Consider the following 222,413-nt stretch of genomic DNA (forward strand, 5'->3'; position numbering starts at 1 on the left):
TTCCTTTCTTTTTGTGGTGTTGGGATCAAACCCAAGGACTCGTGCGTGCTGGGCAAGTGCTCTGCCACTGAGCTCCATCCCAGCCCACACCTGGCACTTTATAAAAAATACAATACTCAGGCCCCATTCAGAGATCCTGATTCAACTGTCTGTGAGGACACCTGACATTTTGCTCTTATTTTTGTATTTCTAATGTGGGAACCACTGCCTTAAGCCATCCTCTTGAGCTATCATCAAGAATAGAACAGGAAAACAAGGGAGATTCAAATCACTGTCTCCTGAGGGTGGGGGGAGATGAACTTTGACAGCATCTTTGCATATCTTCCTCTTTGGTGATGCCCAAACTATCTGGAGTTGCTCGGCCACACTAGTGTACTCCAACTGGGGGAAGCTCACCTGTCCTGAGAAGTAGTGGAATCTGGGCTTGGACTACAACGTGTATCTACTTTGGGGCAGTGAAACATTAACTTGTCTCTTTTTTATCATAGACTGTGGCAGGTTTTGTGTGAGGATGAAGTCCAGTTATTCCTTGGACAGAGTGGGCGTGAGACTTGATTGGTTTCCTGAGGGTGGGGTAGGAGAGGCTGGGCATGACCCAGTTTGGGTGTGTCTCAGGGAGTAGAGCTCAGGGTTCACCTTTGGTAAATGTTTACCAGAGGTGCCTGTTCTGGTCTCTTTTCAATGTCCTTCTTTGGGAAAGTGAGTTTAAATGGTGCTTTTGAAAAGTTCCAGGTGGACGGTTGTTGTGCCCCACCGCCTTTTTGGTGGAGGGGTAAGGGCCAGCCCAGGCAGGAGGTAGCTGCACTCATTTTCAATCACTCCCAACTCCCAGAGGGCTGCTATCTGGAGCATAAACACCGACTCTTTATTTTTTACACTTTGCTATTTCACTCTAAAAACATGGAACCAGTTCCTTTGCCTGGCACATGTCCATTTAATTTGGAGAGTGCGGAAGAGGAAAGATGAAACCAGAGCAGGAAGCCTTGGGGAAGAGCTGGTTAGGGCATTCAATGCATGAGCTGGGGCAGCTTGTCTCACAACTAAAAGCAATCATGCTTCGATTCAGCAAATAAGGCTAACACGACATGTGTCTTTTTACAAGTGACAATCCATTTTTTATAAACATGGGAAGGATTAATGAGAATACTGTAGATTGATGAATTTAGGAAACAACAACAACAACAACAAAAAAAAAACAAAGACCATCTGTAAGGCTACTGTTAAGAGAGATTTTAAAGTCTTGGTAGCTCACTTCCAATAAACCTCAAATCTTGACTTTGAACTAATATCCAGGGCTGGTCTTGGGCTTTCAACACCTCTCAAAAACAGTATTTCAGTGAAGTTGTTATGAGAGGAGAAAGTACTTTCTAAATTGTTTATTGAGCAAGATAATTCTATACATTAAGAACGGGTTCACTTAAATTATGTGACAGATGACTGTAAAAGCAATAGGTTCTTGTCAACAACACAACTTCAGTTTTATATTATTACAGTTACTGATATTTTTTTAAATTATGTAAACAAAAATATGGATAAGTTATGCCAAAACAAAAGGCAACATAATCCAGAAAAAAACACATATGTACGTTAACACATTAGCTATGACAAATAGCTTAACAGAGAGCGATACAATAGCCCAAAGCCAAAATTTTAGTCAATTCTGTACTGCATGAGCAGAAATGAGGAAAACCCATGGATCTGATGCAGGAGCCTGAGAACAAGTTGTGCGAAACTCTTCTGTAGCACCACATCACACTCTGCATTTGCAACCTAGGCATTGCCTCTCCTTTTCCCATTTGCTAGGAATAGGTTTTTTTTCCTTACTTCTTCGATGGTGGCTAACAGTTATTTACAGTCGAAGTCTGATAGGTGACCAAAGCCAGAACATAGGCCTCTAGTAGCACAAGCCTAATCTGATAGCTCAGTGGACTGCCCATGCCACACTGAGACGTTACCATCAAAATTTACCCACGAGGCTTCCATTTCCCATGTGGAAAATAGGTGGCAAAATAAAAAGAAAATCTTCATACAGTAAAGGAAAAGAAACTCCTTGTGTTTGTGTAATTTTTGAACCCGAAAAAGATTAAGTTCATTGACTTTACTGATTCAATTCTGGATAGCTGGTTTTACTTCTCTCTCCATTGGCCTTGGTGACAAGATGACATCCCCTGAGTTTGGTTAATGAAAGCAAGCAAGCAAGCAATCAAAAAGAGTGACTAAGAAACAGTACGAAACAAAGTTAAAACCTTGATTGGTTGTGTCTCTTAGTAAAAGCGCCAATGGCACTAAGAAGCCAATGCTTGTACCACTGTAACCATGTTTGCCATGTGAATCCCTTTATGCATGAGGTTAAGGCACCAGGTTAAGCAAAGGTGGAAGGTCTTTCGTGCATCTCGGGGTATGTGGGCTGCAGGTGCACTTGTGTGAGGAGCGGCCAGCCAGGAAGAGGTGAAGGGATCCATGTTTAGTTGAAGGGTCCTGCAGGCTTCAAGTGGGTCAGGTAGATAGACTAGAAGCACTAGACAGTACTATAAGGCACTCCTACAGGGAAGAGAAACAAGTGGAAAGGCCAACATGGAGAAGGGGCCATAGGCCCAGTGGTCCACTGGGTGGGTTATTAGCTGTGAGTCCTGAATCTGGGCTGGGATTCAAGACTAGGGACAAGGAAGAGCAAGTGAAGGAGAGAGGGGCTGGTTTGTGGTTCATGGCCAGTCAGAAGCAATCCTTACTGTGTGAGAGTTGCTGGAGGTGCCTGAATTTTCTACCCTGGGCAACAACTGGCTTCATTCAAGTGCTTTCCAACAAGATGAGCAGCCCATGGGAGAAACCAAAGCGAAGCAGCAGTTATCTCATTTAACGGCCTTTCAGCATAGCAGAGGACCCATGTGAGCACAGGGCCATGTAACGTGGCCACTTGGAACCCATTGTAAGTAAAACCCCTGACAACTGTGGCTATGCTTAGGAGGATATTCCACACTTATATTTGTTTTGCTTTTACCTAGAGTTTAACAAATGGCTTGGATTTGACTTCAGCCATGGACCTACAAAAACGTACTAGAGAAAAAACCCTCAGAGTTTTTGAACCCAATGAAATGAAAAGTCTGTTGATAAAAAGGCTGCTGGGTGTCAAGCCTTAACTGTCAAAACACTGTCCCACACGATAGAAATCAACATCTGTCTGTCTGGATTAACTGAGCAGGACTTATTCACCCATCCCAGGACTCAACCTAGAGCAGCTGGTTGCACTAACTTGGGTCAGAAGAGTGGCACAAGGAGCAGGACATCTGAAGTCCCTGATGCCCATCACTGACAAGTACGGCACCCAAAAAGGGAAAGCAGAGGGATTTGCCAATGACTCCCTTCATGCCAAAGAGAGCAGTGTTGTTTCTTTCAGTCGTGTCCCAAATTTTCTACTTTTTCACATTATTTCAAAGTATGAAACAAAGTAGGTAGCTCAAGAAATAAAAAGTGCAATAAAAATTGTACTCAATCTACTGTGAGAAGTAATAAAATAAAATAACATCTGTATTGAAGCCAGGCAGTATTGGAATAGAGAATTGAAGATTTATTTCATAGTCTAGTTATTTCAAAAACAAAGTGCAGCAGATAATGGAGAAGAATAATTCTGCACACACATATGAGCAGCAGCAGTGGCTTTACCCTGACTCCAGAGCGGAATGGACCTCAGATAATGCCTGTCTCTGTAATAAGTGTTCAGTGTGAGTGGCATCATGCCAGCCTCGCCCTGACAATTAATTTATATGTGGCCTTTTTTGGCCAATGGATACAGAACAAAGCCCCAGGTTTGGAAGCCAAGCCTCTTGGAGGAGGTACGGAATGAAACTATCTGGTGTTAACAGCTGGGGTGAGCACTCAACATGCAGAGATGAGCATTGGAGTCCAGACCTGGCCAGCACAGGCTGTGTTCAGTAACCAGAGTGACAGAGACACCTTGGTTCCCACTGCAGCTGAGGGGGAATCATGGCACAGTTCCTTTTCAGGAGCCTGAAGGGTACCACTGGGTCGGGCACCACAAATCCCAAGCACCAGCCATATTCTCTTTTGGGGGTAGGCCTAGTTGAAAAGAACTAAGAAGTGATTACCCTCAGCTCCTAACAAGATGACCCTTACCACTATGACAGGAAAGTGACTGTGAGTCCTCTGAAAAGACAGTGAAGCAGAAGGGGATGTGGATTTCCATGGTTTTCATGTAGAGACATTTCAACTTTGGGAAGGGGTGGCCCCGGACAGCACACCCACCCTAGTCTACCACTTTCTAAGTGCTCTGAGGTTGTCCTGCAGTGGTGCAAACTGAAGTCTATTTTAGGAATTGGCTTCTTTACTGGGGGGTTGGATGCCAACATTTCACCAGGGTTGGACGGTCTCACACATGAGTTTCTGGCACTGGTAGGAGGGATTTCCTCAAGTTATACACCAGGGAATGGGCCTTTCAGTGAAAAGCAGTTCCCTGAACTTGGCCGCCAGCTCCAGAAGATTAATTGGCCATTTTCTCCTATGCTTTACGTGCAGTATATTTACCATGGGATGAAAAATGGAACACGAGGAAAATCAGGTATCAGTTTGGTCTTAAGAAGTTGGAAATCCACAGACTTGCCTTTTTTTTTTTTTGACAGTTTCTAAGCAGTGGAACAATTACCTAACATTGCAACAAGGAATTTGCTAGGGCTGAAAACAGTAAGGGCGTTCATACACTCTACGGCATTTGGGACTGAAAACAGCAATTTTGAATTTTCATGGCAGACCTGCTCCTAAGCTGGCTCCACTCTGTCCTATTAGATTTTGGTGGTGGTGGCAGAGTGTTGTTGTAGGCCTGTGGCTGGCACGAACAAGGCTGTCAGGGTTGTACAAAAAGGAGAGAAAACAGAAGCCGTGGGGACACAGTTCCAGTTCTGGGTAGCTGATGGTGATAGCACATTTATTTTTTTTCCCTTTTGAAAATAAGCAGAATATGACGGGGGTGGAAAATTCTTAGTTGTTCCCAGGGACTGCTAATATTTAGCAGAGCCCTTTAAACGGGTACTGGTAAAAAAACAAAGGTGTTTAGAGCAGGGATTCAGAATGTCACCCTTAACTCTTGTCAGGGTTGACCCTGGGTGTCTGGGACAGGAAATTCTGTACATAGAGTGAAGATGTTGGGGAGGGGGCATCATACTTCCCGTCTCCAATCTCAGTGGGCTGGGAAGGCCTCGCTGACAGTTGGAATCACAGATACATTAATTACAGCGAAGGCAAAAGTAAGCTACAGCGACAGGGAGCTGGGGGCGGAGGGAGAAGGCACTTTGCCATGGGAGCACATCTGTTTTATAATAAGCAGGTCTATAATTCTCTTGTGAAAGATCATGTTCTGCTATCTTCTCTGAGGCTGGAAAATATAAATACTGTATTTCACAAAGGGGAGGAGGAAAGGAGATGATCAAATTTGCTTGCCTGGTTGCCAAGTGTCTGAGACTTTCCACCCTTTTTCTTTTGTGTGCAACATTCTCTATAACTACAGTGTGTATGTGTTGGGGGGAGTCAACTTACTTTTCTAAGAGTAAAAGGCACCATGAGGTGTCTCGTGAATAGGGCCCTGGCCTTTTAACAAGTTTCGTGCCTTGGTTACAGCTACTGTATAAGCAGAACATAAATGCATGCCTGGTGCCGAACTATTAAGTTGAAATGTGTGGTCTGGGGCTGAAAGAACAGGCATAGGTTGGGAGGCGAAATACTTACAGCTAACTGCATAAAAGTCAGTCTGAAATGCCTCTAAATGGACGGAAGTATCATGAGCTGGTCTCTGGATGGAGCAAGGTATGGGGCTGGATGTACCATGGACCTTGGGAACCACTGACTCCCCAGATTGCAACGGTGAAATGACCAAACCAGAAAGGCATGGGTGACATCTGCCAGGATGAAAGATACAGGATCTTCTCATAAGGAAGACTGAGAACTGTTCCATTAGAAGCATATTTTCTTGTTCAAGAAAGGGTCAAGATAGAAGGAATGGGAGCCGTTCAGTTTCCAGTGCTGTCCTACCTGCCGTGGGTCACAGAGACTGCTATGCTGGCTCTTACCAGGGCTCTGCAGTGCGAGGCCACTATCCTGCCAAACAGCTAAGTGATTTGTTATGTTTCTTATTTCTATATGTTATTTATACTAGCACTTTTTGCTTTACTTTAAGGTGGCAATTATATATGTGTCTATCTACTTATTTAAACAATATTAGATTTAATTCATTAATTCTATTTATAAGTTTGAAATTTTCTTAATAGCTTAAAGTAGATGATTTTCAAAATGATACTCGGATTTCTTAAATAATTAAAAAAATGTAGAAATCAAGAGTGGTTAAATCGACAAAGATCAAAATGAAAGTGCAGTGAACATTGAGAAATAAAGCATTTCAAAGGCCTGGGTAGAAACTGCCCACACAGGCAGGACTCTGTGAAAGGAAATCGAAGCTTGTCTCCTCCCAGACACGGACCGTGTACTCCACCTACGAGTCTAGGCTCCGATGTCTTTAATGATGATCCTAGGACATTTTCTACAGCCAGCACCATGAAAAAATCATAACAATCACCCACAATACCCTTGGAAAACTGTTTTAAGAGAGTCACATTTACAACCTGGCAAAAATGGTGGAGAGTCACATCATTAGGCAGGCATTGGGACTTGTAGTGGCAAACAGACCAACATACAGTTATTGGTCACAGAGTTCTCCTCTTTTCTCAGGAAAAAATTTTCTGAGATTAACTTCAAAACCAGAACCAGCTTTCCTCCTGAGTTAGAGCTTCACTCTGTCAGAGGAAGCACACTCTCCCAGCTTCCCACCGCGCGGCTCTGCTGGGATGATCCCCACCTCTGTCCAGGACACTGGTCCTGGAAGAATCCAGGAGCATTCCTGTGTTTTGGAGATTTCCTAATGAAACAGAGCACGATGATGCCTGCCTCAATTCCCTTGGCTTCAGAGAAGGCTAAAAATAAATAACTCAGAAAAATACCCGAAGTTCTGTTGCTCTGCAGGAAATGCTTCTTCCCATGTCTTGTGTAACAAAATGGTCCTCAGAGCCAAAAAAGAAAAAGAAGAAAGAAATAAGAAGAACTTAAAAAAAAAAAAAAAAGGTCAGAACTATACAGCCTTGTGTGTAAACCAGGTTTTGTTGGGAGCAAGCAGCTGAGATTCATGGCCAAGTGTAACTCAGCCATAGGCAGGTTTTCAGCCACAGCAGCTCTGTGGACCTGTTAGACAATGATTTACACAGGACCTACGCACAGGACATACAGTGTGTATATAAATAAATAAACATATATATCTACATCTAGCTGAAGAGGGTGCTCTTCCTCACAGGGGTGTAGGTGTCCCCTCGGAAGCCTCTGGCCAGGTCATTACAGGGTGAGTGGCCTGGACGGCAGGTCAGGTGTTCTGGTAGGACAGCTCGAACATGGTGCACGCCTCCTCCAGGCTCTCATCCACGTTCAGCCTCTGCCAGAAGGACTTCTGCTTCTTTTGTAGCTCTCTTCGGACGCACCTCGGGCAGGGGACAGACTTTTCTTTGCATTCAGAATGGAAGACGGCTCCACAGCTTTCACACCTGTGAAAGCCAACCAGCGATACGATGTGTGAGAGTGAAGAAGGTGACACGCTGAGGTGTGCGGACTCAGGGAGCAGATGGGGACACATCTACTATCCTGGACATCCCTGCCCACAGGAGGAGAAATGGCGGGGAATCAGGAGGTGTCCAGTGACTATGTTATCACAGCGACAAGGGGCAGCACTGGAAGATCCATGCACCTGTTTTCTCTCCACTGAGGAGGAAGGGTGGGTAGTGACTCTAGGAAAAATGACAGAAAATGAGAATTGCTTGGATAACCAGAAACACTCGCACCTCACAGCAGGCTGAGCACCACCTCTGTGAGGATATAGCTTTCTACTTCTGTTATAATGAGCTAAGTGGTCCTCTGTTAACTTGCTGCCTTGATTTGACAGTTTGAGGAGGTAAAATGACACATTTCCATTCTCTGAATGATGTCCTGGGGTCTATTACTCTTTGTCAATTTTTTTTTTTTAAATTAGGAAAAGCTTCCCACTTTCTAAAGCCTACCTTGACAACATAAGAATGAACAAGGAAGCCCCAGAGAGTAGGAAAGAAAATGTGTTCTTTTCCCCAATGACAGGACAGATATTGTAATTTATGGAGGGGAGACATTCCAGGTGGATGACTAGTTTGTTGTTCAGTCTAGTGGAAGCCTGCACAGGAGTCTGAATAGCTTGTTTTTACTGCAAAGTTTTTTAATAATGACTGACAAGCTCAACTATAGCTGCTCCAGTGAGTGGCTTGCTGATGTGGATCAGGTTCTCAGCTTTCCACACATGAATGACAAGCAACTTTCACCTCATCCTAGGAGCCCATGGAATCGCCTGTATTATTCTGTTCAGTTAGCAGCAGCCAGTGGGGGGGGGGTCTAGCACTGGACTGGGTTTAAAGAGAGATTGAGGAACCCTTCCTCCAGGCCCTATCCACCTCAGCCTTCTTTGATTTTTCCCACAGGACCTCTAGTTTCAGTCCTGAGCATCTGCTCAGGATCTTGGGGGTGTTATTTCCTAGTCTGCCACAACTTGTCCCTTGCACCATTCAGGATTCCTATCTAACCTCATGTCCTGGAAAGGAGGCAGTCACTTGGCAGGAAACATTAGGAAGGAGGTCTAACTGAGAGACAGCAGATAGGGGCTTCATAGCATCCTAAGGTCCTCATGCCCAGGCTTGGCTCTCCAAGCAAAGGGAAATGCAGTGGTGGGTAGGAGAGCAGGCAAGGATCTACAAATCACCTCCCACTGTTGGCCACTGATATGGATTGAAGTGTGTCCCACTCTAGTCCATATGTGGAAGCTCAATCCCCCAGTGTAACTGCATTTGGAGACATTGTGTTTAGGCAGTATTAGTGCAAGGTTGGGGTCCTGATCCAATAGGCACAGAACCTTAGAAGAGACATCAGAAGGTTTGCTCTCAGTCTGTCTCTCTCCCTGTGCCTAAGAGGAAAGGCCACAGGAAGACAGGGCACCTACAAGCCAGGAAGAGTAGTCTCACTAGAAGCCAATCCTGCCAGCACCAGATCTGAAATTTCCAGCCTCCAGATCTGTGAGAAACACACTTCTGTTGTTTAAGCTGCCCAGTCTGTGGTGTTTGGTATGGTACTCTGAGCAGACTAAACAATGCCCTTGAGCAAGTTACTTCACCTTTCAGGCGCCGGTTTCTTCATTTGCTAAATGGAGGTAATATCAGCATCTGCCTTGTTGGGGTGCTGAGTACCTAAAATGAGATCATGGGGAAGGTTCTTGGTATAATCCCTGGTGCAGGGCACACTGGAACTGCCCCTTCCACTGCCCCTCAGGCTGCCTGCTGTCTTTCTGTGGGGCTTCACTGCAGACTTCACCTGTGTCATTGCAGGGACTATTTTCACCTATGTGACCAAGGACATCTCAATCAACCCCCTCATTTCACAGATTACAAAACAGATTCCAAAAGGGTTAGTCATTGTCTCCTGGGGACACAGTTGAAGACAGTTGTGGCCAGAACCCAAGGCTCCTGGCAGCCCAGCCATGTCTCCCACTGAGCGCCAGGCTGCTTACTGGCCATCTGAGTAAGTGCATGTGCCCTTGTGCAAGGAAACATAGGGCTCCAAGTCAGAAGACCTGTGTTGAACCACAGATCTTTCTTTGTAGCTGAGTGGTAAGTTATTACTTTCTTGGTCTTTATAACATGCTGCTCATGGTGATTTCCTTCCTACTCACTGGGTTGCTGTGAGGCTAAAATGAGCAAATATGTGGAAGGCCACACAAATGGTGTGTGACGTCATCCTTCACAGGTGACTCCAGTATCCACCTCCTTGACACTGGTGGAATACTGGATATAGCAGGGTCACCTCTAGTCTCTCCCTCTTCCCTGCCTCTTCCCTCCTGTCTGTGGGGATGAAGGTCAGACCCAAAAGGCTTTTCTTGACAAGCCCTTCCTCAAAGGCAGTGGCTTCCCCTGCCCATCACACCTCTGTAATCACCTATCACTAAAGTGACACTAATGGTAGCTTTATCAAATAAATTTCCTCCTTTATGCCCCTTTTGTCCTGCTGGGTAATTTGGGGATTTATACATCCATGGATGTGGCCCTAGGGCAGTGATTGATGAAGAAAAAGGATCCCTTCAATGCCACTCCCTTATCTCTGCTGATACCAGGCCCAAGTGAGTGAAGAGATTGAATGTTATCGGATATTTCTGGTGCAAAAACACCCATAGGGTTATGGAGGGATCGAATGCACCTGCTCTTTCTAGCCAAAGGTCAGTAACTGAAAAAAAGTATGAGATAAAAAATTAATGATTTCAAAATAGAACCAAGTCCAATTTTCTAACAATTTGTAACCCAGCAGGCATCTTTTCAACTCTAGTATAGATAGATTAATTAATGACCTTCCCCAATTCAGACAATCTAGAGTTAATCCTCCCCACCCTGATTTTCTTTTCAAAGGAAAAGAAAAAGGACAGGAAAAGGAAGGAGAAAGAAATTGCTTTATGATATAAAATTTTTGGAGCTCCACATACACAAAAAAAGTAACATGCTGGAAAAATAAAGCATTTACATTAAAAATGCAATTGATAGGTGTGCTCCTCTTTGAGAACAGGACTTTATTTAAAGGAATTTTTTCACTTGAAAAAGATTCACTGGCATCAGGGGGCTGCACACACACCTGTAATCCCAGTGAGTTGAGTGGCTGAGACAGACGTGTTGCTGAAAAAGCCGCCAATACTCTGTAGGCGCCGGCAAGCCAAACCCGGTCCTCCCACGCGGGCGTCTATTGGAACCTCCCGTCCCCCGGAACCGGGGGTCCCCCGGACCTCCCCCGGAATTTCCTCCTACTATCCTTCCCCAACCAATGGGAACTCTCCATGAGTCCCGTAACATGAGTCCGGTAGCAGGCCAGGGTGAACAGCGGGAGTCCAATTTCCATATGAATGTAAATCTTAACATAATCATATCTCAGTGGCTAGCTGGCGTCACTTTACAACCAAAGGTGCCATACATCGTATTTTTGCTTGTGGCTCCTAGCAATGAGGCCCTCAGCAACTTGGTGAGACCCTGTCTCAAAATAAAAATATAAAGGCCTGGGGATGTGGTAAAGTGCCTTGGGTTCAATCCCAAGAACTGGGGCGGGGGGTAAGATTTGCTGGCTTCTGAGTGTTTACTGTTTCCTGACTGTATTTATTTATGATTTAACACGCACAACTTTTCAGGAACATGTTTTTCATATAAGGCCAATCTATCAATGTAATCATCTCTGCTGAAAATTGCAACAGGTAATGAAAGAGAAATGGCTTTTGGTGTTTCTGAAGATACAATCAATGAAAGCCACATCTTCACGTCAAAGTCATCATCCCAGCAATAGGCAGCTTCCTTGCTCTGTGGCTGCTGCTGTACACCACAGAGAACAAAGCCCTTACGTCCTCTCCTCCCAGGGTCATAGAGGGTGCAATTGTAGGGAGACATGTTTGCTATTGACCAAAGTCAGCCATGGGGTTTTCCACTTTTTCTTGAGCATATCCATTGCTTCCACTTAATCAAGGACACCAACCTCAGCATTATTAACCTTTTTAATCAGAGAGTTCTTGGATGTGAGGGGCTGGCCCGGGTATCATTAAATGTTAAACAGCATCCTTGGCCTTGACCCTGCAGATGCAAGGAGCAGCATCTCCCATTTCAAGTTGTGACAAAAAGCAAAGTCTCCAGACACCACCAAATGCCCCATGGGGAACAAAATCATCCCTATTGAGAGCCACTGGCCTAATCTATCTGAAAAAGGCATCACCAGGGGGTGCCCAAGGGGTGCTTAAACAGAATCCTCCCTCCCTCTGAATTTTACAAATATTACCTACTGACTTATACTTTTATCAAGCAAAAAGATCCAGTGTTTAATTAAAATACCTGAAATTCACTAGCATTAACTATTTTGTGGCTTCTAACATTTAGAACATCTTTTAAGAAGCCAATAATACCTACAACATGAGGCTGTGCATTGCTCAGTAACTCCTTAACTTTCTACCAACTTACTTGGACCTTTCAATTCTACCTAAAGGCCTCTCTATGGTTGGCCCTCAGTGATATTTAGTTGCTCTTTGGCCAAGACTCTCTGGGCTATTTCTCTGCAGTGTTTTCTGTATCTTCATGCCCTTCTTAGACCATCTGGCAAATCTAAGTGAAAAACTTTTGCATTTGCTTCATAAAATAGATTGCTCCTGTGCAACTGTGAGACAGTTGGTTTCAGTAACTCCTGTAATGAAAAAGAGCCTGGTAGAACATTCACCAGGCTGCTCACTGCACAGGGCAGAGCTCCGATGGAGTGAGGAGTCCAAGGCCGTGGCCCAGGTTGGCTCTGGTGTCACAGGGATCTCAGGTGAATTACTTCATCTTTAAGCCTCAGTCTCTACAGGAGTAAACAAGACTGGGTTATATAATATATAAGGTTCCTTCTAACTTGCAGGTTTGGGGTATGAAAAAAAAAAACAACTCTCAGTGACACCTTTTTCTCTCCAAATTTTCTTGCTCTAAGGTCTGTGGATGAATTAATGTGAATGTGGCTTTCCTGCCTCCTCCTTAGAAAGTCTCAAATTGAGAAGCTGGGACAAAATGAGATGGGGCTTTAAGGTATTATGCATTATTTTTATTTATTTGCTTTAATCAAACTATAAAATAGCATATATAAATTAGTATATACAGCTGTGACTATAAGAAGTGTGGCCAAAAGGAGCTGACTCTGTCCCTTTCTCAAAAAATTCCAGACAAACATTGAAAATTCCTTTAAGGCTTCTCCCAGCCCAACCATAGTGTATACTCACTTTACCCAAGAAAAAAAAATAGGATTGTTAAACATGAGCTTGTGTGAGTTTGTGTATGTATGAGAGAGAGAGAAGAGAAGAAGAGAAGAGAAGAGAAGAGAAGAGAAGAGAAGAGAAGAGAAGAGAAGAGAAGAGAAGAGAAGAGAGAGAAACAGTAAATGCTGGCTGGAGGAAACACCAGCTTAGCACCCTATACGAAGTGTTTGTTAAATTACTGGAGTGGCTGCAGTGGAGGGAACTGGGTGCATGTTAGGCTTGGACACACCACAACAAATGGGACTAGGACAGAGAGACTGGAGTTCTGCTTCCATGGAAGCTGCAGGGGACCACACTACTAATTATCTGTGTGTGCCCTGGCAAACTGGTCTCCTTTCTTGGGATAAGTTCAGGGGAGCATCTCCATCATTTCAGGGAAACACAAGTCTCACTTTGCATCTTAGCAAGTACATCATGGAAGGAGACTGTACATTTTATGAACAGTCTTTGACCTAAAAATTAACTTACTGACCCATGGTAAGTAAGGCAGAGGTTCACAATCTGGAAACCAAGAGATTGAACAGACACGATGTTCTTATTATGGTATCAAATTCAGGAAAACAGTCCTGCTACAAACTATAGAACTAAATACGTTCAGGGGGGAAAGGTTTGCATCTCAAATATGGCAAAGAAGCAAGAATTCCTGGCTGCAGACAGTTTCCTGTTCTGGAATGCTGATGATGTGAGGCCAATTAGAGACAGGCTCGATGGCTTTGTCTGCACCCTTCCAGATTCTGGATGCACTCAGGGAGGTCACAGGAAACTGCTAAAGGCCTCTGCCCTGAGCTGAGGTCACTGAAATGCTTCTGCTCTGTTCATGTTGGGTTCTCTTCCTGCTGTGTTTTTATTTTTGGCCCAGGCAATGGCTTGAGATTTTTCACTTGGATTGAAATTTAGGCTTCAGTTTGGTTAGATCTCTGATGAGCAAAAGGCCTGCAGAGCAGGGCTGAGCTTTGGCTGATTTCCACTTTGCAGAGCCCACACGAATAGGGTGGGGTGCAGAAATAAGTGCATGCGAGTGCGGCATGCAAGTGCGGTTTGTGTAGAGCTACTATGGAAGGTGCCCATATGGCCACTAGCTATTATTGGCTTTTCCAAGAAACCAAGATGATTACTTAAATGTCTTAGTTAAGGAAAGTAGTTATTGGGGCCTGGCTATTTTAATGTATTGGGTTGGTGCTTTTTTGCTGTTATTGTGTAAGTAAATGAACATAAGCAAATAGTTCGTAATTTCCCTAGATAGGAAATCAGCTAGTGTCATGTATAGCTTAAGCCTGTGTGTTACACATGTGCTATGTACATACTTACATACACTTCGGAAAAATACACAGAACGTTTTACTAAACATTCTCAGGAAAAAAATTAAAATGATTTAAACAAATGTTAAGATTTAATACAATTTAATAGAGCTATTCTCCTTGGAGGAATATGAAGATTAAAATAATGAAACATTAACATAAATGTCAGAAATAACTGATTGTGGCTGGGTGCTGAGGACCTAGGAGGAGAGTGCAAGGCCTCAGAGCGGCTTCCTGGGGTGCCATCTCCAAAAAAGGTCTGCCCTAAGCTGACCAGGAATTTGGACTCTCCAAATAACCCCTCTGTTTTGCTTGGCAATGCAAGAGACTTAGGGAAAATAGGAACAAGAGGTCTAGAAATCTTAGATTACAAACAATGGAGCCACGCAGAGGGGAAAACAGACTACATTTATCACATTTGGGATTGTTCATGGTATATGCCTCCCGACTTTGGCTTAGGGCAGGAGGTGGGAGGTGGTAGGATTAAAAATGTATCTATATGGTTTGACTGGAATTGTATGAGACTGGAAAAGATCCAATTCCTTTGGCTAAGTCTGGCAAATTTAGGTGCCTATGTGCTAGTTTGAAAAGCTATTCCATGGGCTGGGGCTATAACTCAGTGGCAGAGTGCTTGCCTTGCACATATGAGGAAGTGAGTTCGGTCCTTAACACTACATAAAAATAAACAAATAAAATAAAGACATGCTGTCTATGTACAACTACAAAAAAAAATTAAAAAAGAAAAGAAAAGAAAAGCTATTCCATTAGTTCCGAATGGCAAATGCAAATACAGTAAGAACAAAATTAAAAATTTAAACTAGGAAACATCTGCCTGGCCATTTGTCTATGTTTTTACGTAAATGATTATCTTTTTAATCCCCACAACAGCTTTCTGAGTAAGGTATTATTTGTTTTCCCATTTTTAACAGGTCTGTCTGCAAATAATTAGATACAATATCAAACAATAACCAGAGTGAATACCTGAGTGAAAACTTTGGACTTGAGTCCAGTCTTTGATTTGAAATCTGGCCTTCCTTCTCCTGGTACTAGCTACATGGTCCTTTAAGTTATTCAACACATACCTAAATACCTGCTAAGCCTCAAATCTGGGAAGGACAATTGGTATGTCCTGCAATGATCTTTTTATCTGCCCTTTAAGCCTGAGGCAATTAAGGAGGGGTTTTTCCTGATTGCAGCCCACAAAGCATTTGGCTTTCACAGGTCTTGGACTTTGAGTTTGTAAACCAAGCTCAGCTAATACCTTTGACAAAAGCTTTACTTAAAATCTGGCTTCAAAATAGAAGGCAAACAAGGGTTAATTAATTCATTTGTTAATTTGCTATCCCACTGGGGTCATTAACTGTCATCTTTTGTGTAAATGCTTAAAAAATGCTTCCTGCTAACCTATGGGTGGTGACAGGACTTCTCAGTCAGACATATATGTCACACATTATATGTGTACAAAATCATAATAGATTTGAACTCAATGTCCTAGGTTTTTGTGGGATTTGGAAACCACTGATGTTTCTGTAACTGCTAAGTTTTTATTTTAAGGTTCACCTGGAAGTTCCTATCATTTTCAAATAACAAGTGCCCACCTTTTCTTGTGATGACTTCAGGAAAATCTATTTACTATTAGAGATTATTACTGTTACTGGAGTGGCTGCAGTGGAGGGAACTGGGTGCATGTTAGGCATGGAAACACCATGACAAAAGTAAAGGAACTACAGGAAGATTTAAATATTTTCTACCATTGCTGGAAAAGCTAGAATTTATTATAATTGTAGCCACAGAAAACTATAAATAAGAGCAATGGTTTGCTGTAAAAATTCCTAAAGTTGTTCAAAATTCCTTAGAGCCCATGGGATGTTTAGAAAATGTCTTGCTACATCTAAAATAAAGGCAACTGTATATGAGACTATTGTTAGGCAAATGGAGATTAAAACAAATAATCTTAGTTTATACATGTACTTCTGTTGCATCACCTTTTAAAATGCAAAACTGAGAAATTTAACTGTCATATTTTGAAGTATGCCTTTTAAAAGAAACAATAATTTATAATACTTATAATCACAAACTGAATGGGAGTCACTGTTATTTACATATTACATTTGAGTTTCCAAGTACAAGGCATTTAGTAGAGCCAAAATAAAAGCAATTTTCAAGCATGGTACATTAGAAAATGCAAAAGTCCAGAAAATAAGACCAATTTTATGAGCAGCATGATTAATTGCTTAGGAATAAGTTATTGGTCATTAATGCAAATTTTAGGAGAAAGGCAGTCAAATAAAAGGCCTGAAGTATTTTGTCATTATTTTAGGTTATTCCCTTATTTGTCTCCTGTCACCAACATGACTCCCTCCCTTCTCCAGTAGTGATGGGAATGGAACCCAGGGCCTCACCTATGCCAGGCAAGTGCTCTACCCTGGAGCTGCTTCTTCAGCCCAAGACAGTTTCTTAACAAGATGGCATTACAGAGTTTTCTAACACTCAATGTGTTCTAGGCTAGTGGTGCTAAGAAAAAGAATCTCAAAAAGAACAACACAGTCCCTCACTGGGGGAAGCCTTTAACTTAGGCTGCAGGGACAAGCTGTGCTAACCAATACCTTGGCTCTTTATCTTTCATTGTCTCTGGGTGGTGGGTGGCCTGAGCAAAAGCTGCAAATCCCTCTGTGAGAAAAAGTGAGGTGAGACACCTTCAGGTGGGCTTAGCCTACGACAGAGGCACAGAAGCGTTAAAATCACCCTTAGGTGCCTTCCAAGGCTAGATCCTGACTAAATTTCTTGCGTTTAAACAGACCATCTTAAACATGCTCTCAAGAAAGATGAGGAAGGGAAAAGTCCCCTTTCTGGCTGAAGCTGGACATGCATGCATCAGATCTTTCCAAATTCCCCCACCCCCACCACTGTGCTGGTGAACACCATGCTTGCTCACCAGAGGCTGCTCAGCCTTGCTCCCGACCCCACCCTCTCCTCACTTCAGACACTGTGTCTTCCCTGCTGCCAAGGAAAATTCACTTGTCTCTTCATTCTAGATTTGGAGGATTTTCTTTCCAATCACAGATATAAGCTGCCTTCCTGCCAAGTCTTTTAATTTAATAAATGTCCTTTTCCTCTACCATCAAAGATTTCCTTTCTAGAGAACAAGGGCATATAAATTCGTTTTTTGAAGAAAGGCTTTATCATACTTCACCTTTCCAACTCTCAAGGCCAAACTAGATCTTTAGTTTAAGTAAAATCTGTACAAGTTAATGGTTTCCAATGTTTCTAAGACAGGCTTTAGGCAAATCTCAGGGTCATTATTAGTAAGTTTTTCTATTATGTTATTGGTTCTAAAATAAGAAAATTCCCACATTTCTGTGTTTTACATGAATTACTTTTTAAATATTATCTTTTTTAAATTTCTTTTTTAAAATATTCTTTCATTGTCGATGGACCTTTATTTTATGAGGTTCTGAGAATCCAACCCGGTGCCTCATACATGCTAGGCAAGTGCTCTACCACTGAGCTACAACCCCAACTCCTTTCTTTTCCAATTTCTAATCAAAAGGCTGAACATTCTTCCTGTTAATTGTTTTGGTGAGTTCTAACAACCATGCCAAAAATAAATGGGGCTCCACAAAAGGTAGAGCCTTTTGTCCTTATGGGTGGTTTGTGAGACTCTCAAATTTCAGAGCTAGTGCTGTGGCAACAGGCTAAGACAGAAAAGGCACTGCATGGAGATTCAGGAGGGAATCTTAGTGGCTACAGTTGTGATGTCAGAGGGGCTTCTAGCCTCAATGGAGGTGGGAGTCATGGGAAGATGATTGCTAAGCTCCCTCTAGCTCTTCAGAGGTTCTATGCTCCAGTGTGATTCAATCCAAATAGCAACTTTTATACAGAGTGTGAACATTTATGAATTGTACCTTTATCTCTATAATAAGTATTCTGAAAGCATCAGGAACTGAATGAGTGGTAATAATGATAATTATTATTTTTTGTAGTACTGGGGATTAGACCAAGGGGTGCTCTACCACTAAGCTACATCCCTAGTGCCCCCTCCTCTTTTTTTGAGACAGCGTTTTGCTAAGTTGCCCAGGCTAGCCTAGCACATCTTGCCTCAGTTTCCCAAATAGCTAGAATTACAAGTTATGCACCACTGTGCCTGGCCTGAGTGACAGTTATTAATGATAGTTGTAGATCTCACGTGCAGATGCTTCCTGCTGTAACACTGCTGGGTGGTTTAATATTAAGAATACTGAAGGTGCCTAATAAAGAGATGATAATAGAATTAGATGCTGACATTAAAACAAAATACATATACATATTTTTAGTACATATATATTTTTAGTTGTAGATGTACACAATACCTTTACTTTATTTGTTTATTTGTATGTGGTGCCAGAGATTGAACCCAGTGCCTCATGAATGCTAGGCAAGCTCTCTACCACTGAGCTACAACCCCAGCCTAAAAACAAAACAAAAAAATTTTAAGTAATTTTAATGACATAATACTATTAGGCTCCTAAAATTAATTGTATAGAAAAAGTCTCAAAATATCGTAAACATATACTGACAAAACAAAGATACTACTTTACCTTTTCTAATCCTAAAGCATAAAACAGTTCATTTCAAAACATGCTGCTCAATCTGAAAAGTCAACATTTTTGTATGGAAAGGTAAATACTTCTTCTTTTCCCTATTGTGTATTCAGGTTACTTATTTACAGTCTCACGGCAAAAAAGTATACACTAAAAAGTGACCCAAAAAATGTTCTGTAAATTAAATTATCTAAGTAGCTTAGCAAAGCTCAATTTTTTCTTTTTAAATATTTTTAATTGTAGATGAACCTTCATTTTAGTTATTTAAATGTGGTTCTGAGAATTGAACCCAGTGCCTTACACATGCTAGGCAAGTGCTCTGCCACTGAGCTACAATCCCAGCCCAAAGCTTAAATTTTTGACATGGTCTCTCTCCTGACAAAGTTTCTACTGGCCCAGTAAAACACATCTGCTCTTGACATATGATAGATTGTTAGCCATCACTCAATAAATTACTCATATCTTGGTAATGTCTACTTACGTAAAAATTTTCCTGAAATCAGTTTGAAAGTTATCTGAACAAATTATGTTAACAACTACAGATTTGCAAAATTAAAATAAAGCAATTAAAAGAATTTTTGTTTTGTTACCAGGGATTGAGCCCAAGAGTACTTAACCACTGAACCACATCCCAGCTCTTTTTATTTTTTGTTTTGGAAAAGGGTTTCACTAAGTTGCTTAGGGCCTCTCGAAATTGCTGAGACTGGCTTTGAATTTGTCATCCTCTTGCCTCAGCCTCCAGAGCCACTGGGATTATGGGCATGTGCTACCACATCTGGCAAAAACATATATTTCTTCATGGAGCTTACAATCTTTCAAAATGGTGGCCTGAATGACAATCAGAATTTGTATTTTAATTTCTTTGGGTTAACAGTATTAAAATCAGTCAATTTCACTGAAAGCAAATGACAAACTATCAGACAAATAAAAAATGCTAAGCTATGGAGTTGAAGCAAAGCTCTTATATCTTTTGTCAATGAAAATTTAAAAAAATGCAATAGGTTTGGTATGTAGGCACACAGGGGTGATGGCTTGTCAAAGATCACATGGCAAGTTAGTGGTAGAGTTAGGAATGACATTTAGACCTCTTTATCTCTTTTCTAATGATCTTTCCATGTACTAGTTTGTCTCCATATATTATAAATCTTAATGATTTTAGAGCCAATTACAATTTTTTCCTAAAAAGTGCCCATCAATAAAAACTTGTAGATTAAATATGATTATTTTCCTGGGTCAAATATAATGTGATAAAAAGCTAGATATAAAATTATATATTAACTATCATTTCAGTTTCATATATGTATGTATATAGGTAGAAAAAGAATAAGTCATGGAGAATTTCTTCATATTTTTGTGTACTTTTCAAATTTTTATAGTGTCCATCAATTAATTCTATAGTTAGACAGTTAAAATATGAGTCAAGTAACGAAGAACACTTCTCTCTTTACGCAATAAAAATTAGGTTTTTGGAATGCTTAAAGATAAGATGATTAACATAATATTAACCAAACATCTAACTGGAAGCTTGGTAAGAAACACATCTAGGTGGAGATGACAGCTGCTTACTAAAATGACCAAGTGGCCTCTGAACACAGAGGTGGCCTCACCAGCTAGTACTGTGTTTATAAATGCACCATATTTATCAAGTGTCTTAATGGCATAAAGGGTCAGGTCAGCCCTAAGAGTTTCCCAAATGTCTGGTCTGTGTTAGCAGACATTCTGAAACATTTTGACATGTGAATATAGGAGCCACCAGGCCAAGGTGAAATGTTATTTACCAAGTTACTCTTTGACCAAAGTTAAGAACCAGCATTGTGCTGAAGAGTTGTCAAAGAAAACCTTCACTGATATAACAAATACATTAAAGAATGGGCAGTCATATGGCCTAAGAGGAGTGGAATCCCATCTTGGTTCGTCATGGCCCTGTTTCTGCCATATGAGTTTTCTGGGCTTTGGTTTTGCCCTTCCCAAAATGTCTAGATGTTTCCACAGTCCTTCCACCTTGAATGTGGATAATTCTAAATCACAGGCAGGAGGCTATCCTCCACCGATGGTGCTAGAAGACCATCGAGAAAGTTCCTCAAAACCCTCTTCTTTGAGAGAGAGAGAGAGAGAGAGAGAGAGAGAGAGAGAGCAATAAGCAGATGGAAGTTAGTGCTTCCCAGAAAAAGTACCTATGAAGAGGAGTCCAAATGTCCTTTAGCTGTTTCTAAAATCCCACACCTCATTACAATACGTACTGAGTGGCTGCTTCCCAAGAAAAGCCACAGAAAGGAAATATCATTAAACGAGTATATACATTGGGGGAAGCTCTTCCCTCCAGTAAGCCTGACCGCTCAAAGCTGTAGTCCTCAATTGTTGAACAGGATGTAACAAGACTGCCAAGCACAGCCCACAAACCTGCTAATTAGGTGCACTGACAGTGTTTGTTTTGGAACCATTTACCAACAAAGGAATGTGTCAGGCTGATTAGTGAGAAAGGGTATGTAATGCATGTGTAGCTCAGTCCAGATGGGGGGCATAATCCAGGTATTCAGTCTGTTTGTCCAAGGTCTCACAAAATCGAAGGCTGAACAAATAGGAACCCCAGGGGGAAAACTATCTTCTGGGTAGTGCTTCCCTCTCCTTCTCTGCTTAAGTTTTGTTCCACCTGCACCCCTTCCTCCCCAAAAGTTTATGCCTGAACACTTACCATAAAACACTCGGCTCAAGCGGTAGCACGCTTGCCTGGCATGCGCTGGCCCTGGGTTCTATCCTCAGCACCACATACAAATACAAATAAAATAAAGATGTTGTGTCCACCAAAAATTAAAAAATAAATATTAAAAAAAAACCACTCTTCAAGAAAACGGCATATTACAATTGGCTCCCCAGAAAAATGGATGAGTCTTTGTAAGGTTGCTGGCAAATCTGGGGTTTAATGTTGTTTTAGGAACACCAATAAGTGACAACTTTAGGCAAAGCCATCTCCATATTCAGCCCCCATGGAGCCGTCTCCATGCACTGTGCTAACATGGCAAACTATGTTTCTGTGGCAAACAGAGCCACAGAAACATAGTTCTTAATGAACTATTCTAGTTATGCTGAGAAAAATCATGTATCTCAGTGTCTTCTATGGGAAGAAGTGATTCAATACTTTATATAATAAAGCAGGCTCATTCTTTTTATTTTATTTTTTAATTTTTAAATTTATTTTGTAGGTTTTCAGGTGGACACAACATCTTTATTTTATTTGTATGTGGTTCTGAGGATTGAACCCAGTGCCTCACGTGTGCTAGGTGAGCACTCCACCACTTGAGCCACAACCCCAGCCCATGGGCTCTTTCTTTTTAAACAAACCTTTATAAGGTTTCACCACAATCAGGTATTTGAGGATTCATGTGTACATGAAGCTTAAAGAAGGGCAGAAAGTGCCAATGCAAAGAACAATGTTCATGCCCCAACAAGCCTAGGTCCTCAGAGGTGGGTGGTATGGATCTGATGAAATGAAAAATGACAAAGACCAATTCAAAAGGTCAAGGTTGGTGGGAGGAGTCTCTATGTTCTTCAGTGCAAATTGAACAGTTCTGGAGTTTGGCCAGATGGATGAAAGCAATTGGGGCCTGGATGAAGTTCCTTAGGAGCCCTTCTTTTTCTGTACGCTACCTTGATAAAATAGATTTTAAACATGAAAAAAAAAAGATAAACTCTGTTAGAAACTCACCTGCTATGGTCTTTTCTATGAGGCCAACTGATATGGGAAATGTTCTTTAAATGTGTGCAGCCTGGAAGTGGTTGCACAGTATGTTAACTCAACTGGTAAAAGTCTGGCGTTAATAAGTGCAAGGTTCTGCATGCTGTCCTTATTTCTCAAAGGAGGAGAGGGAATGACCAACTGTTGTACAGAAAGGAAAACTGACAAGCAATGCTCATTCTGCATCTTTGAACTCTGATGTTTTAAAAAACAACAAACCTTTTTACAAGAGTAACCTCTGAACTGCAGATGCCCCTCTAACACACAGGAAGAACCCCACCTCTAATGCCATTCCAAGGGTAAGCGAATATTGCTAGTCTGACTAGGGGAGGCCGATGCTCCAGCCAGAGAAATATCTTAAGTGGTAAGTCAGTTGCTCCAACCTTATTTGTTAAGCTGCAATGTTACTTCAGGCTTTTGCTATGCTTCTCTGTCTTTAGGAATATTTGAAATTCCCTTAGTTAATTAGTTTATTTAAAATGATGAATTTAGATATACTTGAATGAGCTGAACCACATTATAAATGGTTATGGAATGCTTACTATACAAAAGATACCAAGCTCAATGTTAAGCAAAATTTTATAGGAAACCTCCATTTGAATACAATCCCAAAGGTTATAAGGTCATACGCCTTAAAGTGCAATGTTTTCTGAACTGTGGACAACTTGTATGTCATATGAAGAAATCAACAAAGCCAAATGGGTCAGGACAGAAAGGATGGAACTGATTTATGATGGCTGCTGATCTTGCAAGTCCCATGTTAAGATACATGCTGAGTGGTTTAAGATGAAGGGTTTATGTACTTGAAGCATTTCAAGATTCAGGGATGGCACCTTCATAGAAATACTGAAAGCAGGATGGACTCCTTAGCAACATCAGGAAGGTGTTCTTAATAACAAGAGAAGATTACTGATATACAGAGATGTTGCAAAGAAAGCTGTGGAGGAGGCAATTTAAGGACTTAAAAAAATAATAAAAAGCCTAAATCCTGGGTCACTTTGTGGATTTATGTGACTTCTTTGCTTGCATTTCATTGTTTTCTTTTATAACTTAGGGCAGTATCAGTCTGTTCTTATGATTTTAATTCATAAAAGTTAGATCCCTTATTTCTTATTCTCAAGGAGGGCATGTGCTGCTTTTCCTATTTCTTTAGGATGTGGGATTTAGTTGTTGTAAGGAAATGTTTATCTCTCCTATCCCTGTGTTTTCCTTGTCCTTCTTTAGAGGGTAAAAGCTGGATTAGGATTAAGTGAAACAGTCTTGCAACTCAGGATCTTCCTATTGTATTTAAAATCTTGCAATTTGGATTTGAGATTTTTCTTATTAAGGCTAAACAGAGGTAATTTTTTGTGTTTGAGAAGAAAGATATCACAAGGTAAAACTCCTAGCATTATCTTCTAGGGGAGGCTGGTGTGGAGCAACAAATAGGGTTACAGTCAGGGATCCTCAGCTTCCATAGCCAACTGGGCTTCCTAGGGATGTGCAGGAGGTGAGAGCTCGGCCATCCTCTCTGTCACAAAAGTCCTTCCTCCATTTAACAAAAGAAAGGCATTTCTTTTTCCATCCCAATCTAACCATGGCTGGTTAGAGTCTGCTCCAAATACAAAAAGTCCCAAGGGAGCAAACGAAGGGACAGTTCAAATGAACACTTTTATTGGAGGCTACTTTCAAGACAGAGGCACATAATTTTTTCAAATTAATTTTAGCGGGTGTGCTGCAAAAAGGTTTGGAGGCCACAAGTAGAGTGGAAGCAATGACATATAATGGAAAAAACAGATTTTAGAGTCAGATGTATTTGGGATCATGTTTTGGCCTTATATCTTGGGGCAGTACTTATATCAGTGTTTTAGACCTCAACTAAAGCTCCTTAAATTTGTTTGAAATTCTGGAACCTGTTCTTTCTTACCTATGATGCACTTCACTCATGGACAATGAGCCCTTCTTAGAGCTGCAGGCCCACTTCCCTCTGTGCTCCAGCCATACTTTCACAGAACTGCTGATGGCTCATCTATCTGTCCCTCCCTAGACTGCAAACTATTTGTGAGCAAGGAGTGTGCATGCCCACTGTGTCTCCAGCACCTGGACCAATGCTCACACATAATACGTTTGATAAATCATTTATTAAAAGAACACATAGTACTAATACTTGTGAAATGCTTTTTACCCAGATGTAATTATGCTATTCAAATGATATTTAGATCTAAAAGGATATTAAGAATATTTCTGAGGCCATGGAGGTATTGAATTTAGCATATGGTCAAGGACATATGGTAACAAATTCATTACCTCATTCCTAAGATTTTTACATACAGATTTAAAAACATGCTTTAATAGGGAAAAATTCAAATATGTTAAAAAATAGAATAGCATGGTAAATTCCTGTGTACATATCATCTAGTTTTAATAATTATAGATTTATGGCAACCTCTTTCAGCTACATCCATTCCCCCTTACCCATCATCAGATTATTCTGAGTCAAATCTCAGAATAATCATTACTTCATTCATAAAATTTTCAGTTATACACAAATTTTAAAATTTAACCCACTATTCAATTTTATTTATCACAATAATTTAGTTGCTATATCTTTATGGACTTATTTTTTAATCAGCAACTTGGTATTTTTATAAAGGTTTCCTTTAGTAAATCTTTTATTAATATTTCCTTTTGCTTTTTCCCATAGACCTATATAAACTTCTCCTAGCATTTAACTGGAAACTGAATACCAAGAGGAAGCTTAATTTGAAAAGTATTACCAAACTGGAATTCCAGGGAAGCTGGTCAGAGCTACTTCTGACTCAGATATTTTTTGCAAGCTTAAGGAACTGTGATGGCCAAGGGAGAAGCAAGATTTTAAATTCATATATATTCTCTCCCACTGGGTAAAGATCCCTATGAGCCCAGAGGCATGATAATCTGGTTATTTTGGTGAGAATCCAGTACCTCTAACTACAGCCACAGCTAACTTTGAAAAGTGATTCTTTCTTCTGGTGGTGACTTATAATCACATAAAGTCTTTGAAGATACATATTCTGGAATTTAAACAAACAAAGACTTATAGGAGATAGAGAGTAGCACCTCTGCCCCAGTCAAGGGACAAGTTTTGGGACTGAGGAGTTTAAAAATATGTGTGAAATCCCATGCTCAGATCTTCTTTCTACAGTCATTCTCCAATAAAAGGAACCAGGTCTCCTTGGATAGTTGGCTGCATTTTGGACCAGGGCAAGAAACACAAGAGATGAGCATGAACCTAGAACAGGGTAGTGCCAGAAAATAAGAAAATTCTACATAAAAACAACAAAAGAAACCTCAAATAAACAAAAATGCATTCTAAACAAAAACCCCATGATGAATCTGTCAAAGAGACACAGGAGCCAACTTAGAGTGTGAATGGCCAAAGCTGGTGGAATAGTCTGAGCAATAAAGAATTACTGAATAATCTAAATTAAAGAAAAAAACTGTGCCTGAGTCCATACTGATAAGAATAAACAATTTAAAAATAAATGAGAAAGAAGAGACAAATTTCCCATGCATAAGAATTCCAAATAATTTTGTATCTGCTCTGATCCCAAGAGCATGGAACATAATTCCCCACTAAAGTGCGGGCTGTACACAGTGACTTCTTTCCAAAGAGTACAGTATGGAGAAAAGGGGAAGGGAAAGAACTTCACAGTGGAGAAACCTGGAGCAAATACTGCAGGGATCAGTCATGTTGATAGTATGAACCACTGACATGATGTCATGAAAATGGCACTTTACCTCTGTGGTTTTCCTTTCCAAACCCATAAAACCCAATCTAACTTTAAGAAAAATATCAGACATACGCCAACAGAGGGATTCTATAAAATACTTAACTAGTATGCCTCAAAACTATCAATGACATCAAAAATAAGTAAAACCTGAGAAATTATCATAGCCAAGAGGAAAGTAAGTAGATGTGACAACTAAATGTAGTATCCTGAAACAGAAAAAGGATATTAGGTAAAAACTAAGGAAGTCTTAAAAAAAAAAACTATGACTTTAGCTATTAATATAAAAATATTGGTTCATTAATTGTAACATGTGTCCACAATAGTGTAAGATATTATTAATAGGGGAAACTGTGTATGTGGTATAGGAAAACTCTCTGTGCTCTTTTTGCAAATCTAACATTGTTCCAGTGAAGTTTTATTTAAAACTGTCTGCTCAGCTTTGATCTTACAGTAAAAAATTCATATGGACATATTTTTAAAAATTTTGATAGAAAAGTTTAGATTCACATATTTTACAGATACAGTTTTGCCACATTATATACCCCCACCTTCCTTCCCCTCATTTTAACATCTTCCATTTCTATAGTAGTGTGGTAAAATTGTTACAATTAATGCACCAATATGATATATCATTATTAACTAAATTCCACAGTCTAAATAAAGGTTCACTCTGTGTTGTACAGTTCTTTGGGTTCTGACAAAATATAAGGTCATGTATGTACCACTATAGTATCATACAAAGTAGTTTCACTGCCCTAAAAATATGTTTCACCTAGTTATCCCTCCTCAGCCCCATGAAGGGCTGTGCGGTGTACATTTTAAAAAGGCATCTAAACTCTAGACTATGAACTACAGTATTGGAGGCTGAACTCTGTATTAAGTATTGGAGGCTGAACTCTGTGTATCTGTGTAAGTGTGTGAGTATGTGTGTGTGTGTATACATGTATGTTCCTATATGTTTATGTGTCCATTTTCCCATGTGTGGGGTAACCCAAGTTCCTGAATGTTTACAAATAGTCTTTGGGTTTAAAAAGGAAGCCAAAAGGGCTGAATCAACTCTTACCATCTTAGCTCTACTCTACATGCTTCAGCTTTCCCTGGCTGTCTGCCTCTCCTTCTGTTCTGAACCACAATGTAAGTGAGCCTTGCAGGGTGGGAAATGAGCCATGACATTCATGGCCAAAGAAGCCAGTGCACACACACACAAACAGTGTGTATTTCTATTATGCTTTGGGAATGAAAGGAAAAGTGATATGTATCATTTTGTGATTCAGGAAAAGCAGTAATAAAAACCCTGACCTCCAGTTAGTGGAGGAAAAAAAAAATCATCCATCAATCAATGGATGTGCTGATGCCCCAGTATTACTTTGGTTAGAAAAATAATCCCACAAAACTCCCACTTTTCTCTCCTTTGGGTCCTAAAACTTTCATCACCACACTGCAGCGCATCTGTGGAGAAAAGCATGTGGTGAGCAGGCATGTTCACCAGGGTCCTCAGTGGTTGTATTTGTAGCAGTTGATCCAGTTTTGGTCTTCCTCTGTGAGGGCAACTTCTACCCTGAAAAGGTGGAGAGGATTCTCCATCCCCAGTCTTCATTCTATATCTGAATCTGAATACTCTTCATTATATAATAAAGACAGACTTAGGTGATGTTTCTTTGCAACTCTGTGATCTTATTCTGGATTAAGGTAGCCAAGACAGGGTTGGAAATAAATACAGAAAACCAAATGGTGAAAAACTGTCTCTAAGAACAAGGGAAACCTGATCCCGGATAAGAGGAGAGATGTAGTACTTGACTAAAAGTTAGCTGAATCTGACCAAATAAAACAGCAAAACATAGTAAGGGGTGTTTTATAAGATAATATATTTCATACCTGCTTGTAGAAATATCCTCGAAAGGATAGAGGATCTCTCCATTGTTACAGATTTCGCAGATGAACCCTTTCTGGCTACAAAGACTGCAGCTGTACACGTGTGAGGTGGCAAATTTAATGACCTTGCCCAAGAACGGAGCCAGCTTTCCCTCTATCACCTGCAGAAAGAGAAATGGAACAGGGAAGTAAATTGTTGAGAACAGAAGACTTACAGACACAGGAAAGGGATTCCTTTCCTTTACACAACAGGAAAACCTCTAATTATAATTTCTCAGCAACTTTGAGGAAGAAAAGACATAGTATTTTTGCTCCAAAAGAACTCGGGTTTAAACCACTGGAGGCTGGAAAATGAAGATGCTGAAGCTTCTTTTGTATATTCTCTTTTTTTATAGTGCGGTTGTAGGGGATTGAGGACCAACAGATGGGAACTCTACTTGAATAGACCAACTTCACAGTTATGGTATTGGTATAAGAACAGTGTGGTAGGTTTCCTAAAATAGATGGGAAACATATAGGAAAAAGGTGAATGTAGAAGTTTATATGGTATATTTAGTAATACTTTTTCTCTGATAAATCAATGAGGTAGTTTTATCATCATCTCCCCCTCAAACACGAAGCAAATGTGGAAAGACAGGTTTCCTTAGCTGCTGGTGAGTACAATAATAGAAAGAGGCTGCAATGTGGCAGTTTGAGGGCCATTTTCAGCCTGTAAAAACAAAACAAAACAAAAACTGTAGTGTTTAAAAATAATGAGCCAATTTGGAGCTGGATGAGGTGGCATATGCCAGTAATCCCACTGACTTGGGAGGCTGAGGCAGGAGGACCACAAATTTAAGGCTTCCTGAGCAAATTAGCAAAAACAAAAAGAAAAAGGGCTAAGGATGTAGCCCAGTGGTAGTTGCCTAGCAGGTGGGAAGCCCTGGGTTCAGTCCGCAGCACTAAAGGAAAAAAAAAGTCAATTTAAAAATTGGGAGATTGCTCATAAAAACACAGATTTTTAACCATCTTTTGAAAAACTACTCTAAATTCTGACCTGATTCTGATCAGGGGTTGCCTGCTCCCCTAGCCCCCCAACAGGCCCTGGTGTCTTGCATATGCTGCTCTTCCACTGTCACCTCACCTGCAAACACCTGTGAGTTTGGAACCCATGGTCAATCAGATCCCTCATCACTGAATTAACTTGATGGGCTTCAAAGACTTCAGCACGTCACACATCAACAAGATAAAATCTGCCTTTACTCTTCTCTCATTAATGCATAACATGTGGATTTTGATATAAGAAAAAAATGAAGATTAGATTTAATTTAGAAATAGCCAGATGCCTTCCTTCAACTGAATACATAGTTAAAATTATAATTTTACATAGAACATCTGAGGGAAATGTCCACCAAGAAATCATAACGTCAAGGTGACTAAGTAGTAGTGACAGGGAATAAAAAATAAAAAACAGAGAAGGTAATCATGCCTTCTACAAAACAATGAAGCTCTACTGCAGCTAGAAACTGAGATAGTTTTTAAACATCAGGATGATGCCATAGTGTTCTCAAATAACCAAAACAATGATAAACTCTGGGCAGCAGAACAAATCAGAGAAGCAATCAGTTTGTATAAAGTTGTGTCTTTGCATTTTTTTTAAAGAGAGAGAGAGAGAGAGAATTTTTTAATATTTATTTTTTAGATTTTGGTGGACACAACATCTTTATTTTATTTTTATGTGGTGCTGAGGATCAAACCCAGCGCCCCGCGCACGCCAGGTAAGCGCGCTACGGCTTGAGCCACATCCCCACCCCATGTCTTTGCATTTTTAAAAACAATTAATTAACAACATTATTTTTGTACTAAAATGCAGAAAATGAACAGAAAAAAATAAAGTTTACAGCTTTTTAAGAGTGGAATTATTTTCCTTAACAAGTAGGGTAGAAAATATCTTAGCTAATTTTTGAGTCAGGCAAGTGTTTTCCACCATTACTCAACTTATTCTCGCCTCCATAACCTTTAGGAAGCTGAGGATAGACCTCCTTTCATTTCTCTTCTTTGTGGATCAATGACTCTGATAAACTCCAGTTTTAGGCATGCTCCTATGACACATGACACATGCTTTCTAAGAAATAACCACAACAAATCTTATGCTTAACCACCATTAAACACTTCCCAATGTGTCATGGAGTAATTTCTAAATTGTGGTAATGATACTTCAGTTGAATTTAGTTTTCTTATTTTACTCCACTCTAAACAACCAAGGTTAATGACTCATTTAAAGAGAGACACCAAAATTTTGAACAGTATGGAAATCAAGTGAGTAAAGAGGAGGAGAGAAGCTGGGCGCAATGGGGCATTCCTGTAATCCTAGTGGCTCGGAAGGCTGAGGCAGGAGGATCGCAAATTCAAGGTCAGCCTCAGTGAAAGTGAGGTGCTAAGCAACTCAGTGAAACCCTGTTTCTAAATAAAATACAAAATAGCACTAGGGATGTGGCTCAGTGGTTGAGTGCCCCTGAGTTCAGTTCTTGGTACTCTACCCAACCCCCCAACCCCCCAAATAAAAAGAGGATAAGAGAAGACCTTGAGGAAGACATGAGAGTTTTCATGTGGATATAAAGGAAAAGACTGAGCATCTTGTCCTGAAGCTTTTTCTCTACCCAGAAAGAAGGCTTCACTGGGGCAAAGTGTATGAATATTTTGAAGGCTCTTGAAATATTTCACCAACTGTACACTGCCATTTCCTATCTAGGGACTTTAATGAGCTTTTTGAAAATTAACTTGAGGATTTCTATCTTCATAAGTCTATCAGAGAACCTGCTACATGTCTGTATTTTATTAAAACTTCATTTATTATTACTTAATAAAAACCAGTTTTGTTCCTTGCATACCATTCCCATGTATTATTAGGTTCTTTCAAGGTTAACCTTTTGAATAATATTTTTATTAGCTTTTGCTGGGATACTAGAACATCTTGACATTTGTGTTCATCTTATACATGACCATATTACTGCATTTTCATCAACGGTAATCACTTTTAGGTGATTTTCCTTGGGTATTACGAAAACAAAAATTGGATTCCTCCCTTTTTAATACTACGCCTCTTGCTTAAGCTTTATGTCATATTGCATGATTTATGGCTTCTAAAACAATATTAAGTAACAATAATAGTGATAGTGGTTGCTCTTGTTATTTCATTGAGAGTCAAATTTAAAGTATGAAGTCTACTGTGAATGACTCATTTTCTCTACTAAATATCATGTCATTTACCACGTTATTGATTCCTTCTCCCTCTTTTAAGTAACAGCTTTATAGACAGATAATTCACATATCATACAATTCAACTATTTAAAATCTACAATTCCAGGGCTGGGGATGTAGCTCAAGGTAGAACACTTGTCTAACATGTTTGAGGCCTTGGGGTTGATCCCCAGCACTATAAAACAAACAAACAAAACACTCCCCTAAACAGAAAACAAAAAATCTCTCTAAACCCTACAACTTGATTGCTTTAGTTTATTCATAGCTGTATCACTAGAATCAGTTTAGACATTTCACCAACTTTCTTCTAAACCCCCACACCCATTAGTAATTACTCTCCATCTTTCCCTGCCCTTTCTTTTTTCTATAAATTTGCCTAATTAATATAAATAGAATCATACAACATGTGGTATTTTTGTGGTTGAGTTTCTTTTCAGTGTTTCCACTGTAAGTCTCTTTTTTTCCATCTTACCCAATCCTTTTATTACCCATTTCTAGATTAATGAGTTAATCTAGTTTTATACATCACTTTCATCTATCATCTTTTCTCTCAAGGCTTTGGTGAATTATTGTTTTATCACTAATAAAAACTCTTCCACATTCATTTCATAAAATTTTACTGAGTTACAATGTCTCAAACACCTGATACAAAGATAAATGGCACAAAACTGGGATTTATGTTTTGATGGCGTGCAAGAGTCTCCGTAAGTTGACTCTACACTATTGATCCCAACTTATTTTCCATTTCTCAAAAACTCATCTTGTGTTGTAAGCAAAATTTCCTGCACAAAGTATGTTTTCTCTTGCTCCCGAGCCCTTATTCATGTCATCTCCTCTATTAACAGTTTTACTTCTTAAAACTCATTTAAATTTTACATAGGCTTCATGGCTTAGGTCTATTCTGGTTTGATCTGAAAAGCTATCGTTGGCTACTTCAGCTCCATGGACCTTTTATGCTTATCCTTATTTACTTTCACATCAAAATATTTAATTTTGCTGTTTTGTGCTCTGTTCTATTATTTAATATGTGAGTGATTTGCTTATCCAATCATATTGACCATACAAAAATAATGATTTTTGACCATTTACATGGGGCAACTAAAGGAAAGTAAATTGCTTGAAGGGAAAGAGTCCCTCCCTGTCAGTTCTCGTTGACTAACCCAGAATGCATTTCTGTCCCTTCCCTTAGCTGTTGGCAGTCATATTTTGGGGTTATCTTTGTGTCATAGCATTTTCAGTCACTGTGTTATATGGTTTAGGGAGAAGCATAAACAGTGCCTGGACCAGGTGGCAGATCACTTATGAAGAAGCAAAAAGGATTCCTAAATAAGTGATCTGCTTTAGGATTGCTTTTTCTTATTTGTCAGCTTAAGTTGGTGGCCGGGTTCCACATGGCTAAAGTTGCTGGAATATTTTCTTTCTCCAGAAAACTGAGGTAATATTCTTAAATTTATTTTAGAAATTACAAACATTCCTTTAATATTATAGAAAGGAAAATGTCATAATTTTCCAGGGATAAGATATTTAAAAGGCTTAAATCTTGTCTCTGAATATGACTATTGGTGGCATTAGGAATAGAATCCAGTTATTTTGGTTTCTGGTCTAGAAGTTTCATCATTATGAAAAGTGGGCTCAGGTATGTTATTTCCTTGGTTTTGTTTTTAAATAAGGTATATCTTTATTTTGGTTGAATCCTCAAAAATAAATCAATTGTCATTTCTTCCACAGCTTCCCCTCCACTGCTAATAACCTTGTACTATTCATGCCAACTTCCTAACCTTAAGGTTAAGTGCTGATGAAGAGCTACCCCTAGCAAGAGGGCAGCTTCAAATAAGACCAAAGTTCAAGGAGACTAATACCATCAGGTTCCAACTGAGAATGAAGAATAGAAAAGAGCTTCCAGTATGCCATTGGATCTGGAAATTGACAATGGGTGGGGCAAAGTCCAACAGGATCTTCTGGCCAAGAACACAGCTATGAGAAAGGTCAGAAGGTGGACACAGCTCTGTCCACCCTAAGCTTACCAGAGTGACAGCAGTCCACTATAGCCAGAATGGTGGTGGGGGGATCCTTCTGATTAGGTATCCATGCTAGGTTTGACCCCGGGGATTCTAATATCACTGAGAACAAGCCAGGACTGAGCAGGGCAAAATAAACTACCTCCTTAATAAAACTGGCCAAAACCTGTTTTTTCTTTCTTTCTTTTTTTTTTAAAGGCATAGACATAATCATAGGTCAGTTTAGGCTTCTCAACAACTTAGGTGTATTTTCCAGTGCATGATAGTTTGACTCATTAAATAAGTCTCCTAAAGAGGCTGACATTAAAGATCTTTCACCACCCCATCAGAACTTGGTTGTCTCTGGGAAGCAATGGAGGCAAGTGGAATAAGCAAGCTGATTTCAGTACAAATTCTAGTTCATCAATTTTCCAGCTGTGAGACTTAGGGAAGTTATTTAACCTCTTTGGGCTTCAGTTTTGTCAACTGAAAAACTAGGATAACATCCACCTTGCAGGAGCAAGGGAAGGATCAGATTCAATGTACTGAAAACACCAAACACAGTGTCTGACTTAGAGCAAGTGGTCAATAAATAATGGCTTATTACTAATAATCCAAATAGAAAATTTCTATGACTTGTTCATTTCTCCTTGCAGACACTTGAGATTTATAGTGAATAAGAAAAGAAAGTATGAACTTCGTCTGTCATTATTTTAAAGGCATCAAGTTGTTATACAGTTTGGATGACATCTGTAGAAATTAAGGTAAAGCCATCTAATTCATTTCCCTGGTATTGATGTAAATAAGAGAACAGAGTTTGGACAAGCATGCTTTGGCCAAGGCCAAAATGCTGGAGGGATACACTTAGCACATCTCAAACCTGACTTGAATCACTAGTGTAAGATAACATTTTAGCAACACCTGGAAATTGTCCTTCTTATTCCTTTCCTGTTTGTAATCAAATTAGTCACAGGTTAATATAACTTTATAACAACCCATCAAATGATGGAAGAATACTTCATCTTTAGCATTAGAAGGCTGGTAGTTTTAGTTAACCAGCCTGGTTAACTGGATTGGTCATGAGCGATGGAGAAATAGACCTCTGAGATGATGTTATTTCTCCATTTATTTTTCCCAAAGTACATGACTATACAAACAAAATCATAACAAAGTAATTAGCAGAAAACACATGTAGTCCCCACCCCATCTCCTCTGTCCCCTGCTCTCAACCTCCTCCACTCTTCCCACATACCAAACTGTCTATCTCCTTGAGCAAAGGTAAATGTCCAAACTGGAGTAAAAGGGTTTGTTTCTGTTTTCCATTAACTTAACTTCTTATCCTAAAGAAGGTACCAGTTTTATTCATTTACTTGGGGAATGTGCATATAGGACTATTTCAGAGATGTCATACTGACTGGGTGTTTAAAGAATATACGTTCCATTTGTAATTTAAAATTATATCATCACAATTGTGGGACAAAGACAAAATGAGCATCCAGCTGATATCTTCTTCCATCATTTCAGGTACTTCCAGAACTCGAGGGACTGTCAAATATCACCTTCCACAATCCAGTCATCTGATATACCAAATATGCTTATTCTTCCTGTGCAAAGGCAGCCCACGAAAGCTGCCTGGATGAACTTCCAGCCTGGGGATACACATTTTTCCCCCTTTTCTATTCTGGTTAAGATGGTCAGCATTGGAATTTGAGGCCTATGGCTTTCTTGCAGACTAAGACAACAGGCTTTATTTGATTTACTTTCTTGCACACCAATCAAAAATTACAATTAAGTTAAAAAATAACCTAGTGCTGCCTTCTCCAAACCACAGTTTCAGAAACAGCTGCTTATTACTCATGTGTGGCACCAGGAAATTGCAGTGTCATGTTCGAGGTCTGCAGCCAATAGAGCTTTGTGGGCTCGGGAAAAGGGCACAAATGATTCTTTTATGTTGGTTTACCTTCACTCCCTTGGCACCACCACAAAATTCAAAATCTACAGGGGAAAGGAAACAGAGCCCTAGTAACTTGGACCAGAAAAAAAGAACAGAAAAGGCTCTTTCTCATCACATTTCTTTATGCATTGGCTAATTCCCTTCCTCTGATTTGTCAAGTTACCTTCCATTTCAAAATGAGTCATTGTGTAACATCAAGATTTTGGACAACTGGGGAGAATACTCAGATGAAGAAGCTGCTGCACTTGACAAATGGCTCCTTCTCTAAAAGTCTAACCAAAAGACTCAATTTATGTTGAACAAAGCCACCTGGCACTCACTAGGAACATGTCAGCTTGATGAAATGGCAGAACCAATATTGCCACACACTGTGAAATAATTTCCAGTATAATCACATTTGCTTACCTAGACAACCATGAAAGCTTGCAGTTTGTCTCTGTGTGCCATTTCTCAGCATAATTAGGTAGACAGAGTAATGTCTAGTGACTAAGGCCAGGTGAGTTCATGGGAAGTTGGGAAAAATGAGCCCATGGATTCTGCTCAAGTGTGAAAACCCTCACGCATACTATATCCTCCGTGTGTACCCTCATTCAATTCTAAAGTAGAATCCTTCCATTCACAAATCGTTAAAAATAGAAAATAAAAAGCATACCACCAAAAGTTGAGACACTTCTACTTTTTAAAAAAATATTTTGTTAGTTGTCAATGGATTTTATTTTATTTATTTATATGCAGTACTGAGAATCGAACCCAGTGCCTCACACATGCTAGGTAAGTGCTCTACCACTGAGCCACAACCCCAGCCTTTCTATTTCAATAAGTTGATTCAAACTCCATTTTCTCATAATTTTCCTTTGAGCTTCTTATCACAGCTCAATGTTGGGAATGTTTGTACATAAATATAAGCTATGTCTTCTCTAATCAGCTTCTCTCCATTTCACCCTATCCATTTTGGGTCAGCTGAATAGGACTTAGATTTTGGTTACTCAAGCTCTGTGCTGAGGATTGTGATGTCAGCAATGAGCTCTTACCTGATCTTGTAGAGGTGACAACTTCTACTAAGGCTTTGGAAGCTGAGTGATACGCTAATGTGGTTTAATATAACAGGGCAGACTTGTGAGTGGCCATGACCATTCCTGTCATATTATGTTTTGTTTCCTACTGGAAACTATCTAAAGGGATAAAAGTTTAAGGAATTTCAATTTCAATTTTTTCAGTGGTTAGAATGGCAAAAATGGAGCCAGTGTGTGAAGTTCTTATTCAGAAAAAATACATGGAATGGGACTTATTTCAGTTTTTCTGCACTTAAGTGCCTCAAGGGGTGTGGCTCAGGTAAGCTATAACTCCACAGAACTTTAATGAAGCATCTACAAAGACTAAGGACAATAATGTGGTTCACATATTCATATGGTCGGATACAGGTGCATATGTATTATATATGGGGAAACAGATTTAAATGATTCAAATTGAGACAGTTCCACAAAATTCCCAAGGATGATCAGAATTTTGCTTCTCTGTTGAGTTAATTAGTATATATTTGAAAGAAATTGAATTTGTCTTTATTATTCATTTTAGCTCTAGTTATGGCATTACTGATTCATTGATTAGTAAATGAGAAAAAGCCCCAAAAGTGTGTGTGTGTGTGTGTGTGTGTGTGTGCGCGCGCGTGCGCGGGTGTGTGTGAGTGTGTTTCTTAACTCAATTTCCTTTTTGATGTGTGAAAACACTGAGGCTCAGAGAGGTGATGGAGCTGCCTCAGATTGCCCAGCAGGTCGGTGATAGACCCTCACTTTCCCTTTTAAGAGCCCCTCACTACTAGGAAGGACCTACTCGAAGAGCATCTGGGGTCAGTGTGCAGCCCAGTTTGAGATCAATTCAGAAATTCTGAGGTCACTGTGTGCCTACTGACTTACCATGTAAAGATGGAGAATTTCTAAGACTGTCTCTGTTACAGGATGGGCAACCCAGGCAGGCCCATGTGTACCCCCACAGGTTTGATCTGAACTGGATGCGCCATTGGCTTATAGAAAGATAGTATAAGAATTCTCTGAAATGGTCACATCTTGTGCATTTTTTTGACTATAGTGATGATCTTAGGTAGTATCTTAGTGGTTGAATTACTTGGGAGGTGCATAAAGCAACCCCAAATTTGTGACAAAAAATAGACTTGCTATCAACTTAAATCCTATTGTATTTATCAAAACTGGAGAAGGAACTTTATTAAAAAGAGATGCAACTAGTTGGAAAAAACAAGGCAAAAGAAAGCAACTCTGCATATACATGAATATGGGAGAAACTGAAGAAAGATAGCTTCTCAGACAGGACTTCAGTGGTGGCCAAGGTGAGACATCTTTACAGAACCTGCTTTTAAATAGACAGAGAATAGAAGAAAAACAAAAGCAACACTGATCCTATAAGGGAATGAACCATAAGAGTTAGGAAACATGAAGATCAAAAGCAAAGAAGGGAAGGAGCTGTAGGGAAAGAAGTTATGAAGACCAGAGAAAGAATATACAGATGCTCCTGAAGAGAGATAAAAAAGGATGCAGCCAACTGAGATTTGAAATGGGAGTTAGAAATCTTGGTTTCTGATGGGTGCAGTGGCACATGCCTGCAATTTCATTGATTCCAGAGGCTGAGGCAGGGGGACTGCAAATTTGAGGCTAGCCTCATCAATTTGTAAGACCCTGTTTCAAAATAAAAAATGAAAAGGGGCTATAGCTCAGTGATAAAGCATCCGTGAGTCAAATCCCTAGTACAAAAAAAAAAAAAAAAAAAAAAAAAAAAAAGAGACAGAGAGAAAGAAATCTTGGTTTCTATTCTCAGTCATGTCCTGAGTAAAGCTGTATGACCCTTTCTTTTTTCTTTTCTTTTTTTTTAATATGACCTTTCTTGTAGGTCACATAACTTCTTCATGCCTTGGTTTCCTCATTTACAAAATAAAGTGATTGTGCTAAGTCATTCAAAACTAACTGATCAATAAGGATCCCTTTCAGTTTGAACATTCTATGATTTTATGATTAATGAACAGAGAAAACATCAAAAGAAGTTGTTGAATAGCCCTAGGAATGTAGAAAGGGAATATCTGGGGAGACAGATAAAAGGTGAGTTTAACCAGACTAATTAGAAGATACCCCAGGAAATTTTTAACAGAAGTGAAATAATGTCACCAGCTTTTTATTCCCTTGCTTGCTGAGTGCCATTCAAAGAGGGAAGTAAGGCCTTTTAGGTATCATCCCCTCACAGGTGTGCAACCAGGTATCAGTTTTCCTCTGAAAATCTCTTCCTCTCATCAATGCATTTAATTAGTCAATGTTTAGATAGCACTTTGGGGATGAAAAGTACAATATAAGCACTCAACATTATTAGTACTTAACAGCTTTTATGGGGACAGCTTTGACTGAGATTAAGTGAGAAGCTAAAGTGAATTCCAGGCTAGAAGGCTATGGTCTGAGAAACTGCCAGGTCACTGATGAAGAAAAGCAAACCCTGCACATAAACTGAAATAGGTGCTCTTATTAGCTTGCATTCCATTGCCTAAGACTGTTGGTCATCTTTATTCTTTGCCTGAAGGTGTTAACAAGTCGTAAACACCACTCACAACACAGCGCTGGTTATGATTCCACAATCTTGTTTTTCTAAACTAGTATCTGGAGTGCTATGGGTGTTCCTATATCTGGGCATGTGTATAACCCAGGATATAGATTCAAATATGTAGGAATTTTGTGTACAATAAAGTGAGTACAGACACATTATTTAATAAATGTTATTGGGGCAACTGGTTACCCATCAGGGAAAAACTAAAGCTGAATTCCTTATTTGTGTCATAAAAATTGTAATTCCTAATTAACTGAAGATTTCTTTACAAATAGAAAGTCATATAGGTATTTTTAAATTAAAAAGTAGATAAAATATTAGAAAAACATTTATGAGAAATAGACATTTTATAATAATAGAAGCTACATGAGTGATAAATGTGAATATGAAGTAAAAATTAGTAAAGACAACTTACAGCATACAATGATAAAAAATGGCTATTTTTCCTATTTATATGAAGTGCTAATTTCATTAATATACAAAGCGCTCTTTCAAATTAATAAGAAAAAGACCAACAATAATATTTTAAAACAGGCTACATAGGTAATTCACAACAATTACAAATCTGATAGCAATATAAAAAAGATTCGATAGTGGTATGTGCAATGTAAATTATATATTTCTACAATCATGCTTTGTAGAGCTGTCATTGTATATTATACAATTTGAACACTTATAAAAGTGACAATTGATATTTGTTATTTAAAAATTAAATACAGAAGTGTGTGTGTGTGTGTGTGTGTGTGTGGTGTGTGCATATGTTTGTGGTACTTCACATATACTAGGCGAGCACTCTACCACTGAGCTACAACCCCAACCTCAGAATTACATATTTTTCCAAGAATTATATTTTTAAAGTCTGTTCTGTCTCCTGCATCTCATTCTACAGAAGTATTTTTTTAACCCACTTACTATGGAAAAATTGAAATTAAAACAACCATATTAAGTTATTTTTATTAAATAGGCTAAAATTCAAAATATTAATATACAAAAGTAATATAAGTACAGGAAAAGATACTGTCAAGATACTCAGGGGAAGTACAAAACTAGTTCCACCTTTTCAGAAAGAAACTGGCAGTGTCTATCAAACTGCAAAGCAAGCATACCCTTTGACCTTGCAGTCTTAGTTTAATGAATTAACACTAGACACAGTCACATAGCACACAGGGAGATGTGGAGGTATTCACAGCAGTATAGCTCCTAACAAAGGCACTGGGTAAACCTGCAAGAGGTTAAAATGAACCCAGAGGTTTAAGTTACCAAACTTAACTTATCCAACTAAACCTAAGTCACCTTACATATAAATTAACTCTATACTATATAGCTGATAAAAAGAATGAGGTGAATTTTTCTGTGTACTGAATGTGTATATATGCCAAATGTCCACAGTATATTGTTAAGTAGAAAGGTCAAGTCAGAGAAGGTAGTAAAGTTTAATTCCACCAAAAATCAGTATTTGTAAATGTTAAGAACTGTCTGGAGAGACATAAAATGGCTACAAAAAAAAAAAAAAACTACCTCTGTAGAATGAGATGTAGGAGAGAGAACAGACTATAAAAATATAATTCTGGAAAAATATGTAATTCTGGGGTTAGGGCTGTAGCTCAGTGGTTGAGTGTTTGCCTAGCATGTGTGAAGTACCAAAAACCACACATGCACACACGCACGCACGCGCGCACACACACACTCTTCTGTATTTAATTTTTAAATAACAAATATCAATTGTCACTTTTATAATAAGAAGTGTTCAAATTGTAAAATACACAATGACAGCTCTACAAAGCATGACTGTAGAAATATATAATTTGCATTGCACATATGTAAACATTATAAAAATGTTAAAAAAAACCTTCATTTTTGTTCTCTTATAACCTATGTTTTCACTTTTTCCTAATAACATTTATTTTCACAAAATTTTCTTTCAGCAAATCCGTCATGATTACATCAGTCCTGATGCTTGTATCTAAGGAGACCTGCCTTCCTTATTAGTTTTTTTACTTATGAGTTTTTCAAGTTTGGAAGTTAACATTGCCTATTCAATTAGAATGACATATAAGAAATGCAAAGCATCAACAGTCATATCTAATACCAGGCAATTTAAAGTTGGATTTGTTTACATAATTATCACTGAATTCTAGACATTTAATCTTATCTTTCTAAATACTAGACTGGGAGTTAGTAAGTAAGCAATCGGCTGGGATGAATATTGTGTTTTCTAATAATTCACTTAAATATTTAAAAAATGTCTTCTACCAGCTAAGACCCAGCTCTGTTGGGCCAGTGTTTTTTCCTTCTTGCCCTAGTCAGAGAGGACCTATTCTCAGTGGCTCCATGGCCTCAAGCATATTACTTGATCTAGATCACCTGGTTGGTCTGATAAGTTGTACCAGTTTCAGACTATGTTTTTCAATGAATAGTAAAAGGAGGAGAAACCGTATTGGTATTAGATTTTGAAATTCATTTCCCCTCCATTGAGAGGTTACAATATTTCTGTGCAGGGGAAGTACGTTACCTGATTCCAAACTAAGTTTTACCACTTAGTCTGATGTTAATCCAAGAATAAGTCAATGTACAGACTGGCTTGCACTAGACTTTGCCTGAAGAAAGAAATGAAAACTTTGGTTTTACAACAGGGGGACATACAAAGATAAGATAAGGTTCAAAGTGAAAAGCATTTTGAATATCATTCCCACCTGGGACATGTTCAGAGGTTTGGTAAAATCTAAATAGAAAAGGGTCCTATTTAGGAAGGAAGCCAGTGGGTAGCCAATTAGGGGTGGACAGTCTGTGACTCAGTCTAGCACCTAATGTCCTTAGACAGTTCCAAGTGTCTGTCTGTTACCCCTTGAGCACCTCTGCACAGGGCCAGGAGAGATGGTTGTCATTCAGGTTCATTAGCTACTGTTGGTAGCTCTAGCAAAGGGTAATCTCTCAATCAGGACAGCATTTTGTATGAGTTGTAGAGGTTTCAGTGTTCCTTGTGTTCCCTGTACCCTTTCAGTGTGGGTAACTGAAGAAAGATTTTACTAAGCTCTTCTTTAGTGAAGAGCTTAGCTAACTGAAACCCCAAGCAGTTAGTTGTGGACTAGCTTATGTAAACGAGGAGAAAACATTCATTGGTTACTTCTTATTTAAGTTAAAGTGCACATTTTCCTCCTTCACCCCCACCACCTTTCAGTGATTGGGTTTAAACACAGGCCTCACATATGCTAGGCAAGTGCTCTACCACTGAGCTATACCCGCAGCCCAAGTGCACGAATCTTAAGGATACATCTCAATGAATTAATTATAAGATGTGCATGTAAAACTTTTCTATCTGTTTCCTTGGTCTCTAGTTTCAATCACTCCAACCCATTCTCTATGCTGTTACCAGAAAAATCTTAATAAAATATAGATTTGATCACACAGTAAGAGGAAGAGGAGGAATAATAATAATAATAATAATAATAATAATAATAATAATAATAATAATAATATCAGCAACGCCACCATCCCCATAGCAGTAATAGACTATTGAATAGGTGCCAATCACTATCCTAAACTTTTAATTCATTATCCACTTTAAGATAATATGTACAAAATGCTTAGAACATTAGCAGCATTAAGTGAGCATTAAATAAATAATAAAAATTATTACTATCATTCATAAAATTCCTAAAATGTCAGTGTCTATCATTACCAATGTGTAGATAAAAGTGAAGCTTAGCAGGGTTACATTATATATCCAAGGTCACTGAGCTTGGAAGTGTGCAGTAGGGAAATGTATCCCACAGAGGCCAAGCCCTAATTACTATGCTTTAGTGTCTTGAGCTGGCATTTTTTTAATGAAAAATCCCTTAAGTCTTCTACCCCTATAGGATGAGGTGCCAACTTCTTCACATGCCTTATGTCCTCGGTACAGCTATTTTTCAATCTTTATCTACCATGCCTCCATTTTCTGTTCTCATGATGCCTGATTATTGCCTAGAAAAGATATGATTGTAACAACTATCATTTATTGCTATTATCATATATGAGCTCTCAGTGCTTTCTGTAGTTTTTTCCCCCAAACTCTTACTGTGACTTTCCACAATAAGTACAATTATACTAGTATTATGGATAAGTAAACTGAGACATAGAACAATTAGGGTCATATGTTTTTCTCTCATATGTGGAAGCTAGAGAGAAAAAAGGCAAAAAAGGAATTTCATGAAAATTGGAGACTAGTGGAGTAGAGAATGAGCATCAGGGGAAGGGAGGAGAGGAGAGAAAAGGGAAGTGCAGGGGAATTAAATAGATCAATTTATGTTATGTGCATGTATGAATATATCACAACAAATCCCACTGTCATGTAAAATTATAATGTACAAATTAAAAAAAAGGAAAGATTAGGGATTTTATGGTCAGAGGGTCAATATGCATCCTAACTGGAGTTGGACAGGCCCATCTGATCTCAGTGCTTGATTCTTCCCATTCAACCACAATTCCTCTCACACCTGGCTGAAATGTCACTTCATTCCCAAGGCAAATTTGACATGGGTCCTCAGTTTGCCTACTCTTGCTCAGCCACCATCCACAAGTCTAAACAGATTACTTGTTAAGGAGAAATGGCTTTTGTCACATTTCTATTTTAGGTCTAAGTACATTCAACCTTTGTCTTAAAATAGCTAAAACTGGATGGGTGCAGTGGCACATGCCTGTAATCCCAGCTACTTGGGTGGCTGAGGCAGGCAGATCACAAGTTCAAAGCCAGCCTGGACAACTTAGCAAGACTCTGTCTCAAAATAAAAAAAGAAAAAGAAAGTGCTGGGAAGTAGCTCAGTGGTAGAGAGCTTGCCTGGCATGGGCAAGGACCTGGGTTCAATCCCCAGAACCACAAAAAACAAAACAAATCCAACAATATTCCTGAAACATTCCTACTGCAAGCCCTGGATCCAAACATTTAAATTGCAACGTTGTCCAAACAAAATAGACAGTCTTTGACCAGATGGGGTTACGGTCTAAGGGTAAGAACACAGAGGGCAAATGGAGAAGTGGCTGCCAGTCAAGCACCACAAGTAAGTGCTTTAGGAGGACGTGCAGGGCATGTGTGATTCATGAGCTCCTGGGACATGTGTAATTCCTGGGCAACGAGTAGTCAGCTCTCTAAACATGAGGATAAAAGGGTAAATTCTGTGGGTAGCCAGAAAGGCCATAATGGATAATTTTTGAATTGATCTGGAAAAGCATTTTCTCACTGGAATAGCTAACATTCTTGTTAATAATGAGCATAAAAATACATGAATATTGAACATTTGATACATGTTCAGCTCCTTCTGTGCATCAAAAGTGGATATTAATGTACAATCTATAAATCTCACAACTTGGCAGAAAGTGGTTGGGTCTGCAACTGCTTCTTAACAAGTTTTGGCAACATTTGGTTTTGATCATTCAATCTTATTTAGGATTATAAAATAAGTTAATTCTTTAGCTTACTTCCCTTACAAAAATATAACTACATGTGTGTTTCTTTTAAGTCCCAAACTAAAAATTCCCATCATTTATGAAGCAGTACAAAACTTCAACTCAGAGTAAGCATGATAGTTAAAATGATTCCCACATTGATCTGGAATAAGAAGTTAGACAATTTTTAAAAACAAGAATGTGAGGATGTATTTGTGGTACCAGTTCAACAAAATATACAATTCAAATAATAATAATACTAACACTGAAATTGCTATTGAGGGAATATTAGGGATTGCTCAGAAACAGATCCCAAAACATACATCTAATTAGATGATGATAAATATGACACGATTCATCAAAAGTCAACATGAAAGGGGTGGGTTATTTAAAAATGAAACTGAAATGACTTACACATTGGGGAAAAAAAACCAAGACATAGCCCCAGCCACTGGGATTACAGGCATGTGCCACCGCACCAGCTTTTATGGGCATCTTATTGACACATTTTTATAGATGAGGACCTAGGACTCAAACTCAGGTCTACCAAGGACTGGAGTCTGAACCTCTTTGCCATGCTGTCTGCAGGACTGTTTTCTTTGTAGCAACTGTCCAGTCTTCCCGAATTCTCTGATTGGCATACTTTTATAATCAGGAAAAAAGCCACAACTCTTTATAAAGTGAATTTGGGTAAAAATAAAGCCCTTTGAAGTTCTGTATTCTGTCCGGCAACAGCCTGAGGTACAGGAGAAGTACCATCACCACGGAGTCCTCTTATTCTTTCCTTTAGCTCTGGTTCCCTTTTTTCAATTTCCCTTCCCTTTCTCCCATTATTGCCAGTGTAAACCATGGAGCCTGCTCAGTCTAAGGAGGGAGAGAGGAAAGGGCCTTGGTGCGTGGCAGCACCATCCTGGGGCCAGTCTAGCTTACTCATTTTCTTTCCTTGGCCTCCTCCTTTGCTTCCTCCCTCTTACCCACTCTTAGACACATCCTGGAAATAAGTCTGGTTCCAATCCTGGTTTAACAAAACAACACAGGGCATCCTGGGGTTAACTCTGGGCTTGGCCTTTCACAGCTCTTTGATTAAATTGCATTTCAGTGGTTGTGCCTTTAAACTCAAGCCCCTTTAAAAAGAAATTTAAGGAGAGCAAAACATAGGAAACATTGCCAAATGCCAATAACATATTTTAGTCATTTGGGGAATGGGCAGCTTTAGAAACCACAAATTCCCACTTATGCAAGGGCTACTTGAGCTTTTTTCTTTATTGCTTGGTGACAGAAGCCTGGCTCTCAGACCATGGTCAGAGTTGCTCTCTCTCGTTTTCTTTGTCTCCCGGCAACAGTTTAAAAGACCTTGGCTAATCCTATGGTTCTAAATCAAATAACAAAAATCATTTTTCCACTGACAATATAGTTCGTTCAGACTAAAAGGCAGTTTCAACTCTGAATCTTGGTATGTGTTAGGCTGGTGTGGCAAACTCAGTCACAGTGAACCATACATTCTGAACTTGTGAGGCTCCACACCTGTGCCTTTACACCAGTGGACAAGCCAGGGTACTATGTGCTAGGCTAGGTGCTCTGCCTCCTTTCTCCTAAAGAAAGCAACTGAAAGGAAGAAGATAAGGGGTCACTCTTATTTTGTTTCCAAAACCATGACTGGCAAAATGTGAAATGGAAAGAATTCCAGAAATCTCTTTTCTGTGGTCTTAGATCTGTTTTGACTATAAGGGACTAAGCATCAAAGCATCTGTAGTTCAATGGTGAGGTTCTTCTAAGGCTCCTACTATTAGAGCTAGATTAAAGTGTGGTCCAGAAACTCTAGAACACAAACTCTGCTAATTTATCACCAAATAAAGCAGAAATAAGGTGTTAGAGAGCTCAGGCTTCCACAGTCATTCCTTAAGTTACTGGCAATATGAACCAGTCCCACATGAGGATAGAAAACAGTAAAATTTTCAAAAATATCTTTATTTAGTGAGCATTTTGATACAAGTTCAGAAAGTATGGTTCACAATGACTGAGTTTGCCACACCAGTCTAACACATGTGTAAAATATATCGAGCAACTGAAGTAGCTGACAGTCATCTGAGTTAGCAGTCAACTAACAGGGTTCAATCAATCGATTTAAATACTCAAAAGTTAAAATAGAGTGATTTGGTAAAAATCACTAATAACAACAAAAGCAACAAAAAGTTATAGAAAATAACTACAGAAAAGTTTGAAATACATCCTCAACACAAAATATGAACAAACTGAATCCAGCAACATATCAAAAAAATTATACATTAAGCCAGCACCACACACACACACACACAAAGAATCATACACTAAGATCTATGGGAATTATCCCAAGAATGCAAGGTTAGTTTAACATCTAAAAATCAAACTATAGAATAGACTATATGAATAGACTAAAGAATATAAACCATATGATCATTTCAATAGATGCAGAAAAATATTTCACAAAACCCAATGCTTTTCTATGATAAAAACATTCAATAAATAGGAATAGAAGGAACCTTCCTCAAACCTGATACAGGCATCTGTGAAAAACTCAGTTAATATCACACTTAATGGTTGAAAGGCCAAATGTTTTTATCCTAAGATAAAGAACCAGACAAGGATGTCTGCTGTCATCACATCTGTACTGGAAGTTCTAGCCAGGGCAATCAGGCAAGAAAAAGAAATAACAAACTCCAGATTGGAAGGGAAAAAGTAAAACTATCTCTAGTCTCAAATGACAGGATCTGGTGTATAGAAAATTTAGAAAGCTTTTGCTGACATGAAAGTCAGAAAAAATAACTCAAATCTATTTTGAACAAGACTTTGTAACTATATCCATGTTTGCTGCTTGTACTCCTGGAGAGACTAAATGACTACACTATCCAGTTCAGAGTTATGGAAAAATGTATTGGGAATCCCTCTCCAAATAAGTTAAAAGGGTAGTGTTATTGTCAGAGCATGAAATACACCCCTCCTTTCTTTTCCCCTTACTTCCCAATACATTGATTATTATTTAAATACATATTGAAAATATGTTTAAAGAGTATCGATGCATAAGATAATAAATTAGTAGCCTGCCTAGGTGCTCACATAGTTCAGTCTGGCCCCACCCCCTGCATGTACTCTGGGGCATGTTTACTCCCAAAAGAACAGATGACAGTAATCTGATAGGCCTGTTCCAGGTCCTCTTGGCCTGGATCATGAAAAATCCCAGATAAGGGGACTAGAGTCAGAACAAAAATGAGCCATCACCATGTGTGCTGAAACTGAGGTCCTTGTGTAGATGATGATGGGAACCTCCACATTTCTCTTTGAAGATCCTTTAAGGCACAAGGAGAGGCATGGAAGTAAGGACAAGGGCCGCCCAGATGCCTTGGAGTTATTGAAATAAAAGCTCCACACCATCCAATAATATCCCAAGTCTACTATGTGATCCAGGGGCTTGGAAATGTCTTGGTCTAAGAGATCTCCAGTGAGTTCCTACTCTTTTCCTTACAGTGAGGATCCTGTTGCTTTGGGTTAGCTGATGCATGATGGTCTTATGCTTGCCAAATCTTCCCTGGTTGAATCAGACTGCTACAGATCCTTACAAGTTGGCTTCAGTCTTGCTGGGGTTTTTAAACTTAACTTCCTGTTTGGGATTCAGCCAAAGGCATTGACAGGGGCACTTCTCTCCCTTTTGCAAATCTATCAGCATCTCCAGCCTCCTTCTAGACTAGCTCTGAAATCCCATGCAAAATTACATGTTTATCAAAGTAAAAAATGAGGAAGCAGAGATGAAGAAATAATACAGATTTTTAAAAATCTGTACAAGATTTTTAGCTTCCCTGTTCTCCTAAGTCCCAGAAGCAACAGCAGTAGCATTAAAAAAAAAAAAACCCAAAATGATCATTTAGTTATTTCTTAATTGTGCTCTGAACTTTCTGTTTTGAAACTAAATATGAAATAAACATATCTTAGCTAGTGTAGCCAGTCATACTTGTAGGCTCCACATCTGTAGATTCAACCAATTGTATATAGAAAATATTTGAAAAAGAAATTGTGTCTGTGTTGAACACTTATAGAGTTTTCTTCTCATCATTCCCTAAATAATACAGTACAAATATCTACATAGCATTTACAGTGTATTAGGTATTCTAAGTAATCTTGACATGATTTAAAGTAGATTTAAATAAAGATTTTGATTTATTATATGGAAGCACCATACCATTTTATATCAGAGAATTGAGTATCTATGGATTTTGGTATCTGTGGTGGGTGCTGGACCAATTCCCTGTGGATACTGAAGAACAATTGTATAATTATTCCAATGGATTGATTACTTACAATAATTAGCTATTACCTCATCTTTAAAAGATTATATTATTAAAATTGCTTTATTAGTAATTATTTATTTGTTATCCTGACAGAAAAACTATAAACCTAGGGACTGGGTATAAGAGAGTTTCACTAGCAGGAGCACTTCAATAATTTCCCTGAAGAAAGTTCTTGAATGCATTTTAGAAAGAAAGCTTGGCATGAGTCCATACCGCCTTTCCTGTAGTACTCAAGACTGCTAGGCAACCAGGAAGAACTATACCACAGGTGGAGAGCAGACGAGTGGCACTCAGATTTTGTGTTTTCAGAATCAGTATGATTTTTGGTCAGGTTTCCAATTTTTAATTTTGCGAGTAAAGATTCTAAAAACAAAACAAAAGCTATCACCTACTATCACCATCACTTCACAAAATGAAAGGGGATTTTAAGACGGAGAACATTGGAACCGTAGGAGTTCAGAAAAAAAGAAATATTCTGAAATGGATATATGTATGTGAAATTATTAAAATTTGGTAAAAATTGCATCCCAGATGAGTCTCAAACCCACAGAGGGAATTTGGGATTTTTGTGATAAAAGGATAGGGGATCCCAACAAGAGAGAAATAATTTATAGATTAAAAGTCATTAAAAGTCAAAGCCATTGCTTTAGAGCGAAGCATAGTATGGAAGAATTGCAGCAGTGTTTCTCATACTTCAAACATGTGAAAAGATCTTTGCAATATTGTCCTAGCTGCATTCCACCTATGTCATTTATTTGATGCTTTATTTGCATTGAATCATTGGTGTACTTAATAGTTTATTTAAAATGAAAGGCTTATATGAATACCATAAGTGGAAAACCAGTATCCTCTGCCATAAACTATCATAAACACCGGAAGGCCCTGGTCCCCTGACTACTTACTGGCAGCACTACTGATTGCAACACTGTTGAAAAGGGAGATTAGTAGGTGTTAAGGGTTCAAGTCATACCAGCACCAGAATGAAAGTTTCTGTTTGATTTAACCTGAAGAATAGAGGGAACTAAAGGGAATAATTTTCTCATTATGTAATTCCATGTCTTTTTAAGCCATGCCCAAGTACTGCCTAAAATCATTCTCTGTTATCAGCTCACATCATCTTGGTAGACGCTTCAGGAATCAGAGGCATCCTTGCATAGTAATTAAGAGCCTTCCTCAGCTAGCTGGTGACCTTGAATAAGCTATCTACCTTCTCTGCCTAAGGTTTCACCTATGATATGGGGATGCCAATAATGCCTACTTTGTAGGATGAGGATTGAATAAATGGATATATGAAGCACTCTTAGAACAGTAGTTAAAATATAATAAAAGCTAAAAATGTCAGTTATTATTCTTATTATCCCACATCTTGGGAAACACCATATTAGGATATTGGTCTGGGCCTATATTAGATGATACCAGGAATACAGCAATATCATAACACATTTCTGAAAAGAATATATAGCTAGAAAATAAGAATGGCAATTATTTTGCTAAGTTCAGTTAAAATGAACCTATCTGGGTGCAATGCTGCACATCTATAGTTTCAGCAACTCTGGAAGTTGAGGTGGAAGGATTGTCAAGTTTGAGGCCAGCGTCAACAACTTCGAGAGACCCTCTGCTAAATAAAATACAAAATAGGGCTGGGGATGTGGCTCAGTGTCAAGTGCCCCTGAGTTCAATCTCCAGTACCCACCTCTCACCGCCCCCACACACACACACAAAAAAAAAACTGGTGATGCAATTCAGTGGTAAAGCACCCAGGTTCAATCTTCAGTACCAGAAAAAAAAAATAATAAAAATACATATGTATCTAAGGCAATTTGTTCTTCATTTTGCTTAAGCTTCCTTCTATGCCTCATTTACCTGGTCAACAACAAATCTGAATGATATATTTTTGCTTTTAAGGCATAGTAGTCAGTCCATTTGACACGAAAATGTCACATCACAGAGAAAAGCTTTCAGGATCTTAACTGTAAGTCACTACTTAAACAAAGCTGTCCAAGTATATTAGCTTTTTAATTATGAAATCAGTGTCTCATTTGTTTAGGGTAAACAACAGAATCAACGTAGGATTTAATCCTCAGAGTGACTACACATATTATACTTTAATTCATATTATGAAATACAGTAAGGGAGAACTTACTCATCAATAAATCATCAAATAAAATGCTAACATCAAAAAGCAATAATTCTAGGGGGCTTCTACGATGGATTAGTTGGTCTGAACAAGAAAGACATATATTAACATATCCAAAGCTGCTGCCTTTCATGTGTCTCATCCCTTTTGTCCCTGGAACTATATTTAGTACAGACAGAACAACAGCACTGCCAGGGCAGTCAAGTAGAAAGAGAGGGTATTAATTTAGTAGGCCTTGGTCAAGGTTAGGGCAGGAGATAATGGGTAAGCACATATTTGGCTTATTAAACTACAAGATAAGTTCACATTGGAAATTTATGGCAATCTCTAGACCCTATATTGGGCCTACCTTGACTGTGGTCCCATTCAAAAAGATCTGAATTATAAAAATATTTGTCTTCCTCAGTCACAGTTTCTCTTCCATCTCTACCACATGCTTTTTGGTAACATCTTTCTCACCTCCCCTCTTCTCTGCATGACTTCAGCTTACTCAATCTTTCTGTTATTTTTCTTTTCTTTTGGTTTTTGGTATTGGGGATTGACCCCAGGGTACTTAACCACTGAACCATATCCCCAGCCATTTTTATTTTTTATTTTGAGACAGGGTCTCACTAAGGTGCTTAGGGCTTCACTAAGTTGCTGAGTCTGGCTTTGAACTTTCGATCCTCCTGCCTCAGACTGCTGAATGGCCAGAGTTATAGGCATGTGCCTTCCTCACACAGCTAACTGGTTAATTCTTCCTCCAGCTTCTCAACCTGAGCACTGACTTCAGCTTCTCCTTTTTACTGTTATGAGCCACCATCTGAAGCTTGGCTCTTTTTTATTCACTGACCTCTTCATTGCTAGGCTTCTCTGAGTAAGTGAAATTATCATCCTTGCTTGCTCTGCTCTTTCAGGCAGGTTCCTCAACTTTTTTATTGAATTGTATATCAAACATTAACTCTTCTTTCCTTCTTCCCTCCCTCCATCCCTCCCTCCCTCCCTCCCTTCCTTCTTTCTTTCATACTGGGGATTGGACCCAGGGGAGCTAAACCACTGAGCCACACCCTGGGTACCTTTTTATATTTTGTTTAGAGACAGGGTCTCTCAGAGTTGCTTAGGGCCTTGCTAAGTTGCTGTGGCTGGCTTTGAACTAGCAATCTTCCTACCTCAGCCTCCAGAGCTGCTGGCATTAGAGGCATGCACCACTGTGCTTGACCATTCTTTATAAATGTTATCTGTTTTTTCCTATCCCTCTTCTTCCTTTGGTACTATCAGAGGTATATTTTTTTCTTATAATTTCTTCACTCTACTCCTACTTGTCTATAAGCAATAAAATGTTCCAGATCCTGAAGTAAATTACATTCTATTCCCTTTACCTTAGAGGCCACATCTCTTCATTTTCCTTTGCACAGTTTTCCTAGGACTTGGTTCTTTGAGATGGCTTGATGTAAGTACTTCAGGATACCAAAAAAAAGAGCAGAATAAGCTCAGATACAGTGAAGTACACTCCTTCCCCCCATCCATTACTATGCTTGCACCTGGTCTAGGTTCCTAAGCAAAAAGATTGCCCTGGATTGGAACTCCCTACACTTACCTATTAGCAGTGGCTCTACCTTTGGTGAGTTCTACACTCTATAACCCCTATGTTCTTGGATGAATTAATTTTTTGAGATCTATCTAATTCCTTTATAATGATCTGACTGGGTCATTTATGAAAGCAAAAGTATCCTAGAAATGTCACTTTGCTATTAAAATTAGACAAATCTCCACATACATTCATGAGAAGCTTTCAGTATGCCAAGGACTATTCCAAGTACTGGGGATTTGGTGAACAACCCACAAGGCCCTGTTGTCACAGAGTCATGACTTCTTATTTAAATGCCTGCAGTCAACACCGGTCAAGGAAACCAGGTTAAAACCACCCTTCTAAAGGTAGGGGTGACCAATTTGTGGGTGTTAACAAAAGCTCCACCTCCCTGAACTAGGATATGCACTTAAGAGTGGGCAGGAGGTTCTTTTTACATACATACACACACACACACACACACACACACACACACACACACACACACTCCTAACCCAACCCCAAACATAATGGGAATCATCTGTTCTGTTCTCATGTGCAAACCTATAATTTATGGAAAGATGGGAAAAAGAAAGTCCCTTAGGAGGCCTAGCCAAGTTCTGTGGTAAAAATTCAACGGTACTCAGAGCTCAGACTGGAAGAGTTGGGGGTGGAACGAAGCAAGAAGCCACAGGAAAAATAACATGTCTTGAGGCAGTTGGTTCTCTCTTCTCCCTATTCTGAAGCCCTACCCCAGCAGAACTGCCTTCTTCTGGCCACCCCCAGCCTTGTCCCATTCACAGGTTATTATTTTTTCTTCTTTATTTCTCGCTCATTTTAAAAAATAATTTTTCATTTGTTTTAATTAGTTATTCATGACAGTAGAATGCATTTATGCACTTTGACATACATAGTCGGGATATAATTTCTCATTTTTCTGAGTGTACATGTTGCAGAATCATATTGGTCACATATATACATATAGTAATAATGTCTTTTCATTGTACTATCTTCTCATTTTTTAAGAATTGCAAATTTGGTATAGTCCTTATAATTTTATGACAAGGTGATAGAATTAATACAAGCAATATTAATTACACAGAATCCCCATGCCTCACAAGGTTGCAGTTACAATCAGCTGAGGATGTGTGTTAAAAAATAAACTGGAGTTACCAAGAATTTTCAAATTTCGGAAAGAAGACAATTTCCTTAAATACATGACAATGCATGTATATTTACATATATATATTCACATGTGCATAGAATGTCATTTATTACTAAAGAGCATACTGTAAGCCCTGGCAATAGAAAAGGCCAACATTTAAGAATGCAATGTTGCGGGGCTGGGGATGTGGCTCAAGCGGTAGCGCGCTCGCCTGGCATGCGTGCAGCCCGGGTTCGATCCTCAGCACCACATACAAACAGATGTTGTGTCCGCCGAAAACTAAAAAATAAATATTAAAAATTCTCTCTCTAAAAAAAAAAAAAAAAAAAAAGAATGCAATGTTGCTAGGGCTTTTACCTCACCCACCTCTATTCTCATTTTCAGCTTTGTAACATGATGGTTTCATACTGTCTTTTTTTTTTTTTTCTATTGGGCCATAATCACTTAGCTTGCTAATATTGCTGTAAAGGGTATGAGGACCAAAGCAAATCTACCATTAGTTTCATGATACTTTTAAAAATGTCAGCCAGCACTGGTGATTTCTGCTGGGCCATTTGAAAAAGCATTTTTATTACACTTAATTACTTACTAACAACCTTCAATAAAATCTCAATATTTATTTTATTAGCTTCCTTATCAGTCATGTGAGGTAAATTATTATCCATGTCAGAGATATAGAAATTGAGGAAACCTAAATTAGAAAAGATTGGTAGTAGCAGTAAAACTAAGATATGAAATTGTCCACACAGGGGATCCCCTTTATAATATTTCAGACAGTTTCTAATGTCAGTTAAGGTGTTCTTGTTATTCATGGATAGCTTTAGCTACTGATCAGAATAAAAACCACAGGGAAAGAAAGAGTCTTGGTCATGGGGGCATGCTAAAACCTTGTGACAGTTTTATTAGTTGGATGAATCTTGTTACTACTACAGAGAGGGGCTTTCTCTAACAGCACACAAGAGCATGCATCTGTGCTAAGAATTCTTCTAAGCACTTTACAAATTTATACTTCATCTAAACTTACAACCTTGTAAGGTAAGATTGTCAGTTATCCTTACTCTATAGAGAAGGAAACTGAGGCATAATATATTCAAGTCTCTTGCTCAGCCAGAAGTAAGGGGACACAACTGAGATTCAACTCAAGTCAGATTCTATGCCTTCAACTATTATGCCAAACTGCCATTCAGACAGCAAGCAGAAGCTACCCCATATGCCAGAATTATTAAAAGATTTACTTGAAAGCCAACTGTTTACTTGAACTCAGGACCAAGCCATCCTAAAGAAAAAGCAAATGATAAATGTTAGTGAGGTCTTTGGTTCACAAATATTCACTTATACCATAATGTGGCTGAAAGGAATGAACCCCTGATGAGTTCATTCTCCCCATCTTCCTCTTTCTATAACTGACAAGTTCATCCATTCCTTATTTTCTGGGCACTTCCTCTCACCCAGGTATTGTTCTTAGTAACAGGCATTGTTCTTTTCCAGGATGGAAAAGATAAAGACTTGCATCCAAGATAGAATCTTCTCAATTATAGACTATTTTGAAAGGCTCTTGCAAGCCTTTTAAGAACCAAGTAACTCAGAAGACATTTTATTTTGGGAGGGTAAAACAGAGACTTGGCAAGAATCAAAGTCTCACCTCCATGTGTTCTCAGCTGGGACCTGAGGACACCCTGCTGGGTGAGTCCCTCTGGATTCTGGCTATGAAGGGCTGATGGTTTCCTCCTAAATGTGTTTCTCTCTTCTCACTCCAGAGGATTTTTTCAGCACACAACCACTTAGCACGTGTGCCTTGTCTTACACATATTTTGAACTCACTGCATCATTGTGCATAGTTAATGAACACTTCACCAATTCTCAGGTTGTAAAAAAGGTTGTAAAAAGAGTCCATGGGGTCAAGGATTACTGGGACTTTCCTGAGGTGCTCATAACCATTTATTTTAAAGGGGATGGTATTTCTGTTTATATAGAGGAAAATATACCCAACATAATTCACCATTTTAACCCTTTTTAGGTATATATATATATCATAGTCATTTTTCGTTTGTTATGCTGCACTGATTACTTTTCTAAATACTATAGCTTCTCCTCCACTGCTAACCATTTCATGGATAATAGAATTTCAGTTTTCACCGTAAGCTGGTTCTTCTAACTATTGAGTCCTCACAAGGACTTAGCTTCTCTCCTAGATCGAGATGACTTCAGCCCCATGATCCCCCTTCTCTCCATGGATTCAGAAGACAGCTCCAAGGACTGAGGCACTTTTGCCTCCCTCATCCTAAGCAGCTGAATCAACTTCTCTCTCCACCCCTTCATTATCCCATTCCATCCAACCATTGCCATCAGTCGGGTGGAGGCTCAGCACTTAAAGTGTGCTGAAGAAAAACCCAGAAGCAAGAAACGAGAATAACTTGCTCCTGCTAACAAAACAAACCAGAAAACACAGTAGGGGCCAAGACCTCACAGTCGCTGAGTTCCAAATCCTTCCTTATCCCAAGGAGACAGACTGCCTGCCTCTCTATTCTAAGCTCAGGCAATGTGGCTTAAGCAAACTCATAGAAGGAATTCAAACCTCAAGATCCATTTTCAGTTTCCCTCAGCTATCCCTGTGCCTTTTCATTCTTATTCCATTTTGCCCAGGCAAATGTGGAAGCCTATGTAAAGACCATTCCATGTATCACTTGGAACTTGAATACCCCCATGGATTAACTCCTAGCTGAAATCTTTGACCCGTTGGAGACAGAGACAGCAGCAGCAGCGAGTTGGAAAACAAAAAACAAAACAAAACAAAAAAAGAGTTGTTATCTCTATATGAAATTAAACTTGGATTTACTTAATATCCTGGCCAACTTATGCCACAACTATTTTGGCCCTTTTTGCCACCCCAAAGCCTTTTTGTGGCCAAAATGTACCATTGTGCTGCTGTTTGACTCTATGTATTAGGGGCCTCTGGGCCAAAGCCAAGTAACACCCTTCCTTCTTTGGGTTTTGGGGTAGCAGGGGAGGGTTGCTAATTCCTTTTGTGACCACTGAATAAGAGCTGAGTGGTCAACAATTTGCTAAATTATATACACACCTAAAACATCAGCTGCATCAGAAATTTTACTCACTCTCCTTCCAGAATGGAACCTTGAGGCTGACAGCAATTCTAGAAGAGTTGGGTGTTCTAACCACATTCTGCGGGAGGGATGCTAGTAAAACTCCAGACATATGGAATCCTAAGCAGCAAAGAATCATCTTTGATAAGTATATATGCTGACTCTAACCAATGGAAGGGGAAAGGATTAAAATTAATCACAGTTATGAATGTACATGGGCGGTGGGGGTGGAGGACATTGATACAAGTCAGTCATAGTTATAAATACAGAATGCACCAACCTCTCAATTTTTTTTTTTTTTTTTTTTTTTTTTTTGTGATGCTGGGGATTGAACTCAGGTCCTTTTGCATGCAAGGCAAACACTCTCAACTGAGCTATATCCCCCAATTTTTTAAAAACATTTTTTTAGATGGGTTGATGAACCTTTATTTTATTCATTTATTTATATGTGGTGCTGAGAATTGAACCCAGTGTCTCACACATGCTATGCAAGTGCTCTACCACTGAGCCACAACCCCAGCTCTCAACCCGCAATTTTTGAAAAATAAAACCAAAAAGCAAATTAGTAGAATTATAAATCTACATGTAATTAGCTTGCTTTCCCTTTTGAACTAAAGTATATTCTATGAACTATCCCTTTTCTTTATTCTAGAATCTTGCTGTTTTTGATGAATACAGGTCATTAATATGGACATAATGAAAATATTTTGACCAAAATGGCACTGGTTAAAATGATAGGTAAGTAATTTTAGTGGTTATGGCTATTAAGAGGGAACCTGGCAGGAAACTGGGACTGATTGTTAAGATCATAGTGTCTACACTGGGTCTCTCTGGGCACTGAGTTATCTGCCATACATAGTGCTGGCATTCTGTGGCTAGTGATGGGTGCATTTGCCTGTGTCTCTTCCCTTTTTTTGCCCTATTATTCTCTCCTTTCACCCAGGGAAAACCTTGGTGGAGCTTTGGCTTGGTGAGGGCTTTGCTTTGCTGCTAGCAGTTGTTGGTAGCAGTTTGCCTCTACAAAGAGAGAACATCAGTGCTGAAAGGAAGCAGTCCCATGAGCAACTGCTCATTTCTCCAGTGAGGGGACTTCAACTGCCAAGGCAATCATGCAGCTAGTAGTATTTGTTCTTCTTCATATTTTGATAAGCCTGAAACACTTCACACAAAATTGACAACAAACAAATCAACACAACCAAAAAAAAAAAAAAAAAAAAACCCAAACAAGGTGTGTACTAGAACAGGACAGAGTGGGTTTAACTCCCAGCTCCTCCATTTTGGGCAGTGTGATTTTGGGCAAGTTAATCTCATTGGTAAAATGTAGATAATAATAGTCCCTATCTTGAAGGGCTATTGTGAGGGTTAAGTGAGATAATCCATGTAGATTTAGAACAGGTCTGGCCTAGAGTCAGCACTCAATAATAAAAGTATGTAACATTTCTTGGGCACATAATAATGGGGAGCAATTATTAATCCAATTACTTAGAACAACCTTCTCACTTTATAGACAAAGATTTTAAGCACCAGAGATATTATGTGACTTGGTAAAGAACACACTGTTTTCTCCCTGGGTCCTGGGTTTTCCAACTGTTCCTCCTTCTCCCCTCTTGGCTAACTGCTGTAAAAGGAGAGTGGAATGAGTAGGTCCCTTGTCTTCAGTGTGCCTGTGCCTTTACGACTCAGGGATAGAATAGATAGGCTAGGATCACGGTTTTTCTAGCTCCTCCTGCCTGTCTTCCACATGATCAGTCCCTGTCCCCAGCAGGCAGTAAGCAAAGAAGAGAGAAAAAGGTGAAACTCAAATCAGTAGTTTTATTACCCATGACTGCCTCACCTACTTTCTCTCTGCACCCTTGACCTCTACTCCAGCCAGGAATCCTTCCTCCATCTCCTTCCCCTGAAACACAAATTTTACTCTAAACCTTCTCTTACAAAGCCTCATTGCCTCAATGTGCCTGAAACCACAAGTTCCTAAACAGTTCCACCTTTTGCATGCTGTTAGTAGAACACTAACCTGACTGGGTCTACTTGTTTCGGAAGGAAATAGCATGTTATCTGCCATTTTAAAATTTTTATTAGCTAACTTTTGTGGGCTAGATATTAGTTTAACTGCTACTGAACTGTGAAGTACTAAGAAGACAATTTGTCTTTAAGGAATAGGTAAAATCAGTATAGTCAGGTACCACATGGATATTTCAGTCATCAACAGGCCACATATATGACAGTGGTCTCATAAGATTATACCTCCTAGTGCTAAGCTATCCAGCCTGGTGTGCATGATGACAAAATGGTATACTAGCACATTTCACAAAACAATGTTGTTAAATTATGCAAGACTATATATATAGCATGTATAATATATTATGTACAGTTTACAATATTTGATAATGATAGTAAGCAACTATATTACTGGTTTGTGTATTATTATACTGTCTATATTTTTTATCATTAGCGTTTACTTGTTTAACTTTTATAAAAGGTTTACAGTAAAACAGCCTGCCATGTTAAATTGGCAGCAGTCTTACACATTTTGGGTTTACCCCATCTCTTGATTGTAGCTAGAGGCCATGTCAAGTGATTGACCCATATCATCTAGGTTTGTGTAAGTACATAGTATGTTCATAAAATGACATAATTGCTTAACAATGCATTTCTTAGAATCTGTTCTCATAATCAAGCAATGCTTGTATATTTAACTTGTTTTTGTAAGCTCTTCTTCAGATCATATTTGTGAAAATGCTTAAAACTTCTACTTAATGACAAGAAGTTAGAACAGCTGACCTTTGTCAAACAGAAATCTTTCTGTTTGTTGCTTAGAACTGAAGGTACTGAGCCCATATTCAGAGATCCAGCTGATTCCAGGTTTCTGGCTGCACCTGGCTGCACTAAGCATACTGTCTGGGAAGCCCCAGGAAGTAGAGACACAAGGAGCCGGAGCCGCTTCTGCATTTTAATTGCTTCTCATGGATCATAGAATCATGGAACCCGGGCCCTAAAGCTGGAAGGGGCTGTAAAGATTGCTTAATCCAATATTTTGACTTCATACAAGAGGAAACTCAGGATCTTAGAGATAAAGTAAGACAGTTTCCATCTAGATTATGCCTGTGGAACAGACATCCTACAAAGCCAAAGTCAGAGGAAAAACGTGGTTCAAATGGGATGTACTATATGACATTGTCATGTGAAGATGCCATATATCTTTAACAGGGGTTACCATGGTTCAAAATAATCCCTTTTAAGATTAAGTTAAAAATCCATCAGAGATTGAGAGATGAGAGAGGGAGAGAGAGAAGGAGGGAGGAAGTGAGGGAGAGAGAGAGAGAAAGGGAGAAGAAAAAGAAACTTAGTTTCAACAAAGTGATGAGAATTGATACAGATGGGGATATATTCTGAGATAAGCCACTTCTAAGATTTAATGGAACACATCCATTCAGGGAGATGCATGGATTTTAAACACAATTCAACATGGGTTAATTCTAAGAGTAAAGGCCCTTCAGTCCAGCTCCCTCCACCTCAATGTTAAAGGAAGCTAGAAAGCCAATTACATTCACAGCAGGGCCTCTCCCCTACTGCAAGAGAAGAATGTACTGCAAATTCTGTGTGTGCTTTACAAGCTAGTAAAACTATGATTGCAGGTGGGAAGAAACAGGGCTTCTTTTTGTTTCTGCCAACATTTCAGTCTAGTAAGCCATTCCTATAGCTGCAGAAACAGTATGGGCACAGTGGTTTCCTTAAGCACAAAAATGTGTACTCTTATGATTCTACAAAATTTACAGGAAGACTGCTTTTTGTTAACACTGAAGAGAACTATGCATAACCCACCCAAAGGGCATGAATTCTTCCGAGAAAAAGATGTGGGAGGTGCTCACCTTTCTTGGTAAGCTGAAATTCATCTTCAGGTACATGGTCTGAAGACGGGGCCATAGCAAAGAAAGGTGAGAAGCCCAGGGGACTGCTGACTTACTCTGTTGGGAGAGGGCATCACCTTGAGGGTGAGGGCCCTCCAGGTGCAATCCCCTTGTAGGATGACATTGCCTGTAGGAGGGAACCCACCCAGCATTTTTCTGCTGCTCCATAAGGTGACTGTGAAACTGCAGCTACAGAAGGTTCCTGTTGCCTAGATTCCCCTGCAGAATCTGATGGGCAAAGCTGGGATTCAGCAAGAATGATATCTGTGGTGATGGCTACAATCTAATGTCTATAGATGTAATGGCTCTGTGACTCTGAAGAAGGCTCCAGGGAGCTACTGAAGAAAAACCCACATTTCCCAGCAACACTAATACCAATACTGTACCACTAGTAAAGTCTCATCTTCTAGGCAGAGTTCTAAGTGCTTCACCTGTACTAAGCCTCACAATACCCTCTGGGAGCAGGTACTGCTATCCCCAGTTTAGAGATGAAGTACTTCATGCTTGAAGAATGAAGGGAAGGGACTTGCTCAAAGTTGCCTGTCAGGCACCGAACGTGGACAGGCAGGCTCCACAGCTCCATGCATCACTACTGCAGTAGTTATGCCCTCTGCGATGCCCAGTGTCAGATATCATCACCCCTTTGAAGACCTTTGCTCCAGGGAGAAACTTCATCCCATGTTGGCCTCACACTGGCGTGTTGGTCTCCTAAAGCTCCTGACAGCCATCTTAATTTTGATTTCTATTTAATTTTCCAGCTCACAAAGCAATGCCAGGGAGAGGGAGGCCGCTGATACCTTTCGAATATGATTTATTAACCAACAGCTCAAGGCACTGTAGGGCTCCCTTGCTGCCACCTGACCTTCGTCTTCAGCCTTTCTAATGTTTGCATTGCTGCCCTGACCTTGCAAAGTGACCTGGAATAGCTTGCCTGTTTCCTTGTGTGTGTCCACTTTGAGAGCCCAGATGTCAGCCTGTGCAAGTCTGTCAATTAGTATCTTAAGGGTGTGGGATGGGGTCTGCAGCCTATTGAGGAGCACAATCTAACACTAACCTCCAAATTCCTTCTCGCAATTGAGCATTCATTAGTTTGACGGAACAAAAGCAGGCATTCTCTATTATAAAGCAGAGGTCAAAACTGGTGGCTGTGTTTTGTTTGGCCTGCAGAGTGTTTAAATATTGAGAAATTTCACATAAAAATAAGGATTTCCGGCTTCTCTTGGAAAATGGGTAGAGCTGACGACTCGGGGGCTACTAAGGAATAGCTGCCCCTCCAGAAGGAGGTGCCCTCTGGTTCATCATCACAACCTGAAGTCTTACCCCAAGCCTGCTGTGGGCACTGATGCCACTCGCCTGGTCTCTGCAGGAATCCCAATCAACAGAGCTCTGCTCTGCATTTCTCTCCTTTAAAATGGGGAATGGATTAGCTATGCTGCCGCTATCATTTGCTGCTCCCTTAGAAGAAAGTCAGGAGAGAATGTGCTCCAAGAGGGCAGTTTTCTATCCTGCCCCTGGCACCTGTTACAGTAAGTGCCCGATATGTAATAGGTGTTTGTTACTTTCTTCTTACATGGATAAATATGTAAAAGACTAACTCCCGAAGAGAGTATAAAAAAATCTATCTGCTCACTGGCTAGAAAGCCTGGGCTTGTGATGCTTTGGCAGCTTTTTGAGTTACCAGTACTGCTCCCTATATCTTTTCTTTATTTGAAATTCCAGGGGCAAATGTGTTGATGGTTTTCTAGGATTTTAATGGAAATTAAGATAAAAACCAAACAGCAATAAGGAGAAGCTGCCCCTGTTGTCTTTCAAGTTTTCCTTCAGAAAGGCGGGCTGATATTATTGAAAAGGTGCAAGGTCCATGGGTAGAAGAAATAGGTAAAGTGGCTCTTCTCACAGGCAGACAATGGTGTCAGCTAGGACACCTGTGATGATGCTTTCTTATGGGGCTGCCATACTTTCTGGTTCCATCTTGGGGGCATTGTCAAGTGAGTGTATCTATGCTAGAAGTGCTCAGCCCTCAACACCTGACTAGATAGGGCCTTCTTGATATTCCTCTGGTCCTTTGAAGACCAAGTGCAAATGTGGTAGGATGGTTGGCAATAAGGACCAGGGAATAAAATCCCACTGAACATCACCAGGCTGAACAGAGTCATGAGAAGCCTCTACTGGAAGTTGTTGGCATATAGTAGAGTGCAAGAGTTTGGTCATAATCATTAGATATCCTCAGTCCTTTTCTGAGAAATGAGATCTCTCAATATCAAGGCTAGAATAGCTGCTGGTATATAGTACATGCTTGATAAATATTTGCTAAATGAACACCCAGCAGGGGTTTGGTGACACAGATTGGGCTCACATTTGAGGTGCACAAGTGGGATGGAAAGATTTTAAAACTCTATTCTCTTTAGCTCTAGGTACATTGTGCAATCTTTCATTTCTGAGGAAAATGAAGCAACACCATTATACTTATCCCATGAATGTTTTGTTAAGACATTTATCAAAAAAATGCTGAAGCTTGCAGATAGAATGTTCTTTAGAAATGTTAAAGTCAGTGTGACGGTTTGAATGTGAGGTATCCCCCAAAAGCTCACATGTGAGACAATGCAAGAAGGTTCAGAGAATAAATGATTGGGTTACTAGAGCCTTAACCCAATCAGTGAATTTTGAGTGGTAACTGAAGGGGTGTGGCAGGAGGAGGTAGGGCATTGGGGTCGTGGCTTTGGGATATATATTTCTATCTGGCAAGTGGAGACCTCTCTCTCCTCTCTGATCATCATGTGAGCTGCTTCCCTCCACCACACTCATCCACCATGATGTTCAGCCTAATCTTGAGCCCTGAGGAATGGAACCGGCTGTTTATGGACTGAGACCTCTGAAACCGTGAGCCCCCAAATAAACTCTTTCTCCTCTATAATTGTTCTGGTCGGGTCCTTTAGTCACAGCAGTGAAAAAGCTGACTAAAATAGTCAGTAATTAAAATTTTCTCCTGCTGGCCTCCGTGACAGAAATACTGAGGATTAGGTCATTGAGGGGTTTGAGGCCACCAAACCCTAAAATTCCTTTTCCCATTCCCATTGCCTGGCTCATGTCTATAGGCTCCACATCTAACTTATAATCACAGCTTCTAGATAGCCCACTCTGACAGCCAAATTACTGGGTGTTCCAATTACTATTGCTACAAAACAAATTACCCCAGATCTAGTGGTAGAAAACAATAATTTTCTTATACTCACAGATACTATAGGTCAGGAGTTCAGACAGTGGAGGTGGCTTGTCTCTGCTCCAAAATATCCGTAGACTCATTTGTAGCCTTGATTAAGACTTGAAGGTGAGGATCTTGTGTAATTCAGAGTCCCATGTCTCACATATCTGCTGGTGGGTGATGGCTGCTTTGGCTCAGCTGGGCTGTCAGCTACCATGACCATAAATGGCCTGTCCCTGGGCTACTTTGGATTTCCTTGTGAGATAGAGCCTAGGTTCCAAGAGTGGGCATCCTCCAAACACTAGGTTGAAGTTGTATTGCCTTTCATGACTTGGCTTTCTATCATATAGCAACACTTCCATAGTCATAGGCCCAGCCAAATTCAGGGAAAGGGAACAAAGACCCCACTTTCAATGGCAGGTGTTAAAGTCATAGTGTATGCATGAGTGTGGGATGGGAGATACTGTTATGGCCAACACTGCAAATGTAATCTGCTACGATGAGTTAGATGGGTTTCCCAATTACCTTGTATTCAACACCACTGACTTAAAAAAAGAAAAAGGAAGCTTGTCTTCCTCTCTCATTTGACAGTAACTTCAGTGAGGGAAGGAACTGAATTATTCACCTTTGTCTCTTCTGTTTCTAGCACAGTGCTAGCACACGGTGGGCATTCAACATATATTTGCTGAACCGAATTGAATAGCAAGGAAGAATCAGGGATTCCTGGGGCCTCCTCTCATGCTGGCTATGGTAGCATAAGGGAATTCTGACCAGGATAACAAAAAGTGAGGGGAAAGTGCCAAAACACTTTGCTAGGGCCCAAGGCCATTCCCTGTGAATGTATCCTGTATGACAGGTGACCCAATGCTTTCTGATGCCTCCCAGGCTATGTACAGGAAGTAACTACAGGAATCATGACAGACTTCATATTTTCCTTTTCTTGGTGCTTTTTGCAAACATTATTTTATCCATTCCCCTTATATCTTTGTGCCATAAACATGGCAAGTACAAGATTACATAAGTGGAGATCTGTTTTTTTATGTACATACACCCATCTGGTAGAGCAGAGAGGACCCTAGACAAAGAGTAAGAAAGCATGGCTGTCAGTCAGAGCTCATTCACTGAGTAGAAGCTGTAAAGTTTTGGCAAGCCAGCTCATTTTCCCAAGCCTTGGTATTTTTGCCTATCATGTGGGTATTTTAAAAAGGCAGGCCTGTCTATCTCACAAAGTTGTTTTTGGAATAACACTATTTAAAGTGTAAACCAATATGCAGATATGAGATGCTATTATTATAGTAGTTTTTAAATATATTCATATGCTGTTTAAAATGCCTCCATTTGAGGGCTGGGGTTGTAGTTCAGTGGTGGAGCGCTTGCCTCGTATGTGTGAGGCACTGGGTTTGATCCTCAGCACCACATAAAAATAAATAAAATAAAATTATTGTGTTCATCTACAACTAAAAGTATTTTTTAAAAAATGCCTCCATTTGAAATGCAGAACTTAATTCTCGGGTCCTTAAACGTGGATCAGTCTTAGTGATCCGTTTCTGCTGTCTATGCACCGTGTACTAATCAACTGCACCCCTGGAGCAGCTTCAGGGATTCATTTCTAGTGAACTGACTGGGGCAGAAATGATGAGATCTTGGCTTCCAAGGCAGGGTCACAGAAAGGATAGCTTCATTCTCTCACAACATTCAAAAGTCAGCTATCATGTCATGAGGACATTTAAGCAGCCCGTGGAGAGGACCATGTGGATGGAAGCAGAAGGCCTCCCACCAGCCACCAGCACCAGCTCGCCAGGCTTGGGAATCACCTACCTTGGGAAGGAGCCTCTTGGCCTCAGTTGGTAACTACAGGCCCAACCAACATCTCAACTGCAACCTCAGTACAGACCCCAGACTACTTCCCAATTAAATTGTTCCTGAACTCCCAGCCCTTAGAAACTGTGAAAGACAAATACTGTTCATTCTTGTTTTAAGTTACTAAGTTTCATGGTAATCAGTTACATAGCAACAGATAACTAATACATAGAAATATGCTTTACCAACCAAATGATAGTTTCTCTGATCATGTAATGGAGTGGTTTTGACCCAAGCCCTTTTTACCTGTTCCTGGTGACTAATAACATTTCTGTGGGAGGTAATAACATTTCTGTTAGCTTGAGCAGATAGACAGGAGATAGTTTAATTCTGCCATTTCCTTTGAAAACAAGCCCTTACTTAGCCAGGACTAATTTGATAATGGGAAATAACAACAATAAACAAAACCCAATAGTAACAATACCCAAATGGCTAGAAGCCAAAGCAAAAGTGGGAGTCAGGAGTCTGGGATCCCAAGAAATTGATTTTAGTGCTGACTGAACACCCTCCAATTCTGGGCTTTATTCTTGTCTACTATGGTAGTGTTACCCCTGAGGGGCTCTGCGTTGGTCTCTGGAGCCTCAACCCAGTTCTTTCTTTCCTGAACAGTGGGGCCCTCCATCCAACACTCTCACATAGGGTCATCTTTTCAAAAAGGGAAGTAACTTTGCATTTAGCCATCACATTTTCTGCCACAGGCTCTGCCCTCCTCCCCCAACCCTTTAATACATCTGCGAACCAGGCTGTAGTTGGGTGTGGTGCCTAGGAAAGTGTTCTCAAGGCAATGGCTAACCAGCTTGTCTAAAGAACAGTCTGCACTGTCACCTTCTTAACCACATGCATTAACTCCCTTGGCTACCTGGTCCCATCACCAAAACACCAGAAAGCCAGTAGTTATGATCAGCAAGTGGTCCAGATGCTAAAGGCTGAGGATCTCTGGTCTGGCACTAATCCTGGTCCTTGGCAGGGCTTGTCACTCTGCCCTTTCTCCTCTCCACATAATCTGAAACAGCCTGGGAGTCTGAGCATGAGGCATGAACTGTTCAGCACCTACTTAGAGACACCTGCTCGCCTGAGAAGCAGCAACTTTCCATCTGCTGCCAACTGTTAGTGGAGCCTTCAAAGAATAACATTTGATCCCTTCCCTCTGCCCAGGAAAGATTTTTTGAGGAAAACACACACATTCATTTTATAAAAATTCGCTTATTTAAAAGGCATGACTTGTCCCCCAAATAACTTATGGTCTTCTTTCCTAGTTCATTAATTGGTTGGACTAACCCTGGAAAAAGTAGCTAACAGATTGGCTGATGTTTTAATGGAGCCTCATTCCAGTCCTGCCCCAGATTGCATTCAGGGGTTTGTGAAGGCAGTGCGGCCACTGCAGACACAGGCGCTGGCCGCAGAGCAACACAGGCGAGCTGTCACACTTTGTTTTTCTGCTTGTTAAATCCGAATGCTCCTAATTAGTTATCCTGCCTGCTAACGCCTGGGTGGACAATGGCACAGGGCTCAGAGCTGCTGAGAGGCTATGAATACAAGTTCCTTGGGCTCCTGAAGCTTGGGGACTGGTGACTGGGTTGTGGGCACTGAGACGCTGTTCCTGTGGGCTCTGGATTCAAAGATGTTGGCCCCAGTATGAATAAAGGTCATCACCTGTTACTTCTTTGGTGAAAGGGCAGCTGTGCTGAGTGCCCACTTAGGCCCGGCCTTTGTCCACTGACTCTGAAGAGTGCCTACAGAGAACAACATTCTCTGATGATGTGTTTATTTGTTGGGACAGGGCCATGCAAAATAATTGATATAACATCCTTAAAGAATTCAGCAAAGTATGTTTTCAAAAAGTGGCCTTGACATGCCTTAGGCATCGACTTTTGGTGACCCTACTCACTAACTAGAACACACTGTGAAGCTGCTGAGGTGGGACTGCTGTTTGTAGTATTTCTGTTTTGACAAATAATTAGGTCACACAGGTGACAATTTACACCTCTCTGGGTATGGGACTAGCAAAAAACTTAATGAAGAGTTAGTTCAAGAATGTTTTAGTGGGTGTTCATAAAGTTTGCAACTTTAAAAACTCACTATTATTCTGACATATAAACAGCAGAGATTCATAGAAATAGAAAAAGCAATCATGAAATTCATCTGTAAAAATAAGAGACCCAGAATTGTTAAAGCAATCCTTAGCAGGAAGAGTGAAGCAGGTGGCATCACTATAGCAGACCCTAAACTATACTACAGAGCAACAGTAACAAAAACAGCATGGTATTGGCACAAAAACAGAGTGGTAGACCAATGGTACAGAATAGAGGACACAGAGACTAACCCATAAAATTACAGTTATCTCATATTAGACAAATGTGCCAAAAACATACATGAGAGAAAAGATAGCCTCTTCAACAAATGGTGCTGGGAAAACTGGAAATCCATATGCAACAAAATGAAATTAAACCTTTATCTCTCACCATGCACAAAACTCAACTCAAAGTGGATCAAGGACCTAGGAATTAAACCAGAGACTCTGCGTCTAATAGAAGAAAAAGTAGGCCCTAATCTTCATCATGTGGGATTAGGCCCCAACTTCCTTAATAAGACTCCTATAGCACAAGAATTAAAAGCAAGAATCAATACATGGGATGAAGTCAAACTAAAAAGTTTCTTCTCAGCAAAATAAACAATCTGTGGGGCTGGGGATGTGGCTTAAGCAGTAGCGCGCTCACCTGGCATGCGTGCGGCCTGGGTTCGATCCTCAGCACCACATACAAAGATGTTGTGTCTGCCGAAAACTAAAATATAAATATTAAAAAAATTCTCTCTCTCTCTCTCTCTCTCTCTCTCTCTCTCTCTCTTTATCTCTATCTCTTAAAAAAAAAAAGAGAGAAACAATCTGTGAGGTAAATAGAGAGCCTACATCTTGGGAGCAAATTTTTACCCCTCACACATCAGACAGAGCACTAATCTCTAGGGTATATAAAGAACTCAAAAAGCTAAACACCAAAAAAACAAATAACCCAATCAATAAATGGGCCAAGGACCTGAACAGACACTTCTCAGGGGATGATATACAATCAAACAACAAATATATGAAAAAATGTTCATCATCTCTAGCAATCAGAGAAATGCAAATCAAAACTACTCTAAGATATCATCTCACTCCTGTCAGAATGGCAGCCATTATGAAGACAAACAACAATAAGTGTTGGCGAGGATGTGGGGAAAAAAGTACACTCATATATTGCTGGTGGGACTGCCAGTTGGTGCAGCCAATATGGAAAGCAGTATGGAGATTCCTTGGAAATCTTGGAATGGAACCACCATTTGACCCAGCTATCCCTCTTCTTGGTCTATACTCAAAGGACTTAAAAACAGCATACTACAGGGACACAGCCACATCAATGTTTATAGCAGAACAATTCACAATAGCTAAACTATGGAATCAACCTAGATGTCCTTCAATAGATGAATGGATTTAAAAATGTGGCATATATATGCAACGGAATATTACTCAGCAATAAAAGAGAATAGAATCATGGCATTTGCAGGTAAATGGATGGAGTTGGAGAAGATAATGTTAAGTGAAGTTAGCCAATTCCAAAAAACAAATGCTGAATGTTTTCTCTGATATAAGGTGACTCATAGTGGAGTAAGAAGGGGGAGCATGGGAGGAATAAACGAACTCTAGATAGGGCAGAGGGGTGGGCGGGGAAGGGAGGGGGCAGGGGGTTAGCAATGATGATAGACTGTGATGGACATCATTATCCAAAGTACAGGTATGAAGACACGAATTGGTGTGAACATACTTCATATACCACCAGAGGTATGAAAAATGTGCCCTATATGTGTAATGTGAATTGTAATGCATTCTGTTGTCATTTATTTTAAAAAATCAATAAAAAATAAAAAAGCAGAGATTCATTACCAAATTGTGCTATGTCCATATGTGAAAAATGATAAAATGAACCCCATTTATATATAAAATCACAATGCACTAATTAAAATAGTAATAATAGAAGGGAGATCAGTAGAGTAGAGCAAATGGACCAGGGAGAGAGAGCAGAGGAGAAAGGGAAGGTTCTAGGTAGTGAGATTGATTAAGCTTATTATGTGCATGCATAAATATGGCTATATATATATATATATATATATATATATATATATATATATATATCACTATTATGTATCTTTCAATGCCCCAATAAAAAACTTTTAAAAGCAATTTTTCATTTGATATTACTCAGATGAACACTTGTAATTTTGTTTTATTTAGGTGCTAATGTTAAATTAAGTTCCACTTAGAGGAATAGCTAGTGATCTCAGGATAGTGTATGCAAATATATATATGTATGCATACATTCATCTACCGATCTACCCACCCAGCCTCCCAGTGATTCACTGAACATTTACATCTTCCATGAATTATGTCAGTTGTTTTGTGTAAGTGTTCATTGCTTTAGAATAAAACAAACAGCTGGGACCTAGGCAACTCTAAAAAGGTAGTGTGCATTTGGTTACTTCTCTTGTCTTGGCTCTCAGGTGCTGTAGGTCTTTCCCTTTGGCATCCTTCCCACTTTGCAACCCTTTATTCCAAATTCTAGACTTTTCCTTCCTTCCTGTCATTAAGACTTATCTATTGAAATATTTTCTCCTGAAATATCATGTTATGTTTTCAATTTATTAACAAGACAAATGAATCTGTGCCAAAGTAACAAGTTATTTTCTTGAGCAATATATATTATGTTAAGTAGAATATAAACTTCTTAACTTTAAGGAAGGGCCTACTTTGGAAATTCAGGACTCTGAGAAGGTGAATAATGGGAAAATCAGCCCGCTAGATTGTCTCACAGAGGTGTGTGTGTGTGTGTGTGTGTGTGTGTGTGTGTGTGTGTATGTGTATGTGTAGCTGAGGTGGTGGGCAGTGGAGAGAGTAGGTGGAGAGGGGCTACTCTAACCAACTAACTGCCTCCCCCAAGGGACCATCCAGTATCCTTTCTCTTGAATCATGTATAAATAGAATCATTCAATACTTAACTTACAAATGCCCCAAAGGTGAGTAACACCAGAAGAGTTAGTCATTAATATGCATTTTAGGTTTTGTTGCAAGAGCACAGGTAGACAGAATTTAGAAGTCAATTTGACCTTTTCTTTTAGCAAGTAGAAGGAACTCTAGAAGAATTCTCCTATCATTTACATAGTCCAAGGAATGACATATTAAACCAAGGTTCTGATTTGCACCATAAGAACAACTAGAACTCTTGAATAGTAACTTACATATACTGGTAAAATTTGGAACCTCTTTATCAGTGGTAAGAGAGCCAAAGGGACATGAGTAAGGGATGGTTTGTTACACACTCACTGTGGAAAGGGGAAAGCTAAGGCACTAAGGGTATGTTCCCACTGCCTCACTTGAGCATATCTTTTTATAGAATTCCTGACCTAAACTTTCCCACTGATTTGTGATAATAGTGGAAAGACTGAAAATAACCAAACATAAATTCTATTCTATTTCCCCTTCTCAAAGCATCAAACCAAGGAAAAGCTCTCAAAAGAAGTTTCCCCATTAAAAATATGCACCAATACATGACCATTTGTTCACATATGGTTAGTGATTTCCTTTATAAGTAACTGCTTTGTCATTTCAAAAACCCACTATGCATTCACACTTCCTGAATGTTTCTGTTCATAAGATTTTATTTTACCAAAAAAAGGGGATTTTATTTTACAATTTAACCTACCTTAGGCAGAAAATGTAAATGTTAATTTTATATTCAAAGTGTACAGATTGAATATATTCTTCTAATATTATATACTTTGTAGAACAGAAATTTATCTGGAATTCCAAACTTAAGAAATGAGTGAATCAAACTGGTATTCTCAGGAACTTCTCAGATTTGGAGACCTTCCACCTCTCTAGGCTGCTTTCTTGGCCCTGCCACTAGGCCAGAGGGGTTCTTATCTCTATTTCACACGTGATGGCTAAATGCTGCCAATTGATCACAGTAGATAATGACAATGTACTGTTGAGCTACTACCATTTCCATGTGTATGCTAGTAATACACAGAGAGCAATTTAGTTACTTAACATCCAAATAAATTTTGCCAATAACTGATGCTCAGTGAGCAGTAGCCAGGTGACTGTGGCTCCCAGAACAAATGGAAAGAATCTCCTTTACTAGGCAATCATCAACCCTTGCTATTTATTTCCTCCTATCCAAGTGTGTAACAGTAAGAAAGAATACATGCAAAGAGGGCAATAAATTCAAATAGTGAAAAGTGGGTGGAAATTGTCTTGACTTTAAAAATAGATGCATAAAAGTAGCTTGAAATCTTCAGCCAAATTGAGGACTAAATCTATTTACTAAAACTTTAGAGACTATTATTTATAAATATGAATCTGGAGAAAGACAAGAAGGTGGCAAATTTTTTGGCATCAAAATCCTTTCAGCACCTTTATGTATTATTAGTGCTTTGCATACTATAATACTTTTAAGTTCTCTACCATATTCATTAAAGGTTTACCTTTTTTTCTTTTTAAAGAAAAACGTTTGTTTTTGAAATAAAAAGTAATGGAAAAATGTACTCAAATGTACTCAAGAGAAACTTCTAGAAAGGAATCTGTGCATTTAGGAAGAATATTTGTATTGTCATTTTCTATGATTCTTCAAGCACTTGGTTTAATTTATCTTCTTTTTCCCTTCAAAATCTGCACATGAAAATTCCTTTTTCTACAGTTATTTTACAAGATAGAAAAATCTGCTCTTATAGAAACCTTTGGGAGTGAGGAATGAAATCAAACAGGGGAAAATAATTTATTCTTAAATTCCTGAAGCTGAAACAGGATGACAAAGCAGCTAGGGAGATGTGAAAACGGCCCAGGGCCTCGAGGAGCTGGTGGTTGGGTCAGGAAGGTAGGGTTTCCTGCTACCATCCACTAGCTCTTTCACAAAGCAGAAGTATTTTTTTTTCTCTCCCTCTCCTTATGTTCTTATTCTTATGTGTTTTCAAGATCAGTTCAAACCTAGAAAACATGCTTGTCATTTACCCAGAAACTGAAAGAAGATGGGGTAGGGAGTGCCCTTCAGTGCAGATAGTCAAAATGCAGACAGATCAAAAGCTAAATCCAATTTAACCCACCTCAGGCAGAAAATGTAATTGAATTAAACTTCCTCTAAATATGATAAGTTTGGGGCTCTTAAGCCAGGCACAAAGACCTGGGTTAGAGTGAGCTGCTCAGTAAATGGATGCATTGAGCTCTAGCTGCCCCACCCAGGGGGAGTTTGATAAGCTGTTGATTGCCTCTATCACTTTACTACCAGGCTAAAAACTGATTAAGCTGCTTATGGGGCTCCGGGGGCTAATGGCCTGGCCACCAAGAACACCACCAGCACTGATTTAAGCAAGCTGCTTGGCACGTATGGTTTGATTATTATAAGGGGAAAAAAGAAAAGAAGAAGAAAAAGACAGCAGGGTACAGGAAAGCCTTAAAAAGCAGGTTTTATTATTCCAAACGGGCACACACTACTTTGATACCCTAAAATGAATATGGAATTACTCTGATTCTTTCTCTTCATCTAATATCAAAACTCGTTTCTGAAAGGCTTCCTCAAAGAGTATTCACTTTGGAGCCACCCATTCTATTTTAAACCACCTTTACAAGAATGTTTGGTGCCTTTAAACCCACTTCTCAAGTGATAGAGTCTGGGTCCTCATACTATGATCAGACGGACTGCTAGAAAGTAACAGGAAATGCACATTGAGTGTTTCAGCTGATTATTATTCTTGGAACACCACAGCATAATTGTAATTAAAAATATACCCCTATCCAGTGCAGCCAGTGCAGTAAAGCTTGCTTGTGCAGTAAAGAACACGCAGGACTGAAGGAGTTGGAGCAAACTGATATGTTCCAGTAGGTTTGAATCTGACACATGAGTGGAAATTAAAGCCCCAGGCTTCTCTCCGACCTCTTCAACTAAATGTTCTAAAATTATTTCTGTTATTTAAAATAACTTTCTTGGGCTGGGGCAATAGATCAGTGACAGAGCACTTGCCTTGCACGTGTGAGGCACTGGGTTCAATCCTCAGCACCACACAAAAATAAACAAATAAAATAAAGATATGCTGTCCATTTGCAACTACAAAATTTTTTTAAGAAAATAATAAAACAAAATAACTTTCTTACCTGCAGAGGGACAAAGAACACAAAAGTCTTCAGTTTTTTTTAATGAAAACACACGCATGCACACACACACACACACACACACACACACACACACACAAAACACCTTAAAAAAGAATTTCAAGTTTGAAGAACACCCAAAGGATATGAACACAGTTTTAAGTGGATCTCATTCCTTCTGGGTGAAACAACCAGAGAGGAAAACAACAGAAGATCAGAATCACAGTAGTTTGAGATATTCTGAAAGTTGTCACAATTGCTTTTTAACTGACTCTTGAAAGAATCAGTACATATATAGAAGGAAAGTAATGTTTTCATTTAGTGTCTGACAGCTTCTTAGGGAGTAAGATGTTGATTTAAATGATTAACCAAAACTTAACATACTCAGAACTTAGGGCTGGACACACAAAACCTTAGTTTCTTCCTGGCTGCAAACCTGGTCAACCATTAAAAGGACATGTACTAACAAAAGTATAAAAAATGATTTGACTCTTAAATGTTCTGTGGTGTTTTATTAAACTTTAAAAGTCATTCATCTGTTTGGCTTGAGCGCAATTATTGGCTTAACACATGCAATCATTAAGTTTTTCATCTTTTTTCTTCACATTAAAAAAAAACTGAAATAAAGTCACATGCCAGAAAATTCATTCTTCTAACATAAACAACTCACTGATTTTTAGTATCCATGATTGTGCAACCACCATCACTTATTCCAGAACCCTTTTATCACCCTCCAAAGAAATCCCACATCCACTAGCAGTCTCTGTTTATCCCTCTAGCTCCCCAGATCGTAGCCAACACTAATATCTGTCACTGTGAATTTGCCTATTCTGAATATTTCATTTAAACAGAATCATAAAATACAAATGATTTCTTATCTGGCTTCTCTCACTTCACATGATGTTTTCAAGGTTTGTCCATGTCATAGCATGTATCAGCACTTCACTCCTTTGTATGGATGGATAATATTTTATTGAATGGATAGACACATTTTGTTCATCCATTCATTAGCTGATGAACTTTTGGTCTCTTCCAGTTTTTTTTGCTGTTATGAATAATGCTGCACAAAATAGTTTTGTGCGATTTTTTATGTGAATTTATGTTTTTAAGTCATGTCGGTATATACTATGGGGAGGAATCACTGGGTCATATGGTAAATCTATGTTTAACTTTTTGAAGAACTGCCAACTGTTTTCCAGAGTAGCTATACTACTCACATTCCTACTAACAATGCACGAGAGCTCCAGTTTCTCCACTTTCTTGCCAATAATTGTTATTGTCCTATAGTATCTTTTTATACTGTTTTTTTCCCTCCCATTTTGAACAGAAATTAAGTATAAGGGATTGTGATGAACATGACCCCAGTGATGGCAGGACTCGGTGCCAAGACCATAATCAACAGACAATTCCCTAGAAGAAAATGAAAAATGCAATGGCCCCTCAGCACTTACCTGCTGCAGGTCAGCCAGGGAATACAGGTGGATCTGTTGAAGGAGGTATTCTCTGGGGAAAATTCTGAAAAAAGGGCAGATACATAAGTGAATTGTGTTGCCGCAAGACACCTTTTCTCATAAGTTTCAAAGTCTTATTCAAGAATTCTTATTCTCTGACTTCTTGCCTTTCTACCCCTACTCTCCAAATCTTTTTTTCCCCAAATCTATTAAGAAACTCACAATAATTTTTTTTTCCTCAAATATTTTTCTAACATAGATCCCAGAATGAAAAGAAATGGCAGTATGAGTTTCATTGTCATTGTTGTCTCCCTCTCCCTCTCCCTCTTCTCCTCCTTCTCCTTCTTTTTTCTTGTGGTCCTGGGAATAGAACTCAGGACCTCACACATGCTAGGCAAGCACTGTACCACTAAGCTCCATCTCTAGACCTGGTCTTTCATTTTTACTGTAAATACTACAAGTACTGTGAAATGGTCTAGACCTGAGGACCAGGGCATTAGTTTTCCCATACCAGCTATGTCCCTAAAAAGCTGTATGAACTAGGGCAAGTTCCCAAGCCCCAGAAACTTCAGCTTCTGCACTATATAATAAGGGTGACTGAAACTGAAATCTCTCCAAATATATTTCTAGCTGTAATACTGCATACCTAAATTAATTTCAGAGTTTAGGAACATTGGATTAACAACCCACATGTATGTCAGAACCTTCTATGGTTTTCATTAATTGGGAACTGTGGTACTGATATCACATTAATGAACTATCCTTTAAATGTATAGTGATGGTAATATTTAAAACCTAAGTGCAGATGAGAATAATAAGTGTTACTGTTTGGATTTGGAATGTCCCCCACAGGCTCATGTGTTGAAGGTTTGGTTCCCAAAGCATCAGCGTTCAGAGGTAAGGCTGGGAAGTGATGAGAGCTGTATCATCAATGGATTAGTCCATTGAAAGGTTCAGAATTGAAAGGACTGTTGAGTGATGGTGGAAACTACAGAAGGTGGGGCCTATTTGGGGGAAGTAGATCACTAGGGGCACACACTGGAAGAGTATATCTTGTCCCTGGTCCTTTTCTTGTTTTCTCTCTTTGCTTCACAGTCAGCATGAAGGGGGCAGCTCTGCTGCACCATGCTCTTGGTCATGATGCTCTGCCTCACACAGGCCCAGAAACATGGAGCTGAATGACTATGAATCAAACCTCCAAAACCATGAACCAAAATAAGTCTTTTCTCCATCAATTTGTTTTTTTCAAGATTTTGTCATAGTGACTAAAAGCTGATTAACACAATTAAAAAAATATATTAAAAAGGGGCTCTCGAACAAAGTTCATATCTTTGCTATTGTCAATTCACTGCATCTGGAGAGATGACAGTGTGTGAACAGGAAAAAAAAATTGATCTGGGGATAATGGTACACATCTATAATTCCAGTTTCTTGGAAGGTTGAGGCAGGAGGATTACAAATTCAAGGCCAGTTTTGGCAACTTAGTGAGTCCCTGTCTCAAAACAAAAAATAAATACTTGGGTTCAATCCCAAGTACCTAGCATGTATTAGGCTCTGGGCCCTGGGTTCAATCCTAAGTACTGCAATAAATAAATAAATAAATAAACAAACAAATAAATAAATAAATAAATTTTAAAGAAATGGATAATGAGCAAGCAAAAAGGTACCAATGTATAGATAGTTGTAAAATACCACACATACTTGAAACTCATGGTGCTGGCATTTTCTTTGTCTAACATGTTACTATGCAATTATCTTATTATTAAATGAAAAAAAGCCAACTCATTCAGTTAACGTTTATGACTGTCCATTACATGTCAAACACTATGCCAGTCATTAGGGGGACATCTGTGAATAAGATCTGAGTTCAAGAATCAGGAAGCCGAGTGAGGGCAAGGCATAACATGGATATAGAAGATGGTAAGAGTTGTGCATGGAGTACATACTTCTGGACTGATATAACGTATGGATTATAACCCTGGCTGTCTATTAGAATCACTCAGGGAGCTTTTGAAAATGACAGGGCTTATATATGTGTAGAGCCCAGAAATCAGTACTAAATAATAGAACAAAACAACCTCCATTTGCAATAACACATGACAAAGATGATCAAGAGACCTATTCCTATGGTACCTTATAGTGTTAAGCACTAAGAACAGTAAGAGAAGCCCACTTTGGGCTTGGCACTCAACACACATCATTTCATTCAGTCCTGACAATAGTCCTGAACATTAAGTACAAGTTCTGTCTCACATATGAGGAAATGGGCTCACAGGCATAGACTGATTTGCCCAGGGTCACAAGCTGGGATTCAAGGCCAGGATTTCTGAGTCCATAGGTCTCCTTCCAGTTTCCTGGGGTTGGGGGTGGAAGAAGGAGGGAGGGAGGTATGAGTTAACCATCCTATTTAGCTATAGCATGCATATCTCTTCCAGATATATGTTTGTTACTGTTTAGGCCAGTAGCAGTATAGTCAAATGACTTTTTTGAAGCAGTCAAAATGCACTTTATTGTGCCCTCTGAATTCAGTAGGGGGATGGAGAGATTGTAGGCAGTTATACCCGACAAGGTCTTACATGTTTTTAATGACAAGTATCGAAAGAAGTGGGGGATTGGTAGACACAAGAGGCTTTTGGAAGAAGAATTAACAATGTTTAGAATGGGTGAGGAGAAAGGAGTTGAAGGTGACTGAAGTAGGCTGGTGTGGGTGATAGAATGGTGGTGCCATTGGCCAATGGAGGGCAGATTGTCAAGGAAGAGGACAACCAAGTAGAGTTTTATACATGATGAATATTGAGTGCTTGTGTAGGGGACAACAAGTATGGATGAGTGTGTGAGGGATGCAGAAGAGACAGGGCACTACTGGCATCAGCATACAGGGACAGCAAAAGTAGTGGGGATGGATGAAACAGACCAAGAGAGAGTTAACAGGAAGGGGACTGAGCACGGACAAGGGTCATCTGTTTTTAATTTGTTTACTTTACAATATCCAGAACTATCTAAAAGTATACTTTAGTGGTCTTCAACTCTTCTCATGCTTGAGAAATACATTTTGCAAAGAATCAGGACTGGATATGTATTTGAGTGTCTAAATTTCCTCTTTATGTGTAACATGTTCACATCTTTATACCCTTTATCCAGCTTCACTCAAATGTTCACATCTTATATAACCATGGAATACTCGTCAAAACTCAGATATTAATTATTATGTTTATTATATTTACACTTCATTCAGATTTCATCAATTGTTTCACTAATGCCCTATCTCTGTTTCAGGATTCAGTCTGGAATATAACAGAACATTTAGATATTATTGTTTTATTGCTGTTGTTGTTGAATGTACTAAAGCATTTGCAAGGCAACTTGAGACTCAAACATATGTGCAGAAAAGGAAACCGAGGACAATCTTTCAGAGGGACTCTGAGGGTAGTAGTATATGATGTTCAAGTATGGGGGACAGAGTGATTGGGAGTACATAAATGTGAGGAATAATCTTTTTGAAAGGTAATTGATAATGAAAATCCTTAGGTAGAGTAAAATGAAAGTGATGTGGTAGCATACTAAGAAACAGCAACATTGTGATTCAAATAAGTGGCTGAACTGTCATTCAAGATTAGCTCCTACCTCTTCTTTTGGTTTTCAGGAAGACAAGTCAGCTGGACAGAGTCAGAAGGGAGATGACTGAAATAATCTATAGCAAGGACAAATGGAAGGCAGCATATCTGTTAGGTTTTGCTACTTAAAATTTTCTCTAAAATCTCTACAAATTTCTAAAATGTCTATATCTTGTATGTAGAATACAAAAATTATTTGTAAATTTACAAACCAAATCCTACTGGCATGCCCTTTATGCTCTAGATAACTAGAGTACTAAGTTATCCAATCAAACAAATACTTACTGGGTGCCTAAATAAGCCAGGCCTGTGTCAGGCACTGGAGATGGATTCTTCAATGCACATAACTGATGAGCAAAAAAGAGACTTTCCAATTTCTCCTTTCTGGGTCCTTCTTACTTCCAAACATTGTTCATTATTGTTTTCACAATAACAAACTCACTTTGAACATGGCCATCTCTAATACTCCTTCAACACTATTTGTACAGGTGAAGTTAGCTATATATTTATTTAATGTTGCTAAGTGTGTAACTATATCTCATGTATGTTTATTTTCCCTCTCCCTTTTCAAGAGCTTCTAAGTCTCTCCAAGAACACTTTGTCTACTGTCTCCCTTTATCACTCTTCAATGTCTAGTACCATAATTTATATGAGGTTGATCATGATAAACACAAAGAATTGGAAAATGTAATATGTGCAGAGAAGATAAAGGAACCAAGCTTATTGTGTCTGGAGAAGATGTTGTGTCCAAAAGATTTAGTGACAACCATTAAAAAACAGACTTTTAAGATAGATAATGCCAATCAGCTCTTCTCCCTGGAGGAAGGAAGTTGTGGCATAAAAGCACTGAAGTCAAATGGAAGAATAAATTTCCTGAGAGGGACAACCGGGAAGTATTAAACTGTGTCTCTTGTAGTGATGCTTTTTAATGTAAATAAAAGAATAAAAGAGTTTTCTGCACCTATTTAGAGGTAGGGTCATGCTCTTCTGTCAGAGGAGGTTACAGTTTCTAAGGCAGAGCTCACTGTCCCTTGTTTCTCTTGTCCCTGAGGCAGACTGAATTTGTAATATATTCTCTGAATATTTTCTTCAGGCAGGCCAACCACAGGGGTAGGCAGGGCAAATAGGGACATAAAAATCAAATTCAGGAAAAGGTTGACCATGGCAACTTCCTTTTTTGGTGACCCAGGGCTCTTCCCTGCTGTGAATTAAGTTCTACAAGTTGGCCCATCAGACAGGAACCCTTGGTGAAATGGAGTAAACAAGCTGGGATTCCCTAGGCCTCTTCTTCAGAACTCTGATTAGTAGAAGGGGTTGTGAGAAACCTGAAGGCTCAGGCCTGTTCAGGTAAAATTAAACTGCCGGAGGCAGATCTGACAAGAGAAATATGGGGCTCCCAAGGGACATAGTCACTTCAGGGACCCTGCTGGGGAGCAACCATTCATGTCTGGGATGCAAAGCTTGGTGTTCCCTTAAGATAGTCATGTCTGCAATATGATTGATGTATGTACATTCCATGTATGTATTATATATCAAAATGCATTCTACTGTCATGTATGACTAAAAAAATAAATAAAAACTAAAAAAGATAGTCATGTCTGCATTAAATTTACTATTAGTGTATTCAGTAAAGAATGGGTGATTACTTTTATTCTCAAAAAACACTTGTGATCAGTTTATCTTCCATGAATTTAATGCAATATCTGTGACTTCTCACTGTGGTTAAGAATTTAAAATAAGAACCTAAAACCAGCACATATTTCATTGCAATAAATAGATGCTGCATTCATGGCATGTGCCAGACAGTGTGCTGGGCCCTCACGGACTTAGGAAAGACATAGTTTTAACATACAGATATCTATGCAGCATGAGGGAAGCTGGCGGGACACCTGATTAGGAAAGGCCTCTAAGAACTAAGAAGCTGAAGTTGATGGGAATAAGTAGAATACATTCTAGGTTGGGGGAGCAGCAGTGATAGGAGCTCAGAGGCCAGGATGAGTACAATGCTTGGGACTTGTGTCCTAGGGACAAGAAAGAGCTATATGTGTGCACCTATTTGAGAAGGCACACTGCAGGAGGTGAGCTTAGAAAATTAGGTTGTAGCAAGCCATGAGGGGTCTCCAATGCCATGCACCAAGATTCTACACCCCAAAAGATGAGGTACACCCAAGTGTCTCAAGCAGGAGAATGTGTAGTTAGCTTGTGACTAGAAGGATAGAGGGTACAGAAGAAGAGAGTGAATAGAACATCTCTTGGTTGGAGGGATACATGAGAAATGATAAAGGCCTGAACAGAATTAAAATAGTTGCCCCAGGGTTGGAGACACAGGCCTACCATCAGAGAGATTTCCATAGCTGAATCTGCAGATCATGTTGACTAATAGAAAGTAAAAGCCAGGAAGAAGCCTGGGGTATTCACAGTGGTCTAGGTAGGTAAAGTGTGAAAAGGCCATTTTGTATACTGGCATAGGAATAGCGAAGAGGAGCCATCTTGTTGGGAAAAGGGTATCTCCGTTGTTGGGAGAGTAGACTGGAATTGTCTGTAAAATGTCCAAGTGGAGTCACCTGAGTTCAGGGAGGAGATTTGTGTACCCCTAGCCTAGAAGTTCTAGGTGAAGCCAAGAGACTAAGGGAGAGGCCCGGATGGCATACTGGGAAATGAGAAGACTGGACCCTGGCCAAATGGCACCATTTAAAAAGTGATGGAGGAAGAAGACTGGAAAGTGTAGGTTGACAGTGAAAAGAAAAAGCAGAAGAGCTGCATCATGGGAGCCATGGAAGAAGAGAATTTCAAGAAGGAAGGGGGTCAATGGCAATCAAGGAACTGGGAGGTCAAATAACACAAGGAAAGCTCTCATGACGCCTGGAAAGTGCTGCAAGATTTAGAAAGGAGGAATTCGTCAATAATCTCAGACAGCAGTTTCAGAGCAAGAGGAGGGAAGCCAGACTGCAGAGGGGTAGGAATTGTGGATCATTCTTTTAAGAAGTCAGTTTTAAAGGAAAGGAGGGAAATTGGGCCATCACTAAAGAAAGATGTAGGATTAAGAAAATGTTTCTTTTTTTAAAGATGGGAGAGACTTGGGCATATTATATTCCAGAATAAAGAAGCTAGCACAGAAGTGAACCTGAAGACAGAGGTAGGAGAAACTGACAGAGGCTGGCCCTGGAAAGGCCTACAGGAAATGGAATGCAGACCCAGCTGGAAGCTCCTTCAACATGTTTGCAAACGTGTGTGCACATGCACACATACACACACAGTATTATCTTAATTGAAATGCCTCAAATTTTGGTAAAATGTTGTATAAAAGGTAATTACTAATTTCTCCAAAGTAACCCCCAAACTTCAACATATTAGGACCCAAAAGCTGCAAACTCACTGAAGATTATCTGACTTAGCCATCCTTTGGTAAATAGGATCCTTGCTGCAAAAGGTCACTGTCTTTTGTTTTCTGATGAGGCTGCTGTGTTTAGGGCTTTCTATGCATTAAGTGACCTTGCTGAACCACAATCCTATTAATCATCAGATCTGGCAGCATTTCTACAGCGGACCAACCATGTACAGAGCCCTGCTCATGCCGGTGCAAGTTCGTCTGGGCGGCCCTGACACCCAAGCCAAAGGACAAAAGAGATAAGGAGGGGTCAACTCCACACTTCTCTCATCCATCAAAGGAGATCACATCACTGGCAGGTGGCATTATCAAGTCTCCTGGTACCAAAGAACACTGAAGAAAACTGCTACAGGATCATGAAAATCAACTAGCAAAATCATTTCCAATGCCAACATTTTCTATTTTTATCATGTTTAGAATTGCCTGACATACTGGGAAAGTAACTTAGGCCTTGTTTATAGACTGGTCTAATGAGAAAGATGAGAAAAGATGAAAATTAAAAAGGAAAAGGGTCATATATGATTCAGAGTCCTATAGTAGCTAGTACTTGGGGTTAAACATTTAGAGATAATTGCCTATGAAATAAAAGGCAGTAGTCTTAACAAAAAAAGGTAAAGGGATCTCATTCCATTTTGTTCTATGTATTAAGTCAAATAAATCAAGACTCATTTAATGTGACCACTTTCTGAAGACTTTGACCCCATTCCCACCAGCCCCTGATGGTCATGAGAAAAAGGGGATGGGGTCAGGCTCTGAAGAATGTAGATTATTTGCAAGATTCTGTTAGTTTTAATAATACACATCACTGTTTTCCTGAAGCTCAGTTCTTTCAGATGTAAAACTGGTACTTAAAGACCCAATGATAAAGTGGAAAAAAAAATTTTGTAATGAAAATATTACAGCTTAGACAGGCTTTAAAGAACAGGCTCACAAAACACACACACACACACACACACACACACACACACACACACACACTCTCAAACAATAAATAACATAATACCCAATGCAAACCTCCAGGATTTGATTCTAAATGATAAGGGTCTAAAACAAGAATATGGATATACAGATAGAGGTGCATAAGGAATAATTTTAAAAAGAAAACCATTTATTCACATAGTATTACTGTGTTTTTTAAAGAATATGTGCTCCAGGGCAGGTAATTTGTATGGAGTTGAGAGTGTCACAGTCTCTCTCCTTTCGAGGGCACACATACCCCCACCAAAATCAGCAAAAAGCACTATGGAGCATCCCCAGGGAGATGTAATTTTGTGTTCTTGATAGGAGCTGCAAACTCTCCCTGAAATAGTTACATTAGGCTGGATGTGGATAGGACTCATATGTCCAGCCATGCTCTGAGCTAATGGAAAACAATTTTAAATCAAAGGCAGATATTTCGATAGCAACTCACGTGGAAGAAATAAGCTTCAATCATTTCTCTAGATACCTCATTTTGCTAATCTCATTGGTTAGAAAAGTGGTGAGATTGCACCAGATATTATATCTTAGCAGTAGTTATAGGAAATAAGGGTCTCTTACCTGCTTATTCAGAAATTGTGCTTAAGTTTCTTAGCAATAATCTAAAGCCTAGAGTAGAAATACTTGGGAAGTAATTTTGGTAATGATAATTCTGGAGTCTGATTATAAAAATGACAACTTATATCCTAGCTGTCATATATCCTAGCTCAAATTCTTAAATATTTTTTTAACAATGAAGGAACCTAATACTTTTCGTATGATGAGACTTTTCTTGTCTCAGAAAATGAGTTTAAATAATTTATGTGTATTTCTTTTAATCTTGGAATAACACAAAACCACTTCCTAAGTTTTTTGAAGAATTTCACAGTAAAAAGCTATATATGTATATAGCTTAGTAAAATTAACATATATAATCTTTTCAGATTTCCTTCTTCATAGTTTATTAATCAGTTTAGCACTGAATGGCACTCTTTTGTGAACAGCCAGTAGCTCCCTGCATGTGTATGTATGTGTGTGTATGTGTGTGTAACACTGGCCAAATAAGACCTCTGAAGAAAGTGAAGGAAGGGGAGGAGCTGTCAGAAGCTGAGGAAGATAGATGATTTGAAAACCATGCTGCTAGAGGTCATCCCAGAGAAAATAAATTTTTGAAGTAGAATGAGAAGAACAGTTACTTTAGAAAACATAAAAAATTACATCCTATATTTTAGTAGTTTCTAAGTCCTGACAGATTCATGCAGTTGATTTGGTAAGGCCCCAACTATAGCTAATGACTTTTCAAACTGACTAACTTGAAAACTAGTCATAGAAGCCTGGCTAACCTTAAATCTCCCAGAGAACATAAAGAGTTGTATTCATTTTCTGAGCTTAGAGGTGTTATGCATACACTTGAAGTGTTAATCATTACTAGTCTTTAATGAAAATAATTCAGCAGAAAGAGAAAAAAATGATTGCCAAAATGGGGTTTTCTTCTAAACTTCAATAAATTTGAACATTTTGATTTCAGATTTTGGTTATAAGATATTCCGTATATGTGGTTCAGATACATAAAAAGTCTAATCTATGTAGATTTTGTTTTAAGAATTACCACCCTAAATTGAGCATGGTGGTGCATAACTATAATCCCAGCAATTTGGGAGGCCAAGGCAGGAGGATTGCAAATTCAAGGCAGCCTCAGCTACTTAGCGAGTGAGTCCCTAGGCAACTTGCTTCAAAATAAAAAATAAAAAGGACTGGGGGGCCAGGGTTGTGCCTCAGTGGTAGAGCACTTGCCTAGCATGCGTGAGGCATTGGGTTCAATCCCCAGCACCACATAAAAATAAAAACAAATAAAATAAAGGTATTGTGCCCACCTACAACTAAAAATATATATATATATTAAAAAAAAAGGACTGGGATGTAGCTCAGTAGTAACATGCCTCTGGGTTCAATTGTCAGTACAAAAAAAAAATTACTGCCAAGTTCTTCATAAATTAGTCTACTAAATTAAGCATATTTGGTTCACAACAGCATGCAATATTTTCTATCAGATAATTCTTCCACCTAATGTATCTAACTTTTGGGGAGCAGTGAAAGGAGGAGATGTTAACATGAAAAAATTCTGCCAGCTCATTTATTATTAGATCACTCATGCAATCTTTTGTTGAGTATGCTGAATAAAAAGCTTCATTTACTCCAAAGATCTGTGATAGGTATGCTCACACATCAAAACACCATTTTCACTTGGTGATTCATGATGCTGTAGACAAATATTTACTGATATAAAAAGATGTTCACAATATACTAAATAAAATGATTAGTTTCAAAATTGTAGGTACAGTGTGAAACCATTTTAATGGGTAGAAAGCATTTGCAGAGAAAAAGGTCTGGAAGATGTATCAGAGTGAAAGGATAATGGATAGCTATATTCTTTGTATTTTCTATGATGAACAGTATCTTCTGCAATAAGAAAACAAAAATCAGTTTCACCAAATTGTGTGGGCAGAACCTTGATAACAGTATTTCATTTATTTGATCACTTTATTTGACAGATATTTATTAGCCCCCACTCCATGTCAGGTACTGCTCTCGGCCCTGGGGACACAGCAATGAGTAACACAGAAAAAGAGCCATGACCTGTGTGACTCACATCTAGTGGGGAGAGCAAACCAAAGCATCCACATCTATACACGATGGCCAAGAAAGGGAGACAGGCAAAATGAAATACTATGTTATATGGGGATAAGCAAGGAAACAAGACAGGTGCAGGGAACAATTTAAAATAGAATGGTCAAGGATGTTTCTTTCAAGTGATGGTTGCCTAAAGATCTAAAGGAGTTAAGGAAGCAAACTCTGCAGTTTTCTGAAGAAAGAAAAACAAGTATAGAAACCCAAGCAGGAGCCTTTTTGGTTGTGCCCAGGACCAACAAAAAAAGGCTGGTGTGACTGGGACAGAAGGAATAAGGGGGAAGTTATGGGAGGTGAGGCAAAGAAGTAGAGGGGAATGAGGCTCTGTATGGCCTTGGCTTTTATGTGGAGTGAGAGGTGAAGCTATCAGAGAGTTTGGACCAGAAGTGACAACATCTAATTTACACATGAACTCTAGCTATAGTCTTAAGAACAGATGGAGGAGGTGGGGCAGGGATACCAGTTGCTACAATAATCCAAGAAAAAAACGATGGTGGCTTAGTTCCAAGTGGTAGTAAGTGGAAGTAGTAACGAGGTTTTGTATCTAAAACTCACAGGGTTCCTGGCGAGGAAGGTGTTTAACCTGAATAATTAAATCAATGGAAGTGCCATTAGGTGAGATGGGAAAGGCTGCAGAGGCAGGACAGTTTGTAATGGGAGTGGGTGGGGGATATTATGAGGAGGTCAGTTTTGGACTATTAAGTTTGAGATGTTATTACACATCCAAAGAACATTTTAACCTTTGGACCTAGCCTCACCTCCAGTGAAGTCACTAGAAAGATAGTCTTTCTGGGGTAAAAAGGGAAGGAATAGGAAAAGAGTCCTGGTAAACTGAATGACTTTTATGGGGACTGGTCTAACAGCTGAGCAAGTTGCTAAACTTTGCTTGAAGAAAGAAGCAGCAACAAGAATTTGACAGGACACAAACATACACAACACACACACACTTTTTTCCCCCTGGCATTCGTCACAATAAAGTTAATTAAAAATGGTGGTCTTTGTGATAGAAATTGTTCATTGCTTGGTAAAACTAATAATTTGGTGGGAACTCAGGCAGGATATAATCATAGTTTGAAAGAAAATGTGAGACAGGAAAAGGTGGGTTAGGAGGTAGAAGAGTCACTTTTAGTATTTGTTATGGTTTGGATGTGATGAGTCCACCAAAAGCTAACATGTGAGACAATGCAAGAAGGCTTAGAGGAGAAATGATTGGGTTATGAGTTTTAACCCAATCAGTGAATTAATCCCCTGATGGATTAACTGAATGGTAACTGAAGGCAGGCAAGGTATGGCTGGAGAACTTGGTCATTGGTGGGTGTGGCTTTGGGTATATATTTTATATCCGGTGAGTGGAGTGGAGTGTGTGTGTGTGTGTCTGTCTGTCTGCTTTCTGATCATCATGTGAGCCACTTCCCTCCACCACACTCTTCCACCATCATGTTCAGCCTCACCTTGAGCCCCAAGGCATGGAGCCAGCTGTCTACAGACTGAGACCTCTAAAACCATGAGCTCCCAAATAAAATTCTTCCTCTACAATTGTTCTGGTCAGATATTTTAATCACAAAAGCAAAAAAGCTAACTAAACAGTATTCCCTTGAGATTCCCAAGTCAAACTGTTAAGTTGCTTCAAAATGATCTAAGCCAAAGATGAAACTTGACAAACATGTAAAACCAAACATTCCCTAAGAACTGACACAATTCTGCTCTAAGATACTGGGAAAATAAGCTTCATAGTGCCTATTGCCCACAATTAGGATTGGAGAGTACTATTTTTAAATTTATGTCATAATGGAAACTTTGGATTTACCAGTCACCCTGAGACTCCAAATCATACTTTTGTTGATAAGGAATGGGAAGTACTCAAGCATCACATAAATTTCCCTGTACTGGATTATTTCAGTACTTAGAAGAGAAAAATATGACTTAAAATAAGGTTTCTGAAAACCTAGTCCAAACAGCTGGTGTCGGTCTGGGTAATGTTTTTAGCAAGCAGTCCAAGTGAAAATGAGGGGGGAAAATCAATTATTTTCCAATCTATTTGTTTTTAAAAAGCTGTTTGATTTCTTAGGCTGTTTGTTTATTTTTTCTTGTTTCTTATTTCATATATAAAATGATGGTGAGAAATAGATACTATTTGTTTTTATGTTTGTTTTCATTATAGACATATATACCGCCACCCTATAGATTTTTTTGTTTTAAGTTTCAGGTCTGGAAAATGAAAAGGCCTGGAAAACATGACCTACAGAAAACGCACCAGCTGGCACTAAGCCCACTGTCGTGCCCGACTCACTGTGGCTGAGCAGGCCTGGCGGTGAGCACGGAGCATCTTGGCTATCCCAGCTTCCTCTCCCTGTCAGCCACCTTCCTGCCATCTTCACACTCTGCTAAATGACCTCAATCAAGGCTTCAGGAGGATAAAAAGTGGTTCTCTTAAGACTGTGGAGACCTTTGGACATCCTGTCACCAGTAGCAAATTCACTGGGGAAACAGCAAACTAAGCTGCAAAAAACCAGGTTCTAGCTGGATTCTGCTGCTCACCAATGTTAAATGGGAAAGTCACACAGCATTTCAGAATCATGGTTCTTTCTTTTCTTTCTAAATACTCTCTGTCCTATCTACCTAAAAGGGCTGCTATAAAGAATAAACAGGCTGGGCACAGTTGCACATGTAATCCCAGTAACTTGGGAGGCTGAGGCAGGCGGATTGCAAGTTCAAGGCTAGCCTCAGCTATTTTGTGAGGCCCTAAGCAACTTAGTGAGACCTTGTCTCAAAAAAAAAAAAAAAAAAAAAAAAAAAAAAAAAAAAAATCAAAAAGGGATGGGAATGTAGCTCAGAGGCAAAGTGGCCCTGGTTTCAATCCCTACTACCAAAACAAACAATACTCCCTCCCCCTACACACACACACACCAAAAAAATTAAAAAAAAAAATTTCTGGGAAAATCCCTTTTAATTGATAAAAATCACAATTATCTTACATATAGTAAGCAATTTTACAAACATGAGATGATATAATTATTAATAAGCCTTTATTGCACAGCTAGCATGTAGAGTCTTCTATTTTTAGGCTATAAGGAAGAATAGGACAATCTTAGTCTTTCAGAGCCATCCAGTCCAGTCAGCAAGAAAGAATATATACACAAGTTACTCAGGCACTTAGGTATCAAATGAATGGTCCAGAGGATCATCACTGGAAGAGATCAGAGAAGGTATTAGCTTCTGAGATCAGGTGGAAAGAGGCAACACTGGAGCTGGCCTAAAGTAAGAGTGGCCTAGTCAAGTAGAGAGGAGAGGCATGTGCTATGTTAGGAAAAATGTGTCCGTCACTTTGGCTAGGGTAGGTGGCTATAATCCATGTGCAGATTGGGTAAGAGAAGAAGTTGTGAATGTAGGTCAGATAAGATATCCACTTGATGATAGTGTGTATATTAGATGGACTGCAGAGGGGAGTCACGGGAGGTAGGATTCCCAGTTTGGAAATTTTAGCAGTAAGATGCTGAGGATAAGGGCAAAGGGGATGCCAATGGGAAAGAAAAGTGAAGGAAGGACATGACTAGATAGCTCCTAGGGAACCATAAAGCAAAGCTTAGAATAATGTCAAGGTTGAAACTGTGAAAAACTAAGAGAATGACGCCATGCTTAACTGAAATGGACCTGACTACAGTAGATATACTTTTCAGAGTAAAACAATGACTTCCCTTTGAAACTTCAGTGGAGATGTCCATTAGGCAGCCAGCAAGCGATAACAAGGTAGTGGTGAGCTCCCTCTTTTCACTGTAGATTTATAGAGAGATCCTGACATTCACCCTAAAGATAAATGCAAAGTGTCCAGAACAAGTGCAGCTTCTTCTGACCCTCATGAAGTGGCCATATTGGCTCATGTAGGGGCTGGAGAAGCATGCAGAAAGGCACTGAGGCACTGGCCATTCCTAGTTGTAGGGAGCAGGAGCAAGACATGAAAGCAGTAAGGGCGCAGAGAAGGGGGAGGTGCAGAAAGGCTGAAGGACAAAGAAGGGCAGGAAGAAGAGAGGTCTACGAGGAAGGTGGCCAACAGTGGCCAGAAGGTCAAGGAAAAGAGAGCCTAAGAAAGCTGCAGTGGAAGCAGAGTATGATCACCATCAGGCTGTAAAGGGTCTAGTGAGAAGTGAGTGGGCAAAGAGAAAATGGAGACATCTGAGAACTTTGGCAAAAGAATGCCCAAAGATATAAGCTTAGATGGCAGTATGAGCAGAAGATGGTGGTTTTTCTAAAGCAGTAGTGTAGGTGAAGAAAACTGGAGAGCAAGCCATTAATTAAATGTGCTAGAAGGAGGGGCCCAGTCTCTGAAGGACCTTCTTGTATCACCACTGGAGAATCAGAGTCCACATCTAATGACTCCTGTGAATGCTGCATGCTCTGCACAGGAAGTCATGGCAAAGCCCTGAATTCCAGGTTCTTTGATGCTTCTAGACTCACTTCTTTTTGCTTCTTCCCACCTGCTTACTTACCTCTTGTTTCCTTTGAATTTTGATATGTTTATAATAAAAATCACAGCAGCTGGGCTGGGGTTGTGGCTCAGTAATAGAGAGCTTGCCAAGGCACTGGATTTGATTCTCAGCACTACATATTAATTAATTAATTATGGTCCATCAACAACATATATATTTGCAGCTAATATTTGCTTAGCATGTACTCTGTCCTGGGCACTAACTCTCTTAATCCTCAGGCTTTCCCTATGAGGTGGAATATTATTGCCATCTATAGGCAAGACAACTGGCTCTGAAGGTTATAAGAGATAGAGGAGAGCCCTAAGCTAAGGGACAAGTCTAACTTCAGGGCCTACAATACCAACTACATCCGTTTGAGCCCCCATTTTATTCTTTTTCTCAGTCTGTCCCACTTGGATTTGGTAATCTTTAGCTCTGTGGTGACAAGGAATTGCTGTAGGATGTTGCTTCAACTGCCAGTCCCTCAAGTCACTATCCTGCAAATGCAAATGCCTCTGGAGCATGTTGTAACAGCCCAACCAAGCACTAGGACACCCCAGCCCATATCTAATGCAATTTAAAGATGACCTTGTGTTATTTCTTTGAATCCTAAAAATTTCTTCATGTTTGTTTTTTGAAAGAACCACAACTAAGACTTTTGCCCCCCTTTAGATGGACCTCCCACAAGAGCCACGGAACTAATAACTGAAATATCAGTAAACTCTGTTACTTTTACTATTTAATGACATGTATCCAGGGTCAAAACCTCAAATGCCTATGGGCCCAGGCACCACCATAAATGAATTAAGTGCACTGGGTTTAAGAAAAAAGGGCAGCAATGTATTTGCTACACAAGAACAAGGGAAGCCCTGTGGCATCAGAGCTTCAGATTTCCCAAGAGGAACCAGAAAGCTTCATTTTGTATGTCCTAAAAACTCCTGATTGTTTAAATGTTGGCAACTATTTTGTCATCTCAAAGCTTGGTGGGTGCTGTTCCTGTAAAGCCTAACAAAATGCAGCTGAGGTGCCTATTTGTGACCTCTGATTTACACATATCCTACTGCTCCTGTGCTCAGCTGAGCACCCTGCAGCTTTCTCAGTGTCCCTCCTAAAGACTTTCCTAATGGCTGCTGCTCCGGATGTGTCCTGACATTGCCAAGCAAGCCACAATTTTCCAGAGTTCCTCATGCACCTTCGCGTGTGGACATGGTAAATAATTCTTCTCATGAGAAGTTAACTAGGCCTTGAACTAATTCAGCAGTGTCGCCATCTGGGAGTCGTCAGACACAGTGAACTGTCAGCACTGTAAACATTTTAGGCTTCAAGGAGGACACTGACTTTTGCAAAACTAATCACCCCTGCCAGTCAAGACCTGCGGTATGGGTTTAAGAACAAGGCGTCCATTTAACAACAATAACAAAAACAGTGAGGATGAAAACAGACAGTCATAATAATGAAAGGCCTAAAAGCAAACTGTGACTTCCCTAATAAGGCGACGACCACAGTTGGCTCCCTGGCTGTTGAACGCCAATACGATTAATCAGTCTGTTTTCGGTTTTCTCACGACAGCAATATTAACAGTTTGCTTTATGCTGTTTATATGGTGCTGACAGGTCTTCGGCATGTTGGGCCTACTTGCTAGAGATTAATGGCCACTCTTATACTGAGGTAAAATCCAGTCAGGGAGAGAATGCCTTTTACAATTAGATAACAACTGTATTCTCTTCCTCCTTGCTCCTAACCCCCAGTGCCCCAGCAACTCTTCCCTCTCCCAATCTCTATCAGGGATATAAAAGTCATGTCTACAAGGTTCCCCTCATTGTTTTAATCATCCCCACTTTAGATGTTGTATCCTCAGGTGAAACAAAGGGAACCTTAAATATTGACTGGATAAGTCTGTCATCTGATTGGCTCATTTTGTTTTTGAAAATTCCATTCCATATATAAGTGAAAGAAATAGATATGAGGTGTCCTCTAGCAACAGAAATTTAGCATATTACCTCTTCTAATTTACAGCTATTTTTATGGACAAAGAAGGCAGAGTTGATATTAAATGGAGGCTGCTGCAGGAAGCACGGACACCTCAGAGAACCTCTTAGAGATTATTCCACTAGTCATATTTCAACATGAGTCAAAAAGATTTTAAATAAGACAAGACCAGCCTCCCACAAATCCCTCCCCTGAAAAGGCTGTAACAAATATTATTGATGACCAGCATACTTCTCTCTGTCCTCAGTTGCAAAGAAATGGTACCCCAAACATTATTCTAATAGCATCTGAATGGTGGGAATCTAAAAAAAAAATGAAAAATTTAAGAACTAAAGTGTGCCTCCTCTAAGTTTCTAGAGGAATAAACATCTCATTGTTTTCTCTTAGGGAGACTCTGTTAATGAAACAACCACATGGCTAAAGTATGCACTGACTCTTCAGAAACTGCAGTCTTGGGCGCAGCTAGTCTTCCATCCCACTTCCCTTGAAACATTCTATTTTATTAAAGATTTTTGTAAGCCAGATATAAGCACAGTTTAAGGAAAGAAAGTAGTATTAATAACAATAATAGTATTTCCTGAGTACTTGCTATGTACAAGAACTACTTTAAACACTTCAATTGTACAAATCCATTTAATTCCCACAACTGAATGCAATATGGCTAATAATTAAATTTTTCTTTAAGTGAAGGATATTTGAGAGAAAATAACAATATACTAGGCTAGATTTGGGCAGATTTTTAATTCCATGTCTGTACTTTAATAATTTATCTAATGCAAAGACTGGATTGGAGCAAGAAAAACTGATAGACTAGTGAGAAAGATACTGCAATAGTCCTGAGAGCATACAAATTTGAGATATCTCAGAAACAAAACTAATTTTTTTTTATTGATCTGATCTGTTTTTTCTTTCATTTGTTCAATCACTCAACAAGTATTTTTGAGGGTTTTGGATGTGTTGGATGCTCTGCTAAGTGACAAATAGAGGAGTAAGAAAAAGAATCTAAAGATATTTCCTTCCCCCAAATTGTACTATTAGCGATTGCTCAGTGGTCTAAAGTGACACTTAATATTCATCCCTCTCTCCTTCTTCACTGCATCTACCCCTCTTGCCATTCAATACCTTGAGCCAGGCATTGCTTCATATAATGGTCATGAACAAGTCCAGGAAAGGACTTGAAGGGAAAGGAAAAAAAGGACTGCTGTCTTCATTCATACAGCTTTGGGACTGCCTTCTTTCTAGAGCTTTCATTTCTTTCCTGGTGGTCTGGCCATAAGGCACAGTACATGGAGGTAAACCACCAGACTGCAGGAATAGAGTGGGGATTCTTAGTCATCCATGAGAGGAGACGACCTCCTATTTAATTTCTAAATGTGTGCTGTGCTTTGGCATATTTTAACCAAAGCAAAACATAGCAGAAAGGTACCTAACGTGATTCCCACATGTAGATTTTCATATAACCTACAAACATATTGGCACAAGAAAAGCTTTGAGCACAGCCAAAAGTTACAGAAAATAACAGAACAAACACATATTGAACACTAAAGATCCTGTACCTATTTTAGTTGGTAAATTAACTTGAGATATATACTTCTATTGCCTTTTGGAAAAAGCCCTGATCTCTTAAAATTAAGATTTGCCTAAATGTTTTAAGAATAAATCCCAACCACTTTTTGGCACATGCTGAAAAACAACTAGGTAAAAAGAATGACTACCACTGAGAAGTATTTTGCTTGATGGCAGCTGCCTTTTCATTATTATTTTATGAGAGTTCATCTACATATTATGTATCCTTTACTATTTACATTTAGTTCTTTTTGAAATATCTTCTTCAGATGCCTAGAGTTATGCCAACTTCTTTAGATCTAATCAGATCTCAAATTGCAAACTCTAGCATTTTAATTCTTTCCAAAAGTTCTTGTGTGGGTAGGCTTACTTCCATTGAATGTGACTGATGTATGCTGCTGGTCATTTCTATTAAAACTGAAAAATCAAAACGTATTTTAGGGACTTATGAACATCATCACAATTATTTCAAGTATAAGCTAGTTTGTATATACTGAGGGTGAGAATTTAAATGCTCATAAAATCTAACTGTAAAAGGAGGAATTTTATGAGAGCAAGCACATTTTTTAGCTTCAATTTTATTTTAAGGATGTGAGCCTGGTTGGGACTTGTGTGTGCCATGAACTGTGAGCTAACTCAGTTATGGAAAAGCAGCCTGCACCACTGGTCAGAAAAGATGAATGATGAAAAAATGAATCCTGGGCCTGTGTACTTTAATTCCAGCTCTCCTGCCTGCATCAGTTATGGAGCTGTATTTGTGTGGAAAATAAGTTTTGAACAACCACCCACTTATTTCCCATTGAAAATGATGTTTAGTTTTTAAATATTTTAAATATGCTTGTTTACTGGTGATAGATAGCAATTGAAATTGTGAAAAGTAACCCCTCCCCCAAAAAAATCAAAAAACAAAGAAAAAAACACTACATAAAGAACCAGTGAAGACACTTTTGTGATTATTATCTCAAATTAACATATTGGTAAGAGAAGGCTTCAACGTCCTGGGCACTAGATCATGGGTTCAAAGCCTTCAGTTATGATGAGAGGTGATTTCCATTTTGCTTGACAAATAGAGGACCTCAGAGAAAGTCAAAGACCAGCCCAGAGGGAGACCCACAGAATTTCAGTAGGTCCACGTTGGAAAGGTCCTTGAAGACTTTCTAATCATCCTCCCTGGGCAGGGAGGTAAAGCAACCTAGACCATCAAACATTTATGACTCTTACCTGCGACGCAGATCCTCCGCCACCGCTGCCCGGCAGCTGAACAAATAGGCTCGGAGCGATTTCAGCCGCTGCCGCAGCCGCACCACGGTGGCCAGTGGCTCGGCGTGGAGATACAGCATGGGGTTCTCCTGCTGGATGTCGATCAGGGGCTCTTCGTACACATACTCCAGGAATTCTTTGGCCTGCTTAGACACCTACAAAACAAGCTTGGGCAGTCAGTTCTGGCCAATCATCAGCTTTCCACACCAGCTCAAACTAGGAACCAAAGCTTAAATACCAAAGTAACATTATTTTCTGAACACAGCTTTTAAAAAGCCCATACTTAAACAAAATACAAACTTTGGCTTCCCTTTTTCTCTTCTGGAAACTCCACTGGTAAAACTTGGAAAAAGTTCATTAATTTGTATCTTGATTATAGTAGTGATTTTAAGAATCTACACATGTGGGCCGGGATTGTGGCTCAGTGGTAGGATGCTTGCCTAGCTCGGGCGGGACCTGGGTTCGATTCTCAGCACCACATAAAAAATAAAGACATTGTGCATTGTGTTGTGTCCATCTACAAAAAAAAAAAAAAAAAAAAAAAAAAAAAAGAAAAGAAAAGATATTCTCACTCTCTCTCTCTCTTTTTAAAAAAAGAACCTACAAGTGATAAAATGACATCGCACTATGGTGACCCATCATACTAATGTTAATTTCCTAGTTTTTTTTTATATCTTTTGGTAGTTATCTAATTAATATGTAACCAAAGGAGGAAACTGAGGGAAAGATACACAGTATCTCTGTACTGGTTATGCAATTTCCTATGGATCTGTGATTATTTCAAAATGGAAAGTAAGGGAAAAAAGAATTAATTAGGATCCTCTTAAAATCAACACTGATTTTAAAAAATTTACATATATGTATTTTTAGTCCATGACTCTTTAAATAAGTAGACACTTTTTAAAAAAAGTAAACCAACACATATTACAAAATTAAAAGGAATAAAAGGATATTCTCAAAGGAAAAAGAAAAAGAAAAAAATATTACATGCAGAATAATTTGACTGAATAGAAAACAGGCTTGAACACAATACTTCAATGCCCAGAAAGAAGTTGTTCTGACTAAAACACCTTTGACTTTGCGCTGACTCTGACCAACATATCCATCCAACTCTATATCTTTTTCTGGTAGTAAATAAGATTATGAAAATTGATTTTTAAATATCATTGTCATCAGTAGAAATAAATAGTGCATTGGAAATACAATTAACCAGAGACACAGAGGAAGTAGCTTAAATAATGCATAATATTTGGATAATTTTTTGGAATCTCTAAATGCCAATTCACTGATTATTAAGATGTAAATTGGCTAGTGATACACTGAGTAGGCTCATTTTCTATTTATGGAAGGTAAAACCTCTCCAAAAAGTTTCTATCACCTCTCTAGGAGTAATGCTGGAATTCAGCATTAAGATAAACAAATAACTATGCTCGTTAAAAAGAAAATTGAAAATTCACTATGCTTCACACTCTAGACCAGAAGCGTACTAATGAAGATAAATAGGATACAGTTTTCACCCTCAAGGGGCTCCTTGTTTAGTATAAAAGACAAATATTTATAACAAAAACTACACATACCCTATCCTCTGCTACAGAGGTATGGATGAGGCCCCTTGCTAGCTTAAAGAAGGAAGAAATTACATCTCCTGGTTAGAGGGCCAGGAGCCAGGGTGGCCTGGAAAAACAGAAGACATTGGATTTGGATCCAGAAAGATGAATAGAAAGAAATTCACTTGGCGGTCAGGGTGGGACCAAAGAGAGTACAACAGGCAGACACAATCATAAACCCCCTCAATATATACATGTGATCATTAGATATATGGCTATTGTGTGTTTATTAAAAACACACATTTAGGTACACATATATAAAATTCAACATTATCATTTTTTATATTGTTATATTCATAACACAGTTTATGCTATTTATGGGAAGGCAAAAACATGCATCACTTTAAAAAATAACTTTTTCCCTGAAACAATTATTTTTGAGATAACTATTTGTTGTTTGATTCTATGGCATCCTGCAGAGGTACAGAGTTAAAGGAGTTTATAGTCTTTGCAAATCCAGGTCACAAAGGGTACCTGGAATTAGCCAAAACCTTTGAGTATTTAACCAGATTGGAAATAACAAGGTGACTGAATGAAATAATCCTCACTCTTATTTTTAAATCATATAGACACAGGTACATGCCAGACACCATAGCAAGTAGGCCTTCGCTGGAGGTTAAAACAGGCATGACCTGGTCCTCAGGTGGTTTCCAATTCAGTAAGGAAAGATGAAATTGGATCAAATCTTTTATTTATCATGTTTAAATATTTGCTGTATCTAAATGTCTTCAATGAGGAATAAACCAACAGTGTTCTAGGAAATAAAGTACAACCACTTGAAACTGTTGCTAAAAAATGATGTATTGTACAATTCAATTAGTCTTTCTGGCTCTACTGAACAGTGTTTATACTGAGTCCGGGCCCTGCTGAATTAGGTTAACAATGCTACCTTTTAGTAGGTGAACAGAAGGACAAAGGGCACTGGCCAGTCTCCCAGGCCTTAAAAGGCTTCTCTCTTCAGGTGGTACTTAAGCCCAAGAGCAAAAAGAGAGAGAGAGAAAAAAAAATCTTTTACAGAGACAGTAAAAGCAGTGAGACAAATGGGACAGCAGCTACTGACAGCAGTATTCATAAACTGAGATGACAGAAAACAAAAGCTGAGCTAGTCCCACAAACTCAAAGGCACTGCCTTCACAAGTGATTAGGCAGCCTTGAGTACATGGAGAACACCCTTGATGCCACGGCTCGGGCATGTGAACAAATCCACCACAGCAGCCACCTGGGGCAACAAGGCTGAGCACATGTTCTTCGTGTTGAGACTCGACCCCTAAGACTAGTGAGGATATTTTTTAGAAATCTCAAAATTTGGCATGGAATGTTAATTTTGCAAAATAGAGCACTGTATCTCTGCTGACTTCTTAAGTTCTAAACAACCCCTCATACTGGCATAAGGATTCCATTCGCAAACTCAAATACAAATGAAAAGGATTTTTAAAAAGAAAATTTAAAAAATTACTTAGGGAAAGAAGCCAATGATATTCTTAGGTGATAAAGTTTACATGAGAGAAAGTTTTTTTCTTGGTAAGATAAATATTACTTGAGTTATATGTGAACACCAAATATGTTCCAACTAAGAGCTAAGAGCTACTGTCCTACTCTTGCCAAGTGAATTATGAAAAACATGAACTGCTTGATGGTGCTTCTGGTGTAAATAACAACTCAGCTCATGAATCAGGTGCAGATGGATGAGTCCTTTATTTTTAAAAATAAATGGTTTTAGCTGGCACTATTTTCTATGATCTCACTTCATTCACATCAGAATCCATTTTACAGGGTCAATGGTTCATTTTTTTAAAACCTTTTAGCCTATTAGTATTACCAAATAATATTTAACATTTAGTAGTGATAATCACATTATGCACATAAATGAATCTCTTCACATTGCTGTTTTAGCTTGTAAGTAGCTACTGACAGCAGTATTCATAAACTTATGGTTCAAGCCATAAGAACTCAGGGCCACGACTGTGATTGTGCTGCAGTTTATGAACCCACTCAAAGGCCTGCATCTGCATGATTCGAGCGGCAAGAAGGAGAAAATCTGGTGGAAACAGGCCCCTCCACCTGACATACAGGAGTTGAAGACAGCAGCACAATCACATTATAATTACCCTAAATTTGCTATTTACACATATATTTATTAAAAAAGCACATATCTCACTTGATTGGAACACTAATTGCAGTTGTTTCAGATTCTAGTATAATCCATGTTTTGTTATGCTGGTGACAATGACCACTTAAAAACAAAGTTCTCAGATTCAGTTTAGGTTTGAGTAATCCTGAAGGAGAGGCTGTGAAATGGTGTGCTGGTATGTTCCTCCACAAAACAGCCCTGGATAAAAAAAAAAAAAAATGTAATGAAGCCAAGGGAATGGCTAACCATAGATAACAGTGTGGAGATAGTGCGGTGTTAGTGGTGAGGACTTAATTTTTACTAAAGAGGGAGAAGTTATTAGAATAAACCAGATGAGAACATAATCTTGGAATACCAAGGACAGGTAAAGACAATCTTGTTCAATTTTTCTTTTCACGTTCCAAGGAATACTAGTCCTGCAAAAAAAGACGTCCTAAATTCCAAAAAAGAAATATGCCACATAATACTTTCTTTTATTGGTGATTCAAAGTGCAGTTTTTTGGCACATTAAAACCTGGGAACATTTCACACTGAAAAATCCTACTTAATCTAGCCATTTCCAGATTTATTTGACTACAGACAGGGCAGCTCTTTAGTGCTATGCGGGGCTTAAATGGGGTAGGGGTGTGGGAGGTAAGATCCTGCCTGAGCCCAGATTACCAAAGAGAGGAGCGGGTATCTTACTTTCACTCTACTCCATCCTCTTTGCCAAGCTGTGAGCTTGATGAACTGTGCTGTGTTGGGGAGCAAGGGGACTCTTTTGCCAAGCCTCATAGAGCTGGCCTGATGGCTTTCCCATGGAGCTCTCTTTTTCAATAATATTTATTAACACATACAAAACTTTGAAATATACCAAATGAATCTATTATCCATAATTAATAGAAGAGAAAATTGAATCTAGAGTTTAAGTGACTTATTTATGGTCATTTTGTGGCAGAACTAAAGCTGGAACTCAGATCTCTGGACACCCTGCTCTGTGCTGTGCAGCTTGTTTACGGTCATGGTTCTTTTTATTTTTCATTACTCTCCCAGAACCTGTCAGCTTATGGTTTTATAGTAGAGGTGATCCCTGACCCTTCTCTGTTCTTCCTCCCTGCCAAAGACAAAGCAAGTAGGCTGTAAATGGAGACAGACCCTCAATGCATATTGGTATGTAGGCTCCCATTGGATTTTAACTCTAAAGTAAAAGCTAAAGTTCAATAACATTTATTTTATGCAAAAGTCACTTATTTGTATACTTGTTTACTGTCTTTCTCCTTCTCTGGAATAAAAGGTTTGATTCATAGGTGCAGGAATTGCTTAGAATGATAACAAACAAATGATTAATCTACAACCCTCTAGCCATGACTTTGAACCACACACTGCTACTTTTAGATACAATTCTAACAACTTGGTTGTTTCTAAGTTCATAACATATTTAGAGTCAATAAAGAAGACAGGAAAAGAGCAGCTACAGGAAGAAAAGCAACAACAGAAGTGACAGTACATCCTGGTACTAAAGGAAGAAAGGTACCTGCAAGGACACAGAAGGTAAAAACTGAACTGAACAACCCTGACTCTAGGCAAGTTGGCAAAATCCACCAAACTCACAAATGTACATTTCTATATCAAGGAAATTATCTACATATAGTCTCATTCATGAATCAGAGAACTTATATTCAAAGTGATGCACAAAGTAATTCATTGAATTACTGTTCTCAGTAAAAGACTGAAAAAAATTTAAATTTTCATTAAAAAATGATTGGTTAGACGTGTGTGTGTGATTCAGTAGACCAAAGAAATGACCATTAAAAGGTCCAAGGAAGAGTTGCAGCTGTAGCTCAGTGGTAGAACACTTGCCTAGCATGTGTGAGAGGCACTGGGTTTGATCCTCAGCACCACATAAAAATAAAATAAAGGTATTGTGTCCATCTACAACTAAAACAAATTTTAAAAAAAAGGTCCAAGGAAGAGTTTTATGATCTAACTGGAAAGCTCTCCAAGCACAGAGTATATACTACATTGAGTATTGTCATTTTTATATGAAAAGGCACATGTATGTAAAATATCCTGAAGGATACATGGGAAGGGAATAATTTGGTTGCTTGAGGAAGGTGGATGGGTGGGAGGGAGGGAAATTATCTATATATGCATGCTCTTTTTACTTTCTGAATCTTGAATTTTGTGAAAGAATATTATATTCAAACAATAAAGAATAAGAGTACAGTTGTGTAAGTATAAGCAGTGCAAGATCTAGAGGGAAAAACCACATCAAATTCTGAAGTTCTCTATAACAGGACAGAAGGATTGCTTGTATTTATGATTATAATTCTGAGGCATTAAAAAGGCTTATTTCTAATATATATTTTTCTTAAATAGAATGGATAAGGGATCATTAAAATTTACAAAATTAAAAATGTAACATAATCACATTACTGAAAATTTGGAGAATAAGAATCAGGAAAGAAAAAACTATCCACAATCTTGCCACAGTAAAATAACCTCTTTTGCTTTGGTATAACATTTCCTCCCAGTATTTATTTCCATCTCCATTGTGAAATATCATATCTGGAGTCTTAACAAAATCAATCCCAACCACAACACTTCTTGTTCCTATCAAAACAGGGACTGTCAGCTAACCGAGGAGGAATCAGAAGACCTTAAGTTTAATTACAATTTGTTCTCAAACTCTCTAAATGGCTCCGATCAAGTGCTTTTTCCCATCATCAAGCTGTTCTCCAGCTCTGCAAGGGCCATAGAGCTTGCCTTGACTGCCTCTTCAGATGTAGAGATAGAAATGGTTTATGCAACACGGAAAACCCCTAGCTAAGTGGAATGTGAATATTTGGGCTGATACACACTCATAGAAACAATTCTGAAAGTGCACAGCTATGGGGAAAGGTTTGAGAAGAGCTGAATTAAATACATTGCCTACTACCTCTTTGTCATGCCTGATATTTTTAAACTGCAGGCAGGTTACCATTAAAGAGAATTTCATTAGAAAATGGCCATAGAATTTGAGGGTGGGGTTTAGCAGCTTCTTAATCTTGAAGCTCAATTCAATATGCAGGATATATACCAGAAAATAGATGAAATATTGCTTTAAAAATAATTAGGATTATTAATACTCCAGAGGACAGACAAGGAAATGCTTAAGATGACAGATTTTACTCCGTTCTGAAAAGCCATTTTTTTCTCTTTTAAATGGATGTTTAAGCCAGTCACGTACTTGCTATTAAGGAAGCAAGCAGATCCAACAGAACGATGTCTGGTTTTAGAGACTGATAGGTCCAAATTGATCCTCACAATTAGGAGCATTAAGTTAAATCCTGGTGTCTGAGCAAAGAGACAGACACTGGTAAATGGAATACAGTTATTTCATGCCAGTAAGAGCTGATCCAGATAAAATCAGCCAGCTATGTTCCTGTTTTAAAATCTTCTCTGGTCCACTGAGAACGCGGGAAGGAGTGGTCTGACGAAGGAGATTTTCATCACAGGCAGCATGGATGAAGTGAGTATACCTAGCAGATATCTTCAATTAGCTACCTATCCTCTCAAAATCAAATCTAGTTACTTGAATGACTGCCACAATACAACAGCCTGCTTTATAGACAGAGTACAAGTGTCAGTGACAGCTCTATGTTGATTGTTTCCGTGGTCTTCAGAGCACACTCCAAACACACCTGGATCTGCTCTTCCATGCCATGCCTTTGGAAACCATCTCTGACTTTTTCATTTTCTCAGCTATTACCATCTCTCTCTTTTGCTCCACTAATTGATGTGGATTCTGCTGGCAGGTGCTACCAGCCCAAGCTCTCAGCAGATCACAGGGCTGGGACTGCCTCACATGCTTGCTCTCTATACTGTCAAAGCCCTGCTCGAACATATTAAACTAAACCAAACTTAACCAGCCTTCTTTCCCTCTCGCTATGTTTTTATCTAATACACATGTGGACAATATATTTATAGCCTATATTCAGTGTCAAGTATAAGGTACAGAGGAGAGCATGATAGCTCTTTCTGGTGAAGGGAAGGAAAGAATTAGGAAAGGAAATGAGGTTTAAGATGGCTTTTAGGATTTCCTGGGCTGGGTGAGGACAAAAGGAAGCCAAGAGGTGTGAGACAGCCTGGCTTGATGAGGAACAGGAAAGAAGGATGTGATCTTAATGAAGAGACCAATGGAGGTGGGGGTGATGAAAGTCTAGAAAGACAGGCAGGGACAGGAGTGCAGCAACATCTTGTACATCAGCTAAGGGAATGGTATTTCTCTTGCAATTATGGTAAACACTGTCCCAAATGAGCACTTACTATGTGCCAGACACTGTACTAGGTGCTGTGACTCATTTATTTAAACAAACAGCAACCTTATGGAACAGGGACTTTTATTATCTCCACTGTAATGGTGAAGAACTTGAGACTAGAAGAGTATAAGGCACTGACCCCGGGTAAGATTAGGACCAGAAGAGGTGAGGCTCAGAAGCACCATTAGAAGGCTATTAACTTCCTTCCTGTGAATGATGCTGAGCTCTGAGCTAATGATGCTGGCTGCTTAGGAAGGGCAGGTGTGGCAGAAGGAGGAGGCCAGAATATCTCCCAGATCTGGCAGTGGTGACACCAAGGCAGGCAATGTATACCTGGGGAGACATTTGGTGAGCAATGTGATCATGTTGAGTTTGACATGTTAGGGGACAGGCTTCATTCTTCCATTCACTCAGTATACATCCATGCCTATCTACTGTGTGCCAGGAACTGTGCTAAGATACTCTCCCCATGCCCAAGGAGCTTGCTTTCGTTATAGAGGAAAAAAAAGACATGCAACTGGCTGTTGAATAGACGTGGTGACAATGAAAAGAACTTCCATTCATTAAGTGCTTACCACAGTCATTTGATAAGTGCCTTCCTTCTATTATCCCGATTCACACAACTCTTTTAAGTAAATTATGAATTACAAGAAGAACAAATGCTTCTTTGACATATACTAGTGATGCTAGGCACTGTTCTAAGAGCATATGCTTGAACCCACTGAACAGTAGTAACCCTGTGAGGTATTATTACCCTCCTTCACAGATGAGGAAACTGAAACACAGAGAGACTTGTCCAGGTCAAATAACTTGTCCAGGTCACATAGCTAATAAGCAATAAAAACAAGACTTGAACCCAGACAGTTTGTGCTAATTTTATAAATTTGGAAACTGAGACTCAATCCCATTTGAGTTATTTTTTCCCCAAAAAGTAAGCACTTAATAAGAGGCAGAGGTATGCTTTGGACAAATCCCTGTTTAACTCTAAGCCTCTGCTATTAAACCCCTAAGTAAACACAATTTTTGAGACCCATGCTTGACATGATGGTGACATAGAAGAGACAGCCACTGATGCAGCAAATGAGGAGGGATGAGGAGCAACAGCGATTTCACCAGAAGATGTGCTCTTACTCATTCTGAAGAATGAACAGGGATCCACTAGCTGGATAAAAACATCTGGAGCACAAATGGAAGAATGATCACTGAACGGGAGAAAGTGCTGTTCTTTTTCCCAGCTTAGGAGAGAAAGTAGGAAGGACAAATACAAATATAGATAGATTCATAGATATTCCCATTAATATCTCATAACCTCCATTTTTCCTTGCAGTAGAAGGCAAGGTCAGATGCCAGGAAGGATTGGGATGAGGAATCTTAAGGACAGTGAAAATTTGGCTACTGGATAGAACAGGAGACAGAGCTTCCCAGGGACATAGAAAAGGTTATATGTCAATTGGCTGCTCACAATTTTCATGTTCATTTTAGGCTTCAAAGACTCCACCTACTTGCTCCAGATGACAAAGTTACAATAAAAATAAGTAAGTGTCTTGCATGCAAGGTTCACTGTTCTGTGGGCAAGACACAGGACCATAACAGAATTCTTTCTTTCTTTCTTTCTTTTTTGTTACAGGGATTAAACCCAGGGGTACTTTACTGTTAAGCTATATTACCAGACTTTTTTATTTATTTATTTTTTTTATTTTGAGACAGGGTCTCACTAAGTTACTTAGAGCTTCACTAGATTGCTGAGGCTGGTCTTGAACTTGCCATCCTCCTGCCTCAGTCTCCCAAGTCATTGGGATTACTCAGTATGCATCACTACACCCAACCAATAACAGAATTCTAAATTTAGAGTACCAGTAGGGAATTAGATTGCTGGATCTGCCAAATTCTACAATGCTGAACAATACAACTAGTTAACTCATATATATCAAAGACTACTAGATTGAAAACTAAGGCTAAGATGTCTATTGGGCAATTAAAGCCACAGTCTTCAATTTCAGTAGCAAAGTAGAATTGGAGTTAAAAGTAGGATCATCAGCATATGAATCCTAGTAGTTAAGGCAGAATAGAATCCCAGATGCTGAGACAGGAGAATCCTGAGTTCAAAGCCTGCCTTAGCAACAGTGAGGCACTAAGCAACTCACTGAGACCCTGTCTCTAAATAAAATACAAAATAGGGCTGGGGATGTGGCTCAGTGGTTGAGTGCCCCTGAACTCAATCCCCAGTACCCCCAAAAAAACAAAACAACAAAACAAAACAAACAGAATAGAGGGAGATAATCCAGTAGAGTATAAAGTGAGAAAAGGAAACCAAAGAATGAGTTTCAAGGAATGCCAATAACAAGGAACCAAGGGAGGTAACTGAGAAAGAAGTTAAAAAGGAGGAAGAGAATCAAGTGTGTGTTATCAAAAGCAAGGTGGGAGAATTCCAGGAGAGTATGGTCCACCTGCTCAAGTACTATATACCAGACAAGTCCAGCAGAATAGGAAATGGTCACAGGTCAACTCAACTGGTCAAAACTGTGTCGGAGAAGAGAGGAATTAAGGCCATGATCAGAAGCAGAGGAATGGACCTTCTCTAAGAGTGGTCCTCTGTGGTTGGAAGGAGGGCAAAGAGGATGTGTGTAGATGAAGACAAGTTTTTTGGTGAGTTGATGGAATTATTACCCAATCATGTAATTTTCCCTATGAAGTAGAAGGTAAAGGCAATTCTCAGAGTAACTGGATCTGGGTCCTTAGTTTCTTTTGATGATGAAATGAAACAAATTGGTGGAAAATACTAGTGCAGATAGAAGGGCTTCTATAAGCTCCAAATATCACATCTACCTACCCATTCACCCACATGCATAGATTGCCATTTTTATCATTCCATGCTCCAAGTGATGGCCAAACCCTCCTGTCTACAATGAATCTACCCTCACTGACTCAACCATATCATTCTAGCAATTCTCCCCTCTCTCCTGGATAGTCTGAATCAGCAGAGAAAATGTGCTATTATTTTTTTCCACTAAAACAAAAACAATCAAACCTAACTTGACTCACTTCTCTTTGAATTTCTCCCCATCTCTCCTTTCCTTTAGCACAGAGCTTCTCAAAAGAATTGTCTTTTGTCCCTTCCTTGTCTATGTGGAACCCACTGCTCTTACCACTCCATTCAACTGCTCTCATTAAAGTCACTAAGTACCTCCACATTACTAAAGCTGATGGTCAATTCTCACTGCTCATCTTATTTGACCTATCAGCATCTGTCACGATTCATCTGGGAACACTTTCTTCACATGGCTTATCAGATAGCCTGGGCTTCTTCTACCTCATTGCTTACCCTCGTAGCCTCTTGGCCTTCTTTGCTGGTCCTCCTCTTTTCTCTACCTCTTTGAGTTGGAGTGCCCCCAGGCTTGAGTCTTCTCCCCATCGTGGTCGACTTGCAGTTTTATAGCTAAACAACCTACTACCTTCTTGGGCAGCCTCCTTGGCTCTTCACTTGCTCCCCTTATCAAATAAGCAACAGTCCACATGAAGCTCTGAGGACGCCTCTGAAAAGTGTTCCTTCGGTAGGCCACCACCTAGAAGACCTCATAACTTCTCTCATGGCTCCAGCTCCAGGGGCTGAATGTGTTTGAAGACAGACCTTTATATGAGGAGGACAGCCACTTCACCATGAGAAGTATCTGGGTTATATAAGCCTTCTCCAAAGATCACCAGATGCTCATGCTCATACATTATTTTCCCATTTTATCATCCCATAACCTTGTGATGTTGGAGATAAGATTAAAAAAAAAAAAGACCAGGGGTAGCCCAGTGATAGAGTCTTGTCTAGCATGAGCAAGGCCATAGGTTCCATCCCCAGCACTGAAGGAAGAAGGAGGAAGAGGAGGAGGAGAAAAAGAGAGAGAGTAGCCTATCAGCACTTCACAGAAGAATACAAATGATCAACAAATACATGAAAAAATGTCCAACATCTCTAGCAATTAGAGAAATGTAAGTTAAAACTACACTGAGATTCCATCTCACTCTAGTCAGAAGAGCAATTATCAAAAATACAAGTAATAATAAATGTTGGCAAGGATGTGGGGAAAAGGTACACTCATACATTACTGGTGGGACTGCAAATTGGTGCAACCACTCTGGAAAGCAGTATGAAGATTCCTCAGAAAACTTGGAATGGAACCACCATTTGACCCAGTTATTCCACTCCTTGGTATATACTCAAAGGACTTAAAATCAGCATACTACAATGATGTAGCCACATCAATGTTTATAGCAGCTCAATTCACAATAGCTAAGTTATGGAACCAACCAAGTTTGCCCTTCAACAGATGAATGGATAAAGAAAATGTGGTATATGTACACAATAGAATATTACTCAGCTATAAAGAAGAATGAAATTATGGCATTTGTTGGTAAATGGATTAAACTGCAGACTATAATGCTAAATAAAGTAAGCCAATCCCACAAAGGCCAAATATTCTCTCTGTGTGGATGCTAACACACAGTAAGGGGCAGGGGAAGAACAGAAGTTCATTGGATTAAAGGGAATGAAGGGAAGTAGGGATGGGAATAGGAAATATAATAGAATAAATCAGACATAACTGTCCTATGTTCATATATAAATAAATATATGACCAGTGAAACTGTGCATCATGTACAACCACAAGAATGGGATCCTCTTTAGAACAAGTTATACTGCCTGTATGTATAATATGTCAAAATACACTCTACTGTCATGTAAATCTAAAAAGAAAAAATTAAAAAAAAAGAATGGCCTATTCAGAATTCTCTTTTAACCTCTATCATTAATTTTCAAGGCCAAAATGTCTAAGTTGCTATGTATCTTTTAAAATTAGGAAATTAATGAGTCATAGTTAAGAAGCCTTTAATCTGAGAGATATGTAAGAATATTAAATAAAATCTGGCAGCTCTTATGAGACTACCTAATCAAATTTGCTTCAAATTATTGTTATCTTTTATTATAATCTACCTGCAACAAGTGGACACCTGAATTACTACTAAGTCAGTTTTTGGACTTACCTTATATTTTGAAGTATCCCAGTTGTGGACTATGCGTGCTGGGATGAGAAAACTGTCGTCCACGTGGCAGCTGCTGCAGTAATACCAGCCACTGTAATTGCACACCTTGGCTTTCCCATTGGAAAGACCAATGGGTCGCTGGCAGCCTGTTCAAGGCAGAAGAAAGTCTATGACTGTTGTGCTTTGATACCAGAGGACAAGGCTACACAAATTAAATGAAAGTCTGCAACAGGGTACAGATGAGTTCCCTTCTTCCTGGTCTGACCATCTCCACCCTCTCTCACTACTTGGGGGGCTACTGTGTCACCTAACTGCTCTCCTGTCTCTGGTCTCTTCTGAATCTATTCTATTTCTTCTTCATTCAGCTGCTAGAGAGCAGTTTCTCTATAAACACACCATTATCTCCTAGCTTCTCAGAGCAGAAACTTGATTTGTACCAGGCAGTTTGCAAAGAGCTTCTCATACAGGCTCTGGCCTAACACAACATTTGTATGAAGAAGATATCATCAGCTCTAATTTATCTATGTAAAAAAGAAGATTTTTTGCTAGGTTACACATATTGTTTGAGGTCATCAAGCCAATAAATGGTGGAGTTTAGATTTGGCTCTAGGTTTCTCTGATGCTAAAATGATTCTAAAATCTGATATGTAGCCTTGCTTTGCTTACAAAATCAATGTAAGGAATCTGGCCGCTGACTAGCCCCATCTCACCTTTCCAGCTTTCCCTCTCACTACTCTCCAATGGGAATACAACCTCTTATTCCAGTCAGATAACTCTCCACATGGCTCCCCAAACAAACACAATGTGCTCATTCTACCCTTCACTTAGTAGCTCACATTATTTCTCCTTATACAACACCTTCTCTGCTCTCTACGCCAACAAATCCTGCCCGTTATTCAAGAGCACTGGCTGCTGGCAAGTGACTGCTAACACCCGTTTCATATTTCAGAAAGTTTGTGATTCTGTGAGCATTGTCCAGCTATTGTCAGGGGCCCTGGTAATAATCATGGCCCTGCCACAAAGTAGCCATTATTTTTCTTTGGAAGCGAAGTCCTACCTCCTACATAATTAGAATGGAAATTCTGTTATGATCATCCCAAAGGACAAAATCCTAGCAGCCCCAGAACTGGTGATCAAGAATACACAAACAGTATGACTATTCTGACATTTCCGATCTGCAGATTCCATTTCAGAAATCCTTCCACTATGGTACTTCTCATGGTTGGGTGCCAAAAACTATGTTGATCTAAGAGATCTGACACTATTTCATGATGCAGAAAACTGAATTACTGTTTCAATAACAAGAATAATCATGTAATGATCTGTGTTGCACTCCATTTCCATACAAGGAGCTCAGACGCATTTATTTAACAAACTGCCAACCTAAAAAGATACTGATTCACATGAGCTCCTAAAACAAAAGTATCAGAACACCCAAAGGAACTTCCATCACAAATAAAATGACATTCATAATCAAGTAGCTTCATGGTGCATCTTCCAGAAAGAGAATTAGATCCTACTCTTGGTAAACACAAGAGGTACTGAAAAACAGTAAGTAAATATGTAAGTGTTATGTTTCAAAAACTTGATCCTCCAGTGGATTTCATTACTATTGAGCAGCAACAAAATCATTACCAGCTCCTGTTTGTCAGGCTGGCTGAGGAAGGAGAAAGAATGCACGAAAGATAACGAAGAACCAAACAAGTTCCTGCTCTACAGAGCAGATGCCGCGCAAGCCCAGGCTGTGGATGTTGGAATGCTTTTTGCTGCACTCATTGTCTGCATTACTCACTTGGCATTTAGCACATGCCTCCTTAAATGGTCTTGCCTTTCTATGGGCTTCTCAAGCCAGCCACATTAAATTTCTCAGATATATATATTTTTTTATGCACAGCATTTAACACAGAGATTTTACACATACTGGACCATCAATAAATGTTTATGTTGAAGGAATGATAAACTAAGTATTATCTGGCACATGTACACTCATATGCACATAAAGAGAATTTAATTTCCCATAGCAATTCCAAAAGTAATCCTTTTAATCTGACCACTTGATTCTTGCAACAGTCCACTTTCATTACCATCCTTGTCAAAATATGTTGCCCATTCTATGAACTGTATATGAAATGTGTTCACATATAAACTATGGGACAAAATTCAGTGGAACCTAACATATCCTAGACACTAGAATATTGCTGTTTCCATATATTATAAATAGCCAAACTAAATTGACACTGAAGCGACAGAGAATAGAATTCAATCTTTCCTAATGATTTAGAAGGTGAATCCTGCAGAAATTCAGGATCATTATAGTTTAAATTGTCACAATAGAACACTAAAAAAAAATTATTTTAGCTTTTTGGTTATTTGAATTTTGGATATAGTAAACATCAGTAAGCATTTCCTAAATGTTTATATATTCTTTAGTAGGTACTGCTAGGCTTCAGCCTATGATTTTAATGACTTCATTATAATTTTCTGGATGCAACAAGGCAATATTAAAATATGCATTTGAAGAAAACACATAGCCTAAAAATGTTTAAATCAGTTGGGCACATAGGCCCAAAGCTGGGGGTTCAACTATTGAGCAAATAAGCCAAACATTCTCACAATTTTGCAGAGAGGTCTCTGGGCTCATAAAAGCTAAAAAGATGAGAGCATATGGCTAGGGTTCATTCAGGGTTTAGTTTAGACAAGAGGAGCAGCACCTAAACTCCTACCCCTAGTCCCTCGGTATCTTCACCTTCATACCCTATTTAGTCATGCCGTCCTTCTCTCAGTGCTGAAATCACCCTATTGACCCAGAAGTCAGCTTGAACTTGTCCATTTGCCTGGGGACAGCTTTGCGCACACTGTATATAGACTAGAGTCAGGAGACGTGGGTCTCCTCTTACCCAGGGCTCAGGGTGAGCCTGATCCATCAAACTCTCAAGGCCTGCTTCCTTGCCACAAAATAAAGGGGTTAACCTAAATTAGACTGTCAAATTCAACACCAGAATGTTCTGGAGATGGTGGTGAAATACTTGGACTCCTTCCTCTAACTGAATTCTATTGTGTAGATTTGGAGTAGCTGATCAGGATGATCAGCATTTCTAATGATCATCCTTCCCTGTCTCTATCAGGGACTCAGATGGATAAAAGCTAAGGTCTGCTCCCTGATTTCTAGGTTTCCTCCAAGGTCCCTCCAAGCTATTAAGACTTTCTGTTCAACCAAAGTGCAGAGGACACACAGACTGCTGAGTGTAAATCTCATTATTTGTCACATAGTTTATTTTCTAGGCTTTCAAAATCAGCATTTCAGGTTCTTAGTCAATTTCTAAATATTGGCAGTATAGATGTAAGCTAAGTTCATTTTACATATATTTTTCAGAGCATTCTTATCTCCACTAGGAAGTACTCCATTCAACTTGGAAAGAAAGAAAAATTTTCACCCCCAAATCCAATGTATTTGTCTTTGAAAGAGCATAGGATGGTTGGGAAAAAAGATTAGAGGCTAGTTACTGGCCTAATGTAGACTCATTTTCTAAAAAACAACACATACCATCTATTTCAACAAAGAAACACTGGGTCTTTCAATTAACTGCAAGATTTCCTTTAATATCATACTAGCAAATCATGGACTAAAAATGTCTGAAGCAATTCTCCATAAAGATACACAATCTTGGATTTTACTTTATCATTGTAAGGTTTCAACAGGGGAAAAAATGTGTTTTCTTAATAATGAGTGTTAAAAAACACATTTTTTGGAGAGTGCCAAAGCTGGATTCTGAAAAGCAACATTATGGGGGAGAAAAATAGAGCTGCAAAGTAAGGACAAAAAATAATTAATTGAAATAACTAATTAGAGCTTATTTACATATATTTTTATGTACTTTCCAACAGATTTTTCAACAATGTTTCTAAATTAAAGGGCATTTGTAGAAGGGAACACTCTACATGTTAGATCAAAGCAAATACATTCTTCCCAGTCTCTTTTTGAAACTTTTCAGTGTATTCAATTCATAGGAACAAAAAACTATCTCACAAGAGAACCCATTGGCCTTTTTTTTTTTTTTTTTGCTTCCCACCCCACTTCAAATCTTTAATGAACACATGCTCTGAAGAGCTTAGCTTCCCCTCTGATACACTTTTGGAAACAAATGTCACCATTTAACTGAAATCCTATTTGCTGCATGTACAGTCCATTTCCCAAATGGCCTTTCACTAAGACACCCAAAAGAATCTGTTGCTGGGGGTTGAAGCAGAAATTTTGGCATGAACTTCCACGAAGCACAGTCTTTCTTCTATCAAGAGTACCTAGTGAGCTCAGCTGGCTGCAGTGTGGTGTTACTGAAGTTGAGATCTTGAGCAGGAGCCAAACACCTTCTTTCTACTTCATAGCTACCAACTTCAGTCCGCCTTCCTGGCCAGAAGTTGAGAACGCACAGGTCTCTGAAGGGAGTAACATCAGCTGTGCTGGGCCCAGGTGAATCTCCCTCATGGAGGAGAGCATGCACAGACCGCATTTAAGCTTGGTCAGTTACACCACCCCCTTCCCGTCCCTTAAAGTAAGCTTTTACCTAATTTTAAGGTAAAGCCAGTTCTTTGTATCTGGAGGTAAGAAACGCTCTAAGAAAAGAATAAAGGCAAATAAAAGAAAGAGAAGGTGCCTTTGTAAAAGGGAAGAAAAGAGATAAACAAAGTGAGAAGACAAATTTTCATCTGTTGTGTAAAAAGAGAAAAAACCTGGTGTCACACACTCTTTAACCATTTCCACAGGGTAGAACAAGATGTCCACAGAAGTGATGAAGGGACTTCCCTCTCCTTCCCTTCTTTTCTTGCAGGGTCTTGGCAGGGATCAGTGAGCTGGGGTAAGTGTGACATAAAATGTTGCTCTAAGACCTGGGATTTGATCATAGGCTCTCAAGACCAGATTTTCCAAAATGAAGGAAACCAGAAATTGAAGTTCAATGACTTGCTGTTTTACAAGAATTAGTGGGGAAAGTCATGAAGAATTTAGTTTTCCTAGATTACAGTCTATAACCATTGGCTCATTAAGTAGTTAAGTGTTGAACTTATACTTTTTAAAAGAAAGTGTTAAATTTGGTATAAATTGAAAGTTCTGTTTATTCAACCTGGTATTAGCACAAAGCTGGGCAACATTTAAACATAGGTCTGCCTGACACAGCACAAACAATTTTTTCAGTGTAACCTTAGTGTTGATTAAAGGAAGTGGAAAACAAACCTGGGCCCTAGACTTGCATCCTCCACAGTCAGAAGGGACAGAGCTGAGATGTAAGAGACAAGAACACACATGTGATTTCAGTTAGCACAGTGGAACTGAGAATATGGAATTCTACACAATTGTAGAATGAAAAGGGGCAAAGGGTGAGGGACACTGAAAAATAACTACCTGGAAACCAGTGATACAAAACTTTTCCTGTTTCAAGCATCCAAGTTTCTCTGGGCCCAGGTGGTGACCCATAGAGTAAAAGGCATTTACTTAGGAGAACTTTTAAAAAATCAATTGTGTACCACCTGTAATTGCTAATAATGAATATGATGACGTGGTTGTTGGAATTATGGATCCACTATAGACTGCAACACTTCAAAATTATTTTCTCTCTCAGGTTTTAAGTCCCTAGTAATGAATTATCTTCCCAGAGGATTAAAACTTTGTGGGTAGGAGGAAATATACATGCTAAAACAATCCTCAAATATACTCACTGGTTATTTCCAATGCTACATACTGAAATTCTCTTCTGTTCATCAGAACAGGACATTTTTCTGATGGATTTCATATTTTGCACATCTACAAATTTTATAGGAACAAGAGATTATCCATGGGAAATTGTCACTCCTTGTTGGCTGAAACTTTGACTCATAAAGTTCTTCTGAACGGTCAGAGGACTGACACATGTTCAAAAGCATAAATCATACTTGAAAGGAAATTGTTCCTTCTGTGGCTGACACACATTTAGGTCAACTTAAGCTGGCAACTGTAGAATGGACTACAGCTGTTGCTAGCCAGCTATGTCCTTAAGAATATAGCAGGAATAAATAACTCCTCTGAAATAAAATGGAGGCACCTAAAGAATCTTCCTTTTAACACAGCAATATGGTAAATGTTATCCTTGGAAAGTTTTAGCACGGGGCATAGATGCAGCAAGAGTTGATGCATCTGATGCAAACTGATGCATTACATCTAGAGAGACAGAGCAACAGATGAGACCAAGACAGATCCAAAGATATCAACTGTCAAGACAGAGGTCATCTGTGAAGCAGAATCATGTATTACTTGATTAATCTGCAGAACTGTGGCAATTAAAGAAGACGACCAATCTGAATACTAATTGGCTTAAAATTTAAAGTATCCTGTAAGCTATTTGGTGAGATTTTGCTTTTGTTTTGCATGGAATATTTACATAGCTAAGACAGCTTTGACTTGTAGGGCCCAGGTTATATAAACAGTGCTAAAAGTAATATACTTAAATAAGAAGTGAAGGAAATATCATGGGTAGGTAATTACTGCTGATTGAAAATATAAACTTGCTAAACTCTACAATATTTGTCTAATCTCATGGAATGTTGTTATTAAGATTAAAAATTGTGTGAAATAAATTAATAAATACCAAGTAGATTCCAACTCACATTGAGAAATGTCAAGATTTATTGGCCTTTCAGGTAAACAATGATTGAGAACCTAAAGTCAATATTTAGTCAAAATTTATCTTGAAAGGCAATAAATCTTGATTTTTGCTAAGGTGACTAAGTAAACATGTGCACTGTTCTAGAGAATCTGCTTTTCTATCTACTAGATATCTGCCTTGAGTTGTAAATAAAATAATCTGTAACAGATTCTTACTTCCAAAAGGTATGATTTAAGTTGTTGAGTTATTTATTTATTTATTTTCTGGCAGTAAACTGTGGTTGAATCCAGAAGTGTTCTACCACTAAGCTACATCTCAGTCATTTGTTTAATTTCATTTCGAGACAGAGTCTCACTAAATTGCCCACGCTGGTCTTGGACTTTTAATCCTTCTGCCTCAGGCTCCCAAGTAGCTGGAATTACAGGTATGTGCCACTGTGCCTGGCATGTTGGTAAGTTACTTTTATTTTTCTTGCAAGATACATCAATAATAGTGTTTCCATTAGTGTAAAATACATTAATAATGCAATGTTATAAACTCAGCTTCTAGAATGTTTAAGTCAATCTAAATTTAATATTTTTTCCATTTTGTTTTCCTCTTAATGGTCAATAACTAGATTTTCTCATTTACTTCTGTGTTTGTCCTTTCCCCAGAGATTTTCAAGAGAATGATGAAAAATTTAAAAATCAAAATAATAATAATAGGTAAATGGATAAACAAATATATGGTGCTTCATAGGCATCTTCCATAATATATACTTGCGCATGTGCACATGTGAATGTATTCATTTAATCTTCATATCAATTCTACGAGCTAGGTATTATCCCCATTTTACAAATTAAAAAACTGACAGAGAGTGATAAAACAATTCTGTCCGCAGTTGTACAGATGGTGAGAAGTCTGAGTCCAACAGAAGTGGCTGAAGTGGCCCTTGATGAGCAACATCAAGCAACTATAAAAATGAATTTTCGCACAGGTATTTTATGGAAGATATAAAAATCGTCTCCTTGTGGATGACAAAATGACAAGGACAAAAAATTAATTAATTTATACAAAAGAACATGGTTCAGTTCATTAATGAATTTGGTCTAGGGCCTTACCGGCATTAGCGTCCCCTCTGAACACATTTGGTGAGACGGGGAGCAAGAATGCAAATCTACAAGGTAGAAAAAAAGACAAAGGAGGAAGCAATCACAACTAACTAGGGAGATCAAGAAGGTGGTGTAGGCATGTGGGCAATTGAGCTGGACCTTGAAGAAAAAGATTTTGCAAAAATGATATCAGTAAAGGCTGAAATCAGAAAAAATACGAGTATGTTTGGAAAACATGAGGGTCATAAGTAGACGGATGTTGGGAGAAGAGCTTGGGGTGATAAAGTGAAACTAAAACATAAGAATGCCAAATGCTCAGGGTGAGGGGTCCTTACTAATCAATAAGATAAAGGAACAGCTGAGTTGTCTCGAGAAGGAGTTTTGAGAGGATTAATTAGTAAGAAAATACTGGGAGGGGAGAGAACCAGTTAATAAGTTATTGTACCAGTTTGTGCTTGATAAGGTGGTAGGCTTGGGAACAGCAAGGGAAAAAGAGATGTTACAGAACAAAATGCAAACAATTTGGCAACTACCTGATGTCAGGGGTCTGGAAAAGGAACCAACGAAGATGCCAATGATGTTTTGAGCTGTGACCATTACATGAGCTCTATCAGAGGGGCAGGAGGTTGGAGGTGGGGGCAATGCTATTTGGCATATTCGTTCCGAAAAAACAGAGTTTAAAAATTTGAGCTACCAAGTCAACCGATGTCAAGAGCTCAGTTTTTTGAGAATGATTACCCTTTATTGTACAAAACAAATTAAATTGGATATTCTCTTATTATTGAAAGCATCAGATATATTTGATATGGAATGTTAGTTGGTGAGGGTTCTATTTCTATAACCTACTATTTTTAATTAAATCAACCCATGAAAATGCAGAGATCTTAGATTATAAAATGTTAATTGGTCTGAATCAACATGTATTTCAGCAAAAGACATTTATTATTTTACAAAGAAGTGAGAAAAAGCTGAATGAGGAAAATTGGACATAGTTGACAATCCTGGTTTCTTGACAGCCCAGTGGTTCTCAGCCAGGGGAGTTATCTGACCCAACAGACATTTTTGATTGTCATAAAAGGGGAGTGACAGAGTTACTGATATCTAGTGGATGGAGGCCAGGGATACTGCTAAACATCCTACAATGCACAGAACAGCCCTGCACAACAAAAAATTCCTCAGCCCCACATGCCAATAATGCCACTGTTCATAAGCCCAGTGACAGTACCAAGACAAGAGGGTCAAGTAAGATTTCCATATACTGACTCTACTTTGTCACTTTTCTCTGCCTGCGATGGGTATGACATCTATTACAGAGGAGGAAGAGTTTTTTCCCCAGCTCTGCTTTCTTATAGTAAGAAAATAGATTCTTGCTGCTCAATTAGTTTGAAGAAGTATCATGAAAGACAAACTTTGTCCACATGGTACCCTAGGTGACCATGAGTGATGATCAGTGCCAGGCTTGGGGCTCTTCTCTTCGCATACTAATCCTTTTGGTAAAACACTTGCCAACCAAGAACTCTTACTTGAAAAATAAGTGCAAAACCAGAAAAGTTCAGCTATGCTGTTTCAGACCTGAAAGTTGCTGCTGGTGGGACTGACACTCCTTTGTCCCAGTTTATCTCTTTCTGTCAGTTGAATCTTAAACATAGGGATACTAGGATTCCTTGTGTGTTCTCCTACAATCCCAGACAGGGAAGACAGATCAACTTCACTGTCCTTGTGAAAAGACAAATGCAAGGATGGGCTTTGTGGAACTTATGTACTAAGAACTTTGGGGGAAGATATCTTATTAAATAAACTGTCTTACTCGAATGTTCCTCCAAACCAGTACTGAGTTAGATTAGATTGAAGCAAAAGGAAAACCAGTAATAATGACATTGTCTCTTAACTTTTTATATTTTGTTCATCAAGGACTGTTGAGAATTAATTTTAATTTTTAATAATATTAAAATATTATTTATCTTGTTTGCCAAGGTTTTGGGACACCCCTTAAATTCTAAAGCAAAAGACTAAAGCAAAGACTTCACTCACCTTACTCTAGTCCCAACCCTGCTTTGTCCCTTTTGTTTCAGAGAATCCAATGTATGCCCCAATTATGTTCTTTCGACAATGATTTCCCTAGGTATTTAACATGTTATTAACCTCCACTAACTCTCTTTGTGGTTCCCCAGTTACATCTCTATTAGGATGCTTGGAAAGGCCAACAACTCTTATTGGCTTAGAAGTTCAGATTATTTTACGGGGGAAGCAACCCGTCTTTCCTGACTCTGTTTTTGAAACTTGGTTTTCCCTCAGCTTGGATTTAGAAGTCACATCTTGCATTAATCTCATCAGGTTTGCAGTTTGATCACATGCAGTGCCTCTACAGCATCCCCCTGACTTCTCTTTCACGTCATTCCCCATTCTTAACACCTGCTTCTCTTATATTTTACAAGCATCTCATCTCTTTGAACTTTACAGTATCTTTAAACACAATCTTTCCTCTTCTTTGCTAAAACCTTTGAAAAAACCCTGACAGCATCTCTTAGAGTAATGCCTACTTGCGCTATTTTGGTAATGACAACAATTTGATAAAATTAAAGTCATGAGAGTGGATCTGAGTAGTACTAGGAACAGTCTCAAAGTGAAAAAGATTACTTTCATCAGCTTCTCGTAAATCCATGCTTGGATTTCTTCATTTTCACCCCAAACCAAATTCTTTGTGTTCTATGGGATTTAGAGAATGCCTTTGGTTTGCTTTTCCTCTTTATTCTTTTACCTTACACCTTTCAATTTCTGTCTCTCTAAACATGTGACCATCTCCAAAGCTAATCTTTTAACTAAATGTTTAGTATTTGAAGATACGCTGCTTATAATCGATTATTTAGACTTGAGAGGCAAGACACAGAAAAATGCCATAAGTGGGAACTTCTATTCTCTGGTCCTCAGGTTGCCATTTGAAAGCATAAGTTAAAATTTTTCAGTTAAAGGTAAATAAATTTAATTTTAGTAGTGAATTTTATATCTATTAAAAAGGAAACATTCTCTATATTAAACCAAGATCTGAGTGCAGTATCTGGGTTAGAGAGTGGGGACCACAAAATCTCTGGACATCATCCCACCACCCTGAGTCGGGGCTCAGGGAGGCTGCAGCAGGCTGGGCAGCCGGGAGCTGGTCAATTTCTTGTCTGTCTCTGAAGTTGCTTGGTTCTAGAAGCACATAGGAAGATACCACCAGAAACTTCCTTTGCCCAGGTAGATGCAATAAGTGCAGAAAGCCACATCATAGTAGCTGATTAGAAATGAGGGGACAGGGTAAATGAAATGAGGCTTCCTCATTTTCTGAGGGGCAACCATATACAATGTTCATCCTTCTTTCATCCATGTGCCATTTTTGTTGTAGAAATAGCCCATTCAGTGTCCTATGCCACTGTGTAATAAATGTCTAGTGTTTGACCTTGGTTTCTGGCAGAGTGTTTCTAAAACTTTGGAATCTCCCTACATGATACAAGTGTCTGCTATTTATGAGCCCCTCAGATAAAACACCTGAGTTTATGCTAATAGGTGAACCACTAAATAGCTTTAGGATTAGATCTGGTCAACCTATGTGATAAGAGGATTGGATTTTTGAGCCAGCTTAACCTCTAGGGAGGAGAAGGGAGTTGGAAGATGAATTCCATCACATGGCAATTGATTCAATTATACCTACAAAAATGAAATTCCACAAAAAAGTCCAGGCACTGAAGCTCAGGGGAACTTTCTTATTGAACTCACTGATTGATGGGATGGTAATCTACCCTGGTTCCATAAGGAGAGAAAAAAGAATTATGTTTGGGGGGCCCTCCTAGACATTGGCTTCTGAGTCTTTTCATTTGGTTGTTCCTAATTTGTATTCTTTATAATAAAACTGTAATTGTTAAATATAGCATTTTCCTGAGTTCTGTGTTTTTGTTTTTGTTTTTCCTAGCAAGTTGTGAAACCTGAGTGCATTGAGGGAATGTCTGAACTTGTATCCAACCAGAGTGGAGGTGGCCCAAACCCTAAACCTGTGGCTGGCATCTAAAGTGGGAGCAATCTTATGGAGAACTGAACCCCTAACTTGTGCGGTCTGGGCTAACAGTGCTAGAACTGAACTGCAAAATGTTGATTGCACAACTATATCAAATATGTCAACTAAACTCTAACAATACAGTTCCCAGAGCAGGGTGTTTGCAACCTTGTTGAGGAATCCTAGTTCCACTAAGAGGGGGTATTATGGTTAAGTAAGTTTGGAAATGTTCCATATTTATCCCTCACTTTGGTATAATAAAGGTTCTGAGAGGACCTGTAGTCAAAATGTTTTAAAAAGTCCCTGGAAACTTGCAAAATCTTAACCAGTTTGCCAAACGGTAAATGCTGGTACCATCATTTATAAGTAATTTTTAACAACCAAGATGATCAAGTAGAGAACACGTTGATTTTATCTACAGATGATATAGGACTCATAGAAAAGATGGTGAAAGCAGAAAACCCAATGATGGGAATAGAGAGCAAGAGTCCAAAACAGAGGATGATCAGAAATATTTACTATGTACTTGTTACTGTGTGCCAGATGCAGAACCAGGGAGTTGGCAATGGACAGGACCAATGCAGAGCCAGGTACAGTTGTGCATACCTATCGTCCTAGCTATTTGGGAGACTGAGGCGGGAGGACTGCCTGAGCCACAAGCTCAAGGCTAGCCATGGCAACATAAAAAACAGCTCAACAACAACAACAAAAGATGAAACAATACCAACACAGCCCTTGCCATCAGAGCATGTGCACCAAGTGGAGGAAATAGACATTAAATAAATAACACAAATGACAATATAATCTCAGTTATGACCAGCACTAGAGTTAGGGGGCACTAAATCAGCATTAGAGAGGAAGGAATCTAATAATCAGTGTGAGAGATTGGAGAAGGTGTTCTTGAGGAAGTAGCATCTAAGTTGTGGGTAGTGGTGGGGATGAGGGAGGGAGAGGCACCCACACACGCACAGGTTCTGAGGTAGAGGGAAGGAGCTGGTGCACTTGAGAAACAGAGGGAAGCAGTGTGGCCGGACTTAGTTGGTGGGGGGGGGGGGGGTTGGGATTGCAAAGGGTAAGCTGCAATCAAGAGGGGCAGGTCATGAAATGTTGCTGGTGCTCAAAGAGAAAGAACTGGGAAGGCATGGAATAGCCATGAGGAGAGGATGACTAGGGTCAATCTGAATTATAACAAATTGCACTTGTTGAAGGTGAGACGAGATTTGGGAAAGGTCAGAATAAAAGGAGGAAAGGAAAGGACTTTTATGCTCTTTGTTTTTTATTCATGTGATTTAATTAAAATATTTTCAGTATTGGCATATTTCAAAGCATATACGTGTATTTCCTACTACAAAATTAAGTTAGGTAGTCCCATACCTCAATTTCTGGGACTATTTGTGGCCCATATTTGTTGAATAAATGAATAATTTGATGAAAATATTAAGGCAAGAAATAACTTGGTATTGTTAATTTATCAGATTTTCTTATCTAGAGATGTATTTTAAAATGACAAATTTTTTTCACTCCAGGTAGTATAACAGATTTTAGAAAACTCTCAAACAATTCTTTCAACGGGTCCATGAAAAGCTTAGGTTTTGCAAGGAACTAGTAGAAATTAAGGAATATCTTGACCTACCCCAATCTATCCTAAAACCATACCTAGACCAACTTCTCTCCCAGTGAAAGGTCAGTAAATAGAAACTTTTAACTCAATGTGGAGTCCAATGGTACATTAACACTTTCTTTAGAAGTTTAGCCAGAAATGAGCATGTGATGAGAACAATGTTAACCAAAAAGGAAGCTACAAAAAGGGACAAGAACTTTCCAGACCAAAGTATAGCAACAAAGACTGGGAGAAATGAACGGCTTAAAAAAAAAAAAAAAAAAAAGAGCACAGCTATGGCCTATGAAGTTCAGGAAGGTCTATCAAAAGATCCATATCTTCTGAAATTCAAAATGATTTTATTCTTCTGAAACATATCAAAGAGGAACATGTGACTTCTATGATGAGAATACCAGGAATAAATCAAAAAAGCAAATTTATATCCTATAAAATCAAAAGGCCTACTTATATAAAGTGATCAAATCTCTTTGAATTTCAGGATGTGAAACAGTTTAAAATACAAATTATATAACACTTTCTTCTTTCGTAGACTCACATTACTATTTTAACATGTTTTCACATTCTTATCCTCCATTTATTTTTATTTTAAATTATTTCTTGGACCTAGAAACTTAGGCTGTAAAAAGTAATTCCTCCAATGATAGACATCAGAGCCAGGAAAAGGATTCCCATCTCCTATTCTCTCAGTCATTGATATTTCGACTAGTTTCACTTTTCCCCAAAGGAATAAAGTATTACTTATTAAATGAGATTTAATTGGAGAACATTAATCTCATTTTCTCTAACTTCTATAGACATTCAAAGAATCACAGAATGAGAAAGGGAGAGACTGCATAGAGCAAGGGCATTCCCTCTAAAATATGCCAGACAGAGCTAGAAGAGTTGGAAGGAGAGTCAAAGACCTTTTAGTTCAACTGTGTGTCACAACTGCTTATTTATGTCTGCCTTCTAATTCTTCCTATTCTGTGAGGATGGGTAATGGTATTGTCTTATTTTCTTTATAGCATAGTGCAGTACTTAATAGGGTTTCAATAAACATTTGTAGAAGGGCTGAATGAATAAATCTCTTTATCTTGCAGATGAGAAAATTCTAAATCAGACAAGTTAAGCACCTTGTCTTGAGGTCAGGATTTCCAGGTTTTGCAATCTCCTTGGTCAGGATCTTGCATTTTCACCTATGACCATGGTAAATCCAGTCCATTCTGAGTTACCTTCATCCTATGAAATAGATAAAACAGAGTGTGCCTATTTTCTCTCTAAATGGCAGCTTTCAAACATGCAGAGGGAAAACTGTCATCCCTATCCTAGGTTATATTTCAATGCTGTGGTTTTTAGTCCCTTCACTATCTTATCACACATTTGTTCTCAAAAAACAAAGTCCAGGCAGGCACTATGCTCACCACTGTGATCCCAGTGACTTAAGAGGCTGAGACCAGAAGATCACAAATTCAAGACCAGGCTGGGCAACTTGAGACTATGACTCAAATTAAAAAAAAAAAAAATGGCTGGAGATATAGCTCAGTGGTAGAACATTTGCCTAGCATGTGTGAGGGCTTAAGTTCAATCCCCAGTAACAGGAAGAAGAAGGAAAAAAAGCAGCATCCATAACAAATTTCCGGATGAGGTCTTGCTGGGAATATTATCTCTTTTTCCTGGACCTGATTTGTCCAGCCATAGAAGCACAAATGCTCACTTCCCAGTTGCCTCATTTGCATGACCTCTGCAAGGTCAAGTTTCCTCTACTTTGTATCTATGCAGTTGATCTTCTGAGTGTAAGGACAGGACTATCTGGACTATAAACTTCATCTCAGTTGTTTTGATCCATTCCTCTGGCTTGCATTTCAGGATCTCAACTCTGTCATTTTTACATATTAGTTGTCCAACCAAGTTTTGTAATGGCTACAATTTTAGTAAATATACCTATGATATCTTTATCCTGGTAATTATTACCATAGGTGGTCAAATACTAATAACCATTTTGTAGCACTTACTATATATGCTAGATAGTATTCTAAGCCCTTTAACTCAATTTATTTGCACTACAAACTAATAAAGTACATGTGATTATTTCTCACATCTGGGATGAAAAAAAGGAGGTCCATGGTGGTTAAGTAATTTATCCAGGGTCACATAGCCAGTGAGCAGCAGATTTGGAAACTCGGGCAAGAAGACTCCAGTCTTTGCTCTTAATTACTCAACTATGCTGCTTTTTATCATGTATCTTTACCAACAACCTTTTAGGCTGAAAGGGACCTATCAGTCAACAGTCCTTGGGTAAAACTGCCAATCATTCACAAAACAGCATAACTATAATCTCTTGATAACCCAAGCTTCTCTGTCTTGGGATTTTGCCAAATGCTTTCCTAAACACTAAGCACTGTACAGCATAGACCTAGCCTAGTAGCCTCGTAGTCCCCATCTGTGGCTCCTCAACCTCAGAGTAGAGACCTGGGGGCTACATATCATAATTGTACTGTAACTATCTCTCATAGTACCTACTATACAATGGGCACTCAATAGAAATTCAAATTTTATTTTTGACAGACTATTTTAAAAGCCAAGAAGATTTCCCCTGAGTTAAATTCTGTGGAAAATATAAGGACAAATTTAAAATGGGTTATGGGGTTATGAGCTTTCAAATTCGCTATAACATGTATTCCTTGGCATAAGCAGAGTCAGGGATGTAATAGTCTCCATGATGGTTTGCCCCCTGGTCACCAGTCCCATACTCCTGCTCACCTACTTCAAGTCCTCACCATCTTTTGGGAGGAAAGATTCTGTGAGTCTTTGAAGGGGACAGTCTGCACCTCATTCCTATTTGCATATTCCCAAGGTGCCTGACAGAATATGTGTGGCACACATAAGGGGATGAATACATGCTTGTTGAAATGAACTCTCCCTAAAACTCCACTTAAGGATTTTGCTATCAGAAACCCCTCCATGGTCATATTTAAAGTGGAGGAAATAACATTTAGCCTGTTAGTGCACATACCCCTAGGGATTTCTCCTCTGAGAAACAACAATTGAAAACAATAACAAATTAACTTGGACAATACAATATGAGAAGGCAACAACAGATTACACCATTCTCACTTATCCAAGCTGTTCATATGCTGTAGGGGGCATATCTGAGTTTTTCTTCATTGTCTATTTAGGGAATAGGCTATTTGCCTATTCCCTAAATCGAATAAATCTTCAACTTATTGCTATTCCTACTAAGTGGGAGACAAATTTCAAAATAGCAATAAAGATAAGAATTGAAAATATCAAGAAAAATCTAGTTCTTTCTGTTTCCATCTTCATTTCCTTAGATCTGGAATTTTGAGCAATAAAGGAACCCCTAATTTTTCACATGGGATTGCAAACAAATTCTGGCTACCCTAAACCTCTTTTTTATTTTTTCCAAGAGCGTAATACACTACTGCCCTTCTTGGCACTTAGAAACCAACAGATCTGCAATTTCACATGCATAATCAGCTCCCAGATTCAATTTCTCTTTTTCTTAACAATTGCTATTCTGCATGGTTTACCCCAAGGCCAATAAGTAACTAACTAGGCCCAACACAGAAATATTGCTTACTTCCAGTCTGGCAGCTATTTAATGAATAATTAACCACCTCATACTTTCTATCAGGGATGCTTGTATTGCTAGGGTAAAGGTGTCCTTTATGTCTAAAGGATGTCATAAAACAAGCTTTGCCAGAAATACGCCCTCATTTATCACATGAAATGCCATGTGGTATTAACAAGGTCGATACTATTTGTTTAATATATTTTGCTTTCCTAGGGGCTTGAAATGATTTGTTTTTGCAGCTGTAACAGAGCTAAATTAGGGATTTATCTTCAGCTTAGCTAGTTGAGCATATATAACCAGGAGCTATTAATTATCTGCCTAGAGGCTTTTGGTCACCTTCCCACAACTTACAGCATCCTTGGGGTACTGAGTTACACCATAAGCAGCCAGATTTGATCCTCAAATAATCAGTCCTGGCTTCTTGAGGACTGAGGGGAGACACACAACTTCTGGTCTTTGTTTCTTACTCTACAACAACCCCTTCCCCCACCAATATGCTTTTAAGGTGTGGTTTTTTTGTTTTTTGTTTTTTTAACTGAGCAAGGAATTGAAGAGAAAGTCCCAGTGCAAAAACTAGTTTCAGATATCCATTCTTACACATGAAAAACTAACCCACCACTTTTCTGGCCTTAAAGTGCCAGGGATCTGACAAATTAGTACCAGAAAGTGGCACCTTCTCCCTTTCTCACATTGTTGTTCTGCCTTACTCTGGGAGCAGGGGGACAGCAATCCAGGAAGTTGGTTCCAAGTATGAAGTTGTCAAAAGCTGTGCTATAGTTTGAATAGCTATACCTGTCTGAATCTCTGTGGTGGGGTGGGGAGGGTAAGGGGAAGACAAGGCAAGGGAGAGAAAAGGGGAAAAAACTAGAGTGCAATTCAAACAAAAATGAAACACACACACACACACACACACACACACACACACACACACACAGTGGGGGGATGCTCCCCTCCATCCCAGGTCCTAACAACATACTTCTTTATCAGAGGTTCATTGTCAATCAATTAGCCAAGGCAGCAGGGGTCTGTGAGGTGGGGGGCATCTAGGGAAACAAGGGGCCGCCCTGTTGTATTGCTATTTAATCACTTTTGCTAAATAAATAGAGCAGCCCCGAGGTGCTGTCACGTCAAGGGAATTTATAACAAAAAAAAAAACCTTCATTTTTCATTGGTCATTACTTTTTTTCCCTTCAGGACAAGAGAGGGTTATTACTGTAGCCTTAAGTTCCATCTTTGTGTTTCTTGCCTTTGATTCCCACTCGGACCCTGCCACTTTCTGGCACTAATTTGTCAGGCTGAACAAAGAGGGGATTTGTACCTCCTGTAAGGTCTCAATTAGGAATGGCTTCTGCTGTATTATGTGCCATTCAGAGAAGACACAATGCCGGTAATTACAGGAATTTGCACTAAATGGCTGAAGAATTCACAGCAAAACTTTTCCCCCCCTTGGGTTTACCCCTCCCAAGGGTTGGATGCAAGAAAAAGGAAAGCAAAAAGCTCTTAATGCCAGAGAGATGTAATTATCAACAGCAGTCCCAAGAGGTTAAACAGCAGCCAAAGGAGTAAAACCATAAAAACTAACATTGTGAAAATGGTGTAGGAGATCCCCGAGGCTCACTGTTTTCTTCCTTAACATGTTCAACTTCAGTTCAGAATCAGGAACATTGCCCCACAGTGGGTCATCCAGTTTTAGCTCCAGATTACAAAACAGTCACACAGGAATGCTTTCAAAGGTGAGCTCTGCTACTCTTGTCACACCTATAAACAAGTCCCCGGGCTCTTTGATTGTACTACTCAATTGTTAGGTTTCTTGATTGCTGAGAAGTTATAGGAAAAACATCTGTGTGTGCTACTGCCAAGAAAACCATGTCTCTATTGAGTGTAAACAGGTATGTACACATGTCAACTTCCTAAAGAAAACACAGTTGCTACCTTATAATCCAATCTCTACAGCATTTAGGAATAGTCTTATAACCACTTACCATGTACATCCTTCCTAAATATTTTAAAAAGCTAAATAATTATTTGTTTTAGCATTACTATTAAAACATCACAGATGCCCTGTTGCCAACTATAATTTTGAATTCTAACCAGCAATTTTACTGAAAACACATTCCTCAATTTCTGCTACAGAGGTGTTCCTGAAAAGTTGGACTAAAGCACTTCCAAATTAACAGTTCTTCAATATCATTTCTGGTATGCGCTCCTCTGTACAAACATCTTCTGTGACTTCAAGGTGAAACATTAAGTTCAACTTTATCAACTGCCTGTTTTTTTGTTTTTTGTTTTTTTGTGGACTAAAACTGATTGGAGGTCTATGATTTAATTTAGTTCTACCTCACACCACCTCTGACAGTTTTCTGATATGTGGGCCCCACTTAGAAGGCTCTTGTCATAGCTGCCTTTTTGGCAGCCACTGATGGAATTATTTGATAAACAACTTGTGTTTCCTAGCAGACTGCAAGTTTCCTGAGGACAAGGACTTTTATCTTCTTTCCTGCAATACTAACTTGTATGTCTGGGTGCACCCAAGATTCTGGGCAAACAATAAATGACAGAATGAATGGAAGAATTTAATTTTCAAATTTCAGGAAGTAGGGCTAGCAAGTGAAAAGGCCCTGGATGCAGGCAGGACCCCTGTAAGTTTAGGAACAGCAAGACCACAGTGGTTGGGCTTCCCAAGCACAGGCAGCCAATGAGCTGGAAAGGAAGTTATGGAGTAATCACACACAATCAAATATAACTATCAAAAGTCCAAGCACATGCAAAGAAAGATACAGTTACAATCAGCATATATTTTCAAAACCATAACCTCAGACATTTTTGGATGGTCGTGGTCCATTTTCTCTGCAGGGGCTCTTTAAATTTTCAAGAAGGATATAGAAAAGTCTCCACTTATAGAAAGAATTTAGTGAACTATGGCCAACAGTACTGTTTTATAGACTTAAAAGCCAGTGCTTGTGGCTCCCCTGAATAGCAACTCAATGACATAATAAGGAGCTACTCAGTGTAATCTTCCACATTTAAAGTTTATTCATCCAAACTATTTAAAGGAGGAAGAACTTCATATGCATGTATACATATATGAACTTATAGTTTAAAGAGACACACTAAAGCCATGTAATACTGTGAATTAACTTCTCCTTAAACTAGTATATAAGGCCCAAACTCACTACAACCAATATATTGAACTTTTGGGTGTTTTAGAAGGTAAACATGCTATGTTACTTTTTACTAAATGTGTCTTTTTATGAGGATGCTAAGTTAGACAATAAAGGTACAAAAGGCAGAAGCAGCTGGTTTAAATTAACTGTGTTTCTGAGAAACACAGGTCAATTTTTACTGTTCCATCTGCTATAATAATCTTTGATATAATGAACAGCCTCCCAAGTAATTTAAAAAACATCCAGAGCTCTGCTTAACAAGTTTTTTTTTTTTTTTTTTGCCTTTTTCTTTTGAGACTCTGCCCCCTACAGGAGATAATGTGCTCCTGCCTGTGTCTGGAAACCAATATTCCACATGCTAGCATCAAGAATGAAAAGCAGGCGAGTAAGCCACATGTATCACAAAGCAACTGAATGTAGTACTCTCTGATAGAAAAGGTGACATTTAAATGAAATACATCAATTTTTGCTTTGGAATGTGCCCTACTATATAAATCAGCATTATCCTCTCTCCAAAATTAGAAACAAACCCATACCCCCATTAGTTCCAAACCAAAGCATGAAGGTAAAAGCAGAGTAAATGAACGGCAGGCTTGTCATCCTACCCCCTTGAGTCCCTTCCCCTACCCTTTCCCACTGCCCTCCAATCAGCCAAATTTAGTGAGCACCAAATTTAGACAGCAAAGGGAAGCATCCTATCACACAGAACCCAAAGGAGCTACCAGAAAGATCCATTCCTGCTCATTCTATAATACTTTCTTCTTTTCTCCTTGCTTCCCTTTCCCTGTCTCTTCTCACTTCTCTTTTATCTTTTTCCTGTTTTCATTTCTCCTACTGCTGGATGCAGTGGGCTCTCTCTGTCTGACATTTCTCTTCCCTCTCATGGCTAAGAACACTATATTGCTGTACAGAACGGGGCGGCAATGCACACTCCATCAGGATACAAACTTCTGAGAGGAAGGTGAATAAGTGACAGCTAGGTGACAACCTTCGTGTAGCACCTGAGACTTTTCTTCACTCTTTTACTATATGGATTTGTGATTCAGATATGCCATTCTCTACCTTGAAAACTAAGCTGGGCTGTTCTCCCTTATTCCATGAAAACAACAGATTTGTGGACTCTCAGTAATATAATGCCACAGAAGTGTATCATAACTCCAGGATGTCCAGAGTAAGCCCAATAAATTACCGTCAAATGCCTGAACTTTGAAATATACTATATACACCAGAATAAGAAGACACTGAAATGTCAATAATTTCTTAAAAACTGTATTAAAACTGGTGTCTCCTATTTCAAAACTGATTTCAAAGCTGGATGTGGTGGCATACACTGTGATCCCAGGAGGCTGAAGCAGTAGGACCCAAGTTCGAGGCCAGCCTGGGTAAACTTCGCAAGACCCTATCTCAAAATAAAAACTAAAAAGGGCTTGGAATGAAGCTCAGTAGTAGAGTATTCCTGGGTGCAATCCCCCATACCAGAAAAAAAGAAAATTCCAAGAAGCTGTCTGACTTAACACAAGGTCTGTCATATCTGCAAATACATGCATATACCTGGTATGGCTTCTTAACTAGCTTGGAGCTTCTCATCTCTCCAATCCCACCCTGCATGTTTCTGCTCCACAATCACTAAATACCTTGGGGCAAAGCAAGGATTATTCACTTACTCCCTCCCTTTAAGTAAACTATTCTCCAGTAGAAAAGACCATCATCACAACTAACTATATTTAAAATGTGGATTTTGAGACTGGGGCTGTAGTTCAGTGGCAAAGTGCTTGCCTAGCACATGTGAGGCACTGGGTTCAATCCTTAGCACCACATAAAAATAAACAAAGGCATGCTGTCCATCTACAATATATATATATATATATATATATATATATATATATATATATATATATATTTTTTTTTTAATGTGGATTTTCATTTTGTTATAATTTGGCTTTCAAAGCAGGAACAAGAATAAAATTTTAAATGTAGTCTCAGCTTTAGGTAAGTTTCTTGCTCGTTTTTAAACAGCATTATTAAATCTAACAGACTTGAGTTAAAACCTTCCCCAACAGACTTCCGATTAAAGTTGTCTTCTCAGTAAATTTATTATCAAATATGGTGGGGTTAGTAAAAAGGAAATAATTTTGATTTCATTTTTAATACCCCCCCCCATTTTAGGTTTGGGGGAAGTAGGAAGAATAGGGAGTAGAGGAGAGAAGCAGTATTGAGGTTTTCAGACATAACAGAGTATTGGCCTTGAACTCCACTTTGTGTCTCACCCTTACACAGCAATTCCAAAAACCTAGGCTTCCTCATGGTGAGGCACAGATTCATTGTGACTCAGTAGTCATCTGCTGAATAATCATCTACCCTGCTTTTAGCTATTTCTACATTTTCTGTCAAGGCTGACTTTCCAGATTCCACTTTAACAGGATTTGACAAGGTCATGATCAATGACAGTTACTGACTATGGACATTTGCTTTGCCTAAGGAGTGTGAGTACTTAGCTTTGGACTGAATGTCTCTCATGAGAAAATCTGTGACAGCTATAGTCACCATGACTTTATGCAAGTAGGCAGAGGAAATGGAATCACATCCTACTTAGGAAGCCTAAATTCCAGTCTGGTTAGGCTTCAGCCAAGTAATTTTGATTCAGTGGGGTATATCATAGCTGTTTCTATTAATCAATGTAGTATGAGGATGGACAGATTTTTTTTTTTAACATAGTAAACTCCTTGCAGGAGAAATGCTTTTTGTAAACAGGCGATATCTATGACTGTCTTATTAAGGGTGTTTAAAAAATAAATTCCGGGCTGGGGATGTGGCTCAAGCGGTAGCGCGCTCGCCTGGCATGCGTGCGGCCCGGGTTCGATCCTCAGCACCACATACCAACAAAGATGTTGTGTCCGCCGAGAACTAAAAAATAAATATTAAAAATTCTCTCTCTCTCTCTCTCTCTCTCCTCTCTCACTCTCTCTTTAAAAAATAAAATAAAATAAAAAATAAATTCCAATTACAGGACTCAAGATTGCTCTTTAATGAGCTTTAAGCTGAAAATTTGCTCTGTACCTGCACATTTGAAACTCTGAGCCGTGAGTCCTCGTTCCAAAGATAAAGTTGTCAGAATGCTCAGGAAGCTGGTGGTCACGGACTGACGTTTGTTCTTCCTGAGTTCATGCCCACCCAGCTGATCCTTGGGTTTGCTCCTCAGTGTGACTTGCAGGTTTTGCTCTGAACTCCTCGCTGCATTGGCAGCTGTCTTCAGAGCCTCCATCCATTCCTGAGCCCTCTGCCGGGTCTCAGCTCGGAGGCGGAGGACATCTTGAGGGAAAATGACTTGAAAGCAAGAGTCACAGCCATCCAGGTTGTCTACCTGGACAGCCAGACACACATCCACGTTGTAGCTCAGCAGGGGATCCTCATCTAGCTTGCCTGGCTGAAAAGCCATAAGGTAGGCCTTGCTCAGCACAAATGTAAATGCCTTCCAGTTGTTTTGGACAGTTAGTCTGTAGAGTGTCCCTGATTTGAGGATGTTTTGGTACTGTTTGGAGCTATCCAAGACAGGAGACGGTGGTAGCAGCCCATTGGATTTCTCTTGTAAACAATGATTCTGTGTATAGTCAACATGATGGCCGAGCCCTGGTGAGTTTGCCAGCTCATCCTGCCGTCCCACGTAACCGGGCACTGCAGCATGCACAATTTCCCAAAGCTTCTGTCCCCAGTCCAAAGCTTCCCACGGTGACTCTGCCTTTAACTGTAGCTGAGTGTTGTCATAGAGAATGGTGTCTACCATCCTGGCCTCAAGATTGCCCAAAACAGAGATGCTCTGGAAGTGGGAAAGTTGGTACGTGGCATAGGGGTTTTGATTCCCACTGCTGTCGAGGCTATAGAAGTATAAGTTGTAAGGTGACAGTTCTGCGTAACAGCTTTGCCAGTAACTGTCATGGTCCTTTCTAATTTCCAGGTAACCCTTCTTCAGAATGTTTGGGAATGTCTGCTTGTGTTCTAGAAAGAAAAAAAAAGGAGGCATAAAAGTATCGATTAGTTATAAGAAGGTGAGTGCAAGAGACCAAACAGATCAAAGGTTGATATCTTCCTGGTTCAAATTAAACCAAGTATAAATGGTAAAATTTCAGGATAGTATCTAATGGGCAAAATGTAGCTAGGGAAAAATCTCTTGTCTAAAAACTGAACTACCTTGGTGAGAGAGTATAAGAGTAAGTAATGGGGTGTATGATATGAATGTGATATGACGAAGTCTGTGCAGAAAACAGCAATACTGGAAAAAGTGTAATTTAATATACCCTGTAGGCCTAGGACCAATCACACTCTTTTGGGATTCCTTGCTTTCTAGGTAACAGTCTACAGAGTATTAAATACATGAGAGAAAACCTGCCATGTGAATGAATTCCTGCTGATTCTCTTATCCTTCCTTAAGTTCATGATGCCAGGAAGGGTCAATGAAAAAAAGCAGTGAAGTGTACTGCTCACAAATTCCCATTTCTCAGAGTACCCACTAGTCCCCAAAGCCAGTTCATGGGCCTCTCTCTGGTAAGCCCCCTTCAGTTCATTTTTTAGGCTTCTGCTTACATGCAGCTTTCTCTCGGAGCCTCAATGTGCTTATGCTGCTGCTCCCTTAGCTTGCAATGCTCCTTTCCACTGCCTCAACCAGGGACTACATATTTACCTTCCTTCAGAAAGACAGTCTGTCCAGCTCTCAGCCCCTCCCCCACCTCATGTGAACACACTTCTCCCTGGGTCAGTTATGTTCCTCTTTCATAGGCTTTTAACAGGCTGCATTATAATAGTTTAATTAAATATCCAAACAAAAAAATACATTTTAAAGTTTGTTTTTAAAAAAAGTCTGCCTTCCCTACTGCATAGTAAGCTCTCTTCATTTTTTGGTGAGGAGGCAGGTTACCAGGGATTGAACTCAGGGACACCACTGAGCCACATCCCCAGCCGTATTTTGTATTTTATTTAGAGACAGGGTCTCATGGAGTTGCTAAGAGCCTCTCTTTTGCTGAGGCTGGCTTTGAACTCTAAATCCTCCTGCCTCAGCCTCTGGAGCCACTGGGATTACAGGCACACACCACCACACCTGGCTCTCTTTTCGTTTTTATGCGATAGCATGCAATACTATGCCTGGTACTTAGTAGGTGTTTCATAAGTACTTGTTGAATTATAAATCAAGCTTCTAGCACATTGTCCAGTGCATAGTATGTCTAGTTCTCTTGCCTTCCTCTTTTCTCCATTTCCATTTTATGTGTTTATCTAATCAAGCCACCTATAATCCCTGATGAGTGGCAATATATTCCAGTTTAATACTTTAGTAAAAGGGGACTGTCAATTGAGGAACCACATGAGACTTTAATCAGACATGACAATGACAGCCATGCAAAAGGAAGCACTCCTCCCTGGTCAAGGTTTTAATTTCTGAGATGTTTCTCAATCTGTGCCAACACACACTGGAGATAGTCAAAAACTAATTGAATCATTCCCTAAAGAACACAAGTCATACACCCAGAGGATAAAATTTTTGCTTTTGACTATAGAAAGAAAGAGTAAGATCTTGATCTTAACATAGCAAACCAAAAGAGAAAGGAGAGAAATAAGGCAGAGAAAAGCCTATTTTATCTGCTTTACATCTCTGGTCCTGACATTCATTAGTAATTCTGTGGTAACTCAAAAGCCATTAATTTCTTGCAACCAACACTAATCCCTTTGTAGAAAGAGATAATGGATGCCTATTCTCAGGTTATCTTTCTCTTCTGACAATGCAATAAGGGAGGCAGTGCTGTTAGAGACACTGCTGCCGCCTCCCCGCTCTCATTTCCATCAGGCACTGATGACAGTTCAGCCTTCTCCATAATAAGACTTACAACTATGTGTCCCTCTATCCTCAATCCTCCTGTGACCCAGCGGCTTAGCCATGAGTTCCTGAGTAAAATAGAAACCACCTCTCTTGCTTTTAGCTAGAAATTGCCGTCTTCTCTTTTTACTTTCCTGAGAGCTTTTTATAACAGCTACCATGAATTAGAAGTTCAATTTTAATTGAGTCCCAAATCCAGCAGCAAATCTGACCAAAACCTCATTTCTTTCTGACTGCATAAGCACAGGGGTGGTAGATGACAGCTTGGGTTAAGGGAATAAGTCCTGCCAGGGAATCTCCAAAGTAGTAAGGCTAAAGAATATGGTGTGTTCCAACACTGCTTTCCCTCTCACTAGATACAGCAGGTCTTATCTCTGTTCCCTGACCTTAGCTTCAGTCCTTTGTAGATGGTGTGTTACACTGAGACAGAAAATGACACGGCATTAATCATAGAAATGGTCTATTCTTATAGCCTGCAGTTAAAAGTGGAATCTCTTGAAAAATAAGAATCAAGAAGGCAGCAAAGGTGATCAAGAAACTTCTCGCTGGGGTATCTCTTGGTCTTGTTATGTCATACCTTATTAATAGTTTGTATGTGATGTACTAGTTATCTTTGACTACAGAGGGGTGGAAAACTACTGTTTCTCTCTAATCTCTACCAACTGCTACTTTCTATTGGATCTAGAGTTTATTTTTAATATTTTTGCTATTGATAAATCAGAAGCTACATAAATTTAAAATTTCATTAATTTGCTATAGCTCGAAGTTTTGTTTTCCCAGACCTTGTCATTTAAACTCATTTAATTGGGGCTGGGGTTGTGGCTCAGTGGTAGAGTGCTCGCCTAGCATGCGTGAGGCACTGGGTTTGATCCTCAGCACCACATAAAAACAAAATACCTAAAACTAAAAAAATACATAAATAAATATTAAAAATAAATAAATAAACTCATTTAATTAACTCCTCAGATATTCTCTTTCTCTTTTTTTTTTAAATTTTTTTGGTGGTACTAGGGATAAAAGACAAATATTCTTTAAAGTGTTCAATTTCATAAATGAACAACATAACTCAATCTTAACTAATAAAAGTGATTTGTATCATTAACAATATTTTTCCCATTTCCCCAGTGAAAATAGAGACAGATGATCAAACCATTTTACCCATGAATTTTATAATGAAACTACAAGACAGAAACTACTCATGGAAAAACAAAACACCAGCCCAGAACTCTTCATTTCTCCACTGGTTTCCACTTCATCTAGTACAAAGACCTGGTTCAGTTCCTCCACAGTGAAATCCCTTCTCCCTCTCCTCCTTGTCCTTACAGTCCCCAGTATACTGGTTCCAGGACAATAATTGCTATTGACTAAAGAGGAGGAAGGGAATTTTCTGGTTTAGCATCTGTTTCACTTCTATACTACCAAACCACCAGAGTACCTCTTTTGCAGTTATATCCTCTATAAGTTCTTTAAAAAGTTTCTATTCTCATAGCCACCACTTTCATCAAGGTCTGATCCTTCTCCTCCTGGTACTGTCATAGGTTAAAAGCTTTTTAAGGTCTCATAGCCCTTCCCATGCCCTTCCTCAGGCCAAAAATCTTCACAGGTTCAGGGAGCCACAAAGAAAAGTTCACACTCTTTAGTGTGGCCTTAAACATTTCATTATGGAAAATTTCAAACACACGTAAAAGCATGTAGAAGAGTAAACATGAACACTAAGTACTTACCACTTAGCTTCAGAAACCTTCAAGTTTCTGACATTTTTAGTTTCTCCCACCCCTCTCCAACTCTTTTTTTCCCACGTTTTCTAATTTTTTTTCTGGAATGTTTGAAAGCAAATCCCAGACATTTTATCATTTTACCTGTAAATACTTCAGGGTATATGTCTAATCTATTAAATTCAAACTTCAAAATCTATATATGAGGCACAAAGAAGATTGTGGAGTAGAGGACAGCCTCATTCCAAGTTGTGCAGTGGCTTGGGACCAAAGCAGTAGGTGTACAGCTTCTCAGTGAGGTGGGTAAAATAGGGATTGAACCAAAATTCAATTTTGGACATTCAAAGTGGCTTACAGACTCAGGAATTTGAGTACAAAAAACAAAGAAGAAAGAATACATTGGAGCTGACCTGGCTACCCCAGCATGGAAAAGTGGCGATGGCAGCACCGACTCACCACAGAGGGAAGGGGAGAAGAGAGATTTGGTAAGGAAAAAGCTAAGATCAAAAGAAAGCTGCCAAGGGGCTGTGGTTTTAGCTCAGTGGTAGAGAGCTTGCCTAGCATGTGTGAGGCACGCGTGAGGGGCTGGGTTCGATTCTATGCACCACGTAAAAATAAATAGATAAAATAAAGGTACTGTGTCCATCTACAACTAAAAAAAATTAATTTTTTTTAAAAGCTGCTTAAATTTAGCTAATCCAGAGACTGTACTGTACAGTGGTGCTTGAAAAGCACATTCGGTATCTCAACTGGTCAGAGAGAGCTGGGGTGGAGCCATTTTGAGGCAATCTCACTGTAAGGACAGCTCCCTCCTGGAGGCAGGAGACCAGAGCAAATTCTGCCACAATATCCTGGCAGGCACCAAATGGGTGACCTAGGGTGTGCCTGGCTGAACATAGGAACAGTCTGTACCCAGTGGGATTCAAGTGTGTAGGGCGAAGGGGAGCCCGAATAGCTTCTCCTTTGTGGTAGCGGCTCACATGAGCAGCTGAAGAGAGCCAGGAGCCTAAGCTGGTGTGAGTGAATACACTTGGGGACTAAGCCCAGGAAGGCTGTGCTCATGGGCAGCAGTGAATGGATGATCAGTTTAGGGCTCCTGAGAATTGGACCGATATAAGAGATCAGCCACTGTCTAGCCCTGCGGGTGGATAGATCTAATCTCTCCAAAGAAGGCCCAACCCAACAAAGCCACTGAGGCCTGACTAGACCTGCTAGAATGCCCCCAAGAACTTTGCAGAAGCTGTACCCTGGGAGGGCACTGAACTGGTCTCAGTGGACAAAATGCCAACTAACAGTACTATCTAACCTCTCCCACTCACTCTGGTGAGAAGGGAAACTGAGTCTTACATGAAACAGCTTCAATCTTAGGCTGCTCCAAATGGCAGCTCAGAGAGCAACACAAAAACAAAAAGAGGTTAACAACCTTTATAAGTACATAACTCAAGAAGTGCAAAAAAAAAAGACTGTTGGACAGAGACAGTGACCACTCAATCTGGTCTTTTTTGACTACCTCAGTGAGGAAGTTTCCTTCATTCTTCACCAAGAATTTTTTTTGTCTTTTCTCGTGTGGTGTGTGTGTGTGTGTGTGTGTGTGTGTGTGTGTGAATTCATGCTGTGCTGATTAGTTCAGGGACCTATATACATATACTTATTTGTTTCTTTTTCTCTCATTCTTAGCATTTTAAAAATGTAGTTTTTTTTTCCTTGCCTTGTCTTTTGAAGATTTGGGGTTTGGGGATTATATATTTTGGTTTAACTTTGTATTATTTTCATTTGTTTATTTCTCTTGTTTCTCTTTCTCTCTTCCCTTCTCCTTCTAATGGCCAGATTTTATTGTTCTCTCTCCCTCCCTTCCCACCACCCTCCCTCCCAATGCTTTGCTTCTTCTGTTTTCCCCCCTCCTCTATATAAACATCACCAGCTACCTCTCTTCTGCATCCTCTCTGTTCATATTTGAAATTGTAATTATTTTCTAATTCTAACACATTTTATTTTCCTCTGTTTAACTGTATTTGTTCTTTCTTTTAGAACTAATTGACTAATGCTGATACAATCATTACTGCTGTGGATAATATAGTTGACATTTGATGTTTGCTTTAAAGCTAGACCTAGTGCATAGTTACTAGTTTTACTCTTGACAATTGCTGAACCCTCCATTCCTGATTTTTGGTGGTATTTAATGTTGAAGATATCATAGTAGGAAGTGGGTTTCTACTTTAGTGCTGTGTATTGTTTGTGATGGTTGGTCACTAATGTGTATTTTGCTTTATTCTCTGAAGTGCTGGGAACCTACAGGGCACGAAAAATTCACAGGTTAGAGATTTTGATGCTGAACCAAACTCAATCAAAATGCAGCACACTTTGCTCCATACATAAATTAATGACACTCAATCTTCAGCCATACTTTAATGCAAAGAATAGAAAAGACAAAAACCAAAACTAATGATTAGAATATGTAATTCCCACTCCATTCAAGTTGGAGTGATCAAAAATATACTAGACAACATAGTAGACACTTGCTGTTGAATTCCTGACCTAGTTAACATTTTGTAATTGGTAGTACTGTTGTTAAATGCTGACCTCATCATTCCTATATAGATAGCAAATAGTATTACAGAGTTCAAAGTAGACATTGGACATTTAACATAAAACTGTACTCTTGTTGTTGATGTTAATGCCACTTCTGGCTCCTCCTCCCTCTAAGAGGGGCCAGAAAGAGATTGGGACACTTCAAGATTACAGAGTAGATCCTGCAGCTGTGAAATACATCTCAACTAAGCAACAAAAAAATTTTACTTCACACATAATCTAATCCTATATAAACCCTGACATTATTCCAAAACAAAGAAGTGAGGAGACAAAAGCCCCAAACCAACAAAAAGAACCAGCAGAAAGAATCCAAGAGGGACCTCTGTTCCCACCCTTTGGCATCTACTTATATATCAAAAACAGAGTGAAGTTCCAGAATAAATAAGATAATCACAAACAAAGGACATGCCTAAAAAAGAGGAGAATCCACTTCAATTCATGCACAAGTCCAGGACCTCTGAAAACACAAGAAAACAGGCAAAAAGTCTCCCTGCAAAATCCACAATCTTCCAACAAAGGATCCTACTGACAGTGAGGTGGACAAAATCCCAAAGAAAGTATAAAAACTTATTATTATAATGTTCAATGAACTAAAAGAAGATCTAAGGAAGGAATTAAGAGATCAATTACAGGAGATGAGAGACCACATTAATAAATTGAAATAGGGAGAAAAAAAAGCAGAACTACTAGAAATGAAAGACATGATCAATCAAATTAAAAATTCAATTAAAGGCATTAATCAGATCAGATTGCATAGAAAACAGAACCTCAGCCCTTTAAGACAGAACTTCAGGCACTGAGCACAGGCTATATGATCTTGAGTACATAAAATGCAAAAACGGGAAAAATTATAGAACATGATCAGAATATGTAAGAACTCTGGGATAACATGAAAAGACAAAACATGAGAATCATTGGGATAGAAGAGAACATGAAGATACAAACTGAAGGTATAAAGAACATTTTCAATGAGATAGTTACAGAAAACTTCCCATATCAGAAATGAGATAGACATGCACATATAGGAGGCTTACAGGATCCTAAATAGACATATTCAAATGAGAAGCTCACCAAGACATATCATAATCAAAATGCCTAATGTTAAAAATAAGGAAAGAATATTAAAAGCCCCAAAAGAAACACAAGGTCACATTTAGAGGCAAACTAATAAGGATCACTTCTGATTTCTCAGTTCAGACCCTAAAATCAAGGAGGACCTGCAATGAGATATCCCAAGCTATAAAAAACAAAGACAAAAACAAACAAACAAATAAAAAAAAACCCTGTCAGCCAAGGTTGCTATACTTAGCAAAGTTCAGTTTCAAATTTGAGGGGAAAATAAAAATTTTCCACAAGAATAAACTAAAAGAATTCATGAGTATCAATACAGCACCACGAAGAATACTCAAAGATAAACTGCACACAGAGGAACTAAAAACAATTCTCAAAATTGTCAAACAGAGGAAGTTCAATAGAAGAATAAACAGCTAAATGAGAATCAAGACAGGATAAAATACAGCAAAAAGCAAAATGGCAGGAAACCACAAATACATATTCATACTAACACTGAATGTTATTGGTTTCAACTTCCCAATTAAAAGATATAGATTAGCAGAATGGATCAAAAAACAAGAATAAACTATATGCTGTTTACAAGGGACTCATAGGCAAAACATTTACAGATTAAAGGTAAAAGAATGGAAAAAAATATTCCATGCATACATACCTTGAAAACAAGCAGGAGTAGCTATTCTCATATCTAACAGAGCAGATATCAAGTAAAAATTAATCAGAAAAGACAAAAAAGGCCATTACATCCAGGTAAAATGAACAATCTAACAAAAAGATATAACAAATAGTAAACATTTATGCTCAAAATGCCAACACATCCAATTACATTTAAAAAAAAACCCTCCAGAATATTAAATTCCACATAGATCCCAATACAATAATACTGGGTAATTTCAATACACCCTTATTACCAATAGGTCATCAAAACATAAAATCAATAAATATATCTGCAACCTAAATAACACTATAAATCAAATGGGTGTAATGGGCATCTACAGACTATTCTACCCTCAAACAGTTAAATTTACCTTTGTATCAGCTGTTCATGGAATTTTTTCCAAAACAGATCATATTCTAGGTTATGAAGCAAATCCAAAAAAATCAACATAATCCCATGTATCAGATTAGATCATAATGGAACGAAACTAGAAATCAACAGCAAAAAAAAAAAAAAAAAATAGAAACCACATAAACACATGAAAATTGAATAATACTCTCCTAAATGAAGAATGGACCAAAGAAGAAATGAGAACAGATATCAAGAAATTCTTAGAAATGAACAAGAACAGAGATACAACATATCAAAATCTCTATAACAGTATGAAAGCAGTTCTAAGAGGAAAATTTATAGTACTGAGTGCCTACATTAAAAAATTAGATATCCCAAATAAAAATGTTCCACCTCAAGGCCTTAGAAGAAGAAAAATATACTAACTCTAAAAGCAAAAGATAGGAAATTAAGATCAGAGCTTAAATCAATGAAACTAAGAATAAGAAAACAATGAACAGAATCAATGCAATGAAGAGTTGTTTCTTTGAAAACATAAATAAGATTGGCAAACCCTTAGCCAAACAAACCAAAAGGAAGAATGTGAAGACTCAAATCAACAAGATCAGAGATTTTTTAAAAAGGAGATTTTACCATAGACCCTTCTGAAATCCAGATTCTTAGAACCTATTTTGAAAATATATACTCCAATAAACTGGAAAATCTGGACGACATTGACAAATTTCTAGACATGTATGACCTGCCCAAATTGAATTACAAAGATATGGAAAACCTAAACAGACCAATATCAGACCAATACTGAAACTGAAACAGCAATTAAAAGTCTTAAAAAAAAATCCCAGGACTAGATAGATTCTCAGTTGAATACCAGACCTTTTCAGAAGAACTGACACCAGTATTTCCATGAAATTGAGATGGAGGGAACACTCCTGAATACATTCTATGAAGCCAATATAACTCTGATACCAAAACCAGACAAAGATCCATCAAGGAAAGAAAACTATAGACTGATATCCCTGATGAACATAGATGCAAAAATTCTTAAAAAATATTAACAAACTACATTTAGAAACACATCAAAAAGATAATAAGCCATGATCAAGCAGATTTCATTCCAGAGATGCAAGGTTGGATCAACATATGCAAATCAATAAATATAATGCACCATTGAAGCCAAATTAATTATAAAAATCACATGATGTCTCAATAGATGCAGAAAAGACTTTTGATAAAATCCAGCACCCATTCATGTTAAAAATGCTGGAGAAGCTAGGGATTGAAGGAATTTACCTCAACATTGTAAGGCCATTGATGACAAATCCAAAACTGACCACATACTATATGGAGAAAAACTAAAAGCATTTCCTCTAATATCAGAAACAACATAAGGCTGCCCACTCTCACTACTCCTTTTTAATACAGTCCTTGATATATTAGCCAGAGCAATCAGGCAAGAAAAGGAAATAAAGGGATACAGATAGGAAAATAAGAAAAAACTGTTTGCCAACGATATGGTCCTATATCTAGAAGACTCCCAAAACTTTTAGAAGTCAGGAAACTTCTAGAGCTTACAAATGAGTATAGCAAAGTATCAGGATAAAGATCAACCCTATAAATCAATAGCTTTCCTATATTCCAACAGTGATTCAGCCAAGGAAGAATCAGGAAAACCATCCCATTTATAATAACTTCAAAAAAATTTTTAAATACCTTGGAATTACCAAGGAGATAAAAGAACTGTACAATGTAAATTATAAAATACTGAAGAAAGAAACTGAAGAAGACCTTAGAAGATAGAAAGACTTCTCATATTCTTAGGCAGAATCATATTGTCAAAATTGCCAAATTACCAAAAGCAATATACAGATTAAATGCAATCTACATCAAAATACCAATGATCTTCTTCACAGAATTATAAAAAAAAATTAAATTCATTTGAAAGAATAAGAGACTCAGAATAGCCAAAGCAACACTAAAGAAGAAAATGGAAGAAGGGAATCATAATACCTGATCTGAAAATACTATAGAGCTGTAGTAAAAAAAAAAAAAAAAAAAGGAGAGAGAGAGAGCATAATAGACAGGAAGACCAATGGAACAGAGTAGAAGACACAGAGAAAAATCTTCATACCTACAACCATCTGGTATTTGATGAAACTGCCAGAAATATATTTTGGATTAAAAAACAGCCTTTTTAACAAATGGTGCTGGGAAAATTGGAAAGCTATACATAGAAAAATGAAACTAGACCCCTACGTCTCACACTGTACAAAACTCAAATTGAAATGGATCAAAGATTTAGTAATTAGACCAGAAACTTTATAAATGCTAGAAGAAAACAGAGTCAACACTCTATCATATAGGGGCTGATACTGACTTCCTTAACAGGACCCACAAAGTGCAAGAAATAAAACTGAGAATCAATAAGTGGGATGCCATCAAATTAAGAAGCATCTGCATAGCAAAAGAAATCATTAAGAGTATGAAGAGAGGGGCTGAGGTTGTGGCTCAGTGGTAGAGCACATGCCTAGCATGTGTGAGGCACTGGGTTCGATTCTCAGCACTACATATAAATAAATGAATAAAATAAAGGTCCATGCATCTAAAAAATAATAAAAAGAAAAGAAAAAAAGAGTATGAAGAGAGAGCCTATGGAATGAGAGAAAACCTTGGCCAACTACCCCTCTGATAGGGAATTAATATCCAGCATATACAGAGAACTCAAAAAACTTAACACCAAAAAAGCAAGCAAGCCAACTGAACAGAAACTTCTCAAAAGAAGAAACACAATGACTATCAAATATATGAAAAAATGTTCAACATCTCCAGCAATCAAGGAAATGAAAATCAAAAATACACTAAGATTTCATCTCACTCCAGTCAGAATGGCAATGATCAAGAATATAAACAAATGCTGATGAGGTTTGGGGAGAAAAGGCACACTTTATACATTGTTGGTGGGGCTACAAACTAGTACAGCCACTCTGGAAAGCAGTAAAGAGATTCCTCAAAAAACTAAGGATGGAACCACCATGTGACCTAGCTATCCCACCCTTAGTATTTTCCTAAAAGATCTAAAAGTGGCAATTCAGCCACCTCAATGTTTATAGCAGCACAATTTACAATAGCTAAATTATGGAATCAACCCAGATACCTGTCAATAGATAAATGGATTAAGAAACTGTGGGGTGTGTAGAACACTAAAGTTCTACTCAGCCAATATAAAAGCATAAAATTATGGCATTTTTCGATAAATGGATGGAAATGGAAAATATATCCTGCTAAGTGAAATAAGTCAAACTTAGAAACTAAAAGGTCAAGTGTTTTCTCTCATATGTGAAAGCTTGAGACAAAGTAAATAGGGAAGGAAAGATAAGATAACATAAAGATAAAGAGATAATCAATAATATAAAAGAAAGAGGTCAAGAGATAAGGGTGGAGGGATGAGTAGGAGAAGGAAATGAAGAATGAATTCTTTAAAAAAATAATGTTATATATTTATGAACATAAATATATGACAAGGAAATTCACCTTTATGAATAAGTAGAAAGAACCAATCAAATATAAATTAATAGATTAGCAAAGGGAAGTCTAGTAGACAAAGCAGAAGGTGAGAGGGGAAAGAGGACAAGAGAGAAAAAGGAAAGGGAAAGGGCGATCATAAACTGAAATCAAATTCTATGCATGTATGAGTTTGTCTGGATGAACCCAATTACTTTGTATAACTATAAAACTCTAATAAAAATTATATATTATAACTATTTTCACAGCCCCTCAAATTCCTTATGTAATAATATCCAGTCTATGTCTAACTTGCCCAGGTTGTCTCAAAACATTTAATACAGCTGGTCTGTTCAAGTTGAGTTCATATACTGATTTGGTTGACATATTATTAAATCTATAATAGTTCCCTCTTCCTCCTTTTTTTTATTCCACATATTATTTATTCATTTTAATTTTCTTTTTTGGTGCTTGAGATTGAACTCAGGGCCTATGCTTGCTAAGTAAATGCTCTACCACTGAACTGTACCCCAACTCTACCTGTGTGTTTATTGAAGAAATTGGTTTATTTGTCCTATAAATTTTCTGCATTCTGGATTTGGTCAAGTCTATCTCCATAATATTGCTTAAATGTTCCTCCATTTCTCGTGGTTTCTGTCAAGTGCTACTTGGATCTCGAGGTTGAATCTGTATTCCACCTGATGATTGTTTCTATTGCTCACCTCTCTCACCCTTTCATGCATTTTCTCTCATGGGTCCCCTTCCTGGGTTCCCTTCATCTCTGCTCACCAAGTTCTCCTCATACTTAAAGGCTCTTATAACATCTTACCTATTCCTGAAGTCTTTCCAAACCCTCAGGATGAAAATAACCATCCTCCTCTGTACCCCCATGGCTCTACTATTTCACATTCATAAAATATTTGTCAAATTTTATAAAACTATTCTGAAAATCAGTAAGGAAGTAAAAAGCAACTGAGGAGCAGTTACAACCTCGAGCCAGTGACTCTAATTCCAGGGGCTCCTGGACCTCATTGCTTACAGACTGCCTGGCTTTTAGCTCCCCTAATCCTGGGCCTAAAGTAATGGTCCCTTCTAGCACTGTCTGAAGCAGAGACAGAAAGCATCTTCCATTAACTGATAATAACTGCCTGAAGCTCTGTATTGTGAAAGATGCTAAGACCACATCTAGACTCAGCAGAAAACAGTGCTGTGGTGTCACTGTGGTGGTAAAGATCTACATTATGCATTTGCTGTCTGGTTTAAAGATCTTTATCAGCACCTCTCCTTACTTTCTTTGATTCCAGAGACCAAATCTCTCTTCACAATAGTAACATCCTAGACCTTTGAGAACACTTCATTATAAGGTACTTAACAATCTTAACTTTGTTTACCTGTCATCTGAAACATTTTAAAACTCTCCTTCTACTAACCTCTTTTCCTCTATCTTCTAATATTCACTGTTTTTACTAAAAAAATATGAACATGATCATACTTTTCCAATGGCAGAATTTGGCTGTTCTTACAATGACTCTACTTCTTCTTGCTCATAGTCGTCGGGCCTCTCACTATTGCTCTGACTTCTAACATCCCTTCTCTCATTCTCACCACATCCTCTCTTATGTTCCTTAAACAAGTCATGCACATTCTAGTTGCAAAGCCCTTGAAATTGCTGCACCCTCTGTCTGGAACACTTCCCCCAACTCCACTGCTTTATTTACATCTCTCAATTTTTTACCTCACTGGTGCTGTTCTCAGTGGAGCCATCCCTTGCACTCAAGTTAAAGAGCCCTTCAGTCTGTCTCTGTCATACCACCTTGCTTTATTTCCTTCAAAGTGCCCTCTCCTTCTCCTGAAGGCAGGGATCTTGATAACTCTCACCCCTATATATCAGTGGATGGCTCCATAAATATTTGATGAATGTAAGCTGGGCATACTGGTGCATACATGTAATCCCAGTGACTCAGGAGACTGAGGCAGGAGGATCACAAGTTCAAAGGTCACCTCAGAAACTTAGTGAGACCCTAAGCAACTTAGCAAGACCCTGTGTTTAAATAAAATAAAAATAAAAAGGGCTGGGGACATGGTTCAATGGTTAAGTGCCCCTGGTTCAATTCTCTAGTACCAAAAATAATAATAAATTTAAAAATATTTGTTGACTGTATCAACAAAAGTCTGTGCTAGAATCTGTGGAAATGCCAAATGAATCAGATACAAATCCTTGGAGCCACACCTTGTTATCGGAGTTGGGGTAATACCCAAGTAACTGCCACCTGGTTCAGAACCCCTTGCTTCAGGACTTAAAGCCATATTCATCCAGGGTGGCTTCCCACAGCCTTATGTATCCAATTAAGAGAAATGCATTAGAATAGCACTTTTGACCTCTCTCCATTCCTTTGCACACTCCACCCCTGAGACATTTTATAGCCCACAGAAAGAAAAACACAGGCCCAGAAGGCTCTGCACCAAGTGCTCAGAGCCTTCTGACAAGTACAGCTAAAGGGCTCTGAGTCTCAGAGAATTAAGAGAGAACTTCTGCCTGAGAAGTTCTTGAGAATCTTGAGGAGGTGACGGCATCAGAGATGGACTTGGAAGACAGTATTTGAAGAAGGCAGAAAAGCGGAAAGGGTGAGGCTTTCTTTCTCCTTCACTGGTGTATACTCAGCTATCCTCAGTTACAGCCCTTCTTTTTCTTCTCATAAGTCCCACTTTCTCTTTGTGCCACAGTCACCCTAGTTTGAGTCCTCATCACCTCACATTATGATAAACTAGAAGAACCTTCTAATTGGTTTCCGTATCTCTGATTTTTTTCCACCTACCAACATTATACTTACTGCTTGGGCTAGTGGAGACAGTAGATTGCATCCCCTTTTCTCACCCAAGTTTTGAACCAATTGAGATTGACAGTGGGTACTGAGACACATGGAAATAAAAATATAAGCCAATTAGAGCATGCGGATTAGGTGTGTAGCAATAAATCGAACCCCAGGATTATACAGACCTACCTCTAAGTCACAAGCAACATTGGATAGCTCCAGGTCTCCCCTCCTGGGGGACCATACATAAATGGTGGATTGCATGTGGGAACAGATCTGTAGGAGCTGGCCAGAATTAGTGCTTCTTGTGAGAGAGCCAAATTACCTGGTTCCTCTTGTAAGCTTGCAAATAAGTCACTCCTCCTTCTCAGGGGTGGAGTGTGCAAAGGAATGGAGAGAGGTCAAAAGTGCTATTCCAATGCATGTCTCTTTATTGGATACATAAGGCTGTGGGAAGCCACCCTGGATGAATATGGCTTTAAGTCCTGAAGCAAGGGGTTCTGAACCAGGTGGCAGTTACTTGGGTACTACCCCAACTCCGATAACAAGGTGTGGCTCCAAGAGTAGGAGTCACCTGCTAGGGTTAAGTTACACTCACCTGTTCCTTTGTAAAGCTATTCCTTCTGCCCCACCACCACAAAAAAGCCCATTTCCAAATCTAGTCTGTCTCTGTCTCTCTCTGTCTCTCTGTCTCTCTGTCTCTGTCTCTCTCTCTCTCTCTCTCTCTCTCTCTCTCTCTCTCTCTCGTCAGCCTCTTGGGACCTTCTCTTGCCCCCCTTTTTGGGGAGCCTAAGGCCAGGAGCTGGGGAAAGCTGTCCTGAAGCTTATAAAAGGTATTCTGTGTCACCCCAAATTCACACGAGTGACTTTAGTTCAGCTGCGTACTAGATGGGGGCAGCATATGGCTAACAGAAAGGAGGGTCCTGCCACCCTATTACCCTTGGTAACTTGTGAACTTCTTGTAAAGTGCTCTTCTAGGGAAGAAGGATGGGAATGGGAAAGAGTAGAATGAATCAGACATAACTTTCCTATGTTCATATATGAATACACAACCATTGTAACCCCCCCATCATGTACATGGTTGTACATGATTGTACATGGTTGTACATGATGGTTGGGAAATTATACTACCCTATGTATGATATGTCAAAATACATTCTACTGTCATGTGTTACTAAAAACTACATATAAAAAATAAAAATAAATAAAAATAAAGTGCCCTTCTAATCTTAACTTTCAGGAAATTTTCAAATGCTTTCTGCCAAACATCACACCAAGTTTATTTGTCTGGCTTAAATATAATCTTATGAGATATATATACATATATATAGCTTCATAACCTCAGTCCACAGCTATCCAAAATGAACCAGTTCCAGGCTACTTCCTGGCCATCCCTCATGTGTACTTGTGCTCAGCACCTGGGCTTTGTGCTCAACCCTCAAACTCAGCTGAAATATGCTCTCCTCAAGGAAGACTTCTCTGACATTCTAGATCACGATCATCACTCTTCTCTTTGCATTTTTGGTTGTTAAAACAGTTTCCAAGCACAATTATTTCATGTTATAGTACTCAATTATGTTTAATCCAGAAACTGGCAAAACACTTTTAACTAATTTTAGGTCTTTGTTCTCCTTATTACAAGAATAGGAGAGAAGTGAAATTAATAAGATCCACATTAGTCATGACACTGCTACAAATATGCATAGCAAAAACATGAAGAGAAGGACACTATGGAACCAAAGAGTGACTGTGTCTTGTACACTGTAAATATGCTTCACAGGCCCTACTTAGCATAGTGCTGGGCAGCACAGTGCACAGATGTTATCCCATAGGTATTTCTTAACAAACTTATTCTGTCAGAAAAGATGTAGGTACAAGTAATAATATTTCTGTGGCTACTTTGAAGACCTAAATAGAGTATATCTCATTCATTGTCTCCTCATAAACCTAGGGGGAAAGGCAGATTATCTGTGTAGGCTGCAGAGGAAACGAATCCCTAACATATCTAGCTCCATAGCTAGATACATCATCTTAGGGATATTTTTCTACGTAAGTTTTTTACTGTGGGCAACAGTGATAACAATCAATACAGTCCTTGATTGATTTTCCTCCTTGAGTGTGAACCTGATTAGGAGATCACAAACCCATTTTTTTTAATTTGTTCTAATTAGTTATATATGACAGTAGAATGCATTTTAACATACTGTACACTAATGGAGCACAACTTGTCATTCCTCTGATTGTACATGGTGCAGAGTCACACTGGCAGTGTAATCATTCATGTATACAGGGTAATAAAACCCATCTTATTCCACCATCTTTCCCACCCCCCTACTGGCTCCTCTCCCCTCATTCCCTTCTGCTCAATTTAAAGTTCTTTTATTCTCTCCCCCGCCCCCATTGTGGATCAGCATCTGCTTATCAGAAAAAACATTCAGCCTTTGGGTTTTGGAGTTTGGCTTATTTCACTTAGCATGATATTCTCCAGCTCCATCCATTTATCTGCAAATGCCATAATTTCATTCTTCTTTAGGGCTGAGTACTAGTCTACTATGTATACATAACACATTTTCTTTATCTACTCATCTGTTGAAGTGCATCTAGGTTAATAGTTTAGCTATTGTGAATTCAGCTGCTATAAACATTGATGTGGCTACATCACTGTAGTATGGTAATTTTAAGTCCTTTGGGTATAAACTGAGGAGTGGGATACTTGGGTCAAATGGTGATTCCATTCCAAGTTTTCTGAGGAATCTCCATACTGTTTTCCAGAGTGGCTGCACTGATTTACAGTTCCAGACACAGAGAAAAACCCACATAAATATGGTTATCTCATACTAGACAAAAGTGCCAAAAACATACACTGGAAAAAAGATAACCTCTTCAACAAATGGTGCTGGGAAAACTAGAAATCCATACATAGAAAAATGAAATTAAACCTCTATCTTACACCCTGCACAAAACTCAACTCAAAGTGGAACAAATGTGGAGGCGCTAGAACAGAGTCCCTGCACCTAATAAAAGAAAAAGTAGGCCCAAAGTTTCATTATGTCAGCTTAGGACCTGATTTCCTTCACAAGACTCCTAAAATGCAAAAAATAAAATCAAGATTCAACAAATGGGATGGATTCAAACCAAAAAGCTTCTTCTCAGCAAAGGAAACAATAACATGAAGAGAGAGCCTACGAATGGAAGAAAATCTTTTACCATACACACCTCAGATGGAGGACTAATCTCCAGGATATACAAAGAGCTCAAAAAACTTAACACTAATGAAAACAAATAACCCAGTCAACACATGGGCTAAGGAACTGAACAGACATTTCACAGAAGAAAAAAATACAATTGATCAACAAATATATGAAAAAATATTAAACATCTCTAGCAATTAGAGAAATGCAAATCAAAACTACTCACTTTTGTCAGAATGGCAATTATCAAGAACACAAGCAATAATAAATGTTAGCTCCTCATGCTGTGCCATAGGGCAAAAGTCAGGTGTGGTGGCACACACCTGTAATCCAATGACTCAGGAGGCTGAGGCAGGAGGATTGCAAGTTCGAAGCGAACTCAGCAACTTAGTGAGGTGCTAAGCAATTCAGCAAGACCCAGTCTAGGGATGTGGCTCAGTGGTTAAATGCCCTTGGGTTAAATCCCTAGTAACAAAAACAAAAACAAAAAACAAAACTTCAGACGACAGATTTTAAGATAAATGCCATTCCATTACTTATATCTTTGTTCATCTACAGAATAATAGAAACTTAGAATCAGAAGGGATCCCAGAAATCCCATCAGATAGCCCCATCTGGTGCAAAACCTGTCAGTTACCTTTGCCAAGAAAACCCTGATTTTATTTAGGTTTGCTGGTTAATATAGTGAGGGGCAATGGCCTTTACCCTGCTTCATGGAAAGAATTATAATTTGTTCAAACCAATCAGTACTCCTATCTTCCTTTACCAGAGATGCCATGAGGTGGGGCATGTGACCTGGTTCTAGCACTGAGGGTGTTCTACTGGGAGCATCTGGGAAAGAGACCCAGAGGAAATGTCCTGCTTGCCCTCCCTGTCTTTGACTGTTGATACCTAAAAAAATGAATTTGGGGCATTTTTTTAAGCCAGTCAGGAAAGGCCACATGATTCCATTTATGTGAAATGTCCATAATAGGCAAATCCATGGAAGAGACTTTATTAGTAGTTGCCAGGGGCAGGAAAGGTGCAGGGAACAGGGTAGTGACTGCTAATGGGCATGGGTTTCTTCTTGGGGTAGTGAAGATGGCTCAGAATTAGATAATGGTGATGCTTGCACACCTTGCTAAAAACCACTAAAATTATGTTTTTGGAAACTAGATTGAGACCAGAGGCACTCTACCATGGGGCTACATTTCTATTTGTTTTTATTTTTTTTTTGAGACAGAAATCTCACCAATTAGTCTAGGTGGTTTCCAACTTGTGATCCTCCTGCCTCAGCCTCCTGAGTAATTGGAATTCAGACATGCACAACCTCACTTGGTAAACCATTTTTATTTTCTGATTTTTTACAAACTCCCTGGACTTTTTCTAATATTTTACAAAAAAAAATAATTGTTGGGAGAGTCCTCCAGGAGTGGACTCCTTCAAAAAAGACCCTTCCCTCACCAGTTGAACAGTTTGGCTTTGCACTCCTAAGAAATAGAAAGTCTGGTGGTCTATTTTCAGAACATAGTATTTAGGCTTAAGTGTAAAAGTGGGAGGTTAAGATTCAATCAGAGCTAGTTTGAGATTCCCAACCTGTATCCAGTCTAGCCATTTTAACTGTAGCTCTTCCCTTTGCCCTCTTCAGAGCCAATCACATAGATTGTAATCCTGAGCTCCTTCTATCAGAGCAAGCGCAGTGCTGATATGGATAAAAGCAGACAGACTACCTGCCTACACATGCTTGCTTGCCAAATTGTTCACTGTTCTGTAGCACATCCTTCTGCAGAAGTTTGCCTTGCTGAGTAACTTCAGCACAGGCCTGATTTCTTGCAGCACCTGGACATTTTTAACACTGCACTGAGGATGTTTTCAGTAGTTTGGTAAAATTGAGAAGTTATACAGATATTTGTGCACATTTGTTTAAGTTTGCAAACTGTCCTTTCTTGGAAAGGACTCATAAGCTCAAATCCATTTACATAAAGGGTAAGAAAATAGGCTCAGTTTTGTGGCAATGGATGCTGTAGTTTTTTAAAATGAACTTCCTTTGAACAACTGAAAGTTGGAAAGGACAAATGTCCACTCATCAATAAATGGTGATGGGTTTTCTGGTCTTTGAAATCCAGATGCTGTGGGTCTGGGTGTGGAGGGGATTGTCTTTGTGGACAAAGAAACCTCTGGAGTTGTGGATGTGGGTTAGAATGGCTGAGATGACAAAACCCAAGACCAGAAGGCCATCACCAGCTAGAAGAAAGGCTAGGGTTTACTACAGTGTCAATTTGTTCTCTTTGAAGAATTTGTTCTTGCCAGGCATGGTGGTATATACCTGGTATTCCAAGCAACTTTGGAGGCTGAGGTAGGAGGATTTCAAGTTCAAGGCCAGCCTCAGCAACTTAGCTAGGCCCTAAGTCTCAAAATTTAAAAAAAAAAAAAAAAAAAAAGGGAGGGGACAGGAGAGTTGTGGCTCAGTGGTAGAGTGCTCACCTAGCATATGCAAGGCACTGGGTTCATCCTCAACAGCATACACCAAAAATAAAGATATTTTGTCCACCTACAACTAAAAACGTACTTTAAAAATAAATTTAAAAAGGGCTGGGAAAGTGGCTCTTGGTAAAGCACCCCTGGATTCAATCCTAGTATAAAAATTTGAAGGAAAAAAAGTGTTCTTTATTTCTTAAAATTTATTTATTTATTTATTTTTATGGTGCTGAGGATCCAACCCAAGCCCTTACACATGGTAGACAAGCACTCTACCACTGAGTTACACCCCGGCTATTCTTTTAAATGCAGGAAAATTTGAATAAAAATGGTTCATGATCTTATAATTCAGAAACCAATTCATATTTTATTCTTTTTAACCAAGTCATATTTTATAAGCACATCCCATCCCCTCATTGTTGTACCAATGAGGGAAGAAAAGAGGCATCACCAATACACTGAGAATAGAAAGAGCAAAAAGGCAGAAAAATTGATGACACTGGGACCACCCACTTCTGGGCTTCTTGAAATAGTGCTTGACATTCATTAAGTGTTCAATAGCTATATATAAGTTAGATGAAAAAATAAGATGATAATGGCCTTACCACCTGTGCCACTTTTAGTCAAGTATTCTCTTATTTGCTTCTGAAAACATTCTGATTTAACAGATTTGGAAAGAGGTTTCTGGAGGTGAAATGACTTTGCCAAGTTCATACCACAAAGTAGACAAGTTGCAAGTAGAACTCCAGATGTTCGAAATAGGGCAAACTGTTTTATTTGTGTTGAAGGGATGAGGCCTAAATGTCCTTGGGCTTGAAAGATAGTCTAGCAGAGGAATTGTGAGTCATCTCTGGAGTTGGGCCTGGCTTGGAATCCCAGCCTCACCACACACTTTGTGGATGGCCTTAGGTGGGTTCAAGTCTCTTAGCCCAAGTTTCCTCATTTGTAGAATCAGGACATTATCACCTACCATGTTAAATTACTGAGAATATTCATTAAGATAAAGAATAAATATTTAACAGAGGGCTGGGTATAAAGTTAACCCTCATTAAATGATAGTTCTCATTGAAACATTAATAACAAACTTCATTCAACTTGACACAAGGTGTAGGTAAGGAGAAAAGAAAGCATTTCCTCTTGGGAAAAAAATTGTAACTATTCTGTCCTGATTTTCTAAGCATTGATACTAGAATTCAACCTTCCATTGGTTTATATATGGTACAGTACAAAGTCTTCTGCTATACGGTTCATATCTTCAAAAGACTTCCAATCGGGCTGGGGTTGTAGCTCAGTGGTAGAGCAGTTGCCTAGCACATGTGAGGTATTGGGTTTGATCCTTGGCACTACAAATAAATAAATAAAGGTATCATGTCCATCTACAACTAAAAAAAAAAAAAAAATAGAAAAAAAAAGGACTTCTAACCTAGTATGAAAACTGGCTAGATAGGCAATTAACAATAATGTTCAACAGAATAAAATGTGCTTGGGAAACAGAGGTAAAGAGCGAAAAGGATATTAATTGAGAAACAAACTGGAAAGGTCTCATGGAGGATGTGACATTTGAATTGGTCCTTGAAAGATAATGGAAAATTCTTGGTAAGTGAAAAGGGCAAAGAAAGTATTCTGGGATGAAGAGATAGCACAAGCAAAGGCCCAGGAACTTGAAAGCACATGGCACATTAAAAACTGGCAGAAAAGGTTAGGATGGAGGAAGGTGTGGGCGATGAGGCTGGGAAGAAACCAGAAGGCTTTATAAAGTTTACACTTAATTTTTCAAGTAATGGGGAGCCAGGGTTCATTTTTAATAATGAAAAGACTTATGTTTGAGGAAGATAACTCTGTCAGTTTGTAAAATTAATAACCATAGTTTTCCTTAGCCAAAAAAAAGATAAAAGACATTAAAAGAATAACCACAAAGAATATCAGACACTGTTTTCACAATTCCCACACAGAAGTGTTAGGAATCAGAATGCAGACTGCCGATGAGTATAGAGGGTTTCCAGAGAGCTGCCACAAGCCAACATTCAACAATGCAACCCAGGGAGACTCTATGACCATACAAAATCAACTTCCTATAGCTTATTTTAGCAACTTCTTTGTACTGACTAATCTTGTTGAATGGTGAATCATAAATTCAGCAAGAAACCTTGTCCTGGTGACCTCACTTATTTTAAGCCCACAGGAATATTCCCACCTCTACTGATTCCAAGTCTTTTTAGAAACATCATAATTGAAATAGCAGTCATTTTAGTTTAAGTCCCATATTTGGCTTTTTTTTTTTTTTAAGTGAAAGACCAGGAGGGAAAAAAGAAACCGAAACACAGTAACATAAAACCCAGGATAAAGAAACTATATTGCCATGGTTTTTCTAGTCCTAAAGAAAATCTCTGCTTGAGACCTTCTCCTGAAGTACTCAGAACAAGAAAATACAAGCACAGGAATGGTACTAGGTCACCAGAGAGTAAGACCTATGGAAACAGAAGCTGGGTGACTATGGTGCTTGCCAAGCAGATGAAAATGTGGACATAGCCAGGGAGGGAAAGTAAGTTAGATTCTGACAGTTTGTTGAATTTCAGAGCTCTCTAGACAATGCAAAAGATTTCTTTTAACATTTCTGATTTTTAAAAATTGCCACTACAGTTAATCCAGAAGTAGAGTTACAGGGCACACAGAAAATTTTCAGTGTTAAATAATTTCAACCATACCCATGTTTCATCCTGATCTTTTGTTACAGATCTGACTGCTAATTAGCTCCGACACAACCATGAGTCAGGGTCTTTTTTTTTTTTTTTTTTTTTAAAGAGAGAGTGAGAGAGGAGAGAGAGTGAGAGAGAGAGAGAGAATTTTTAATATTTATTTTTTAGTTCTCGGCGGACACAACATCTTTGTTGGTATGTGGTGCTGAGGATCGAACCTGGGCCGCACGCATGCCAGGCGAGCGCGCTACCGCTTGAGCCACATCCCCAGCCCCATGGGTCAATTCTAATATGTCCTAAAAGAGACAGTTTTAGAGCTGGGCAGGACTGTGGAGATCATTTAACTGCCTTGTAGGTTTGTAAACCAAAGGCAACATTCGATAAGTGGTTTTTCCAAACTTACTTAGTTAGGAGTAGAGTTAAGACACTTTTGAGTTCCATAAAACCTCACCTTCCTCTACAATGTGTCTTCATTTGTAGAGACAAGTGTATGTTCGTATGGGTTTATAACCTATCTTTCAAATATATAACATATCTAACATTCACCATGTTCATTTTGTTGTTGTTGTTCTTACCTAAAAGGTATGTGTATATTTGAATTGTAATTCTGTAATGTTAGGACTCTGCCTTCTCCACCCTATGGGAAATTCCTAGTACCTGTGGTTGTATCAATATTCAGTGAACAGCAGACAATGATGCAGAGGGGAAGAGGGTTAAGTATGGATATTAATCAAGAGTATGTCTTTTTAATTAAGGTGTGCTAGAACTAGAAATCAGCCATTTTGGTGGTGGATCAGGGCTCTCCCTCAAAGTAATTCCCAGTCAACAGCTGTCCAGGGCATGTCAGACACTGGGTTCTCAGTAAGGAAAGGAGCTTACCCTGAGGAAGTTTTACTCTCCACCACCTACCTGGAGGTTCTTTAGAAATAACTGCCTCTGCTACTACCTTGCCTGAGGTCTTTCCTCCCATCACTTTAGGACCTAACCTGTTGACCTTACTATCCAATTATTCTCAGGGAATGCAGACAGCAGTCATTACACTGGATTCAAGCCACACCCCCACTGACCTGCACAGACACCCTGGCAGCACCCTTCTTCAATGGGCCCAGGCAACATTCCTTCTTAATGAGTCAGCCTTGGGTCTGCCTGTGCCAGAGGCAACACAATCTCTAGAATGCATTCACAGGCCTCTAAGTAAGATGGCCCAAAGATGGGCCAAAACCCAAGGCCCTTATTCTATGCTTCCAAATCTGTGGGATCAGTTCACTTCAGTTCTCTGTGTGACTAATATTTAAGAGTGTGAAAGGCAAAGTTACAGTCTCTCTTTTGCATATTCACCAGTCCCCCAAAGAACTGTGACCAGTTCTGCGGTAGCCATGTATTTTAGTAAGTATTCTAAATGCAGGAGACAGTCCTTGCCTAGCTAGAGTGCTTTTGTGTGCCTCAGTTTCTCCTGTATTAATGTCTCCTATTTAATGTCCACAAGAATTGAATGTATATTACTATTAGCCCACATTTTATGGAAAAAAATAAGTGAACAACAAAGATATTAAGAAACCTGTCTTATGTTGCCCCACTAGAAAGGACTAGAAGAAGGTTTGGAACTCTAGCAATCTAAGTTCAGAGTCAGTGTTTTTAGCTAAAATGCTATTTGTTTGATCATAAGGTCTTCTTCAGACAGCAAAATAGCTGCTACCACCCACAGCTACCCACTGCCCTCATTACACCAGAACAGAATCTGCTTTGTGCCCAAAGCATCATTTACCTTGATATGGCTCAAGAGCCAGTTGTTCATCATCAATGGTGGCAGAAGACACTGAGGTCCTACTTAATAAAGACCTCTGAACTTGTTATGGGAGGAAGAAGAGGGGATAATACAAAGTAGGAGAAGAAGAAGAGATGGACAAGGAGAAGGAAAGTCATTCCTGATATGTCTTTAAACTATTCAAAGTGAGATCAGAAAAAGACAGGATAAAAAATGAATATCAACTGGAGAAAATATAAGACCATGTAGTAATAAAGCCCATAAGAATGACAGAGCTGGACACAAAACCAAGTTGATCACATCAAAATAAATACATTTCACTAAATATCATTTCTTCTCAGGATCCCCCAGTCTCTCATTAAATTTTGTTAATTCTTAGAACAGCAGAAGTGGGAGATGATAAGATTATGAAACATTTTGGGATATAATATAAACATGTTTGAGGTGCCTGTGGAACAGTCCAACACAGATGTTAACCAAGCAGTTGGATATGGAAGTCTGCAGCTCAGGCTTGACTCAGAAGTAATGGGTCTTCATCTCCAGTTCTAGCCAAGATACTACACCACCTCCCTCTGCTTTTGGGATATGTCTCAGGGGAAACAAGGAGCCTCTCTTCAGTTTGTATGGCTAATTTTAAAGATTTTGAAATAAACTCTACTCAATGATATTAGCTGATTTTGACTAGTATGCACCAGATATTGGCACATCTCTCCTCAAATGCTTGTGAGAACTAGTCACCGGAGAGGGTGATCATCCATGAATCTAGAACTTATCTTTATTCCCAGCCCAAGAATGACTGGCCATTGCTTGCTCCTGCCCTTGACCTAGTGAGCAATAAAACATGACCTATCTTACTTGCTCACCAAAGCATGCCAGAAAAAATGGATCTGAAGCTCAGTATGTCCTTTGCTCAAGTTTGCTGATTCCTTTCGGATGTCTACTTTGTAGATGACCCAAAGTGTCCAGAATGTATTATACAAATACCTGCAAATGCCATTTGTTACAGTTTGTTTCAAAATACCACTCACTAGATCTATTTTAATATAAAGTTATAGGCAACTTTGTAAAAGTTTTTATTAGTGCATTATTCTTATACATAATAGTGGGGTTCATTCTGACACATTCATAAATTTATACAACATAATTGGCTCCATTTCAATTCCCACTACTTCCTCTTTCCCTCCCCTCCTCCCTCTCCCTTGACTTTTTTTTTTTTCAATTGAGAATTAAAGAATAATAATCATATTTGTCAAATACTCAAGGAAAAGTTCAGGACTTTAGAGAAGTAAGGTCTAGTTCTTGAATTTAAAGCTGAAGAATATCGGAAAAATAAAGTTGAAAATATGACATCCTTTTAATTTGGCTTATGCCAGGGTTTTAGAATGGTCAAGGAGACTTAGTCATAAAATTCTAAATGAATTTTAAGAAACAAAAACACAGCTGAGGTTATTTTCTAATCAAAGAGTGCACGTGTTACAGGCACCCAAGCAGCTCAAAGGCAAAGCCATCATTCTGCTAGATATGAATGGGACTTAGCAACTCACTTTTCCTCTACTATCTGATCAGTCACCATATCCTTGCTTTATAATTGCTTTATAATGTCCTTTTCCTTTTATTGCCAAGGTCATCCCCCTTGGCTAGATGTAAAGAAGACTGAGGAGAGGAGGAAAGAAATTACGAGTCATGAATTTGATTGTAATTTATTTTTATCTATCTATCTATCTATCAATTTATTTTGAGGTGGGATCTTGCAAACTGCCCAGGCTAGCCTCAAACTTATGATCCTAGTGCCTCAGCCTCCTGACTCACAGGGATTATAGGCATGCACCACCATACCTGGCTAAGAAAGAATTTTAAAAGGATGAATTTGAACTATATGTGAAACTGCAGCACTGTGGCAGGGACAGCTCATTTCCTTAATATACATATTAAACTATACCCTTGCCTCGGGTTGCACTTACAAACTAATTTTATACATTATAATGTAAAATGTATCAATGGACTGCCAAGCAATGCTACAGATAAAAGTAACTATCAAACAATGTAAAGTACACACATACACAGAAACCCTGTTAATTGGGGAGAAGCCATCCAAATTAAGGGTCAAGCAGAGTGATTAAAGAATCATCAGGAATAAAAATGGATAGTCTGTATAAATGAGGTTATCTTGAAAGAAAATGGAAAGATTTTTGTTAGGACTTACAGAAGAGAAATTTCATGTGTAAGTATGTGAGTTTTACCTACACATGCACATGTATATGTATAAAATGTGAGGAGAAGTGAAATTCAAGGCCCTATAGCCTGAGGTCTGCACTGTCTACACTGTCTTCTCCCTCCTCTGTCCTCTATAGTCCCTGCCACTCACTCAGCTATAAAGTAAAGCAGATGTTTCCCCACAAACATTTCAGTTGACCATCTACCGTCTCTCATTACTGAGGAACTTCTTGAGTCTTCATTAGTGTCTGAAGCCTTCAGCTAGAGCAGAAGCACTGTGGGGGCAGAAACTGTGTTTTCTTCACAGGTCTTCAAATCCATCACAACACAAGGTTCAGCCCAATAGGTGTACCAATCAGCAGCTATTAATGTGAACACACAGTAACATACAATACTCAAAGGAAAATACATTAAATATGAGACTATTCTGATTTTAATGCACAAGATTAGAAAGGAAGAATTAATCATAGGTGTCTTTTTGCTAAATGCCTTTTAAGAAGATACTAGGACTGTTGACTAGAGGTAAGGTAAAATGCAAACGTAAATGGAAGAGAGAACTTCAATAAGGAAAGCCAGATGTGGATACTGGACAGTAACATTCTCCTGAAGCAGATGCAAGAGAGACAAAGGGAAAAAATTAACATTGTTCAATAAACCTCAAATATAAAAACATACCAGTATTTCCTTGGGCATCTTCTACCTTACTTGGAGAGGGCAACAGAAAAGGTGGCCTGGTGAAGGGAGGACCTGGAAGAGAAGGTTGCTGCTGCTGCTGCTGTTGCTGCAAAGGCATGGTTTTGAGGATCATGCGCCAGTCCACTTGGGTAATATCTGACCTTGATCGAGCATGCCCTGGCTTGAAAGTAGAAGTTTCATCCAATAAGTCATTCACAGAACGAGGTCTATCCCTTCGACGCTGACAGATATTGAAAAAATTAAAGGTTGATGCTTCCTTTTGTTCCATCCAGGAAAGATTATCTGGAGTTGTCCCTCTCTGGACCACAAACTGTTCTTTGGCAGGGAAGACATTTTGAGCTTTGGTTTCTATGAGCTTGCTCTTACAGTGGTCCCAGATCATGCCCCCCTTGCCCAGGGAGGCAACATTTCTCATAGCACCATTGTCTGTTATGTTACTGAGTACCTCATGTCCCACCAGTTCAGGGACTTCCTGAATCCCATAAACTTCTGCTTGCTGAACAGCCTTTTCTAGCTTGCTATCAAAAGTACTAAAGAAATCCTCAGTAACTTCTAATGCTGGGCTGATATCATCCACTTCCAAAGCTTCCATTTCACAGGTTCCGAGAGGCCTAGGCCTCCTAAGCTAGTTCAGGAAAGAGCTTCATGAACATTCATCCAACAAAGAGAGTTGCTTCAGCAATAGAGCTATGAAAACCACTGGAAGGAACCTTCGTTCAGTTGCCTAGAGCAGGCCAAGCTCAAGAGTGATTGATGTTTTCCTGGTCATTGAAAACATCTGCTAGCTAACAGAGGTATAGGGAGAGAGATGTTTCTTTGAGCTTATTCTTCAGTGAAATCTCTTGAAGACAGCAGGTAGTGCTTGTCAAAGTAATGCAGTGGCAATTCTTGATTTCCTGGAATAAAATAAATAGGACAACATTGGTACATGGTTCAGAGTACTATAATACTATAATACTCAAATCTGCCCAATTACTTTTCAATCTTTACAACCCTTCCATGTACTTTGTGTACATGTTGTCCCCTTTACACAAAGGGGACAACATGTACACAAAGTTCCACTGTCAGGAGGACACATCACTCCTTGCTTTGTACTAGAACTTACACAGAGCAAGATGGAATTCTTCATAAGGAGAAATAAGGCCAATAGCTTTTACTCACACAGAGAAACCTTTGAAAGTAGTTGTGAAAAGACTACCCTGGCAAAAGCTTTGATACATTGTCCTAAAATAGTAAGCAAAAGAGAGTAGCATTTCTGTGATTGGACTCTATCATAATTAGTCTGAAAGTCAGTCGTAAATGCTTTACAAACCTTGAAAGCACTGATAATCTGCTGGGCTTAAAGGTACAAGAGGGAAGTAGAGAAGGAAACTCTCTCTTTTTATCAAACCTGAATGTTATTGTGACTCTGGTGAGAGTATATAATGCCCTATGATGACTCCAAGACTTCAGGATTCCTCCAGTCTTCTTGGAAACTGGTTTCAGGCTCCAAACTCCCTGAGGCTTCCAGGATTGGCCTCAGAGTACAGGTCTAGCCTGGGGGCGTCTATGGGTTAAGCACAGGCTTTAGTTCAAACCTCAAGCCTTGACCCCTTACAGCTCTGCCTGGGGAGAAAGAATCCTACAGGAAAACCAACTAACTCTGGGAAACACTAGATCTCCAAGATTAGGTTAAATAGAGCAGAACTTGACAATGATGCAATCTAATACAGTAGTACCATGCACATATGGCCATTTAAGTTTAAATTTAGTAAAATCAAAGTCTCTTGGTCACACTAGCCACATTTGCAAAAGTGCACAACATTTGCATATACCTGTGTACCTTTACAAAAATCAAATACATAAACAAAACAACTAGCCAAAGGTTTTTCTTTCACTGTGAATAAACAAGTAGAATTAGTCAATCAGTAACACCATTACATGTTGCTGCAAAGGTAGACAGACATGCTTTTTTTCCCAAAACGTGAAAATGTTTATGGCTAATTAATTTTTAGCACTTAGGTTATTAAACAGTTATATCAATAGCACTAATCTACATTAACATATGTAAATGAAACTAGAATATATAAACCTTTGTTTTAGATTTATCAAGGATATGATTCACAGAAACTAGTTAACCTCTTGTAAAGTGATAATGACTATGATGAATTTACTTTTGTATATTTTTATATGAATTGTTGGTACTTCATAAAATTTTTCTAGATACAAAGAGGTTTTGTTGTTTTCCTTTTTGTTTTTTCCTTTTTTTCCCCCCGAGTCTAAAGTTAAGACTTTTGAATTGAGTAACAGGGTTTTAGTATTTCTGTAATTTTGAAACTTGGAATTTTTTCAATTGCATCTTATATACCAGAGACTATGAAAAAGAAATAAACAATCAATCTTAAAACTTCTAGTTCTTTCTTTACCAGAAGTTCAAATGAATACAAAATATAAGATTCCCATTTTACAGAAGAGATACTAAGATACAGAGCATTAAGTTAATCCTAAAAGATTCCAGATACTCTTTTTTTCTTTTTTTTTTAACCTCATGTTTCAAATCCAATCTTTAAACCATGCTAGAGAGAAAATAAATACTTGCAAGGTAGGTGGGTTTTTAAAACTTTGTCAAAATATCTAGGAACACACTTTTTGTGCTCTCTGCTTGGGTATTCACAGGCTGGTTAGAAGCAAGTAACTGCTGATGGCCAGCACTGAGGCCTTGGAACTCTTGTATCACACATGGCAACATCACAGACTGTTAAACAGGAAGCAGCCTTGGAAATCATCCTTTCAACCCCAGCCTTTCACAGAAGAGGACACTGAGGCCCAGAGAGATTAAGAGGTCCCGTGAGTGGTATTGTGTTAATTCCTAAACAGGGAAACATGTTCTCACCTCAGGTCTTTGACTATTCCCCCAATACCAACATGGCCAACTCTCTCTTAAAGTGATTATTCATGTCTCCTTCTCAATGAGGCTTGCCCCTTGAGTATTCTATTTAAATCTAAAACATCTCCATACTGAACTCTTTCCCCCACCCCAAGTAATGTTGAGGAGCAAATCCATAGCTCTGCTAGGCAACTTCTCTACACTGAACTACATCCCCAGCTCTGCCCTGGATTCTTGATCTCATTTACTCTGCATTTTTTTTTTTTTTTGCTGTTGTTGTTTTTATAAATTTTTCATCTTGAAAGAGTTTTAGATCTGCAGAATTATTACAAATATATTAGAGCGTCGTTATATACCTCACACCCAGTTTCCTTTATATAACATCTTGCATTGGTATGGCGCATTTGTACAATAAATGAACCAATAGTGACACATTAGAATTAACTAAAACCCATACTTTATTTCAGTTCTCTCAATTTCACCTAATGTCCTTTTTTTGTTCCAGAATCCTATACAGGACAACACATGACATTTAGTTGTCATGTATCTTTAGCCTCCTCTTGGCTGTGACAGTTTCTGAGACTTTGCTTGTTTTTGAGGACCTTGCAGTTTTGAGGAAAACTGGTAAGATATCTTATAGAATGTCTGCCTTGTGGGATCTATTTGATGTTTTTCTCATGATTAGACCAGAGCTATGTTTTGGAGAGGAAGACCGCAGAGTGAAGCGCCATTCTCATCATATATCATGATGACATATTATCAACGTGACTATTACTACTGTTCATGTTAACCTTGATCACCTGGCTTGAGGTGCCCTTTTTCCTTAAGCATTTACCACCTTCCATCATATCACTTAATTTACTTACTTACTATTTAGTGTTTTTCTCTCCCCACAAAAACATAAGCTCTACAAGTCCAGGAATTTAAGCTCATTTTCTTCACCAAGGTATCCCAAGTATACAGAACAGTGTCTGGCACACATGTAAAGGCATTAAATAGATGACACACACTTTGTTATTCCTTTGCATGGCACTCATGACCCTTCCTGGACTATCCCCCCACCCCACTGCCACCTCACTGTTCTACTCCTCTGTGCTTTTGTTCAGGTTGGGGAATCTTTTCTATTTCCTATTTGTCCAGGCTCTCCTGGCACTCTGGGTTTGCCATATTGTACTGAAATGATGGGACAATTTCTCTAGACCCCACTCTGAGCTCTGTGCAGGCACCCTGCCTTATTCATCCTCCCACACAATCTGTTTTCATCCCTTGGGCTCGGTTTTCCAAACTTCTTCATTTTGTTTTGTTTTTGCTATCAGGCATCATCTTTTCCTGGGCTCTATTGCCCTTAAATAGAGTTTAGTCTCTGTAATTGAATACCTCTTACTAGCCTGCCTCATTTGGTTTTGAATCAGCTAATTAAAAAAAAAAACAACATATTCAGACAGGTTAAAATATTAAGTGATCCTTCCTCTGACAAAGTGAACATCAGTGTGTGGGTACAGGGTGGTGTGCATCAATGCAAAGGAGCCAATTGAACTGTGTTCTAAATTTGGCTCAACCAAACACTTGCTGGGTAGCCTCTAGCAAACCTTTTAACCTCTGGGTGCCTAACTCAACTACCTGTTTCCAACAAAGTTGCTAATATCAAATTGCTTTGCATGTGGATCATTCACTAGGTAGCTATTCTAGTATGCCTTTAAAAATGCAAATTGCAATATAAGTATGGAGCACTCCATTGGACTTGACTCGACAACCATGTGCTCTTGATTTCTCGCTAGATTCATCTGCCTGAGGAAGCAAAGTCAGCAACTGGCTTCTTATAGAACACTACTTCTCAGCCAAATCTGTGACCTATAGATATTTTATCTTATATTTATATAGAATACCCTTTTTATAAAGGGAAATATATCTCCTGTTTAATATAGTTGAGAAACTGAGGTCCATCTGTCAACACAGTAATAAAAGAGCTCAACCCCAAGAATCCCATGCATGTATCAAAATGTAACCGCATAGGAAATCAGCTTATTGCTATTTTCTAACAAGACAATCTTCCTTACATGCTCAGAAGGCATGGCTAATTAACAGGATGAATACAGCATCCCTCCCACACAGAGGTGGAGCAGACAGCCCTCCCACACAGAAATGCCATGTTCTCCTGAGCTCACTGGTAAAAACGCTGACTTCTTTCCTTGCCCAAATGACTTGTAATGAGAATTTAATGAATGCTGGAGGTATCTGAGGCCATGTAGTTTTAGAAGCAGCTGGAATGAACAGAAAAAAGCAGTGCCAAAGATACCTATGATAACTTGTTTCTGCTAATCCATTTTCAAAAATCAGAACAAAGGGTGGTCACAGGGCAGTCAGCACTCATGGTTCTCACATTCTTTACGTCCGTTAAAGTTGTGGTTGACTAAGAAATTTCTGAGATGCATAATATGATGGTCCCACCAAAAGAGGATCTGACTTTAGTAATATGACCTCTCTGGACCATGAGGTTATGATTTTTCATGGTGTTTCGTCATAAAGACAATGTAAGTATACTAATGGTGCACAGCCATGCCACAAGCAGATTAGGAAGTGGTGCTGGAGCAGACCTCATATGAAGAGCTCAGGGGGCTTTCAGATGAGATGGACAACTAGAAACACAGATGGCATCCCACTTTTATACGTTTAGAGGAAACACTAAATGGCTGTAGTGTATTCAAATTCCAACAAATGATAAGACTATTGCTATGCTATTTTTTTGAACATCCCATTCATTCAAATAATTTATATAGTATTTTTTCCTGTTCTAAATGTAATAAGTATTCATAGAAATTCTGGAAAATTCTGACAAATATGGAAAAGAAAAATCAGTCATAATATCATGACTCAGGGAAAGCAAACTAACAACGATTTTTTTAGCCAGTATTAAATTGGAATCAAGACTACATATATAGTTTGGTCATACTGTCTCTTTAAATACATGCTCCAAAAGTGAACAGCAAGAAATGCTAATGAAGAAGAAGAGGAGAAAGAAGAAGAGGAGGAAGAAGAAGGAAAAGAGAGCAAGTAAGCCTACCACTGGCCAGCCCCAGGGACACCTTACTACTGTCATAAGACCCCACTCCATTGAACTTCTCTTTCACAGCTATCTAGTGACCTCATTTTTATATAGCCACTACAGTTTTTCAAAGTTCTTACTATCTTTGACACTGTTAATGAACCCTCCTTAAAAGTTTCCTCCCAGAGTTTCATGGGCACTATAGTCGTAGGTTTCCTCTTCTTTCTACTCACTCAGTCTTAATCTCTGTATTCTTCCTTTTATTGCTGCTCTCCTAATGAAATGTGGGCATTGCCTGAGCTCTCTTCTCTAAAGCTGAAGCTACATGTTCTCCTTAAGTCAATGAAACCAAAAGTGCAATTTCAATAATGACTTCTATATTCATGTCACCCAAATTTCTACCATCAGCCTCAATCTCAGACCTGGCATGTGGCCCTGTGTTCCCAATTATTTGTAGGGCATTTCTATTTGCCCTCCTTCATGGCAAAATTAAACCTAATGTGTCTAAAATCACCCTCAATTATTTATTCAGTAAATATTTGCTGAGTGACCACTATGGGATGGGTACTGTTCTAGGCACTGGGGAAACAGCAACAAAAACAAAAAGTTCAAAGAAACTTCCATTAATGATAAGGTTCAAATCTTCAACTTGGCATTCTAGGCCATCCTCAACCTTGGTTCAGCTTGCCTGTCCAACTTTGCACTTCTCTTTTTCTCCCAGCTGGAATGATAATGCTAACTTTTATGCTTTTCCAACTCTAAGCCTTTGCCAGCAGTTATCACTGAGCTTCCCTGCCCCACTTCCACCTACTAAAATTCTATCCACTCCTCAAGGCCCAGCTCAAACACCAACTCTTCTGCAAACTTTTTTTTTCTTTTTTTACTCCTGATTCTAAAATGATCTCTTCTTTTTTAAAACTGCCACAGAATATCTTAGTACCACCTCCACAACATACATTCATGCCCTATCCTCTTTCTGAGATAATGATGATGATAACCATATTTATCAAAATCCTATTTTGGTCCAGGTATGTGGCATGATACTTTATATCTCTAAGTGTCAGGACGTGTAATGTGGGCACTGTAATTCCCACTTTACAAATGAGGAAACCAAGGCTTAACTGGGGCTACCTTGACTAAGGTCACACACTTACCCTACTGAATTTACAGCAACTTGAGAGCAGCAATTCAGCTCTATTCTATTTTTATAACCCTCACTGGGCCTAAAACTGTGGCTAGTACATAATGAATATTCAGTAAATATTTGTTGAATAAATAATTGGATAGAGAGCATAAAGAACAAAATTTTCAGAGCATGAAATCTGTAAAGATATATAAAGATATGTAAAACTATAGTTTTCTGGCAAAGGTATATTTGAATTCTTTGCAAGTTCGCTTAAGTAAAATTTGACATACTTTCTAAGACATTATATTGATTCAAGCTTTTAATTTTTTTTCTTAGTAGAAAAAGCTTCCTAGCTATTAAAACCAGGATTGAAAAATAATATAACAAAAGTCAGGTGGCAAAGACTACACTCAGAACTTTCATAGAAACAAAAGCAGCTATTACAGAACTTAGAAATTATTTTGTGACCCACTACAACATCAGGCAACTTGGTGGGTCTCATTTGCCAGTGACATAAAACTCCAGCTCTTTTGACTGGGGTAATAAGATGTTCCCTTTGAAATAACTTCAATCAATTCAAAGCCTTTTTCAATACATCTCAGCACATGTTTATTGTTTTCCACCTGCAAATTCATTGAGATATTTGATGCCCCAAGATGTTTTCCCAAAAACCAAGCTAAAATAAGCATGGTTTTTCAAATCTCAGGCTGCTTTGCTACCAAAAGCAGCAGTGTTATTACAACCCTATGTCAACCACTGAATTGGAAAACCAAAAGCTTCTGGTTGGGAAGCCCATTTCCATAAAACCACCAGTACTCCAATGTGTCCTGCTCTTACAAACAAAACACACAGAAACAAAGTTCAGTTATGTAGACTAAAAATGCAGACTGATGCTTTCCATCTCCCTCTGCCTCCCTGGAAGGGAATGGTAAGTTCAAAGCAAACAGGGGAAACCTCATCCTACGACCAGGGTGAAAACTTCCATTGTAAAAACCACGTTTCTAGACTGCAACAGAAATAACTAGCTGGGTGTACCTAAGTACCACTGGAGCCAAGTTAGCTGGCACAGGGTGAATGTGTGACAGACCACAACCGGGAATATAACAAGGAGGTGCAGTGAGAACCCAAGATCTGAGCTCCCCTAAAAGAGTTAGGGAAGTAGCTTCAGATTTAAAGATATCTATCAGCCCATGTAACTACTTAGAATCTTCTACTTGAACCAGGAAAATGGGTTTCTGTTTCCAAAACCAATACAGGATTGAATTTCATTCACTTTTCTCATGTAACCCCTCAAAGTTAACCTATGGGAAAATCACTTGGTTTTACTGAGAATACTCATTTTTCACAGGCATGCTTTAGAGTATGGTTTATAAAGTGCTTGATAAGCTTCTTAATAAATACTTGTAGTAATCTCAAAAGAGAGAGGTAGGTAAAGTAATAGGACTATTTCAAAGATGATGAAAGAGAGACCAAGATGATTCATCTATTGTCGGTAAAGGCCCATGGGGAAGAAAAAGAAGTTCTTGAAATCCCTGTCTAATTACTGAGTCTTGTGGGCCACCCAAGTTCAATTATTTTTTAAATCACCTTAAATCTCACAGGCGCCCTGGTGATAGAACAGGGAGTAAGTAGGTCGAACCCAACACATGAGCTGCCCAGGCTAATACTGAGTTTGTTCAGTGGGACAAAGGTGTGGCAATGGGCAAAACAAAATTTTTAATACCAGGAGAGGGTCCATGTCCCAGCACTGTCTTCTAAGATGAATGACATCCAGCAAGTCAGGCCAATTCAGAGCTTGTTGGCCCTCCGGTGTAAAATGGAAATCCTGCCAACACTTGCTCCCATCTTCCTTAGAGAGTTGAGAAGCACAAATGTAGGTCATGCATGTGGAAGTTCTTTGCAAAATCTAAAATAATTATTATTTCTGTTAGAAGTGAGCTGATTCCTAAATATACAACTATTCTTACTCAACTAGTATTTACAAAGGATGGATCAGGTACCCAAACATTACTTAAATACTAGAGACACAAAACACAGCTCCTGCCCTTGAAGTAATTAATAGCTAGTGGGGAATAGACACAAAAACAAATATAAAAAGGGCCTTAGCAGGCTGGGGCTATGGCTCAGCAATAGCTCACTTGCCTGTCATGTGTGAGGCAATGGGTTCAATTCTCAGCACCACATATAAATAAATAAAGATAAATTTAAAAATTAAAAAATAAATAAATATAAAAATTTTTAAAAGTGCCTCAGCAAAAGTATACAAAAGGTGTTATGGGGAGACAAAACTACTAATCAAAGGAAAAGAAAGAGAATTAAGTGACAATGATATGTAAACAGAGATAATCTCAGAGAAAAACAAAGGAAACATACAAACAAAGCCAATCATACCTGATCTAGAAATGAAGCTCCTTCTGACATGAAGCTGTCAGCCTATAGTAACAGCTTCCAAGGTCTCATCAAAGAGTGAGCTCTACATGAGCAAACACACAGAAGGCAAGAATGTAAAGACCTTCTTCACGTACTACTCAAGTGTTTCTGACCTATAGAAACATTCCTGTCCAACAGAAGGCCTTTGCTGGTGACTGAGATGTCATGGGAAATGATTCACTTTTTGTTGACTTTAACTTCTTAGGTCACTGTAGCTGATTATCAGAAGGAAGAATACTTACAATTTTAACCATTAGCTTATGGGTTAGCACATATTCACAAAATCACTTCCAATAGGCACTTAACAGTGAATGCACATGAAAATTAAAGGACTTTTTTTTTTCTTTTCTCTGCTTTACTTGAACCTGCTAAAAAGTAAGATTGGATCTTTGTCAAATGGCAGCCCAAGAATACCAAACCAATGATCAGGTCCAAAAAGGTGACTCATCTCTAGTTTGAAACAATAAACTCTGTCTGCCATGGTGATAGGCTACATCCATCACCCCTGGTTCCTTTTGTACTTAATCTGTGACAATGACCTTAGCTACTTATCAGCCAATGACCAATTTAGTCAGGAAGCAAGCAAGGCTGGCAAATGCAGACAAAACACTGTCTTTGACCCTAAATGATAAGGCAAAATAACAGAATGAGTCTTTCTTATTTAACTATGTTCAATATGCAGGCCAGAAAAATCTGCCCATCATATAGGACATAGGGAAAGTTTTAAAAGTATGAAAGAAAAGAATAGTATAGGACCAATATTTTTACCCGAATCTGGGCTTAAATATCTTCTATTAAGGATCATTATCATTAGTGTACAATGGATTTTTACAAAACAACTCTGCAATGTGTGAATATTTGGGAGTTGAATTTTAGGGTTCTAATCTATATTTTCTTGATTGTTTTAACCTGACATTATGATGACAAGCATATAAACAGCTGCCCATGATTAGGGACTACTAACTAGAACTATACTAAACTAATGTCCTGCAGAGACTCCCTCTGATACGGATGGTCATGTGTTAGAAGTGGAATGATGTACTTAATCAAATGGTTAAAAATAAAATCAAGGTAATTCTTATAGCTCCGAAGCCAAGACCAGATTAAATAATAATTAAGTAATAGTTATTAAACTTTTTAAAGGTTAAAAGGTGTATAGTTATTTAACTTTTTAAAGGTTGAAATTATTTAACTCATTAAAAGGCAGACATTATATAAAGCCCTTTACCTACACGGTGTTGTTAAATCCTCACTTCACAACAACACTATTTAGAGAACTGTTATTATTATTACCACTTCACAGACAAGGAGATTGAGATGTAAGGAGATGAAGCAACTTGTCTAAGGAGGAAGGTTTCTAATCACTGTGCCTAAAATACACACACAGTCTATATGACAATTCAAAAAAAATTAATTATCCTAAAATAATATGCTGACATTTTACACACATAGTGCTTCAAATTTTAGGGTCAAACACCAGCCACTTTAACATTTATTTTTAAATCTTTCTATTTGTTAATCCCATGATTTAGGGAGTTCATTGATAAATATCATCTTTTTCACCCAGGGAAATAGTTGATATTTAATTTACCAAAAAAAAAAAAAATCACTTGTAAGTTCTCTAAGGGAATGGTAGATGAGAAGTCCCTGAACAAAGTTAAAAAGTTGTTCTCTATCTAAATAACTAAACTCAATTCTCTTTTGACCTTGGACACATTACTTGGAATGTTTGTAAGGGTATAATAACTATGACTTCATTTAGGCCAAACAAGAGCTTTTGCAAATGTTTACATAGTCCTAATTGCCTGAACCTTTTACTAATGTTTCCCTAAGACATCATTTTTCATTTAGCCAATAAATAGAAACACTTGTAAAAATGTTTGCTTAAAAGAACTTGCAAACAAATGTTTCTGTCAAAAGAATTACAGAGAAATATTTTCAAATTGGATGTTACTATAGATAATTCAAACATTTTAACTATTAAGACATATTCAAATAAATTACCTCCTTCAAAGCCAACTTGACTTTAAGGGGTGACAAATATCAAGACACATGGGATTCAAACAAAACTTAAAAATTGGCCCACAATCTTCAGTCTTACTTTAAATCTACTAAAAGATAATAATGCCACACTACAATGAAAATACAGACATCATATATAACCTTTTGGTGAAAGACAACTACTTTTGGACCATAAGATATTGAATTAGAAGACCTGAGTCTCAATCTTCTATGCACCACCACCAGAAGTGTGATTCTGTGAAAGCCACTGGAACCTGGATTTCACTTACTTTGTCTGCAAAGTAGGGTGAATAAAGATACCTGCCTCACTTTCAAATGTGGTTTTGGAGCACAAGTCATATAACATAATGTAGTGCTTGATGAACTCCAAATCAGGCCAAAGGATGCCCACAGGTGTCTGTCTGATACCAAGGAAAAGGTCACCACATCTCTTTGATCTTCTCCCATTTAAAACCAACACAAAGTCACAGAGTAGTGACAGCAATCAGTTTTAAAAGCTCTATGATAGGTTTTAACCTATTCAAGGGTGCCTCCTGCCTTGTCCAAGCCAGCAGGAGTTGCTCTGCCTCCACTTTTTTGGTGGCCCTGGAATGGAGGGATTCAGTGGGGCAAGCGTTGTATTACTTAAAAGGAACAAATCTTTTCAAATAACAGCACAAAAATTAACCCCTTTCTTGCTTCCCAAGCTCTTCCACACTGAGGATACATTCCCTCTCCTCTCTTCTTTGTCTAAGATTCTGGAAGAAACTCATTCTTTATTCTTGCAGACTCCATTTCTCACCACCCATTTGTTCTCCCCCCCAGAAGCAGTCTGGTTTTGCTCCAGCTGAAATTTCACAGGCAAAGGGAACCAATATTTTCTGTTACTAAATCCAGGTTCTCCCTTCGCATCTCACTAACCACTGGGCATGTGGCCTACAGAGCACCCACTCTATTGCTCTCAACCCCCAACCTACTATGGAATTTCTCCATCTTTAGCTGCTCCTCTCACTCCCCTCTATGCCCATGTCATAAATGTGAGTATTCTTGTTATACCTATAATCCTCTTATCTGCTCCTCTTCTGCCCTCCCTGAGTGATCTCCAATCCACAGAGCAAAGGAGGAACAGATCACTCTCTGAGCGCTAGACCCACATAAGCAAATGCCTTCTGTAGGTTCCCTAATTCTTGATGTGCACAAAACCAAACTCCTCATCTGCCCTTCAAACCTGTCCCTTGTCCCAGCATTTTTGAGAGTGAAGGATATCATTATCTGCCCCCAAAAGATGAATATCAGCCTTGGTCCTTGCAGCTAGCTCCCTCACCTACAATTACTCCACCTCAGCAACTCACATGAATCCTACCTCCACGATACCTGCCAGATCTATCCATTTTCCCCACCCCTGATGCCTTGGTGTAGTCATCACCATCCAGTTGTCTTCCCTTCAGTCTTAATCTTCCTCTTACTCATTTGCCACACTGCAATCAAAGTGGGCTTTCTACAAGGGCTTCTGGGTAAACCATCTACTTCTTAACATGACCGGAAAAGGCTCATAGCCACTCACCTTCCTGGGCTTATGTCTTGATTCTCCCTTCGAAATACTACTTTGTCTCCAGCCATGAGGAATTTAGAAACTAGGGGCTGGGATTGTGGCTCAGTGGTAGAGCACTTGCCTAGCATGTGTGAGGCACTGGATTTGATCCTCAGCACTGCATATAAATAAATACATACAAATAAATACATAAAAAGTATGTCCATCTACAACTAAAAAAAAATTTAAGAATTTACAAACTATAATTTTCTACATGCTTCTTAACTATCCTGTTTTGCCTGCCTTGGAATGCTTTTTCCCGCCACCATCTTCTTCATCCCTTTACCACTACTGTTCCCTCCCTAAGCATACCCTTCCCCCACCCCGACCTGCAAACTAATTTTTAATTCAGCCTTCAGGTCTTTGCTGAGGAATCATGTCTCTGAACCTCCCAGGTTCATTTTGAACAGGCTTCCTATACTCTTCCACAGTACCCTGACTTCCTCCATTAGAATGCTTCTTATATTATTCAAAAAATGGTCAGTTCTATCTCCACCAAAGACTATACGCTTCATGAAGGCAAGGACTACGCCTGTCATGTTCAAGGCTGTATTCCCAGCTCTAAGTACAGTGCCACGACATAAAGTAAATGTTCAATTCTCATTTGTTGAATCAGTGAATAAATGGACCCCTGAAGGTAGCAGAAAAATTGTTCTGGAAAACTGAAGTCCTGGTAAACACATGGGAAGAGATCATTTAGCTAATTTCCTAGACATGAAAACTGCTGATTACATCTCTGATGTTTTCTAACCCATAATATATGTTCCCCATTCTGTGACTGAAGATCAACATTTAAAATCACATCTACAGACCACAAAGTGAAGTGAATAATTAACAATTTCCCAATTAGATAAATGTCTGCAAGTGAACTGGATAATGCTGAACAGCATAGCTTTACTTTGAATGGAATTATAAGTTGGCTACACTAATCAAGCTAATTGGATAAATAAATCTCTACCATACTCATAAATGTGGCATATAATTGGGTAATCCGATTTGAAACATGTAACTCCAATTAACAATTAATCAGAGTATGAAAAACAAATGAAATGTTAATGGAAACAGCATGTGTAACATCTCAATGCAATGGCCTCTATATTTTGATTTTGGTTTTTGCTCATAACTCATGCTGCCATCAAGATTAATTACACTCTTTGGCCAAATAAAGCTTTCACTCTCTTGTCGGTTGGAAGGTAAATTATGTGAGATTTTCAGTGTTTATTATGATCCAGAATACCCAACAAAATGAGAGCAAACAGTGTGTGGACTTTATTACTGATGGTCATTTTTATCACATTCTTAATCATTACCAGTAATGTTCATGAAATCATTTGGCTTGCACCAAAAGCTAAAAAATAGTTCAAGTCTTTATGAATTAAATCCCAATTCTGCTCCTAAAGTAAATAATAATAACAACAAAAGCAATTCCTTGCTAGATATCCCCCCATACCTCTTCTTTTAAAGGGTTAACATTCCCCATGAAGCAAATCAGCATCTGGCTAGCAGCCAATGGGCCAGCAGACACTTTTCCTACTTCTCTAGGGGTATGGAAGCATAGGGTGAAGTGAAAATAGAAACGAAGCCAACAGGAAAATAAAAGTGGGAGCAGCAGTAGCCAAGCACTTCTGGAAACTGTCTAGAGATGGAGAACTCTAAAATCTCTGCCCAAATGACCTATTAAAATCAGGTCTTCTGAAAGTAGAGATTAGAGTAGTAACCATCTATCTGCCTGCTTCTGAAATAGGGAAACAAATGCCTTCAAGACTTCCAAAAGTGTACAAACCACAGTTAGAGTATGTTAAGTCTCTGATAAATATTCAATAAATATTAGCTTTGGATGTTTCTAATGCAGATGATACTGGTCTATGTCCAGCTTGGTTTCTCAGTCCTAATGTGCAAAGCTCTTTCTTTTTGACAAATGGTCACATAATTTCTCATATTTCTTTGTTTTTCCTTTATATAAGTAAACTTGATCCATAACCTAAAGCCTAAATCTTTTAATCTTGGGGGGGGGGAGGACTTTTAATAAAAATTCAGCCATGTGCCTTCTTTTTCTATTGCTTTTACATGATACTAGGTGATCTTTCCACCACAAAGGTTTCAATGATTATATAACAAGAAATATTATCCAACTTTATTTTTAATCTTTCCAATAATATTTATTGCTTCCTGCCTCATATTACTTTCTAAAAAGGTCAATTACCACATATTTATGAATTTTACTATCCTCATAATTTGACTGCACAATGTTTTAGATTCATTGTGTTCCCCACAATATAGACAGGTTTTTAAATAGCTTATTGACTTCCATGATTATAGAAAAAGTGCTACAAGTATATTGTTCAGCATCTTGAAAACAGAAGAATAAAAGGCAAAATAAGCAATGCTTAGTCAACAGTGCCCCATTTTAGCCTTTTCGGTCCTTCCCTATAGATTTATTTATTTATTCGTTCATTCTGGGGATTGAACACAAGGCCACTGTACTACTAAGCTACATCTCCAGTCCCATTTTGAGACAGGGTCTCACTAAGTTGCTGAGGGTCTTGTTAACTGCTGAAGCTGGCCTGGAACTTGTGATCCTCCTGCCTCTGCCTTCTGAGTCACGGAGATTACAGGCATGAGCCACTACATCCAGCACCTATAGAGATTCTTTTTTTGTGGGGGGTTACCTGGGATTGAACTCAGGGGCATTCAAACACTGAACCATATCCCCAGCCCAATTTTATATCTTATTTAGAGACAGGGTCTTTAATGTCTATATAATACTATATTTTCTATGATACCATAGTTAACTGTTCTATTATTGGATATTTAGGTTACTGCCAATACTTTTCTAAACAAGGCTATACTGAGCATCTTTGAATATTAACCTTTAAAATATTCCTCATTAGGTTTCCAGAAAAGGAATGTTAGCAGAGGTCAAAGTTAGGAGCATTATTGGGGCTTTTCATAACTTAGCCAATGTGCTTTTCAGAAAGGTCATAATAATTGTGTGCTTCTCAAAGTATTTGAGAATGTCTACTCCATTGAACCCTTACTGAAATGGGGAATGAGAACTTGTAGAAATTATGCTAATTGGAGAGCTGGAAAAATGGTACCTTGCTATAGTTTCAATTTTCTTTGATTAATAGAAAGAAAATGTTTTTATATATTTATTGGCCTTTTGATTTTTCTCTTCTATGAATAGTATGTTCGCCTGCTGTCACTATAATGAAATACCTGTGATAATCAATTTATAAAGAGAAATGGTTTAATTTGGCTCATAGTTTTTGAAGTTTCAGTATATGATTAGCCCCATTTTATTTGGGCCTGTGGTGAGGCAGCACATCATAGTCAGAATGCCTCGTAGAGCAAAATCATTTACATCATGAGCCTAGGAACAAAAAGAACAAGTAAGTATCTGGAACCCCACAATCTCCTTTGGAGGCATGGCCCCCAAAATCTAATGGCCTTCCACTAGGCCCCACCTGTAAAAGGTTCCATTACTTCCTAATAGCACCAACCTGGGGACCAAATCTTTAATACATGGGCCTTTGGGGGATATTCAGATCCAAACATGAGTAGTTAGTCTCTTCATTTCTTTTGCCATTTTTCTGTTGGAGTCTGTTTTAGCTTTCTACTGCTGCATAATACATTTCCACAAACTAAGTAGTTCAAACAACATCCGTTTATTATCTCACAGTTCCTAAAATCAGAAGTTTGGATGGGTCGGGCTGGGTTCTCTGCAAAGGGTCTCTCTTATAAATCAAGGTGTTGGCCACACTAAACTGGGCTTTTATCTAGAAACTCTGGCAAAGAATCCTGTTTCAAGCTCATTTGTGTTGTTGAAAGAAGTCAGTGCCTGTGGCCTTTCTGTGGGTCCCACTTCTATGCTGGTTGTCAGATGAGGGCCACCCCCTCAGTAATTCCAGACTTTCTAAATTCCTAAAGGCTGCCTGAATTCATTCTCAACTATACAGTTCCATCTTTAAAACAGCAACAACATGCTAAGCCTTCTCATTCTTCAAATCTCTCAGATTTCCCAGCCAGAGAAAGCCCTCCACTTGTGATTAGATTAGGCCACCTAGGAAATCTACTCATTTTAAATTCAACTGTGCCATATAGCAGAATACAATCAAGGGAGTGATATCTTATATGCACAGGTTCCAAGGATTAGGGACAACAATCTTGATGGAGAGGCATTTTTAGAATTGTGCCTGCCCCAGAGTCTTAGGTGTTGTTTCATATAATTTATTTGTACTCCTTATGATGAATCCCAATTGCATGCATCCACTAAATAAATTCATCTTCCTGATGACTACTTGGAAGTTGCACTTTCACAATGGCAAAGGCAACTGTGGATGGGATACTGTGTGTCAATAAAGATCTTGAGGGCCTAACTTTGTCAACTGTGATTTTTTATTTTACTATGGTAAAATAATTATAACATGAAATTTACCACTTAAACATTTCTAAGAATACCATTCAGTTAAGTACATTCACATTGTTGTACAGTCTCCAAAACTTTTCATCTTGCAAAAGTGAAACTCAATACCCATTAAAGAACAACTCGACATTCTCTCCCTCCCCCAGCCCTTGGTAATCACCATTCTACATTTCAACACGGGTATGTATTTACTTTATATATTTATTAACAAATATGTACATAGTAATTACTATATACTAGGCCCTGTTCTAAGCACTTTAAAAAATTAACTTAATCCCCATAAAAACTCTAGTGAAGTCAGTATAGTTATTATTTCTATTTTACAGATACAAACACAGCAAAGCTAAGTAAACTGCCCAAGTTACACAAGTAGGAAGTGATCAAGCAGAAATTTAAACTGAAGTAGTCTGACTTTATATAGTTCTTGCTATGAACCATGACATCATGATAATATTCATTGTAAAAATAAACTCAACAGGCATTAATATTATTTCTTGGTGCGTGATTTTAAAACATGTCTCTATGTGCAATTTAACCTAATATTTGTCTCAAGGTGACACATGTCTATTGACCTTTTAGAGACAATATATGTAGCCTGGTCTCTGTTAAGGCATTTTCCTGAAGTTATTGAGACAAACACTACTTAGTATTTTAAGAAAACCAATTATAATTTACATGTGATGTTTTATAATAACATATCTTAAAAATACAAATCACAATACACTGTGATTATTGAAATTTTAAAATATGGGGGAAATAACTATTTCCCTTTAACTTCTTCCAATGAGAAAAAAAAATAAAAAGAGGAAAAATACCTTCCAAATAAGTTTACAACCGCATGGCTCCATCTCAGTTTAACCTAGTAAATTTAAACTGATCTTACTTTGCGAGCTATATACATAAAGAGCAGTCTCAACTTGTCATCCAGTAGTATTTCTCGGTAGTAATTTATTTTATTTAAGAAGTGGACCTGAGATTTCCCTATGTTGATTTTTTTTTAGCTTAGTAATCCTTTCATAGAAGACCAGCCCATGCTTGTCATCAGTCATGTGGTATCATTTACTATACATTTAAAATGGGCAGAGTCGTCAGAAAGAGCAATCCTTGTGTTCTCGGGGTGGCCTGGCTTGATGTGACTAAAAGCTCTGCTGAGGCTTGGTTTCCATGACCCCTGGAGAGAGGGGACCAAAAGCAACGCACAGAGCAAGACTGCCTACATCAACTACTTTCGACTCAGATATTTACCTGATTCACACCAAAAAAAAAAAAAGAGCAACAGAGCATCACGTAATCTCCCTTCACTCATTATCCATTGCCATGGAGTGCAGTCTCCGGCACGAAAAAAAAAGGTGTGCGGAGAAGAAACAGCAACATCACCGCTACCCCGGGGAGCTGCTCGGTATTTACCACGCTGTCATCCCCATCCCTGGCCCTCCCCGTTTCCGGTAGGCAGCACAGAAGCAAGCGGATGCTCACCGGGTGGCTCGTCTCCCTTCAGCGGCGGGGCCTGCAGCCTACTGTTGGCGGGGTCCCGGCCTGGGCAGCCCGCCCGCCGCACGGTGACAGCCGGTCCGGCCGCTGACCATCCCAGCCCGGCTCTGTTTACAAGCGGCTGCTCGCGGTCCCACTCCCAAATGCTTCCCCCGGAGGCCCGGCAACCAGGCCCCGACACACAAGGTTCCAGGCCGCGAAGACTGACCGGGCGGGAAGGGCCCTACCGCACTCCCCGGGGCCTCCTTATCTCTTTACTTTCAAATACACCGGTTTTTTTTTTTTTTTTTTTTTTTTTAATCACATACATTGTAAAAGCAGTGGCGCGTGCCGCAGAGTCTCCTCACTGCTCCTCCCAACGCCAAGATGGATGTTTGCAATTGGAAAGTGTCACTTGGAACACACCAGAACCGGGTCAGTTTTGAGGTTCAGTTCTTTCCCAAAGTAGGACTGTGTTTGGAGCTGGGATGAAAGTCAGTTTTTACTGCTCTTTCCTCTTGTTTCCAGCCTGTGGAAAGTGAGTACTTTTGAGGGGAGGTCTTCTACCCCACAGAAGATTCCCAGGAAAACAGAAGTGTGTGTACACACTTGGGGATGGGATGGGGACAGGATGCTTCTCATAGAACCCCCTCCACTTCGCTCTAGTGACTTTGGCCCCTTGGTAGGGATATTCAGGTCTAATTGGAACAGATCTTCCTTGTGGTTTCCTGACTTATTCTCCATCACAGCATACTGTTATCAATTTCTCCACTCCACCCTAGTCTCACCTATAAATTATTCCTTGAGGGCAGGAACAGTTTGGTTTCATTCACCACCACATCCTAGGAACCTAACACAGGGCCCATGTATGTATGTTTGAATGGGTAGGTGAATCAATAAAGGATGCAAAAAGAAATCATCAGAGGGGTCAGAGAAAGTGACATCATAGAAATTTAAAAATTTGATTCCAACCCCTCCTCCCAAAGATTGATAAGCAAATCTTTAACTGTTGAGTTTTTTTTAATCTCATTTAATTGGTGTTCAGAATTTAAATAAACTCTTTACCAAACCATGCACTTTGAGGTACAGTTTGCTGTTGTTAACTGAACTTGTAGTATTCTCTTTTGCTTCAAAACTGTGTACATGTGGATCCCACTGATGAGATTCCCCACCCTCCTAGCCTGGCTAACATCTCCTTGCTCTTTTAGAAGTATAAAACATCACACCTTTCCTGAAAACCTTCCCTGACATGGAATTTACTACTTTTGTGCACTTCTAGAGGAAATCACACATTCCTCTGTAAATACACTCATCACACTGTGCTGTAATCATCTCTACACTCATTAGCTTGGTTAGATGAGTGATTCTCAAAATTTAGTGTAACAGAATTTTCTAGAATGATGCTTCTCAGACTTTAAGCTTTGAGGAGCCTCTTAAAATGCATATTCTGATTCAGTATATCTGAGTTGGGATCTCAGCACCTCTAGTGAACTTCTAGGTGATGCCACATTCTGAGTGTCAAAATTCCTAAGTCATATACCTGCAGATAATTATTTTGAAGGTCTACCTGCAATATGATCCTGAATTATGTGATTTTTTAAACAAGTACCAAGTACTTATAATGTAGGTCATTCATGGACCACACTTTGATGGGTCTGTGCACCATGCATTAAAGCACAACATTTGGCAAGTAAAATGCATTAAAGAAGCCATATTTGCAAAATCACTAACTTTACTTACTATCATTAATGTAGATCTTCAGCATCAGAGTTAAGTGGTGATCTCTGGAGAAAAGATGAAACTTTCAAGACCAAGAATAATCTCAGTTGGGCAGCTTGCTGACTGGTGGGTCTGTTTGTCAACTGGGGACATTTTACATTTCTGTGTTTAAAATAGTTAAGTTCTTGACTTCATTCAAAAGGCTGTCTGTTGACAGCAGCACCACCATTTTTTAATAGATTATTTTTAGATTCATAGAAAAACTAAGCAGAAAGTACAGAGTTCCCATATACTCTTGCCACCACATATGCACAAACTCCCAGATCATCTTCTGTACCATAGTGGTATATTTGTTAGAATCCATGAACCTACATGAACACATCATTATCACCTAAACTCTATAGTTTATATCAAGACCACCATCTTTTTCAAATTCAGAATAATTTCAACACAGAATGGAAACTCAAAAGATGATCTACTCCAACCATGATCCAAGGCCACTTTCTTACTCCAAAGAATTTGATGGCCTTATTATTGCCAGAAGGAGCTCATATTCCAGAGCCTAAGGCTCCACATTTCAGGCTCTCTACCTTATTGGCATCCTACATGTTGGAGATATGACTTTGTTTTTCTCTACTCAGCGCTCCCACTTCCTTTGGAAAACTGCCTCTACCTCTAAATTTCAGGATAAGCATGTCATCAATGCTAGGCACATCCTACTACCTATGGTACCCTGGTCTCCATGGTTGCTTCAAGAACAGGCACATAACCCAGGCAATCAATCATCATATATTGGAATTTTTCTGCTTGAAATTATGGAAAGTGATTTGTGTATTGGGTCATAGGTTAGAAAGGACATGCATTGACGGCTTCCAATAGTCATCTTTCCTAGAACATCTCCAAAGCTTTCTATAGAAGAAGGGATGAAAAATTTATATGAGAGGAGTGGGAAGGTGGAGGAAAGAGAGTGTAAGAGCTAATAACCTTATTTGAATTTCATGATCTCCTCAGGCCTGAAGCCAACTCCACCTTCTAGACCTCACAATTACATCACAGTTAAGTCTGCATTTGCTCAAGGTAATTTGAATTGCTTTCTGTCATTTACAGCTGGAAGTGTCTTGGTTGACACTCCACCTCTCCTGACTTACCTTCCACATACTCATTCCTTCCCGGTCTACACTTCAGACACATTTGTTTTTTTAAACAACTCCTGGACATACTTCATTTCTTATTATCCTGCTTCAGATTCCCCTGTTTATGTTTCAGATTTATTGAGGTTTCAGATTTATTAACAAAGAGTTTCATCCATTATACCTCCTTCTGTTATCACCTAAAAGGCAGATATATTAACATATTTATATTTTCATTTACCATGACACTTATCATAGTCTAGCAAATGATCACAACAAATACTTGCTAAAATGAAACCAAATGGCAGGTAAGGAGATGCCATTATTCTATTCATTTGTTAGAATTTTTTTTCCTTTTAGTTTTCATTTACTAAAGTAATGTTCAAGCCAGAATTCAATAAAGCAATGCTGTCTTTCAAGAAATAAAAGCAAGTGGGGGTGTAGTGATGCATGATGCAGTAATTTCAACGACTTAAAGGCTGAAACAGGGGGATCACAAGTTCAAGGCCAACCTCAGCAACTTATCAAGACCCTGTCTCAAAATAAAAAATAAAAGGGAGCTGGAGATGTAGCTCAATGGTAAAAGGCCCCTGGGTTAGATCCCCAGTACCAAAACCAACCAACAAACAAAATATACCTCATCTATTCCCCCAAATATGCCCAAAGACAATTATGGTATTCATTAAGAGCAATATGACAATTAATTTCTAACCTTAGATAAATTGAAACTAGTTGAGATGAAAAATTTAAAGTCGCAAATGGAATTACTCCCTGAAAAAATTAATGCGCCTGCCATTCAGTGGACAGGCCCCTGTAAGGCCATGCCCATTGTTAAAATATTGAAACTGCTCCCTACAAGTTAGTAACTAGATTCTTTCCCTAAGCTTTCTAGATATCTAAGATTTATTTCCAAGGAAACTTCCACATCCAACACCTAAAGATTAATTCCTAACCTTCTTTGCCTGGAATGGTGGGACTCTCCAAGAGCCAGCTCTTGAACTATAGCCAGGACTCTTTCTGATTAGGCAATGGCCAGGCCATACATTTTTCATAATCTTTGGATGATGAATCCTACAAGTAGATTAACAAAAATACGATGGGAGATTGAGGATCCAACATGGCGGCGGGCGCGCCATGACCCTTAGCCATGCTAATGAAGAGAAGAAGAGAGAGAACTCAAATTACTAACATACGGGATGAAAAAGGCAATATCACAACAGATGCTACAGAAATACAGAAGACAATTAGAAATTATTTTGAAAACCTATATTCCAATAAAATAGAAGATAGTGAAGACATCGATAAATTTCTTAAGTCATATGATTTGCCCAGACTGAGTCAGGAGCATACACACAATTTAAACAGACCAATATCAATGGATGAAATAGAAGAAGCAATCAAAAGACTACCAACCAAGAAAAGCCCAGGACCGGATGGGTATACAGAGGAGTTTTACAAACCCTTTAAAGAAGAATTAATACCAATACTTTTCAAGTTATTTCAGGAAACAGAAAAAGAGGGAGCTCTGCCAAATTCATTCTATGAGGCCAACACCACCCTGATTCCGAAACCAGACAAAGACACCTCAAAGAAAGAAAACTACAGACCAATATCTCTGATGAACCTAGATGCAAAAATCCTCAATAAAATTCTGGCAAATCGGATACAAAGGCACATCAAAAAAATTGTGCACCATGATCAAGTAGGATTCATCCCTGGGATGCAAGGATGGTTCAATATACGGAAATCAATAAATGTTATTCACCACATCAATAGACTTAAAGATAAGAACCATATGATCATCTTGATAGATGCAGAAAAAGCATTCAACAAAGTACAGCATCCCTTTATGTTCAAAATATTAGAAAAACTAGGGATAACAGTAACTTTCCTCGACATTGTAAAAGCTATCTATGCTAAGCCTCAGGCTAGCATCATTCTGAATGGAGAAAAATTGAAGGCATTCTCTCTAAAATCTGGAACAAGACAGGGATGCCCTCTATCACCACTTCTATTCAATATAGTTCTTGAAACACTGGCCAGAGCAATTAGACAGACGAAAGACATTAAAGGCATAAAAATAGGAAAAGAAGAACTTAAATTATCACTTTTTGTGAACAACATGATTCTATACCTAGAAGACCCAAAAGGGTCTACAAAAAAACTACTAGAACTAATAAATGAATTCAGCAAAGTGGCAGGATATAAAATCAACACACATAAATCAAAGGCATTTCTGTATATCAGCGACAAAACTTCTGAAACGGAAATGAGGAAAAACACTCCATTCACAATATCCTCAAAAAAAAAAAAATACTTGGGAATCAACCTAACAAAAGAGGTGAAAGATTTATACAATGAAAACTACAGAACCCTAAAAAGAGAAGTAGAAGAAGATCTTAGAAGATGGAAAAATATACCCTGTTCATGGATAGGCAGAACTAACACCATCAAAATGGCGATATTACCAAAAGCTCTCTATAGGTTTAATGCAATGCCAATCAAAATCCCAACGGCATTTCTTGTAGAAATAGAGAAAGCAATCATGAAATTCATATGGAAAAATAAAAGACCCAGAATAGCAAAAGCAATTCTAAGCAGGAAATGTGAATCAGGCGGTATAGTGATACCAGATTTCAAACTATATTACAGAGCAATAGTAACAAAAACAGCATGGTACTGGTACCAAAACGCGGGTGGACCAATGGTACAGAATAGAGGACACAGAGACTAATCCACAAAGCTACAACTATCTTATATTTGATAAAGGAGCTAAAAGCATGCAATGGAGGAAGGATAGCATCTTCAACAAATGGTGCTGGGAAAACTGGAAATCCATATGCAACAGAATGAAACTGAATCCCCTCCTCTCACCATGCACAAAAGTTAACTCAAAGTGGATCAAGGAGCTAGATATCAAATCAGAGACTCTGCGTCTGATAGAAGAAAAAGTTGGCTCCGATCTACATATTGTGGGGTTGGGCTCCAAATTCCTTAATAGGACACCCATAGCTCAAGACTTAATAATAAGAATCAACAAATGGGACTTACTTAAACTGAAAAGTTTTTTTCTCAGCAAGAGAAACAATAAGAGAGGTAAATAGGGAGCCTACATCATGGGAACAAATTTTTACTCCTCACACTTCAGATAGAGCCCTAATATCCAGAGTATACAAAGAACTCAAAAAATTAGACAGTAAGACAACAAATAACCCAATCAACAAATGGGCCAAGGACCTGAACAGACACTTCTCAGAGGAGGACATACAATCAATCAATAAGTACATGAAAAAATGCTCACCATCTCTAGCAGTCAGAGAAATGCAAATCAAAACCACCCTAAGATACCATCTCACTCCAGTAAGATTGGCAGCCATTATGAAGTCAAACAACAACAAGTGCTGGCGAGGATGTGGGGAAAAGGGTACTCTTGTACATTGCTGGTGGGACTGCAAATTGGTGCGGCCAATTTGGAAAGCAGTATGGAGATTCCTGGGAAAGCTGGGAATGGAACCACCATTTGACCCAGCTATTGCCCTTCTCGGACTATTCCCTGAAGACCTTAAAAGAGCATGCTACAGGGATACTGCCACATCGATGTTCATAGCAGCACAATTCACAATAGCTAGACTGTGGAACCAACCCAGATGCCCTTCAATAGATAAATGGATAAAAAAAAATGTGGCATTTATACACCATGGAGTATTACTCAGCACTAAAAAATGACCAAATCATGGAATTTGCAGGGAAATGGATGGCACTAGAGCAGATTATGCTAAGTGAAGCTAGCCAATCCCTAAAAAACAAATGCCAAATGTCTTCTTTGATATAATAAGAGCAACTAAGAACAGAGCAGGGAGGAAGAGCAGGAGGAAAACATTAACATTAAATAGAGACATGAGGTAGGAGGGAAAGGGAAAGAAAAGGGATATTGCATGGAAATGGAAGGAGACCCTCATTGTTATACAAAATTACATATAAGAGGTTGTGAGGGGAATGGGAAAATAAACAAGGAGAGAAATGAATTACAGTAGATGGGGTAGAGAGAGAAGATGGGAGGGGAGGGGAGGGGGGATAGTTGAGGATAGGAAAGGTAGCAGAATACAACAGTCACTAATATGGCATTATGTAAAAAATGTGGATGTGTAACCGATGTGATTCTGCAATCTGTATTTGGGGTAAAAATGGGAGTTCATAACCCACTTGAATCTAATGTATGAAATATGATATGTCAAGAGCTTTGTAATGTTTTGAACAACCAATAAGAAAAAATACTAAAAAGCTTTCAGCAAAGCAAACTATTCAGTGAGTCCCCCTACTATCACCTATTAAAGCCTTTTCAACCAGAAAGATTAAGAATAAGTGATAGAATTTACAGAAAGATTCTTTCATCAGGAGATTTGAATGTGGCCATTCAACAAGCATATTCTGCAGAAATTTATTGTCCTCATCGTTCATAGTAGCTTGTATAATGGTTACTACTAACCAGGAAACTTTATTAAGAGCTTACTGGTTGAGAGAATCATCCAGAAACTTAAAACCTTATAAAAGGAAAGCTGTCTTAAACTTGATATGGAATAGAACCTTTTTGTATGATATATTTTCTACTTTCTTCTTGGAAAAGCCCAGCATTCCTGATAAAATGCCTAGGTAATCTGCAAAGTTTAAAGTTTAAAAGCATTGAGAGTTGTTTTGGCAAGTTGGATTCTTCAGACAGCAGACTTTGATAGAGTTTGGCATGCAAGGAGTGCCCTTGGAATCAACATATGTTCAAGGGAGGGAAGGTGAGTCAAATTAGGGGAAGAGTCACAGCCATAAGGCCCCAAAACAGCCTCAGATAACCCCACAAATATCTCAGAGATAGAGTGATCCTTCAGAGCTGCAGAGTAATCTTGGGTTGGGCCTAGAACAGTGGTATGCTGATAAACCAACTCTGAAAAAGCAAAAACCTCAATTTCTTTACCAATTTCCATGATGTAAATACCTCTATCATATCTAATTTCAGAATCTGGACATACCATCACAGAACATAGTGTAGAGTATACAGTCAGGCCTCAAGAGTCAGGAAAAGCTGGCTCCAGCATGTGATTTCCCCATAAAGTCAGGAGTTTATGCTCCCACATCCCTCAGTAATTGGATGTAGGATTCTCTGGGAGGTGTCACAGCCTTAGACAAGGCAGTTCTCTGCAGCTGACACAGTTCTTGAAGGGGATGACCACGTAAGGACAGTCTGCTGACAGTACTCCCAGTTGCCAAGGCAACTCCTTTTTGGATTTGCATAGCTGCACCAAAGAGTCCACCATACTTATTCTGAAAAAATAGTCATGTTCCCACTCAACTGTCAATCAAGAGTGTATTCATCTTCCACTCTTAGATGGTAGAGCTAGTATGTAAACATAGGGAAGCTTCCCTGCTGTCCTGTTGTGGTTTAAATATGTGGTATCCCATAAAAGCTCATGATTATGAGAACTGTAATCAGTAGATTAATCCACCAAGTGGATTAATCATTTAATCATTTGAAAGGACTTTACTACTGAGTAATAACTATAGGCAGGTAAGGTGTGACTGGAGGAAGTAGGTCACCAGGAGCAAGCCTTTGGGGTTTATATTTGGTCCCTGGTACATTGCTTTGTGGATGCCATAAGCTGAGCAGCTTTCCTCCACCACACTCTCCTGCCATGATGTTCTGCCTCATCTCAGGCCCAGAGCAATAGAATCAGCCAACCAAACCTCTGAAACTGTGAGCCAAAATGAACTTCTTCTCTAAGTTGCTCTTGTCAGGTATTTTGGTCATAGCGACAAAAAAGCTGAGTGATACCGGTTTCAACAGTAAATACCCATGAAGTGACAAGGGAAGAGTGCACTCCAGAATTCCAAGAAATCAGACAGAGCTGCACAAATAGGATTCGAAAGAGCCAGGGTGTGAGCCTGCCTTGAAGGATAAACAGAACTGAAATAGAAAAGCGGAGGACATTGAATAAAAGCAGCATTGCATTGTGATTAGAATCTTGGTTCTAGCATTGAGTTCTTGAGCCCTGAACAAACTAATTCCCTTTGCCTCAGTTTCCCCATGGGGCATTTGGGGTGGTTATAATAATAGTAATATAATAATAGTAATAATAACTACTTCAAAGTGCTGGAGGAATCAATTAGTTCACAATAGAACTTATAATAGTGCTTGGTAATATTTGGTCTCCAGTATTATTGCATGCAGCAAAATATAATAGTACAATAGTGATAAAAATAATAATAACCAAAGCCCCCATAATGGCTTTTAACCAGAAGTGATGAACTATTCTCTTTTCCTATAAAATGTCCTAACAAGAGTGAACCGTGGAATTGGCCTGTTCTGGCAGCAAGAGTGTAACAAAACTTTGACATGTGATCAGAACTCAATTGCCAAAAAAGTTTCAAAAAGCAAAAGTTCATTTCATTACAACTTGTCCTTGATGGCAGGCACACCCTGATATTTATAAGGACTAGGACCAAAAAAAAAATGATTGGCTGCCCTCAGTCTCCCAGCCCACACCCTGTCCTGCACCACAAGGACTCACATTTATATGTAAGTACCTTAACTGCCATGTCCAAACTTTACTATTTTCCAAGCTGCAGCCACTCCTCAGGCTGTGAGCACTGTGTTAGTTCATTTTCTGTGGCTCTAACAAAACACCTTAGGCCAGATAATTTATAAGGAATAGAGGTTTATTCCAGGAGTGGTGGCTCATGCCTATAATCCCAGCAACTCAGGAGGTTGAGGCAGAGGATCCCAAATTCAAGGTCAGTCTCAGCAACGAAGTGAGCCCCTGTATCAAAATAAAAAATAAAGAGGGCTGGGGATATGATTAAGCATCCCTGGTTCAATCCCCAGTATAAAAAAAAATTTTAAAAAGAGGGTGGGGGGGGAGAGAGAGAGAGAGAGAGAGAGAGAGAGAGAGAGAGAGAGAGAGAGAGATTGATTTAGCTCACAGATGTAGAGGCTGTGAAGTCCAAGAGCATGGTGACAGCATCTGATGGGGCCTTTGCTGCATCATAACATCCCAGGGAGAGACAGAAGAGTGCTAGCCAGTGTCTCTCTTCCTCTTCTTACAAGAAGTTACGAATGTCATTCTGCAGGCCTTTCCCACATGACTTTATTTAATCCTAATTACTTCCCAAAGGCCCTACCTTGAAATACCATTTACAAATGAATTTGGGAATAAAGTTTCCAAAACATGAATTTGGAGGGATACCTTTAAACCATGACAAAGATACATTGACAGCTGATCGACCCCCAGGAGGACAAGCCCTGGGGAAAATTCCTAGCAACTCTTAGAGCAGTCCCCCAACTTTGGGGCAAGAAATTCTGAGACCTTAGATACCTAATTGAGAAGGCAGGAGCACCAGTGCTGCTTGCTTGGCCAGGGACAGATGCAGCCAGAGGATGTCTACAGGGACCCCCTGGAGCATAGAACCCAGGTCAGTGACCCAGTTTTCCAGGTCTAAGGGCAGTACTTGGAGGTTCTACTGAGGATCCATCCTATTTCATCTTTAGCACATATGATGCTGTGATGAGGTAATTATGTCATAAGAGAGGTTTTGCTATATTTTTATTCTTCAAACACCAAGCACAGTGATAATCCATAGTAAGACTTAATGAGCAATTTATATTTATAATACTCAAGACTGCCATGATACCAGAATTCCATTTGGCTCTCAAAAGTGATTTTTAAGGTTGCTTTTAGGATGCTTTTTGTTTGTCTTTTGTGTTTGCTTTTGTTTTCATATTTAAAATCTAACCCAAGGTATAATCCTTTTTCTTCTTCTTCTTCGTCTTTTGTGGTGCTGGGGATTGAACCCAGAGCCATGTACATGCAAGGTAAACACACTACCAACTGAGCTATTTCCCCAGTCCTAGTGATCTTACTCTTAAAAGCCAAATCTCTTTGTCCTTTTCCCATATGATCTAAAATTCTTCCCCCTGTACCACCCTAAGGCCCAGGTAAACTTATACCATTATTCTGTTCTTTGCCCCAGAACCGGAATCAATGACACAAAAGCATAGAATAGAGTGAGGCTGAGGACATAGCTCAGTGGTAGAGCACTTGCCTAGCTCATGTGAAGCCCTGGGTTTCACCCCCCTCCTGTAAAAAACAACAAAGCACCAGAAAAAAAAACTAACAAACAAAATCACTGAGTTCATTTCTACTGATGATTCCTTATTTTTGCACCTTTAATTATTTAATTATTTAAATAATTATTATAGTAATGAAAGCTATTACCCCCACAGATAGGTTGTTAATGGTACCTATACAGGAAGCCAGCAATTCTCAAATAATAGTAATTTCATGCTTTTGAAAATTAATAACATCAGAAATTTAAATTAAATAATACAGAAGGAACCCCATGCATAAGCTGATCAGAGTCATTCAAATGGCAGGCAGATCAAAGTTAAAGGGTGTGAGAACTGAAAGGAGTAGCCTCTTAGTTTTGCCAAGTAGAATATTTCTTTGCATATGGTGTCTTCTAGAAGTCAGAACCAGAAAATGCCTCTTTGATCCTGTTGGTTGCAGTCTGTCATTTCTCCCAGGAGTTGGCAGGTGACATATGTATGTTGGTGGCTGCAGAGCCTGTGGTTCTCACTGATGTGCACATAACTCACTCTATGTATTTGTGGAAGGAGAGTTAACAACTTCCTTATGCTAACCTCTTTTCACACCTAGTTTGTTCAAAAACTGTCACTTCAGACCACTCCAGAATCCTAAAAAAACTTTTCCAAAGGTGGGCAAAAGCAGGTTCCATTTCCTGCGGTGACTTTGTCATTTTGTACATTTATATGACAGGGCAACTCGTGACTGAATTCACTTGCTTTCATATTGCAAAGTTTGATCCTTCCTGGATGAATTCAGATGCCTATTCCCAGGTATAAATTGTCTTTAAATATAACCAAGTATTCTGAGTCTCAGAAGAAAAGAGTTGCCAGTACCAGGAGGGCTAGAGAGGAAGACATCCCAAGGACCTTGAGGTTCCCCCTACAACATTTGCCTCTCCCCCACTCCTTATCTTTCCAGTGAAACTTTCCTCATTTTCCAAATCTGGGTGGCAGGCATTCACTGGAGGTGTCTTCGTATTGCTTGTAATCTCGTTATTTGGGGACTTGAACTTCTTAGAGGACAGGGACATGTTTGATATCATATCCTCCAGAAAAAAATGTTTAGCAAATAAGCATCATCTTCCTCAAGTATTTGAGGGAGTTCCTTGCCATTTTCAGAAAAGACTGGGTGGCATGCAATAGATAATCTAATAATCTAATAGACACAGGGGTGTGTTTGATTCCTGGGAGAGATGGGTACAAAGAGGAAAGGAGGAAAGGACACATATAACTGATCCCTGCCATAAGCCAAGCTCCCCAACACACACACACACACACACACTCTCTCTCTCTCTCTCTCTCTCTCTCTCTCTCTCTCTCTCTCTCTCCTTGGCACGCTGCACACTCACCCAGAGCTTTGCTATTCTTTGGCTAATGGGATTGGCACTGCTTAAAGCAGACTGCTAGGTCATTGTCTATGACCACAGCAAGAGAAACATTATTTAAAGACCATTCAGACCCTAAAAGAAGCGGCTGAGCAGAGTAATTATCGGAGACTCTCCATTAACTAGGGCATCTTTGCTCTTTGTCTGCGTTGGTTTAATAAGGCCCTCTAATGGGACTGTGAGGGAGGAAGGACGCTAATGGTTCTAAAAAAGCCCCTTCTTGGCCCCTGTGTTACTTGGACTGTCTTTAGAGATGCTGACAGTAAAGCCAGAAGTTACCATACTGCAAAATGACCTTCACGAAAACTTGGTCTGGACCCCTGCTGCTTAGGACTCGGGTTTATCAAAATTAGGAAACCTCTTTGTCTTCCTGGCTCTCTTGTATTATAAGGTGATTCCCTTACCCACCCCCGCTAACCCCCCCCCCCAGTTTCTCTCACTGGTGCTCCCCCTTTGATTTCTTGGGAACTTGTCACTGGAAACAGTAGCACTCAGTGGTCATAAAGCAGAATGACACTCCTAAGGAATTTCTCTTCTGCTGCTTCTACTCATTTTCTAGGATTCACTTGTCTAGAAAAACTGCCTGTCCCATTATTCCTTTAACACACAAAGCTGGAAGTCAATCACACATTCACATTTCAAATTTAGTATGACCACCTCAATACAGACTGCTGTTTTAGAATCAGCCAGCTTTAGAACAGGGGTGGCAAGCCCCCAGCTCTCTTGAAAGCTTGCAGCACCCCAGGGAACTTTTAGACGTTATGATTCTTCGTTTCCGCTGCTCAACCACAGACCAAGCTTCTACCTGCTCTCCTCTGCAGTGTTCCTGCAAAGTCTCCCAGAGGCAAGGTCAGCCCTCCTCATCCATGTTCCTATTATAGTAAGGACAAGTCTTTCAAAACAGAATCCTGGTGCAGAATTTCCTGTTGCCCATATGAATTCTTACTGTGCTCTAGGAGCCCCACACATACTCTGGTCCTTTCTTCCTTTACAGCAACATCTTACTACTAACACCTGCCTGCAAACATCTGCTTCAGTCACTGGGACCTTCTTCCAGTGCCATGAACCAGCCATGCACATTCCTGCCATAGGGCCTTTGCACATCTTTCTGCCTAGAATGTTTTTTGCCTTGGCAATCCCCCCTCATCCTTCAGCTCTCACTTCAGTGTCAGACCTTCAGTAAAGTCTTCCCTTACTGCCTCTCTAGATTGATGACTTCTGTCTCATGTTTTTATTTCAAGTACCATATGTTCCTCTTTACATCACTTATAATAATTAAGCTTTCATACTTATCAGAATGCTTTTAGATTTGTAATGACCTTCCTGTGAAACTGTAAGCATCAAGATAACAACCATAAGATCCATAAATAATAAGTATGTCTGTGTTTGTGTGCCATTACATCCTCAGTACCCAAGACAATGTTTGACCTGAGTGCTTAGTAAATATTTGTGGTGTTGTGGATAGTGATTTAAAGCACTAAACCTCATTTCTTTTAAAAAATTTTTTAAATATTTTTAATTGTAGATGGACACCATAACTTTATTGTGTTTATTTTTTTAATGTGGTGCTAAGGATAAAACCCAGTGCCTCACACATGCTAGGTGAGTACACTACCACTGAGCCACACCCCCAGCCCTTCATTATCAACCAAAGTTTGCTCCCTGAGAGTTTCCCATGACTGCTGTCTTTGGAGACCACTTATATCCTATATTTCCCTGTATCAATGTAAAGGGCTCAGTTTCATTCCCTATAGGATTAAGGACTACTTTTCTAGTCCTCAAGGTAGAATTAGAAGCACATTCTTATTTTCCTAAGAAGCCAACTTTTAAACAGTAACTCAAACGAACACACACAGGCCTTAATGATGCTCAAGACCCCATAGGAAGGAGAAAGGAGGATCTACCTAAAGAGGGGAGTCAATGATTACATTTTCTCAGCGCTCTAGGCATGCTTGCACAGAGAAGGGTGGACCCATTGTCTGTGGTCCCCAAGAAAACTGGGGACTTTCTCTACTGGTTGGAACAAAAAGGATGGGCCTTAGTGGGTGTAGACTAACAGCATGCGTTAGGTGTGTGTCCTGTGGCTTTGGGCTGTCCTGCAGAGAAGGCCATCAGGCCAGCTGATATGCAGCCAGCTGATACACCGGATTCACACTGAATGGGCCAGGGATTCATACAGAGTGCTGACTAGTTCATGTATCCCCTCTTTGTTTAAAAAAAAATAAAGCAAGGGATGGAGCTGCAGCTCAGTGCTAGAGTACTTGCCTAGTATGTGAAGGGGCCCCAGTCCTATGCCTAGCACCACAAATAAAACAAAAATAAAGCTACAAGTCAATTTCAGGATTGCATTTCACACTTACCATAGTCACCTAGATTTAGACCACTCTATTATAATCAAGTTGTATCCATCAGCCTCAGGGTTCCACCAGTCTAGGGGACAGTCTAGAAACCAAAGAAAGTCTTATTATAAGAATATGTTTTTTCCAGTGGGAGTTCTACTCAGCCATAGAGAAGAATGTATGGAAATGGAGAACATCTTGCTAAATGAAGTAAGCCAGACTCAGTAACTCAAAGATTGAATGTTTCCTCTCCTATGTGAAAGCCTGAATAAAATGAAAGAAAGGAGAAAGGAAGAGTAGATATTGTAAAGATACAGGGAAGATCAGTGGTGTAGAAGATCAAGAGGCAGAGTGGAGGAATGGGAAAGAGGAGGCAATAGGCAATTAATTTTTTTAAATAATGTTATATGCATATATAAAAATACCACAGGGAATTTCACCTTTCTGTGTAAATAAAAATAATTGATTGAATATAAATAAACACAAGAGTGAAAGGAAGTCTAGCAGAGTAGAGGAAGGAGAATGGGGGAGGGGAGGGAGTTAGGGGGAGAAAATGGAGAGAAAAGGGAACTGAAGTCAAATCCCATCCATGTATGATTATGTCAGGATGAACCCAACTAAGATGGAGAACTATTAACCTCTAACAAAAGTATGTAAACAAAGGAAGTTTCAGAGCTGAGAATAAAGGACAATCTTATTTAGTGTATGTGGGAATAGGATGATAAGACTAAGAACAAAAAAATATTCTAGGGGAATATTTTCGAAATGCTACCCTTTTAAAATTTTTGCTGGGAAGGAGATCATGGAGAAATGTTCTACATTTTGCTGTATAATTTGCTTCTCTAGCATTTTATACTTTCATACAGAAATAAATTATCTTTGAGATCAGAGTATATATATATATACACACACACATATTCATATTCATATTTTACAGGGAACATGTTTTCTGAATCCACCTCCTGACAAGATCCGGCCTTGCCCTCCTACTCGTTCTTCCTTCTTATCACTCCTGGGCTTTCAGCTTCAATCAGGTTCCCTTCTGCCACCAGCATTCTACTTGCCTTTCCTCCTGTTGTTCCTCCTGCCTGGAATGCTCTGCTGAGAGCCCTTTATTACTCCAAACTCTAGCTACCTGCACTTCAGCTTCAATTCAAGGGCCTCCTTGAATCTCTCCCTCCCCCTGTTCCTAGTCTACTCCAACTTCTTCTTTTCTCAATTTTATAATGCCTTTCAAAGGTCAGTGTGTATAAAACCCCCCTGCAGAGATTCCCTGTCTCTCCACCCTCCAGTGATTCTGATCCAGTAGGACTGGGGCAGGGCCCAAAGTTTGCATTTCCAACAGGACTCTCAAATAGTGTTGGTGCTTGTGGCACTGATCCAGGACTCAAAAGTTTAAGACTCATTCTGTGGTTTCATTGATTTTATGAAACACAAATCATTAGATTGTCAGCTCCTTGAGAGTAGGATCCTTGTCTTCTGTGTCCTCTGCAGGATGAGAGCCAAGAGATGTTTATGGGATGCATGTTAACTGGGGCTTGCAGGTTTGCACATTTTCTTAGTAACTGAGAGAGGACAAAAATTATATAAGAGTTTGCAACAGTCTATTCCACTACTACAGGCTCCAGAACATTTTCTGGCTCTGGCTCTGAAAATAAATGTATTTAGGACCCTTGAATGTGAGCACTTCGGGAGGACAGTTCCTCTATGGGATATCAGATTTTCTGGGGGAAAAAAAAACTAAGTAAATGGTAAATAGTTAATATTGCTACTGGGCCACTGCTGCTTTTAACTCTAAGTAGGTTCAAGAACTTGAGAGACAAGTGGTGAAAAAAAAAAAGAGTCAATATTTGCCTTTGGAGTGGCTTGCTTCTGGTTTTGATAGTCTCTGGACTTTATGATATTTATTCATGGTGATGGAATATGACAATGGACTATTTTAACACTGCTTGGTTGTAAAAAAGAAAAATGGCACAAGTGGAAAAACATTAAGATACAAAAAGTACCAACATGAAATAATTTTGGCCTATAGCAATTAGTCAGTCACACCAGAATTAGGCATTGTCCTTGGTGGATCATTCTCACGCTATCACACTAAAACTTTAGTCTGGGATTTCCCAGCCTCTAGAATTACCACAAACAAATTTCTATTGTTTATAAACCACCTAATCAATTATATTTTGTTATAGCAACCCACACAGACCAATACATTGTATTTTTATTCCATTTTATTCCCCTCTTTTAATAACTCATAACACTTTCCTTTTAAAAAAATCCTATGAAGACTACCAGTTCCCTGTGGTTTTCTTCTGGATCCTCCAGTAGATGGATTCCGGGGGCAAGCTGAACTCATCTGGAGGTTATTCCCTTCCTCCTCTTGGGCAACAGCATTCCTAGACTGCAGTACTTTCTTCTCTTACCCATCCTGGAATAAAGTATGCTCTGTCTGGACGGAAGCTTTCTCCCTACATCTGTTCTTTCCCTATTGAGTGAAAGAATGCTTGGATCCTTTTCCCAGACATATTTGAAGGAGAGGTCGCCTTCAGAGCCCTCAGATCCATTTGTGGGTAGGAGCTGGCTTTCCCCTGTGCTCATCCTTCCCAGGCATCCACTCTGTGAATACCCCTTAGCTCAGCTCAGGCCGTCCCTTTCTTCCCCTTAGAACAAACCCTACACCAACACCTGACATAATCATTTCCCTTTTATTTCTGTAGTTTTTATCACCTACGTGGTAATGTGTTCCTAAACAATTTAATTTGAATTACCTTTTCTTGACCTTGTTTAAATGGGGTTTTATATTTGGGGGACTTGCTTTTTTCATTTAATTTAATGTATCCACACAGTCCGGTCCAATAAGAACTAGCCTGCACTTGAACAAGTTGAGTTAATTACTCATCACAATGAAGGGGATGCGAACCATGGAAGCAGGAAGCATCTCAGGAACAGAGTGTTAGGACTTAGAGGCCTTGGGCTTTTGTTAACTGGTTTGGGGGAGAGTTTAAGGAAGCGGGCTGTGCTGGGTATTGGATACTGTCAAGAAGTGGGGGGTGTAATTCTTAGATTGGATATCACTCTAAATCTTATTTAGAAGAAAGGAAGGTTAGACCAAGGCAAAAATTGTAACTGGAAAAGAAGCAGCAATCATATCAGCTAAGATAAGAGAATATTTGGTCATTTTTTTGTGGTCAGTTGTGATTACAGAGAAGTCTTGTTTTTGTCTTCATCTATCACAGGCAACGGAATGGCCTTGTCTTGTGTTATGTCATGTGAAATTATTTACATTCATTGGAACACCAAGTCTACCCATGAGTGGACATCTGATAATCCCAGAGCTGCTCTTGGATAGCAGGGGCTGCTTTTCTCTTTCTCAAACATAGATGTGATTCATCGACATTGTTATTTGTAGCCATGTTTTATTCATTTTGCCACTCAGTAATATTCTATTATATTCAATAATATTCCATTCTATAGGATACTGTTCAACATATCATATGCACCATAATACATTTATGTGTATTAGGATACGATCATATATTACTTATTTTCTCTACCCTTGACAGAAATTTGAGTTGAGTCCATGGTCTATGATAAATATGCTACCCTGGGTACTCTTAAACATGTCTCTCGGTGCACATATTCAAGAAATTCTTTGCAGTCTACATTTAAGAATGGAATTTCTGGTCATAGGAGATAATAATCTTCAACTTTTTAATGTGAAATTCTTTTCCAAAATGTTTGTTATAATTTACCTTTGTCCACCCCCACTTCACAACCTCTAGTAATCACTATTCAAGTTGATTATTTTTAGTTTCCACATATGTCTCTATGTCTGCTAATTTTACTTAGAGTAATGCCCTCCAGTTTTATCAATTTTGCTGCAAGTAACAAGATTTCAGTCTTCTTTTAGGTCAAATAATATTCCATTGTGTGTATGTACCACATTTTCTTAGCTATTGTGAATAGGGCTGCAATAAACATGGGCATGTAGGTATGTTTTTGGTATACTGATTTCATTTCATTTAGATATATATACAAAAGTGGAATAACTGGATCAAATAATGATCTATTTTTTTTAATTTTGGGGGGAAACTCTACACTGTTCTTCATAATGACAGCCACAGCTTGCTTTCTCTTTACTCCCTTCTCAGCATTTTACTTACAGAGACCAGAACTTTCTCTGTGCTATACATTTTCTGCATCATTTGTACTTGGAGATTTTGGGGAAAATTTAATATGGAGATGGGAAGGAACCAGTAGGAGTGAGAGATTAAAGATACAGATGTGACAGTTATCCCACTCCTCTGCATATATCCAAAGGGCTTAAAATCAGCATAGTATAGTGAAGCAGCCACATCAATGTTTATAGAAGCTAGGTGCTCTTCAACAAATGAAGGGATAAAGAAATGCAGTATATATACACAATGGAATATTACTCAGCTATAAAGAAAAATGAAATTATGGTATTTGCCGGTAAATGGACAAAACTGGAGACTATCATGCTAAGTGAAACAGGCCAATCCCAAAAGTCCAAAGGTTGAATGTTCTCTCTGATATGCAGATGTTAACACAGAGTAAGGCTAGTTGGGGTGGGAGGGACAGAGAATAGAAGTACTTTGGATTAGACAAAGGGGAATGAAGGGAAGGGAGGGGGAATGGGAATAGGAAGGCAGAATGAATCAGACATTACTTTACTATGGTCATTTATGAATACACAACCAGTGTAACTCCACATCATGTACAACCACAAGAATGGGAAGTTATATTCCATGTATATAATATATTAAAATACATTCTACTGCCATGTATAACTAAAAAGAACAAATTTAAAAAAAATTTTAATTGGGATGCAAAAATAGATAAATAAATAAAAGATACAGGGGTGAGAAAGAATAATCTATAGTGTGAGCTTCCTGGAGAGAAGAGGAATCCAGAGCCTGTATGGAGGGGTTGTCATTTATTCCATTGTGAAGTAAACCATGAAGACATGTATTCCTGGATGCACTTATGAGAAATAAGTTGTAATTGTATTTCTTTAGTAAATTGGGATGATGTGTTACAAATTACCTGAGATAAATATGTTACAAAGAAGAAAGATTTATTTTGGCTGATAGTTCATTCCATGGTTGCTTGGCCCAACTGCTTTGGGCCTGTGGTAATGCAGAACATCATGGTAGGGAGGGCATGGTGAAACAGAATTGTTCAGCTTATGGCAGCTGGGAAGCCAAAGGAGAGAGAGGAAGGGACTAGTGTCCCAATATCTCTTTCAAAGGCATGACCTCATGGATCTAACTTCCTTCTACTAGGCTCCACCCCCTAGAGCTTCCACTGCCTCCCAGCAGCACCACAGGCTGGCAGCAAAGACTCCAAAACCGGGCCTTTGGTGAACATTTAATATCCAACCTAAACAGGTGGTCAGGAAAAGGCTGTAGGTAAGGATAGGTAGTAAATTAGACCTTGATGAGAGGCTATGATAGAGAGGGGCAGAGAGGAAGGAGACTGGCTGATTTAGGAATAACAAAAGTCTTACACAGCAAGCAGTAAAGCTGGTGAGGAGGGTGAAGTTGTGGGAAATGATACTGGAAAGAAAGATTTCAGCCAGATCAGGCTTGAAACTTGATCTAAGGATGAAGTCTTCCTCCCTGGAAGAGTTACAGGCTTTTATAGTGTAAGGAAGGGAGTGGTATGATGAAACCAGTGGGTAACAAATACCATGGACGGTGTTTTTTGCTGGATTGGACTGCGATCTGGTTATGAGCAGGCCAGGCATAAATAGACAGAAAAGATAGTCATGTCTTAGACATCCTGAGAAAGGCAAATTAGATTTGTATACTCACTATTTCATTTAAGGAAGAAATCAAAGTTAAGAAGATTAGCCATTTAGTTTTAGGCATGTTGAGCTGACCTTTGATTTTTCATATCCAAGAATGTCATACAAATTCTGTTCGTTTAACTGGATTATGGATTTAGTATTCTGCTTTAAATCAGTAGTGAGGACATTAAAAGATAGAACATATGCTATTGTTTGGTTCTTGAAGTCCCTGAAAGGCCCATGTACTAAAGTCTTGGTCCTCATGATCACCATCTCCAAGGCTTCCCGCTACTGGGAGATGGTGGAACCTTTAGGAAATGGGGTCTATGGAAGGTCATCGAGGTCATGCACGTAAGGGGATTGCGGAACCCCAGTCTCTTCTTCCTCTCTTGCTCTGTTTCCCTGCTCATGATACAAGTAGTTTGCTCAACCATATGCTCCCCACCATTGCCCTCAGACACTCCTACCAGAGCCCCAAAGCAATGTGTTCACCCAATCTTGTAGGGGAACCTCCAAAATCATGAGCCAAAATAAGCCTTTTCTCTTCTAAAACATTTCATCGCAGTAATACAACACACAAACTAAAACCAGCTCCCTTCACCAATCCCACCTCACTCTGTAGTTTTTGTTAGTTTACTTTCTATCAACCAGTGAGGAGGCAGTTCAGTCCCCTCTCTTCACCAGTTACTTACATAAGCTTCTAGAAAGAATAATTAACCACGAAGCCACATTTCTGTACAGCTATAGTTTTTAATGTAATCAAATGGGTTTGAATTCCGTGTCTACCATTAAGTAGCAATTTGGGCAAGTTACTTCAATCTACCTGTGCCTCTCAGCAGTATTACCTGTAAAATTGGAGGTAAAAATATACAAAAAATATAAGATTGCAAAGAGGAGTAGGTAAGTTATTTGTATTATTTCACGTAAACCACTTAGAAGAGTGTCGTATAGCAGATGCTCAATAAATACTAGTATTCCCCCCTTAGATATCTTCATATCAATTCATATAGTTATCTCATATATAACTATTATATATATAACTATTTTATTATATGTATATATTTTTATTGGTACTGGGGATTGAACCCAGATCCTCACACAGGCTAGGCATGTGCTATATCACTGAGCTATATTTGCAGCCTATAATACTTACTAAAGGCAATATAAAGCTTCCCTTAATGGCTATCTACATGTTTTCCAATTTTCCTATTACAAACAAGGTACTATCATATGCATCTTTGCAAGTTTTTGCAAGTACATCCATTTAGTAATTTTTTCATATTTAAATGAAGAATCAAAGGATGTGATATGTTTAAATTTTAAAAGATATTACTAAATAGTCCTTTAAAAAAATTGTATCAATTTGCATTTCTACCTGCAGAGTATAAGAAAATCTGTATCCAGGGCTGGGGATGTGGCTCAAGCGGTAGCGCGCTCGCCTGGCATGCGTGTGGCCCGGGTTCGATCCTCAGCACCACATACCAACAAAGATGTTGTGTCCGCCGAGAACTAAAAAAATAAATAAATATTAAAAATTCTCTCTCTCCTCTCTCACTCTCTCTTAAAAAAAAAAGAAAATCTGTATCCAATATACTTTACAACATTCATTATTAACTAGCTTTGTAATATAGTGAACAAATTCAACACACTTTATGGTTTTTTTTTAGATAAACTTTTAAAAAATAACCTTATTGATATATAATTCATATACCAGACAACTTATGTATTTAAAGTGTACAATTTAATGGTTTTAGTATATCACAGAGTTATACATAAACCAAAAGAAATTCTTTACCCCTTTTCAATTACTCCCAGTCTTCCCTCAGTTCCCATCTATACCAGCTCTAGGCAACCATGAATCTATTTTCTGTCCTCTGGATTTGCCTATTATGGACAATTCATGTAACTGGAATCATATGACAATGGTCTTGTGTCTGGCATCTTTCACTTAGCATAATGTTTCCAAGGTCCCTGAGTCCAAATTTCACCCCCTTTCATGGCTAAATAATAGCCCATGTGTGAATGAGTGGGATCCCATCTTGTTTGTCCATTCACCAGTTCATGAGCTTTTGGGTTGTTTATACTTTTGAGTTATTATTAATAATACTGATTTTTATTGCCAGATAACTTCATTGTATGGATATATTAATTGTTTTTAGTTATCATTATTTAATTGTGAATAAGATGAAGATATTAATGCGTTTAACCATTTTCCTTTTGATTTGTTTCAACTTTTCAAGTTGTACAAGATGGCCTACACTAATGCCTTTATCTCTTTATTTGCCAAATATAATGCAGTTTTTTCCAGTTTTATATGTTCAATTTTTTTGTCCTCTTTAAGTGATTTGAGATTGTGTACCTTACTTAAAAAGTCCTTTTATACTCCAAGATTATGCAAAAATAAATTCACCAAAGTTTTGAATTATGTATATTCTTTATCTATATATTACAATTCAATCTTTGAAGCTTCTGGAAAGTTTTGAGATATAAAGAATCTGATTTTTAAAAAATTTTTCCTAGAGAGTTTACCCATCACTACTTATCAACTTCCTTCCTCCATCAAACCCCACATAAATTTGACTCATCTGCCTTTTCTCACATTAAGTTTGTACATGTATTTGGGTTTATTTCAGGTCATTCTATTTAGCTAACTCATTCTTCTCTAGAATAAAATATTTTATCATTAAAAATTAATTGCCCCTCACTACTCTTATTTTTCAGAATTTTTATAATTCACCATGTATATTTCCTGATGAATTTTAGTATTTTTTTGGGTGAATTTTGGTGTTTTTATTGACTCTGCATTGAACTGATAGATCAATTAAGAAAATTAATGTCTTTATTATTATGAATAGTCTTCTCTCAGTGCTGTAGGCCAAGAGGAGAAATTTGATGTTAAAAAAAAAAAGGAAGAAGAGGAGGAAAAGGAAAAAGAGGGAGATTTTTTAAAACAAAACAATTTTCCTCATAATTTACATTTTAAAATATAATATAACCAGGTACAGTGGCACACATCTGTAATCTCAGCAACTCAAGAGGCCATGGCTGGAGGATTATAAGTTCAAGACCAGCCTGGTAATTTAGTGAGACCCTGTCTCAAAATTAAAAAAAAAAAAATAGGCTAAATTGTAGGTCAATAGTAAAACACTTCTTGGGTCTATCTCTAGTACCACAAAAATAAAATTCCATCTATCTATCTATATCTATCTATCTATCTATCTATCTATCTACCTACCTATCTATCACATTTTCCTCTAAATAGCACAGAACACTTTAAAAACATCACTTTAATTTCTAAAACATCCCATAATCATGCCTTGACTGAAAGTTTAAAACAGAATCTTGATCAAATTTTCCCTTTTGTATAGTCATTCTTAAGTGATGTCTTTTTGGGGGCACTTATGAAAAATTGAGTGTGAATCTTTTCTTCCTTCAGGTTTTTGGCAGCTTCTACAAGACTAAGATAGAGTAATGGATGGGTGTGACAGAAAACTGGAAAAGATATATATATATATATATATATATATATATATATATATATAGAGAGAGAGAGAGAGAGAGAGAGAGAGAGAGAGAGAGAGAGAGAGAGGAGTGATAGGTAGATGAAGATATCTATACAAGCAATCCAATTGATGGTTGTTATATTCTGATATGAGCTACTGTATATAAATTTGGACTCTTACCCTGACTTTAACTCTTATCCTGCTGTCAAAACTATTTCCAGTTTATCCAAAGTGATAGGCAATAAACAGTAGCTTTTCATACCTTATAAATTTGAAGTTTCCCTTACAGAATCATAAAATTAAAGGTTATTTTTCTGCAATTTTTCTCCTTCTAAATATTTGGGTAACACACTAGGGTGACTAAATGGATAGTTCGAATCTACCACGAAGACAGCCAATCTGTAAAGAAAAGCTAGAGAACAGGGACTCCAAATGCACTTGGAGTACCTGGAAATTACACCTGGCAGCCAGCAACCTTTTGTGCTTCTTTGTTGTACTGTATTTTCTGGCAGCGAGCTTTCAAGGGTACCTTTATTTCGCTGATTACTAAATTAGTGTTGGATTTAATGAGAGAGATCTGTCCTTTTATTTGTGCCTTTTTTCCCTTCTTCTTCTTACTTAAAAAAAAGAAAAAGGATCAGCATCACAAAAGCTTTGTACATCCCTAGTTTGCTTTTGATGATGTGACCATTTGCTCCCATCTGTCTCCATGGTAATAAGCTTCCTCTACCCCCACCTTTAGAAGCCTGGGATAGTCGGGAGGCTTCTGGAATAGAGTTGCATGCTAAAATAATGCAGAGAAACAAATTGGTCTCTGTAAATAGGCCTCATCTTCAAAGACTTCACATTTTCTTCAAAATGTGATCCATTTTCCTTAGCTTGAAAACAGGTGCATTGCAGATAAGATATTTGAAAGTAAAAATTTGCATCTCGGAAAATGTATCTCAGCAAATGCCCATATTCCAAAATAAGACTTGGACAAGGTTTTAAAATTGGAAGAGGTCTCAGACTTCATCTAGTCCAAGATATTTATTGGGCACATAACTGAGACTCGAAGTAGTTTATCGTCTTGTGTCTAATCATAACTTGGAGCTAGGACTTAGGCCTCGCAGCAAGATGTTCTTTCCTCTGTTACTAATATTTCACTAAAGGTTATTGTTATGTTAATGACATTAGCTACTACTGATACTTAAAGAGATAATTTATGTCTGATATGCTATAAAATCTAAGTAATTGGTATGCCTATGCTAGACAACTTTTCACTATAACTTTAAAGTTCTTTTAGAAGTTGATCTTTCAACTTTCAAATCATGTTCTCTTAAAGAAAATACTCATAGAAGTCAGTAGACCTAAAAAGGTGATTTCTCTATATAAATATATTCACATAAACATACATGCATATCTGAAGTATATGAATAAAAATATACAGATAGTCTCTGAATAGTGGTTATAGCTAATTTAAATGTTCTTTTAAAGATCATTTTATGTATTTTTAATTTGTTTATATAAAATGTGCATTATTTTTCTTATAAGAAAAAACCCTTTTGTTTCCTGGAGGAAAACATTTCATATATGATGCTTTAAAACATAAATCATTCATACTTGGTCTAATCTCATTGTTCTTTTTCCACAAAATGCAAAACAATACACAATTCACAGTGGCTGTAGACATTCTGCCTTCCTCTATCTCCTATTCCCCACTATTGAGGCCCAGAGTGTTGTGCTCTCTCATCATTCACAAAATATCAGGGTTCTCATTATCCAGGAAAGAATTGATGGCAGATCCTAAGGACTTTATAAAGTACATCCACTTCACAGCTTTTTATTTTTTTTAATTTATTTTTTTTAAAGAGAGAGAGAGAATTTTAATATTTATTTTTTAGTTTTCGGCAATCACAACATCTTTGTTTGTATGTGGTGCTGAGGATCGAACCCCGGCCTCACGCATGCCAGGCGAGCGCACTACCGCTTGAGCCACATCCCCAGCCCAACTTCACAGCTTTTTAAAAACTTATATTTTGTTTATTGTCTTGTTTAAGTAAAAGGTAATATTAAGTAAATGATAATATTAATTGGCACTCTTGCACGTTTTTGACCTGAACATCGTAAAACACTGCATAGGCTTTAGCCTGTTATGGTCTTATTCAAGTACATGATGGGTTTGAAAGACTTCCCAGTTCCACAGACAAAACCCAAACCATCAATTGATCTAAGAAATTATGGGATACTCTCTGGGAATAAAGTGGTGTCCAAGACCCACAGTGGTAGGGCCACAATACGAAGCGGTGACCATCCCTGGCACAGGGTATTGTCAACAGGAAAATGTTCCATAATTCCAGTTCAGAGATCACACCAGGGCTTGGTTATATCTTGAGGCATCAGCCTACCAGTTAACCAAAGCACTGTGATCTGTACCATTGGCCTGAACAGAGCTGGCTGCAAATTATAAATTCATCTCCTGACCATGTGAACCATTGCAGACAACATAGTTTGACCTCTATCAGCTTTTTTCCTTGCTTGATTACAGTTGAAATTGGCTAGATTCTAACCGCTTTTACTTATTTAGTTTTTAGTCCTAGGGATTGAACCTGGGTTTTGTGCATGCAAGGCAAGTGCTTTATCACTAAGCCACATCCCCAGCCCTCTAACAGCTTTTAATGTCAACAATAGTATTGATTTAATCATTTTTATAGAATGATAATGATAATGTTTAAGACCTTGAGAAAAGATCAAATAATTATTTACCATAACTTCGTAAGACACCTGACTTAATAATCATCTTACTGGGAACAACTCTAATTGGAGATGAGAGAAGAACAGAAATGGAAAACATAGCTTATTCTGGGACATTAGAAAATTAGTGGGAAGGAACCAAGTATCTTGAATTAGGAGTCCAAAAGAGATCTCTTGATTTTTACTCCAAACCTACTCCTTCTCCACTCATCAGCCCTTCCTGATCTGCTGTACTGGTGCTCGCCCAATTGCCACAGAGCCACTCTTGATTCTTCTTTTCCTTTCATTCCCAAATTGAGCCCATTAGCAAGTGCTGTTAGCTGGCCTTCAAAACATTCCCACATTCCTCCATTTCTCTGCTGTTTTTCCTCTCCCCAGAAGAAGCTTGGCTCAAGCTCTGGTCATTTCTTGCATGATCAGCAAAATGACTCCTAACCGGTCTCCCATTTGTACCCTCACTACCATCTGTTTTCTCCATGGCAGCCAGATGCAAGATGTAAATCAGATCACATCCCCCTGCTGAAAGGTATCCCATTTCACAGAACAAAATCCCAAATCCTTTTCATCTAGAGTGTCTCCCTGATCTAGGCTCAGCTGACTTTAAGCCTTTTTCTGCATGTCTTTCCCTGGCTTTCTCCTCTACTGTGCGGGCACCCATGATGTCCCTTGCTCTGCAGGTCCTCCAAGGACCTCCTGTGGTTTAATCAATGCAATTCAAGTCTGCCTAAGTGGCTCTCCCAGGAAGGTGTTCCCTCATGGCAGCCCTCCCTTTCTCTTCCTTCCTTCCCTTTTCTAAAAATTTAATTATATTTTGAACTGTGCTCTATCATTTAACTTGTTTTCTGTTTCAGCCTCTAGCATGCCATCTCCACAAGGAAAGATGTGGTCTTTCTTGTGATCCACTCTGTGCTCAGCTCCAGAGCAGTGCTTCACATGTAGAAGGCACTCTGATATTTGTAGAATGAATAAATGGTCTCATCATTATCCTTTCTTCTTCCATAACTATTTTGAGAATGAGGCTTCATGTGAGAGGTAATCAGGATACCCGAAGACTATAAATCAGCATGCCAGAAGAAATATGAAGTGCAAACAAATTACATTTCCACCATGGGCTGTTTGCAAATACTGGATGTTTGGACTGCAGATTTCAGTGGCTCAGAGAGATGCTAACCTGAAAGATACTGTATTGAAAGCTATGAAGCCTCGCTAGAATCATTTATATAAGTGCTTCTCACCTGCTTCAGGTGGCTGTCTTCTTGAGGACAGAGACCGACCCACTCATCTTAGATTCTATGATAGTAATTTACAAACAGTAGGTGAAACAAAATACTTGCTGAAATGAATGAAACTGGTCTTTTCCACATCTGGGATGAGTTTTTAGAATCTGTTGTGCATGTGTGTGTATATTTAAAATATCTAGTTTAAAGTCATCAGGTTTAGGGGACATGTAAGTTTTTCCTAAATCAATTTATGGCTTACCCATGAGCAAGTCCACTGTGAAACCCATGACAAACATAGTTTAGTTTTGTTTTGTTTTGTTTTTTTAAGGGAACAGTGAGCAAGGCTGAGGATGTAGCTCAGTGGTAGAGTATACACTTTGCATGTGTAAGGTTTTATGTTCAATCCCCAGAACACACACATGCACGCACGCGTGCGCGTGTGCGCGCACACATACACACACACAAATGAGTTAATTGGAAACAAATATTTTTAATATGTACAGAGATAGACTATTCTTAATATGTAAAGAACTTTTAAAAATGGAGGGGTATTAGACCAAAAACCTGATAGAAAAATGGGTTAACTACACACTGGTAGAAAATCTTCATAAGGAAAGGGGGGGATTTTCAATTTGTCACTTTAAGAAATAGAACATCTATATCAATCTCCATTAGTTTTTTTGAAGTGGGGGTGGGTGGGTACTAGGGATTGAAACCAGGGGCACTTTTTCACTGAGCTACATGCTCATTCCTTTTTTAAATTTTTTATTTTGAGACAGGGTCTCTCTCACTAAGTTGCTATGGATTTCACTAAACAAAGGGAAATTAGCCACATGTCAGTAAATTCATTAATGCTGGCCTTGAACTTGTAATCCTCCAGCCTCAGCCTCCCAAGCCACTGGGATTACAGGTGTGGCCACCGCACCCAGCTTCCACTAACAAAAGAAAATACTCTACTAGGAGAATTTAATCAAGAGTCAAGGTTAAGGGAAATAAACGAGAGTGGTACAGTACCCTAGAGTTAGCAAGGACCAGGAAGCCATTACCATGCTAGGCCTGAGCAAACTCAGAGAGAAAATGGTGTCAACAAAAGGAGAAGGTAGCATCATGAAGCCAAACCACAGTGACTCCGCTGAGAAAGAGGTGGGGGACCAAACACAGCGACCCCACTCATCCTCATCTGCTTCCAGTGAACTTCAGCTAGTACCAGAGTCAGAAAATAGGAATCAGCTTCCTGGGGCATGGAGCAGTGAAACAGAGTAAAGACAGTCCCTGGAGAAACGAAAGGGAAATTAGCCACATGTCAGTAATTTCAAACCCAGTGGTTCTGTGTGCTGAACTGAGCGTCAAAATGATCACAAGAACTTGAGGCTACCTGCTTTGTGAGAATGGGTCTGTGCAGAAGTAAAATCACATCTAAATCTTTGTATCACAGAACTTTACTGTATTTTAGAATAAAGGTATTAAAAGCATAGGGGATGAACGATAACCACACATTATTTGACACTATTCTCACTGAGAAAAAGGAGCCTATGACTCCTCCCTTTCTGTTTTGGCCAGCAGAATATTGTGAGAGTGGCACCAGCCCTGTTCCCAGGCTTGGCCTTTAAAGTCTGGTAGCTTCCATTTGCTAATGCTTGGACATTGAGTAGAGCACCCAGCTTCCAGGTAAGAAGTCTGACTATGGGTAGATGCCAGCAAAGGAGGAAGCTAAGCTGCTGCAGGAAGAAGGTGTGTGGAAATAGGGGAAAGAGAGAGAGCACAGTGCAGCCAGCCCCAGACATTTTGTTCCTTGTTGTGCCATTTTGGAATATAGTAATAATAAATTGTTGTTTCAAGCCCCTAAGTTATGACACAGCAATAGATAATGTGAACTGATTTTGCTCTAAAGAATAAATTGTCCAAGTTTTTAGCAGAATTGGAAGGAAATACAGGGACACCCAGGATTTGCTGAGTTCTAAAACAAAACTATAGCTCGTTTCAGCCTCTCCCATCAAAAGATTCACACAGCAACTGGGGTAGTGGCTCAGTGCACTGAGTTCGATCCTCAGCACCACCTAAAAATAAATAAATAAAATAAAGGTATTGTGTCCACCTACAATTGAAAAAATACTTTAAATAAAAAAAAGATTCACGCATAAGAAGTGGCTTTGGAGCTGATCACTGCTCATGATTGTAATCCTAGTGACTCAGCAGTCTGAGGCAGGTGGATGGCAAGTTTGAGGCCAAACTCAGCAACTTAGTGAGGCCCTAAGCAATTTGGTGAGACCTTGTCTCAAAATAAAAAAAAATAAAAAGGGCTAAGGATATGGCTCAGTGGTTAAGCACCCCAGGGTTTAATCCCCAGTACAAAAAAAAAAAAAAAAAAGAGAAGGAGGAGGAGGAGGAGGAGGAGGAGGAGGAGGAGGAGGAGGAGGGGGAGGTTCAGAGCTAAGATCAAGAGGTTATGTTAGAGGGCTGGGGATGTGGCTCAAGTGGTAGCGTGCTCGCCTGGCATGCACACAGCCCTGGGTTTGATCCTCAGCACCACGTACAAATAAAGATGTTTGTTGTGCCGCCAAAAACTAAAAAAATAAATATTAAAAAATTTTTAAAAAAAGAAAGAGGTTATGTTAGAAAAATGTAAGTGCAGGCCTTAGAATCCCAAGGCCGTGGGGCTGGGATTGTAGCTCAGTGGTAGAGCACTTGCCTAGTAAGGCACTGGGTTCGATTCTCAGCACCACATATAAATAAATAAGATAAAGGCTTATCAACAACTAAAAAAAATAAATTAATTAAAAATTTAAAAAAAGAGAATCCCAAGACTGTGCCTCATAGACCATTTCAGTAAACAGCAGAACTTTTAGGAAACTTAAAGCAGTGTCCCACATCACCCTCAAGGGAAGCCTTGGTGTTTCCAGAGGGTAATGTAGACACATTCACATCTACTGCATGGAACCGCCATGACTATTAGACACAATAACACCCACTCATTCTAACTGTATGTGGAGCACCTACTCCCATGCCAGGCACTGTACCCCGTGTTTGAAAATTCCTGATAGATATCAATCTTTAGGATTCTGGAACAAGAAATTAGAATTCTCAGGGAGTCCTCAAAATTTTAAGTCATTCTGTACTTTCTCCAGAACACCTTCTTTGTATGTTTCAAAATAATAAGGACTGGAAGTAAACAAAGAGCCATTTTTCTGTGATGGGGTTATACTAAAAGTTTCTGAGGTTTTTCTGCCAAATGAAACACACAAACAAGCAAAACTCAAGAACTAAAACATTGGTAATAAATTCTAGAGTTGTGTGGTTTATTATTACCATAAGCATATATATTTGGACAAGATGATGCTACATTTTAAAAATATATATTTATTTTTCAATTGTAGTTGGACACAATACCTTTATTTTACTTATTTATTTTTATGTGGTGCTGAGGATCAAACCCAGGGCCTCCCACATGCTAGGAGAGAGCTCTACCACTGAGCCACAACCCTAGCCCCTATGGTACATTTTGATGATCTCTACTTGATATTGGCATTTGAGAATATAAAATATTAAAAGAAGGGAACATTAATTCACAGTAAATGCCAAGTAAAATGATTTAAGCAATTGAAAGATAATAGCACAAACATTTAAAATTTAAAGGTTATCTTTTCTTAAAACGAAATTCCAAGAGACATTGGCATTCCCACATTCATTGCAGCCTATTCACAATAGCCAAGAAGTGGAAGCAATCTAAGTGCCCATGAACTGATGGATGGATAAAGAAAATTTGGCCCATGTATCATGGAATATTATTCAGCCATAAAACAGTGAGATCCTATCTTTTGTGACAGACAGCATATAGAACTGGAGATCATTATGTTAAGTGAAATAAACCAGTCACAGAAAGACAAATACAGCCTGATCTTACTCAGAGGGATCTAAGAAAGCTGATTTCATAGACATTGCCCATTGAGTGGTGGTTACCAGAGGCTGGGAGAGTGAGCAGGGGGAGGAATGGGGACCAGTTTACCAATAGGTACCACGACAGTTAGGGGAAAGCAGTTTTGGTGTACCACCATACAGTCGGTGACTTGGATGACAATAATTTACTGTATGTTTCCAGAGGCTAGAAGACAGAATTCTGAAAGTTTTTACCTCAAAGAAATAATGAAAGTTTGAGGAAATGCATATATTTAAACTAATTTAAATATTATACAATCATTCATTGTATCATTATATATTCATTATACTATTCATCATGTATGTTATCTCATTAATAGGTACAATTTAAATTTTTTAATGTAACATTAAAAATAAAATTAAAATTTTATTTTAAAAATGAGATTTCTGAAATCTCTAAGACAAGATTGACCAGTCAAGGGATAGTTTCTAGTCTTCATTTAATTAAAAAATAAAAACCTTCCCTCCAAAAAAGAAGTTTAAAAAAAAAACAGAAAGAATGAATTGTGTAGGGCTGGGGATGTGGCTCAAGTGGTAGTACATTCGTCTGGCATGCGTGCGGCCCGGGTTCGATCCTCAGCACCACATACAAACAAAGATGTTGTGTCCTCCAAAAACTAAAAAAAAAATAAATATTAAAATTCTAAAAAAAAAAAAAAAAGAATGAATTGTGCTGATTGTCTTGGTCTTTGTTTCATGTAACATATTCCATATGTTGAATGTTTCTTTAATTTTGTGCTAATGTTAATTAAATTATTAAGAGAATGTCTAGAAGCATCTTCAAATTAAGATATATATTACTTATCATAAACTCATTCTCTTTTTATAATGATGAAAAAATTGTCTTTCTGCCAGGCATAATGGTGCATGCCTGTAATCCTAGCGGCTTGGGAAGCTGAGGTAGGAGGATCATGAGTTCAAAGCCAGCCTCAGCAAAAAGCAAGGTGCTAAGCAACTCATTGAGACCCTGTCTCTAAATAAAATACAAAAAAGGGCTGAGGATGTGGCTCAGTGGTTGAGTGTCCCTGAGTTCATTCCCTGGTAACACACACACACACACAAATTGTCTTTCCAATCTGATTTTGATTTTTCTTTTAAAGTTAATATTTGCCTTTGCTAATTCAGATTTTAGATCAATTTCTGACTTCATGGTGGAATCGTCCCCAGTGACATTCACTGTTCTTTTTATTTTTTTCCCCCAGTGCTGGGGATTGAACCCACGACCTTGTACATGGTAATCACACATTCTACCGCTGAGCTATATTCCAGCCAGTGTATTTCTTCTGATAAAGCATATTTTCCTACACAAAAGTCTTTCCATTAATGATTCTGCTAATTGAGCTATTCCATTTTTGTTTGCCAAGGTAAAAAAGTTTTCTAATTCATCAACTACTAACATTGCTTAAATATTTAATGAGAAATTACATTTCTATGCATTAAGCAATTTGATTATAATGTCTTTTAAAAGCAGACTGCTCAAAACAGAAGTCTGTTTTTGATAACAAGATTTGCATTGTGTTTACTTAATGCTTCAATTACTATCAAACAGATTTTAAGCAGTTTAACATCTCTCTCAATTTCATAACATTTATCTTCCATCAGAGCTAGCTTCAATGGTTATAAAACAATTTTATCTCAGCTACCTGGTACACTGAGGCAGGATGACTGCAACTTCCAGGGCAATCATAGTGAGACTCTGTCTCAAAATAAGAAAAAAATTGTAAAAGGCCAGAGATGTAGGTCAGGGGTGAAGTGCCCTTGGGTTCAATCTCCAGTAAGGAAAAAGACATTTTTTTAAATTACAATTTAGGGTCTTTAAAATGTTTTCAACTATTTTCTTGTGTATGTTTTAGTGTTTTGCAGTTAAAATGACACACAGTTTCCTTTTTATTGTTTTTGTTGCAAAAGAGAATTTCTCAGACAAAATTTAAAGAGTCTTATCATTTTTCTTATTCTAAAAATTGCCATGAAGACATCATCTTATAGAACATACAAACTGGTTCCAGGTTCAGCACCTGAATCAGTGTAACTGCTTTCATCCATCTTATATTCAGAATCCGCACTAGATTTGCTTTCTCGGCTAGTTGTTTTTGACGTTTCATCTTCAAGTTTTTGAGCAAAACACTTTTGCTACACTAGGGTGACACAGCATACCTACCTTCTGTTTGTCTATAGCATATAAAATTGTACTAGTTCATTAGCTGCCTGAATGAGAAACTGTTACTGTCATATACCAGATCCACAATGGAATACTTTCTGTAAGGAATTTGGGGTGCAGCAGATGTAAGGAGCCTGGTAGTGGAGGGGAGGTGAGAAGAAGATTAACATTAAACAGGGATGAGAGGTGGGAGGGAAAGGGAGTGAGAAGGGAAATCGCATGGAAATGGAAGGTGATCCTCAGGGTTATACAAAATTACATATAAGAGGAAAGGAGGGGTAAGAGAAGAATAATACAAGTGGAAGAAATGATTTACAGTAGAGGGGGTAGAGAGAGAAAAGGGGAGGGGAGGGGAGGGAAAGGGGGATAATAGAGAATAGGATAGACAGCAGAATACATCAGACACTAGAATGGCAATATGTAAATCAATGGAAGTGTAACTGATGTGATACAGCAATCTGTATACGGGGTAAAAATGGGAGTTCATAACCCACTTGAATCAAACTGTGAAATATGATATATTAAGAACTATGTAATGTTTTGAACGACCAACAATAAAAAAAATAAAATAAAATACTATTAAAAAAAGAAGTAAGAAAAAGTCAGAGTGTCTCCGTCTTGCAGTCTGCTCTCTAAGAATGTGTGAAAGTCAAGAAAAGGCTTTTCTTTAGATAGATTCCTTTAATCAGGCCTTAATAACCTTTATTTTTTTTTTTTCTTTTTAAGATCATTCTGCATTTGGTAAAGAACCTGCATTTTGTTGTTTGGCGGACTAACCAGCAGCATCTACATTTCTAATTTTGCCCTCGAAATCTGAGGTTCTGTTGAGTAATTTGTGCTCCTCCAAAACTATCAAAGATGAGGCTAAGCAAACTTCATCTCGTTAGGAATTGCCATAAATGCCTGTCTGTGATCGCCCTCTAGTGGACCACATTCGCCCAACGTCTAAAGCTACTTACGTATCAATCTTTTTGGACCAACGCCTTTTCAACTCACCCTTTAGACTCAGGCTTCTCGCATTCTTCCCACCCCTACTCCTCACCATCCTTTCATATTGATTTGTGTGGTTATTTGATTGACATGGCTCCTCCCCTTTCTCAACTCCCCCCTCCCTATCCCTTGTATACTGATTTGTGTGCCTATTTGATTAGCATTTGTCTCCTCCCCTTTTACAAGTTGTACTTTGTCTGAGGCAGGGACTGTTTCCCTGGCATCATTCTGCAATAAATATATGTTAAAGGGCTGAATGTCCAGAGTCTCTAACACTTCTTCCCTCTAGCTGACTGCAGTGAGTAATAGAAAGTTTAGCCCAGCGCAGTGGGGCACATCTGTAATCCCAGCAGCTTGGGAGGCTGAGACAGGAGAAAACTGTTCAAAGCCAGCCTCAACAATAGCCAGGCACTAAGCAACTCAGTGAGACCCTGTCTCTAAATAAAATACAAAATAGGGCTGGGAATGTGGCTCGTGGTCAAGTGCCCCTGAGTTCAATCCCCAGTATCAAAAAAAAAAAAAAAAAAAAGTAAGTTCAAAACATCTGTGCTGGAAATTTTCTTTAGAAAATTTATGTTACTTAATTTTAGAGAAATCATTTTTATTCATATAACATACATACAGAATAGCGCACAAATTTTAGTGTATATACTGTTCAATAAATTTTCAAAAATGATCACATACATGCAACCAGTATACAGATCAAGAAACAGAATGTCCCAGAAATGCAGAATCCTTTCTGGTCCCTACCCACTATTGTGGCTTGAACAGTATATATTCATTTTTCCTGCTATTATATTTTATAAAATATAACCTTGTACAATATGTACCCATTTGTGTGTTTTTATCTTTTTTTGCCCAATATTACATTTGTGATTACATTGTGTATTACATTTTCATCCATGTTGCTGTCTATATTGCTTTTTAAATAGTGATTCCAAAGATCCGAAATTATATTTGTGTTAAAACGGGAAAAGGCTGTTTCAATTATTCTAAGTGGTAATTAATAATGTCTCTTTTTTTAAAAAAATACTTTTTCTAGTAGATAGACACAATGCCTGTATTTTATTTTTATGTGGTGCTGAGGATCAAACCCAGTGACAGGCAAGTGCTCTTCCTCTAAGCCCCAGCCCCAGCCCCAGCCCACAATGTCTCTTAAACTGAGCATAATCTTGCTTGATCAGTCAGAAAAGCAATCTCTAAAGATAAACTTGAGACTTGAAGCAGTGACTCAGAGCTGCCCAGCTCCTCTCTGCAGTTCGTTGTATTCCACCTTGTGTGGCTGTTTCTCTCCTAGTCCACAATGCTTTTGGGTTCTCTCCTAGTCCGCAGACCATTCTGCTCTGATGTCCACTCCCATCTCTGGGTTCCATGAACACTGGCTTCTTTCTATGTATCTTCCTATCTTTTGACTTCCTTACTTCTTCTGCTGTGTGTGTGTGTGTGTGTGTTCCTTTCCTGCTTGGAGGTGAATAGGTGGATTGGGGTACGGAATGTGAAGCTGAGTGCTTTGAGGTCTGAGGGAAGAAGGTGAAAAATTATATAAATAGTAAAAGGAACTGAATCTGGTAAACTGTTTTGCAACCCATTTATTTTTCCTTAACAAATCTGAAATGTGTAAAGACACATTTCAGTGTATTGGTGTTGATAAAGATGTGCAGAAAAAGTGAATGCTTTTTGGAAAAGCCTGAAGGCTACACAACTATAGGACAGATGACGAATATAGCATAAGACAATGCTCACTCAACCTGACCACTCCACTCTCCACATAGAGAGGGTACAGAAACTTCCTTTTCTCTGGGGAGGTGATTGTGTGGAGGTAAAGAGAACACTAAACTTATGGTTAGACAAACTAGGACTTGCCAGGCATGGGCCACCACAGCAACTTGGGAGGCGGAGGCAGGAGGATTACAAGTTCAAGACCAGCTTCAGCTACTTAGCAAGACCTTGTCTCAAATAAAAAGGGCTGGGAATGTGGCTCAGTGGTAAAGCACCTCTGAGTTCAATCCCCAGTAGCAAAAAAAGAAAAGAAAGAAAGAAAGAAGAAGAACTAGGGCTGAATTTGTACTTAGTCATTTACAATTTCTGCCCTTTGGGCAAGTCATCCAATATCTGAGTTTCATCTGTTAAAATGAGGGTGCTAATACTTATCCTACAGAGTCATGTAGAGGAGGAACAAAATAATTTCCCTTTACCCTTACTGAGTTCTTAGCTCAGGAAATGAGTGCTTCCCTGGGAAGTACTGTAACAGAAGACAGATTAGCAAGAAAAAAAAAGCATGCAAATTTATCTATTACAAATTTATATGATATAGAAAACTTTATAAGAAAATAAAGACTCAGCTGGGCATGGTGGTACACACCTGTAATCCCAGCTACTCAGGAGGCTGAGGCAGGAGAATCATAATTTGAGGCCAGTCTCAACAACTTAGTGAGACCATGTCTCAAAATAAAAAATAAAATGGACCAGGGAATATAGCTCAGGTAGGATGCCCCTGGGTTCAATCCCTAATATCACTAAATAAAAAAATAAAATAATTGAAAAAAATAAAGACACAAACAAATAGTTAAAAATGAATGTTTTTTGGTAGGTTTGGTGAAGAATGGATAGTCAACAAAAGAGTGTGATCTAATGGTAATAAACCAGGGAAACTTAGCAGGCCTGTTGGTTCAGATTCTTCTCTGTGACCTTTCATCTTTGCAGATAAGATGTTCCTTTCCTCTGGATACAGGGAGAGGGAATACCTCTCATATAACCTTTAAGGGAAGTCAGAAAATCCTTGCTAGGTTTTCTGACCTGCTCTGGGAAACAGGGCAAATGGAAGGCCATAGTCACTTGCCTGCTTCTGCAATTTACTCAGAACATTCTATTGGCTTAAAATATTCAATGTGCCAAGGTGCCATGTTTTGAGGTAACATGTCCTACACCCCATCAGTTGGAATGGGGATTAAGTAGAAGGCTGTGGCAGTAATCCCAGTGGGTAATGATGAGCTCTGAATCCGGCTCTGAGCACTGTCGTTTCTTGCCTGGGTTATTGTAATAACTTCCTAATGGCTATTGTCCCTGTCCCCACCTTTAATAGACTTAAAGTTCTGAGAAGAGTCTGGACTACACATTTACACGTGAGCTTGAACCCAGGAGGCTCTGGGGTGTCATTGCAATTTGTCCTTATGTATTCCTTCTGAAACACTTGTTAGATTGCTTTAAACGGATGATTTATGTGTCCCTTTCTCCCAGTTTCTGCCGCCACCTTGACGTGATACAGTTTGAATCTGGAATGTTCCCAAAGGCCCATTTGTTAACAGCTCAGGCCTCAGCTTGACACCATTGGAAGGTGGTGGAAACTTAAAGAGGTGGGGTCTAGGATCACTGGGGTGTGCCCTTGAAGGAGACAGTAGGACCTTGGTGTATCCCTCTTATTTTTTCCCATTTCCTGGCCATGTGGTATGTGGCTTAGCTATACCACATGCTCCAGCCACGACGTGCTGCCTCCCCCACCAGAGGGCTAAAAGCAATGGTTATACCCAATTGTGGACTGGAATTTCAAAACTATGAGCCAAGATAAACCCTTTTTCTTATTGAGTTGATTATCTTCATATGTGATAGTGATATCTTGAGGGGCAAAAATTGTGTATGCAGTCGAGGGGGAGAAATAAAGAATGTCCACGCACTTCTGCTTTATTCACTCAAATCACTCAATACAATTTTACTCTATAGGTTTTTAACCAAGAAAAGGACAATGTTTAATGCTAGGCACTGCAATAGACGTGATCAATTCACAGCAAACAATTCTAGATTAATTAATTCTAAGCACTGCAAACACACTTAATCATGACAGGCTCATGACAAACATTCCCTCTGCATGCTAAGTTCAAGTGTTAGATCAAAACTCTCAAGCCTTAGGCTCTAAGTCCAGCAGTTACACACTCACTCAGACCATGGTGATCCATCAGGAACTAAGGCAGGCTCCTCCTGGGGTGGAGCTGACGGCCAGTTGAGGAGAAGGTCTTAGGGAGAAGTTGTGGCTCTCACCAGGGTCAAAATGTGACTGGAGAGTTTGAGAGCAGTGAGGAAAATGCAGAGGATCAGCAACAGGCTCTCAGCATGAGGGCACCAGTATCGGCTGGCTGAATATCTGTTCGTTTGCTCTATTACTTATACAAAATTTGGGGGCTTTTGACCCCCTTTTCAGTCCTTATCAGCTGCCACCAGATTTCTCAGTGACATCATTTATCCTGGGGTTAAAACATCTGGTCTGGTGGTCCCCACCCTGATCTTTTCGCCTTTCCCTCTTATCAGCCAGGATAGAGGCTTTACTCTGAGTTTATCAGGGTGGGGAGAAGTGTGCTTGAGGGCCATACTGGAGGGCTCTGTTAGCTGTGCCTGGTGAGACTGCAGGTTTCAAACTGGAGTTTTTTAAATGGAGTTGCTTAGGCTCAAGTTTAAGGCCATCCTCACAGATGAAAAGCTAACACAGGCAGGCATTAGCCAGTGCGTTGAGACCCCAGTAGAACAACACGGTGTAGGAAGGGTGAATGCAGCCGTTGAATGGGACATCCATCTTTCTCTGCCAACACATTTAGTGCTCTTGATTCTCAGGCCTTTGGATTCCAACTGAGATTTACAGCATGGGCTCTCCTGGTTGTCAAACCTTCAGACTGTCTTCCCATGAGATCACACCACCAACCAGCTTTCCTGCTTGCAAGAAAGATTCCTCTTTAATCTTTAATCTCACAGCCTCCATAATCATATGAGCCAATTCCCATAGTTCATCTTTTATATGCATATCCCATTGGTTCTGTTTCTCTGAAGAATCCTAATACATGGGGAGACTTGGCCATTGAAAGGGATGGGACTTCTTGTAGATCACTCCAGTACTTGCCTGTAAGAGTTCAGCAAGTTCATTGGCCCTATTTTCTTTCTTTTTTTTAATTAATTTTTTTAAAAAAATAAATGACAGCAGAATGCATTACAATTCTTATTACACACATACAATACAATTTTTCATATCTCTGGTTGTATATTAAGTATGTTGACACCAATTCGTGTCTTCATACATGTACTTTGGATAATGATGTCTATCACATTCCACCATCCTTGCTAATCCCCTGCCCCCTTCCTTTCCCTCCCACCCCTCTGTCCTATCTAGAATTCATCTATTCCTCCATGCTCCCCCTCCCTACCCCACTATGAGTCAGCCTCCTTATATCAGAGAAAACATTTTGCATTTGTTTTTTTGGGATTGGCTAATTAACTTAGCATTATCTTCTCCAGTGCCATCCATTTACCTGCAAATGCCATGATTCTATTCTCTTTTATTGCTGAGTAAAATTCCATTGTGTATATATGCCACATTTTTTTTTATCCATTCATCCACTAAAGGGCATCTAGGTTGGCTCCACAGTTTAGCTATTGTGAATTGTGCTGCTATAAACATTGATGTGGCTGTGTCCCTGTTTTGTTTTTAAGTCTTTTGGGGTATAAACTGAGGAGAGGGATAGTTGGGCATTGGCTCTATTTTCTAGACAGTTCAACATAGAAAAATCTTGTGACTTTACACAGTAATTTCACTCCAGAATCTTCTCACCCTTACCAAGATAAAGCTCTTACCTAGTTCTAAATCCTTCCAATATTTTTTTTTTCAAAAAACATTCAAAATCCCAAGGAATTTACTCAGTTCCGGCATACCCAGAAATGATACCCAGACTGGCCCTGAACTCCTGAGCTCAAGCAGTCCTTCTGCCACACCCTTCCACATAGCTGGGACCACAGGCATGTGGCACTGCACCAAGCTTGAGGTAGTTTCCACTCACTTAAAATTGAGAATCCTTCCCAATACATTAAAACAGTGATCTCATTTGGGACTCTCTGTATGCTGATCCTAGGTAGACTAATCTTACCTTTCCTATTCTGCTAGAAGACAGAAATGTGAGCCAAGGATAGATCAACAGGGGCTGCTAATCTTCTGTTAAATGCTCTCTAAGCAAAGTTGGATCTCAAGGGTTTGGGGATTAAGTGTAAAGCATCTTATCTTTAGCTACGGAGTTACTTGTTCATTCAGGCATCTTCTTTAAGCAGTCAATTCTATCTTTAATTATAAGTTCAGGTTAGACTATTACAAATGTCTACAAAAATCCATTGCTGAAAAAGTTAGACTTTTTATATCTTTTTTATTACCATGCGTGTGAAAACTGAAGACAGGGTCTTTCTTTCTTTCTTTCTTTCTTTCTTTCTTTCTTTCTTTCTTTCTTTCTTTCTTTCTTTCTTTCTTTTTAGGTTATCATAGTTACTTGTGGTGCTTTAACTATAAAGAAAAAGTCAAGTCTAATTTATAAAATGGAGAATGACACATCAACTAGACAATAATACAAGGCACAATGTATAAGATAATACAACAGATACAACAGAAGCTTATATATTGAGCACTTACTGTATGCCAAGTCCTGTGCTAAATGCTTAAATACATTATTCAATTTATATTTATCTTTCACAGAAACCATGCTAACGGTCTTGTATCAGGAGACTCAGAGAGGCAATCTAAATTGCCCATGACCTCCTGGTTGGTTCATGGAAAAACCAGAATTCAAACCCAGGCTGAACTGACTCCAGGGATTAATAACCAAATTACACTGTCTGGATTTTAAGTCTCTCTTTTATTCCTAAATGTGCAGAAATTTAACTGAGTATGTTTTGCCTTCTCTTTGTGATGATTTCAAAACATTTAAGAGACATTAAGAACCAGAGTGAGGGTAGATAGTAGCATTTGAAAGTACAGTTTAGATTTTCATCAATAGTGAGAAGCTCTGGCCACCTTGGGTCCACATTTCCACAGAATGGGGTCAGGAGTGAAGTCCAGTTGCCTCTTTTGACGTGGCAAGTCCACCTGGAGCTGGCCCAGTTCTCTGCAAATACTCTTGTGGCTCCCTGATATTCAGCTTTGCCAGTTCTTGGGAAACCTGGGCTAACGGAAGACTTCCATGGTGCCCTGTTATTTGAAAGTCCTTCATACCCTGCTCTGACCCCTTGCCTCCACCCATCCCTTCTGCCCTGCGCTTCCGAGAGGAGCTTCCCACGTACACACTACACTGTGCCTCACGTTGATCATGTGCCAACAACCCCTTCTTCTTTCTCAATTGCTAAATTCCTATGTGTAATTTAAAACCCATTAAGCGTCAACCCCTCAGGAGATAGAAGATCCTGCTCTGCAATTCTCCTTACCTACTCATGGAGGGTGCTTTGGTTGCCCTTCACATCCTTGTCTCCTACACACTTTTACCTCACTGAGATAATTGTGGGCTGGGTTCCTCTGCTAGACTCTGAGTTCCCCAAGAGGAAAGGCCCATCTTATTCCTCTTTGCATTCCCAAACCTGTTATCATGATCGGTGCAGAGCAAGTGTTCAACCAGTGGTATTTCCTTCCCCTTCTCCTTAATGGCAGTGACTGACTTATCCTCTATGAAATTTCTCTGCTTAACTCAGCAGTATTCAGATCTGATTGTTGTGACTGGTATATCATCTCTTAGCCCGTGTCTCATGCCATATTGAGCCTGGCTGTTCTAGTATCCTTCTTAGTCCCTCATGGCTTGCGTCAACCCAGCTATCAGCCATACCTGTTACCTTCAGGTTCTGACCTGATCATCAAGCTGAAGAGAAAGTTTACTTGTTAAGATAAAGGAACCTTGACTCTCGGGTGTGGGAGCTTTTACTACCCACATGTGTTATACTCAGGGTTCTCAAAGCAATAGAGGTATACAATACCCCAGATTCTTTTCTTGATATCAAGCTACTTCTGTCTACCAGCCTGCCCACTCTTCTAATGGAATTAGTATTTTGTTTCCCTGGCTTTAATTTCTTGCCTGATTTTCCATGGATCACGCCTTTCCTGGTCTTTCTGGCCACCTTAAATAAAATGACAGAAGTGACAGTATTCATCTTGGGTTTCCCAGGCCTGAAGTCTCCCAAGTAGATTTCACTTTTGAGTTGGATTCCTGTCTTCCTTGCTCTCTGCTTCCAGTCCAGTAGATGGCGAACTTTTCCTGCCTCTCCCTCGGGTCGTTTCTTCTTTTGGATGAGAAAATTACAGCCTTTGAGAAAATTGCTACAAGATGCCACGTCTAGGGAATAACATGCATGTCTCTTTGTAATCATCCCCTACTCCATCTTCCTCTCTCCAGTGGTTTTCTTATTGGCACAGAGGCAGATCATTTACGGGTGAAATGTGGAGATTCTGGAATCCGAGAAATCCTGCTTCAAATCTGGTTCTGCTCTTTTTATTTGTGTAGACTGGATTAACCCTTTAATCTCTGAATTTGTACCCATGTTAAGTGCAGAGACTACTGACCTGATTCATGTGGTTGTTGTAAAAGAATCAAATAATCAAACAAGGAGAATGTGACTGGCACAATGCCTGGCACACCAGAAACAGGCTATATGTGCCGTCAATTATTATTATGGGCTGCGTGGCAGAAAGACATGTGGTAAATGTGGAAGGACAGCCTCCCAGAACTGCTCTGTCATTGCTCACAATGCGTGGGTTAGACCAC

General features: G+C 38.9%; 1 protein-coding gene and 1 long non-coding RNA gene across 3 annotated transcripts; one reads left to right on the forward strand and one right to left on the reverse strand.

Annotated features, from left to right (window-relative positions):
• Positions 1 to 1,210: 1,210 nt before the first annotated feature.
• PLEKHM3 (pleckstrin homology domain containing M3) lies at positions 1,211 to 179,086 on the reverse strand. 2 transcript variants are annotated; one of them, XM_081261430.1, is made up of 8 exons: positions 178,830 to 179,086; positions 159,850 to 160,766; positions 131,354 to 132,289; positions 108,188 to 108,333; positions 95,103 to 95,296; positions 75,217 to 75,280; positions 28,152 to 28,309; positions 1,211 to 7,589 (listed from the first exon to the last, which is right to left on the reverse strand). In XM_081261430.1, exons 2-8 carry the CDS (start codon positions 160,460 to 160,462, stop codon positions 7,412 to 7,414), a joined length of 2,289 nt encoding a protein of 762 aa, XP_081117556.1. In that variant the 5' UTR covers positions 160,463 to 160,766; positions 178,830 to 179,086; the 3' UTR covers positions 1,211 to 7,411. The 2 variants fall into 2 exon arrangements, 1 of the variants encoding a protein (XP_081117556.1); XR_014018029.1 differs by lacking the exon at positions 1,211 to 7,589 and adding an exon at positions 78,841 to 78,907 and having other exon boundaries at positions 28,259 to 28,309.
• Positions 179,087 to 179,120: 34 nt separating this feature from the next.
• On the forward strand, positions 179,121 to 181,623 carry LOC308630865. The gene is made up of 3 exons (XR_014018057.1): positions 179,121 to 179,258; positions 180,578 to 180,668; positions 181,554 to 181,623. It is a non-coding gene; the product is annotated as an uncharacterized lncRNA (long non-coding RNA).
• The last annotated feature ends 40,790 nt before the right edge of the window (positions 181,624 to 222,413 follow it).

The sequence above is a fragment of the Spermophilus citellus genome (genome assembly GCF_964194105.1).
Source record: "Spermophilus citellus genome assembly, chromosome: 11".
Classification (NCBI taxonomy): domain Eukaryota; kingdom Metazoa; phylum Chordata; class Mammalia; order Rodentia; family Sciuridae; genus Spermophilus; species Spermophilus citellus.

Excerpts from the sequence above, each read along its gene's own strand:
- PLEKHM3 (XM_081261430.1), bottom strand. The coding sequence starts at position 160,462 with ATGGAAGCTTTGGAAGTGGATGATATCAGCCCAGCATTAGAAGTTACT. Across the intron at positions 132,290-159,849 it reads AGATGCCCAAGGAAATACTG|AACACAAGCAGACATTCCCA; the intron begins GTATGTTTTTAT and ends TTTTCTTTCTAG. Across the intron at positions 95,297-108,187 it reads GGGATACTTCAAAATATAAG|GTGTCTAAGCAGGCCAAAGA; the intron begins GTAAGTCCAAAA and ends CTTGTTTTGTAG.